This window comes from Camelus bactrianus, chromosome 22 (assembly GCF_048773025.1).
Source record: "Camelus bactrianus isolate YW-2024 breed Bactrian camel chromosome 22, ASM4877302v1, whole genome shotgun sequence".
Lineage (NCBI taxonomy): Eukaryota > Metazoa > Chordata > Mammalia > Artiodactyla > Camelidae > Camelus > Camelus bactrianus.
In genome coordinates, this window is record NC_133560.1 from 7,472,391 (window position 1) to 7,760,748 (window position 288,358).

At 42.2% G+C, this 288,358-nt stretch overlaps 7 protein-coding genes, 2 non-coding genes and 3 pseudogenes across 29 annotated transcripts in view; 6 read left to right on the forward strand and 6 right to left on the reverse strand.

Annotated features, from left to right (window-relative positions):
• The first annotated feature begins 7,087 nt into the window (after positions 1–7,087).
• MXD3 (MAX dimerization protein 3) lies at positions 7,088–12,166 on the forward strand. 2 transcript variants are annotated; one of them, XM_074350231.1, is made up of 6 exons: positions 7,088–7,288; positions 7,559–7,664; positions 8,312–8,341; positions 8,473–8,587; positions 11,028–11,211; positions 11,805–12,166. In XM_074350231.1, exons 1-6 carry the CDS (start codon positions 7,219–7,221, stop codon positions 12,164–12,166), a joined length of 867 nt encoding a protein of 288 aa, XP_074206332.1. In that variant the 5' UTR covers positions 7,088–7,218. The 2 variants fall into 2 exon arrangements, with proteins under 2 accessions (XP_074206332.1, XP_010944499.2); XM_010946197.3 differs by lacking the exon at positions 11,805–12,166 and adding an exon at positions 11,295–11,790.
• On the reverse strand, positions 12,051–15,422 carry PRELID1 (PRELI domain containing 1). Its single transcript, XM_010946198.3, has 5 exons — positions 15,166–15,422; positions 14,284–14,509; positions 12,939–13,052; positions 12,756–12,834; positions 12,051–12,543 (listed from the first exon to the last, which is right to left on the reverse strand). Exons 1-5 carry the CDS (start codon positions 15,255–15,257, stop codon positions 12,395–12,397), a joined length of 660 nt encoding a protein of 219 aa, XP_010944500.1. The 5' UTR covers positions 15,258–15,422; the 3' UTR covers positions 12,051–12,394.
• A 102-nt stretch (positions 15,423–15,524) lies between these two features.
• On the forward strand, positions 15,525–20,542 carry RAB24 (RAB24, member RAS oncogene family). Of its 2 annotated transcripts, XR_012501535.1 has the most exons (10): positions 15,525–16,031; positions 16,115–16,183; positions 16,395–16,473; positions 16,582–16,649; positions 16,736–16,835; positions 17,003–17,053; positions 17,193–17,255; positions 17,356–17,607; positions 20,006–20,210; positions 20,361–20,542. XR_012501535.1 is itself a non-coding variant. In XM_010946199.3 (8 exons), the coding sequence occupies exons 1-8, from the start codon at positions 15,915–15,917 to the stop codon at positions 17,418–17,420; spliced, it is 612 nt and encodes a 203-aa protein (XP_010944501.1). In that variant the 5' UTR covers positions 15,525–15,914; the 3' UTR covers positions 17,421–17,710. The 2 variants fall into 2 exon arrangements, 1 of the variants encoding a protein (XP_010944501.1); XM_010946199.3 differs by lacking the exons at positions 20,006–20,210; positions 20,361–20,542 and having other exon boundaries at positions 17,356–17,710.
• NSD1 (nuclear receptor binding SET domain protein 1) lies at positions 18,934–145,395 on the reverse strand. Of its 11 annotated transcripts, XR_012501534.1 has the most exons (25): positions 144,316–144,576; positions 143,076–143,189; positions 142,252–142,341; positions 97,950–98,085; positions 88,007–88,179; positions 83,514–86,079; positions 72,267–72,391; positions 70,073–70,343; positions 68,783–68,892; positions 64,001–64,076; positions 61,808–61,926; positions 60,476–60,619; positions 57,770–57,893; positions 52,268–52,468; positions 51,819–51,998; positions 44,165–44,321; positions 42,513–42,718; positions 39,497–39,609; positions 35,599–35,868; positions 34,118–34,234; positions 32,606–32,747; positions 28,818–28,924; positions 26,843–27,047; positions 25,448–26,635; positions 25,180–25,317 (listed from the first exon to the last, which is right to left on the reverse strand). XR_012501534.1 is itself a non-coding variant. In XM_074350226.1 (24 exons), exons 2-24 carry the CDS (start codon positions 143,103–143,105, stop codon positions 23,690–23,692), a joined length of 7,290 nt encoding a protein of 2,429 aa, XP_074206327.1. In that variant the 5' UTR covers positions 143,106–143,189; positions 145,111–145,389; the 3' UTR covers positions 18,934–23,689. The 11 variants fall into 11 exon arrangements, 10 of the variants coding, with proteins under 10 accessions (XP_074206327.1, XP_074206328.1, XP_074206325.1 ...); XM_074350226.1 differs by lacking the exons at positions 25,448–26,635; positions 144,316–144,576 and adding an exon at positions 145,111–145,389 and having other exon boundaries at positions 18,934–25,317; XM_074350227.1 differs by lacking the exons at positions 25,448–26,635; positions 144,316–144,576 and adding an exon at positions 144,597–144,688 and having other exon boundaries at positions 18,934–25,317.
• LOC123614400 (U4 spliceosomal RNA) lies at positions 32,322–32,442 on the forward strand (annotated as a pseudogene).
• LOC123614398 (U1 spliceosomal RNA) lies at positions 41,098–41,259 on the reverse strand. Its single transcript, XR_012501731.1, has one exon. It is a non-coding gene; the product is annotated as a U1 spliceosomal RNA (small nuclear RNA).
• Positions 104,026–105,802, forward strand: LOC123614385 (large ribosomal subunit protein eL6 pseudogene; annotated as a pseudogene).
• A 5,726-nt stretch (positions 145,396–151,121) lies between the features above and the next one.
• On the reverse strand, positions 151,122–151,228 carry LOC123614401 (U6 spliceosomal RNA). Its single transcript, XR_006721750.1, has one exon. It is a non-coding gene; the product is annotated as a U6 spliceosomal RNA (small nuclear RNA).
• Positions 151,229–155,130: 3,902 nt separating this feature from the next.
• Positions 155,131–156,718, forward strand: LOC105062043 (vacuolar protein-sorting-associated protein 36-like; annotated as a pseudogene).
• Positions 156,719–171,947: 15,229 nt separating this feature from the next.
• Positions 171,948–182,690, reverse strand: FGFR4 (fibroblast growth factor receptor 4). 4 transcript variants are annotated; one of them, XM_074350232.1, is made up of 18 exons: positions 182,533–182,690; positions 179,857–180,000; positions 178,959–179,222; positions 178,790–178,870; positions 178,503–178,669; positions 177,846–177,969; positions 177,139–177,329; positions 176,870–177,008; positions 176,327–176,520; positions 176,076–176,221; positions 175,868–175,989; positions 174,560–174,670; positions 174,283–174,473; positions 173,766–173,888; positions 173,605–173,675; positions 173,258–173,395; positions 172,873–172,978; positions 171,948–172,778 (listed from the first exon to the last, which is right to left on the reverse strand). In XM_074350232.1, exons 2-18 carry the CDS (start codon positions 179,945–179,947, stop codon positions 172,635–172,637), a joined length of 2,403 nt encoding a protein of 800 aa, XP_074206333.1. In that variant the 5' UTR covers positions 179,948–180,000; positions 182,533–182,690; the 3' UTR covers positions 171,948–172,634. The 4 variants fall into 4 exon arrangements, with proteins under 4 accessions (XP_074206333.1, XP_074206335.1, XP_074206334.1 ...); XM_074350234.1 differs by having other exon boundaries at positions 179,966–180,000; positions 182,533–182,689; XM_074350233.1 differs by having other exon boundaries at positions 179,857–179,996; positions 182,533–182,687.
• Positions 182,691–197,192: 14,502 nt separating this feature from the next.
• On the reverse strand, positions 197,193–217,967 carry ZNF346 (zinc finger protein 346). Of its 2 annotated transcripts, none has more exons than XM_074350241.1 (7): positions 217,730–217,967; positions 210,402–210,505; positions 209,759–209,851; positions 207,864–208,008; positions 203,854–204,039; positions 200,956–201,049; positions 197,193–198,620 (listed from the first exon to the last, which is right to left on the reverse strand). In XM_074350241.1, exons 1-7 carry the CDS (start codon positions 217,902–217,904, stop codon positions 198,533–198,535), a joined length of 885 nt encoding a protein of 294 aa, XP_074206342.1. In that variant the 5' UTR covers positions 217,905–217,967; the 3' UTR covers positions 197,193–198,532. The 2 variants fall into 2 exon arrangements, with proteins under 2 accessions (XP_074206342.1, XP_074206341.1); XM_074350240.1 differs by having other exon boundaries at positions 203,854–204,087.
• A 57-nt stretch (positions 217,968–218,024) lies between these two features.
• UIMC1 (ubiquitin interaction motif containing 1) overlaps positions 218,025–288,358 on the forward strand; it is a 95,596-nt gene continuing 25,262 nt past the window's right edge. Inside the window, exons 1-10 of one of the 5 annotated variants that reach the window (XM_074350237.1) lie at positions 218,025–218,179; positions 245,201–245,354; positions 254,637–254,721; positions 266,479–266,603; positions 267,331–267,436; positions 267,742–268,478; positions 274,355–274,416; positions 276,483–276,559; positions 279,981–280,081; positions 284,048–284,210. In XM_074350237.1, coding sequence (XP_074206338.1) covers positions 245,208–245,354; positions 254,637–254,721; positions 266,479–266,603; positions 267,331–267,436; positions 267,742–268,478; positions 274,355–274,416; positions 276,483–276,559; positions 279,981–280,081; positions 284,048–284,210 — 1,603 coding nt within the window. In that variant the 5' untranslated portion in view covers positions 218,025–218,179; positions 245,201–245,207. Of the gene's footprint in view, positions 218,180–241,426; positions 241,585–245,200; positions 245,355–254,636; positions 254,722–266,478; positions 266,604–267,330; positions 267,437–267,741; positions 268,479–274,354; positions 274,417–276,482; positions 276,560–279,980; positions 280,082–284,047; positions 284,211–288,358 lie in introns of those variants that run through there. The other 4 variants (XM_074350236.1, XM_074350238.1, XM_074350239.1 and 1 more) reach the window with 4 other exon arrangements.

The window sequence follows — 288,358 nt, forward strand, 5'->3', positions numbered from 1 at the left end:
CCTAAAGAATTTAACTTTGCCCCCAAGGGGGTCTGGCTTTTGCCCTCAGCTTCTGGGAGGTATCTTTGTTCCCCCCTCAAGGGGCCTTGGGCTCGGAAGAGAGTAAGGCATAATTTAGGGTGGGTGCCGACCACAGCTTAGGGTGGGGGCCGGTCACACCAGAAAGACCACACACAGGGGATTTAGGGTGGGGCTTCGGGTCACAATGGTAGCAGTTGGTCTGGAGACTGAGATCAGCCAACCAATCAATCATGCCTATGTAATGGGGCCCCCAAAACTGAATACCGGGCGAGCGGAAGCCCCACATTTCATACTTCCCCAGACCCATGAGCTCCTTCCCTTGGCCGGTTTTAATCTGTATCCATTCCCTGTAATAAGCCGTACCATACAGTGTATACAGTGAACAGAATAGCTTTGAGTGGGCTCTGTGAGTCCTAGCAAATTACCACCCCTGACCCTGGTTTTGGGGATCCCCTGAACTTGCGGTTGGCCTCAGAAGTGATGATGATCTGTGGCTGCAGACTGTGTTCCTTCTGACTGTACAGTTTGCTAAACTTCTCACAAGCCTTAGCTCAAGAGGAATCCGAATGATAAGCCCCTCACTCTGACTGCCTGGTAGGTGAGGACTTGCATTCTTAGGAGAATAAACAAAACAGAACAGTGTTTACTTTGATATGGTTATACTCCAGTACACTTCCCCTCACTTTTATATTCTAGAGTCAACACAAAATGATAAGACATGAAGAGAAGCAAGAAAATGTGCTTTACAATAGAGAGAAAACAGAGTCACTAGAAGTCTCCCCTCCACACACACAAGTAAGTTACTGGAATTAGCAGACAAGGACGTACAGCTATCATAAGTATATAAAACAATTAATGGGAAAAGAATAATAATTGGGATAAAGAAGGGGGAATAAGGAGTTGAATAGCATCCCTCAAAAACTCATGTTCACACAGAACCTCCAAATGTGACCCAAGTTGGAAACAGTGTCTTTACAGATAGAACTAGTTATAAAATGAGGTCACACTGGGCCCTAATCCAGTGACTGGTGTCCTCTTTATAAGAGGGAAGTTTGAGACACAGGGGAGAACGCCTTGTGAAGATGGAGGTAGACACTGAAGTGATGCATCTGCAAGCCGAGGCCCACCAAGGATGCTGGCAGCCCCCAGAGGTGAAGAGAGGGGCCTGGAACAGGTGCTCCAGAGGGAAGCAACCCAGCTGGCACCTGGATTTTCGTCTTCTCCAGAACCGTGAGAGAATACATTTCTGTGGTTGTAAGCCACTCAGTTATAATACTTTGTCATGGCAGCAAAAAATTGCTTGGAATTTGAATTGGAAATTAACACATCGGATGGTGAGATATTCTGGGATATAGAAAGCTTAAAAAAAAAAAAAAAAGGACCAAATGGAAATTCTAGATCTGAAACATACAATAGCTGAAATAAAACTACAATGGCTGGGCTGAACACCAAATTTGGACATTATAGAAGAAAGAATAAGCAAACTTGAAGACAAGCAAATAAAACATATCTACACTGAAGCAGAGAGATACACACACACACACAAAAACACCTAAAAACATTAACCACATCAGTTACCCTGATACATTATCAAGCTGGGAAACATACATGAAACTGGGGTCAGAATAAGAGAGGAGAGAGGGAATAGATTCCTCAAAAGACTAAAAATAGACTTACCATGTGATCCAGCAATCCCACTCCTGGGCATATATCCAGAGGAAACCTTAATTCAAAAAGACACCTGCACCCCAATGCTCATAGCAGCACTTTTACAATAGCCAGACATGGAAACAGCCTAAATGTCCATCAACTGAGGACTGGATAAAGAAGCTGTGGTATATTTATACAATGGAATACTACTCAGCCATAAAAAATAAAATAATCCCATTTGCAGCAACATGCATGGACCTGGAGATCGTCATTCTATGTGAAGTAAGCCAGAAAGAGAAAGAAAAAAATACCATATGAGATCACTTATATGTGGAATCTTAAAAAAAAAAAAAAAGACAAATGAACTTATTTATAAAACAGAAAAAGACCCATAGACATAGAAGACAAACTATGGTTCCCAGCGGGGGAAGGGTGTGGGAAGGGATAAATTGGGAATTCAAGATTTGCAGATACTAACTACAATATATAAAACAGATAAACAGCAAGTTCATACTGTATAGCACAGGGAACTATACTCAATATCTTGTAGTAACTTATGCTGAAAATATGAAAACAAATATATGTATGTTCATGTATGACTGAAGCACTATGCTGTACACCAGAAATTGACACAAAAATGTAAACTGACTACACTTCAATAAAATATATATAAAAACAATACATACAGAAGTAAAATACATAACAACAATAGTGAAAAGGATGGGAGAGAGTAGGTGGCACCATAAAGGTGTATGTTTCTTACCTTACATTTAAAATGGTATAATATTAATTCAAAGTAGACTGTGATAATTGAAAGTCACATTGTTATAGTTCTTAGAGTGAACACTTAAAAGACCACTTGAAAGAGGTAGTGATAAGAAGCCAATTATATACACAATGGAATGCTTATAAAGACTCAGATAATCCAAAAGAAGTCAGGAAAGGAGGGAAAATGGGAAAAGGGCAGATGGGACAAATGCAAAATAAAAATCAAGATGATAGACTTTAAACTCAACTATGTAAAAATAGTTTTATTAAACACAAGTCAAAGGCAGAGACTATCAGACCACAGGGTCGGGGGGAACCCTCCCAATCATATGTTATTTGCAAGGAAAACATGTTAATAATAAGATGCTGTTAGGTAAAAAGTAAAAGGATGGGAAAAAAACACACTATGAAAACACTAATCAAAAGAGAGCTGTTTGACTATATTAATATTGCAGTAGTATTAAAGAAGATTGCCAAAGAGGGGTATTTCAGAATGCAAAATCAAGTCAACAAGAAGATATAACAATCATGAATGTACATGTGCCTGACGTTTCACAACATATAAGTTGGAGATTTTAACACATGTCTCCTAGTAATTGGTAGAACTAGCAGACAAAAAAATCAGTAAGGATGTAATTTTTTTTTTTGCAACACAGTCAGCCATTTTAATCTGACATTTTTAGAACACTACATGTGACATGTTACTTTTATGTGCATATGAAACATTCATCAAGATGGATCATACAAGCCTTGATGGTCAAAATCATGAGTATATTCTCTGACCACCATGGAATTAAATTACAAACCAATAACAAAAAGATATCTAGAAAGTTCCCAGATATTTAGAATGTTTGGAAAACATTTCAAATTACCTACAGGTCTCAGGTCAAAGAAAGATTCTCAAAATAACTCTATCTGAGTGAGAAACAAAACAGAACACAACTAGCACCCATCAAAGTTTGTGGGATACAGTGAAAGCCATGTGTAGAAAAGAAGAAAGGAGTGAAATGAATTATGTACATTTCCATCTTAAGAAACTAGAAACAAAGGAGCAGAAGAAATCCAAAATTGATTCTTTGCAAAAGTTAATAAAATTGATAATTGCCCAGCAAGACTTATCCAGGAGAGAGACGGGGAGAAACCATCTACATCAGGAATAATAAAGAGAACATACTACAGGTCCTACAGACGCCTTTTCCCGGTGGCCCCGCCCAGGGTAACTGGGACTGTCAGCCACTTCTGAGACTTAATCCCCTGCAATTTCAGACGGACCAGCTAGCCTCCCTAACTGTCAATCACTGCATTGTGCAGCCCCTGACTGCCTGGGGGTGGCATTCCAGCCGTGGCCTCCAACTTGGGGGTCAGTTGATTGCTAAACTCCCAGCCTCCTGTGGGCACAGAGACCCAGGCCCCCTGAGCCCCCACCCCACTCCCCCACTACAGCATAGCTAAGTCCCTTTCTCAGCACTGGCTTCCTCTACCTCTGTGGTCGGAGTCAGATGGAAGAGGCTGACCCTCAGGGCCACTGGGTCCGTGCTGTTTTCAGAAGGATGCCCTGAAGAATGGAGGCCTGGGAACTTCCTGGAGGATGTGACATTGGAGCCAAGCTCGCAGAAGCAGGGCATGGGGCAAGGGTGGGGCGTGCTGCCTGACACGGCAGGAGGAGGGGCACAGCCCAGCTTGAGCTTTGTCCTGGGGGCCGAGGGGGCCCTGGTGGGCCTTTCAGCAGGGACACGACCTGGTTAGCTCTGTGGCTAAGGAATGCTATTCCTGAGAAGAGGGGAGGATGAGTGAAGTGGGAGAGACTGGGGCAGGGAGCACATGGAGGGGGCTGGGCCGGGGTCCAGGGTCTGAGCCAGGCCCCGGCTCCAATACTGCCCCAACTCCCACCTCCCCTCCTGCCGCTCCTCTCCCCTGCAGGGAAGGAGGTGAAAGGGTTCTGGGGAACAGCAGGACCATCTCCTCCGGCATCCTGTCTATAGGGTGGGAGAGGATGGTGAGCCTGGGGCTGAGGCCCCTGTAAGCTGCCTTCTAGGAGTCCTGACTGGGGTGAGGCAGCAAGTTGGGGGCCCCCCTCCCCTCCCACTCAGGGCACAGATGCGGGCTGTGTCCCTTGGAACCCAGAGGACACTGGTTTCTGACAGAAACTGCAGTGGAGAGCAGGCAGCACGGCCGAGGGGTGGGAGGCCGGCAGGGAGGCCACAGGGACGCAGTGTGCAGGCTGGACTCTGCAGGACCTGGGGGCCTGGGGCAGAGGTTCTCAGACCAGTCCCTGTGGAGGGGGCAGAGGCACTGCAGGTCTCTGCCCAGGCCTGTGCGCAGTTAGCACTAGCATTTTCTCAGAGTGGCCCAGAAAGGCATCCAAGGGCCTGAGGCAGGAGCCCTATCTTCCCCTCCTGGCCTGCTTCCCGGAAGGGATTGCTTTCTGTTCCTCTGGCCAGTGGCCCCGACCCAATTCATGGGAGGCCTGAGGCCATGTTATTCCCTATCTCAAATCCTGCCCTCCTAAAATGAAGACCAGACTCCTCAACGTGGTTACTCCAGCCCCCCTCACAGCCCCTGCCTCACTTCCACAGCCTCCAGTTGGAGCAGCCCTAGATCTTCAAGAGCTCCTTCCCTCTGCTGGAACTCTCCTCCTTCAGAACCACCCTCATCCCTCCCCAACCTACCCCCAGTCCAAGGCCTGGCCACCTTGGTCCCAGATATCTGACCAGTAGGTTTGTTTCTGCGCTGCACAGGTGCTGACCTGAGTGAAATGAAATTGGAAATTCATTCATGAGTCTTGTGACTCCTTTTTTCAGACACAACTAACTGCAGGTGGAGGTTTGATGAGCCCTGTTCTTGGCCCTCCCATGAATTGGGTCAAGGCCACTGGCCAGCTTCAACCTGTACCATGCTCTTTGATTTCTCTATGCTGGCCACGTTGGCCTTTTTTTGGGGGGGCTTCATACATTCCTTTCAGCCTCAGGGCCTTTGCACCTGCTGTTCGTGTGTCTGGAATTCTCCTACATTCCTCCTACACATAGATAACACCACTTCCCCAGAAAAAGACCGTCTCTGACCTCCCTGATTAGGTCAAATGCTCTTTAGGACGTGCCCTCACATTGTGTCTTTCTTGTGAGGACCTGTCAAAGTGTGTCTCTACTGTGTAGTAACTATATTCGTGTCTCCCCCCACCCCAACTTATGAGCTCTGCAGAGGCAGGAGCTCTGGTTTTGCCTATCCTTGTATCTCCTCCAGTCCCCAGCACATTGCCAGGGGTCCAGCAGGTGCTCAGCAAATATTTCATGATGAGTCCAGATGGGTGGGTGAAGGGATGGACAGTCCCAGGCAACAGTTCTTGGCTGAGCATGTCAGTGGTTCCCTTGGGAATGACTCATACTTTTTCCAAGGAACTGAGGACTGACAACCATGTGCCATGTGTTTATACACAGGACTATCTTTTTATAAAGAATCTAGTTCCTTCTTCTCCCTCCTCTCCGTTCCCAGGTCACAGACTACGCCTGGCAGTAATGCTCTGCCCTGTAACAGCTGCTTTCATCTTCTAGTCTCCACCCTTAGACTGTCACTGTCCCCCGCAGGTGTGATCACCCCTGCTGGTGCTGCCTCCAGAAGTCAGTGCAGCTTCTTCAGGAGGCTAGAAAGTCATGTTAAAGAGGGGCTCATGGACTCTGAGTAAGACAGTCAGGGGCTCTGTGGGAGGAAGAAGCTCCGTGAGAAATCAGCAGCTCCTACAATCCGCGCTCGGCGTAGGCTTGGGCTCTGATCCTTCAGCAGCGCTGTCGCAGGGCTTCCCGAGCTCACAGGAGGGAGGGCACACAGCTGAGAAGTAGCGGGGACAGCAGAGGAACTCAAATCTGCGGGCTCCGGAGCCCAGGACTTTCTCGTAAGCCAGTTCTCAAATTGGTGCCCTTCTGACGTTTTCGTAGCCACAACAGCTTCCCTGAAGCTGAGGAGGCGGAGCCGGGAGACTATTCCCATTCGACACAATAGGAAGCTGAGGCCCAGCGGGGGCTACGGGGGCAGATGGCAAGTGGGCGAGGGCACATACCCCGGAGCGCAGGAGCGGGATCCGCGCCCCCTCCCCCGGCGCTTGCGCACTGCAGCCCCATTACCCTCTCAACCCCGCCCCCATCGCTCGGGTTTTCAAATTTGAAACCTGCTCCTTTTCCCGCCCGAACTTGTTGACCAGCGGCGGGAGAGGGCGGAGCCATGCGCAGCCAATAGTGCCTCAGAGGCCCCCCAGGCCCCGCCCTGAAAATGACGACAGTGAGCCGCAGGAGGCAATGGGCGAATGGGCGAGGGCGCCCGCCGGCCCAGCCTCCACGGCGCCCACGTGCAGCGGCCGAGCCGGGGGCCTCCTGGGTTCACCGGCCCCCGGAGCACCATTCTGTGTGCCGGGCTCTCGCCAACAGCACGGGACTGGAAACTGAGACCCAGAGACGCCAAATAACCCGCGCAGGGTTGCTAAACGAAGAGGCAAAACGCAGCACCTCCCCAGGCCGGGAGTTCGTCCAAGGGTCGGGCCTAGAGCCTGCGCCCCTAGCAGCCCTACCGGAGTCCGAGGGGCCGGGCGAGCTAGCGGAGGGTGGGCTGCGGTTCTCGGGTGCGTTCCAGGGGGGCGGGGCCAAGAGCTGGGCTGTCCCGGGGCGGGGCGTCCAGGGGGCGGGGCCGAGCGCCTGTGTTTGTTGCACCGTGTCAGTTACATTGTAACAAAAGTGGTGCAGCCGCTCTTCGGGCCAGCACCCCAGGCCTGCCCGCCGCCAGCTGTCGGCCGACATGGAACCTGTGGCGAGCAACATCCAGGTTCTGTTGCAGGCAGCAGAGTTCCTGGAGCGCCGTGAGAGAGGTGAGGAAGAACCCTTGGTCAGACTCCAGGAGGCCACCTCCCTGACACGGGCCTGGGCTGGTCTTGGCTTCCAACTTGATGGATGCATGGCCTTAGGGCAGTAGTCCTGGGGCACCCCCGCCCTCAACTCGAGAACGGTCCGCGGGCATTGAGGCTGGAGGGGTTGGGGAAATGGCCCTGGCGCCGAAAGCCCCTTCCTAGCCGGGCCATGCCAGGGGCGCCCGCTGGGAATAGCCCCAGGCTGACGCGGGCGGGGTCTCTCTCTGGCAGAGGCCGAGCATGGCTACGCGTCTCTGTGCCCGCACCGAAGTCCGGGCCCGGTCCACAGGAGGAGGAAGGGATCCCCCCAAGCTCCTGGCTCGCTGGACAGTGGGCGGTGAGGAGGGCTGGGGCAGCGGGGGATGGGGGGGATGGGCGCCGTCCCTCCTGGGGCCCCTCCACTGCCCACTTCCTCCTTGTTGCTTGCATCGTCTGGACCAGGTACCCTGCTCTGGAGGCATTCAGACCCCTCCTGCCTTTTCCCCAACCTCAAACACACTCTTCGTTCAAGGACTATTTCTTGAGTACCCCTGATGTGTTTGGAATGGGGGCCTGCTTCCACTCACACTTCTACACTCCACATCTCAGACCACTCGCTTTACCCCACAGCTGTCTGCAATTCTCTCCTCTTCTCAACCCTTTGCACATGCTGTTCTTCCCAGTTTCAGCGCCTCCCCCTCTACTATCCATTTTGGGTAACTTGTGTTGCTGGGCTCAGCTGAACCTGTGTCCAGGAAACCCTTCCTGCTTGCTGCTGGGCGCCTCGTTTGGACCCCACAGTCACCTGGGCAAGGCCTCTCTCAGCATTTGGCCCTCTTAACATCTCTGCCTGGAGACTTGGGCCCCTAAGGCCAACACAAGTTCCCCAGAGTGGGCTAGTTTGGGGCACATGTTTGTAGTGAATTTTGAGCCCCTGGGAGTCCTGAGATTGAGGGTGTGGGCATTTAGTGACACCCCCCTCACCCTATCTCCCTGGCTTGGCAGGTCTGTGCACAACGAACTGGAGAAGCGTAGGTGAGTCCTTACCTTGCCCTGACGGCACCAGGCCCCAAGAACCACCTTCCTTTGGCCTTCTCTTCCCTGCTGTCCCCTGTCTGGCCAGCAAGCCTGGGCTGGCACTGCCCTCTAGACCCCTTCCCCTGCAGGAGGGCCCAGCTGAAGAGGTGCCTGGAGCAGCTGAAGCAGCAAATGCCCCTGGGGGCTGATTGTGTCCGATACACCACACTGAGCCTTCTGCGCAGGGCCAGGATGCACATCCAGGTAAGGTGCTACCCCGGCGCCCTGGGTCCAGCTTGCCAGGATGCATGTAGAGGGGTAGTAGAGAGGGGCTGGGTGGAACTGGGGAGCGAGATCTGAGGTCATAGCCAAACTGTGTGACATGGGACAGTTCTCTGTGCTTTTAGTTTCCAAATTTGTTAAGTAGGAAGAAAAGCAGAAAATAACTCAGGATTGTCCTGAGGCTTAAGAGAGTTCTTCGGTGGGGGAAGGTATAGCTCAGTGGTAGAGCGCATACTTAGCACGCACGAAGTCCTGGGTTCAATTCCCAGTACCGCCGTTAAAATAAATAAATAAATAAAACCCAAATTACCTCCTCTCCAAAAAAGTTTTTTTTAAAAAAGTTCTTCCAATAAATGTTCTCTTGTACATTGCACAGTGAACAATTATGAACAATTAAACTTTAAACAATAAATGTTCATAATGTACAGAGATTATTAATTACTTTGATCCCAACTGTGAGACCCTGGGCAAGTCACATAGCCTCTCTGGACTTCATTTCCTCCTCTGTTACGGGGTGGGCATGGCTGTTGAAAAGAGTCTGTGACAGGATGAGTCATAAGTAAGGGTCTCTTGGACTGCAGAGGACTGGTTCTCACTCTTCCTCTGTGCCTTCAAGGCCTCCTGTTCTGGGCGGTCTGTCCTGACTCTGCTTTGGGAGACATAAGGGAAGCTGGGAGAAAACACCAGTGACCCACCCTCCCAGGGTCCTTGCTGCTGCCAGGGCTGAGCTCAGCACCCCCTGGTGGACGGGAGTGGAGTGTGCTGACTCCAGCACAAGGCGGCCCCACAGAGTAGGGATTAGATGCACCTTGGAACCAACAGAGGCATTTTCCTGGCCTTTTGACTGAGGAAGAAATGGAGGCACAGCTGGGCTGATGAGAGGCAGATTCAGAGCCCAGGTCTAGGTTTCCTGACTTGCATTCTTTTTGTTTGTTTGTTTTTGGAGTGGGGTGTAATTAGGTTTATTTATGTATTTATTAATTTTTTTGGGGGGGAGGAGGTAATTAGTTTATTTCTTAATGGAGGTACTGGGGTTTGAACCCAGGACCTTGTGATGCTAAGCATGCACTCTAGCACTGAGCTCTACCCTCGTTTGCATTCTTTTCTTCAACTAGTGAGCGCCTGCTCTGCCAGACCCTGTTCTAGGCACAGGGCGCTGTGGCAGAGACAGATGGATGTGCCAGGCAGCAAATACGTCGTGGTGTGGGAACTGTCTGCAGTCACATAGGTGCTTGTGTTCCCTTCATTGTGGCTGAATCACACCCTGGCTGGATAGTGGGCTCCAGTTTCTCACATGGAGTTCGCCTGGTTTGGTTCTCAGAGGGAAGATGTGTGCCCATGGGTGCTGGCTGGCTATGGGCAGAGGACCTAGGGATTGAAGCCCTGCCACCCCTCTCCTGGACTCCCTGCTTCCTGTTTTGCTTCCACCTGGCTGTCCTCCACCTTGCCCTAGAATGTTCTTTGCAGCACATAGATCTGTCCAGGTCTACCTCCTGCTGAAAACCTTTCATGGCTCCTGATAGGACAGGTTCAGTTTCTTACTCCCTGTGAAACTCAAGGCCCTTCACAACGTGGGCTTTACCACTGGCATGCTTTTTTGGTCACGTCTTTTCCACAGTCGCCACCAAAAAAGCTGAGCTTCTGATGCTCTTCCCAGTTTCCCTCGGCCTGGATGCTCCCTCCTCCCTTGCTTAGGCCGCTCCTACCCGTCCATCTACCCCCAGTCCGAACGCCCCCTCACCCAGTTCTCCCCTTCTTGCTGAGTGAATGTGGGCTCTGTCCACTGAGCGCCCTGGTGGGAGAACCCCGGCCCTGCGGCCCCTGGAGCTCAGGGCCGGCAGCGTGGGGGTGGGGGCGGGGTTAATGCTGAAGCCTCAGGGCCCTGGGAGGGTCTCAGTGAGGAGTTAGAGGCTGGTAGCCTTTGATTGGTCTGTAGCTTTCTAAAAATTTAAATTAGCTGGCATCACTTAAAAGGATATTTGACATGAAAAAAAAAAAACTGATTTTCCTGCTTCTTTTTAAAAAATTGGGAGATCTGGCAGCACTGGGCCTGTTTCCACGTGGCAGTAATTGGCTGGCACCTGCAGCGGCCGCCTCCCCGGGCCTTGGTGTGCACTCACGGTGTGCCAGGCGCCCCGTCCCTGCTGCCTGGCACCAGCACACCCCATGCCTTCACAGCACTTGTCTGGGCCCCGAAGTCCTCGAGGTGGTTGTGCCCTCCCCTCACCCCCCATCTAGCAGGACTCAGGCCATTTGCAGGGGACAGGAGGGCCGGCTTCCTGCAGGATGTGGGAGCCGCCCTCTGGGGCCCAGATCTAGTGAGCCCCTCTCTGGAGCAGTTAGTCTGCTGTCGAGTGGTGTCGGGGCGAGGCCTGAGCCCCAGGTAGCTGACCCCAGCCCCTTGCTCCCCTGGGGTCTGCAGAAGCTGGAGGAGCAGGAGCAGCGGGCCCGGCGGCTCAAGGAGAAGCTGCGCAGCAAGCAGCAGAGCCTGCGGCGGCAGCTGGAGCAGCTCCGGGGGCCGGCGGGGCCGGGTGAGCGAGAGCGGCCGCGGGCCGACAGCCTGGACTCCTCGGGCCTCTCCTCCGAGCGCTCCGACTCGGACCAAGGTAAGTGCCCAGCGGCTGAGGGGCCGAGGGGGCCAGGGGGCCCAAGGGGCCCGGGTCTCCTGACTGGCCCCCTCCCTGCGCAGAGGAGCTGGAGGTGGACGTGGAGAGCCTGGTGTTCGGGGGCGAGGCCGAGCTGCTGCGGGGCTTCAGTGCGGGCCAGGAGCACAGCTACTCACATGGCGCCGGCGCCTGGCTATGACCCCCGTCACCCAGAGTGGCCTCTGCCCTCAGACTGCCCTCCGCTCCGCCAGGCCGGAGCCGTCCCCCAGCCCCCGGGGCTGCTCGGAGTCACCTCCCATTGGAATGGACTACAAGGACCTTGTGTGGGAACAGGGCGCCCCCTACCCCGCTGGCGGCACCCCTCCTAGGAAGGGGTGCCGGGCCTCCCCGGAGCCCTGCAGGGCAGGCAGCTTGGGCCCAGGCTGCCCTTCCCGGTCTTTGGTTTTTTTGTAGCACTTGGGTCTGCTTTCCTCGGGGGCAGGAAGCCTCTTGGGCCCTCACGTTCCTTCCTAAATGAGGGCTCCCGGCCTTTGCCCCCTGTGTACTGTACAGTATTTTCATTAAAAGCCTCTTTCTTAACTTCCTGTGCATAGTCTTGGCTGATGAAAATGGGGGAACTCCCGGCCACAGACAAACGAGAGGAAATGAGATCCGTAGCTGCCACAGACACTGCACCGCGCCGGGCAGCGCGCCGCTTTCCTCCTCACAGCTCGGAGGACGCCTGCCCCACTTCGCGGTGGGACTGGGGCTGAGTGAGGGGACCAGCCCGAGGTCCAAAGCCAGGAAACAGTGGAGTCAAGATTCGAACCAAAGCTTTCTGACTCCAGAGCTGGGGCTGATTGAATTCAACAAGTATTTATTGAGTGCCTGTTACGTACTAGATTTTGTTCCAGGTACTTGGGACACATCAGAGGATAAAACAAAAGTCCCTGCCCTCTTGGAGCTTACAGTCTAGCGTTTATGACCACGTCACCTGGATGCTGTGACCCTGGGCAAGTCAACAAGCAGGCCCGGCTGGGACGTGGGTCACTGGTCTGGTGCACTGGAGATGCCCAACGGGACACCCACCCCCAGCCCACCACCCAGACAGCAGGTGGGGCTGGAAGCTGACTTTTAATAATAAAGTACAAGGGGGGAGGGCACAGGGCGGACGGGTGGCCTGCTGTGCTGGCGCCTGGGCGGGCTACACAAACTGCTGCTGCTGTTGCTGCTTCTTGGTGGCGGCCTTGTTGGCAAGGTCCTTGGCCTTCTCTGTAGCTGCCAGGGCCGTCTCCTTGGCCTTCTCCTTGGCTTCCTTGGCTGTTTCAACAAGGGTTTTGGGAGGGGCCTCACCTGGAGCAAAGGGTGGGGGCTGGTTTCAGAGAATGCCAAGAAGACCCAGCTAATCACCTGCTAGGCAGTCACCCACTGTGGGCCAGGCCCTGAAGGAAATACCCAGGTACAGAGGAGTTGTGGACGGGCTTGCACTGGGGTGGTGACAGCCCCAGGCTCCAGCCAGCAGCTAGGACATGACCCTGGCCTCTGTCTGTGCCCACAGCCCTCACCTTGCAGCTTGGCCAAGATGTATTCAAAACCCTTCATAGTCTTGGTCACGTTGCTTTTGAACCGGGCGAGACCAAATTCCTGGCAAAAGATGAGAGGGGAAGGATTCTGAGCTGCCCACTGACAACTAGCCCCGACCCTGTGCCATATGCCTTGGGCCCCCATACCCCTGCAACGTTGCTCACCTGGACAGCTCTGGAGACGCCAAATAAGTTAGAGGAGACCCAGGCTTCCCGGCGGATTTCGGTCCAGCCACTGTTATCAGAGTTCACACAGTAAACACATCGTTCCTCCACCATCTGTGCAGGCAGACAGGCCAACCATAACCATGTGAGTCTTTCAATTTGCCTCCTTGCACATCAATTTGATCCCCTGCCTCTTTTCACTAGAGGAAGCAATAAAATGCAAACCTATTCCCTTCCCTTAGTGAATTTCCAAGCTGTACTTTAGGAAGAGAGTAATAACATTAAAAGTCAGTTTGCTCTCTAAAAACCTCTCCTTTGACCCTTCAAACTAAAAGGCACATGGACTCTTGGGAGCAGCAGAGGACCTTCCAGCTCCATCCTGGCCCTGGATTTTGTTTTGTACCTTTACGTCTAAGACATGCATGGTATTTTTAGCCTGCCTTCCACACACGTTGGCCCTTGAGCTTCCTGCAGTTCAAATAAAAATGGAAATCTAACAATCACCACAGCTCTCATTATCAGGGAGGAGAAAATGGACCAAGAGGAACACTTAAAAGGCAGGCATCACAGGGGCACTGGAAGAGATTTCTCACAGCTGCAGGTCTGGGTAATTTACAAAACACAGGTAGTGCCTCAGGGCAGCAGCTGTGAGGTCCTCAGATAACTCTGGGGCAAAGCATTAAGGTGCCTACTCACTCTGAACTTCACTTTCCTCTTTGCAGGACAGAGAGTAATACCCAACTAACCTTGTTACTGTGAAGATTAGCTGAGAAAGAGAATGAGAGTTCTCTGAAAGCTTTCAGGCTATTCACATGTGAGAAGATATTGCAGAATGTTCCTGAAACTAAACGATGGGCTTTCAAACTTTTTAAAGGCAAGAAATCAAAGCTATGTGGAACCCCTTTCCACCCAAACCTCAGGCAGAAATCCATTACGCAAGACAGATAAGACTCCTCTAGATAATGTGGGATCTGGGGCCCAGATCCACTCCCCTCTGATGCACATCCAAGGCACCCTTATGGCTCGATGGATTCCTGTCTCAAAATCACCACTTCCCCTCCTCAGCATCACTCCTGTGGCCCAGCCTACACAAATGCCAGGTGAATGCTTTGCATTCATCACTTGCAACAACTCTATAAAACAGGTAACCCTCCTCCAATGTATGAATGAGTCTAAAGAAGCTGACCAGCTAAAAAGATCATCTGAGTTTGTACTCTAGAGTCCTAGAGTCATCACTTCTCTGTAACCTGGATCTGCTTGGATAGTAAAAGCTCCTTCGTGGCCCCCTAGACACATGTAGCTGGAGCGATCCACTATTGGGAGGGCCAAGAGAGAGGGGTCTCACCATCAGCCGGGCGTGGTTGATGTTCCAGGTGAAGGTGGTCATGGTCTGGTTCTGTGGGTCCACAATAGAATCCTCCAGGATGTACACTGAGTGAGCAACATTGGCAGGAAACAGTCGCTCAGCCCAGCGGGGCATCCTGTTCGTCTTGGTCAGGAGTCGCCGGGACAGGAGCTTCTGGTCAGGGGTCACCTCCCGGTGCACTATGTCTTCCGTCAAGACATGTTTGCTGCAGGTGTCAGAGTGAAGGTGACCCTCAGGAGCCTGGCCTGTAGAGACTGTTGGGATTCTCACCTGGAGCCTCCAAGCCCAGAATGGCCATGCCTTCCTCCAAACTCGCAGTCATCTGTGCTGTGGCTTCGACCTGAACTAGAGTCCCTCGAGCCTATCCCAGGGCAAATTCCAATTTCCGCCCTTGGCTGACCTGGATTCCTGGGCCTTCAAGCAGGGCAAGACCTCATGATTTATTACACCACTGGAGAGCGTCACGGGCAGAGAAGTAGGCAAGCGCATGGATTTCCAACCCTAAGATCCCCTCGCAACTGCTGTACCGCCACCTCTTCCAAGAGAAGGAGGCAAGCGCATGGATTTCCAACCCCAAGATCCCTCCAGAACGCCTGTGCCGCCGCCTCTTCCTGTCTCACCAGCCTGAGATGAACTTTGAACCAGGGCCTCCAGCAAACCACTGCCCAGGCCCAGCCTCCTTCCAATACCTTGCATGCCTAGCCTGGCCGCTTCCCCAAAAGGGTCCTCTTGCCCTAAACACACGGTCGCCACGGTTCCGGCGACTCCCCCACCTAGGACCCGAAGTCGAGTATTTCCCGGTCCCACACTTCTATCTCCAAACAGAGAGGTGGGACGGTTGCTCCTTCCAGAGCCACATACCTATAGGGATTCGGGTACCGCTGCCAAAAGGCGGCGAATACTTGGTCCCAGGAACTCCGGAGCACGCTCTGGCCCAGGAAATACTTCACCATCGTCCCGGCCGGGGCGGGCTCAGCACCCGCGCAGCATCAGGGGTGCGGAGCCCGAGGTGCACGCGGAGGCCAGGCTGGAGCTCGACGCTCGCCCGCCCGGCTAGCAGCTCAGTCACCACCGCGCCGCACCCAACCAGCCGCCGCCGCCATGAGGAATTGTCAGGCCGCTCGCCACTTCCGGCGCCGCTGCTCAGTACCCACCCCTTCCGGCGTCTGCCCGCGTGACCCGCGGCCCCGCCCCTCGCCCTCTGCCCACCCCCACCTCACCCCACCCCCCACCCCCGCGGGAGTCGCGGTGCTGCGGGCCGTGGCCGGGTTGGAGGGCCCTCTGGCACGGTGGGGCATCCGCGCTGAGCGGTCCCTAAGCCGGGTTGGCGAGCGAGTGGCTGAGCGAGCGAGCTAGGCGGCGTGCGGCGCCGTTGAGGGCGCTGCCCCGCGCGCTCCCAGGCCGCCCCGGGTTAGGAGCAGCGCCCGGAGCCGGAGAGCTGGAGCACACGGAGGCGCTGCCGTCGCTCTAGCTCATCGCGGCGCCTGGAGGCGTAGGTTGGCGCCTGGGGTCGGGGACTGAGGCTTGGGCACTGCCTGTCGGAGCGGAGATCTGGGTTTGCCTCCTGCCCCCGCTCAGGACCCTGACGCGGGTGAGGCTGCCCCGGGAGCATGAGCGGGCAGCGCGTGGACGTCAAGGTGGTGATGCTGGGCAAGGAGTACGTGGGCAAGACCAGCCTGGTGGAGCGATACGTGCACGACCGCTTCCTGGTGGGGCCCTATCAGAACGTGAGTGCGCCCGGCGGGGTCTGGCCCGGGTGGGAGGGGGCTAGCCCGCACCCGCGGCCCTGATCGCTTCCTCCGGGTTGCAGACCATTGGGGCCGCCTTCGTGGCCAAGGTGATGTCCGTCGGAGACCGGACGGTGACTTTGGGTATTTGGGTAAGTTCTCTGGGCAAGTAGTCCTGGAAAAACCCGTTCCTGGAGTCGTGGGTCCTGCCTATTACTGGCTGAGTCGTGGCCTCATAGAGGCTGTTTCTCTTCTCTAGACTCCAGTTTAAAAACGGGGGTCTGGAGGACGTGATATTAGTTTGCAGTACTGGGGAGTAGCTCAGTAACTCAGGTCAGTGCTGAGCCTCCCCCTGCCCTCCAGGACACAGCAGGATCTGAGCGCTATGAGGCCATGAGCCGAATCTACTATCGGGGCGCCAAGGCTGCCATCGTCTGCTATGGTAAGGAGGGTTTTAGCCTGTTCCTCAGACAAGAAGGGGTGGGTGCAGGCTGGCCCTTCAGAACAGCCCCTGACCCTTGGTTGTGTTTCCTGCGCGTCTCATACCAAGACCTGACAGACAGCAGCAGCTTTGAACGGGCAAAGTTCTGGGTGAAGGAACTGCGCAACCTAGAGGAGGTAGGTGGCCCGACCTCACCAGACCAGGCAGGGGCTGGGGGTCTGGTGGTTCAAGGGGGTGACCCTAACCTTGTCTTCTGCTTCAGGGCTGTCAGATCTACTTGTGTGGCACCAAGAGTGACCTGCTGGAGGAGGACAGGCGGCGTCGACGTGTGGACTTCCACGACGTCCAGGACTATGCAGACAGTAGCTGCTCCTCAGCTCCCTGGGGGTGGGGGAGGGACGTGACTGGGTGGGTCACAGGAAACAGAGACAGCCTTGCCTATTGCCAGATTCCCTGTAGTGCTAGCCTGCCCTTTTGTCTGTGTCCATTTGATTCTCGGGTATGAGGCTTTAGTCACTTCTCTTTACAGATATCAAAGCTCAGCTCTTTGAAACTTCCAGCAAGACAGGCCAGAGTGTGGGTGAGTGCTGCCCTGGGTCTCAGAGCAGAACAGGCAGGGGCACCGGAGGAGGCACTGAAGAGCCTAGAGAGCTGGGTTACTAGGTGATGACCAGGGCTACTGGCATCTGGTCCTCACTGATGGTCCTGTTTCCTGCCAGACGAGCTCTTCCAGAAAGTGGCAGAGGACTATGTCAGTGTGGCCGCCTTCCAGGTGATGACAGGTGTGTCCCTCCCTGGCCCCTGTGGAGACTTCCTCTAGGCCCATGGCTTCTTTGATCCCCCAACAGAATGATGCTGAGCTGCCACTTCTCTCTCTGACAGAGGACAAGGGCGTGGACCTGGGCCAGAAGGCAAACCCCTACTTCTACAGCTGTTGTCATCACTGAGTCACCACTCACCTGGCCTGGGGGAATTAAAGGAATTCCCCCAGAGAGGCTGGACGTACCTTTTACCTGGGTTTGGGTGACTAAACATCTGAGCTACCCCTGGTCCCCATGGCAGCAGACGTGACACCTGCCTGTGCTGGCCCGTGGAACGGAGGCAGCATTGGGCTGACTGATGGGCACAAGGAGGGTAAGGGCTGATTTGGACCCCAGGCTTCTGCCCTGGACAGCACTTGTGTCTGCAGATTATTTAAGTGGCTTCTGATTTGTAAATAAAATCACTGCACTGTGAATCACTCAGCCCCTTTCCCTGCTGTGTGGATTGGGTGTCAAGACACCTAGTACTTTCTGGGGCCACCTGGCTGGCCTCCCTTCCTGTATTAAGGCTCTTTCCAGCTCTACTTTTCTTTGAAAACCAAGTAGCTTCACCCCAGGGTTGCAGCTGAGATAATGAAGAAACAAAAGGGACCTTTCCCCATTCTTTAGTGGGGGCAAAGATAGGGCAAGAAGCTGGGGCTGGGGCAGTGCAAAGCTCCCAATTCCTTCTTGGTGCTAAGAAGAGCAAGGAAAGCACTGAAGTGGTATCCAGAGATCAGAAGGTCAAGCTCTTTTACCTCAGACTGGCTGGCTCTACTGCATCTCTGTCATGTCTAGGTCCATGAGTCATGCCTGTGGCTCGGATCCTAAGCTTCCCAGCAGCACCCTGTAGTGTGGCTTAATAGAAAAAATAGGTTCTGCAAGACTTATAAAGGTCTGACAGATCTACATTAGGATCCAACTGAACTACTTACAAAAGGGACCTTAAACTTGGCCTGTTTCTCATCTGTAAAACGAGGTGACAACTACCCAGCACTGTGACGATCATGGGTGAAAAGTAACCGTAGGACTAAATGCTTGTCTTCCCATACTCTTCCCTGGGGCAAGAAGTTCAGGCCCGGGTCACAAGGGGGAAGCAGACTCCCAGGGTTCCCTGAAAGTGTATTTCTGAGTCTCAGAGGTCCCGATATTCCTGAAAGATCAGACGTTCCTGTTCAACCAAAAGGGAAGCATTAGGCAGCCCTTTCTGCCATGGGAGGCTCAGCTCCTTTGCCTCTGCTTTCCCATTTTAGGCCTGGGCTGGGTCCTCTGCGGTGCTCAGCACCTGCCTCTGAAAAAACTAAAAACTTGGTCAAGATGGTCAGACTCACACTCAGAAAGTGCTTTGGTTCCACTTCCTTTTAAAAAACCAATTCCTCAAAATACTCTTCCTTAGTGGGTAATGGAGGCTTCCTGTGTAGGGACTGAAACTGACACCAGCCACTCCCAAAAGCAGCAGAAAGACATTTCAGCAGCTGTGGCTGTGGCAGGAAACACACCGCACTCCCACGAAGTGCTTGGAGGAAGGGCTCAGCTCCAGCGTGTCCCCACCTGGGAACTATCTCAGGGGCTGGCTTCTGCTCTCACCCCAAACCCATCCTCCCTCCTGTTAGGCTACATCTCCCCACGGACAACAAAACAAAACACAGGGCAAGGGCCATAAGAGTAAAGTTAAACTTTACTTTACAGTAATTTTTTTTCTATATACAAAGAATTACAGTACATGTTTATGGGGACTCCTAGCACAGGGCTCCCCTCTTTTTCACTAAGTTTCACTTACAGCTGACAATCTAGGGGGGGTGCAAAAAGTGATGGACCTCGGCTAACACCCCCTCTGCCCCTTTCTTAAAAATATAAAGGTAGATCTCTACTGTCAGCTTGCTTCTTTGCCAAGACCTAGAAAGCTGCTCCTCCATGATCGCCGTGTGTGCTGCACTCGCCCATCCTCAACACGCTCACCTACATGCACACACAGGCAGCACCCACCTCAGACTAGAGACCGCCTGCTGTCTGCCCCTACCCTGGAAGTCTAAAGCACCAGAACCATTCATTTCTGCTCCTCCTCCCTGGATTCGCTTCCTGTCTGCAACGTTTTGCTCAATTTCCAGAGTGTTACACCTGAGGCCCCTCAACAGCCTGATGTTTTGAGAGTCATGGGAAAGTAGCTCTCGACAAGGGACCATGTAGGAGTTTAACATGTGCTGTTTTTGCTTATGTTGATAGGAAACATTTCTTCCAGGCTGTGGATTTCTAATTAAAATAAACTCTTTCCACTTCCTTAAGAAATATTCCCCTTAATCTTCATAAGCAGCAGAGAGGCTCCCATGAGCGTGGAAGAGGTAGAGAGGGGCAGAAGGTAGCCGAGGGAGACCCCACCTGGAGCTCTCTACCAACCTGATCAGGCAGTGTGGACGGAGGCTACGGACAAGGTGACACCAGCCCTGAGAAACTCAACAGCCGCCCTCATCCGGAGACAGCATCTCTTCCTCCTTTGGACTGCACCAGACCACTCCAGGGTCGAGCGCAGGATTCACCAAGGCTCTATCTTCTCCTTCTCCATTCAAGCCTCAAAGAAACCGTTCTACCTAAGATCTCTTCCTCCCACACAGGAGCCTTAGCTTCTCAAGTCCCCGCTCCCTCAACACCTGGCAGTGCTTATTTATACCAGGAAATTAGCACCATCATTACGTTTCGTATGTGTGCGCAAAACAATTACCTGTTCTTTTTTTCAGTTTACACTACAGCAACCTCTGGCCCTGCTGCACTAGCCCTAAGAAGCTCGGCAGAGAGCTAACTGGCCACAGCCAATCGAGGTCTCATGCAGCAGCTACCTAGCTCTAAGTGGTCCAGAAAGTCTAACACATGGGAACAGCTCCAACATCCTTCAGCAGGAAAAGGAGCTTGTGGCAGCTCCTTCCTTGCCATGATCTCAAAGAGGTGAGGACACTGGGCTACTCTGATCTCCTGGCTGACAAACCCAGAGAGGATGACAGTCTCCCCCCAAAGCCTTAGAAAACCAGCTTTATAGTTGCTGAGGGAAAAAAAAAATCCATCCACATTTAGTGCTCTCCTGATTCTTCTCCACAGGGGAAGCTGCCAGGACCAGATTTCCTTCCTGCCACTCTGTCCTCACAAGGCAACCTGGGAGTCCAGCTCCAGTGAGTAGACACTGCCAAGCCTGGGAAAGGACCGCTGATGCACTTCATGCCCCGACTGCAGTGTGGGGTGGAGGATGTAAATAATAAAATAATTATTTTCATCAATGCTAATGATGTAGACATAGCAGTTGTTCAGAAGAGGATCAACGCAGTGATTTCAATCACTTCAAGCTGAGTCGCCTCAGGGGGAAGCAGACATTTAAAACCTTGGATGCTTGGGTAACAGTGACAACTGTTCTGCTACTAGGACGCGTTTGCTCCAGTAGAAAAACAAAGGAGGCTTTAAATTCAAATTTCAACAGTTTCCATCATTTTTTTCTGACTTAACGGGGCTAGGAGAGAGATTAGTTCTCTAGCTAGCTATGGAAGCGCTGGCTCCCCTCTCAGAAAGGCTTCCTGGGGGACAGGCTTGCATAAGGCAGGCTAGGCTCTCCTACTAAAGTCCTGATTTCCAAGCACTTGGCCAAATGCCAAAATACCATCCTGCACAAATTGAAGAGTTTCTAAGAGTAAAGATTTCCTTTTAACTGCTAGTTCACAGCCCTGGAGAAAAGGTCTCAGTAGAGGCTTTAGGAGAATCCGCAAAGGCTCCTCCCACACTGTCACGCAAGAGTCTCACTTCCTGAAAGTCCTTCTGACTCTGCTTCTAACTGTACAGTGACTACTTTTATGAAGTTAACAATCTAGCATCAGATGCTGCTGTCAGTGGGCCTGAGAGTTGAATGTCTAATTTCCAATCAACCTAAGAGTCTCTCAGTGGCCCTCAGGAGAGCCTGGCTGTCAATCCATTTAAATAAAGAACTACTCCCAAACCAAGCACAGTTCAGAAGTTGTTTCCCAGGCAGGGTTGGAAGGAAGCTTCCAGTGAATGGGGGAGAATGGAAAAAAACTGAAAAAATCCATGAAGTGGCCCACTGTTCCCTCACTCCCTCCTGTCCTGTGAGACATATCCAGAGCGGCTGTCAAGTCATTTACCTACCAAAGCCTACTTCAGAGAAGCTACTTCAGGATCAAACTTCTCCACTTAAAATGTTTACATAGCCTGCACCCCCCCCCCCAAATTCACAGTTTATTTCATGAAACAAAGAGCTACGGTAATTTAACACACAACATAGTGAAAAGAGGTTGTGACAGTGCAGTGCGGTATCTTTTTCTGATCACTACAGATGACAGGAGAGAAAAGGGCACAGGACTGGCACCACGCAAACCCTACTCATACAACCTAAGAGCAGGGAGAGGGACCTACTAGCTGCAGTTATATACTTATTTTCACACATGATAAATACTTAATATAATGAACTTTCATGTTCTGGGTGAATTTCTTTAAAAATATCTTTTCCATGGTTTAAAATTTTTTTTAAAAGAAAATAAGATGCTTTGTTTTCTCTTCCTCTTGAACAAAGAGCTTTTCCTCTCTGATGATGTGGGAAGAGAGAGAGGACGAAAGGGGAGAACTAGGCAGGTGGAATTTACAGAGGAGATTCCGAGGTCTAAGTGAGATGCAGGAATTGGCCCCTCAACTCAGGGCAGCCCTGCCCAGCCTCGTGCCTCTGCCTGAGTTCAAGTGTCTCAACCCCAGAGACAGACTTTGGGAAATAAAAGCAAATTCTTTTTAAAATCTTTATATAAAGCGCAAATGCTTCTATAACAGCTATTGTTCCCTCCTTAGAAATGATGGGGGTAACCTCAATAGAAACTCAGGAGGAAATTGGGACGAAATACAGAATTCTGTGGAGGGTGTAAAAGCCATAACTGAGACAGAATGGCCAGGAGACGTCCTGTTGGCTAAAGCTGCTGGCTAAGTTGGCAAAGCATAGAGGTAAACATGTTTGGTCTAGGGACAAAGAGGGGTGGGTAAACGGGAAGGAACTGGCCAAACAGCACTTCCTGTCGGCAGTCAGTGAGCTGGGTGACTGGTAGGGCAGGGTAGCACCAACAGATTCCCAGCCCTTGGGCCCCAGCTCAGGGCAGCAGTAACAGATAATCAGCAGTTATGAGGAGTCATCTCTCACACTGGACATTGCTCTGAACACCACACCTTGCCAGTCACAGGGGAAGGGTCTGGCTTGCCTTTGAACTAGGTCAGCAGGAGGTGCACTCAGTACAGAGCGCAGCATTTCCCAGGGAGAGGGTGGTAGAATCCACTAGAGAAGAAGACTCCCTCCGTTCAGGTAGGAGGTCCAAGGGTCAGGAGAGAAGTAATACCGCATCAGGACCTGGCACTCTCCCTGAGCTGGTGGTGGATCTAGCCCAGAGCTTGCCAGAGATTCCCTAGGTCCACTGCCCGAGACTCTGAAATCTGAAAGCACCTGAGTGTTTGGGGGACAGGCATGGGGTGGGTTGATGTAAAAGGAAGAAAATTCGTAGAAAAGAAAGGTAAGCTTGCCAGTTGCCTTCTTATACTGAGGGAAAGCTATGTCCTCATGAAGCCCAGCCCCCAGCCAGCTGTTCTGCCAAGGACAGACTTCAGACTCTGTAGCGCCCAGACAGAAGCAGCAGCGGCTGCCCAGCCAAGAGCCCCAATTGGCTTTGATGCAGCCCCCACCCAACCATAGAGGAGACCTCCGCACGAGTGCACACAGGTAAAAACGCACACGTGCACACCTGACCAGGAGACACTCAAAACAACCACTTCCGGGGCCACAAAGGACATCACAGAATGAGTCTGGAGACCAGAACCCCTCAAACTTCCTGTTACTTCCTGGTCAAAGGTTCTTAAAAACCACCTGGGAACCCAGGCAGGCATGTTAGGCTCCCAGGGATCAGGTCTTACTTATCTGTGGATCTCCTGCCAGTGACTAGCACCAGGCCTACCACACGTGAATGCTCAAGAAATCACCACCGGTTTGAATGGATGTCAGTTCCACCCAAGGTACCCTCAGTGGAGCTCTGTAGGGCTACAGAAATAGCTTTGAGAGCCCCTCTACCTTCCAACCTGACCAGCCGAATTGAATCCCATGCTTGACTCCAGAGTGGACTCTTTATTTCAAGTTGACCACGAGTAAAGGTTGGGGGAAAGAGACCCGAGTCTGTCTGTCTCCTTGGCCAGGGCCCACTTGGACTCCCATACATGGTTCACACAACCACAAGCCCCCACTGGCTAATGTCACGAGAGTTCTGAGTGTTGGGATGTAAGGAAAGAATAACAGTGTAAAAGTGTTGGGGGTCTGTCTGTTTTTTAAGAGGGGAAAAAGAAAGATTTCCCTTCCCCAAAGACCCTGGGGTCAGCTGGTCTGGTCATGTGACATTTACTGGTTATTATTTCTGTTCTGACTCTGCACACTTGTGACTGGAAGGAGCCTGGTTAAGAGCTGGAAGTGTACTTTGCTCTGGTTTAGGGTCTTGCCCTCGTCCAAGAGACCAGCAAGTCTGTGCCAATGTCTGTGTGCTCCCGGAGGACCAGCAAGATTGAGCCAGTGTCTGCCCAGCCACCATGGGCCAGAACCCTGGCCCTGGTGAGGCCTTTCCCAGGGCCCAGGGACTCTGATCTGTGGTTGCCAACTTCTTCTCTTCCGTGGAGAGGGAGGATGAGGCCTTCCCAAGAGGCCTGAAGGACTGCCCACTCCTGGCAGCAAGTCCAGGTAGTTGCTGGCCCCCGGCCATCTGCTTCACCTGCTTCACCAGGCCTGGTGCTTGGCTGGGAGGCCCTGGGGTCTGCTCAGCCCCTGCAGGTGCTCTTCCTGAGGCCTGAGTTGCTGGCTCATATAAAAAAGCCTTGGCAGGGGACTGAGAAAGAAGTCTGGCCTGGGTGAGTGATTTAACAGCTTTCCAGGAGTGCTCCGAAGCAGCCACAGCTTTGCCTGGTGGCTGGAGGACAGGATCTGATACACTGCCTCTCTCAACAGCTCGCGGCATCTGCCCCAGACCTTTGCTGGCAGGCCACGAGCTCGACTCCAACACTGACATCTTCTCATCAGCCTGTGGTGCGACCTCACGGGGAGAAGCTGCCCGATCCTTCTGGCGAGGAGTTAGGTCTATGAGGTCCATAACCAAAGCAGCTCTATTCTTTGACTGAGTGTTCTGGTCCACGGGCCTCAGCGCTTTTTCTTTAGCTACCAGGGTCTGGACCACAGCTGACAGCACTTTGTCAGGAGGTGGAAGTCTCTGGGACAGAGAGGCATGGGATTTCTCAGGGGGCCTGTCTAAAGTCTGGGGTTTGGGACTGCTGGTGACTAGCAGTCTCTCTGGTGGTGGGAGTCTCAGGCCAGAAGAGACTGGGGTTTTCTCCAGCGACTGTGGCCTTGGGCTGGCAGCACCTATGGATTTATCCAGCCTTGGGTCAGCTGTTCCCAGAGGTCTTTCCAGTGGTTGGGACCTGACTGAGGGCGAGGAGCTTGGGCCAGTCACCGGAGAGGGTTTGTCAGACAGCTGGGGTCTTGGTCCTGCCACTGCAGGTGGCCTGTCCAGTGGCTTCTGGCTGGATACCAAAGGCTGGGGTTTGGTCCCTGACCCAGCAAGGCCCCTGACCCTGTCCACAGGCTGGGGCCTGGGGTCAGTTCTGTCAGGTCTTTCAGGCAGCGGCGGCCTCTGACAAGTCCCTGCCAGAGCTTTTTTGGACAGCGACAGCGTCTGGTTGGTGTCAGCAGATGGCTTGTCCGACGTCCTGGGCCCCTGAGCAGCCGCTCCTGGTGACTGCTCTGCCAGGCGAGCGCTCGGGCTTGGAGACAGCGGTACCGGGGGAGGTACATACTCACGGATCTCCCCAGGTTCCAGAGGGTTGGGCCCACAGGGGTCATGCTCAGTACAAGACAGGCGCCCGTCCAGTTTGGAGATGAAGAGCATGCCTTCCCGGTGCTGCTTGCAAAAGGAGCTGGGGCACATCTCACAGAAGGAGGCCGCTTCCTTCCCGCAGACGTCACACTGATGCCAAGGGCACTCCCATTTCCCTGGAAACACAGGCGTGAAACAAAGGCTTAGGAAAACAAGACGTGCATATGAGATGGGCCATGGCTCTGGAACCAGGTCAAAGGAGTGATTTCAAACTGCTGCCTTCTGCAGAGAGCGCACGCCACTCACCTCATACCTCACTTCTCCCAGGATCTCAGCTTCATCTTCTGAAAAAATGCATAACACCAAGTATCAAGTAGCAACTGAGTATCAATTAAAAAACAAACAGGAGCACATCCTGATTTCTGACTATTTCCAACACGGGAAAAAAGAACCAAAACAAAACCCAAAGCTCCCCTTATATGGAATATGAAGAAATTACATATTTTCACAAACTCCATTTGTCCTATACAGTTCAACACTTGAGGGGAAATTTCAGCCAATTAAACTGCTTATTTGGTTATTATTAGGAACAGGGAGCAGATACACAAAGGCAAAAAACGGAAGCAGATTTACCTTTGAGCTCAGTGTTAAGCCTGGAAACTAGCACAACCTTTATCTGTGTTGTCCACACAGAACCAGCAGGAAAGACCCAAAGCCAGCCTGAGCTGCTCTCTTTTGCTGCCACTTCATGACACCTGAGTCTCTGCCGTGGACAGTGTTTCCATCCCAGCTCCTTCCATGTAAATTATGCTATATCTCACTCCTGGATCCTAGGCAAGATCACAGCTCTACCACAACCCATGCCAGCTACACCCGAGTAACTGCTTCTGAAACAATTCCGTTTCCACTTCCTGGCACTGAGGTCAGTGTTATGGCCTTGCTCTCACACTACCCTCAGTTTCTGTTATTTCATTATCCTGGCAAACACAGAGTAAAGGAAAGCTAATTCGGGGACAAACTGCTCTCACCCCCACCCCAAAGTTCTGTAATTCCCAGAAGCACGCCACTAATGATGCATAGTATCACCCAGAATGGTTTTTCACCTTTGTCATTTAAAACTGATGGCACATCCAAATCCCGAAACTCCTCTAATGCCAAATCACCACATTAGTGGTGGTTAGTGATGACTTCTCCAGCCACAAGCTCCTGTGCACCACATCTGCCTGCACAGCTTCTCTTGTGTTTACTAACACAACTCCATCTCCTTCAGGGGGGAGTGGGCTGGAGGCTACAATGACCCCAAACCTCCACTCTTCCTCAACCCCTTTCTACAGGGAATAAACATGATTTAGTGGCCCTGAAGTCAGAAAATCTGACTTTCAATCCAGCTCCTCCATCTCTATGCGCTAATGTGACAAGTCAGCTCCTCAGAATGTGACTCCGTTTCTTCATCTGCATCATGAGAAGGTGGAAAGGTCTCTTCTTTAAGGGTTGCTGGGAGGATAAAATAACATAAAATAAAATGCATGACCCATATCAAGTGAGTTTTTTTCCCCTTCTCTAAAACCTAGGATTCTAAGCCTTTGCTGTCATTTATTTTGAGAGTGAGAACATGGACCACACCCCTCAACACTATGCACAGGAAGACCAAAGCTCTGAGAATTCTGGCAAGGAGCACTCCGAATGGATTTCAGCACCAACCTGCTGGTCGCTTGGTTAGATTGAGACAGTCTGCATGGTAAACTTTGGGGCAGCCTGGCTTCTTACAGGAGACGAGCTGGCCAGCATCCCCACAGCTGAAACACTCATCCTCTCGCTCCTTTGTGATTTCACCCTGGGTCCTGCGTTTCCCCTGTTGCTTCTTCTTGAATTTCTTTGTCTTCTCCTCTGTGGCAATGGGCTGATTCTAAAAGGTCAAATATTGAGCAGTCAGCATGCTGTTAACATATTAGTTTTATGATCTTGAGCAGACCAGGTTAACTATTCTCTCTGAGCCTCGGTCTCTCCTCTGGGAAGAAACAGTCCTCACAGACTACTGTGAAGATAAGAGAAAATGCAGACAAGGCACTGGGCACGTCACAGGTACTCGACAAACGGTGACAGCACTAAGTTTAGTACCTGGTACCAGCCACTCCTGCCACTTGAATGAAATAAAAAATGTGCCTCTTTTTGTTGATACACAGGCTGGTGTTAAAGATCACCCTTTAACAATAAGTTTAAAAATCAGTTTGTCTAATTTTTAAACTAAGGAAGACTTCTTTGGGTGTGTGTGTCACACACATTTCTTAACTGATTCAACAAACCTTCACTGAGCACTTGATATCAATCATGTGCTAGAAAAACACAGAAAACTAATTCATGGTTCCTGCCCTTGATAAGCTATGCATCTTAATCAAAGTCAGATTAGGCTCATGTCCACCACTCCCCAAGACAGACCCTGGTGTAGTCAGCAGGCCTGCTCTGTGCTTCCTGCAGCCCATACTTGGTCAAGGTTTTCATTACATTATTTATCTTGGCCGAGAAACATCCAGGACCAATCCAATTTACCGCTAGCCCACATTTCCAAACTTCTGCTCCTGAATTCCTCTTTCACTGATCCATCTGTGAAATTCTACACAGACCTTAAGGATACAGAAACCGACACCCCAAGTGGACCTAACATCATTAAACTGTTACTATTTTAATTTATAGGGACTAAGTCAACTGGACAGCTTAAGGATCAAGACAATTTAACCAACCAACTGAACAAAAAACCCCAAAATCCAATATATTTTTTTCTTATTTAGATAAAAGGATAATTAGTGGGTGTTCTTCATGTATTATTTCTCAAAAATAATTACCCTTTTAAGGTACTGGTTCCTAAGCTAACTTGTATTTTTCAGTTCTTAATGTTGACTTCACAATCAAAAAAAGCATAATGAGAGAAATACCCAATTGGAGTCACTGTGTAGTCTCCCTTGCATCAAAATTAAACCAGAATTTTCAGTGTGCTGTTACTTATGACAGAGAAATCTGGAAGTACCCAGAGGTTCACTTATTATGGTCTGCCCATTTTATACAAACACACACACATTATATATATATATAAACTAAGTCATTAAAAATGATGGTTAAGAAAGCTGTAATAGTAAGGAACACATTTTAGAATGTTTAAGAGAAGCAAGATGCAGACTTGTAAATAGCTCTTTATAGTTCTAGGATTGTAACTCAGTTAGAGTGCACATTAAAAATCAGGAAGATACAACAAAGCTTCTATTCTGCTACACGGTTAAGATTGAGAGTCCTGTTTTTCTGCAGTCTTATACTACATTTAGAATCTTAAATTCAATAGCAGATTCTTTAATATCTTTAAAAAGGCAAAAAGAGAGAGAGAGACTGAGAGTCTAACTAGCTCATTAGGAAATGCGAGTGAGATCAGCTGAGGACCAATGGGAAGTACCTTGCTTTACAGATTCCTATTTTACAGTTTCTTTAGCTAGAAAGGTATCACCAGTTAGAAGTCAGATTGCTCAAAACAACACCCAGAGGCCTTCTCTGGTGTAACTGATGATGAGTGGTCCTACTGACAACTACTCAATGTCGTTATTTCAAAGTGGTATCTTCTTAAAGTAGTCCTGCCACCAGTTAGGGAGGGAGCACCACACCACTATCCCTGATGCAAACATTTGGAAAGTACCTTTGGCCTTACACCCAAAAAGCCACTGCAGTTCGGGGCTCCACATTTGCAAACAGTCTTTCCATTCCCAAGACATTCTAGGTTGTAGTTGAAGGTAAGTTCAGTGCCTGCGTAAGAGATCATGAAAATATTAATATCTGTGGTTTTAATTAAATTATTTCTGTATTAATCACAAAAGATACTGACTTCAAGAGAACACATTAATTTTAAAAAGAGGATTAAAAGGATGTATTAACTCTAATCCCACTATAGTATTAAAATATTAATAAATTCTTTTGTGGGGGGAGTAGTTAGGCTTATTTATGTATTTATTTCTTAATGGAGGTACTGGGGATTGAACCCAGGACCTTGTGCATACTAAGCAGGCACCCTACCACAGAGCTACACCCTCCCCTTATAAATTCTCATCATGTAACATTATTAATCAGCTAATAAAACTTAATAACAGGAAAACTTACATGACTTAACAAGTAATATTTAGAATGACTTTTACTATAGGGGGTGTTAATTATCCCAAGTTTTTCTTTTATTTTTTATCTAACCATTCAGATTTGAAATATATTAATTCATTACCAAAAAACACAAACAAATGACAACTTATTGATATGCCAGGCACTGGGAAAGCAAATACAAAGGAAACCTGTCAGTCTATGCCAAGGTGAGTACCTGGCAGCACTCATTTGAGAGACAGAGAACTCTGGACCAGAGACCTAAGCCCTGGCTCTACATCCCAAGTTACACCACAATCTAGCTGGGTGATCCAAGCTCGAGTCCATTTGTTAAATATAGAAATAATAATCTGACAAGCTTACTGAGAATGACATAATGCATGCAGCAGTGATCTGTACACATTAATAAGAGATGTACAGATTTAAGGTACAAAATGTCCCCTTTCTGTCACAAGTACATTTCATCAAAATTGAGAGCAAATAGAACACACAAACATCCAAACTAGAAGCATGTTAGGGAAAGCCTAGCAAATAAAAGAATTTTATATGTGCATACAAAGAGGCTGTCTCTGGGTGGAGGTAATGGTTCACTGTTAACGTATAAAGTGATAACTTGTGTGATCAAAATTATCAAAACTTACAAAGAGTCCCCACTGCAAAATGACACATTTTCTATCAGTGAGACTAATACATACACACACACAAACGTGTGTGTGTGTGTATGTAGGTTTTTTAGTCTAAATTGGAAATAGATCATTATTTATTTGGCCGAGCAAATTATAAAGCAGCTGGCATATATTTAGAAGTCCAAATGGTACAAATACTAGAATCATTTATGGCCTGGTGTGAGGCTCACAATGTGAGGAGCCCACAGGAACCAAGACTGCCCAGCGTAACAGCAAGGTCGTATCTCCCTTCTCACACCCACTGTTAACTTAATGGATTGAATGATGGTTAATTCCATTCACACTATTCTCATCTTATTAAAAAAATTATGAGTATATAACTGAATTTTCATAAATTTAATGTGCTTATAACACATCTCAACCAAATACACAAGAATAAGATAGCAGGATCCTTGACAACTTCCTGCTTACTCAGCATCCACTGTGTAAACACAACCTCACAAGGGGATAAATCAGAAGGTACCAGAGTGCATACAGGAAAGCCATTCTAGAAAAGAGTCCAAAACACAACAATCCTTGAGGTGTGTACTTTCTGGAACGGCAAAGGGCGCTGCAGAAGAGACAAACACGGTGTGAGCAGGACATGTGGGAGACAGAAGTAACAGGTGTGCAAAGAGCCTGTGAGGCTGGATGCGTGAGGAGGAGGGCAAGCTGAGGGTTCTGATTCCATTCACAAGGCTGGGCTCCTATGGGCATTCTGTCTCACCCTCACGCCCCCAACTTGTGTAGACTGGGAGGACAGGAACAAGGTCTGTGAATTCCTACACCATGTTACCTGAGCTAAACAAATATGGGAGAAGAGAAATTTGTGGCTAGACATGATACTGGAGGCCATCCCCATGGTCACAGACTGAAGTTCCAAGCAGAAGTGTGCTACTAAAAGCAGTCAGGACAGAGAGAAGGACTGAAGTCACATGACTTAACATCTAATGAATACAGAGGAACCCTGCCTCCCCACCCTCTGTGGTGGTTAGAAAGGAAAACGGAAAAAAGAATGAGAGATCAGATCCAAGAAGCCAAGTAACACAGGTATAATACCACATGCTTTACAGCACGCTTTTGTAAGGATTAAATGAAATAATATGCTTGGAACAGCATCTGGCATTGGATAAATGGTAGCATTCACTAGATAATTCCTATTACAAAGCAGAAATCTACCCAATATACTCCTGAAGCCATCCATTCCAAAAGCCTGATACAAGTCAGCATTTTAAAAATCAGTATCATTTAGTCTACCAGAGCGCAGTGCACAGGGATGCTCAAGTATTGATACTTTCGTCATTAAATACTTCATGTGAAGCAGTGCAAAACAGGAGAAAGGAAATAGTGGCTCAATGTTTAAAATATAAAAACTGTCAGAACCTTTAAAACTCTAAAAAGCCTAAAAGACTCCTGAGCAGCTGTATATTTAAACTGTAGAGAAAGATATATTGTACAACATGGGGAATGTAACCAATATTTTATAGTAACTATAAATGGAGTATAACCTTCAAAAACTATGAATTATTATCTTGCATACCTATAACGTACAATATTGTACATCAACTGTATTTCAATTTTAAAAATATGACATTGTAAAATAAATAAATAAATTTGGTTTAAAAAATTTATCATCAAAACCTTGACATAAAGATTAAGCTCCTTTAATTTATGGAAAATATTCATCATATAACTTTACTTTCAAACCACTCAGCCTTATCAGATTTACTTTCAATTCAAATGAACTTCTTAATATTGTCCTGATTACAACCACCTCACTTCTTAGAAGCTGAATTCTTAGAGACATAGGCCCCTGGCAGGCCCCAACAGGGCCGTGCATTTTCCCAATGTCCAGTTCTTTGGTATCCAAGAGGTGAGGGTTTTTGTCTTTCTTAACCTTCATAAACTATAAAATTCAGATGGGTGAGAGGTGAATCTCTGGCTTATAAAGTGGATGAAGGGCAACTGGGAAAGGGATAGTAAGAAAGGACACCTGAATTGCTGGTGCTTTTTAAGGCAGACCAATTTTTAGGGAGTTCATATATAAAAGCTACAGAAAATGTCTGGAAATTTATTTCTTTAAAACCATCCATGCCCAAACCTTGAAGACAGCATGCTAAGTAAAATGAGTCAGTCACAACAGAACATATATTGTATGATCCCACTTACATGAGGTTCCCAGAGTAGTCAAAATCACAGACAGAGACAGAAGGTAGAATGGTGGTTGCCAGGGGCTGGGGGAGAGGGGAATGAGGGAGTTACTGTTTAACGGGCACAGAGTTTCAGCTGGGGAAAATAAAAAATTCTGGAGATGGATGGAGATGATGGTTGCACAATAATGTGAATGGACTTAATGCCACAGAACTGTACACTTAAAAATGGCTAAAATGAGCTTTACGCAGTGGCAGTATCGTAGCCAATGAAGTTTATCCCAGGCATGATTACTGCTAATTAAAAAAAAAAAAAAAAGGCTGAAACAATAAATTTTATGTTCCGTGCATTTTACCGTACCACCACAACCAAAAAGATACCTGCCAAAGTTATCAGCTGGAAAGTCTTTTATGTATCCTTAGGAGTCTGAGAACCTCATTTTGGATTATAGGACATACGGGATTTTTAGATAATAGAATCTGAAATTGCATTCCTAGCTCCAGAATCCTTAAATGATTCTTACCTGCTTTAATGTCACTTAGGGCAAAAAGGCCAACACGGGTGTCTCCATTCACAGACCACTTCTGTGTCTCACAATTGGGCTGGCAGCAATGATTCATGAACCGTGCGTAGTTTCCTTTGGGACCAGCATCAATAATCCGGTCCTAGAATTCAAAGAGATGCTGTTCATCAGACCTCCACTATTACTGATTCTAATTAGAGTATTCTATCCGAACTTGTGGTTGCCAAGGGCAGGTGGGTGGGAAGGGACAGACTGGGAGTTCAAAATTCATAGATACTGACAGGCACATGTAGAATAGATAAACAAGATTATACTGTGTAGCACAGGGAAATATATACAAGATCTTGTGGTAGCTCACAGCGAAAAAAAAAAATGTGACAATGAATATATGTATGTTCATGTATAACTGAAAAATTGTGCTCTACACTGGAAATTGACACAACATTGTAAACTAACTATAATTAAAAAAAAAAAGTTAAAAAAAAATAATCAGAGTATTCTAACAAGCTGGAGCTCCAATTTGTAAAGTCTGAATCTCCCAGAGGGGTGGTTCACAAAGTGTAGTCCCGTGACCAGCACTACATCCACCACCCTGGAATCTGTTAGAAATGCAGATTCTTGGTTGCACTTCAGATATACTAAAGCAGAAACTCAGGCCCAGCAATCTGTGTTATTAACAAGCCCACTAGGTGACTGTGATATATGCTGAAGTTTGAAAACCACCGTCCTGGAAGTAGCATCTTGTCCCATCCTCTTAATTAGTAGGTCCTGAACCCTGGCTAAACATTAGAATTCACCTAAAAAGATTTTAATAATGATATCGAGACCCATGGCAAACGAAGATCAGAATATCTTGAGGTGAGGAGCTCACAAACCATAAAGGTACAACTTGATAAATACAAAGTTTTACACCAGGAAAAGTCTATTATAAAAGCCAGCAAGGGGAAAGGGCGGGGAACGGGTGCCCTAGTAAAACAAAGAAGAATCTCAGATAGTGTACACAGGAAATAAACACGTTAGGATGCTAGAATTAGAAATAAACCCCAAATATAATTCTAGACACCAAGGAAACTCAACTATCAGAAATTCCAGTAACTGGAAAGCTCACTTGGGTTCATAAGCTGAGTTCTATAGTCAATTTATATGACCTTCCCAATGCACTAATACTAAAAAATCAGTTTCTCAATCTGTAAAACAAAATTAAAAGAACTATTATTTACTTCTCTGACTTCAAGTTTTAACCCTACGGGAGAAACACTAAAAGATATAATCTGCAACTTACGCTGGACAGTTGAAAAACAGTGCTAAAAGCAGCCTTACTGCTTTTTGCCGTGGATGTGTAACTAGAAATGAGCAACCTTACCTAACTCCAGTACCCTGGTCAAGCAATGCCAGTGAGCACGGGGAAAGGCACTGTTTTGGGCACTGGACGACATGCCTATAAACATCGCAGCTGGGACAGGACTAATCCACAATCGTGCAACAGGGGAAGTAACACTTTCCATTACTTACTTTGTCTAGAGTGAGCATGTAGAAATTAGTGATATCGTGCTCCTGGGCGTAACGGATTCGAGCTCTGCACTCTTCTTCATCTATTAGTTCACCCACATACTCATTCACAAATTCACCCTGGAACGAGAGACGGCTCTTGACTTATATGGCAGAAAGAGCAACTATGTTTACAGGTATACCTGTTTTTTTTTTTAAAATAATGAAAACAGCAGATTCTCCAAATCAAATAATTAATGTCTTTAACTAGTCACTTTAACAAAAGTATATTCAAGACACAACACAAATATGATGCTTCAACGATCTGACAATGAGAACCACCTCCCCACTCCTACCTCAGCCAACAGCAGAAAACTTGGGATACACCTGACACTTAAGAGCAACCAAAATGGAAGTGAGTAAATCAAGGCTTCACCATAAGGGTGACATGAATAGTTGATCCCTTCGCCTTCCCAAGAACCTAGAAGTCAGTCTCCCTAGACTGCGCTCTTTTACCTTGGAGCACGCCCTGCCTACTTCCCTTACGAATTCTGCACCACTGTCCTCCTGACCCACTATACCGCAGCAGCACTGGCGTTCACTTGTGCTCTCCCCTCTACCCACAGTGCTTGAGCACTCAACCTGCCTGAGCCAACAACTACTTATCTTTCAAGTCTCAATTTAAAACATTCTCAGAGACAAGCTAGTTTCAGGCTCTTTGACACATGCCTCCAGAACCCTGTGCTTCCACACTGGGTGATTACTTGTTCAAGGTGTCTCCCCATCTAGAATGTAAACATTATGAAAGCAGGGACCACGGCGCTCTCACTGAACACCGCATCTGCAGCAACATGCCTGGCACATAGTAGATACATAACAGTTACTTAGCAGATGACTAAACAGACCAACCCATTTTCACTTCCCTACCTAGAAACAAACTTCAGTAAAACGCTTCAGAAAGTATAACCAGAGTAAGGTTTATTCTACTAAAATGTCAAATAGGATTTATTTTCCTCAAAGACTGCACAATATTATCTATTTATTAGAAAACTGCAGGCCCTTCCAAGTTCCAAATCAAAAATGTTACTGCATTTTCTTTAGAGAAGGCCTAATCCTCTTTTCCTTCATGTTCCATGAACCCAAACCTACTTCTCATGTTATTTTATTACAGTAGGTGGTTAACACCTCTGTATTATGTTCTCACTATCTTCCTTCCCTTAACTACAGGTTCCAGGATTTTCAAAAGGAGCAAATGAGGCCATAGCAGCTCTATGAATTTCCATGTTTCCCACCCTCATACACAAGGAGCACAATCAACAGTAGGACTTCAGAGATCTCAAGCCTCTAAACTCTGGAAGGACACGGCAGGACACAATAATGAGCTTAATACTTATACTATGTTATTTTCCTCTATGATTTCTCATGTTCATCAAGAAGAATTACTTATATTAAGCAACTGCAAAGAAGGAAAAAAAACCCTGAAAATTAAGAAAAGTTTTCTTTACCTTTTTAATATCTGTTTTTGTCCGGAGACCCCAGCCCCTCTGTAACGTGCGAAAAATTTCAACCTCTGGATATTGGCGCTTGGTAAAGCACTGGTTTTGGCAGCGCCCTCCAGCGGGACACACGGTGGGGTGGCACTCATAGAGCAGCATGCGGTTGATGCACTCAGAGTCGATCCCACAGGGGTTCTCATCAGTAGCTTTGCAGTTGCAACGGGGAATTTCAGACAAGTCTGCAGTGAAGATCTGTACCCTGCCAATGGGACGGTTCACCTGGAGGAAAAGAAAAATACCACAGCTGTATTATGGGTAAGTCAACACAAAGCAATTCAGGACTTATAAAAGATTCCTTTTCTTTAAAGTTGCATGCCACATTTTACATGATTCTGAACTATCAAGATTTCGCAGGATTATTCACAATAGCTAAAATGTGGAAACAATCCAAGTGTCCACCGACAGATGAATGAATAACCAAAATGTGGTAAAGTGACGGAATATTATTCAGCCTAAAAAAAGGAAATTTGTACACATGATACACAGCACAGATGAACCTGGAGGACATTATGCTAAATGAAATAAGCCAATCAAAATACACAAATAATGATTCCACTTACATGATCCCACTTATATACACAGGGACAGAAAGTAGAATGGTGGTTGCCAGGGGCTCAGAGGAGGTGGAAATGGGAAGTTATTGTTTAATGGGTAGAGATTTCAGTTTTACAAAATGTAAAGAGTTCTAGAGATGGATGGTAGCAATGGCTGCAAATATTATGAATGTATTTAATACTGCTTAAATATGGTTAAGATAGGAAATTTTGTTATCTATATTTTACCACTGTCTAGAAATTGGAGGAAATAAAGACTTAGGCAATCTAACATAAAAATAAAGCCTCACTTGATACACAAAACATAATACCACAAATTTTTAAAAAATCATTTCCAAAAAAACCAAAATTTCAAAGCTGACAGGCCAAGTAAATTGTAATCTGGCTTCCTGCTATTGCCACAAGGTGGAGCCACTTCAGCTGCTACATGAAAAAATATATACATGTTACTTTTTCTGTAGTTTATTTTTTATGGAGGTACTGTGGATCAAACCCAGGACCTCATGCAAGCTAAGCATGTGTTCCATCACTGAGCTATACCCTCACCCCCACCCCCACATCACCATTCTTCCCCACCCCCTTTACCATTCTTAAGTAGTAAATGTTTGGCATAAAAAGGTCTCTGAGTCAGAGGGGTCCTATATGTGAAGATGCATTTTAATACTATCTTAACGTGAAATCTTTTTAACCGACCACAGCCATGTCACCCAGGCATTTATCTGCGGTGGTGCTAGTACTGAAAACTTTGTGAAAGTCCGGTGTGATAAAACATAAAGGCCAAACAGCTGCTGGGATACTGAAGTCATTAGAATTTTTCAACTACTAGCAACAACGTGAAGGGAGAGAAAAAAAAAAGATGCTCCACAACAAGTTGGATCTGTGCACTAGGAGAACAAGCCTCCCCTGCTTGACACTATTTCAGTGGGAACAGTCAAAGCACCAGTTTTCAAAAACTCACCCCATACATAAAATTTGACTCTTCAGGAACTGCATGATCTTGGTAAGTCACTTTACTTGCAAGGCATAGCTTGCAAGACTGCTGTGAGAATAATCTACAATCTATTTGTAGAATACTGTCTTCAATCGTTTCTCTGTAACAACTTAAAAGGACATGACTCTCACTGCCAGATCTCTTACCAGCTTCTTCAAAATACTGGTAAATACGATAAACTTCTTGTTAATGAAGGAATAGTCTCACCACATGCAACTGGAAGTCACAAACCTACCTAGCAAAACAAGTTCTAGGTGCATACCAAGACAAGGGCTGAGCTCAATCATCCGAGACTTGAGGTCCTACGTAGGGCATGTGAACATTAACCTCTGATCGCAGGTGAGTGTCTTTACCTGATGCCACCACACCGCCAAGGTTTCATCTAACTCCTTTTCTCTATATACAGGTATGTTTCAATCATTCCTTCTTGACATCTGATCTAACCTGTTATTAATCCCAAATAAGTTTCCTGCCTAATATAACAAAGAGAGGGAAAAGCAAAAGCAAAAACAAAAACCAAACACAAAACAACCAACCACACATACTTAAGTAAGAACAACACAGGTATGTAACTGCAGAGTTACCCTCACTCTAGATCAGGGATTGACAAATTTCTTCTGTAAAGGACCAGACAGTAAATATTTTAGGTTTTGCTGCATGACATTTCTCTGGTGCATGTTGCTCAACTCTACCACTGTAGCTCGAAAGCAGCAACAGATAACATATAAAGGAACAAGCATGGCTGTGTGCCAATAAAACTTTATTTATGGACACTAGTATTTGAATTTCATATAATCTTCACATGTCAGGAAATATTCTTAAAAAATTTTTTTTCCAACCATACATAGTAGGCCAGATTTGGCCCATGGACAATAGTTTGCCAACCCCTGTTCTAAATCTTTTCCCTGGAAATATGTTTTTGATTTTTAAAGGTGGAGGAAAGAAGTTGGCCTCTAAATTCTGTGATTACATCACTCACAGGAAGTTGGTCTCTCAATACCCAGATTCAGTATGGTTGATGGGCGGCTCTGAAATGCCTACCTGCTGTTACGTGGCATCTATGACTGTGGGAACAGACACTTTCCCTTTTTGTGAGGACGAAGTACACTTCAGTGTTATGTCCCCATGTACAGTAACTCCATTTAACTCTCAGTCTATCACCAGTGTCCATTTAGAACTAATTTTAGGTTTTATTTTTTTTCTCCCCAACAGCTTTAACTTTTTGTAAAGATTGATATTTTATGACAGTTATGCTTAGAGATCTGCCAAAGATTAAAAAAAAATTTTTACCTATTAAAAAACTCATTCTATCTTGCAACTTACCAGGCAGGTCCATTAGGTCCTTTTACAAATTTAAGCTTTATTACAGAATTTTAATGATCTTACTTTTCCTATAATTCTTTACTAGTTTATCAACCCTCTTTGTTACTTAGTGATGCCCAACTATGCTAAAAAAGACTAAAATAGTAAGCGGAAGAATGATGGAATCACAAAGGCATGATGCAACAGTGAAACAGTCACACTCTAGCATGGTCTTCTCATCCGGGAATGATGTCATTACAAATATTTTGCAACAAGAACCTTGGCAATCTCATTTTGTTAAGAATTTGTAGTATTCTTTCATGTGATCTGATGTTTGAGAACCAAAACTAACTTGATTAAAAGGTTTTTAAAAAGCAGTTTCAGTAAATACTTACTAAAATGTTTATTTGTTCCTCACTATTCCTTTATTTTTACTTCTATAAATTATCTGTAAAAGTAACCTTACACTATACATAAAAAACCAAAGGGTCTGTTGGACACAGATGATAAATGGTGATGCCTCTTTTACCAGGTGCACTAGGGTGAGGTACACCTAACGTGAATTCCTGTGACCTTGGGAATCTTGGTCACACTAGTCACTTAAAGTATCTTTACTATCAGCCATTACAAGACTTACCATGTGTATTATTCATACTAACTCCAGGTCATTTATCATTTTTTTTTTAATCATGGCTCTTTGGTCCCTTTCAAACCGCAAGATGCTCACTGTGATCAGAATCTATTCCAATCCACTTGCATGAAAAGACTTTACAAAGCAACAGAAACAAGACTGTATCAGCACACAACTGGCTTTAACAAGTGCACACAATGCACTAGAAATGGTGCTCTTGCACTTTTTTCTCATCTTCTTTCAAACTCATTCCTCTACTTTTAAAAGCAACTGTGGTTGTGCTTCCAAATCTTGTCATGAACAGAGTGGGGACAGGGAAGCTACAGAGGGTCTCTCCTGGAGACGAGGCCCCATAAGGTCTTGTCTCACCTTTATGTGTTTATATGGTGGTGGCTTCTTGTCATTCTTTCGATCTTCCTGCAGCTGTCTTAGCTCTTTTTGGGCCTTTAACTCCTCAAATCTTGCTGCAGCTTCCTGAAGAGCTAAGAAAAGACACAGCACAGTCACTTAATCGCCACGTAAAACTGTTTATTTTGCTTTTTTCCCCTTGTAAGTCGAAGAAAATTCCTATTTTAGACAAAAATCTAAGGCGTATATATGATTTCTGTTTTCAAGTAAGTTATAGTCTCCAAGGTATTCAGATATACCACTAAAATAAAACATAATCCACCACTAAATAGCACACAATACAGACTACCAGCTTCAGAGTAAAGTTTAAAACAAAACAAAAATTTAAAAACAGCCGAATAATTTGAAAAACCCATATACACCACCTCCTAACCACAACCTGACTGCATCTGCTCGGCAAAGTCACTGCCTTTAAGCCTAGTTCCTTCCTTGGTCCTGAATGTTCTGCTTCCACAAGTAACGTACCTCTTACACACCCAGGTAACATGCTGCATTCATCTATAAGAAATTCAAAGTTTTCCTCCCTTCTTGCCCACTCTCTGGAGACCTACTCACTCTTCTAAGGATGATTCTGTAAATATCAACCATTAGCCCAGCGACACACAGACAGACCTTAATGGCTACTCTGCACTCCAGCTCTGCACTTGCTTATGCTTCAGAGACTGTAGTAACTGAAAAGTTCAACAAAATCTTAAAATTCTCTTTCTTTTCTTCTTAAAACAACATTTTAATTATTTTTGACTAAGGTTGAAAACTCTGAAAAGAATTCCAAATTTTCCCACCTTCTGCTCTGTGGCTTTCCCCAAGCTCTGTCAGTTTGGAGAAAATCTCCCCTCTGATCTATCCCCTTCTCTCCATTTTCCTGTCACCATCTAGCAGAGTTTGTGTTGCCTGGTGTCATTCTAAATGTCTTCCTTCCTTCCTTCTGTTATTCAGCATTTCCTCCCTAGTTTATGCACCTACTGTCTGTCTAGTATCCATCATCCTCTCTACCCCATGGACACGTCTCTGTGACGGTCCCAGCATCTCTGCCTGAACTATTAAAACTGCCACCTTGTTGACATTCCTGGCTTGTCTCATGTTCCACTCAGACTGAGCATTCGAGAACTCTGCTCGACCATGTAATTTGCCTACCTTCTCAGTAAAGCAGTCCAGTGCTTCCCCAACCCCATGCTTAAACTATACCAAATACTTGGAGGTTGGTAACTCATCATGTTAGATTCACTGTGTGCTTTGATATGTGCTGTCTTCTTGTTACAATATTTTAAGTTAACTTTTGTTGGGGGGCTGTAAATAAGTTGGTTGGTTGGTTCATTCATTCATTCTTAGAGGAGGTACTGGGTCCTGAACCCAGGACCTCATGCGTACTAACTAAGCATGCGCTCTATCACTTAAGCTACACCCTCCCCCCACCATTAACTTGTTAACTTCTTCACAGTCAGTGCAGGGGTCAACAGTTTGGATTCTGGAGTTCAACTACTAGAGTTTGAAACCTTCCTCTATCACTTACTGGCAGTAGGATTTTGAGCAACTAATTCCTTCCTCCCATCCCCGGCTCCAACCAGGGGAAAGAGTGAATGCAGTCCCCCACTACCACAAATCATGCAGTCGAGTTTCCCACATCTGGGGAAACTGCAGGGCTCAGCACAACCAGAGAGCAATGGCTAAGCCTTGCCCTTGGAAAACCACCTTCGTGATCATATCTTCCCTGCCAGGTTAAGTATCTGGGCAACTAATTTAACTTTTATGTGCTTCAGTTTTCCTCACCTGTAAGATAAAAATAATGGCATCTAACGTATTCGGTTGCCACGTGGACTTAAGGCAGAAAACAAACTTTGAACAGGGCCTGACAAACAACAAATGGTAACTATTATTATGGCTCTTCTTCAAAGCATCCAAACTTTGATCCTCACTGCTGCTTTGTTTCCTTGTGGTCTGCCCCCACAGCATACCATGCACACTTCTGCCACAGAACTCAAAGAGTGGCATTTTGACTACTAGTATCTGTGTCCCATTCCACTACAAAAGCATGTGTTCCTTGAAGGCAGAGGCATCCAGCCAGCCCAGGGTCGAGGCACAGAAGAGTAGATTCCTGGAGCTGCAGCAAGCTCAGACTTGCGATGCTCCCTGCACTCCACCTTCCACCTCAGCCTGGGTGGTACCAGCTCCATGCACGCAAACGTACTGGTCACTTGGTCCATGACCATCTGAGACTATAAGACTTAAGACTCAAACTCCTGTAGGATTAATACTGGTAGCACACACCTGCATAGGGAAGTTGACTCATGTAATTCATTATTTTTGACCCTTACTGATAATTAGTATCTTCCTTTAACTTTCATCGATACATAGGATATAAACTATATGCCCCGCAGATTATTTTTGTGTTATCTCACTGAATTCTCAAAGCAACCTTCACTCATTACATAGTGAGAGAAAACTGAGGCTCATAGCTGACTTAACCCCTCCTGACCACAAACAGCCCCACTCTTTCACTGATAAGCCAACTTTAAAAAAAACTTCTTTGATTTAGAACATTTATGCTCTGACTTTCACTATCTATTATGCTCTATAATTTTAGATGAACTTCATTTCCTTCCAACAAACTAAAAAATTTCCCTGGAACAAACATATTTCTGCTAGAGACTCTGGCCCTTGCCTAGCAAACCACAGTGTTTATTCTACAAAACAGTTCCAAAGCTCCAGTACTTACTTGATGAGACGCCAAGAAAATAAAACTGGTAAGACAAAAAAACCTCCCACAAAGAAATTCTAGTTAAAAGTTAGGGTCAAAAGTAATGAATGATGTGAGTCAACTTCCCTGAAAAATCCTGTAGCTGAAATCACATATTGCCCTTAGAGGGTAAAAGACAGCTGCTGATGAGAGTATATGAATTCTAAAGCATGTAATTCTGAGAGCAGATACTCAGGCAACAGAGGTCTGTGTTGGCCTGAGAAACAAACAAAATAAAGTTACCTTTTTTATATGTCCCGTCCACTCCTTTGCCCATCTTGTCCTTGCTGCTCACATCCCCCTCCATGTAGGGAAAGACTCGGGCTTGGTGAGTCCACAAATAGTCATTCGACCCAAAGAAGAGCACAGGGAACTCTCCCACATCATGTCTCATTTTGTCGATATTGGAAGGTACAGCTCGAGGATGGCAGATCTCAGCTGGCCACCACCTGGGAAAGGTGAAAACAAGGAAAGAAACCTCTAGAAGGCTGCAAGGCACCAAGAAAAATCCTACTTTTAGGACAGGAATAAGGAATAGCAACGTCTGTGCACACTGAAGTTCAACCTAGGGAATTCTTACAATCTAACTAGAGAAGAAACAAGTGGCATGGGCCAAACCCCGAAGACGCCCACCCTCACACACACACCCACTTCCTTAGACCCAGCTATTTTACTTCAAGGACTCTATAAAAGGAAATAATCAGAGATATGAACAAAGCATTATGACTATAATGCTCACTGAAGTATTATCTAAGAATGTAAACCTGGAAACAATTGAAATGCGTAATTTTAAAGGAATGACAGAAGTGGCTTTGGGACACCACACAATGAAATACAATATGGCCTGCAAAAAGGAAATTTCCAATAATTGTTAGGGGTGCAGAAAATGACATCAAGAGATGCCTCCCCACCCCTACCTCCGCCCACCAAAAGGCAGTCACGTAAATTACTATAACCACTTTTGAAAAGACAATTTGGCTTTAGCTACCAAAGCTGGAAACCCATCCCCTGATACTCTACCCCAAGGACGCCCTAGAGAAGCTCCTGTGCATGTACACACACCAAGAAACACTGACAAAATGTGCATCTTCCAAACATGAGAGTGGATCAACAGCCACACTGCACTGTAAGGCCGCCCACAGGAGCACCGCAGACAGTGAAGGCCGAGTGAACCAGAGCCCTGCGCTAACTGTGACAGCTCTCGGGAGCGCGAGAGGGAAGGTGAGAAGCAAGCTGCAGGAAAATAAAGCAACAATTCCTTTACACAAAGGTCTAAAACACAGAACAAACATTCATGTGGTAAACCTATAGTCAGGCCAAGAAATAAAAAACACAAAATGCAGTAAGTGTTACTTCCAGAGGTGGGGCGAGAATGAATTTGGACAGGAGCATACGGGGAGCCTCAAAAGTGCCGGTAAAGTGCCGTTTTTTTAACTGGGGGGTACATACACAGGTGTTCCATTTGTTATTCTTTAAAATCATGTATGTCATAATTTTTGTACATTCCATATCCAATAACAATAATTTTAAAAGGAAAAAGACACAAAACTGGGTATAAACAACTATAAGGCCAATTATTTTAAAGGTGCATGCACGGGTGTGTCTGCAAGTACATACGCCAAAATATGCAATGTATCTTCCTTGATTGTAAGATTATGGGTTTGTTTTCATTATTAAATCTTCTACAGAGAATATATCTTATTCATAATTGTGAACTTTTTTTCCTTTTATAATGGAAACTTAATGGGACAGGAGGTGACGCTTGTTTAGTTAGATTGAAAAGAAAAGAAAAGAGAAGAGAAGGCAGGAGAGAAGAGAAGAGAAAACAAAACAAAAGAAAAAGAAACGGAGTCTGGTAAGAGGAATGAGTGCCAGTCTCCTTCACGTTTACTCACCTGTATCGTCCGACTTTTACCCAGACAATTTCCCTGTAATGTGGCTTTTTGCCTGCCTTACAGTCATTGCAATACCAGTTTCCTTCAGGGATATCAATGTTCAGGCATTCACGATGAAAAGCAGCAGGGCAAGAATCACAGCACAGAAGGCTGCCTCCTGTGGGAATCAAGAAACCCGGTACTCAGAATCGTACGGACCCAGCTGAAACAGCTTTTGCTCAGCTCCTAACCAACTGTTTATCTCCCAGACAAAGGCTTAATAATAATTTCGTTATTCAGAAAGACGTTTCTTCAAGAGTATTCCCTCACCTATGTGATTCACACCCCTGGAGGCATGTTAGATTCACAGCAAGTCATGAGATTTTATTAGCAAAATCAGGTTAGGGCAATGAGGTCCGAAGTAAACCCTAAAAGTCATGTATCTGCGTACACACACGTACACACTCTCTCTCTCTCTTCTTCCTCTTCACTATGAAAACGAGAGTGTCAGTGACGTACAGTGAGCACAGTGCAAAGAGCACAAGCTCTAACTGGTATCAGACGTGAGCTCTAAAACCATACGCCTTTATGGAGTTCACTCTCCTGGCTGAGCTTTCATTTCTTCAGTGGTGAGGTGTCTTCTACAATGAACGGTAAATAATCACATCTGTTTGAGAACCAAACAGGCAAATAAGTTACCTAGGAGTGTCTGACACGTAAGCAGCCTCCATAAGGTCAGTTCTCTCCCTTTTCAAATTACTTTTCAGTCTTTGTTTTGCATTCTCACAACACCTATGGGCCCTTGTTGGAATAATACTGGTAAATACATAAACTTAATACATAAAGGAACATAGACTATGTTAAAATACAACGATCAAAATGTTAGAGCAAGAGATTGGAGTTATGTATGTTTCTTTGTAATGCACAAATAAGATCCTGAAGATACTCCAAGATACCTAACAACTGCAGTATCTGTGATTTTCATTGGTGACAAAAATCACAGGTACTAACAATGTAGTTTGTTGCCTAAACTTCAGTTAAATATAAGCTCCCTACCCTCCATCCAAGTCTTCAGATACCAGGTTAATTTTGTATTTTGGAGTGATGATGAATTTTCACATCTTAAAAGATATTTACTCAAAGTGACAACTTACATATCCGAATCTGAAACCCTCATGGTTGAAGATAATAAAAAAATTCAGATAAAGGAGTCACATTTAATGAACATAATAAATGCCTTATTTATCTTATGCTGGAAATGACCATGCTTCAAACATGTTCGATTGTAGCACGTTAACTCCAAGTTTCCCCCTGAAGAGTTGGTGAAGGATAGATTTAAGCAAGGTATATGCCCACGACCACCTTCGTCTCACTGTGCTTCGTTTTTCTCATAAAATCGTATGAAACACTTAATTTTGTGACAGCATCCTTATATAATTTCTACCTGTGCTTTTTCTTTTTCTCAATAATCTAGAGCAGGCTCTTAAAACAAGCCTTGGGGTGCTTTCTTGTTGGGGCCAGGGATGTGCACTGGAGACCCAACTCCCACTTCAATGCAAGCAGCTCTTATTCTACCTGTGTTGTATACTGGAGCTCAGACCCAGAGTGCGATTGCACTTGGAAAGAAAGTCTGTTACTACAGAACAAGTTTGAAGAACTTGTTTACTCAATACATGTAACCCGTACTCTACACTCGGAAAGTCCTATTTGGCTATTCTTATGCATTGTGGATGAGTCAAACAATCTGAGCGTGGGACATTAAGAGTGACGTAGGGGGAGGGTTACAGCTCAGAGGTAGAGTGTGAGTTTAGCATGTACAAGGTCCTAGGTTCAATCCCCAGTACCTCCATTAAAACAAACAAAACCTAATACCCACCCTCAAAGAAATAGACTTAAAAAAAAAGTTTAATTAAAAAAAGAAGAATGACATAGAGTCACATAAGTTTAACTGCCCCAATAATGGAATCCCTTCTACAATGTTCCTCTCTATGCTTAGTTGTCTGCTGAGTCACAATTTGATTGCTAACACATTAGCCAACCACGTGGCCTTGGTAGAAAAATCTTCCTTTTACTAAGCTGGCATTTGTCACACACTAGAAATATGTCACGTACAACAAAGCATTTGAATCAGGCCTTCAAATAAGACACGAAGAGAAATCTGCACAGAATAACAAGTGAAGAAAGGCCAAGGGTGGTGAACACAACAGGTTTTGACAGGATTTGGCTGGTGACGGATGGGAGGCAGGCAGGAGGGTCTGTCTGTGGCAATAAAGGAAAAGAAAGACAGGAAGACAGAAGAGGGAAAACCACATGAACCATCAAAAGAAACCAGAAGATGAAAAAATGATATTTGGTAGAAGAGAATAAGAGAAATATTGTTAATAACATTTTTATGAACAACTATATTTTCCAAAATAAAAAAATTATAGTGAGCTCAGTGTTTTATATTTCTGCAGAACAGTTTTAAAAACTGAATTTGTTGCAATATGTTGTTTGACTGATGTACATGAAGAAAATCTGGTCTCTCACTGATAAACAGTTGTGAAAACAAGTATTTTAATAACCTGTTCAATAACTATACATATTCCTTCTTTGATATTATACACACTGCAACTTCACAGGGAAGACCTTAGTTACAGTTGAACCTGAAACTGTATCAACAAACTTTTAGTACTATTACACTAAAATTCATTGATCTGTCTCATACTTTGAATGGATCTTTTATATATGCATTTTTAAAAAGTCATGCATTGTTCACATGGAAAATACTGGTTTACTGAGTCTGGAAGATCTTCCAATTGTTGATCTACTTCATTATATAATACTAAAACACCACATTTGTTAACATCACCATGATTTTGTCAGTAAATACTAGGAAGAGGTTAAGCTGAGGGTGGTACAAAACAGTTTTCCAAAATTCTCATTTTCACTTAAGAGCTCAAATGTTATCACTGGCAGCAATTTCTGACAGCCCCTACCTTGATCTGTGCTAAGGTGCCAGCAGTTTTACCCACTACTAGTGTTACATCATCTGTACAAATGTCAACAAAGTAACAAAGGCAAGTAACATCTTGGTATTATTATAAAAAGTGTTATGATCTCATAGAGGCCCCTGAAAATGTCTCTGGGTCCTCTCAACTTCCCAAGGATTCATGGATCACACTCAGGAGGTCCTGCAACTCCTAAGTTTTCTTGGGGACTGAGTTAGCATAATAGTATCCATTATTATGCCACAAGTTAGAAATGCCATCTCATTTGCACATCTACCATGAAACCATCTCCTTCCCCTATAGAATTAAAAACAATCTAATGCAGAAACTGTTTCATCTTCTCGTTTTTAAAAACAAAGTTTTCAGAGCCTTATAGCCTCCCAGACACCTATTTTCATTCTAAGAGCAGAATCACAGAATATTATATTTAAATGCTTTTAAATACCGTAACTGTCTTTCACTTGCTTCTAAACAAAAGAAAGGTGGTATAATAATAAACAGGCAACAGTCTTCACCGAAAGACAGTTTTACAAGGAGCAGGTATTATAAGAGCCAAAATCAATGTATGATACAATAAAATTTTATACAGGATAATCACAAACCTAACATATTTAAAATAAAAAAACAGTAACATCCTATGTTCTTTAAACTATCCTGAACTATATATCAAAATTCCATTTTCTACCCACAAAATTGTACTTAATATTCTATTTTATTTATTCTACATTAGCACCACAGTTTGAGGGTACAGCTATGTCCTGATGTAAACCAACTAGCCACGTTACATAAATCTTAAGAGTAAAAAACAAGTCCCAAATGACCATTTTCAATCACACAAAGCAGTTATAAAACACCTTTCTTGGCTTTAGCACTATTTACCATATCCAAATTCCTCAAAAGGGATGCTAATTCAACTATATATGATGACAGTTTTTAAAATGAGTTTCTCAGAATGTTCATGACCAGCCAGATTTTCATGAAACAGCATCACCAATAAGAAGATATTTTAAAAAACAGAAGATAAGGGATTTCCGGTCAAGACGGTAGAGTAATAGGACCACCAGCTCGCCTCTCCTTGTGACTACAAGGAAACCACAGCTGACTAAACAACTATCGAAAAAGACTGGAACCTAGCAAACAAGATCTTCAACTGGAAACATGAAGAGGGAACCACAGCAGGACGGGAGGAGGAGCGTGCTCTTGATATAACTGGGCCCCATACCACCCCCCCCCGGGTGGGAGACCCACAAGCAGAAGAATAATTAAGTCGCAGAGGCCCTCCCACAGGAGTGAGAGTTCTGAGCCCCATGTCAGGCTCCCCAGCCTGGGGTTCAGACATTGGGAGGAGGAGGAGACCCCAAGATATCTGGTTTTGAAGGCCAATTGGGCTTAACTCCACGAGCCCCTCAGGACTGGGGGAAACACAGACTTCATTCTCTTGGGAAGCACACACAGAATCTCCAGCGCAACAGGTCCAAGGGCAGAGGCAGTGATTTCATTGGAACCTGGGGCAGATCTGCCTGCTGGTTTTAGAAGGTCTCCTGGGGAAGTAGGGGATGCCTGTGGCTCACTCAGGGAACAAAAAAGACATTCCAGGAGTGTTCATCTACATGAGCTTTCCTCGAGGCTGACATCCTGATTGGATCATTAGCAATAAAACCTAGCCCCACCCAACAGCCTGTAGGGAAGCCTCAGGCCAAACAGCATACTGGGTGGGAACACAGCCCCACCCATCAGCAGGCTTCCTAAGCCACAAAAGCCTCTACACAGAAAAGGTCCAGGACCACGCTTCACCCAGCAGTGAGCAGGCACTGGCTCCTCCTGCCAGGAAACCTGCAGAAGCCTCTAGTCCAGCCTCATCCACCAGGGGGCAGATACCAGAAATAAGAAAATCCCAAAATAAAACAAAACAACCCCAAAGCCTGTGGAAGGAATCCACAAACACAAGCCAGACTCTACACTGGGACCGGCTGGACCCTGGTCCTTGGGTGACAAGAGAGGAGTATACTGCTGGGACACATAGGACGTCTCCCAAAGAGGGCCACCTCTCCAAGGTCGAGAAATGTAACTAACCTACCTAAAAATACAAATAGATAAACAATATGAGGCAACAGAGGATTATCTCCCAGGCCAAGGCACAAGATAAAATCCCAGAAGAAGAAATAAGTGATGAGGAGATAGGCAATTTATCTGAGAAAGACTTTAAAGTAAAGGTGGTGAAGATGTTCAGGGAACTCGAGTATAGATGCACAGAGTGAAGTTTTTAGCAAAGAGTTGGAAAATATAAAGAATACCCAAACAGAGTTGAAGAATAAAATCACTGAAATGAATAACACACTAGAAGGAACCAAGAAGAGACTAAATGAGGCAGAAGAACAGATCAGTGAGCTAGAAGACCGATTAGTGGAAGTCACTATTGCAGAACAGAAAAAAGAAAAAAGAATGAAAAGAAATGAGGATAGTTTAAGAGAACTCTGGGACAACATGAAGCACACTAACACTCACATTATAGGGGTCCCAGAAAGAGAAGAGAGAGGGAAAGGACCTGAGAAAATTTTTGGAGAGATAATAACCGAAAACTTCTCCCCACTTGGGTAGGACAGTCACCCAAGTCCAGGAAGCGCAGAGTTCCACACAGGATCAACCCAAAGAGCAACACACCAAGGCACATAGTAATTAACCCGACAAAAATTAAGGATAAGGAGAGATTATTAAAATCAGTAAGAGAAAAACAACAAATAACACAAGGGAACTCCCATAAGGTTATCAGCTGAGTTTTCAGCAGAAACTCCACAAGCCAGAAGGGAGTGGCATAATATATTTAAAGTGATGAAAGGAAAAAACCTACAACCAAGAATACTCTATCCAGCAAGGCTCTCGTGGAGAAATTGAAAGCTTCACAGATAAACAAAAGCTAAAAGAATTCAGCACCACCAAACCAGGTTTATAACAAATGTTAAAGGAACTTCTCTAGTCATCAAACCACAAGAAAGGAGAACAAAAAGTAGAAAGGGGGGTGGGGGAGACTGCTTTGGCTGTTCAGAGTATATGATTCTATATATATTTTGAAATTGTTTGTTCTACTTCTGTGAAAAAAGTGAGTATTCTGATGCACTGGATCTGAAGATGGCTTTGGGTAGTATCGCCATTTTGATAATGTTGATTCTTCTAATCCAAGAGCACAAGATATCTTTCCATTTCTTTGTACCATCTTCAATTTCCTTCATCAGTGTTTCACGGGTTTCAGAGTATAGGTAACCTCCTTGGTTAAGTTTATTCCTAGGTATTTTGCTATTTTGATGCAACGGAAATGTTTATGCTAGTTATAAAATTCTGGTTTTTGAAATAAAAAAAGTGAATGAAGGGCTGCAAATGGCAAAATAGCCTTCTTTCTTATGGGTTAGCTGTATTCCATTACATATATATGCTGCATCTTCTTTATATATTCATCTATTGAAGTGCACTTAGAATGCTTCCATATCTTGGCAATTATAAACAATTATAAATAACGTTGCTGTTAATACCAGGGTGTACGTATTTTTCTGAATTAATTCTTATTTTGTGATTGGTTCATTCCTTTGATAACTATGTAAGTTTAAAAAGCTAAAGCTCTAAACATTCTTAGAAACAATGAACAGTACACATGTAAATTTAAAAAACGAGCAGTAAAAATTAAGATAATATTGACTCTGTTCTAAATTAGAAGGTGTTTGTAAGTTTTAAATTGGAGTGGAGAGATACAGATAAAGATATAAAATTTATTTTTCCTCCACTTTAGGAGCTCTTTTAAGAACTAATAACCCTCATGGTGAGGAAATAATTAATAGAAGTTCATGAATTTTTACTTTCCCTTTGTTTATTCCCTATAAACTAATATAAAACTGATTTTAGAAAAACAACACACAATTACACAATAATACCATCTTCTAGAATTGTGTCTATGTAGACATCTACCTCTTCTACCTGATTTTATGCATATATATATCTGGAGGAACATGACTTAATATTAAACTTTTTTTCTGATGGTGGACTTTCGGTTATTTGGGGTTTGTTTCTTATTTTATTTTTTAACCTCTAGTTTATTTTTTCTCCCCCCTCCCCAGTTTTGCTGAGATATAATTAACATATAATATTGCGTAAATTTAAACTATATAACATATAAACATATATGTATATACTGTCAAGTGATTACCACAACAAGTTTAGGTAACACATTTAACACCTCATATAGTTACAATTTGGGTGGGGTGTGGGTGTGAGAACTTTTAAAATCTACTTTCTTAGTAACTTTCAAATATACAGTACAGGACAGTTAACTATAGTCACCATGCTGTACATTACACCCCCCAAATTTATTCATCTTAAAACTGGAAGTTTGTGCCATTTGACCACACTCTTCCATTTTCCAAGAATGGTTTTGTTTCCTTTCTCTCATCTTTTTCTTTAAATTGCTTCAATTATTTATCATTTTAATAAAAATCAAGTCATTATTCAAAATAACAAAAATAAAACCTCTCTCTATTGGGGAACAAAATCACCATAGTGTTGTGTTATCAGTAATTCAAGACATCACTTTCCAATATGTCTTCTAGTGGCAATGTGAGGAAAACTACATTTTTGTTGCCATCAAAATATTGTATTTATCTCTTTTTAGACTATTCATACAGCACGAAGTCACGTCTTACCTTCTGAGCATACAAAACACCAGCTAACGTTCACGTGCTCATGATTCCGGCAGCCCCGTCTGGGGGTGAAGTGATTGGGGCAGATGATACTATTAGATGCAAGGATCTTAGACCCAGCAGCTAGGCAAAAGTCATTGGCGTGGTATGCCACTGGGCAGCGGACACAGCGCATCAGGCGGCCTAAAAATATGAGATTAAATATAAAAACAATGTGAGTTATTTTGAAGTGTGTGTGGGAGGGGAATACCACGTAAAACCAGAGCTCCAAAAGCACATGTGAACATGGTGCCCATTGAACTAGTCCATTACTCGCTTCTCTCTCACATAAATGCTGCTGGTACTCTGACAAAAGCTAGAGGCAATGAAGAAACACACCCAGATTGCATCTGGAAACATCCATTGCCCACGGAGATTCTTCAGTTAGACTGATCCACACAAAAAACCCATACCTTTAGACGCAGTAACACTGGCGGGATTAGCAGCGTGGCAGGTTATACATATGTGGAGGGAGCACCGGAAGCCCTTGTTCTGCATGACAGTGGGTGGATACTTCTGAACACACTCTTCATGGTAAAACTTTCCACACAAGGGCAGAAGGCACCTTTTAACATCTTCCCCACTCTGCTTACATACAAAACAGGTATGTATTCCTGGGAAACAGAAAGAAAGAAATAAACAAATTAATACAAATTCAAGAATTCACTCAATTCTAAACTATTATGTGAAAAGGTAGTGAGTATACAATTCTGCAACAAATTCCAACATGGGGTGGTGGTGAAGGGTTCCCACACCAGGGAGCAACTCTCTGACACCAGCTGGGTATTCCACAATTCAACTCAATTCTGACAATATCTACTTGGAGATGTATCAGATCCCATAGTAAGGGCTCAGTCTTATAATACTGCCACCTTCCCCCCCGCCCCGGCCTTCAGACACTAGGTGTAAGTCAAGGTTGTCATTTGTACTTCTGACCAACTGGCTATAAATCAGAGCTTTCTGAGAGCCCCTCTCCAACTCCCTTGGGTTCAATTAATTTCCTAGAGTGGCTCACAGAACTCAGAGAAACATTTTACTTACTAGATCATCCGTTTATTGTAAAAGGATATAACTCAGAAACATCTACATAAAAGAATGCATGGGGCAAGGTATGGAGAAAGGGCTCAGAGCTTCCAGGCCCACCCTCAGCACACCACTCTCCTCAAATCTCCATGTGATCACCAACCCAGAAGCTCTCCAAACCCCATCCTTTTGGGGTTTAATGGAGGCTTCATGACACAGGCATGAGTTGTTAAATTACTGGCAACTGAGAACTGATTCAACCTTCAGCCCTGTCCCCTCTGAAGAGGTCAGGGGGAGGTGGGACTCAAAGCTCCAATCCTCTAATCCCCATGGCTGGTTCTCCTGGCAATCAGCTCCCTTTGTTAGGTGGGTCCAAACATCATCTCATTAATATAACAAAAGACATACATCTTCATCTCTCTCATCACTTAGGAAATTTCAAGGATTTAAGAGCTCTGTGGCAGAAAATGGGCAAAGACCACCAAATATATACTTATTATAAATCAAGTATCACAGTGAAGAACTTTACAACAGACTGATCAGGCTAACAACATGAACCTACTGAACAGTATCAATACTAAGTGGGAAACTTAACACATGCTTGCTGGCGTGATGCAGCAGGAAGTGCACATGAGCCACAGAATACTCATGCCGAAAGAAAACTGAGCTGGCCCAGCCTCCAGATGTAACTGCAGGTTTCCAGGAAATATGGAGGATGGAGGAACAAGCAAAAGAGACACCTCAAGATGCAATCAACCAAATTTACAGCATGGAAATTTTAGTGGGACAAATGGCCACTGTTCTCAAGAAATAAAAAACATAAAAAAATTGGGTGAGAGGCCTCTTAAATATGTGCAGCTATTTGGATCCAGCTATAAAGTTTGTTACGTAAAAGGTGACAGGTAAGGTCTGGTTCAACACAGACCCAGTAGGGAAACCACATGTGGATACTGAGCACTTAAAATGGGACTAGTGCAAACTGAGATGTGCAGTCAGTGTCAATGGATGCTGAAGCTTGAAGACCTAGCACATAAAAAGGAATATAAAATATTTCAGCCATTTTTCATATTAATTATATGCTGAGATATTTCTAACATGCTGGGTAATTAAAACATTTTTTTGTGGTAAAGAACAAAGAAATTGAGTGAGGAGATAGTACTATTGTAGACCAAAAGAAATTGAAGAGATGATTTTTTAAATTAAAAAATACAACACAGGAACATTATTTGGGTACTGATTCGAAACACTGTAAAACAACACCTTTTGAGACAAAATGGGAAAATTTGAAAGTGGGACTGAGTAGTAGACAGGAGTTACTGTACAATTTTGCTACACACTGAATATATATATTTTAGAGTTATAACTAGCTTTTTTGAAATGTGTGGGTAAAAGGAGGTAGAAAGTTGGTAACTACTGAAAGCTAAGTGATAAATACACTGAAATTATTTACCTCTCTACCTTTGCATATGTCTGAGGATTTCTGTAATAAAAAGTTTAAGAGGAAAAAAAACCTACCTCTCTCTGAGAAGCAATATAATGCAAAGGAAAGAGCCCAGGCTTGAGAGACAGACGGGCAGACCTAGACAGGAATCCTGCCTCTGGCACTTGCTGGAAATAGGAACTTAACCAAAGAACCCACCTCATCTTTACACACAGATCATCCAACTAATGATTTTAGGGAAAAATTTTAAGTATGTATTTGGAAAGAGGCAAACTCCTGCCTGACGCTGAATAACTGGCAGCTGATACTGAGCTGAAGTGACCTGACGTATGGTGTGGACACCCTATTGTAGACGAACAGGGTGAGCCAGGGGGATGAGAAATGACTCCCTTATCCTTAGTCTGCTCATCTTTGTTAAAACCTGGGTAAAGTTTCCTACCCTCAAAAAAATGATAACCTCTCTCTACCTCACATGATATACAAAAATTAATTCAATGTAGATAATAGACCTAAATCTATAACATTTTTTAGAAGAAAACGAGTATCTTTGTGACACTGGATTAAGCAAGATTTCCTAACCAAAGCAAAGTCCATTTTAAAAAATTAATAAACTGGCTTCATCAAAATGTAAAACTCTGCTCTTCAAAAGACACCATTAAGAAAATGGAAAAACAACACACAGGTTAGGAGAATAACTTGAAAAGTATATACCTGATAAAAGATTTGTATCCAGACTATGAAGAACTCTTAAAACGAAATAGTAAGAAAATAATCCAATTAAAAATTATTTTGAACAGACTCCTCAAAGAAGATAGCAAAATAAGCACACAAAAAGACACGCAATATCATCATCAGGAAGATGCACATTAAAACCACAATGAGATATCACCACACATCTGTCAGAATGCCTAAAATTAAAAAGACTGACAATGCCAAGTGTTGATGAAGATGTGGAAGAATTAAAACTCTCATATACTGCTGAACACTTTGGATGCTTCTTAGAAAGTTAAGCCTACCTACCATACAATGCAGCCATTCTACTGTTAGATATTTACACAAGAGAAGAGAAAATGTATCCATCCAGACAAAGGATTCATAAGGCTTTACTTACAACAGCCCAACATGAGAACAACCCAAATATACATTAATAGATAAGTAGATAAAGTGTTATATCCACACAATAGAATACTACTCAGCAATTAAAAGGGAAGAATTCTGAATACCTGCAACAATGTTGTTCAATCTCAAAATAACTATGCTGACTGATTGATGGTTTCACAATGTACATACACGTACACACACACACACCCCGAAACTTATCAAAGGTACACTTTGTGTAGTTTACTGTATGCCAATTATACCTCAATAATGCTGTTTCAAGAGAATGAACTGCTGACACACACATATACACAGATCAGTCTCAAAAACATTAGGCTGAGCCAGACATGAAAAACCACACACATTTTGAATTCCACTTATATGAAACTCTAAAACAACAACTACAACAACAAAAAAAGGTAAATCTAATGCGCTGTAACAGAAAGCAGATCACTGTTTGCCTGAAATTGAGGCTGGGGGTGGGGGAGAGATGCAGAAAGACTGACTGGGTCTGATCACAAGGGAACTTTCTGGAGTGAAGAAATGTTCTATATCTTCATTGTGGTCGTGGTTACATGGGTGTATAAAATTCACCAAAATCAATCAAAACATACATTAAAGGGGGGTACATTTTACAGTAGGTAGATTATACTTCAGTAGTTGGTTTTTCTAAAAAAATAGTTTTGCCTTAGATTAACCTGATTCAGAGAATACTGCGTCATACTGAAGATGAGACTAGCAAAACTGGATCACTGGCACGAAAGGCAAGAGGCTCTAAGATCAGGCTAACAGAGATACTCACGTACCTACAGTTGGTTTCTAAATTTCACGTACAGGGATGGATGGCACCATATGGCACAAAATGATCATAAGCCCAACTATGCAGAAGGCAAAATAACCCCACAACTACCCTGTCTTCCAACTTTTCTTCCAGCAGTGCTGAAAATGGTGGCAGAAGGACGGAATAACTCAATCTGACATGGCCATCTATTTACAGACACAAGTTAATTCTGTCTCTCATTTTCCACAGGCGGTATTCTAGGCCCACACTCTTCCTTTCCCCATCGCTCTCACCAAGTCAAGGGAAAACGTCAGCATCCTTCATCTTTCTCACAATTACACGGGACACTGCCTTATATCTTTTCATCTCTTCAAGGCCATCCTCTCCTGTCTCTCTGACTGCACTCTGACAATGACTCCCCCTCCCATCAGGGACATTTATTTCCCTACACAACTCTTAACCTTCATCCTACAAACACTCGGGATGTCCCTCCTCCTGATGCTGTAGCATCCTCCCTTCAGCTACTGCTCTCTCTCCCACTGAAGTCAAGCTCCTGCAAAAAACAGTGCACACTGCCATGTAGTCACCTCTCAGTCTGGTTCAGCGTGGCACCCTCTCACTGCCAAGTACAGAAGTCTCTTCACTCCACCTCCGTGGTCTCTTTGTCACACCTGCCTGTGCTGACACCCCATTCTCATGGCCTCAGACATTCTTTTTCAACTGGCCCCTCCTCGCCCTCCAGGAGCCTCCTTAAGTAGGTATGCCCAGGACTGCCACTGGCCCTCTGCTCACTCTACAGATATTTTCTCTTCGGACAGCAGCACCCGCACCTACAGTTTTAATAACTTATAAGCATGAGATCTTCACTGTCAGCCCTCGTTTCTTTCCTACTTCAGTACTGTAACTTGCACTCACATTGCTGAAAAAAGAATCTCCTTAGCACGGCTGTGAGGTGCTTTATAGGCTGGTCTCATCTGACCATTTCTAGTTCTGACTCAATCTGTATACTGTACGCTCCCAAAATATCTTTCTTTTTTGGAGGTAAAGTATTATTGACATATAATGTACACAGAAAAGTGCCCACATTCTAAGTGAATAGTTCACAAACAATCATTAAGTGAATATATTTATGTAATCACTACTCAGATCAAGAAACATAAAATATCACCAGTAACCCAGAAGTCCTCCTTGTCACTGCCTATGCCTCACCCTAAAATATCCAACTCCAAACATACTGACCTAACATTTCTTATTCCCCAAATATTCCGTCCCCTCCACACACCGACTTCTATTTCTCTCTGAAAGCCAGACTCAGGCATCTTCCTCTGCAGCACTGGCGCGTGCTTGTCCACACAGCACTGTAACATCCACAGCACGTTCTGCTGCCTTATGCTATACGTTCATTACTCACTCGAGCCTTTTTGAGGGCAAAGACCACAGAGCACCCATCTCTGTGTCTGTAGGAATGAGCCCAGTATTGCCACAAAAATAATGTCTCCAATAAATGTTTTTTCCTAAAAAGCTTAAAACTCAAAACTTCCTTGGAGAAAGACCTTTCTACATCTACTTTACCTGTGCGACATTCATTGCAGATAAATTTTCCTCTGGGCATTTCAGTTAATCCAAGGCACTCCAGGTGGAAAGCCCCACAGCACTGAGCCTCACATAACAGCAGCTCACCCAGTTTCTCACAGTTCTGTTAAGAGAAAGAAAACAGATCTGTCTACAGAAAAAGGCTTTAAAAATCCCAAGCAGAAGGCCCTGATTAAAGCAAAAATTAAGAAGCAGCTTTGTCAGAAACAAAAATCCCAGCATTCATTAAGCCAGTATTTAATAATTATCTCCTCTATGCCAGGTACCACAAGGTCCCTGGCTCCATGATTCTTATGTTCTAAGGATACAAAGATACAAGTAAACGATTAAACAAATGAAAGATATCAGACAAGGTATTTAGGTAGAGAATTCAAATAGCAACTTTGGATTGGGCGATTAGGAATGGCCTCTCAGACTGGGCTTTGAATGACAAGGTAGCCACATGGTCTGATGAAAGGACCAAGAAGGCAAAAAGCACAGAAAGTTCACCAAGAGGAAAAACCAGGGCATGCCTGAGAATCACAAGGAAAGCCAGTGTCACTGAACTAAAGTGAACAAAAGTTAGAAGGTAGAAATGAAGTAAGAAAGAGGCAGGTAAGGGCCTGACTGTGTGGCCTTACAGATTATGGAACTGAGTTTCAGATTTTATTCTAATTGCAGAAGTGTACCTTGAGAGAGCTTTACCAAGGGAAGGCTGAAATCAGGGATTCACAGGTCCCTAGTAACTGCTACAAGGAGAACGAGTTCAAGAGCAGAAAGGTGAGAACAGAAGCAGACGATCAAGGAGGCCACTGCAATGGTTCAAGCAAGAGATACTGACCAGCGGGACTTGGGTCATAACAATCCCAAAAGGGCTCTGATTAAGATCTGAACAACCCTTGAAATATATCCAGCACCATCTCAGAGAGATCACTTTTTTGAGACAATCGCATCTAAGACAGGGTGTCACTTAAGGTAGAGCCTTAGGAAACAAAGATCTGGGCCTGTTGCTTTGAAAACATTGTACAATTTATGAAAATTCTGCAAATTCCCAACATTTGTCACTTTTCACCCCTCTGATACATCCTGACTTGTTTCCCATAGTGATCAGCAGAAAAATGCTAAAAATGAAAAAAGTCTTATACTAATTCTAGTATCATCAGATACTAGACTTGCCCAACCATCTTTCCCCTCTGTTTTCTCATAGAACAAAGAACCCCCCAAAAATAGAACAGGTCTTGGCCACTTAACATCAAATCTTAAATGAATAAATAAGTAGAAGAACTTCAGAAACAAAGGCCAGAGGCGCCCAGGGATTAATAGGAGGCCCCAAGGTAATCTGAGCTCGTCCCACATGCCTGGCTCTCCCGTAACTGCTACTGACACACAAAAATTGACAAATGTCATAAATATTATTTATTTTGTTTTGCATACTCAGAGTGCCAGTGACATCAGCTATCATGTACAATAAACAAATTCACTTTCATGACTTAAACAGAAAAACTTCAAACATATACTAAAGAATAAATTATTCAAATCAACCAAATGTTACAAACTAATCCTTTAATTGGGATGACCACGTAATTCATCCTTCAAACTGGGACACCTGAGAGTGAAAGGAGGTGCTATAAGTAAATTACACAAGCACAACAGATTTAAACAAAGACTGATCCAAACCACAGGGCCACGGGGTCGCCGTACCTTTAATCAGTTTTCACTGACAACCTTTGTGGGCGTAACAAGCTCTGAGGACTAACACTCTTTGGGAGCAGGTCTGAGTATGATTAACATTCTTTATATAGTTGTAAAGATGAATAGACAAAGAAACTGAGTTGAAATTATATTGGCTGTAGTAACATTCTGGGCCTGGGGTTATTTTATTTTTTAGCTGTTTCAGTTAGGAGGAAAAAAAAAACATTTTCAACTTTTTATATGCCAAGTTTTAAGAACTGACAAAGGTAAATCAAGACCATAACCAAAGCATCCATTTAACTGACTCTACTCTCAAGTAAGATAAAGGCTCTTTAACATTAAAGTGGAGTCACATTTCACAGAGAAGCAAGACAACATAGTGGTTAAGACTGTAAACCCATATTGCTTGGATTTGAATCCTGGCTTCACTGAGTGACTACAAGCAAGCTATTTAACCTCCTTGTGCCTCAGTTTCCTTATCTAGAAAATGAGGATAATAATGGTTATCTTATGAGACTGTTATGATAACTAAATGATATATTTCTGAAGTGACTGGAAAAACACGTGACACATAGTAAACATTGTATAAATGTTTATAATAAACAGAAAAGTAGAGGTGGTAAGTTCTCAAAGTCACTACTTTAATGCAAAACAAACAAAAATCTCAAAGTGAAAATCACCCTTGAAAAATTTCATAGAAACCCAAAGATTCTCACACCATGAGAGGTGCAGGAAAAATATCTTTGAGCAACCACAGATCCACCTCTTCTTTCTCAGACTACTTCAGGGCATCTACTCATGGGCAAAAAGGGCAGACCATTCATGAACACTCAGTTTTTCTCTTCTTTCCTCTTTTTGTGGGGAGAGAGAAAGAGTTGAATCCTTAAAGGGAAGTGAGTCCACTGGAATCCAAGAAAATTTTTATTCTAACCATGACTGGGTCATCAGGAGATAGAGTGCTTCTCTTAAAAGATAAGCATGCAGTCAAAATGCAAGCGGGCAAACATTCTCTACCTGACAAACATTCTCCTTGAGTGCAGCTCCTCCTCCTCGTTCACCCTGCAGCTTTTTAGACGCAGGCATCCCGTGCTCATTTTCTATGCCTTCCTCGATGGTCTCCTTGGGGCTCGCAGCTGTCCTGTGTGTCATCAGTTCTCCCTTGCAGAGAAAAAATAATGTCCCACATCTGTATTATTGATGTCTCCTCCATGTGACCCCCTCCCTCTGGGCTGCTATTTGTCTAGCCATTAAGCACTTACAGATGTTCAGCCAATCACGCGGGCGGACTGCATGCAATGTTAGTTCTAACCCTGCTGTGATTGGGCGGGTAGTGGGCGCCTCATGCCCTGCCACTAACTGCTCTGAGGCTGTTCCACTGGAACTTTTTGAGCTGTTCCATTTTAAGGTTTCACTAAGGGAGAGAAAACATTCTTAAGTTTATTTGATTACTTATTTGTCCTTCCAAGATCAGAGTTTCCTAAATAATGCCTTCCTTGGGCATTCTATTCAAATTGTCCTGGAAAGAAACACTGTAACCTAATATGTGATTCTGACCTGACTTACTCTAATTCTCTTTTAACCTGAGTTGGAAAGCGACAGACAGCATCAGTGACTGCACTGATGCTCTGCAAGAAAATGGCTTTACTCTATCTTTGTTTCCTAAAAGACGCTGTTCACAAACATTACTCTAAAATTAAGCAGTTGACGGTCTCAAATAAGCAAATGACTTTTCCCCCTAATCGCAGCAGGCGCAACCTTTAAAGAGCAATATCCAAGTTCATTCAGATCATATGGTTCCTTGATATTGTGCTCTCTCGTTTTACAGCATGGTGACTATAGTTAATAATGCTGTACCGAACACCTGAAATTTGCCAAGAGAGTTAATATTAAGTAAGAGAATTTTTACTAAACTTCAGCACTCTTCTATTTTGGTGTCTTACATAATGTTTCTTATTGGTTTCTGCTTTTATAACTTCATAGCCTCTATTTCTTATCTTTAAACTTTCAGATAAATAATGTATTTGGTTCAGAGCATCATGAATGTTCCTTTTGGGTCGTGCTGTTGCTCTACACTGCTTTTTTGGTGATGAAACAGTTACATGTTTCATCTGACACCTAGAGCAATGGATGGGATCTTTTAAAAGGGTCATACCCACAGTTGCCGTAAGTGCTTGGACTTATTTCTACTAGGATCTGGCTCTACTTTTCCTCCAGAATTCCTTATCACTACCGGCTGTTTCAAGAGAAGACTATTTTTAGGTAAACTCAAGGGAAAGAGGAATGTGTCCTCTACTGTGAAAAGCAGCTTCGTTCTGGAAGGGCAAAAGATGAAGAACTGAGTAATACCTCGGAGCCTGGAGTTTCCTTTGATGAGTCGTCATTTTTCATTTTTTTATAATGCATCTTGGCTGTAGCATGCCTCTGTCGTTTTCGCTTCCTTGGTTTATCAAATAGCCTTGTAGTGCCTGTGACAGGAAAACAGGTGTTACCTGCTAGCTCATCATGCGCATGTCCAAGAACTCCTATCCTCGACTAAAGGGACCTCACAGAACTATGGAATGACACAATAAAAACCAATCTTAAAATGTGCTTAATTCTCCAACTTTGTAAATGAGAAAAACAAGGTCAGAGGGAAAAAGAGACTTACCTATGAGTATATAACTGGTAGGGGAAATAGCTACATACATATATAAATTCTGCCTCGTGTGGATTAAATGGTAAATGTACTGGTTATTAAAGCAATTTCATTTTATATAATTGAAATAAAGGACTTTCTAGTTCATGAAAAGACTTTATTATCCTACAGATGAGGAGAAAATGCATTTAGCAGCCAGGCCTCCAAGATTAAAGACAATAAACTGTATCGCTGTACGACTTAAGGGTTAAGACAAAAAGCTGAAATACCGACGACCTGGCTTACAGGAAGGGGAGAACACCCCCCTCCCCGAATGTGTGTACTGGCCCAAATGACGTTCCTGCAGAGGTACCGTGATCACGAACATCTAACAACATAAAACAGATGCCTCGTCTACTCTGACATATTTAGAAAATGGAATCTAATCTCTCCCTCAGTTTCTATTATACACAGTTCAACTCTTTGTTAAAGAAACATCAGGAGGAATCTAAAGAAGTATTTGATAAAATGTTCCAGGATATTTTGGCTAAGTATCAACATGAAAGTCAGACGCTAGGAGACTGCCTCAGTGCTCTCTTCTTGAACTACCTGTTAAGATGGAGAAGTTCTGCTATCAAAACTGCCGACAGCCTGCAACTAATTAAGAGTTAATATTGTGGCAGAATCAAGGCCCAAAATTCTCAAAAGTTGAAACATTTAGATGAAATTCACAAAGGATAAAGTGCAAGTTGTAGGCTTTACAAAAAACTGAAGTACAAAAAGTACAGGGAAAGAACTGATGTTCTGACAACAGATTTTTTTTTAAGCAAGCAAACAAATTGACCAACCTATATTATAATTGCACACAAGGTTAAAATAAGCTAACTCATTGCTAGATTTACTTGCTAAACAACTTAATAATCACAGATCACATTTAAATAAGTGTGCATTTAAGACCACGTGAAATACATTCTCCCCATGGTACCCTTTGCTGGTAGACCATATGTATGCAGTGTGCTCAGCTCTAGGCTAATGTTTCAGGAATGACACCAATCAATAAATGGCAATGGTAGACAAAATTACGGTCGTGAAAACAACTGGAGAAAAATGTGGAGTGGATTAAGAGACGGCAGTATGGCAATGAATTTAGCCAGGTCTGGATTTAGTTCCCTAACCCTGCTAACCTCTTTCACCTTCATGTTTCTTCTACAAAATAGGGATAATATGAATAACATCTTAACTCTGTAATGCTTAGATAGATTAGAAGCAACAGTCCTTAAGCAAAGAGTCTGGTAGAGCAGAGTATTATGATTATTATGTCTGTTACTCAATGAAAGGCTGCCCATTCCTCCTCTGGGCAGAACCAAGAAGAAACAGAATTTCCAGGAGAGAGATTCCAATTTAATCTAGAAGATTCCCAAGGCCTTAAGAAGCAACCACATTGGACTAGGCTCAAATGTAAGCTCTCCTTTCCAAGCATACGCTCACTGACCAAAGGTCACAAATGTGATACAAGAAACTAAGACTACAAAAGACTGGTTCAGATGATTTGTAACTTCCCCCTGAACCCAGATTCTGTATTTTCTGTCCTGTAGAAATAAACATTGAATCAAAGCCAAGAAAGTAACAACACAGTTTGGAAAATTATCTAGTAAGAACATTAAGCAGCTGACTTTTCTCTACTGTTCCTAACATTTCCTTAACGCTAACGTGATTCTAATTCCATTTAACTAATTTTAGCATAAAGCTGGAAATGACAATACAATCTTCTAGTGTCATGTGTAGCTTCAGAAAGCATATATTGCGCAAACAAGTCTTAGAACGTGCAAGCTCACTGATCTTGCTTAGCAACTTTTCTCATTAACTGACAAGATACTTCACACTTAACATTTGCAATACATTTTTTAAATCTCAAAAATACTCACCTCCACCAAACTCTTTAGAACGAGATGCAGCACATGATTCAGTAATGTTATTCTCCAAGTGACCACCTTCATAACACTACAAGTAAGTAAAATGCATCATAGTTTACAGAGGAATAGAAAACAAACCCTTTAAATTATGTACCAAAAGTTAAACTATCTATTGCCATACATACAGAATCCTGGCTGGTTTTGACAATTAAAGGAACAGTATGGTAACAGTACAGGTAAACACCACACACTCCTTTAGGGATGGGGGGTGTTAAAGAGGGGGCTTATCCAGAGACTCCCAATATATAAAGCAGACACAAAATGCTGTACTGGGGAAGAGAAAAGGTATGTATTCAGAGACCCACCAGCTCAGTTCTATTCCACAACACCCTGTACTGAAAATCTACCTTCCTTATATTTATAGTCACTGGATTTTACAGACTTACTTATTTGATTAATGCTAAATGTTAAAAAGCTCTGAATCATGAATGCCTTCCTAAGTGGCTATAGATCAATATAAATTAAAGCAACACTGAAACTAAAAACATTTAAACATCAAGAGTAATTCATTACACATTTTATTTCCCTGGTACTAACGTTTGTATGAATTAGTTCTATTTCAAGAAAATATCTTCCACAAGAATAATATTCTTCACCATGACTGTAAAACAAAATTCAGTGTATAATGAATGCTATTCTTGCTATAAAGTTCCCGAAGTCTGAGGTCAAAACAAGATAAAATGCAACTGTGAACTTCTGAATGCTCATTATATACATTAATAAATCAGAAGAACACAACTTAACTCATGCTCAATGTAGATCAGAGTCTGACAAAGTCAAAGAAAATGAAGGAGCAAGTGTTAGGTATCTAGTTAAACAGATCAAAAGACTGGTGGACGAACCCACAAAACAGATTTGCATAACTTAAAGAAAAACACCATCTATATTATTTAGATAACCAATTTATAGTTCATTCTGTAACACTCATCCAAAAGCTGTGGCACAAAAACAATTCGAATGTTCCCAAAACTAGTCAGAGAACAATACAAAAAACATGCTCACTTCTGATGTCATCAATTTTGTAAGTTAAAACAGAAATAACAGCACATACACCCAAGCAAAAATCACACTACAGGAATAAAAATCCATCTGCTCTGCTTAGAATAAAAGACCACAAACAATGTAAGTGCCTTGGAGGACATGACAAAGATGCTGGTAACTTACTTTTGCATAATCTGGTGTGGATATACATCAAGCCAGCGCACTCTTAAGGTACCACTACCTCAACAGAAAATTCCTCTTTCTCTAACCCACTGACTGACCCATCAGCAGGTAGGGTAGCTTGTCTGGTAACCCATGGTGTAGTCCCAAGGTGGAACTGAATCATGGTTTCAACGTTATGACAAAATATACCTCAGAGTACCCAGGACCTTAACTGTGTGAGGGTGACTATGTCAGACAGCAGAACTGACTTCTAAAATAGAAAAGAGGTCACTCTTCTCCAGAGTCTGGTTCTAGTCATCACTGATAATCCTGATTTTCTCTTGTTCAAGTGCCAAATTTGATGCCTATCTCTTTATGAAAAAAGCTAAAATTCAAAAGTGACAGTTAATAATGCTTGAAGAGGCCAATAATATAAAAGAGTTCGATAGTTATTAGATACTTAACAAACGGTACTAAAGCAATTGGGCATTCACTTCAAAATTCCATCTCAAAACATGAAGACCTGTACATAAAATCAAAACCATAAAACTCCTAAAAGCAAACAGAGGAAGCACATCTTTGTGTCCATCAGTAGGCAAAGATTTCTTCAAATAAGCACAAAATATAAATCATAAAAGAAAAATAACTTTAAAAATTTCCTTCTCATTAAAGACACAACTAAGAAAATGAGTAGGCATGCATCAGACTGGGAAAAAATATTTATTGTACATATACATGACAAAGGACTCATATCCCAAATATAAAAAGCAGTCTTAAAAAGCAACCATAACGGGGAGGGTATAGCTCAGTGATAGAGAGGTCCTGGGTTCAACCCCCAGTACCTCCATTAAACAAATAAACAAAATAAACCTAATTACCTTCCCCCACAAAAAACAAAAGGCAACCATAAAAAAGATGAATAGCCCAATCAAAAATGCGTGTGCTTAGTTGGGAGAGTATAATTCAGTGGTAGAGTGTGTGCTTAGCATACACAGGGTCCTGGGTTCAATTCCCAGCATCTCCATTTAAATAATTAAATAAATAAACCTAATTACCTAGCCCGCCAAAAAAACGTTTTTAATTTTAAATATATATATGTATGTGTGCTTGAACAGTTGTTTTACAAGATACAGGAATGACCAGTAAGCACATACTAAGGAGTTCAAATTCATCAACCATTAGGGAAATACAAATGAAAAACATAATTAGGGATAATTTCATAGCCACCAGAATGGCAAAATTTAAAATGACTGAAAACCAAATGCTATTAAAGATGTGGAGCAACTGAAACTCTGATACACTGCTGATGGGAGTGTGAAGTTGTACAAGCACTTCGGAGAAGTGTTGCAGTTTCTTTAAAATACAAATATTCATGAGCCAGCAATCTCAGCCTTAAGTATTTACATCAAGAGAACTGAAAATATAAGTACACACACACACACACAAAAACCCTCAGAGAGACTACTCATACCAGCCTTATGACTAACAGCCCCAAAATGAAAACACTCAAGCGTGTATCAACAAGAGAAAGGATAAGCAAACTGTACTTGGAACACTACTCAGCAATAAAGGGAAATGAACTACTGAAATAGCACCCTTGTGGATATGTATTGCAAATACATGGGTTCAATAAAAGAAGCCAGTTAACAAAAACAAATATATACAACATCCAAGAAGAAGCAAAAGTAATCTATGGTAACAGAAGTTAGAAAGCGTTGCCTCTGGAAGTGATGAGAATGGGAAACTGAATGAAGAGGGGCAAAAGAGAACTTTCAGGGGTGATGGATATAATGCATACTTAGTTTGGGTACTTACATGGTATATATAATTGTCTAGAGCCATCAAACAGAACAGTTAAGATCTGTGCTTTTTTATTTGTGTGAATTAAATCTCAACTTTAAAAAAGAAAGGAATTCTGAGATACATTTGTCTATATAAATTAAAATTAAGTATATAAACTAAATCATGCTTTTTATCCTCTTAGGGAAAAAAAATAACCTAGAAACATGACAAATTAAATTTCAGATTAGAAAACTACATTTGACAGAGCAAGGTGATACAAATTAACACTATTTTTGCAAGTCAGTCAGTCTCAAAACCATTGAAGAATCATCTTACTCCTTCAAATCAGTCACCAATTATAGCTCCATAAAACTGGGGGAGAGGGGATATCATTCACTTAACTGTCCTGAGTTCTTACTTTCACTGACCTGTATCATCACCTCACCTCCAGCAGTAAGGCAACAGCCTCCTATGACTCACCTTACAATGCTACTAAATTTATCATCTGATTGCAAATGTCACTTCCACGCTCAGAACATTCAACTGAATCCCAGTTTCCCTGGTCCTTCCCATCTACCTCTTCCAACAATCTTGCAGAGTGGCTAAGATTTGAATAAAACAAAGCCAGAAGAGAAAGCACAGCAGACGGAGATTATCACGGCCCTACTGGAGTGTAAGCTAAAATGAGAGGAGAGTAAGCTGGAGACACACTGTCACTGAAGACTGTACAAACTGTAGAGAGATTTCAGAGGGCAAGAGATGAGCCTAAGAATAACTGAAAAGCCCATGTCACAAAGCAGCTCTTAGAAGAATAAAAGAGTTAAAAGTACATAATGTGATTTTTAATAAGGTATAAATATACAAGTTAAATTTTACATTTACGCACAAATCCAGATGGGTGAATATCTAACAAAAACAAAAACTATGGGCTTTAATATAGGATTAAAGGATAGAAGTTTTTTATAGCTAAAGAAAAGAATGCAAAAAACTCAATGTGTTTCTGATTTGATTATATCCCACATTTTTTTCTTTAAATAAAAAAAGTTTTTTAAATAGGACATCTGTGCACATCCTACAACTGAATTTCTAACATATACCCTGAGTTACTCCTCGGATGTAAAGGGAGAAGAACGTGTCCTAAGGAATCAACACCCAGCTATTGTCTATTACAGAATTAGAAAATAATTTTCTATTTCCAACTACTATTTAATGATGCCTTCTTGGCTAATGAAAACCAAGTTTGCAGAACTTAAGATCAAATGTTTCTGCCTTAAGCTGGCTCTTTTCTGAGGTGTTATGCAAAGAGAGCAATGGGGTAAGAACAGATTAGTGGTTTGCAGAGACAGATGTGAAGCAGAAATCAGGTAAGAAAAGTTTTGAACCCAGAGGAAAAAAATGAACACAACTTTACTCAATCTTTTTATTTACTTTTTTAAAAAAATTTTGTTCAGGGGGAGGTAATTAGGCTTATTTTTTATTTTTTGATGGAGGTACTGGGGATTGAACCCAGGACCTCGTGCATGTTACGCATGCACTCTACCACTGAGCTATACCATCCCCCCAACTTTACTCAATCTTAAAAGCTTTTTTCATTTGCCTTTGAAAAGAAAGCCTAAAACCAAATATACACATGCCCACAAAAATGCAAAATGGCCTCTTAATATAGGATCAGACCAACCAAATATGCTCTGACATTCTGTAATTTCTAAGTATATGTGCATTGATGTTAAGCATTACAATAAGGTTTGTTTTTAAGACCCCCTATTTCCTGGGTTCAACCCTATTTTAGAATTGACTGAAATAACATACCTTTTTAGTAAGACCAAGATCCCCTTTCTTGGGCATAAATCCAGGGTCTAAATCATTGGATTCAAGAAGTTTCTTAGTTGGCTTTCTCTGACGCTTACTTTCATAATTTCCTGAAATGCACATATCTTTTCATTAGGTGATTCAGAAACTGGGCACAAGCTAATTTAAAAAAATTCTATACATCATGCAAAAATTGGTCACGTTTTAATGTTCTTCTTATCATTTTGTGGGAAGGGACAGGGTAGGAATTTATCTATTCTAAAATATTAGTTAATGGAAGTGTGTATGTGAAGACTTATAAAAAATACATATGTGTTTTTTTTAATCACAAAAGAACTAAGGGAGAACTCAAAAGGGTAGAACTGCCTTTAAAGCAACTAATTGGTGGTAAGAATGAAAGAAGGAGAAGTGAGGTTAGAGTCTAAATTCTGGGCATAAATGGACCAGGATTAGAATTTTTGTTCTGCTTCTAAATAAGTAAAAGACACTTACTTACTTTGTAAGACTGCTCTTAAGAATGATATAAAAGAGCCTAATCATAGAGTTTGGCACATGGGGAGTAATGAGACGGTAATTATCTTTATTATTCTCTTTGATTCTGCCTTATTTGATTAAACACAATTGGGATAGCTTTATAAGGAATAGCCTCACAAACTACCATTGGGCATATAAAAAAGTTACATCCAAAATTGTCCCTGGCTGACTACAACACTCAATTATCAGATGGTGAAATTAGAGACAGTATGTTTAAACCTAATTCTCACCAGGTAACAGGTATTTAAAGAATTACAAAGTGAAAAGAAACTGGTTATTAACTTCAAGGGAATATTTACACTTAGCTGCTTACTATGTGTCAGGTAAATTTCATTGTACATTATTACCTTACAGTTTCCATTTTACACAGAGGAAACAAGTTCAGAGCTTAAAACAACTTCCCAAGTTGCACAAAAATTGATGAAGTCAATATCTGAAGTGAAATTTTATGTGTTTACTCCATTAGTAAGCAGCGTCCCTCCCAAAAACCCTGTAATCCGGGGTTGACCAACAATCAGGAAGAGCAACAATGGAGTAAGGAGAATACTTTTATATATTATGTCTTCTTGACAGTGTACCACCAGTTCAAGGTCATGAACTACGTCCAATTAGCCAGTACTTTAGGGATTTCCCAGGATGAAAGGGGGGTTTTTTGTGGTACAGAGATACACTGTCGACTTTCAATCAAAACATACTGAAGTCTTCCGCTTCCTCTAATTATATCTACTTACATATTGAGACCCATCCCCATCTTACCTGGTGTTTTAACTAGCAATTCCTCAGACTCAAGGGCAGGCCGGGGAGAGACTTCTGGAACCACAGGCACAGACAAGGTCAGCTGTGGCAACTCAGCATGTCCACCTCCAAGTTCTGACTGAGCCAAGGGCCCTTCCAAAAATGGAGCCTCCCTTTCAAGAACTGGAGGCTCTTCTTTGGTTGAAATCAAAGAATTCTCTTCCACCTGCTTGTTCTGAGCACTAGATCGACATCGGGCTAAAAGGCTTTCCTCTTCACAGCGGGAACTTACCTAAGAGCAAAAAATAAAAGTAGAATCCATGGGCCAAAGTTGGTGTAATTTGAGCGTCAAAAACAACAAAGCACTTGAAAAGGAACGAAATTCTGACATTCTACAAATGGATGAAACTTGAAGACAACATTATGCTAACTGCTATAAACCAGACATAAAAGCAGCTATAAAAATTCATTAAAGCTATAGTGATAATCCTAAAAAAAAAAAAAAAAAAAAAAGATTCCCTAACATGTCATCGATAAAAGCAGCTAATAATAAAGCTCCTAATGTTAAGTTGGTAAATTAATGAGAAAGAAATAAACTCTTATTCCGCCTTTCATGTACTTCAGGACAATAAAATGAGAAGTAGAAGAAATAATAAAATCTGGAAGACTTCATTTTGTAACCCTGAATGAAATTATTGATACAGACAAGAATCTTCAATTGCTATTTTTCAAAAGCATCAGGGAAATGGCTGACTGGGTATAGAACATACTTCTAGAATCAAAGTACGCACATGCTGCTTGATCAAAAGAGGTAAAACGTAACTCAAAAGAGAGGAATCCACCACCAACTGCTGGATGTTAATACCTCCCAGTGCCACGCAGTATACGACACCTACGATGTAATCCAGCCAGAATGTTTCAACTTGAATCAATCAAATTGTTAGTTGTAACTACCACTTAACAGGGAACACTGAGGGCAAATAAACAAGCTTAGTGACACCTATAACAAAACAATCACAAAAATCTAGAGGGCAGATACTCTAAATGTGTCACTCTCAGTACTTAGATAGGGCCATACAAAGGGGGGGGGCTTTCCTCCATTTAAAGTGATTTAAGAAATTTAACAACTACATAAAATGTGTAGTCCTAGACTGGACCTTGATTTGGATAGACTAAATGTTAAGGTTAGGAAATAACTGGGGAAATAGGAACATGGATTTGTTATTAGATAAAATGATCTTATTAGATGTGACCATGTTAAAATTGGTTATGAAGAAAAACGTTTTTTAGAGGTACGTGTTATTTAGGGATATCAAGTCAAAATGTCTCTAATTTGCTTTATTTTTTTAATTAAAAAAAAATTTTTTAAGTATAGTCAGCTTACAATGTTGTGTCAATCTCTGGTGTACAGCACAATACTTCACTCATATAGGAACATACATAATTTGTTTTCATATTCTTTTTCACCATAGGTTACTGCAAGGTACTGAATATAGTTGCCTGTGTTATATAGTATAAACTCGTTGTTTACTGGATTGTGTGAGAATCCTCCAGTATTTCAAAATGAGAGGCACTCTGCCAGAGTTCAGAAGCTGTTCTGTGTGGTTCAACGGGTTTGTAGATGTAATTCTTGGTGTATTTGTGGGAGTCTCTCTACTCCACCATCCTGGCTCCCTCCTATCTCTAATTAACTTTAAAATATTTTGAGTTTAAATAAAGCAAATGATGGGGTGGGTACAGAGTGATAGAGCGCATGCTTAGCATGCACGCAGTCCTGGGTTTAATCCCCAAGACCTCCATTAAAATATATGTCAATAAATAAACCTAATTACCACCCCCAAAAATAAATAAAAATTTTAATAAATAAATAAAAATAAAGCAAATAAGGTATTATAACACTGGATCATACTATTATTTTTTATATCCTGTATTCTTTATTAAACATTTTACCATAGCAATATTCCCAAATCCTTAAAACACATTTTGAAAGCAATGGGGGAAAGTATATTACATACACACACAGAGTACATAGATTCATTTATACATTTCCTGTATAACTGGCTAAGTACTATGCCAGAAGCTGGAGGCAAAAAACTGAAAAACAAGATCCCAGCGAAGGAAATTATTATCCCACAAAGATAAAATATGACACTGAAGGCAAAATTACGGTATCCTCAAGGGACTGACGAAAGGTTGTTGAAATGCTGGAACATACCTTGTGCACCTGTTCCTGTACTTTCTTTTGTTTTTTCTTAGGGGCAAATATTTGATCATATTCTTCTGTATATTCCAGAAGCCACTTGCTTGGCTTCCTAAGGCGTTTCTTCTCTGTCCGCACAGCTAAAAGACGAGAAACATGTTCAGTATTAACCAAAAGGTTAGAGGAAAACCCAACGTTTTCATGCAGCCATCCCTGCACTCCCAAAGGTAAAGAGATAGAAAACTCTCAAAAACGTTCTGGCTTAAGCTCTTAGAAGCTACAAAGATTTGCTATGGTTTATCCTATGCAAAAGTTGGGAGGAAGGAGACTTTTTGTTGCTCTATCCACACCCACAACCCATCCGATCGTAAGGAAAAGATTAAATTGAAACTAGTGTGACAGAGCTAACGTTAAAATACAGATTCTAAATCAGGTAAATTCACAAAATACACCATGAATTAACATTTTAAACAGCATCTCTCTGGATTATGCAGAATACTGGATGAATATTCAGATAAAATATTTACTGATCAGCACTAACACGAGTTTCAAAAACATTTTACACATCACATTATGGCCACAGTGCATTTCATGTTAGAAACATCAAAATTATGTAATTAATTACATGTATACCATTATCTCAATGATGTAAAAAAAAAAAATTTGCCATGAATGCCAAAGACAGAAAAGAAGATAAAAATATAGAATTTTGGGTACTTGCTTTCGGGTGGGAGAAGCTCTTGTAATGTTTTATGGTTGAAAGCATCATACTGTTTTTCTTTGAATTACTGAATGTGGTAATACTGGTGTTCTCTCAACAAAAGGATCACAAAAGTTGAGACCAAAACAAAAAGGTCACAGCCAAAACAAGCTTGGCAAAGACTCTTACTCCTTAGCACACATGGAAACAAGCCACAAAACCTTCATTAAGATAAGTTGTGGAAAATAATTCGTTTTTACTAATTCTAACTGCTGTAATTTCATATTAGTAAATAGTAATACATCACTTAATTTATTTAAAGTTAATGTAAAAGGAAGTGAAAACTTACGTCCACACAAAATTTTTATGGCAGCACATGAATTTTTATGGCACATGAATTTTTATAGCAGCTTTATTTATAACTGTCAAAACTTGAAAGCAACCAAGATGTAGGTGAATGGATAAATAAACTGTGGTACATCCAGACAATGGAATATTACTCAGCAATAAAAAGAAATGAGCTATCAAAGCCATGAAAAGACATCAAGGAACCATAAATGCATATTATCGAATGAAAAAAAAGCCAATCTGAGAAGTCTATATACTGTATGATTCCAACTATGTAACATTCTAGAAAAGGCAAAATTACAGAGACCAAATAAAATGGTTGCCAAGTTAAGGTAAAGAATTCCAGGAACAAAAGAAGAATATGACCTTTTGAATACTGAAAGAAAACAGTAAAAGCTACAAAATTACAGTGTAGATGGTGCAAACCTCAGTACATCATACACAGCAAACATGAAACTGAATAGGAGCCAAAAGATACTAAGTGGTAGTATACACCAAATGTAACACTTGGCAAAAGACATCAATGCCTAGCACAGAACCAGGACCTCCTGTGCAGAATGGAGATAAACTGTTCATACAGGACAAGTCTAGCAATAGCCCCAGGCTACAGCATGTACACATCTCAGCTCAGATAATAAAATACCCCCAAAATTGGAACAACCTCAAATGTTCACTAACTGATGAGTGGATAAGTAAAAGGTGGTATGTCCATACATTGGAATACTATTCAACAATAAAAAAGAACAATATATGTATATGTATTTTTTAATTGCCCACCATCAGCTCTTGTCTCACCTCACACAAGTTACAGGGTCTGGCTCAGCACACAGGAACTAACGAGCCTGGAGCAGGATACTCCGGACTAAAGGCACTAGGCCTGAGGCAAAGGATTCAGAGCACTGGAGCCCCCTGAGGGTGGAGGAGGGCAGCACCCAGGGGGCAGTCAGTGCAAGGTGGGGACACGACAAGGCACAGGGCCCCCACACAAGGACGGCAAGGGCAGGGATGGAGTGGGAGAGGCAGAGGGCACAAGTGAGCAAAGCCACTCATGTCTGAGGCCAGGGTGCCCAAGTTGTTAGGTGCACAGAATATAAGGGTCTCTAAGACACAGGGAGTGGAAAAGTTGGGTGTTCCAGGCACGGGCACCTGGATGTGGGGTTTTCTGGCATAGGATTCACAGAAAGTTGAGGTGCCCAGGCACAGGACGCACAGGACGCACAGGACATGGGGTATCCAAGGGACAAGGCACAAGGTAGGATGCTCAAAGTGAGAAGCACCCAGGGAGTAAGGAGTGCATGCGGCACCTGGGACATGGGTACCTACTACACATGTGGCTGGACACACAGCCAAAACAAACAAAATACTGATACGTGTCACAATATGGACAAACCACACAAACATTATGCTAAAAGAGCAGGACACAAAAGATCACATATTGTATGTTTCCATTAATATGAAATTTCCAGAAAAGGCAAACTATAGAGACTAGATTAGTGGTTGCCTATCACAATGAGTACAAACAGAGAAAACTGCAAATGGGATAGAGGGATCTTATGGGGATGGTGGAAATATTCTAAAACGGATTTATGGAAATTGTTGTACAACTCAGGAAATTTACTAAAAATCATCTGCTTATATGCTGAAAAGTGTGTGGATTTTATGGTATGTAAATTATACCCTGAATAAAGTTATTTAATTTAAAAAAAAAGTCTCTTTAAGACTGAATTATCAAGTTTTCTTTTCTTCTTCAAAATGGTGAATTTTCCCAGAAAACTAGAGTACTAACAACAACATCCCTCCTCCCATACAGATTATCAGCCCCTGTCATACCCCTGCTCCACTAGTTCTGGGACCTCAGAGACAAAAGGATTTAAAGGGGGGCAGGGTGGGGGGAGGCTAAAACCCAAACAAGTCTTCATAATAATGGCAAGTTCCTCAGTCCAAATCTCCTGTTGAAAACAAATTAAAATGCTGTATAAAGTGTTTTTAAAACTATCTTAAAAAAAAAAAAAACTATCTTAAAAGAAGCAAAGCACTGACAAAACTATAAAGAACTACAGACCAAAACCTAACAGCAAGTAATAACCCTGGGAGATTAGAGCACTCAAACTGATTTTTGTCCTGAGGGCTTTTTGGTGATCCTATTAAAACAGGAGGCAGAAGTTTAAAGACTAAACTAGGGCCTCAGAGTTAGAGTAAAACAGAAGTAAAGCATGTCCCAACCTCCAGGAGATGACAGAAAAGGTGTCTTGGCTCAAAGTAGAAGGGGAGCAGGAGGGAAAAAAAGTCCTTGAGAAATCGTGACTGGTCCTCCTGTGGATTTGCAGCCTGGTGGGCCAGGAAAATTCAAGCCCCCATGAAAAGAAAATCAATCAATTGTAATTAATACATCATGTTAGCAGAATAAAGGAGCCAAATAGGAATGATTATCTCAATAAGCACAGAAAAAAATACCTGACAGACTAAATACATACAAGAGGGAGCTTTCTCAACCTGAAAGACCATCTATCAAAATCCCAGTTAACATCATAGTTAAATGGTGAAAAACCGGGTGCTTTACCCCTAAGATCAGAACAAGACAAGGATGTCTGTTCACTCTACTGATTCTCAACAATGCACTGGAGGCTCTAGCTAGGGCAATTAGGCAAGAAAAAGAAATAAAAGACACCCAGATTAGAAAGGATGAAGCAAAACTATCTCTTTTGGCTGATGACATGATCATATACATAAAAAAATCCTAAGGAAATCACAATAAAATGACTAGAGCTAAAAAATGAGTTCGGGAAAGTTGTAACATACAAAATCAATATACAAAAATCAACTGTATTTCTATATACTAGCAGTGAGAAATCTAAGGAAATTAAGAAAACAATTTTACTTACAATAGCATCAAAAAAGGCTAAAATACTTACAAATAAGATGAACAAAAGAAGCAAAAGCCTAGTATACTGAAAACTACAAAACATCATTGAAAGAGATGAAAGACAACCTAAATTAATGGAAAGGCGTCCCTTGTTCTTAGTTTGGAAAATTTAACATTGTTACAATGACAACACTGCCCCAACTAACCTACAGATTCAGCACAACCCCTTTCAAAACCTCAGCTGGCTTTTTTGCAGAAACTGACAAAATGCTCCTAAAATTAATACAGAGATCCAAAAAATCCAGGAGCCAAAATGATCTTGAAAAAGGATAAAGTTGGAGGACTTGCACTTTTCAAAGCTACAATAATTAATTACTACAAAGACTGAGTAATTAAGACTTTGTGGTACTGGCATAAAGATAGACTTTCATATCAATAAAAAAAGAATTGAAGGCCCAGAAAAGAATCATCACATTTATGGTCAAATGATTTTCAAATAGGGTGCCAAGACCTTTCAGTGGGGGAAAGAATACCCTTTCCCACAATTGGTGCTGAGACAACTAGATTAGGCAATGGTTACTTAGAGATGACACCAAAAGAATAAGCAACCAAAGAAAAAAGTAGACAAACCAGACTTTATCAAAATTAAGAATGTTTGTGCTTAGAAATATATGATCAATAATGTAAAAGGTAAACCCACAAAATGGGAGAAAGTATGTGCAAATGAATAATGGATGTGTAAAGAATTCTTAAAAGTAAAAAGACAGATAGCTCAATTAAAAATAAGCAAAGGAAGGGGGGAGGGTATAGCTCACCGGTAGAGTGTGTACTTGGCATGCATGTTCAATCCCCAGTACCTCCATTAAAATAAATAAATAAACCTAATTACCTCCACCCAAAAAATAAATAGACACCTTTGCAAAATACTCTGGAAGTTCCTCAAAACTTAATACATGTAATTACCAAATGACCCAGGAATTCTACTCCCAGGTATATACCCAATGGGAATAAAAACATAACCATACAGAACACTGCACGTGAATGTTCATAACAGCATTATTCATAAAGGTCAGGAACAGGAACAATCCAAATGTCAATCAATTGATGAAAGAATAAATAAAATATGGCTTATTCATACACTGGAATATTATTTGGCATTAAGAGACAAAGCAAGAGTAGACAACAGCAAGAAGACAGCACAGAAAGTCCCCACATTATTTCTCTCAGAGATACCAAACTAATAATACATGCATCAATATATCTTTCTGAGTACACTAGAAACCAGTTAAGAAATTACAGTACCCCAGGGCAAGTGTAAAGCCAAGAACAATAGCCCTGAAATGGATTAAAAGAGCCAATTCACCTTATCTGATGTTACCACTCCCAAAGCAAGCACAGCTGAGCTCCTCCTCATGGCTGGGGGTCGGGGGTTATGCCCAACATTCCACCTTTTCATAGGGCTGCCCAAGGGGCAGGTTTTTGTCTAACCTGACTGGGAGCACTAACAGAGCCCACAGTGTGGACTCCTGGGCACTGAAAACATCGGAGAGAGTGGGCAGCATGCTGTGGAGCCAGAGGGCCTGCAACACAGACAGGCCAGTGTGGTTTGCTAAGATTGGGAAAAGGCACTCAACTCCTGGCTTCTCTCTACAAAGGGAGAGAGATGAGGGAGCATCTGGCAAATCAATTTTTAGAAAACTGCCCAAGGGACTAGTTATCTGTCTTGTCTGCTTCTGGGAGCTGATGGAGAGCCAGTGTGCTTCAGATAGCTAGAGGCCACAGAGAATTAAAACAAGAAAGCTCGATGCAGGAGCAACAGCTAACCTGCAGAGGTCCCCAGAATCTCTAGCAAAGCTGACTGGTAAGTCTTGCTCTGTATAAAGCCAGTCTATAAAGACTGAGAAAAGTGGTTGTTTATTCAAATGCATAAAACTCAGGGGGAAACAAAAATCACAAAGTGAAGAAATAAGGAAACATGGCCCAACACTTCAAAATAAATTTCCAAAATGTAACCGCAAAGTAACAGATTTATGAATCATCAAAGAATTCAAAATAATTGTCTTAAAGAAGCTCCGTAAATCTACAAGAGAACACAGATAACTAAAACAAATCATGTAAAAAGCAACCCAAACAATTGAGAATATCAACAAGAGAGAAACTATAAAAAGGAACCAAACAGAAATTCTGGAACTAAAGAATACAATAAATGAATTGAAAAAATTAACTAAAAAGGTTCAACAACGGATTTAAGCACAGGACAGAATCAGCAAACTCAAACACAAGTAAGTCATTTGAAATTATCAAGTCAGAGGAACAAAAAGAAAAAAGAATGAAGCAAAGAGTATGACTAAGAATAAATGATGACCCAAAACTTCCCAAATCTGAAAGAGGAAATGGGACACCCAAAATCAGAAGCTCAAGATCTCCAACCAGGATGAACTCAGAGGCCCACACTGACACATAAACTGTCAAAAGACAGAGAATCTTGAAAGCAGTGAGAAAAGCAACTAGTCAAGAACAAGGGAATTCACATCAGATTATTAATGAAAACCTTATAGGCCGGATGTGGTATGATATATTCAAAGTACTAAAATTAAAATTTCCAACCAACAATACTATATCTGGTGAAACTGCCCTTCAAAAATGAAGTTGAAATACTTTCTAAAACAAAAGGATATTAGACAGCAACCCCAAGGCATATAAAAATAGCTGATACTGACCAACACAATGCTGTAATACTATCATGGTGGTGCAAAAAGCACTTTTAAGTCTGGTATTGAATTTAAAAGACAAAACCATAAGAAATAACTGTAACTACAAAACTATGTTACTCAATACACAATATATAAAGATGTAATTTGTGTCACCAACAACAAATTGGGAATGGGGAAATGTAAAAATGTGGAGTTTTTATATACAATTGAAGTTACATTGTTATCAGCTTAAAATAGATTGCTATGTTTCATGTAAGCCCTATGACAACCACAAAGAAAATGCCTACAAAAGATAAAATGAGAAAGGAATCAAAGTATATCAATACCAAAAAAAAAAAAAAAAAAAAAGAGCGAGAAATACAAAGGAAGGCTGCAAGAGAGAGGGACAAATTAGCTGCAACACAGAAAATAATTAACAAAATGACAATAATAAGTGCTTCCCTGTCAATAATTACTTTAAATGTAAATGGGTTAAACTCCATCAAAAGACATGGGTGGCTAAATGGACTGAAAAAACAAGATGCAACTATATTCTGTCTATAAGATACATCACCTTAGATGTAAAGACACACACAGATGAAATTGAAAGGATTAAAAAGATATTATATGCATATGAGAGCAGAGGTGGCTTATTAGACAAAACAGATGAGCCAAAACTATCACTAGAGACAAATAAGGACATTGTATAATGATAAAAGAATCAATTCAGCAGGAAAATAAACAATTATAAACATATCTTAGAAGGTAACAATCATAAACAATCAAAAATAAATATGTACAAAACATCAGAGCCCTCAAATATATGAAGCAAACACTTACAGAACGGACAGCAAAAATAGACAGTAAAACAATAGTAGAGTTTAATATTTAGCTTTCAATACTGAAGAGAACAACCAGACAGAAGATCAATATGAAAACAGAGAACTTGAGCATCATTACAAACCAACTTGACCTAACAGACAAATACAGAACACTCAACCTTACATTCTTAAGTACACAGGCAACATTTTCCAGGACAGATCACATAATAGAACACAAAATAAGTCTTAAATTTTAAAAGACTGAAATCATACCAAGTGTCTTTTCCAATCACAATGGAATAAAATTAGAAATGAATAGCAGCTGGAAAACAAAACACTCACAAAAGTGTGGAAATTAACACGCCTGAACAACCAATGGGGTCAGAGAAGAAACCCCTCCCACCCCCAAATTAGAACATACTCTGAGACAAATGGAAGCAATAACACAATACCCCAAAACTTATGGGATTCAGCAAAAGAAGCCCTAGGCGGGAAGTTTGTAGCAGGAAGTGCCTACATCAAGAAAAAGAAAGATCTCACACCAGCAACCTAAATTTACACTCAAAGAACAAGAAAAAGAACAAACTAAACTTGAACTTAACAAAAGGAAGTAATAAATATTAGACTAGAAATAAACAAAATAGAGAATTTAAAAAATATGTATCAACAAAACCAAGACGTTTTTACAAAAAGATGGTGGAGGAGGGGAGGGGTAGGAGAGAAACAAGTAACTAAAACCAGAAATTAGCGAAGATATTTCAACTGAAGCCACAGGAACAACAGAGAATTTTAAGAGGCTACTATGAACAATTACATGCCAACAAATTGGATATGCTAGAAGAATTGGATAAACTACCCAGATTCAATCATTAAAAACAGAAAACCCAAATGGGAGATTAAATCAGACATTAAAAACCTTCCAAAAGGGAAGGTATAGCTCAGTGAGAGCACATGGTTAGCATGCATGAGTTCCTGGATTCTATCCCCAGTAAATGAAACAAACAAACAAACAAACAAACAAACAGGCAGACAGACAGTAGAAACAAATAGACCTCCCAAGAAAGAATAGCCCAGGATCAAATGGCTTCATCGTAGAAATCTACCAAGCATTTAAAAAACAATTAAAGCCAAACCATCTCAAATTCTTCAAAAAAAAAAAACTGGAGAGGAGGGGACATTTCCAAATTCATTTTATGAGGTAACCATTACTCTGATACCAAAGCCAGACAAATATACTTAAAAAAAAATACAGACTAATATCCCATATGAACACTAATGTGAATATCCTCAACAAAGCAGCAAACTGAAATCAACAGTAGCACATAAAAACGATTATACACTATGACCAAGTGGAACTCATCCCTCAGATGGAAGGATGGTTCAACAAACAAAAATCAATGTAACACAACACGTCTTGCTCCCTCACCTCCTGAGACAGTCTGCACTCTGTGGAGTGTGTATCTATTTCTACTTTAACCACCCACCCCCCATGCCTCATGGCCTTTCTCTTGCGTTCTGAGACGGCCTGTACTCTGTGTATGGAGTGCCCTCTCTAAATAAATCTATTTTTACTCAAAAAATTTTAAAAAACAAATAAAAGAATGAAGGAAGAAATCACATGATCATCTCAACTGATGCAGAAAACAGCTTGACAAAATTCAACACTTTTTCCTGATAAAAACACTCAAGCAAGGTAAAAGAAAATTATCTAAACATAATAAAGGTAATACATGAGAATTCCACAGCAATGGTGAAAAACTAAAAGCTTTTCCTCTAAGATCAGGATCAAGGCTAGGATGCACATTCTTGCCACTTTCAATTAACATAATACTAGAAGACCAAGCCAGAGCAATTAGGCAAGAATTAGAAATAAAAGGCATCCAAACTGGAAAGGAAAAAGTAAAATGATCTCTGTTCATAGACGACATGATCTCCTACATAGAAAATCTTATAGATTCCACAAAAAAAACCTGTGTGAATAATAAATGAATTCAGTAAAGCTGCAAAACAGAAAAATCAACATTGAAAAAAATCAGTTGTGTTTCTATACACTAATAAACAATTTAAAAAGGAAATTAAGAAAACAATCTCACTTACAACAGCATAAAAAAAGAATAAAATACTTAGGAACAAACTTAACCAAGGATGTGAAAGATTTGGGCACTGAAACTTAAAACATTGCTGAAAGAAATTAAAGACACAAATAAATGGAAAGATATACTGTGTTCATGGATTCAAAGACTTAATGTTTTAAAAATGTCCACACTACTCAAAAGTGATCTTCAGATTCACTGTTCTATTAAAATCCCAGCAGCATTTTTTGCAGAAATAGGCGAGAGGAAAAAAAAAAAAAAAAAACCCTCTAAAATTCACATGAAATCTCAAAGGACCCCGAACAGTCAAAAGAAAGATACAAAGGTAGAGGTCTCACACATTCTGTTTTCAAACAGTACAAAGCTACAGTAATGAAAACAATGTATTACCATAAAGACAAACATAGCTCAATGAAGCAGAGCAGAGAGCCCAGAAATCAACCCTTACGTGTCTGGTCAAAGTACCTTTGACAAGGGCGCTAAGACTATACAATGGGGGCAAAATAGTCTCTTCAATAAATGGTGTTGTACAACAATGTGCATATAGTTAATATGGTAATGTATACTTAAACTTGTTCAGAGGGAAAATTCATGTGTTTTTTCTACAATAAAAATAAAGTACTGATATATGCTAAGTAAAAGAACCGAACCCAAAAGTACCACATAAATCATGATTCCATTTGTATGTCACGTACAGGATAGGCAAATCTATAGATTGGGGAGAAATGAAGGGAGATTGATAAAGGGAACAAAGTTTCTCTCTGGGGTGATGCAAATATTCCAAAATTAATCATGCTTATGGTCTGTGAGTATACTAAAAACCACTTAAGTATAAACCTTTAAAAGGTGAATTCTCTAGTATGTGAATTATATTCCAACAAAGCTGTTAGAAAACAGAATCAACTACGGTAAACAACATTGAGAAAACCATGTTTAAGGAACATCAGTTTTATCATCAATAACAATATTGTGTAACATTAATATCTTTTAAGACTTCTGCCATTTTCCTTCTGCTGCTAAGTACCCTGGTACTTCAGATTTTTAAAAACTATTCTCAAACAACCTCATTCCAGAAGGGATGCAAGACATCTAAGGCCTTGAAATAAGTACTACGGAATACTTTCAATTTTTCAAAAGCACACGTCCCCTTTGTCTACTTAACAAGTAGATCTTCCTTAAGTTGCAGTCCAAGAGAACCTAATATTCAATAAAATCTATTTGCTTTCTGTAGACTAACAACTAGATTTAAACCTTAGGCTCAGAGCCTCTCAAATATCTACAATACCAGATTAAGTTCCCAGAAGTTCATAGATTTTAAAAGGTAGGAAATAGGGGGGGAGGGTATAGCTCAGTGGCAAAGTGTGTGCCTACTAGCATGCGTGAGGTCCTGGGTTCAATCTCTGGTACCTCCATCAAGAAAAATAAATATATAAACCTAACTAACCCCCCAATAAATAAAAATAAAAGGTAGGAAATGGTGAGCAGGAACAAAATGTTCTTGAGACTTACTAAAAGCAAAAGAAAAAAGAAAAAAAACTTCTTGGTAAAAACAATTTCTGAAAATATATGGAAACCTGGTCTTCAAAATTCAGGCCCTTCTACATAAAGCCCTTTCTTTACTTCAAGTGAGAATCCTTCCCTCCCAACTTATACTTAGGGCTTCCATGAAAACAGACCAACTTCAGAAGGGCATCACTATTATTATTTCCTCTAATCCCTTTCTTTCACAGTCAGGAGTCCTTACCTGGTTCAGGGAGCTCAGGCTGAGGAGTCAAACTGGGAATTCCTGGCTCCTTTCCCATCTCTTCAATGCTGGCACTGGATTTATCACAAACATTCAACCCAGCTGAATTTAAGCAGCCAGCATGATTTGGATCTGTCAGTGCACCCTCTAGTATGTTTGATGAAGGAGGAGGTCTCTGCTCTGGGAACTCATCTCCCTTCTTTACAGGGTCAGCAGGAAGCAAGACCCCAAAGGCACCCTCAGAGTTTTCTTTCTCCCTAAATCTGTTAGTGCGCTTACGAGGTTTAGTGCGCCTTTGGTTTATACGCTGCCACCGCTTTTTAGGCACCACTTGATTTACATTATTGGGTTCTTCATTCTCACTGTTCATTTCAGAGTCCAGCTCTGGGCCTTTTCTGTTTTCAAATGAGGAGCCTTTTTCAGGAATTTTACCAGGATCAGACTGGTTTACTTTATTGTCAAAATTAACACTGGAAAATTGGGCACCATCCTCAGTTATTAAATGGCCCATTAATTTAAGGGGTTCTTCTTTACCAGGGTCTTCTGCCTCACCTCTGGAGGAGCCATTCTCTGAACCCTTACTCTCTCTGACTCCCTGCAATGCAGCCTCAAGAGCTACAGCTGGGAGACGGTGCAGTTTTCTTTTGCGCTCTGTCTTTAAGGCTTTACGGTTCACTGTGTTCTTTCCCATCTGGTTTGCAAAACCATCTCGTAATTTGGATGATGGCTTTGATCGCCCACAATTGCGCCTAGTGACACAGTTTGAACGATTTTTGCCAGAAGGAGGAAGGTCTCTTTTATCGGACATTAAGCTAGGGAGGGACGTAGATAGGTCCCCAGACAGTGTAGAGTCACCCGCAGTAGGGCTAGGACGGACTGGATCCTGAGCGCCATCTCCATTTTTTTCTGAATTGTGAGTGGAGCCTCCTGAAACCAAGACCTTAGAAGCCCCTACAGGACTACTGGTAGAACAGTCCCCAAGACCAGGACTCCGATAAGAGACCAAATTTTGAGCAGTCATTAACCGTTGCTCCTTGGTCTTACTATCATGCATGTCTTTCAGCATCATTAGCAATGTACTAAATTTGTAGTCTGGTTCAATGGGTATATGATTCTGAGCAGAGGCAGAAGAAAAAAGTAATGGTTTTGATGGCTTTGATGTTCCGGAGTCACTGACATCTTCACCTAAGGATCTATAAGAGAGCTCCTTCAACTCTGACAGAACGTGTTTCACCACTGCTGTTTCTATGTCACTCGAATCCCTGGTTTTCTCATGCATGTTGCTCAGTAGTTTTAGCCCATCCACTTTCGCACTTTTGGAAATGCTGGCCAAAGGAGAGCCTTTGGTATCAGAAGAGCAGCATTTCAAGTTGCAGTCCTCATTTGCAACAGGAGGGTCTACAACAACTGGATTTTCTTTATGTTTGCACTTGATGCTTCGGATCTTGGGCTGCTTGTTTTTTGAATGTAACAGAGCTTGATTTGTAGCCCCACCTTTCATTAGTGAGTTCTCACTGGAAATGCTTGACGGTGTGCTGAATTTTGGAGAAAGACCATCATTTCTAAAATCCAATGGGGACTTTCGGACAAGAGTTGACACTTTAAGATCGGGGAGATTAACCTGAGACGTCTCAGTTCCAGGCTCTGCTGTCTTGGTACAATCCATTAAATGGTCTGTATGTGAATTAGTAACAAGGGACTTCTGCTTGCCTTTTATCTTAGTGTTTGTAGCAGTATACCTAGAATACTTTACCTTTTCATTTTTCTGCACAGGTAACATGTTCTCTGTTCTATCAAAAGCATCTGTAATTTCAATGACACAGTTATGAGACTCTGAACTATGATCTACGGGATCCAGATCACTGCTCCCATCATCAGAAGTGGTACAGATACTAATGGAATCACTTCGCTTTTCTTCGTCACCTGCTCCAATGTAGCAGAGCTGCAATTCTGAACTACATACCAGACCTCGTTGGAGTTTCTTCTTCTCCCCAGAACGTTTAGAGATCAAGGCACCCTCAGATAAGCCCAGTAAAGAGTCACAATTTGAAGTCTCAAATTCTTTCTTTGCAGTGTTTTTTGTACAAGAAGAAAATAGGAAACTTGCTGGGGCAGTGCTGGACCCTGTGAGGCTGTTTGCTATCCTGGAAAGTTCATTAGAGGCTTGCTTATCAGACACATCTGCAGAAATAAAGTTCAGGCCAAGGTTCTCTGGAATCTTTCCCCTCCGTTCTTCTTTATGTGTTTCAAATTGCATGTGACCCTTTTTCACACTAGTCCTTTTTGGATTATCAGAGCTCTTTCTGGCTCGAGACTTAGCACAAGGTTTTTCCTTCTCATCTGCAGAATGTTCAGAGTCAAAAGCCAGAGATTTCAAGCAGCCATTAAGCAACAGGTCATGTTCTGATTCAGGATCGTTTGTACAGTCCTCAAATGGCATATCCTCCTCACTGTCCAGCTTGATCGAACTGGTGACACATTTTCGGTTCTTCGACCCTTTGGGAACATCATACTGCTCAGCAAGACCAACACTGGCTTCCCACTTACTCAAAATTTTCTGAGGAACCTTAAATTAGAAAGAGGAAAAGATGATCACTTACCTAAGAAATGGAAGGGGAAACAGGGAGATAAGTGAACACCTCTCAAATCAAAAGCTTTTCTAAGCCTCGTACTTCTTCAAGGAACTTTTACGGGACCAGAAGGTGGTTAACACTCACAGCTCACTCAGAGCTTAACGAATGGGGATTCTCAGCACTACTTCTACCACTGAGATCTATCACTGGAGAAAGACTGATCTTACAAGCCCCTCATTCTCCCTGCCATTAAAAGCACAAAGGAGTAGACCATAAATCAGACTACATTACATTACTAAATCAAGGAATAACCAGACCATTCCTACTTACCTTCCCAAACCTTAGAATAAAGGTTTATTTTCTTCCTGGTTTACAAAGGCCAAGCACTTGCTCAGTGGCATAAAAGAGAAAAAGCAAAAGGCTAAAGAAGATGAATGTGGGAAAACTAGGACTGGAGAAATGAACAGGTCAGACCTGCCCTAGAAGAACTGAAATTTGAAACTCTAGTTATCACCAGGGCCTTGGCTAGTCAAGATTCTTCTATACACATTATGTACAATCTGGATTATAACTAAGCAGTCTCCTGGGCTTAATCATGTGGTCCAGAGACACCAATACACCCTTGATATGTAACAAACTACACATGCTCTTTTCTTGACTTCCTCACAGCGTGAGAACATGGAGGCTCTGTGAAATAAACCTAATTTTTCAGACTCTTACTCTCTCCCTGGCTTCATGTAATAGATATTAGCCAAGGTTCTAACTATCAATTTGTATTCACAAACACTTAAATACTTGTGAAAAAGATGTTCTGCTGAGCATGTAAAAATCAGGTCACTAGATGGGTAGCCTTCTCTTATAAAGCAATAAACCGATCATCTGGTTTATTTTACATAAAAACACACATCCATTAATTCTCTGACTACAACCATAGTAATCAATTTTCCAACCTGAAAGCCCTAGTGAACTCCTCTGAAAAGGGGGTTAAGCTACACAGCTAAAGGCTGGACACAAAAACTGACACCTCCCCACCATCAACTGCCCAAAGGATTAGAAAGGATGCAGTTGGCCTCCGGTATCCTCACAACAGCACATACTAGCTGTCTCAGAGCATCAGCCTTATAACATATTAAATATTTATTTCTAATATTCACAATAGTTCTACAAGGTACATATTATCAACTTTAGTTTCAGAGATGAAGAAACTCAAGTTAAAAACAGCAGGGACTGCATTCTGACTCTAAACTATCCTGGTTATAATTTTTATGAAACAGTTAAAAAGTATTTGTACATAGAAGTATGAAATACCAATATAAGAGGAATTATTTTACCTTCTAGAACTGACTATAGAGGAATAACAAAAGAAATAAGCCAAAATTATACTCAGCTGTATACTGTAACACAACATCAAGCAAATGAAACAAAAATACAGTGTTTTTTATTAAAACATAACCAGGTTTGAAACTGCAACCTTAAGCATTAACCACATACAACAAAGTCAAAACAACAAACATAACAAAAATGTTTAAAGCCTTATCTTTCTCATTTTTAAGAGAAATAATTAACCCAGAGTGAGGAGTAGAGTATTTCATCTGATGGCTATTTTCTTCTCACATTAGATACAACCGAAGACGACTGGTCACGCTGCTTTACATCTAAGTGACGAGGCAAGAGGTAGCTGAAATCATTTCTCAGAAACTTGAGCATAAATATTTGGAAGGCTAGCCTTGCAAAAAACCTTGCTTCCTACCAATTTTCTCACCAACATCCAACTACTAAAGAAAATAACTTACATTTCAAAAATATAATACTTCTTCCTTTGATTGATCCTGTACACCCTCCATTCCCTCTTCCCTACCCTTCCCCAAGGAGATAATTTGAGAGGCTTTCTTTAAAAAAAAAAAATAATAATACTAATACCTTATGCCTATATCCTTTTTCTTTCTGCTTCCCTCTTCTTCTAAGGACAGGTAGCTCTTCAAATTGATGTCTGCCTTCGAACATGACGATTGCTTTTCCTGCCACCCAGGCTCTCTCAGAAGGGTCTCCAAAGGCCTCCACGTAGTACTGTCGATAGGGCCTCCGGTTAGAAACTAGAGAAAAATAAAAACCACAGTGTCATTACTTTAAAAAGATGACTACTCATCATCAAGAGAACAGCCATATCACTGTTGCCACAGAAGTCTCTTTTAACCTCAAAAAACAAATAAAATAAAAATCAACAACCTATAAAATCTACAGAACAAGAAAATGTGATTGATGTAGGCCAGCCAGAAGGTGAAGTTTCAATTTCAATTCATGTGGCAAGAAAATGGTTAAGAGTTTAATGAAAGAATTCAACGGTTTGGTCTGGTAATACGCTATATATTCCAAACCACTTAGAGGTTGATTAGCTAATCATAGAACAAATTAATATAACAGCCAACTAAGCTCCTTTTACCATCTGTCTATAAAGTTTTATACTCTAATTATCAGACGTTACAAAGGGTATATCATAAGCTACAGCACCACAAATGTAGTAATCAATAAGAACTAACCACCAAACAAACCCTTAAAAACACTCTGCTAAAATATGAAAAGGAAGAAATGTCTCAACACTTTGCCAAGTATGATGCACTCACATTATGGCACTGAGAATCTGGGCAAGCTACTACGCTAGGTGCTTGCTGTGTATTGTTCGCAAGAACCAACTCTAAGAAGTAAGTAGCATAATCCCCACTTTACAGACAGAGTAGTATGTCCAATGACTTCAGAGAGGGCAAATTCAGAGTGAAACACTGGTTTTGCAGAGAAAGTGGAACTTGATATTTCAAAATACAGAAGCTAAGAAAAGAAAAAAGAAATCTCAACAGCAGAAGCAAAAAGAAATCCAGTATTTTACAGTTTCTTGGTTGTCCAAGGTTCTGTGCAAATAATTACCAAAAATAATACAAATCTCATCTGGAAAATATTAAAATCAACTTTACTAAGTATATGTATCTTCCATACACTTACCACTTTAGCATTTTTCATACCAGTAAAAAATGTCACAAAAGAAATGTAGTCGGATTAACACACATTGCAAACCAACTATACTTCAATTAAAAAAAAAACAAACAGAAAAGAAAAGAAATGTAGTCAGGGCCACACAGAGTATGATTTGCCTCTTTTCAGAAAAGGAAATCATCTCATGTAAAGATTCATTTTTACTCACTGAATTCCCTTACAATAACCATATCCTGTTTCAAAACAAACAAGAATCCAAACATCTCTGAAAAATTAGGAAAAGCTTATTTCCTTCAAAATGAAAAAAAAAAAAAAAAAAGAAAGGAAAAAGGAAAAGGAAAGAACAAAAAGAAAGGAGAAATTTATAAACTGAACTTTAGGACAAGTATAGAGGCTGTGAATACTTTCAGAACTCCTGACCCTGCAGTTATTTTAAGAGTAGCCAAAATTTCAAGTAAATTTCTATGGCAACTTATTTATAAATGCTAATTTCAAAACTATACAACCAAAGAACGAAAAGTACCTATGAGCTATCATAAAACTTTAGATTAAATGGCTTTTTCTATAAAAATATAGCTTAATAATAAAATTACAACCTGGTTAAATTTTTTGTGTTGTTGCACATTTTTAAAAAAAGTTCTGTGAAAAAACTGAACTCCTTACTCTCTACCTACTAAATAGTTCAATAGATATCACCTAAAAAGGGGGGATTAAAATTGTCAAGATACATTTGCACCTATATAGAGATTCTTAAAATAAATTTGAAAAGTAAATCATTCTCTTAATTCAACTAACACAGACTGAACATTCATGATGTACCAGGACTACACAGAGGACAGAAAAGAACTCACTGCCTGATGGGTAAGAAATATACAGTATAAATAGATTATGGTAAAACAGCATGATAATTGCAATAACACAAAAATATGCTTTTTAAAAAGTGAAAATCATTAATTGGAAGACAAATAGGATACCTGAGCAAAATTTTAAATGTTAACAGATTGTTGAGAGAATTCCAATATGAGGGCCTAGGACCCTTAAATGAATGAATAAAACAAATGAAAGAACTGGGAACTAGAAATTCAAAACACTAAGCAGGTAGCAGTGGCCAGACCAGAAAGACCTCGGAGGCCATGTTAAGAACTTGACCATTATCCAGTTGGCACTGAACCTCATTTAAACTCTGGAACCACAGGATCAGTTCTGCATCTTAGAAAGATAATCTCCTTGACCTCTGAATGACATATTTAAGAGGAAACAGAGAGGAGACCAGAGATTACCAAATAGTGTATATGCAAGATGACTAGAACCTAAACTAAGGCGGTAGCAATGGAATTAAAAGAACAAAATTTGAAAGATTTTTTAAGACAAATCAAAAAGACTATATATATATATATACACACACACACATATACATATATACATATATATACATGTATACATATATATATGTATATGTATAAAAAATAAAAGATAGAAAAGACACCTGAACACCAACCACAGCAGCATTATTCACAACAGCCAAAAGATGGAAACAACCCAAATGTCCACTAAGGATGAACAGATGAATCAAATGTGGTGTACATATCAGTGGAATATTATGGGGCCTTAAGAATGAATGATACACGTAATACAACATGAATGAACTTTAAAGACATTATGCTAAGTGAAATAAGCCAGACACAAATGGACAAAGACTCTATGATTCCACTTATATAAAGTACCTAGAATAGTCAAATTCATAGAGATAGCAGAATAGTGTTTACCAGAAACTGAGGTTACTGTTAAATAGGTAGAGTTTCAGTTTTCGGAATATGAAAAACTTCTGGAAATGGGTAGAGGTAATAACTGCACAAAAATGTGTATGTACTTAATGTCACTAAACTATACACTTAAAAATGGATAAAATGATAATTTTATGTTATGTATACTTTAACCAAAAATTTTTTAAAAATCAAGTAACAACTGGTGGTGAGGATGTGGACAAAGCAGCACCCTCACCCACTGCTAGTGGGGATGTAAAACGGCACAGCAGCTTTTCAAAACAGTCTGGGAGACCCAGCTATTCCACTCCTGAGTATTTATCCAAAGAACACGAGAGCACTAACTCAAAAAGATATATGCAACCCTACGTTCACTGAGGCATTATTTCCAATAGATAAGATACGGAAACAACTTAAGTGTCCATCAGTGGGTGAATGGGTAAAGAAGATGTGGTGGACTACTACTCAGCCACAGAACAATGAAACCCTAGCATCCGGGACTATGTGGATGGACCTTGAGGGTATGATGCCAAGTAAAGTAAATCAGACACAGAAAGATAAATACCATATGATTTCACTCGTGTGTAGAATCTAAAAAAAACAAAAACAAAAAACAAATGAACAAGTAAAATAAAGCAAAAACTAATAGATACAGAGATCAGATAAGTGGTTACTAGAGGGGAAGAGGGCTGGGGGGTAGAGAAAATGGGTGAAGGGTTTCAACTATATGGTGATAGATGGTAACTAGACTTGCGGTGCTGTGCCCCTGAAATTTATACAATAAAATTTAAATTAAAAAAAAAAAAAGGCAGGCAGTACCTCAAAAAGTTAAACAGAGTTACCATTTGAGTCAGCAATTCCACTCCTGGGTATAAACCCAAAAGACAGGAAAATATGTCTACATAAAAACTTAACACGTGAATATTCACAGCAGCACTATTCATAATAGCCAAATGGTAGAAACAGTCCATATGTCCACTGACTGATAAACTTATAAATAAAATGCAATCTATTCATACAATGGAATATTATCCACTATAAAAAGGAATGCAGTACTGATACATGGGCAGACCCTCAAAACATTATGTTAAGTGAAAGAAGCAGTCACAAGGGATATACGATTCCATGTATATTAAGTACTCAGAACAGGCAAACTATAGAGACAGAAAGTAGACTACTGGTTGCTCAGGGCAAAGGGGTACGTACAAGGGGTAAAATGATCAGGGGAGAGAAGCTAAGGGACACAGGATTTCTTTTTGAGGTGGTGAAATCGTCTAAAATTAACTGGTTATGCAACTCTGTGAATATATCAAAAATCACTGAATTGTATACTTTAAAGGGGTGAGTTGTATGTTACATGAATTGTATCTCAATAAAGCTGTTTGAAAAAGAAAAAACGACTTAATGGTTGGTATAGGACACAAGAAGAAAAAGTGACTCCTACGTTTTCGGTTTAAGTAACTAAGAGGCAGTGATCTACTCACTTTGGCAGGAAATGAAAGAGATGGTACTGGTTTGAGGAGGAAAATAATTAGTTCAGTTTTAAACAAGGTGAGTTTAACTGACTAAAAGACCTCCTGGTGAAAGCGTCACGTACACAGTTAGGCACGCAGAGCTGAAGCCCGGGGGAACAACAGCACTATAGGTATGAATTCAGTTTACTGGCGACAGCTAAAACTCAGCGTTAGTAAGGATGGAAAAGGGAGAAAGATATAAAAAAAAAAAAAAAAAAAAAAGAATTACCAACATTTAATGGCAAGGTAGAAGAGGATCCAGCAAAGAAGAACGAAAAGAATTAGAAAAAAATAGTACCAAGAGTACATGCTTAGAGCAAGCTTAGTGGAATAAAAGGAGAGAATGAGGAATTTGAGTATGTTCAGAAATGAGTGGCACATCTGAAAGTGAAGAAAGCTGACGATTCTTCCAAGCACGGTTATGAAGGGAAGGGGACAGCTGTCACTGGAAGAGAGAGTCATGGAAGGAATTTTAGGACAACAGATTGATTCAAATGTTAGTTCCCTCCGGTACTATAAAGAGCCACAGTAATTCTATGCTTTAGTAAATCAAATTAAGAAGAATCCTTTTAAAAACTATTATTAAATAATGTTAAAGTGAAAATCTTTAAAGGTAAAGAATGAAGACTGAATACTCAACTTCAGTTCTGCTCCCTTCTGAAACCCCACTAAAATAACAGGAAAAGCAGTTTTTAAAAGAAACAAATACAAATGAAAAGAAACAACAATAAAAATCTAGAAAAGTTGAAGGTCAGAGTTAAACCAAATGAGAGGCCAGTCTTGAGAAAAGCTAAGCAGCAGTCTGATGCACTCCCAGATTGCTTTGCTAAGGGTAAACCTACTTGTAAAGGGTACCCTAGAAGAAGTATGGAAAGGTGTAGAAACAAGACTGGCTGAAAAACTCTTCAACATGAAGTTAAGAGTATTTCCAGGTCAAGATGAAGAACTGAATAAACACTTCCAAATTCACCCTGCCCTCCTAATCTCCACTAAAGCTATAGTAAAGAGACTTTCAAAGATAGACCCATTAAGGACAGGGAGAGCAAGAGAGAACAGCTGAATAATTACCAGCTGTGCAGGTATATTACACAGATTTGGAAGCTGGAAAGCACATGGATAAGTATTATGTTAACTTACTTAATAACAGACCCAAGAAAGCTAAATCCTAAATCATCAGTGAGCAAAGCCATGAACCAACTGTATCAACACCACTCATCCTCAAAAGGCCCAGGAAATGGCAACACCTGGTACTTCCGGAGTTTGGGAGGATAAAATACAGATGACTGATTGAAAGCTGTCAATCAGCCTTGGATACCTAAATTTTCTCCTCCACTCCAAGCCACCAGACCACTGCCTTTCCCCTCCAGTCAATAGAAGACTAGAGGTTTTTCCACTAGACGGAGTAAAACAGGCCTCCAGACTGAGTACCACCAGACACAGTCCAGGGGGATAACTATACCAAAATAGAGGGAGGGAGTGAACTGAATGCTAAAACCATGCAGTCATCTTCCCTCATTGAGCTCCCAGAACACAAGAAGCCAGATTCTTATTCTCTAAGTAGGAGACCAAAGACTGACTCATCTCTGAGTGAGTCTCAGCAAGCCAAGAAAAAAATGGAGAAGGTACTCAGAAGGGACTGGGAGAAGGAGGGAGGTCATCCTACAAGGAAATTAAAAGTACGCAAGCTCTGCACATTCAGAAGTGCCCACATGCTCTTTAGTTTTAACTCTTGAACACAGATTTGAGTAAAGCCTCAAACAAAAAAAAAAAAAAAAGGTACAAACAGTGAAGATGAAAAGGAATTTGAAAACAGACTATATACAAAAGAGAAAACTTCACAAAAGCTATCATTAATATCGTCAGAAATAGAAAGGATATTGCACTAATGAAATAAGATGCAGGAACAAAAACAAATTCTTGAAAATTAAAAGCATTAGAGCAGAAATGTAACACTGAAAAGGGGGCTCTGAAGAAAAGGTTGAGGGAACTCCCATAAAATAGGGCAAAAATAACAAAAATTAAACAAAAAAAGATGGAAAAATTATTAAGTCCAACACAGGAAAGTCAATTTCTAAATGAGAATTATAGAGTATAAGCAAAGGAAATAAATCAATGAAAAAATTCAAGAAAATGTTCCAGAACTAAAGAAACTAAATTATAGATCAAATGGGCCCACTATATACCCATTACAAAGAGTAAAAACTGACTCACAGCAAGGAACAGCCTGTGAACTACAGGAACAGAAGAGTCTACAAGCTTTCAGGGAGAGGGACAAAAGTCGCATACAAAAGATCAGATCAAAACAATCTCAGATTTTACAGCAACTCTGGAAGCTAGAAGACAATGGAGCAATGCCTTCAGAATTTCGAGCAAAAATGATTTCTAGCCTAGTGTTTATAGAGCCAACTACCAAACAGGTGTAGGAAAAGAATAAAAATATGTCCAGATAATGCAAGGCCTCAGAAAATGTATCTCCCACATCCCCTTCTCCAGGAAACTATTGAAGGACTTGCTATACATTCAAAATGAGTGAGTAAACTCAAAACAAGGAAGACATGAAATTCAACACAAGAGAGAGCTAAAGGCAATCCCCAACCTGACAGCTGTTAACCAGGCACAGAAGGTAATCTGTGCAGACTGAAGGAGTCTAGTAAAGACTCCAGGTGGGATTTCCTCAAGATGATGAAAAATGACAAATTACTGGTGTATCAGTTCATGGGGAGAGAACAAAAACTAAGAACCACCCCTCTTCACTGAAACACACATACACACAAAGGTCATTACAAACACACACACAAAGGAAAAAGGCTGTGAGGGCAGAGTGAGCATAGGACTCTACATGGCTAAGCTGTACGGTGTTAACATAATAATGTGCACACACTCAACTCCTAACCAAAATTAGAGCACACTAGGGAAGACGGGGGTGCTGGAGGTAAGGACGGCAGGACAGATAGGAGTCCTTAAGGTTACCATACCAAGCCTCCAATCACAGCACCCTCATCCGCTCCTAATGTTAACACTTGAAGGGTACTGCTATTACTTTCGCCACGGCCAGTTCCTCATTGTGATATGAATTCCTTCAACCTCTTCCCTTCTCAGAAATCCTGTCATGTTCCCATCTTGGATCCCTTACTACTCCTGCCTTCAATCTCTATCCCCAGAACTCTTCTCATCAACACTAACTGCATGATCATTCCCATTTTAAAAAATCTTCCGGACCTCATGTATCTCTCTAGCTCTCTCCCTGGCGTAGTATCCCCACTTCTCTGCCCTTGTCTCTGTTTCCTCAAACCAGCCTAACTGAACTTCAGCCACAATTGTACCACCAAAAAGATTACCAATGATCTCTAGCCCCTTACACCTAATGGCCTTTTATCTGATCGGTGCCTAGGCACCGCTCAACCAAACTAACCACACTTCCTTCTTAAAACATTCTAGTCACCAAAGCACTCTAGTCCACCGTATTCTCCTGGTTTTCCTCTTCCTGATTCTTCTACCTGATTTTTTCACATCTCTTTTGCAGGTTCAGTGTCCTCAACAGACCTCAAATGTTGGCTTCCTCAGAGCTACCTTTATTCCCACTGTGTATTTTGAACCGAGGCCATGTCATCCATGCCCTATCCATGGCTTCAATTAGTATCAGCAAGCAGATGTCACCTCCAAGTTATAGATGTCCCAGTGCTCTCTGTAAATGGCAACACTGTTTATGCTCTGGTGAAGCTAAAGATTTGGGAGCCATCCTAACATACAGAAACCTTAGGACTTCATTCCCCCCCATTATCCACCCATTACCAAAACGTATAGACTTTATCCCCTAAGTAGTTCTTCACTCCCTATCACCACTATCATCTCACCATAACCACTGCAATGGCCCTTTTAACTCTCTCCTCTGATTTACTTGTGTCCCTCTCCAAGTCATTTTCCTCACTGCAGTCAGAGTGAACTTGAAAACACAGATCAGATCACATCTCCCTCTACACACAGCCCTTTAACAGTATCCTACTGTTCTTAGTTTAAATTTTGAATGAAGTCTACAAAATGCTGCATGATTTGACACACATCTACTTCTCCAGCTTCATAATGAGCCACTTCCATTACTTTACAGGCTGCAGCCCTCTCGGGGCAGAGCATAAACTCCATTCTGTGCTTCGAACCACCTTCTTTTTATCCTGGTTAATTCCTACTCATCTTCTCAGGTTTCAGATTAAAGATAATTTTACCAGCAAAACTGACCTTGACTACCTCACAACAGAAGTCCAGATTAGGTGTCCCCCGTATTACTGACTACACACCAATATTTTTCCTTGAACACACTTCTCAGTTAAGTAATTATCTACTTGATTATTTGCTGGTGCCTTGTCTCTTTAACTAGACTCTGAGGATACACAAGCGCAAGCAAAACTGATGTTTTGCCAACTACTAGATCCCAATATCTAGCACAGCACCTGCAGAATGTACCTATTATTTGTTGAATAAATGGCACAGACCTAACTAGTGTGCACAAGGAACACCACAGCGAGTAAGAGGCCAGCAGTCTCGTGGGCACAGGAAGGGTACAAGGGGAAGACTAAAAGAATTTTCTACCAGTAGAATTTAAATGTGCAAATAGGTCACAAAATTTGATATCATTTTCTTTAAAATGGTGAGCTATAAAGGTCTTTGGGCACCTCAATATTAATATTCAAAATACAAAATCAAATCCAGCGTCCCACTTTGGGTAAATCGTCCTACAGACAGACATGCACACATGACACACAGTTTGTGTGCGCACACAAACACATGCACGTACGCAGACAGGCAGTCTTTACGACACAAGGTTAGAAACAGCCCACACATCCGTCAACAGCGAAACGGTTATAAGAAGGATACCATATTCAAGAAGTGGAAAACCACGCACTTAAAAAAGAAAACGGGGAAAGTTTTCAATAAGCTCACATGGAAAAATCTCCAACAAACTGCAGAATATACATACAATATGCTACTTTTATGTTAAAATCAAAGAGGGTAGGGAGATGAATATATACATTTGGACTTATATAAAGAAAGTCTAGAAAAAAGTATTAGTAACAATTGGTTACTCTTTGAAAGGAAAGGTAAAGAATGGGGTAAATCACAAACTATCTTAATAGAAAAAAGGGAGCTCAAAATGAAGTTCTGGCCTCTATATTATAGCATTTTAAAGTTATGATACATGAAATTCAAATAGAACAATCAAATAAGAAACTATAGTAGCTAAAGAGAATAAATCAAGATTTAAAAATTCAAAATAACTTCTAAGCATTCTTTATAACCATTTCAGCTTTCAAACTAACAAAAAAGATACAAACCTGAAGACTGAAGTAGAAAAACAAATATACTGAAAAGTAATTCTGGACAAAATAAACTTTAGCTAATAAGCCTAACATTTTCCTGGCTTCTACAGATAGAGTGAGAATTTTAAAATCATACAATAAAATAAAATAGAACAAAAAGATTCAAAAAACCCAAGTAATAACAATTCATTTATGAAATGCTCAAAGGTAAAAATGAATTATTACTGAAGGCAACTGCAAGTTTGTCATTCCATACTGTATCTTATGCATAATCAACTGCAAGTATTACCTTTCATTTTTGAGTGTGTGTTAATCAATGGATCAGAACAAATTCTGCAGGGCCACCATGGGCGTCTCTTGAATTTTGCCCAGATGAGGTCTCCAACTTCATACTTCAGTGGTGTAGCCTTTTTCTTGGGTTGACACTTTAGACAGACAAAACAGGGAACATCAGTAAGAATCAAAACCTTTTGAAACAATACATCATCTTCCCATTAGCCTTCTGAGAAAGCATTACCTAAAAAATACTGGATGAAAACACTCCAGGCTTAATAACAATTGTAACATATGTACAATAAAATTACTTTGCACTAACTGTTCATAACATAGCCCTTGATACAGTCAGTACTAGCTCTCGATTTATATTTATTTTACCCAAGTAATCTACCTGCATTCTGGTAAAATAAGTGAACTATTCCATTTTTAAAGAGCTAAAAACTGAAATAACAGATAAACAGTATCATCCCAAAGAAAAGATACCTTTGCCCTAGTCCTTGAATCACAACATGGCTGGGGCGGGGGGAGCAGACAATGTGGTCCCTTCTGCAGGTGATGCTCTACATCCTTCTCAAACACACACATTCCTATTAAGTAGTTAACAATAATGGCCCTAACAAAATATTCCTGAAAGCTACAAGATAGATTCCTGCAATGTCAATACAACTGACCTGGATTTTTCCCAGGACATCCAAGAGAGGCTGCATCCAGAACAGTCTACTACACAATTCCAAGAGCATTCATTCATGCAAGCACAATACGAGTCGAGCTCCTTGGACCCATCCAAAGTAGAGACTCTGGCTGCATCTTTTCTCCAAAAATATACCTAATTAGTCTGCAATCCAGATGCTTCCATCTCAGCTTTTAAACCCATGTCCATAACACCCTATAAACAGTACACATCTCCTGCCCTGAGAGGAAGACAGCTTTTTGTTCAGTGGGACCCAGCTTCCCACCTGATAAATCACTCAAAGGAGTTCACATGTGCTAAAATATTTCTGGGTAGCTAAAAGAAGCACTCAGGGTACTTGGACAAAGGACAATCTACTCCATTTACTCCAAGGGGACATACAAGTATTATGATTTTCTATAAATGCCATGTCTTGAAAAAGACTTGGTGAGTTACTCCCTCAGATTCAACTGTCCCTCCTTAATGCCTAGAACAGTACCCACCTGACATAGATTAAGTGTTCAATAAAGAATATGCTGAATGAAATGACTGAAACCATTCAAATAAAAATGATGAACAGTATCTGAGGCTCAAGGATATCAAAGTATTGAGCTCAATTCAATGATTTATAAGTTATCATTCATCCAAGATTGTGCATTCAGAGAGAAATAAGTTAAATTTCATGGAATGCCTTTATTGAAAACAGTGTGATTAGTTCTTCATGTATATAGTTACTAGGAAATGAGACAGAAAGTACATCTTTTAAAAAACAAAGTCCCAAGGGGCCATTTTTGCCTCTTATCATTTTGTAAGTTATCAGAAAAAAACATGACTTCAAAGCAGGTTGGCTTTGAAACTTTAGAAACAAGATACCAAGATGGGATGGAAAAACAAATCTTCCACATGCCTCTGTACTGAAAACCACAATTTGAATAGGTTCCCATAAATTTCTGATATAATTTGACTTGTAATGAATCATTGGGTTAATCTGGCAATTATTGTTAAATACAGAATTTGCTTGTTTATCTGAGTCCTAAATGACTTTATATGTAGTACTACCATTCACTTAATGTTTGCTATATGCCAGGCACTGTTCTCTCTTTAATACTCTTAAGGTAGATACTATATTATTACTCCTAATTTAGTATATGCCTGTAGTCATATAGTTATTTAGTAAGTGGCAGAGACAGGATTCAAATCTGAGCAGTCCAAATCAGGATCCCAAATTCTCAACTACTATCCAGTAACAATAAAACCCCATGATTATTATATGCTTTATGACAAATTCAGCCATAATCAATCTATGACATGATACTAGTTCCATCTTTCCCTCATATTACTACTGCAAAGTGATTATATTATTAGGAAGTAAAGCCATAAAAACACATGTCTTCAGTAACAGACAGATGAGAAAGAACACGAGTGGTATCAGGTAAAGCCAGAAGCCAGAATCACACAACCAGACAAAGCAGTAATGAGCTGCCTCCTTCACAAATTGTGTCATCTTAAACAAATCAGTTAATTCAGCCTCAGTTTCCTAAGCCATAAAATCAGGAAAGAAACACTGCTCTACCACAGTAAAACCATCAAACCATCAAACTATTAATTCCACTCCTAACATTTTAACCCAAAGGAAATAATCTAAACAAGTAAAAGAATTGTAGAAAGATATCTAAAGCTGTTACTTATGACAACAAAAAGTTAACATCCAACAAGAGACATCTTAAATTATGCTGAAAACTCAATGAAATATGCAAAATGCAAATGAAGTTATGGGATACTGAAAATGTAGTATACAGCCACACATACAATATACCAACTATTTAGAAACTATGCTAAAACTATGATGATTAAAAACAATAAAGTCACTGAGAAACACAAAAGTATAGTTTCATTAAACTAGTAGTATCATGGGTGAAGATGTTCATAAACCTGAAACATTCATTTTCTGCTAATTATTTAAATCATTTACCGTGATGACCAAATAAAACAATATATACAACCCACTGGGAAAAAAATGTCTATACAGATACAAATTATTAATGAACAACATCTAAATCCAAATGACCTTAATACATAAAAAACTAGAAACAGGAAAGAATTCTAGACCAAAGAGAGGCCTCCAAAACATGAAAAGAGAGAAAGTAACAACAAGGTAAAACTAAAGGGGGGTTGGGGGGGAATACAACTCTTGTTGTCATACGGCTTAAAAATACAACTTGGAAAGACTCCCAAATAACTTCTTATAAAGCTCATAATTCAATTAAGTATCTACACACAAAGCTCAACGAGAAACACAAAGATGAATTCCTGACCCCTAGACACTTGGAGAGTATCACGGAATACTGGAATGAAGAATGTCTCCTAAGCTTAGACAGTCAGGATAGGCATATTACAGAACAGCTTTCTCTGTATGTCCGGTTGGATGAAATATATCAGTACTAGGCCTTTTTATAAACACTATTGGGTTGAACTGTGGTCACTCAAAAGATATACTCTCCAGTACCTGTAAATGTGACCTTATTTGAAAAGTGTTCTGGCAGATGATCAAGATGTCAATTAGGGTGGTCCCCTAATCCAATATAACTTGTGTCCTTATAAAAAGGGAAAATTTGGACACAGAGACAGACATGCATAGAAGATGATGTGAAGACACAAGGAGAATGCCATCCACAAACCAAGGTACCCCAGACACTAAGAGAGGCATGGGACAGATTCTCATAGCCCTCGGAAGGAACTAGTCCTTACCGACAACTTGATGCTTGACTTCTAGCCTCCAGAACTCTGAGACAATTACATTCGTATTGTTTAAGCCACCCGGTTGTGGTACTTTGTTATGGCAGTCCCAGAAAACATTTGATTAACTCTAAAGACCGTGTTATTTGCAGGACAACCCACTGTTTCCCTCCAGTGTTAATTATGGACAGAATTTGTTCCAAAGTGTTTAAATCAAATCTAAAAAGCAACTAGGTTCATAATCTCCATTTCCTTTTTTTATTGACAGTAACATGTCATCTCACATTAAACTAAGAAAATGACCAAATGTGTGTGGGAGATATAAATGACATGGGAATTAAAATGTTATACTAGAAATAGCGATTTAATTTTTTAAAAATATCTAACACAAAGGCAGTGGCAGAGGATTAGAGGAACATAAATACAAGACGTATAAAAAAACAAATACCAAAGTGACAGACATCAATCCTACCTTATCACTAATTATATAAAATGTGTATGGACTTAAAATTTAAGGCAGATGGGTAGGTATAGCTCCATGGTAGAGTACATGCTTAGCATGCACAAGGTTCTCGGTTCAATCCCCAGTACCTCCATTAAAAAATAAACCTAATTACCTCCTCCCAAAAGATAAATATATACTTTTTTTTAAAAAAAAGTACACTATGACTTACCATATGATCCAGCAATCCCACTCCTGGGCATATATCCAGGAACTTTAATTTGAAAAGATATATGCACCCAGTGTTCACAGCAGCACTATTTACAACAGCCAAGACATGGAAACAATCTAAATGCCCATCAAGAGATGACTGGATAAAGAAATTGTGGTATATTTATACAATGGAATACTACTCAGCCATAAAAAAGAATAAAATAATGCCATTTGCAACAACATGGATAGATCTGGAGATTGTCATTCTAAGTGAAGTAAGCCAGAAAGAGAACGAAAAATACCATATGATGCCACTTATATGTGGAATCTAAAAAAAGACAAATGAACTTATTTACAAAGCAGATGTAGAAAACAAACTTATGGTTACCAGGAGGGGAAGGGGGCAGGAAGGGATAAATTGGGGTTTGAGATTTGCAGATATTAACTACAATATATAAAACAGATAAACAACAAGTTTATACTGCATAGCACAGGGCACTATATTCAATATCTTGCAGTAACCATTAATGAAGGAGAATGTGAAAACAAATATATGTATATGTATGACTGAACTATTTCATGCTGCACAGCAGAAACTGACACATTGTAAACTGACTATATTTCAATTTTTAAAAAAGGACACTATGAAGAAAACAAAAGGATAACTCAAAATGGGAGAAAATATTTTCAAATCACATTATCTAAAAATGGACTTACATTGGGGTATATAAGGAACTATACATTGGAATATATAAGGAACTACTACAACTCAACAATAAAAAAAGGCAAACATCTCAATCTTCTAACAATGGAGAAAGAATTTTATAGACATTTCTCCAGAGAAGATATACAAATGGCTAACATGCACATGAAAGTACACTCAACAACACTGGTAATGAGGGAAATGAAAATCAAAACTATAATGAGATACTTCACATCCAGTAAGAGAATTTTTAAAAAGAAAATGACAATTATTGGTGAGGATGTGAAAAGTCAAAACTTTCTAACTGCTGCTCGGAAAGTAAAATGATGCAGCCCATTTTGGAACAGTTTGCATTTCCTCAAAAGGTTGAACACAAAGTTTCCATGTGACCCAGCAGTCCTACTCCTAGGTGTATCACACCCAAGAGAAATGAAACATAAATCCACACAAGAGCTTGTACACAGATGTTCACAGAAGTATTATTCAACACACCCAAAAGGAAGAAACAAACCTAACAGTCACCAAACTGATAAATAAATGAATGTAATACATCTCTACAGTGGAATAATGTTAACAATGAAAAGAAGGGGGAGGCTGTAGCTCAAATGGTAGAGCACATGCTTAGCATGCACGAGGTCCTGGGTTCAATACTCAGTACCTCCTCCAAATGTAAATAAATGAATAAATCTAATTACTTCCCCCTCATAAAAATTAAAAAAAAGAAAGAACAATGAAAAGAAATAATGTACTGATACATGCTATGGATGAACATTAAAGAATATGCTAAGTGAAAGAAGCCAGTCACAAAGGACCACATATCCTTTAATTTTGCTTATATGAAATATCCAAAATAAGCATACACACAGAGACAGATAACACTGGTATCATACTAAATTAATGCTATCATCACAGTATCTCTGCAAAATTGGTTATTATTAGGTCTATTTTCTGGAAGAAGAAACTAAATTTTTAACTATGCTGATATGATCTTCTCATGCCACAGTTACAATGTCACCCTTGTCATTAGTACTCACCTATTCAAGAAGAATTTACTGAACCATTTTTATATACAAGCAGCATTCTAAGTATTGAAAATACAGCAGTTCACTAAACAGGAAAAAAATACCTGCCTTCAAGGAGTTAACATTTCAGTGAGAAATAACAGCTCGCCCCTACAAAAAGCTAAATTTGAAGGGAGCAGAAATGAGAGTGCTTAATAGTTATGGGGTTTCAGTTTGGGGTGATGAAAAGGTCTGAAACTAGATAGTGGTGATGTTTGTACAACACTGTGAATGTACTTAATGCCACTGAACTGTGCACTTGAAAATAGTTACAATAGTAAATTCTCTTGTTTATTTTTCCACACACACACAAAAAGAGCAGGAAGAGACACATACTGACATATGCATATATACATATAAATATATAATAGAATAGAGAGAGCTAAGAGACATAAGAGGTAAGAATACACAATGATAAGGGTCAACATACACTTAATCCGGGTCTTAGAAGATCAGAAGACAATAAGGCAGAGAGAATAATAAAAATTGGCTGAGAATTTTCCAGAACTTATCAGTCACTAAATCCACTGCTTCAAGGAGACTATCAAATCCTGAGAAGAATAAACAAACAGAAATCCACACTTAGACACACCAAACTCAGAAACAAAACAAAACCAACCCTGCCCCCTGACAAAAAAAGAAAAGAGAGAAAATCTTTAAAAGCAACCAGAGGAAAAAAGACACATTATCTTTAAAGGCACAAGGTTTCTTTTCTTTTTTTTTTCTTAATTGAAGTATAGTCAGTTACAATGTACTCTGGTGTACAGCATAATGTCTAAAGGCTTAAGCTTTCTAATTCTTCTGGCTTACCAGCAACAATGGGAGTCAGAAGACAGTGGAACGATATTTCCTGCATGCGATTAAGAAAATAGCTCCTAATCTAGACTTATTTATCCAGCAAAAGTATCTTTCAAGAAAGAGAGCTAAATATAATTTCAGACAAACCAAAACTAGGAGAGTTAGACACCAGTAGACTCTCAGAAAGGAAAATTTTAAAAGATACATATTTCAGTCAAAAGGAAACCATCATGGGTCTGATATATGAAAAATAAAGGAATAAATGTGCAAAATGAACAGTGACTATTTAAAACAATGTCTAATGGAGTCTAAAACAAAAACAGTAAATTAGAACTCACAACAATACTCCATGTTGGAAAGGAGTAAACGATGTTAAAGTGCTCTTAAGATTTACGTATTATTGCTCTTTACCATCTTGCAATGTGGCGGTGAAAAAACTGAGAAGCCAGATGCTAAGGAGAAAAAGCCTGAAGCCAAGAAGGCTGATGCTGGCGGCAAGGTTAAAAAGGTTAAGAAGGGTAAGCCCCACTGCAGCCAAAACCCTGTCCTATTTCCAATCAGCTATGTATTCCAGAAAGGCCTTGTACAAGAAGAAGTATTCAGCAGCTAAATCCAAGGTTGAAAAGAAAAAGTAGGTAAGGATTCTTGCTACTGTCACAAAACAAGTTGGTGGTGACAAGAATGGTGGTACCAAGTGGTCAAACTTCACGAAATGACTAGATATTATCCTACTGAAGATGCGCCTTGAAAGCTGCTGAGCCACGGCAAGAAACGCTTCAGTAAGCACGTGAGTAAACTGTACACCAGCATCACTTCGGGGACCATTCTCACCATCCTCACCGGGTACCACAGAGACAAGAGGGTCATTTTCCTGAAGCAGCTGAGCAGTGGTTTACTTCTTGTGACCAGAACTCTGTCCCTCAATTGAGCACCTCTGCACAGAACACACCAGAAATTTGTCATTGCCACCTCCGCCAGAACTGACATCAGTGGTGTGAAAATCCCAGAACATCTCACTGATGCTTACTTCAAAAAGAAGCTGCCTAAGCTCAGACACCAGGAAGGTGAGATCTTTGACACAAAGAAAGAGAAATATGAGATTACAGAGCGGCGCAAGGTTGATCAGAAAGCTGCGGACTCACAAATTCTGTGAAGAATCTAAGCTGTTCCTCAGCTCCAGGGCTACTTCCACTCTGTGTTTGCTTTCACAGATGGAATTTATCCTCACAAATTGGTGTTCTAAACTTACTACAGAGGACCTAATTAAATAACTGATCCATTTTTAAAAAGGGGGTGGATTTAGATATTATTAAGAAGGAATATTTTAAAGTCTACATATTGTCAGGGAGGAAGGCACAGGGATTTTAAAAACTGATGTTAGAAGGGCCTGTTGTAATTTCTAGGGTACCCTCCAAACAAAGAGAAACCAAATATGTAATTCCCAAACTTGAATGGGAGTGAGAGGAACATAAAAAGAAAGGTGAGCAGGGACGCATAGCTCAGTGGCAGAGTGTGGGCTTAGCACGTCCAGCCTGCCTGACGTTCTGGGTTCAATCTCCAGTACATCCATTAAAAAATACATAAATAAATAAACCTAACCCCCCCCCACAAAAAAACTATTAACAAAAAAGAATTAGGCTCCTCAAATAAAACCAAAAAGAAAGAAAGAAAGAAAAGAAAAAAAATTAATTGAAAAGAAGGCAGGAAAGCAGAGAAAAAAGTAAGATAAATAGCATAAAATAATACAGCAAACTTAAACCCAAATGTCCCTAATTAAATTAAAGTGGACTAAATGTTGCAGTTCACTTGACCAAAAACATTTTTTTTTTAATTTTATGCCTCTAACAACATAGCCTCAAAATACAAAAAGCAAAAACTGGCAGAACCACAAGAAAAAATTAATAAAATTATAATCATAGTGAAGATAAATCTCTCTCAGTAATTAAAAGAATAAGCTAAGAAAAAAAAATCACTAAAGGTTTAAACAAATTTCAACACCATGAATAACAAATTTGACCTAATTGGATATATATATAAACTACTACACTCTAATTGTGAAATATACTTTTTTTTTTTTTTAGCACAGGGAGTATTTACAAACATTCTCCATGTACTGGTCCATAAGGTGTATCTCAAACAATCTGAAAGAATTAGAACATTTGAAATATATCCTCTGTTCTACAATAAGTAAGTTTTATTAATTATAAAAATGAGGGGGTGGGGGCGGCTACAGCTCAGTGGTAGAGTTCATGCCTTGTATGCACAAGGTCCTGGGTTCAATCCCCAGTACCTCCATGAAAAAAAAATAAGTGCAGTGTACTACTGTCTGTATTATTTACATGCAATATAATGTATATGTGCATTGAACTGTAATAATTCTACCTAATAGAACTGAAAAAGGAAATAAATACATACAGACATACAATAAATGTAACAAAATGCAATTTTAATTAAAGAAAAACCTAATTACCTCCCCTCCAAGAAAAAAAATTATAAAAACATAACTATTAGAATATTTCCATGTTTGGAAATGAAGAAGTATATACCTTTAAATAATCCTTAGGTCAAAGAATAAGTCATAGTGAAACTTAGAAAATGTTTTAAACTGAATGATGAAATACCACATCAAAGATCATGAGAAAGAAGTATACTCTAGCATTTTTCAAGGAACATCAAGAAAATCTGTATGGCCCAGGAAATAGGAACAAATGAGGTCAAAGAAAGGATTCAGGGAGAGGAAGACATGTTTTATTACGCCCTTTTACCCTGAGGTAAAAGTCTTTGAAGGGTTGATGTTTTAAAAGGCTTACTTTGAGTGCCATACTGAAAACAACCTTAGGGGGTTGAGGTGGAAAGCAGAGAGACCTACTTAAGGCTACTGCAATAATCCAGATGAGATATAACAGCTATGTGAACCTGGCTGGGATTGGTGGAGGGGGGAGAAGTAGGAAGTGCCAGTGAAACCTGCTAATGGATTGGATATGGGGAATGCTATAGAAACAGAGAACTCAAGGCTCACTCTAAGGGTGTATGCTTTAAATACTGCAAAGATGGAGTTTCCATTTATTAAAATGGAGAAGGCTACAGGAGAAGCAGGTTTTTGGAAGTAATGTCTGGAAATTTGGTTTTGAACAAGTTAATTATAAAACTCTAATTTCACAACCTAGTAAAAATGCCAAGAAAGCCAATGTATATGATTCTGGAGTTCTGGAGATCTCAGCTAGAGAGATAACTGGGAGTCATGACCGTCAAGATAAAAGATCTTCAAAAGAAAGTGAGTCTAGCAGAGAAAGGCCACTGAGGGCTAAGTCCTGAAGCACAGAAATAGGTAAGAATTCTTTTTAAGCTCTGCTGAATTACCTGAGCACGACTACTCAATTCTTTTTTTTTTCTTTTTAAATATTTCCTTTTATTCTGAAACAGAAATTATAGAAAGGACAGTAATTCATTCAGAAAGCAATGATTCAATTCCAGTTGCTACTTTACATTTCAGCATCACTCAGAGTATACATAAATTAAAGCAAGTGCTTCCTGTTTGCCAATCACTATACTAGCTACATAGGTACGTGCTGCAGAGGGAAGAGGTTGGGGGTGGGGGAGAAAAAGAAATAGCAAAGTTCTTGGAAATAACTTACCACTACGTTTAATCAATTTTAGTATCATCTCTTGGTGAGCAAACATGGCAGTACTCTTTGACATAATACTCACATTCCTGGGATTGTAACCTACGAAAATACTCTAAAAGAAGGAAAATGACTAAAGGCTACAAACACATTTTCACTGCATCTTTAACTGTATCAACTAAAGTGCAGATAACAACTAACTCAAACTATAAGATGTCTAAGCAAACTCAGAACAATTTGCTAGTCTGTTAAGCAGTCATTAAAAATTACTATGGGAAGGCAGAAAAAATGTTAGAAAGAAGAAAAAATACAAAACCTCTGAAGATGTTATTACCACTATGAAAAAATAAAATGCATAATAGAGAAATATGCAAATTTTAACTGTTAGGTATAGAACCCTTTTTTTTTTTTTTTTTTTTTGCCTTTTTAAACTTTCTTGAATCATGTAATTGTTTTATGCAATTCGGTTAAAAAGATAAAACGAAGTAAAACTTGCCAAACAGGCTTTTAAATTCCTCCCATTGCTTCTCTGGTCATTTTAGGATACATTGTTTTAATAATACAAAAAAAAACCCTTGAGGTCACTTCATAGTAGAGACTATTGTTTTATTCTGTCTCCCTAGTCACACAGTAGCAGATGCTCAGATGATGTTTGCTGAGTTGACTAAATGTAGCTTAAATAATTCATGTCAATCACTCATTCATTCAAATATTTACTAAGTTTGGAAAGTGGTAAACAATGATTATTTCTAGGGGGTGAAAATTACGGAAGACTCGCTTGCTCTTTATTATATTTCTTTTTACAGTAAACACTTATTTTCAAGAAAAATATTTTATATTTAAGCAGTTTATAAATATTCTGAGTGGCATATAACTAAATATAGGGAGGGAACAAACAAATCCTCTGGGGAGCTCACAGTCTCTTTGGAAGAGGGAAGTGAGTAAAACGCAGCAGCTGCTAAGGTGGGCAGGTAGAAGGGTCTTGGGGAAGGAAAGTCACTAGCTATTACTAGAAACAAATTTTTTAAAACAAACTTCAAAAGATAGTAACACTCAAGGTAAGAAGAGCTGGCTCCTTCTTATGAGATAAGGCTAGCACCTAGACACTGTCTTCAATCTCATGTGTTACCATTCATAGTTCCCCTTTTAGATCCCATTCTTTATCCTCCCATCTCCTCTCTGCCTAGAACTCATCTTTCTCCCTGATCCCTTAAGCCTTCCTTCCATCACTTCGCCGGGCTGAGTACCTCTCCACTACACTATCCCATGCTTATCTCTTCGCTCAACATTATATTCAGTTTCCAGTTTATGTTTATCTATTCCATAAATCTCTAAACTTCATGAGGACAAGGTGACATTTACTTTTGTATCTTCATTATCTATGACAAAGTACATGTTCAGTTAAAATTTTTCAAAGTTTTTAATTGAACCAAAACAGGCTACTATGAGCCATTTCCTAAGCAGCAAAATCAGGTGTCATTCTGTCCCCTCAACACCTGTCAAAACTTACAGGTCTTTAATCCACAAAACTCTTTATTTGTCTTAAAAAGATAAGTGACATATTTAAACACATCTCCATTAAAAGTCTTTATTTCAAAGACAGCCAGCAGTCAGTCTCTATCCCCAGAACCTCTTGGTGTGGGAATGGGCAGTACCACTGAATCTGGGACACGGAAAGCAGAGCAGAATTTAGGCACAGAGTATTAAATTTTGAAACTATAGTTCTCTAGGCAACTTTCAGATTACCAATTAGTCTCCCAAACATCCAGGTTTTTGGAAAGGGGGTACTCTGGCTATTCAAAACAACTATTTTGGTACAGTGGAAGTGTCTCTCCCCAACATTTATTCATCATGGTGGCACAGGCTGCAGTTAGTCTATTCCCAAACTGGGTACCTGACAAACTTGGTTTTCTGCAAGGCTATGGAGTTGACCCTAGGTTCTGGGAAGGATAACAGATCAACCTTCCTCTCTGAAGCCTCTTTCAGCTCTAACTTCAACCCTTCTACACACAAGTGAAAGTGGAACCCACTTTTAATGTTTTGTTACTATGTGTTGGAAAGATTCCTGGCTGTCTTCAGTCTAAGCATTCATAATCATGTGTGAGCGCTCAAAATCATTCTAGGGTCCCCAGGGTCCCCAGCCTCTTCAAAGATACAAAAAACAAACCAAAATAACTCTCCAGTCCAGTCTTACAACAGCGTTTCATTCAAGTCAGAACTGAAGAGGTTTAAAGTGCATCTCAACCACATCGTACACTGAGTAATTACTAAGTAAAATAACTGCATGAAGCATAGTGATCTAGCCAGCTACATTTAGGCACAATAAAAATCAGGCACTTTGCTGAACACTGAACACTTACCACTTAATAATTACCTCTGGCTTTAAAGTAGCTTCTAAGAATAGGCTAGGAACGTATTTTTCTCCATATCATGGATGCAAAAACTGAAGCAGAAATTAAGTCATTTGCCCAGTTTCTCCAAACTAGTACCAATATCAGTGAAGGGCTTCAAACCTGACTCCAAAAAAAGATGCTTTTAACATTACACCAGTCTAATTCCCAGAAAATAAACCAGAACTTTTTTTACATAGGATTCTACACTTTACAAATGAATTTTCCAAAATACTTACATATGACTCACATTCCCCCAAATATTTTGGAAACCCAAATATTTCCCGATCAAGAACAACTAACCTTAAAAAGTCCATTCACACTAGCAAAGCCACTGAAGCTGTTCTGCAGCTGTCAGCACATTTTCTGGTTTGCCAACAGCTTTTTCTTGAGCCAAGGAGGGCACTGATGACTAAAATTTCAGAAACAAGGAACTACACTTCAATTAAAAAAAAATCTCAGAAACTATTTGAGAGAATTTGGCATAGTTTAGAACAGCAGTACTTTAAATGTAACTTAGTCTCATCACTTGTTAAATGGCCAAGAAATGGAAATAATCTAGATGCTGGACAGGAACTTGGCTAAATAAATTATAGGACATCTATACACTGGAATGCTATTCAGAAACTTTATACATATGTAGTAAGGGAAAAGGCATGTATACAATGACCTCAGATTTTATAGATGTACTTTCATATGCATACACACACAGGGAAAAGTCTGGAAGGACAGAGGCTGGAATGGTAATAAGTGGACCTGTGGCTACTACCAAGTCATTTTAGCTCATCTGCATTTTCTAAGTTTTGTACAGTGAACATGTATTATGTGCATAGTTTTTTAAATTGAGCTAAAATTAACATCACAAAAATCACCTTTTTAACTATTTTAAAGTATCCTACTCTGTGGTTTTTAGTATATCTTGCATAATATTTTTAAGTAAATTTTAACACACATTTCCTTTGTAAGGAAAAATAAAATGCAGAGAACGTCCTCTCTGAGGGATAAACTATTCCCAAACAGAATGTAAAGGACAGAGGGACCAAAGGACTTGCCCAAGACTGTGGGATAAGAAGGGTTAAGAAGATAAATATCTATTCTACTCTGTGCATTTGTAATCCACTAAATCTTTGAAACCTTAATTTCCTACATACATTACATTTGCTTAAAATTAAATGAGGAATTATACACACTGAATCATACTTCCTATGCCAGCATAACACAGAAGCTCTATGTTATGCTAGAAATGCATCGGCTTAATTCCTGCTACGCCCTTAACCACCTGTGTGAGATTTTGGAACATCACTTCTCTCTCTGAGCTTGTTTCTTTGCATGTAAAAGTAGGATGCTACTGCCCCTGATTCAGTAGGAAATTGTTTTGACTGAACAATTCTAACTCTTCTCTACAGGGCATCAAAAATAAATGAATCAGCTAAAAATTAGTCAGAGATTACAATTCTTCTACCTTGTAAAAGAACTGTGATTTCCTTTCCCTGTCTCAACTCAAAATTCCAAAGGAAGTGTTGAACTATAGAATAGTATGATGAAGTAAAATACTACTATAAGCCACATAACCTAATAAATGGATGTGTGTGTTCTAGTTGTCAAAACTCTGTCAGCATCCACTGTATCTCAAAAACAACCAGATGAGGTAGGCAGCACAGATTTTATTATCCCATATTTACAGACAAGGAGACAGAGGCTGAGGGACCCTGTCAGAGGTCTAGAGCCCTTTAGCAAAAAGCAGGGATTAGAGGAAAGCACCTTCTGACCCCTACTCCACCACACCAACCATAGAACAAAGGATGAACTAGACTACCTGACGACCTGAGTGTCCTCCCACCCATCTTCTCCACCTGGTAGACAGGAGTCAGAGCTCAGTCTGTTAACTTTCACTGAGAAGAAAAAGGGGATCTGGGACCCAGGTAAGAAAATCTAGCAAAGAGTAACTAGACAAATTATTTCTGGCAGCATTACAATTTTAGACTGCAGCAATCTAAGGCAAAAGACCAAACATTATTGTGTGAAACTTCATTGTTACTGAGTAAGAAATGATCCTTGCTTATTGGCTAGATCCCAGGAACAATAGATCAAAGAGAAAGCCTGGACAATAGATCAAAGGGAATCATTGAAGTCTTGGGAAAAGACATTGGAAAAGCAGGTTAGTGGTCTAGTAAAAGCTGGAAAGCAGAGCAGCTGCTAGGTTAGTAGTGGAAACTGGTATGAGACCACACCATAAGGTTGGGCTAGGAGACTATCAGTGGAAGCCCAGCCCAGATGTAGCACGAAAACTACTCACAGAGAGCAGACTGCTCAAGAGGCAGCACAGAAACGTGCAAGCCAAGGCATTCCTGCTAGCCCAGGCCTTTGACTTATGCCTTAAAAATTCTCAGACCCACAACAAAACAGGTTTGGTGACAATGCAGAACACAGGCCTGAAAGGGTGCAGGCCTCCACAACCCCAGGAGGCTTAAAGGAGGGAAGAGAGCTAGACTCTCTGGCCTGACGCAACAAAAGAAATTGGAACTGAAGGATTTAATCATTAGTTCCGGGGCCACTCTGGGGCTCTTAACCTGGGGAATTTCATAACACTGACCATAGGTATTTTCTCTACAATAAAAAATCTAGTGCCAAATCATTCCAACAAAAATCAGTTTTATTCTGCATAGTCTTTCTGCCCATAACTTTTTCTTTCAGTGTTTGAGAACCTACTACCTACCCAGCAATTCTCATTTATCACTGCATCATGAAGCTTGTTGGGTATGACCTGGTGCTTTTTTTTTTTTTTTTTTTCCTGACTTCTACTTGAGTCTGTGCCCTCTAGGGATTTGTTTTAGAGCGCTAGAGGAAGATCAGTGGTTCTCAATCCTGGGTGTACATCAGAGTCACCTGAAGAGTTGTAGAATAATACAGAACCCTACCCCGAGGCCTGGAGATTCTGACTCAGTACATCTGCGGTGAAACTCTTGGCAACTGATTTTTTAAAAGCTCCATGGGTGATTCTGATGAACAGCCAAGGTTGAAAACAAATGCATCATATAGCTAGTTAGTATTTGATTGTAATTATAGGCCTGAGTAAGTTTGTTTTTTGGGGGGAATGGCGTAAGACAGGACAATCAAAAAGTATGATCCTGCCAGAAGCAAGAGCTGACTATATAATTACAATGTTGTCTTACTCACACAAGAAAAAGCATTTAATTGATACCCCAAGTACCAGAAACTGCTGAGAACATTCCTATGTTTTGTTTCTCTTTTAAACCTCATAGTGACAATGAGGCATTACTATCTCCATGTTATAGATGGTAGAATTTGAGGCTCAGAAATGAGAAGTGAGCTGGCCAGATACCAGACAGAGCCTTGTCTGTGCTCTGTTCAATTGCTTGTGCTCTTTCCACCAGGCCACAACACAGAAAAACAAGAACATCAGCCTTTAGTATCAGTAAATGCACTTAACCTCAACACAATGAGTGACCTTACTCTCTCATTCAATAAGGAAATTCTGCTTATAAACTCTAACCAAGAAAATGCTCCTCTCAACACCTTTATACCGTAATTGAACTAACTGAAGATGCCCCAGTCTCTTCAAAGGACACATCGCACACGTCTGTGCTCCACACTGTACTTCTTTACCTGGGTCAAAACTAATCAATGATGTTAAAAAGCAAGCCACCAATAGATAATTCTAAACTTGAGTCTAGAGTTAGCTTATGTTTATAAACAAAAATGCCTTTAGAAAACATAACAATTTGTATACAGCCTTTTGCAATTTAAAAAAGAGCAATTTTTACTCACAGTAACCTAAACTTTACATGTATCCTTATAAAAACAAAACAAAAACAAAACAATGCTCTTTTTACCACACCTAAGTGATTTTCTTCAAGACAACAAAAAAGCTAGAACATCTGGCCTCCTATTCTAGTGCCTTTTCCCTAAAGCCTTGCTGTCTTTCCAGTCTTAGTATCATATATCCCTGGCCCTCATTCAGTGGAGAGGCACAGGATGCAAGAATTCTGGCGCAGGCTGTGTGCTCTGCAAAACTAGGTATGAATGAATCCTAACTCTAACACTTGCTAATCGTAAATTTAGACAAGTTATTTACTTCCTGAACCTCATTTGTAAAATGGAGATAATGTAAGTAGAAATAAATATCTACACAGGGTCTGGCAAAGTTACAGTACAAAACAGGCACTCAATAAATGATTGGCATTTATTACTTGAAATTCATCCACAACTCATGACTCAAATCACTGAAAACCTTAAGTCAAAGACAGGCTTTGGTTATCCAGACAGTTATGCCATTTCAGGGTCTGTGACTCACCTCTGCCAGGCCTCTGAAGTCCCACCAGCACTGCTTCAGCAGGGAGAATACATGAGAAGGAGATGACTCACAAGGACAAGAAAGTGAGTTTATTTTTTGTACTTTTTTCCCTCCTTTAATGGAGTCCTTTTATGAAACTATAATGAACCTGTAAAAATCTCACTTTCATTTACTCGTCCATTCACTCCACAAACATTTACTGACCACTAGGCTAGGCTAGGCCCTGGGACTTGCAGCACAGGGATGATTAAGACAATATCTTCCTCAAGAAACCAAGTCTAGCTCAAGGTTTGAATCTGTTCTCCAATTATACAATAAGATATCAGCCTTCAAGTGGGATGCTCAATTATGGAGCCTGACCTTCAAATAAAGTGATGACAGTCCAGGGCCTATGAAGGTTCTACAATACTGTTCACTCCCTAGAACCAGCAGTGTGTAATCTCGCGCACTCAATTCCCTTGAAGCTCATCTATAAAATGGTTATAATACAAACTGATACTAGATCCTGGTTAAGTACTGCCAGACTTGCCCTGAGTACTCAGATATATACAGGCTGCAGCACTCTAATCAAAATGCCCATCACATGAAGCCAGTATCAGGACAAAGCTTCCTAATGATTTAAAACCAATTCCAAAGCAACCCAAACTTAAGTAAATTAATCTGTCTACCACTGATTACTAACAATAGCTTACAAGTGACAACAGAAATTAACCTGTTAATCACCTGAAGATATAAAATCATAATAACTGAAATCCTTCTTCATAATAACCAAAACTAATGGCTTAGTTTGAAAGGCATAATTAGGTATAAAACTATACCTGGACACTTAAATAACTAAAAGAAGTTTCCTTCCAATAAAAGCATTAGAAAAATGATAAGACGTTTTCCCATATAGTTTAAAATTAAAGGTGACCCTTAAAAGACATCAGGGGTTAGGGGCATCAACCCTCCGCTCCACATAGCTGAAAATCTACGTACAACTTTACAGCCAGCCCCTCAGTATCTGTGGTTCTGCATCCGTGAATTCAACCAACCATGGATCATGTATGATGCAGTACTTACTTATTGGAAAAAAAAAAAAATCCCTGTGTAAGTGGACCCATGTGGTTAAAACTCATGTTGTTCTAGGGTCCACTGTAGTCTTTAAACACATTTAAAAACATTTATCTCAGTCTAAGTACTAATATTTATCTTCTGATTCATAATTATCAATCAGTAAAAACATAATTTTCCATTCAGTCTAAAACTTATCCACAGAACTTTAATTTTTAATTTTTATGGAAAATGTCAAATATACACAAAAGAAAAAACAGCACAATGAATTCCCATACAACTATTACTCAGCTTCAACAAATACCAATTCATGCCCCACTCTGTTCATTCATAACCCCACCTCCTTCCTACCTGCTATTTCCATCCCACAGAAGGCATACTTGGATTGTTTTGAACCAAATCCCCAGATACCATATCATTTCATTCACAGCATTTCAGTATGTATTTCTAAAAGAACTTTTAATATTAATCATCTATCAATAGACTATTTTAAAGAACAGAGATAATTTCAGAACCGCCCAAATATATGTGACTGGCTTCCTTCCTCCTTGCCCTCCTCCACATGGGACACCAAGTTTTCTCCCCCTCTAACAATGTATTTTACATTGATTGGTTTAGGTAATCTCTGCCTCTGGACTTCTCAAAATCCTGTTGAAACTCCATCCCCATGGTAGTTTCAATTGCATTCCTCAGAGAAGTGTTCTGGAGAGTCCCTCAGGGGCTGCCCAAGAGAGTGAGAAGAAAACCTGCCTACTCTGTCCCAAATTAAAGCAGCTCCACCTTTTTTCTTTTCTATACTGATGTTCTGTATGAGATTTCAGTTGAAATTAAAAAGTAAAAAAACACAAAACCAAGTCCAAGTTCTTAGGTTAACAAACAGATCTCTCCCTGACCCCTATTCACCCATCCAAATTTATGTCCCATCACTACCTGCATCACACGATTTATACTTTGCAGTTACACATAAATCTTATGCTGTTATACCTCCAGGCCCTCGATCCTGCTTCCCGTCTATGTAAAGCATGCTTTCTTTCCCTTTCTGTCTGATATCTACTCACACTTCAAGATTTGGCTCTAAGAAGCCTCTCCTTGAGTTCACATTACTCCTACTTAAGGGTCTGCACTGCCCTGTGCATGTATCTTATTACTGCACTTCACACATTACATTGAATTAACCTCAGATTCTAAAAGTCTTAAGGACAGGACAATCTTATTTTTTATTCATTTTTCACCTTATTCATTTTTTAAACCCCGGCAACTTATAAGGTATTCAAAAAAAAGTCTGCTCAAAAACTGTCAACAAAACTTACGACAATGCAGGAGCTCAGTATTTGTTAAAAAATTAATAATTTATCTTATAGACACATGCTCCATTATGGAATGAGATACAAAATTAATCGCTACAGTACAGTTTGTAACAGTAAAAGATCAGGAAACAAACAAGGACTAAATTAGGGTACATCCATCCAATGATGTATTCTGCAGTCATAAAAATAAGTGAGGCGGTTCTTTACATACAGATAATGATCTATCAGATACAATAGTGAAAAAAAGAAGGGGACAAAAATACTACAGAGTGCTACCATCATTTAAAAAAAAAACAAAACTGGAGTGGAGACCATATGCATTTGCTTGCATTATGTATAAGATATCTCAAAGGATAACACATAAGAACAGATAACCGATTACCAGGGTAGGGGGGACTGGCTGATTTAGACTCTTCATCATAAATCTTTATAAATTTAAGGCATATAGTTGTTACAAATTTAATAAATAATGCCATTTTCAAGCAGGAAACAAAGAATGGCTCTAAAATCTTAACTGAAATAAATAAAATATTTCTTTAGAAGGCACCTTGAGAAAGGGGGGCAGGGAGAAACAGGAAAAGCAGAGGAAAATCTGGGCGTTGGTATAGTTTTCTTCTATGCTAGTCAGTGTGCATGCACAATCTAATACTGAATTAAAAGAAGATAAAGAAGACAAAGGAGACAAAGGAGAGATGGAGAAGAATAAAGGAAAGGAAACCTGAAGGGCAGACTCTCAGGATGCCCAGGATTCAACCATAAACTCACAGCTTTTGCAAAGTTACTAAAACTACTCTAGCTCCCTTTAGCCTTTACTCAAGCTGGTTCCTCTGCCTAAAATGCTCTTTAAATCTCTTTCTCCCATTCTTACTATCACCCTCCCAGCTCTTCTATGTCCCAGTAAATTGTTACTTAATCTTTGGATTCCCAGGCTCCACATCACTTTCTTAGGGCAGAACTCCCTGAGCACCAAACTGGTTCAGGTCTCCCCAGGTTCCATGCTCTAAATTCCCTACACTCCTCCTCTTCCTAATCCTCAGTTTAGCCACCATAAGTGTTGTGGAGTTTGCTGCTCAGTGTTTGTCTTCCCCACGAGATCTTTCTTTCAGTCTGGCACATTGTTAACACTCAATATTTGTTGAATAATGAATGAATAAATCAAAGACCAAAAAAATAACTTCGTGAGATATTGTGAAAACTTTTATCTTCCACTTCAGTCCTTGGAACATAAGGCAACTTTAAATACTAAACACATGTAGGCAGGAAAACAGAGCATGCAACGCAAAGGGAAAGCTTGAATGCACAAAGCTGCAAAGCATCTGCTGAAGTGTCACACACATTTAAAACACACAGCCAATGGGCACTTCGTCCTCCAGTTGCCAGCAGTCCGCTGGGAATATTCCTGGTATTTAGCTAGTCTCCTTCAGTGGTGTATGGTGATTCCCACACAGAGGGAGGGATGACAAAATACAAGGAGCAGTCAAGAAAAGAAAGCTATGGCTCCTGATACAAATATAAAGGGACTAGAAAAAAATGTTTCACAGTTTACCCATGTTTCTTAGATTCTCAAAGCTAAACCTGTTGGATTTATGGAAATTCTGTATCTAAAGTTTCTGGTGAACAAATAGGCTGAAACCCCAACTTCAATGAAGAGCCAACAGGTCTTAAGCCTACTGTGTCAAATAACTATGGTGAGCTAATCACTGACATGCATAACTTGAAATCCCAATGTTTGTGAGCCAGTATCTGAACTGTTAAAGAGAAGTCTTGACATTTTAAAAGCAGGGAGCAAGCTGAATCTCTTAGAGAAAAATAACATTTCTGAGAGTCTTCTATGTGCCAAGCCCTTTCACATGTAATGTAACAGAGTCACAAAAATGCTAATGGGTGGATATTACCTCCATTTACTACTGAGAAACCCGAAAGAGAACGTTTCCAATGAGACACCATTAACTGCTGAGCTCAACTCTGACTGATCCCCGAAGTCTGAGTATCCACCATTTTGCTCTCTTGGAAGAGTTGGGCCCAGGCTCTGAACTAAATTCTGGAGTTAGAGTCCTGTGGTCACTACCAGACGGTTTTTTGCAAAATACCAAAAAAAAAAGTCATAAGCTCTTCCACCACAATTCTTTTTACTTTTTTTCTTTATTATTTATCATTTTTTAAAACAGAGGTACTGGGTATTGAGTCCAGGACCTCATGCATGCTAAGCACATACTCTACCCCTAAGTTATACCCTCCCCCACCTCAAAACAATCCTCTTAGGTCTATACTGTACTAATCAGGAAAAGTAATGATAAAGCCAATTTTAAACATTTCAGGTAAATGCAGACAGTGTACTAGATTTGCAATCATAAAAACAAAAAGAGTAATTTAGTTTTTAACACTTCAATTTCAAAACACTGAGTCTGAAGACAATAAAATGAAGAAAAGGTAGCACTTCCTAATTTCAATGTTCACATTGCAAATAAGCTTTGCTGTAAAATGTAGACAGAATGTACCACTTGCCATTCTGGAGATTAATTTATTAAAACTTTACCCAGCAAGCACGTTATTATTTTAAATATACATACAAAGTAGCCTTTCCCATGTGGTTTAGATAAACCTCATGTTACAATCAGAACTTTAACATTATTTGCCCTTCCAAGAATAGTCTGTAAACAGACTTTTAAAATGTTATTACTTTCTGTAACATATATGCAAACTATCTTTCTACTCACCACAGAAAACTAACTCTCATCTTCTGTGACCACATAGTTGATGTCATAGCCCCAAAACAAAATGAATAAAACAATAAATATGTACAAACTATACTTTGATGAGTTAAAAGACAGGTAACTGTTTTGGCCACTGATGCCTTAAATGTATAATAATCTACGACTGAGTCAGTCACTGGCAAGTCCCTACTTATTTTAATTTACAGCTCTAAAATACAAATCTAGCTTTCCTCTTTGCAGGAGGACAAAGATGAAAAATGACTTAGATATTCAAAACAGTCATTCTAACAGAATATTCACTCTTTCCTCCTAAAAATATTTGTCGCTTCCCTACTTAGGAGAAACTGTGGCAGGTCTCAAGGACAGAAAATAAAGACAACACAATCCCAATCTTGAAATTTTAAGTTTACTAGGGGATACAGAATAGAAAAGTAATCAAAATATAATACGAAAAATGCTATAAGAGTATTATGAACACAGAACTTTTTTACTCACTTTTCTGAAAACTAAGGAAAAGTATTAACAGTAAGAAGAAATGCTAACCAAATGACACATGACTATCAGGCTACCTATAAAAACATCCTTCCCATTAACCAGAAAAGTTGTAGTTAATTTAACTACTGAATTACTGTCTTCATTCATTAGAACTTAAAATATTAGATGGGCTTATGAACAAAATAACATTTTGACAAACACACCATAAACTGTACAAACAAGTATTATCCTTACAAGACCATTTAATAACTCTTGGGATAAGATGCACAGGAGACTGATAAACTTTTCCTGTTAAGGGCCAAACAGTAAATAATTGACTCTGTAGGACATACAGTCTTTTCCCCAATTACTCAACTCCTCCATCATAGCACAAAAGTAGCCACAGACAACACATAAGAGAGCCATATTCCAATAGAACGTCATATAAGGTCACTGAAATTTGAATTTCATATCATTTAACAAAATATTTGCCTTTTGATTTTGTGTCACCAGTTCAAAAATGTAAAAACTATTCTTGGCTCATAGGCTGTTACAAACATTAGTGGTGACTAGATTTAGCTGTAGTTTGTCAAAAACTGCCACTAAGAAGTCAACTCACATATAACATTATAAAAACCATTTGTGTTAATTCCAAGTCATCACAGAACCTAAACTGTTCAATCCTTACTTGACTTTACCTAATAAATGCAAGGTCTGCGGATGATTATAAAAAATATATACCCCAAAATCAATAAAAAATGTTAAAAAATATATATATACCCCAGAAGTATTTTGAGCAAAGGTTGTCACAAACATGTCAAGTAACACCAGAAGAAATGAGAGAACAGGGAACTTCAAGGGCCAGTCCTTCCACAAAAATAGCAAATGAACAGGAGAAAAACTACCACAAGCAACTATCAGAACTGGAGAAACTACTGAAAAGGTCTGCAGCAGCCAACTAAATGCTTGATCAAGAAAAGGGCGAGGTACCTTAGAAAGAGAAACATATAAACAGCATGTGATCCAGCAACTCCACTCCCAAGTAATACCCAAAAGAACCGAAGGCAAAGACTTAAACAGGTATTTGTATACCCACGTTCACAACATTAAAATATGGAAGTAACTCAAATGGTGAATGAATAAATAAAATACAGTGTATCCATACACAGGAAGATTATCTACCTATAAGAAGGAATAAAGTTCTGGTACATGTTAACATACGGATAAACCATCAAAGTGTTACACTAAGTGAAATAAGCCAGACACCAAGTGACAAATGCTGCATGATTCCACTTAGATGAAGTATCCAGAAGAGAGAAATTATACATAGAGAGATATCAGTAACAGAACAGAGGTTACCAGGGGCTGGAGGCAGAGCGCAATTAGAGCTATTGTTTTAAGGGTACAGAGTTTATATTGGGATGATGAGTAAGTTTAATATCACTGAATTGTACATTCATATGTAAGCAACAGCACTAAACTGTATACTCACATATGGACAAATAATAAATGTTATGTACACTTTTACAACAAAAAAGGGTACCTATCCGGAAAAAAAGCATTTAATAAGATTGAACACTTCTTCATGATTAAAAAAAAAAAAAACTCTAAACAAATTAAGAATAGAGGGGAATTTCCTTAAATAAAGGATATTTATGAAAAACCCACAGCTAACATCACATTCAGTGGTGAATCAACGCCTGAAAGCTTTCCCCTTAAGATCAGAAAAAAGACCAAAACATGTTCACAACAGCTATTCAACACTGTACTGTAAGTTCTGGCCAGAGCAATAAACCAAGAAAAAGATTTAAAAAAAAAAAAAAGGCATCCAAATTAGAAAGGCAGAGGTAAAACTACCTCTATTTGCAGATGACATAATTCCATATACAGAAAACCCCTTAGAATTCTCTCTCTCTGTTCCTCCCTCCCTCTCTCTCTTTCACACAAACACACACACACACACACACACACACACACACACACGAGTTAATAAACAAGTTTAGCAAAGTTGCAGCGGACAAGGTCAATCCTTAATTGTTCCCTTTTTTTTTTCTTAATTTTCCCTTATGTTTCTATACAAGAGCAATGAACATTCAAAAAAAGAAACTGGAAAAAAACTCCACTTTATGATAGCATCCAAAGGAATAACAGTGAAAGAGTTGTGCAATGAAAATTACAAAAGACTGCTGAAAATGAATTAAAGGAGACCTAAATAAGTGAAAAGACATCAATGTTCACTGACTAGAATTCTTATCATTGATACGGCAGTACTCCTCAAAGTAACCTATATATTCAATGCACTCCCTATGAAAATTCCAAAAGCCTTTTTGGAGAAATAGAAAAGTTAACTCTCAAATTCATATGGAACCACAAGTAAACAGAATAGCCAAAGCAGTATTAGAAAAGAAAAAGTAAGTAGGCTGCCTCACACGTGCTGAATTCAAAACTTATTACAAAGCTGAAGTAATCAAAACAATGTGATACTAGCTAGAAATATAGATCAATGGAATAAAATTGAGAGTCCAGAGACAAACTCTCACAAATATATTCAATAGATTTGACAATGGTGCCAACACCCTTCAATGAAGAAGGAATAGTCTCTTCAACAAATGGTACTTAGTCAACTGGATCACCACATACAAAAAGAATGAAATTGGATTCCTTCCTCATTCCATATACAAAAGTTAACTCAAAGTGGATCATAGCCTAAATGTAAGAACTGAAAGTATGAAACTCATAGAAGAAAATATAAGGATAAGTCTTTATGACCTCAAATTTGGCAAAGGAGTCTTAGATTTGATAACAAAAGGACAAACAACAACAAAATGATAAATTAGACTTTATCAAAATTAAAACTTTTGTGAATTAAATAACAGGATCAAGAATGTGAAAGGCCCATATGATACAGCAATCCCACTTCTGGGCATTTATCAGGAGGGAACTCTAATTCGAAAAGATACACGCACCCCAATGTTCATACAGCACTATTTACAATAGCCAAGACATGGAAACAACATAAATGTCCATCAACAGATGACTGGATAAAGAAGCTGTGGTATATTTATATAATGGAATACTACTCAGCCATAAAAAGAATAAAATAATGCCATTTGCAGCAACATGGATAGACCTGGAGATCATCATTCTAAGTGAAGTAAGCCAGAAAGAGAAAGAAAAATACCACGCAATATCATTTATAAGTGGAATCTAAAGAAAAACACACACACACATGAACTTATTTACAAAACAGAAACAAACTCAGACATAGAAAACAAACTCAATCGTTACCAGGGGGAAAGGGGATGGGGAAGGGATAAAATGGGAGTTTGAGATGTGCAGATATTAACTACTATATATAAAATATTCATGCAAAATGCAATCAATAACCTGAATAGTACTAAAAGCACTAAATAAATTTAATGCATAGTTAAAAGCTTTCCAAAAAAGAAATCGTAAATCCTACGTAATCTTACTGGACAGTTCTACCAAACATTTAATAATAATAAAAAAAAAAATTCTACATCATCTTTTCCAGAAGATAGAAGAGAAGGGTACACTCTACTCTTTTATAAGGTCCAAGGACTCCTTGGATTTTGCAAGAGCACATTAAACCCAAAGCAAGCAGAAGGACGGAAATAATACAGATAAGACAGGAAATCAGTTTCCCTGGAAACTGAGGCAGAGTCAGCAGATGCGGTGAGACATCCAGATGCTCACTTGTTGGGGAACTGCAAGTAAACAGAAGAGCCAAAACAATATTGGAAAAAGGTAGGAGAAGGCTGCAGCTCACCCAGGGGACAAAAAAGCTGGTGGCAGACATTCCAGGAGTGTTTCATCTACATGAGCTTTTCTGGAGGCTGACATCCTGATTGGATCCTTAGCACCAAGATCTAGCCCCACCCAACAGCCTGTAGGGAAGCCTCAGGCCAAACAGCATACTGGGTGGGAACACAGCCCCACCCATCAGCAGGCTTCCTAAGCCACAAAAGCCTCTACACAGAAAAGGTCCAGGACCACGCTTCACCCAGCAGTGAGCAGGCACTGGCTCCTCCTGCCAGGAAACCTGCAGAAGCCTCTAGTCCAGCCTCATCCACCAGGGGGCAGATACCAGAAATAAGAAAATCCCAAAATAAAACAAAACAACCCCAAAGCCTGTGGAAGGAATCCACAAACACAAGCCAGACTCTACACTGGGACCGGCTGGACCCTGGTCCTTGGGTGACAAGAGAGGAGTATACTGCTGGGACACATAGGACGTCTCCCAAAGAGGGCCACCTCTCCAAGGTCGAGAAATGTAACTAACCTACCTAAAAATACAAATAGATAAACAATATGAGGCAACAGAGGATTATCTCCCAGGCCAAGGCACAAGATAAAATCCCAGAAGAAGAAATAAGTGATGAGGAGATAGGCAATTTATCTGAGAAAGACTTTAAAGTAAAGGTGGTGAAGATGTTCAGGGAACTTGAGTATAGATGCACAGAGTGAAGTTTTTAGCAAAGAGTTGGAAAATATAAAGAATACCCAGAGTTGAAGAATAAAATCACTGAAATGAATAACACACTAGAAGGAACCAAGAAGAGACTAAATGAGGCAGAAGAACAGATCAGTGAGCTAGAAGACAGATTAGTGGAAGACACTATTGCAGAACAGAAAAAAGAAAAAAGAATGAAAAGAAATGAGGATAGTTTAAGAGAACTCTGGGACAACATGAAGCACACTAACACTCACATTATAGGGGTCCCAGAAAGAGAAGAGAGAGGGAAAGGACCTGAGAAAATTTTTGGAGAGATAATAACCGAAAACTTCTCCCCACTTGGGTAGGACAGTCACCCAAGTCCAGGAAGCGCAGAGTTCCACACAGGATCAACCCAAAGAGCAACACACCAAGGCACATAGTAATTAACCCGACAAAAATTAAGGATAAGGAGAGAATATTAAAATCAGTAAGAGAAAAACAACAAATAACATAAGGGAACTCCCATAAGGTTATCAGCTGAGTTTTCAGCAGAAACTCCACATGCCAGAAGGGAGTGGCACAATATATTTAAAGTGATGAAAGGGAAAAACTTACCATCACTCTATACAGCAAAGCTCTCATTCAGATTTGATGAAGAAATCAAAAGCTTCACAGATAAAAAAGCTAAAAGAATTCAGCATCATCAAATCAGCTTTACAACAAACGTTAAAGGAACTTCTCTAGTCATCAAACCAGAAGAAAAAAGAGAGAGAGAAAAAAAAAAAAGACCTACAAAAGACTGCCTTGGCAGTTTCGGATTTTTTGTGGTTCCATGTAAATTTTGGAATTGTTTGCTCTAGTTCTGTGAAAAATGTATTTTGACAGGGGTTGCGTTGGATCTGCAGATGACTTTGGGTAGTGCAGCCATTTTGATAATGTTGATTCTTCTAATTCAAGAGCATAAGATATCTTTCCATTTCTTTGTATCATCTTCAATTTCCTTCATCAGTGTTTTAAGGTTTTCAGAGTATAGGTAACCTCCTTGGTTAAGTTTATTTCTAGGTATTTTGTTGTTTTTGATGCAATGAAAATGTTTATGCCAGTTATAAAATTCTGGGTTTTGAAGTGAAAAAAAAAATGAATGAAGGGCTGCAAATAAAATATCCTTCTTTCTTACAGGTGAACTGTATTCTATTACATATATATGCTGCATCTTCTTTATCCACTCATCTACTGATGTGCACTTATGATGCTTCCATATCTTGGCAGTTATAATGTTCCTGTTAATAGTGGGGTGTATGTATCTTTTTGAATGAATTCTTATTTTGTGGTTGGCTTTATTCCTTTGGTAACTATGTAAATTTAAAGAGCTAAAGCTATAAACATCTTAGATAATAATGAACAGTACATGTATGTAAATTTTAAAAAGTACGTGCAATATCTGTGTATATGTATTTACATGCAATATATTGTACATGTGCAGTCAAACTGTAGCAATTCTACCTAATAAAACTGAAAAATGAAACAAAAACAAAAGCAAAAAACCCAGCTCTTGGTGGGGAGGGTATATAGCTCAAGAGCACATGCTTAGTATGCACAAAGTCCTGGGTTCAATTCCCAATATCTTCATTAAATAAATAAACAAATAAACCTAATTACCTCTATTCTAGAATAAAGAACTAGAAAAAATTTTTTATGATTTACTTTTTCCTATTGTTTTTTAATCTCTTATCTATTTCCTTCCTGATCTTTATTATTTCTATTCTTCTGCTGACTTTAGGTGTTGCACATTGTACTTCTGTATACTAACAATAAACCATTCAAAAACAAAATTAGCAATTCCATTTACAATAGCATCAAAAAAATATTTAGGAATGAATATTTAAAAAGGAGTGTAAGACTTGTACACTGAAAACTACAAAACACCACTGAAAGATATTAAACACCTAAATAAAGATAACCCATGCTCACAGATTAGAGACAATATTGCTAACATGATGATAAACTGCAAAATGATCTACAGACTCAACAAAATATCAAAATTCCAGTTCCCTTTTTTTCAGAAATTGACAAGCTATTACTAAAATTTTTATGAAAAATGCTAAGAACACAGAATTTCTAAAACAATCTTGAAAATGAAAAACTTGGAGAACTCACTGATTTCAAAACTTACTACAAAACTACATTAACCAAAATGTGTGGCACTGGCACAAGAATAGGCATGTAAATCAATGGAAGAAGAGAACTGAGAGCCCAGATAGGTATTGAAATACATATAAATAATACATATAAATGGAATCACGCAGTCTGTGGCCTTTGTGTCTGATGTCTTTCATTTAGCATGTTCTCAAGTTTATCCATGTTGTAGTATTAGTGTAATTACTAAATTTCATTTTATTGCCAGATAGTACTACATTTTGTTGATATATCATTTTGTTTATCCATTTATCAGTCGATGGACATTTTGTTTGTTTCTACTTTTTCACTGTTATATGTCCATATCTGAATATATTTTGAACATGGGTGCCAAGACCACTGAATAGGAAAAGAATAGTCTTTCTAACAAATGGTGCTGGGATAACTGGATACCCACGTGCAAAACAAGTAGGGCCCCTACTTCACATCATATACAAGAATTCAAAATGGATCAAAGACCTAAATATAAGAGCTAAAAATAGAACTTTTAGGAGAAAACATAGGAGTACATCTTCCTGATCGTGGATTAGGCAATGGTTTCCTAGATGGGACACCAAAAGCACAAGCAAAGAAAAAAAAAACATACTGGACCTCATCAAGATTAAAAACCTTTGTGCTTCAAGGATACCATCAAGAAAATGAAAAAAAAGCACAGAATGGTAGAATGTGTGCTTAGCATGCATGAGGTCCTGGGTTCATGAGGTCCTGGGTTCAATTCCCAGTATCTCCATTAAATTTTAGTTAACTAAATAAACCTAATTACCTTAAATAAATAAATAAATAAATAAATAAATAAATAAATAAATGCTACAATTTTTTTTTAAAGACAGCCCAATTTTTTCTAAATAGGAAAAGGATTTACAATATAGACTCTCCGAAGTAGCTATACAAATGGCCAATAAGCACATGAAAGGATGCTCAATATCATTTGTCCTCAGGGAAATATAAATCAAAATCACAAAGAAATAACACTAGGGTGGCTAAAATAAAAAAAGAAAAAATAGCAAGTGCTGACAAGAACATGAAGAAATCAGAACCCTCGTATATCACTAGGACTGTAAAAAATGGTGCAGCCACTGTGCAAAACAGGTCCAGCGGTTCCTCAAAATGTGAAACAGTCACCATATGACCCAGCAATACCACTCCTTGGAACACACCCAAGAGAACTGAAAACATGTATTCATATAAAAAACCTGTACACCAATGTCCCTGATAGCATTACTTGTAACAAAAAAGTAGAAACAAACAAAACGTCCATCAACTGATGAATGGATAAACAAAACGATATATCAATAAAAATGTAATATTATCTGGCAATACAATGGAATTAACTATACTTATAATACATGGATAAACATGAAAAAACATGCTAAATGAAAGACATCAGACACCAAAGGCCACAGACTGCATGACTCCATTTATATGTATTATTTATATGTATCTCAATACATTTCCAGAACAGATAAATCCACAAAGACAGAAAGTCAATTAGTGGTTGCCAGGGACTGGGGGAGGGGAGAATGAGGAGTGACTGCCGGCTATAGGGTTTCTTTTGGGTGATGAAATGTTCTGGAATTAGACAGCGGTTTTGGCTGTTCAACTTTGTAAATACACTAAAGCCACACTGAGTTACTCTTTCTAAGAGGGTGAATTTTACAAAATGTGAATTATATCTTGATTTTTAAAATGCAGTTACTATGCTCTTTTAATTTGTAATTACAAGGATATATGGATTCAAAGTTGAAATACTGAAAAAAATTCCACATGATGTAAATGTAGGATGTTTGATTTTTGATTTTTTTAAGTCTATGCTTTAAACAACAAAATACTTTAGGAAGGAAAGGGATGGAGAAAAGACTAGCCAAATTCTAGGTTATTTAGGTAACAGATACATGTTTATTATTACTTTTCACCCTCAAGTATAAGAAATACCTTCATTAAGAATCCCCACTGGATCTAGAAGAGGTATCTGTACAATCATGTTCATATCAGCATTATTCACAAAAGCCAAAAGTGATGAATGAAGAAAGAAAACGTGGTATATACAACAGAGTATCTTTAAAAAGAAAGAAAATTCTGACACATGCTACATCATGGGTGAACTCTTAAGGATATCAGACTAAGTGAAATGAGCCAATCACAAAAAGGTAAATACTGTATAACTCGACTTACATTTGATATCCAGGGCAGTCAAATTCAGAGACAGAAAGTAGAATGGTGGTTGCCAGGGGCTAAGAGGAAGGGGAAGTGGGAAAGGATGTAAGAGTTTTAGTTTTCCAAGATGGAAAGAGTTCTGGAGAATGGTTGTACAAAACGTAAACATACTTATATTACTGAACTGCGCACTTCAAAATAGAACGGTAAATTTTATTTATGTGTATTTTACCAAAAGTGAGAATAAAAATGAAATAAAGAATCCCCACTGAAATAGGCACATTCATATATTGCTGGTTGAGTTTAAATATATATATATATATATATATACTCTTTAAGTGGGGAATCTGGTACTATCTTTCAAAATCATAAACATTTATCTTTAACCCACAATTCCAGTTCTGGAGATTTATTCTACAGATTTACTTGCATACATTCAAAATGCCTTATTGTATGGTTGTTCACTTTCAGCAAAAGAATATTTAAGTTGAAAATGTTGATACATTCATACAATAGAATACTACCCAGGTGTAAAAAACAATGAGATAACAATGTTCAAAATGGAAAGACTGACAACACATTAACTGAAAAAGCAAGATTAAGTGTGCACAATCTGCTACCTTTGCCATTAAACAAAAGGTGGGAAAGGCCACAGGAATTGAAAGTATTAACTGAGCAGACAAGGTACAAGGGTACCTCACTGGTTATCTTTCTATATTGTATTTTTCAATCATATACCTAATTCAAAAATTCAATTTGAAAAAACAAGGTACATTAGCTCAGCTTAAAAGTAAAAGAAGTATCAGTACTTTGTATACTTAAGCTTTCTCCTTTACTTAAAACTATTCGTTTCTTATTGGGTGAGCATGGTAACCAGCCACCCTAGACGGCCCTATGATCCACATTCCAAATTATTCCCCTCCCACACTGTACTCCCCTCCCACACTGTACTCCCCTCCCACACTGTATCCTCTTGGATCTTCTTGCCAGGTTTCTCCTCTCTTGGATCACTAACTGTGGGGGAAGTCAGCTACATACTGTGAGCAGCCCTATGGAGAAGCTCACATGGCAAGGAACTGAGGCCTCCCATGAACAGCCAAGAGCCATGTAGGACCAGGATCCCACAGTAGCGGAGATCTTGCTTATAAGCTCGTAAGAGACTCTGAGCCAGAACCACCCAGTTAAGCCACTCCCTGATTCCTAACCCTGTGTGAGAGAAATGTTTAAACTAAATTTGAGGGTAATTTGTTAGGCAGAATAGACAACTAATAGAAAAGGAAAGGTTCCTTACATAGCTGTAAGAATTTATTTTCAATCTCATGCTCTTAGATTGGAAGAATTAATGTTGTTAAAATGGTCATACTAACCAAAGCAATCTACAGATTTAATGAGATCCCTATCAAATTACCTAGGACATTTTTCACAGAACTAGAACAAATTATCCTAAAATTTATAATCACAAAAGACCCAGAATTGCCAAAACAATACTGAAGAAAAAGAACAAAGCTGGAGAAATAACCTTCCCAGACTTCAGACAATACTACAGAGCTACAGTAATCAAAACAGCAGGGTATCGGCACAAAAACAGACATACGGATCAATGAAACAGAACAGAGAGCCCAGAAATAAAGCCACACATCTACAGTCAATTAATCTTCAACAAAGGAGGCAAGCATATACAATGGAGAAAAGACAGCCTCTTCGGCAAGTGGTGCTGGGAAAGCTGGACAGTCACATGTAAATTAATGAAGTTAGAACACTCTCACACCATACACAAAAATAAACTCAAAACGGCTTGAAGACGTAAACATGAGACAAGACACTGTAAACCTCCAAGAAGAAAACATAGGTAAAACATTCTCTGACATAAACCATAGCAATGTTTCTCCTAGGGCAGTCTACCAAGGCAACAGAAATTAAAGCAAAATTAAACAAATGGGACCTATTAAAGTTGTAAGCTTTTGCATAGCAAAAGCAACTATAAACAAAATTAAAGAGCCTATGGACTGCGAGAAATTATCTGCAAATGATGTGACTAACAAGGGCTTAATTTCTAAAACATACAAACAGCTCATAAAACTCAGTAACAACAAAAACAAAATCAAACAACCCAATCAAAAAATGGGCAGAGGGGAGGGTATAGCTCAAGTGGTAGAGCACTTGCCTAGCACGCATGAGGTCCTGGGTTCAATCTTCAGGATCTCCTCTGAAAATAAATAAACAAATCTAACTACTGAACCCTGCAGAAAAAAAAAAAAAAATGGGCAGAAGACCTAAACAAACACTTCTCCAATGAAGACATACAAATGGCCAACAGGCACATGAAAAAATGCTCAATAGCACTAATTATCAGAGAAATGCAAATCAAAACTACAATGAGGTATCACTTCACATCAGTCAGAATAGACATCATTAAAAAGTCCACAAATAATAAACGCTGGAGAAAAGAGTGGGAATATAGTTTGGTGCAGCCATTATGGAAAACAGTATGAAGATTCCTTAAAAAGCTAAAAATAGACTTACCATATGATCCAGCAGTCCCCCTCCTGGGCATATATCCAGAAAAGACAAAAACTTTAATTTGAAAAGATACATGCACCCCAATGTTCACAGCAACACCATTTATAATAGCAAAGACATGGAAGCAACCCAAATGTTCATCGACAGATGACTGGATAAAGAAGATGTGGTGTATACGTATATACACATACACAGAGAATTAAATACTTCTCAACCATAAAAAATAGTAAAATAATGCCATTTGAAGCAACATGGATGAACCTGGAGATTGTCATACAAAGTGAAGCCAGAAAGAAAAAGAAAAATACTCTGCATAAAACAGAGACAGACTCATACAGAGAACAAACTTATGTTACCAGGGGGAAAGAGAGGGAGGATATATTGGGAGTTCAGGATTTGCAGATACTACTATACATAAAATAGATAAATAAGGTCCTACTGTATAGCACAGGGAACTATATTCAATATCTTGTAATAGCTTATAATGAAAAAATACGTACATATATAACTGAATCACTATGTTGTACATCAGAAATTAACCCAACATTGTAAAACAACTATACTTCAATAAAAAAAGAATTTGTTTTCAAAAAGGATATTAAAGGTACTATAAAAATTATTACCAGCATGGTACTAGATATTAAAATAAAATCCCTATTAAGTCAGTAAGACTACAGCAGATAGAATTTGTTGAAATTTTTACAGGTACGTAAAGTTGGCTTGTCAAATATACAGAAACACAACAAGCTTTGAATCGATAAATTACTTGAGAACACAGATTAGGCTATATGAAAAAATCAAACTTCAGTTGTACAACTATAGAAAATCATTAACTAAAATGAAAAACAGATTGAGAAGAAATATTTATGTCCAATAAGATAAAAGGATAATAGCTGTAAAGCATTACAATCCAGATAGGTTAAGTCAGCAATAGATACAGACACCAAGGCCACAGGAAAACTACAAACAGTAGACAAAGAGATCTCTTCAATAAAGTTGTATTAATTAAATCTTGTGGTAGCACCACGCACCTTTAAGAAAAAACTTAAAGGCCGCTCTCCCTTCTGACTGAGACAGCCTGCGCTTCATGGAGTATGTATCTCTCTGAATAAATCTACCTTTGTGCTGTTCTTTTTTGTTTGGCTGGTTTTTTGGTAGGGGAGGGTAATTAGGTTTATTTATTTATTTTTTGATGGAGGTACTAGGGATTGAACCCAGGACCTCATGCATGCTAGGCATGCACTCTACCACTGAGATATAGCCTCCCCCTGAATAAATCTACTTTTATTCAAAAAAGAAAAAAGAAAAAACTTAAAACATCAATGCTATTAAAGCTGGCTTGGTATCAAAGTAAGGAAAATGCTAGACTCACACACTATTCAGAACTGTGTAAAATGGTACAGTCCTTTTGGAAAGCCATACAGATTCCTGAGGTACAAAAAGTTTAACCCATTGCCCCGATAATTCCACTATCAGTAGTTTATCCTTAGGAAATAATTCCACAGACATTACTATGAAATAAGGAACCTATCAAGACTCTACTTGTAACTGTAATATCTACTCCACCAAACTAATTTCAATGGTTTAATTACCTGCAGTATAAACACTTCAGCCCAAAAACTCTACTACGTTAAAAAAGCACGTTAAATGTAGAAATGTACTACCTCTCAACAACTGCTCTGCAATTCTTACAGATCATGCTATGGTGGCTGTTCTCTGATATGCTACTTATAGAAATAGATTCAATACATTGTCAACTAAACCAGCTGCAATGTTAAGAAAAATGCCTTTAGCACAGGGAACTCTATTCAATATCTTGTAGTAACTTATGGTGAAAAAGAACATGAAAACAAATATATGTATGTTCCTATATGACTGAAGCCTTGTGCTGTACACCAGAAATGAACACAACATTGTAAACTGACTATACTACAAAAAAAAAATTAAAAAAAGGAAAAATGCCTTTGGATACAAAATTCCAATGGCAATTAGCATGACAACAATGTCTATTATTTTTACTGGGTACAGATATAACTTGCACGCTGCCTACTTTCTACCAGGGATCCCCAACAGCTCCAATTACCACATCAAGAGAAATTAGAGATGACAAGGGGAATATACCTTCATCATTTACAAAGAAGGACTACCTTCAGATGCTTCCTGGTGTACGAGGGGATATCATATAACCAGTAATTACTTTTAATTTAATCTAATGCATAAATATGATTGTTCATCTTCCAAAATGGATTTTATCCTTCCAGCAATCTTTAACACAGTAGTATGGTATTTTATGCTAAGGTCACTGGAGATGTAAAAAGAACTTTAAAGGCCTTAACAAAGTAATTTCACCTAATAGCAGCAACAAGCACTAATATCTGTTCCAATTTATTAAGGGGAAACCACAAATGTATTATGATTGTATTGGTTCTCTAATAAATTATCTAAAAGTAGAAGCAATACGTAAAATTATGTTTTGTGTACAGACATTATAAAGAATGGAGATTAAAAGAGTGTTGATTATCTAGGATAAAGAACTCTCAAAACTCAGCAGTTAAAAAAAAAAAATCAAACAATCCAATTAGAAAACAGGCAAAAGACATGAATATCTTTCACCAAGAGGATATACAGATGGCAAATAATCACACAAAAAGATGTTCAACATCATTAGCTATCAGGAAAATGCAAATTAAAACCATAATGAGATTATCATTACCTAACTATCAAAATGGTTAAAACAAAGAGAGTGACAACATCAAATGATGGCAAGGATGAAGAGAAACTGGATCGTTCATACACTACTGGTAAGAATGTAAACAGCACAGTCACTCTGGAAATCAGCTTGGCAGTTTCTTGTAAAAGTAAACATGCCGTACCATATGATTCAGCAATCGTACTCTCGGGCATTTATCCCAGAGAAATGAAAACTTATGTTCGCACAAAACCTGTATGAATGTTCACAGCACTTTTACTTCTAATAGCCAAAAGCTAGAATAAACCCAGATGTCCTTCTACAGGTGAATGGTTAAACAAACCGAGGTATATACATATCACGAAATACTACTTAGTAATAAAAATGAATATTAATATACACATTAACTTGGATGAATCTCCAGGGAACTACACTAAGTGAAAAAACTCAATCCCAAAAGGCTATATACCATATGGTTTCATTTACAAACATTTTTGAAATGACAAATTTTAGAAACAAAGGATAGATTAGTAGTTGGCCAAGGCTGGAGGAGTAGCTGCCCAGAAAATGAGCGTAGTGTAAAAGGGCCACAGGAGAGATACTTGCAGTATCGAAACTGTTCAACATCTTGACTGTGGTGGTGCATATACAAACACAGGTGACAAAAAGGTAAAGAATTAAATACAGTACACACACACAAATAAGTACAAGTAAAGCTGGGGATATATGTATGGAATACATCCTTATAGAAATACAGAATTTTCTCTTGAAAAAAAAAAAAATGAAGAAAACTGGCGACACCTGAATAAGATTGGTGGATTACATCAATATCCTGGCTGTGACAGCAGTTTTTGCAAAGCATTACTACCATTGCAAAAGCAGGCAAAACACACATGGGGTTACCTCCCACCACACACAAAAAAAAGTTTAAAGAGAAAAAAAAATGAAATTTCTTTGTACTGTTTCTTACAACTAACTGCACATGAATTTACATTTATTTCAGTAATAAAAAAATGGAGATCTACCTACATATACATATGAACAGATGTCCTTAACGTATTAACCAAAGTGTTTAATAATATGTGTATTAGGCCACCTGTGTTACCAAAAGATTAAAAAAAGGTTATCTAGACACAAAGAAAATTCTAATAAAATATTGAGTGAAAATGCGGGAGCATATGACAGGTAATAAAAATAAAGTTCTTTTTTTAATGTTTCACTTTTGACTTTTCTTTTACCATAAATATTTATTATTTTTCTAACTGAAGATTCATAGCAATTTGTCAAGAGGCTACATTTTGAGGTCATTAAAAAAGTTTCAGAAATGATTGTTCAATGAAAATCAAACCTACTACCAGAAAAGAGGTGAGGTCTCCTTTCAGTGGGCTCCCCTGAGAACCAGGGCAATGGAAATGAAACATTTATATCCATGACAAAGGACAACCAGGAAAAAGCAACAATGTAATAAAGATACACTACTTAATAGCTGGGGTACAGAAAGACAGTGAGCCTATGGCCCCAATTAAATTCTCTTGATTACTAAAATAAAAATTGATCAACTTCTTCTGATTATTAAACAAAAATAGAAACTGTCCAAAGTAGTTAATGCCCTTATCGTACCAATTAAGCAAGAAAAGTTTCGAAGAATAGAGGAAAAAGCAAAAATGCAAAGATATGTTTCCCAAAATTCATGACTCTTCCAAATGTGCATTTGCTTCTTGGCGTGTAAGAATAGGCATCATTTACTGAGCACGTGCTTCCAAACTAGCACCGTGCTAGCTGCTTCATATAAATTATCTTGTTGCATCCTCTCAACCGTGCAAGGTTGCACAGTATTAGCCCCATTTAGAGATGAGGAACTGGGCCCAGAGAGATTAAAGAGACTTCTACTAAACAGGAAGCCCAGTACACACAAGAGATCTGACCAACTATTATGATTTAATATCCTAAATTAAGAGATTAAACATGAGAATGGAGAGAAGAATAAATGCTTGAGATATAAAGGGAGCATGAATTCAAAGCCCTTAGAAACTGAATGCACGAGGATGAGGTCCTATCAAAGAAGACACTGTATTTGGGTTTTGTTTGTTAGGCAAATGGGGAGAAGAGTTAGGCACTGAAGGTAAAGCTTTAACTAGAAACCTAGTATTTCTCATTTTGGAGGCCAGAGGTAATTTGTAGAAGACAGACTGAGAGAAAAACTATATGAAGACCTCATAGGAGAATGGAAATGAAGAAATAAGAGACTGGAGAAATCTGTATAATTTAGAAATAGCATAAAAAGTCAATTTTACAGCATGGAATACAAGGCCTATATTTACACTTTATGTCCTGACAACCCCACTCCTCTGAGATTCCTATCAAAGAATTTCTTGCCACCTGCACATGCTATTCCATCTTACTGGCTCGTTTGTGCTGAAATTATAACCTGTGAACCTCTCAGATTACTCCAGGTATGCCTTCCTCCACAATCCCACCGTACTGCTTTATGACACCTACCAGACCATGTGGTATTTTGTATTATCATTGTTTACACTTATCTTCCCCATACAGTAAAGTTCCTTAAGAGCACAGACTATGCCTTTCCTTTTTATACTAGCAGTGCCTGGCACAGAGGCAGCATTCAAATGCACCTTGATCATATAAACGAGTAAGTGACTCCAAGGTTTCCAGCCTTGAGAAGAACAGGAGGATGATGCCATCATTAAGACAGAAGGAAAAGCATGTTTGGCAATAAAAGAGGTAAGGTCAAACAACAAGTTTACTACAGAGCACAGGGAACTATATTCAGTATCTTATAGTAACCTACAATGGAAAAGAATATGAAAACAAATATATGTATGTATCATATGAAACATTGTGCTGTACACTGGAAATTGATACATTGTAAACTGACTATACTTCAATTAAAAAAAATTTTTTTAAAGACAGGGTCAAAAGTGAATAGATACAGGTGGAAGAGGAACTTGGCTGGCAATTTGAGTTTCCTGCTCTGAAGCTCACAAGTCAGGCCAAGGAAGTTTTCACATAGCAGAACCGCAGTTAAGTGAATCAATGCAAGCAGATGAGACTGCAGAGAATGAAGGAAAGAGAAGACAGTATTCTTTTCCTACCAGGACTGTTAAAAGCAGTGGTGGTCAAAACACTGTACATCTGGTAGGATAGGTATGGAGTGGGTCACTTGTGACTTATGAAAAGAGCAGTTTCAGGTGAGTGGAAAAGCCAATTGAAAAGAGCTTTAAAAGAAGAAAAAGGGAGATAACTCTTGCTTGAAATTCACCAGTACAAAGGAAAGATAACTGGACAGGTTATAGAATAGAGGAAGATTCTTTTTTGGGGGGGCTAGGGTATTTATTCATTCATTCATTTATTTACTTATTTATTTATTTTAATGGCAGTACTGCAGAATGATAGAGGAAGATTCTTTTAGAGTAGGAAGTCATTCTGTTTTTAAGCAGTTACATTAGTGATGCAGTGGAGGTTGAGAATAAAGATCCCAGAGGGAAAGAGGAAGGAGTAATGAATAAAACCAGGTCCTCCAGCAAGAAGGACAAAGTCAGATAAAGAGCAGAAACTGAGAAGTGTGGAGACAGGAAAGGAGGGAGCAGGGAACTGCCCAAATGAGGAGGAGGGAAGAGGAGAGAACTCCTGAGGAATCATTTCTGTCTCAGGCACCAACATGACAAGTTCTGGACATCATCTGCACTCAGCTCTCTCCTTCATTCCTCAAACTCTAAAAGGGCTGCCAATTTTCCTCCTCTGAAATAATCTTTCAGATTTACCCCTTTTCTTTCTACTACTGACTCTGCTCAGTTCTAAGTCTTAATTACTATTGCAACAGATTCCTACAGCCTAACATTGCCTCTACTCTCCCCCAGCCAAAGTTTTCCAAAGACAGATTTCATCATATCACTTCTCAGCTAAAATTCCTCAGTGGCTCCCAGTTCCTATCACATCAACACCAAATGCCATAGTCTGGATTTCTAGGCCCTATTACCTGAGGACACATATCCTACCCAGCAAGTACCTTCTGAAAATACTATGTTCATTTAATTCTTTTTATCCAAGGTACCCTTTTAAATCTAACCAAACCCAATCCACTCAAGACCAAATGAAGTTCCACTTCTTCCTTGAAGCCTTGACCACTATAGGTTTCATTCATCTCTTCACTCAACTCGTTAACCATTTAAATATCCATAGCACAGAATTAGAAATAGTCTGTGAGTATTTTCTGAATCTTTAGGATTGTACAATTGGGCTGGGGAAGGGTTAAATTTTCATAACACCAAGATATCTACTTTTAAACGGCCAAAAAAACAGTCTCTATTAAAACATCCATCCAATGGACAATACAGTGTCTGTCTCCACCTTATGAAGCACTAACTAGTATTACAATGCAAGTCAATTACAAGAAAAACCTGCAAACAAATCTGGGGAAAAAATGCTGTGTTTCTTAAACTCAGCGTAGTTAATAAAGAAGAACCACTCCAACCACTCCAATTTCAGGCAAGGAAAAGACGATCCAGGTCAACCAATAAACAAGTGACAACTAACAAGGGTAACAGGACAGGAGCTTCAAAGAGTGATGTGATGAGCATCAAAGGATTAAGAAGCGTTAGTGAGTGACAGTGGAGGGAGGGTAAGACAAGACTGGCAAAATATCAGTAATTCTTAAAGCTAGGTGAGGAGTACAAGGAATTTGTATTTTCTCTTCTTTGGTATACACTTGAAATTGTCCATAGTGGGTATTTTTTAAAAGAGAATCTTAATAAAACTGATTAAGTTCTTAAATTTTTACAAAACTTTATCCTACTTAGAACTGATGATGGGAAAATGAGTCAAAACAAGTACATCATCTCCCTACTGTACAATTCTGCTGCACAAAGTTTTTAAAAATTGATTTGATTCTTGCCTTATAACAGATAGTTGCCATCATAATCAAAATTTTGATAAAGGTTTAAAACATATGTTCATAACTCTTATTTTTACTTTTCAATACAGAATCCTAAATAAACCTTTTTCTCCCTATTTACTTATGAAATTTTAGTCCCCTTTTTAGTTACCTTCTTTAGATAAAAAGGAACACCAGCATAACATGTTCGTCAAACCATCCCGGAGGCTGGCTACATCCCGAGAACTTTGAGGATTCCCAAATTCATGAATACCGCCACAGCATAAATTATTTCTATTTACATTTATCTCCATAAAAATATCTAAGTGAGAAAGAGTAGAAAACAAACAACGGCTGCCAATCAGCCTAGTGAGAAACCCAGGAGTTACTTTAGGCCCAGGCAAGTGTCGGAGACCTTCAAAAGTCACTAAAGAAATCCAGCAGTACTCACGTGATTCTGTGATTTCAAGGGTTTCAGTCTTGTCTCCCAACAATCTCAAGCACCTTTAAGGTTGATCTCTGTCTACTCTACATCTGTTTTTACTACAAGGCCATGAGAACCGAATGAGACAATACAGACCAAAGCACTTAATAAACTGTAAGTTATTGCCGGTTTTACTTGGAGCTCTGGGGACCAACATTCCTTGAAGATTTTATCAAGCACTTACAATGTACAAAGCACTGTATATGCACGTTGGCAGAAATTAAACATTACCAACCCTGTTAAACATAAAAGCACCAGGTCAGGATTTCTAACTATAATGACAACCATTTCTGTATGCAGAGAAAATAATAGGAGAGCACATGAGGGTAAACCGAAGAGGCTGCTCGTTTATGACAGGAGGCAAACAGACTGCTGAGAGCTAGAAGTACAAGACGACCGGCAGTATGATGTTGTTAAATTATGCGTCCTTCTCTAATTCCAGACAGGGGGCTTGAAACTCTTAATAATTACTCTTACTCTCCCCAAGAGAATCTTATTCTATCACAATATTACAGGCAGAAAAAAAAGCAAATAGCATTTGCTAAAGATTTCCTAAAGTTTCTAGCCCTGAGCACAGAATCTAATACAGAGTAAGTGCTCTCTATACCTGCTGCATCAACGAATCCATTGTGAACAGGCTGAATACATCAATGGTGTGTAACTATATAGAATTATTTTTAATTACACCATTCCCAAGCTCATTGTTCTGCTAAATTTGCATTTTGAGATTGACCTCACTTATTTAAATCCTCAGTTATAAAATATCAAAGGCGAAAATCAAAGCAATAGATTTCATCCACAAGGAAAGGTTTAAAAGAATAAAAATACTTGTTTTAAGCTCTAGGCTTTAAGCAATTTAAATTTGCTGCCTGAAAAAAATTTTTCTACATTTATACAAGGTTGTTAACTCCCATTTCAGATGCGTAACATACTTTCCAAAGGCTCCAGTTATTTTCAGTATTTTTGATTGTTTTTAACAGAAACCAATTCTCCACTGACATCTTTGGTAAGAACCAGTCAGATTTATATTTAGATGTCTGTACTTCTTGAGAAACATCTATCTCCACCATCAGATCTAAGTTTTTATGTCAATACGAAGACAAAACTACATATGTGTAAAGTAAATTTCAATGTGAATGCAAGAAGAATTTGTCTGAGCTGCCAATAGGTTACCAGCCCAGCCTATCCATCCTAAAAAATATCGAGGATAATGCAGACTCAAGATAACTACCCAAACAAATTTTTAAAATCTGGAACTGCCAAGCTAAGAAATCAAGGAGTACTAAAGCATATTTAAGATATGAATCAACAGAAACAAAAGCGACACACCCACATTCTCACTCTAACTTTAAAGAACAGCACGGCTATGGTAAAATGAATGTTTAATGTGCCCAAAAGGATCACCACACATCATAAATTTTTGCTTATTAAATCTTTACATAGTATTTCAGGGACATTTGTTGGGGGAGGAGAGAGGTGCTCTTGGTGACATTACAGGTGACCATGACTATGTGTCTGGGCAAAAACAAAATCAGAATCAAATATTTAAAGCTGAAGGGAATTTTTTAACAATCAAGTCAGTTCAGATTTTAAAAGTGATTAAACTGAGGCTACGAGAAGTCAACTGGTCATTTACCTAACTAGGAACAGAAGAAATTCTACATAAGATCAAGTTTTTTTTCATTTTATCATTTACCACCCTCTAACAATAGTACGTAGCACTATCGAGTAACAAATTACCTTTTTTTCCCATTTCTATACACATAAACACATACCACAAATATATATATACACTGCAAAATTTAAAACTAGAAAAGGTTCAAGTGTCTTCTCTGATGGTGTCAGTTACCTACAGCTTAAGAGGCTGTACAACAGGTAGTTCAGAAAAATTAGCCTAATTTAAATTTTGACTGATGTCCATGAAGGCCTTCTCATGTTAGCTACTTCGAATGTGTATCCAAAATGCACCTCAACCTGCAGCAAGTCACTCTATCAACTAAAAATATAAGCCATGACTTACGCAGAAACAGGACTCTGGGTAATTAATTGGTTCACCTATACTCATAACACTAGCAAGCCAAAGCCCACTTAAAAAAAAAAAAAAAGCTGAACAAATGTATACCTCCATCTTGAAAACTTAAATCTGAACTCAATCAAATGCCCCTAAAAGTTTAACTCTTAGCCAGTCCTCAATGGAGATTTAACCAGGAAAATCAGAACTCATACAACAGAGATAAATTTAAAAATCAAAGTAAAACTTCCCCAAAGAGCTTATCAACAACAATAGGCTTTCATCCGTGAACTGACAAGCAACCAAAACCCGATTAGTTATAATTGGCTTTTATAGTTTTCATAGTTTCCCTTTACGTTGCCTGTATATATACACTTATGTATATATTTAAGTTGTACCAAAAACTGCTTACAAATGGCAATTCCTGTGAAGTAGATGATGATGAAGTTCCAGGTAATTCTAGCATGTTTCCTAATGTACTGGTACTGGAGTCTGGATCATCCTGAAAAGATAAATTTATTGAGTTTAATTGCTCTTCTATGGTAACGTTTGTATCTCCTAGTGAAAAAGGGGCTGGGAGAAGGGCTGCTTTTCCTTTGCTGCCGTCCACTTCATTTCTTTGCTTATTTTTCTGTGTTTCAGTTTGAGGAGCTAATGGCAAGAATGGCGATTTGACTGCACCATGTCTACTCCCTGGTGTGCTGTCTTGTTCATTTCCCATGGCCACGTCTACATCATTCTCTGATTTAGGCTCATAATTGCAGGTGGCATTGGTCTGAGTTTCCTCAAAGATCTCCTCTATACTCTCATCCTCTGTGACTGGCTGTTCTGGGTCCATTTCAGAATCTACATCGTCCACACAAGTAAAATTCTCAAAGTGCAGAAAGCCATTCTTGACAGTCTTTGTTACTTTTACCTGGAGTTCAGGGGAGTTATTACAAGAGGGCTCCTGTTTCATAGCAAGTGCTGTTGGACCACCAGGACTCAAGGAAGTGCAAACAATTGGCGACTGAGCTGTTGAATCACTTTTTTCAGGGTCTTGAAAGGATTCTGATCCATCAGCAGACCCATTTAAATACTCTACATTGATCATGGAGGCCAAATCCTGTAGTCTCCGCAGTGGAATGTAACAAGATGGAGAATCTTGTCCATAAGCATTTTGGGATGTTCCACTGGCAGTCGATAACTGCATAGTACACCCATTAAGTGGCTCAGAAAAATTGGATTGACCATTACCGAAAGGGCTGTCCTTGTCTTCAGGGGCATCTAAATTCACTGGATTGGAAAAGGGCAGCAGACAATTTCTTCTAGATAGTTCACAGGTCTGATCCATCCTGGGCCAGCATCAACCTGGAATCCAAAAACACGGCAATTAATCTGAGTTAACAGGCCATTTGACTCTTATCTTCAAAATGGCAGCCACTTCAAGGCCTAGTGGCCTCGATGCCTTTCTGCTGCACTTCCATGGGCGGAAAAAGTTCCCCAGCTGACGATGGAAAAATGGCCTCGGTGAGCCTCCGCAAACTCCATCTTCCTGGAGCTGGGCAGATCTTGCCACATGGAAACAGCCCGTCCCTTTTTCCTGCACTGCAGACTGGTGGACAGTTGGGCTGGTCTAAAATTAAAATCCCTTTGGCAGTAGAAATTTCCAAATCTCAAACAAGAATCGTCCTTCCCCTCCCCCGCTGGGGGTCCAGCGGCCAGATCTCTCCAATGGAGGGGGCTGTAGGGTTCGAGGGGGGGGGGCTCCCGGACGCTGCACAAAAAGGTTACCCCCCCATCCTTCCTGGCTCGCTCGGGCGCAGCGGTCACAATAGGGCTGCACCCTGCGCCCCAGCCGGCGCCGGAGCTTTTGCAGCGGCCGTGTCCAGGCCGCAGGCGAGTCGGCCGAAGCGGGTGCACCCGAAGCTCGCCTTCCTGACTGCAGGCCTGCTCGGTCCACGGCTGCAGGGCCCAGAGGCCGGAACGCGGCAGGGGGAGAAACGGAGGCAGCCGGCGAAGCCAAGTCAGGACAGCAGCAGCTGCTACAGCTTGACAAACATGGCTGCTGCCGACGCCGCCGCCGCCTGCCCGGGCCGCGCTCCTTCCCGCAGCGGCGGCAGCACCTCCTGGCCGAACCGATCGCACTTATCAATATTCAGCAGCAAGCAAAGTTTGCTGCAGGAGGGCAGCCGGCCCCGTGCCCCCAGCCGGCTACCTGAGGGGAGGCGGAGGCCGAGGTGCGCGCGGGAGGCCGGCGGGGCACGGGCCGCGCGGGGAGGAAGTTCGCGGCGGCCCGGCCGGCTAGGCCTGAGCCCGGTTGGTAGTGATGGAGGGGGAGGGGGCCTGCGGCTGGAACGCCGCCGGCCACCAACCCTGCGCCGCGCCCGGCCCTCTCCCGCGCCCCTCACCTCACGGCCACCACCATCTTCCCCGCCCGGCCGCCTCCTCCCTCCAGCTCGCGCCTGCCCGCCGCCTACCCCAGCGCACTAGTTACCGTGCCCCGCGCCCCCTCCCGGGCCGGCTGGGGGGAGGGGGTGACCCTCATTACACTGGGGCGCGAGCGGGGCGGTGGGGAGAGCGCGGAGCCGCTCGCCGCACCCCCCTCCCCCCGCGTCTCTCTTCAGGGGAGAAGGCAGCAAGCGCGACCTGCCCCGGCCTATTCCGCCGCCGCCTCCTCCTCCTCACACCCCCACCGCGCGCGCCCCCGCGGCGGCGCGTGCGACCGAGCGCCTCGCGCCGGCCCGCGTGCGGCTGGGGCCCCGAGTGCGCGCGCACCCCTTCCCCCACGGCGCGCGCTCCGTCGCTTCACTCTTCGGGGTTCAGGGCGGGTGAAGTCGGGCTTGCGAGCGCGCCGCCCAATCAGTGGAGCCGCCGCTGCCGCCCCCTCCCCTCCCCCTGCGCGCCCGCTCGCGGCCCGGGCCTACGGGCCGGCCCGGCTGCCCGGGCGGGGCCTGAGGCGGGCTCCCCAGGGGCCTCGCGCGCCTCCCTGGAGTGTCCGGGCCTGCGGGCGTCGTGGGTGGCACTCCAATCCCCTCACCTACCTCGGGGCGCTGCGCCAGCCCCGGGCTGCACCCGGTTCCAACACCCTACGGGTCTCAAGCCCCAGCCCCGGGGGCACCTGGCCGAGCTGAGGCCTGTCCGACCGCCCCGCCAGCCCCGTTCGGGCCCGCGTCAGTCCCGGCCTCCATCTTAGGTTACAGCCCGGGTTCCCCATCCACTGGGCACCTGCACTCAGCCCGCTCGGCTCGGCCCGAGGCCAAGGCAACCCCCCTTCTACCGCGGGGCTCACCTGGGGGCTTGGGCTGGGGTCTTCGAAGCCTCAGGCCCCGAGCAGGCGCGGTCGCAGGTGAACCCCCTGCCCGGCCGCACCCCAAGCCCACACCACCACCACCACCACAGACCAAGCTGAGCAGGAAACAAAATGGAGGCAGCAGCTCGGGTCTGCCTCCCCGAGCCAAGCCTGTGCAGCCCCAGGGCTCCCTCCAGCCGCAGGCCCGACGCCCGCGAGGCAGGGGGCTGGCTCGTCCCGGGCACCAAAGGCAGCAGCCTTAGAGCAGCGCAGACAGGCCGGGGACTCGGCCCTGCGGTCCCCACAGCCCCTCACCCACCACCCCTTCCCTTCCCCCTCCCCCGCATCCCTCTCCCTCCCCCTGCCCGGCCGTGCGGGGTGAGCGGCTCCCGGGAGCCGGGTCGGGTCGGGTTACCCGCCTGGGCACTGCCCGCCCGGCCGTGGCCTCGGCAGGGGGATGAGGCCCGGCGACCCCCGCGCTGAGCCCACCCCCCCACACCCGAGCCGGGCAGCAGCAGCCTGACAGCGCGCCCGCACCTCGGCCTGCTGCCGTGCGGCCCCCGCCCAGTGAGGCCGAGTCCCCGGCCCGGGCACCGCCGGGACGAAGCTCCCTCACCACCACCCCCGGGCCCAGGGGTCCTCGCTGCCTCGGGCGGGGCGAGGGGAGCGCTGGGGGAGGGGTCCACTAATCCCTGCACCGCCTCCCGCGCCTAGTCCGGGTCTGGGCCTGGCACCGGGACTCCGGCCCGGGGCACGGGCGGGCGTCGGTAGGTGCGTGCGCGCCAAGCAGGGGACGCGGGCTGGGGGCCCGGAGGGGCCGCGCCTCGCACCGTGGACGCTGCAGTTCTCTGCACCCAGGCAGATGGCCCTCTCGTGCCACCTCCGCCCGGCGCAGGCCTCCTGCTCCGCAGTCCTGCTCCCGGGGGAGCGCGCGCCTCGCCCCTGCGGGCCAGGCATCGGGACCCCGGCGGAACAGCTCTGGGAGGGCGGACCGCGGGGCTGGCCCCGCCAAGCCTGCTGGCCTCATCCCTAGCCTGGGGCGCTCTGCTCTCAGGCGCCTGGCACCTCGAGGCCTGCACCCAGCGCCCGGGGCCCCACAGGACCGGCCTTAGAACGGCTGCAGCGTGTCCAATCACCAAAGACAGGACAAGGGCACGTGGGAACCCAAACCCAGCCTGACCCGCGACTCTAGCCCCCCAGGCCCTTACCCTAACCCGATCCAACCCCTTCGCCCCTGGGCTTGCTCCCCGACAAATAGCTCACCTCGGGACCTATCTGGTCCCTAGCGCGCTAAGCGCATCCTCGCTATTCAGAGAAAACCACAATCGACCGCCATAAAAATTCCGCCTCCTCCAGAAAGCCTTCAGTGATTAGAGCTCACTCCATCTCAAAGCTGAGGGCGCCGCCCTCGAGAGCCACGTGACTACCATTCCTCCCAGGGCTTAGTAAATGTGCATAATTATTGCCCCAGTGGAGAATTTACCCGCTGCCCTTCTATCAGTTAACCATGAGCCCACCTGGAAGAAAGGCCACTTTCGGCGTTGCCCCGCGCGGTATTGGCTTTGGCGTGAGGCTCTCTAAACTCCCTCCTTCAGCCTTCCCCAACTTCGGGATGAAGACCCCGAAACTAGCCCCGGTAGGCTTGGAGCTCAGGATGCCTCCTGCTCTCCAAGGCCCACAGACCAAAGAGACAAGCCAAGGAGATGCACAAGTAAACAGGACCTTACCACATCGAAGTGCTGAGATGCACGCTCTACCAAGACAGCAAGCAGGCTTTCTCAGAGGGGAGGTGCCCCCTGGAAGCAGAGTGAGGAGGTGGGCACAGACCCCAGAGAGCCTCCTGTTGAAGAGAATGTGGTACCCCGAACTGTTCACAAGGGCAAAATCAGGTTGGCAGTGTTCTGTGTGCTAGGACCAGCCAGAGAAGAGCCGGGTCTACACCCCAGGGTCCCGCCCTAAAGGGACCCGCCCTTTGTTCTGCTAAGGAGTGACTCCTGCTAATCCCTTCTAGGCAGTTCAGTGGGGGAGCTCTGACTGGTTCCTTCTTCACACCTAATAGTTGGAGCGAATGTTTTCTGACTGACAATTACCCCCTGCCCGTTGCCGCACGTCATCCAGGTTACTCTCAAAGTTTTACTTTCCCAGGACCATTCTGAGGGCTGCCACTGCATGGCCTTGATCCAATCGTTTAACAGCCCCAAACCTCAGTTTCCTCACCTGTGATTTCCACTGCACAGGGGACTGCGAGGATCCTGAAGGTAAAGGTAAGTGTTAGGGGCCTGTACAGACAAAGCACTTGATGAACGCTGAAATGCATTTCTTTGCTTCCTTCAGTAACCATTTCCTGCATTCCAGGCAGTATTGCTGGGTGATGGGGAAACAAAGGATGAGATGCCTGCCTTAGGAAGCCCTAGCCTCAAGAAAAGACTATTTCATAAAGGTGAAGTGGGGCAGGGACAATGGGTCCTCCCAGAGCTGACCTCTGGACATCACTGTCCTTCAGGAAGCCCTCTCTCCAACCTACCAGGCCCTGTGGAATAGGAGAAGGGGCTAACGGGGGACAGGCTGCTGGAAATGAACAGCTTACTGACAGGTCTGGGGGAGAAGAAAGGAATTCCAGGGAAAACCTCTTGGACTTTCCTGAAGTGACCTCAGGGGTCCCTTCCTGCCTCTTAGAGTGGAATTTGGCTGCAGAGATCTCGTTCACAGCAGCCCCCTCTGGAGCCTCCCCATTTAGCAGGCCCTGGCCAAGCACCTCTTGTGTGTTGTAATAGCAGTGGGCTGCGGGGACCATGTTCTCACAAGGACACTGGCTCCTGAAGGCGGGAAGAAGGGAAAGGGCTGTGGCCTGCCCTCCTTGTCTGGACCTGTGCCTCCCATCCTTAAGATAGAACCGATAAATATGTGCCAAGTCTCTGCTGTGTACCAGGCACCATGCTGGGCACTTGACCTGCGTTAATTCTTTTAACCCTTGAGCGATCCTGTGAAGAATGAGATCCAAAAGATTCAGCCCTTCCGAAAGGTCTCAGAGCCCTGTCACCTGGTGTGATCAGTTTCACACCCTCTGCTCTTAGCCTGCAGCACACCTTCCATTTACTTCCAGACACTATGAGAAGGCCCAGCACACATCTTGCCCACAGGTGCTCAGGAATTTGAGTGTTAGGCAAAGTGAGATTACCTTAGCTTCAGTTTCCTCATCTGTAAATCGCCCTTACTGATGGCTCCTACCCTGCTGAGAGATACCTGGGGAGACATTTGACCAGTGTACAGTGACTCTTTTTTTCTTGGAACTGCCCTGTCTCTCATTTATTAACTCAGCAGACATTTACTGAGCTCCCCCTCAGAGCCTTGTGGGAAAGACAGAGAAGTAGTAACAAAGTCGAGGGCTGAGCACAGAGAGAGAAACCAGAGGTGCTGGGGGAGCTGGGGAGGCCTCAGAGACAGGGAAGGCCTTCCATGGAAGTGACATCCAGGAGTCAGAAGGGTACACAGGAATAGCCTATAGAGGAGGCAGAGGTTCCAGCGGAAGAGCCCAGGGAAATATTGGGCTTTGGAAGAACTGACCAGTGTGGCCAGAGGCTAGTGTGTGGTGGGAGTGGTGGAGGTGATGGGCGCAGTAAGAGACCTCAGATGAAGATGGAAGATGGGGAAAGCCACAGAGGCCTGGTGGTGCAGGGCCTTGCTGGCCAAGTTAAAGAATTTAGGCTTTATCTGGAGGGCAGCAAGGAGCCATGTAAGGTTAAGGAGCAGGTTAAGAATCCCATCTGTGCAGTAGTAAGCTCACTCTGCCAGTAGTGTCCAGAAGAGATTGTTACCTCCTCTGGAAATACAAGGGCCTTGCCTTGGGACATGCTAGGACTGTCTTGTTCCAGTAAGAGTGGTGGCTTCTCCTCTTCTGTCCCAGCTACTCTGCATGACACCCTCTCATTTAATAGTGCCCTCTCATGGGCACTATTGATATCCACATCTTCCATACGGGAAATGTGACCTGCTCAGAGCCAAACTCCCAGCCCCAACACCCGGTTCATGCTCTTCATCCCCACTGGACAGGAGCAGTACCTGCTTTCTGATGAAACAGCCAGTTTGGGGGGTGGTATGGAGGCCTTTGGCCATCAGTCCCAAACACTGCTGGCGAACACCCCAGCCATCCCTTGTGATGGATCCAGGAGTTATTTCCTTCCTTTCCCACCCACTGGTTCCCCAGAACTGGATCAGGCTTCCGCTTAAGATCAACGAAGTTTTGGCCATATCTGAAGCCATACAACTCTCCAGTAATTTCCTTCCTGTGCATACCAGGTTTCTGCAGCTAACCTGGCCCTGAAGCCCCAGCCCCAAGGACTCAAGCTTTGCCTTCAAGTGTTCTTTCTCTCAATTATTGTCTTTTGAAATCCCCGTGTATAGGGGCCACCAGTCCCTGCCCTTCTGCCCTCATCACGTCCCCAGCTTCCCAGTGTCCTCACTGTGCCAGGACAGGCCACATTCCATCCAGCCTGTGCTCATGCTAGCCCCTATGTCTTTCCCCCTAACTGTCATGCAAACTCCTACTCATCCTTCAGACCCAGTTTAGAAGATCCCTCCTCCTCCCAAGTCTTCCCTGATCCCATCCCTGCAGGCATTTTTTCCCTGAATGAGCTCCTGCAGTAACTATGGACCTTCCAGATCTGGTCCCAGCCAGTTGGTGAGCCCCTTACAACAAGACACAGGGCATTTACTTCTCTGACCTCCAGTGACAAGCCCAGGACTGTGAGGCTTGGAGTAAGTGCTGGGGAAACACTTCCTGATGCCTCATCTACCCCCTCAACTCATCTCCAAGTCTCTGTCTCCAACAGACAAAAGAATTATGGCTTCATATGGTCCAAATGGGTTGCATAAAACTCAAACCCTCCCTAAAAGGATTCAGGGATGTTTGGGGAACACACAGGCCTCTGTCCCAGACAACACTTTCAGAAAGTTTAAGAGAGCCTATAGGATCTACAGTCAGATAGACATGGGTTCAGATTGTAGCCAGGACCACTTACCAGTAAGTCCCTTCCCCTGCCTGAAATTCACAAATGGGGTGGTTGTGTAGATTAAGTATGTGAATGTAGGCCTGGCCTGGTGCTAGGCCCCACACAAAGCAGTGCTCAGTAGACACCGCCTTTAGGATGTCACTAGCCTCCCCAACCCAACAGGTCAGCCTTCCCTCCCCAACCCCCAACCTCTCCTTGTCTGAGCGCTTGGTTTTTCAGATGCACCCTTAGCCTCCAGACAGTCACTTCTGAACACATTGATTCCCAGGGGAGGAGGGGGAAGTGGAAGACTGCTGGGCTCCAGGAGGGATGCAGTTAGAGGAAGGGGGAGCTCTGCAGCCTGTGGTCAGGAAAGTGGCTGTACCTTCTGCCTGCCTAAGGGTCACCCTTTACGCCCACCCATTGTCTCCCTGCAAAAATGGACATTATCCTATTTTACAGATGAAAACAGAGGCTGAGAAAGAAGCAGTGGCTTGTAAAAGGTCCTGCTCTGGCAAGTGGTAGAATGGCTCAGAGTTTATACCCAATAATTGCTCAATAAATACTAAAGGAGGTCAGGTAGATAAAGGCAGAGATGAGACACTGGGGTAAGAGTTTAGTAAAGTGGATGGTCTTCCAAATTTTTTGATCAAGTACCCCTTTAAAGAAATTCAAGACAGTATATATATATAACCTACTCACATTTGAAAAATTGGCACCTAATTTTAAGTCGTATATTATAAGTAATATAATTTTTGGTGTACTATATATGTACTTTTTTTTTTTTAATGGAGGTAGTGGGAATTGAACCCAGGACCTGGCACATGCTAAGCATATGCCCTACCACTGACCTATATCCACCACACCCTATATGTTGCTTTAAATATATCTTAATCAAAACCTTGGGGCTGTAGCTTCAGCTCTATCAACTTATAGAAAACGTCTTTCCTGTGTCTAAAATCGCAAAACCAGGCCCCATCATCAAATCCCTAATCCAACTCAGACAGATTTTTTTTTAAATATAAGAATATGGAACACTTTACGAAAGTGCGTATCATCCTTGCACAGAGGCCATGTTAATCTTCTCTGGAGTGTTCCAATTTTAGTATGTGTGCTGCTGAAGCGAGCACTCAGACTGATTTTCAATTGGAAAAGATTTGATTCCATTTCTCAATTAAAACCAGCACGTTCACGTGCGTCCCCATGACAACCGTCCCCCTGCTGGGTTCTGATTCTAGGACTGACAGACAAGGCCAAAGCCTTGCCCTGAGTTTACTGGGTGAAGCAAGTCATTCAGAAGCTCTAAGGGCTCTCCAGCACCCACTCTCCAGAGGCGCCCTGCCCAGGGAGATTCGTCTGGTTAAGATGTGGCTTTTCTCTTCCGTGGGAAGCCATCTGAAAGGAGAACTGGAGAGAAGTGTTTTCTCAGGCAGATCAAGGATTTCAGAGGGAAGTTAAAGGTCTGGGAATTTGTACCCTTCACTCCAACCATGCTCAGATTAATCTGGAAAATCTTCACATCCCCCAGGGTGAAGACCTTGGGTAAAAACCATGATTGGAAAACATGTGGCTGTGTAGAACAGGAGGCAGGACTGTTGGAGAGGGCGAAGGAGGGAGGGCTTTTTCTAAAGACAGAAGAGACTCCATCTTGTGTAAACCATTCCACCTCAGGGCCTGTGTTCCTGTGTCTGGAAGACTCTGCTCCCAGCTCTGCCGGGATTCTTTCCATCTACCAGCTAGAATCCCTCTTCAGACAGGCCCACCTGGCTCCTCCCTCACCTTGAGGACCCCTCATTGACCCCAGGGCACACTATCACATCTCCCTGCTCAAGTAACTTACAGCAATGACCGTCCTCTGAAATTGTCTGATTTTTCCTACTTATTTTCTTTTTATTGAGATATAACTCATATACCATAAAATTCACCCTTCTAAAATGTACAATCCAGTGGTTTTTAATACACTTACAAAGTTGTGCAGCCATCACCACTGTCTAATTCCAGAGCATTTCATCACCTAAAGAGAAGCCTTGAGCCCATTAGCAGTCACTCCCCTTACCCTCCCTCCCCCTAGGCCCTGCCAACCACTCATTACTCTGTGTCTCTATGGATTTGCCTGTTTTGGACATGTCATATAAACCGAATCATACAATATGTGCTCTTTTATGTCTGGTTTCTTTCACTGATCATAATTTTTTCTAGGTTTATCCATGTAGCATGTATCAGTACCACATCCCTCTTTACGGCTAAATAATATTCCATTCTGTAGAGATGCCACATTTTGTTTATCATTTGGTATTTTGTGTATCAGTGATGTTTTCATTTTGGGGCCAATGTTGCTATGAACATTTGTGTACAAATTTTTGTGTGGACATCTATATTCTTTTATTTTGGGTATATATTTAGAGGAATTGTGGAATTGCTGAGTCACTTTTTGAGAAACTTTTTGAAGAATGTTACCAAATTGGCTGTACCATTTTACCTATCCATCAGCAATGTATGAGGGTTCCGATTTCTCCACATCTTTACCAACACTTGTTATTATCTGACTTTTTGAGTATAGTCATCTTAGTGGGTATAGAATGGTAGCTCATGGTGGTTTTAACATGCCTTTCCCTAACAACTAGTGATGTTGAGCACATTTCCTTGTGTTTACTGGCCATTTGTATATCTTCTTTCAAGAAATGTCTATCCGGGGGGGGAGGGTATAGTGGTAGAGTGTTTGCTTAGCATGCATAAGGTCCTAGGTTCAAACTCCAGTACCTCCAGTAAAAAATATATTAAAAAATATATAAATAAACCTAATTACTCCCCCCTAATAAGTCTATCCAGATTCTTTGCATATGTTTTAAATTGGGTAATTTGTCTTTTTTGTTGTTGAGTTGTAAGGGTTCTTTATGTATTCTGGACACAAGTCCTTTGTGGATATGAGATTTACATATTTTTTTCCCATTCTGTGGGTAGTGTTTTCATTTGACAGTATCCTTTGGAAACAAAGCTTTTAATTTTGATGAAGCCCAATTTAATCTATTTTTTCTTTTGTTGCTGTGCTTTTGGTTATCTAAGAAACCACTGCTTAATCCTGGGTCATTAAAACGCACCCCTATGTTTCCTCCTAAGACTTTTACAGTTTTAGCCCTTACATTTAGGACTTTGATCCATTTTGAGTTAATTTACTGTAGCGTGAGACATCCAACTTCATTCTTTTGCATGTGGGTATCCAGTTGTCCCGATATCATTTTTTAAGAGACTGTCTTTCCCCATTGAATAATGATCTTGGCACCCTTGTCAAAAAATCAATTGACAAAAGAAGCATAGATTTATTTTTGAAATCTCAATCTATTCCACTGATCTGTTCCATTGATCTCAATCTATTCCATTGATCCATAGATCTGTCTTTATGCCTGTACTACACAGTCTTAATTGCCTGATTTTTTTTAGTCCACACCCCCATCTTTCTAGAATGGAAGTTCAGACTTGTTCACTGCTGTGTTCCCAATGCCTAGAACAAGGCCTGGTGCAGAGAAGATGCTTGATAAATATTTGTGGGTTTGAATGAATAAATCCTTGAATGAGTACAATGCTTTTGGGAAGAAGCCAATTGAGAGGGAAAGCTGAAGGTACAGTAATGAGAGGTCACTGAGGTCAAGGAGGTGCAGGGTGTATGAATGGGGTCATGGGTTGGGGGATGGGCCACAGAGCAGAGGAGAAAACCCCTTATCCTCTGAGACATGTAGGGAAAGGCAAGGAGAGGCCTGGCCTCAGCCATGTTTCAAGTGGGAAGGGAAGGAAGTTGAGAGAGGTCCCACCCAGTATCTCTGTTTTCTCCAGAGATAGGAAGTGAGAGGGAAGGGAGGGGCTTCAGGTTCAAGGAAGCTGAGGACAGCGGAGTGACCTTAGGGCCCATGTCCAAGGTTGGACCTAACCAGTGGGCGCCCTCCACTCATGATTGGATCCCCTCTAGGGTTCTGGGGCAAAAAGGTTACCAGATGAAAGGTCAGGGGGTGAAGGGCTAGAGAGGGTGCATGTGAAGCCGTGGCCTTGGAGCCCAGGCTGACAGAGACAGGAGAGAAGCCATAGCACAGGGCCCTGGACCACAGGCAACATTTCCTAAACCCTAAGAGCCAACCACGGCTGGACACACGCAGGACAGTGTGGAGTACTGAGGGAGGTCAGGCGGTGCTCCCTCCTGTGGGTGACTTCTCAAGGCTAAAAGTACCTGAGGCAGGTCACTGGGCCAGTGTGGTTGGAGTGGGGGCAAAGGCAAGCCATGAGGCCAGTTTACGGGTGCAAGTGAGGCCCAGCTAACTGCACCTTGATGCCTGCCCACCTCAGTGAGCTTGGCTGTTCTCTGGACTTGCTGTCTACACATTGTTGTCTGCAGATTTGCAATATTCTTGAGTCTTCAGAAGGTCTTGGAATATACTCTTTTTTTTTCTCTTAATTCCTTATTTTTTAATTTTAGACTTATGTAAAGAGCCCTTTTAGATCTACTTACTCATAGTTTTCAAAATATCATATATCATTTTTGTGTACTCATAAAACAAAAAATAGAAATGCAATAAAATGATTAAGATATTCTTAAAACTTCTTTACATTTGAATGTAGACTACTGAGTCACTTTTTGGTTCACAATTGTTGATGTCCATGTTAATTTGCTCAGTATTGTTCTCCAAGCCGAGCCATCAAGGTCATTTGCGATGGGGCCTTTCTTAACAGTGCTCTGCTATTGTCCCCCGGATTATACTTCAAACCACTGACACCCATTCTTTAATGTGGATACCTTCTTATTTGATGAAGCTCATATTTTTTTTCAACAGAATGTTGAACAGGTTGGTTTTTTTTTTAATAGGAAGTTCTTCAAACATTCTTTTAAGAATTTGACTTTTCTGGTTTTTAACAGTATCTCAGATTGAGCTCATAGCTTTCTATGTTTTTTTTTTTCCCCTCAAGGCTCAGTTCTTGGAAGATATTCTTGAAGAATATAAAGGGCATGAATGTAATATTAGATATTAAGTCACTGTTATAAGGGGTTGAATTTAAATCCTGTAAGTCAAAATTGAAGGGGTGTTATTAAGTGTGCTTTTATTTTGCATGAAAATAAAAAGAATTATACATTAAAAAAATTAAAAAAAAAAAAGAGGAAATATAAAGAGACCAAGTGGTTGAAAGTTGGTGATAGGGAGAGAGGAGAATTTTAAGAAGATATTAGGAGCAGACTGTGAAGTACTCTGAGTCACTGGTATTTAATTCTGCTTTCATGGGGAGTGCCACAGTCAGATACAACATTGAAAAAGATGACCCTGGAACTATGTGGAGGGAGAGAGTGGAGGCAGGGAGACCCGGGAAGGTGCTGAGACCACGAAGCAGGAGGAAGCTGTGACCTGGACCAGAGCAGTGGCAGGGAAATGGGGATAAAGAATGGACACCCCAGTGGATGAGTGGTGGAGTCCGGCCTGGCGGCGGCAATGGACCACTTCATGTGGACCAGCAGCCTCCTGGAGATCAACGAGACCCTGGTGATCCAGCAGCGTGGGGTGTGCATCTATGACGGTGAGGAGAAGATAAAATTTGATGCCAGGACCCTCATTCTTAGTACCCACAGACTGATTTGGAGAGATCAGAAAAATCATGAATGCTGCATGGCCATTCCTCTTTCCCAAATTGTGTTCATTGAAAAACAGGCAGCTGGAATTGGGAAAAGTACCAAAATAGTGGACCATCTTCACCCAGCTGCTAACAAAGAACCTGGTCCATTCCACAGTAGTAAGAACTCCTACATCAAGCTCTCCTTCAAAGAACATGGTCAGATTGAGTTTTATAGGCGATTATCAGAGGAAATGACACAGACAAGATGGGAGAATATGCCAGTTTCCCAGTCATTACAAACAAAAAGAGGACCCAGCCAGGAAGAATAAGAGTGGTAGGAATTGTAGGTATTGAAAGGAAACTGGAAGAAAAAAGAAAAGAGACTGACAAAAACATTTCTGAGGCCTTTGAAGACCTCAGCAAGCTAATGATGAAGGCTAAGGAAATGGTGGAGTTATCAAAATCAATTGCTAATAAGATTAAAGACAAGCAAGGTGATATCACAGAAGCTAAGACCATCAGGTTTAAATCCTATTTGCTTAGCATGGGCGTAGCTAACCCGGTTACCAGGGAAACCTACGGCTTGGGGCACACAGTACCACATGCAGCTGGCCAAACAGCTGGCTGGAATATTGCAGGCACGTTAGAGGAACGAGGGGGAATAATGTCACTCATGGAATTGTACTGTTAAGTAAACCGAGCTCGAGGAATGGAATTGCTCTCACCGGAAGATTTGGTGAGTGCATGCAAGATGCTGGCAGCACTGAAGTTACCTCTCAGGCTCCGAGTGTTTGACAATGGTGTCACGGTCACTGGACTCCAGTCCCAATTAGGAGGAAATGGTGGCCTCAGCCTTGGAGACGGTTTCAGAAAAGGGATCCCTAACATCAGAAGAGTTTGCTAAGCTCATGGGAATGTCTGTCCTCCTGGCTAAAGAAAGGTTGCTTCTTGCAGAGAAGATGGGCCATCTTTGCCAAGATGATTCAGTGGAAGGCTTGTGGTTTTACCCAAATTTATTTATGACACAAAGCTGAGAATTTTGTATTTGAAATACTTCTTGTCCATATCCCCGCATCGTGTAGAGGCTGTATGACATTGATCTAGGAGTAAACCCTGAGAAACTGAGAACTTAGTGGCATTTCCCAGAATGATATAGAACCCATTTAATTTCTCCCTAAATACTATGATCCAGGAAGATTCCTTAGGAAAATACAGAAAAATGAATGCCAATATGAATTTGAATTCATGTTACAGCTGTATAGCAACCCTCAGGGTTTAACTTGATCTTCAAATCTGACCATTTTTTAAAGAAGAGAATTTAGTTCACCAGGGATGTGCATATTTGGACAGGTTAGATCATTATTTTGGTGTGACTAAAATTCACTAAATTATAAACGAAGTTTTTCTCGGTGTTTAATGGGCCCATATGGGTTTTTTTGTGTGTGAAACAATTTATACCTACAGTGTAGTTTAAGAACCTGACAACACTGGAACAAAATATCAAACTGTAGAATGTCATTTGAGACTCTTCCTGAGGGCTTTTAGAAGCATCCATAAGCATGTCTTCAACAGACCAAATAAAACACCTTAAAAAAGAAAAGAAAAAAAAAAGAATGGACTAAATCATGGGGATGTAATATACAGCATGGTGACTATAGTTAATATTACTGTATTGCATATTTGAAAGTTGCTAAGAGAGTAGACTTTTAAAATCCTCATTGCGAGAAAGTAATTCTTTCTAACTATGTATGGCAACAGATATTAACTAGACTTACTGTAGTGGTTATTTTGCAATATGTACAAATATCGAATCATTATGCTGTACACCTGAAACTAACATATGTCATATGCCAAATATACTTCAATTAAAAAAAGGTGGGGGTGGGTATAGCTCAATGGTAGAGCACATGCTTAGCATGCATAGGGTCCTGAGTTCAATCCCCAGTACCTCCGTTAAAAAAAAAAAAAAAGATGGACTTCGGAGGATTTCAGAAGGTAGAATGGGCAGGACTTGGACACTAGATGGGAGCACAAGGGAGTGTGAAGAGTCAAGGTGGGGTCCAGATTTCAAGCTTAGAGGAGGTGACTAGAGGGATGGAGACATCAACTACTGACCTAGGGAGTTACAGGAATACAGCTGGTGCAAAGATGGGAAATATGTTCAGTTTTTTTAAAAAATATTTTTTATTGTGACAGCCTTCAAACATACAGAAAAAGAAAAAAGAAAAAAACAACCAATACACCCTAGATTCAATATGCGTTAACATTTTGCTATATCTGCTTCATAGGCGAAGTTTTTTTTTTCTGAACAATTTCAAAGTGAGTTGCAGACATTCTGATACTTCTCACCTAAACACTTAGCAAACTTCTCCAAAACATGAGGACATTCTCCTACATAACCACAGTACCACCTAATAATAATTCCTTAACATCTAATGTTCTTTCCATGCTCAAATTTCCCCAAAATGTCTTTGATAGATGATTTTTCTGAACTATAATCAAATTTCACCTTGTGCATTGGTCCTTGTATCTCTTACATGTCTGACAACCTAGAATGCCCCACCTCATGTTTTCAATGAATTTTGACTTTTGAAATGACTGGGCCAGTTGCATTTTTGAGGTGGGGGGGTGGTGAGGTAATTAGGTTTATTTATTTATTTAAACAAATTTTTTTAAATGAAGATAGTGGGGATTGAACCCAGGACCTTGTGCATGCTAAGCATGCACTCTACAACTGAGCTATACCTTACCCCCAAACCAGTTATCTTGAGAATCCCCCGTGTTCTGCATTTGGCTAACGCTTCTTCATCACCTGTTCCTCTGCCACCTGTATTTCCTGTAAGCTGGACATAAGTTCAGAGGCTTGATAACATTTGGGTTAAAGTTCTTGCAAGAATACTTTTAAGTAAGGCAGGTGCTGGTGTTGTGGCCTGTTAGGTTCGGAGAGCCTGAAGGACCTCAGAGCAGATGTCTTGCTACTGGTTGTATATATATGTGGTTTGAAGACCTGGAGGAAGAGCCAGGTGAGGGAGAATACCTTAAGGGTTATCACAGAGGAGGTGAGACCTGATGTCTTTGGTGGGGGTGGGAGAGGTGGTGAGAAAACCCAGGAAATCTGAGAATGCCAGGGAGTTTTCCAGAGGAGTCAGTGACAAGACAGGACCAATAAGATGACCACCTGAGGCCTGACAGTCAACAAAAGCCCTGTCCTGCTTCCCCCAAAGCCTGGGCCCCTTGCCTGGAGAGTCAGCTGACATGTCTAGAGTTCATAACAAGCACCCCAGGGAGACCTGCAGAGGCCTTAGATGACAGGGCATCTCGGGGTTTGTATAGTAGCCTGTGGGAGGATGCAACTGATTTCAGAAGGTCTATCTATTTAGTCATATTAGTGAGCCTAAGGCCATTATGAGACCAGAAACTCTTCATTGGAGGGGGGGTGCGGTTCTCAGGGTGGTGGCATCCAGCCCTGCCCAGGGGGGAGCTCGGGAGGCAGCCAGGGACTTAGGGCTATGATGGGCTCTGGATCTCTAGGCTGGGCAGGGACTGAAGCTAAACTGTAGTAAGAGAGGTCCCTGCTGCCTTCTGCACACCAGGCCTGTGGCAATGAGGGATCAGAAATACCCTTGGAACACCTAGTCAGCTGTGCTGTGGCCTGGAACACCTTGCAAGGTACGGACCTGCCTGCAAATCCAGGCTCATTCTATACCCTGTTCCCTTCCCTCTCTACCCTTCAGCCATACTGGCCTGCTCTGGTTCTTGGATGCAGAAGACCTTGCCCCGTTAGCCGTAGCCCTCTCCATAGTTCTATGTGGTGGGTCTTCAGTGTGCCAGCTGCCTGTGTTGGTGTCTGGGAGGTAGCACACAATGAAGTTATGGGCATGGACTCTGACTCAAAAGATCTTGTCTGAACCCCTAGCTCTATCGCTTAATAGCTGTGTGACCTTAGGCAAGTTACAGAACCTCTCTGTGGCTGTACACCCTCTCTGTAAACTGGGGTTGTTGATAGTTAATATGAGCTTCCAATAGTGCCTGGCACCTGGTGAGTCTTGCAGTTGTTACAGTCACAATTACTGTTCCCATGCAGCTCAGATATCAAGATCTGCCTGAGCTCACAGAGCTAGTACTTGGCAGCCTTCTGAGATGTTTCTCCAGTACATCGCTGTTGCACTTAAATATCCCCACCTAACTGCTGAGATTTTCCCTGCATAAATCCCATAACTTTGTATCCTCTGTCCTGCTACTGTTTCTGTAGGTTCAATTTACCCTAGTCAGATTAAGTAAAGGGATCGTGGAGTTGGAAGACTAAAAAAGGGTAACAGGCACTTTCCTGTTGACAAGCAATTTACATTCTAGTAAGAAAATAGGAACAAAAAGGAGGATTAACACAAGGCCGTGTGTAATGAGGCTTGTGAGTTCTTGAAGGGTAGGAATATCAGCAATTGTCAAAAATATAACCAATGTTTTGGGGAGCTCACCGTGTCCCAGGCACTGGGCTTTACAATCCTCACAAAAACACCACAGTAGATATTAGTAGTCCCACTTTACAATGTTAAACACCTGCCGTAGGCCACGCGATGATTGGAACCTTGGTTCTGTCTTCCTCTAAATCACCACTTCGGCCCAGTCAAGACAGAGGGACAGGGTGAACACACCCCGGCTGAGCCGCAGAAGCCGGCGAGAGAAGAGGTTTGGCAAAAGGAGTCGGGGTCGCCGCAGGCGGGTGGGTGGGCAGGAACCGGGCGGGGCTGCGGGAGGCCCGGCCTCAGCCTCTGAGCGCCGCAGGGGCAGAGAGCCGCTGTACGCACGCGGCCCGCACCCCGAGCGGCCCCGCCGCAGCTCTGGCTTCCGCTCCGGGCCACACGTGGGGCCGCGTTCCTGGGAGGGCGCCTCTGATTGGCCGGGCCGGTCAGGTGGCTCCCGCGCGCCAATCAGCAGCGGCCAGGCCGTGGGCCGCGCGCTCCGCCCTGCCCGCGTGGACCCTCGGAAACTGCGATCTCGTGCGCTGGGCCGCGCCGGGAAAAGGCCGCCAAGGCGTAGTAATGCCCGCCATGCCCCAGAGCCAGCCGGCGACTGCACTGGCCCTTTACGCCTGTTTATCTGAATTCGCCACCAGCCCTGCCCCATCTCTCAGAGGAAGAAAAGAGGGCTGGGCCGGCCTTCCTCTTGGGCTCTGTGTTCCGCCGCCGTAAGGCTTCCTCCCGCTTTTGTGCATCTTTCCCCTTTCGCACCTCTAGAGCTCCAAGCCTTCCTTTCTCCAAGCCTCCCCCTTTCCGGCAGCCCACAAATGGTGTAGCCTCTCCCGCGGTAAGAGAAAGATCTCAGGGCCTCCACAGCCAGGCTCTGCCTCTTCTCCCCTCCGCTGCCCTTGGCCTCCCTTTCTCACTACTTCCTCATCCCAATTCAGCCAGGCTTTGGATCACCAACAGTCCCACTCTGGCCAAATCTGGTGGCGTTTCATAATCTGTGCTGTTTCACTTTGCAGCATTTGACCCTGTTGACGCTTTGGAACCAAGATTTCCAGGAGGTTTGGTCCCCTCCTGCCTCTTTACCAGCCCTCTGAGCAGCCGTACCATGGGCGTGCCTCTCCTTTTTCCCGTCTGGCAGACATAGGCCCACTTTGGTTTTTTGTTGTTGTTGTTGTTAGGCTTTCAGTAGAGGCCCACTTTCTTGATTGTTTACCCAGACTTCCCGAGGGATCTCATCTCATCACTGGCCTCCCCTAAATGCCAGTAATTTCTGAGCCTCGATCTCTACCTTAGATTTGTCGCAGAACTCCAAACTCACTACTTGCGTGTCTTGTGGGTACCTAAGGCTGAAGGTAGGTGTTTCATTCAACTAATATTTATTAGGCTGTGGGCTCACTTACAGTATAATTATTTAAAACATATCCTCATAAACATACCAGTATTTATTGCTGGGTGCCAAAAGCTTGGGAGTACTGTGTCACCTGTGACTAGCACCCAGTGGGTGCTTCATTCCCGTGTGCTGAATTCATGTAGGAATGAGTGTCGGCATAGTGCCTGGCACAGAGGCGGTGCCCCAAGTTCGTTGCCTCACCCTCAGCCCAGCTTCTCTCTACCCCAGGGATGGGAACTGTCTCATCACCTCACCTCCAATGCAAAAGCTACATAAGTGAGGTAAACAAGAGATAAAGCCGAAATGAAAGTCCTCCTTGTCCTGTCTAATATTCTACTCCCAGGGAAGTCTAATCTGCCAGCTCCACGAAGGCAGCACTGCCCAGTGATGGGGCAGGAGAGAGAACCAGGATCCAAGGACAGGCAGCTGCTGCAGCCAGACTGGGAGACATACAGACCGGGGTTCAAATCCTGGTTGGGTGACCTTGTGGATCCTATTGGACTCCTGTGAGCCCACAGTTCCACCTGTAAGTTGGACGTATGAATAGACTCTACCTCACAGAGATTTGTAAGTATGCTCTTAGAGCTCTTAGAGGCTCCCAGCAGGCATTGGCACTTGCCTATAGTTTTGGCTGAAAGACAGAGGGTGAAGAGGACTTTCCTGGTGCACTGTCGCCACTGTGTGACCATCTAGGGGATTACATAAGGGAGTTCTCAGGCCGAGGAAGGGCTGCTTGACTTCAGTTTTCTGAAACCTGAAAATTTGCTCTGCTGTCCAGGCTCCCTCCGGCCTCCAAGGCCAGTACTGTCACCTGTGGAGGAGAAATCATCCCACCCTTGGGTTTAGGGCACTGTCTGTGCCTTCTCTGACTCTTGAACTTTTGGTGGTTCCTCACTGTGGCATTCAAGGCTTTTCAGACCTGGTGCCCTAGATACCTGCTCTGTGCTTGGAACTCAGGGCCACCCAGCTCCAAACCTGCCTCAAGATGCTCTCTCGGTGTTCTCCTTCCCTTCCGTCCCTCCTGAGCCCCCTGTCTCCTCTCCCTGATTCAGGACCCTAAAGTTCTCTCCCCAGTGAGTGTGTTAAGTGAACAGCCACCATTTATTGATCTCCTGTGTGCCTAGTGCCGTGTCAGGCTCCTTATGGGCATTTATTCCATAGACTCTTCACTGATCCTGCCAGGCAGGCTGCTGTGATTGCCCCCATTTTGTAGAAGAGGACACCGAGGCAGAGAAGGGTCAAGTGACCCACCCAAAGTCACACAGCCTTCAGGTGACAGAGTCCTACCTATAACTTCTAGGACACCAAGTACAGTGGAAAAGGCAGACAGACCTCTGTTCGAATCCCATCTCTGCCACTCACTACTGGCATCCCCACTCGGAGCCTAAGCTTCCTGTCTGCCTCTAAAATGAGATGGCAGCTCCCACAAGGCACAGGTGCCGGCTCCGGGAGCAGGCAGTGTTCACCAGGGATGAAGAGTGGGGAGGGCATCGCAGCCGGCAGTCAGAGCTGGTCTGCAGCACGCTGCGGTAAGTCGGGGTCCCGTCAGGGAGGCTAGAGCCGATGACTGCGAGCCCCAGCTCAGGACCCGGCCGGCAAGAAGTAGGGGCTCAGGGCTCCAAGCCCCCAAGAGCCCTCACCTGTAGAGCCCCTCCCTGTTCTCCCACACCCGCTTTAGCCTCTTCAGTGCTTGCCCACTCGGCAGCCTCATGTGGGCCTTTCCACACACACATCTGATCATGACCTTTGCTACTGCAAATCTTTTTTTTTTTTTAAATATTTTTTGAGGAGGAGGAGTAATTAGATTTATTTATTTATTTTTAGAGGAGGTACTGTGGACCTCACCCGTGCTCACTAAGCATGCGCTGTGCCCCTTGAGCTATCCTCGCCCCTGCTGCTGCCGCAGCCCCGTCCTCATGCTGCTCACTGGGGACTCAGTCCCTCACCAGTGCCCGAGAGCCACATGCAGTCTGTGGCCGTAGCCCTGCCAGCTCCGTCACCTTCTCTAGTCTCTGGCCCCCTCCCTTGTCCTTGAAGCCACCTTAGAACTTTGCACATGCTGTCCCCATGGACTGAAACACTCTTCCCTCCCCTCTTTGCCTAGTTAATGCGGAGGTGCTGAAAAGTCTCCTTGGGAGGTGATGGGAATGGGAAATTTGAGACCTGAAAGAGGAATAGAGTTTGGAAAACCCGTAGGGAGGGGAGAGTGTTCCAGGAAGAGAGAACAACGGAGGTAAAGGGATGGAGGTGCACGTGGGGAGGGAGTGGGACAGGTAGGGACTGAAACTAATAGGAACGAGACGAGGCCAGGGGCAGAGCCTCACGTGCTGTGCTGAGGTGCTGTGCTGTGGAGCTTGGCCCCAATCCCGAGGGCAGTGGGAGGTTTTCGAGCAGGCGTAGTTACAGCGAGTCCCCTGGGTAAGGTGGAGAGGGCATATCAGCTCTGCTATGAAGAATGGAGCACCCAGAACTGACCATTCCTCCAGGAACGACCTGATCACCACCTGCAAGGAAAGACCCTTCACCGGATCCCTGTCTGAAACCTCTGTGGGCCCAGCCCAAGGCCCCAGCCCCACCCCAAGAGAGGCTGGAGTGGGATGCTACACTTCTTGTAGCCACCAGGAGGTGGCACCATCACCCCAGTGTGTCCCCCTCCACTCTGCTCCCTGAGCTGGAGACCCCTCCAGGGCATAATTATAGGGAAGAGGCCCGAGAGGAAAGAAGAGGTGAGTGAAGAAAGAAGAGGAGGAAGTGGGGGGACCGAGGGATGGGGCCCAGGGTGGTTGGGACACAAGGCACAGGATGGGGGAGTTGGGGTAGTGCTGCCTCCCTGCTGATTTTTTTCAGGGTCAAGCAGTGTGCGTCAGTCTGACTTAGATTTGCACCATTGTATGCCCCACCCTCCTCCATGCAGCCCCTCCTCAGGTCCCTGAAACTCTCATGGAGACCCTGCCTGTTCACCGCTCCTGGCCATTACCCAAGAACCTCCAAGTTCTTTATCACCTGCCTCTCCCTCCTGCCCCCATTAGCAAGCCCTCTTATTCTAAAGATGCCCTTCAATTTCCACTTGCCCCCATGGTCCGGCCACAGTGGGGGCCTGCAATGGGGCTGTGCAGGATGGTGCTGGGCCCAGGCCAGAGGACGAGAGGGGAAGCGGACAGTCCCTCTGCGGACGCTCTGGGGCTCATTATTTCTGTCACCTTGGAGAGGGCACGTGTCCTTTGGGGCTGCTGCCCCAGTTCCCTGCTCTAACTGGCCACTGCAGCGGTCTCCTCGCCTGTCTCCCCACATCTGCACTAGCAGCCCCTTGCTCTCAGTCTCTTCACTCCCCTGGGAATGAGATCCGCAGCCTGCCAGGCTCTTTCTGGCGTGGCCTCATCCAGCACCACGTTCCCCCTCTCTCTGTAAGAGCTCCGTCCACCTGCCTGGTTGGAGTGCCTCAGACTCTCCCCGCTCCGGCCTGCCTGCTTCTAGACCTCTGTGGAGAGGGTTCCCTCTGCCTGGAATGCTTTTCCTCCCACTCCTCACAAGGCCAAGTGCTCCCCTCCTTCATCTGACATACCGCTTCCGCTTGGAACCCTTCCCTGGGTCAGATCAAGCTCCGTCCCCACTGCAGACTAGCACAGCAGCAGCCCGCTGACCCTCAGAGTCTGGGTTAATTATATTCGGGCGCCTTCCTGGGTGTTTATTTAATGTCTGTCCCCACCTCTAGATTTCCGTTTCCTCAGGGCAAGGGCCTTTCTTCATCACAGGATATAACCACTGACATGAATGGTACCTGGCGTATAGTAGGTGCTCAGTCACTGTCTGTCAATTACTGGGCCTTCCAGCCCTCTCCTGCCTGGTTTCTTCTTCAACTTGGGCCCCCACGACACCTCCTCTGGGAAACATCACTGACCTGGGCGAGCACTGCTCCTGAGTTCATTCCTTTATTTGTTTTTCAGTTTCCCTTTGGTCCTCATCCCCCACTGTAATCACCCTGCCCCCGTCCCCCCACGCAGCCATGCTAATGGTTTTGTGTGTTCTCCTAACATGCGTGTTCCCTGTGTCATCATTTCTTTTGAGCAAGTGGCTTTATGCTTTAGAGCTCATTCCATTTCTTACCCCCTTCCACCCAGAGCTAGGTTTCTGAGGTCCCTCCTCATGGCTATGCGTCCGTCAGGTCCCCATACATGAAACCCATCCACCTCCCAGTGATGGACTCCAGATTGCCTCCAACCCCTCCTTCAGCCTTCCCCATGTGGTCACGTGTGAGGATTTGGGAAGGGGGATGGTATATATGCAGGGAAAAATTACTAGATCACAGGACATGTGTTTATATAATTAATTGAGAGCTCCTAGGTGGCTCTGGGGGAGCTGCGCCCACAGTCCAGGAAGGCCCCCCCGTATCCCTGCTGACACCTGGCATTCTCCAGCATGCTGACTTTTGCCAATCTGAAAAGTGGGAAATGAGAGCATCTCTTGCAATATTCTTGAGTTTCAGGGTCTACCCATAAGCTTGCTAACCTCTGGTTTCCTTGTCATTCGATCATTTCATTGTAGCCTCCCTCTAGTATTTTGGGGTGTCTTTTTCTTATGGATTTGTAGGCCCTCCTTAGGTGCCCAGGGCTGTCCTTGCCACAGTGTGGGAGAATGCTGGCTTACAAGCAGATGCCCTGGGCCCGGAGGTGCCATGAGGGCGCTGAGCCTTCTCTGTGTCCCCAGCCCCACATCAGAGGGTGTGAGAGGTTGACCCTCGATGGGCGCTGTGAGGGTCATTACTGTGGCCTCTTCAGGAAGCTATGTGAGTAATTTGGGGGGGGACTGTCTCAGTTCCTAAAGGGGTTGGGAAGCCTCTCTGAGATCAGCTGGCCAGCCTGGAATTTGAATTTTGAATCTGGGACATTGACTTAACATGTATTCAGTCCATGAACGCCTAGGGAGCACTTACCCCATGGTCCACATTCAGGTGCAGCTGTGAACAGGACGGTCCCTAGGCTTCTCGGAGCTTGCCTTCTAGTGAGGGGGTTAGCCAGTAAAGACTGAGCAAATAAGATAATTATAGAAGAAAACAAACAAGGGGCTAAAATATGGAATAACCGAGAGAGGACTTTAGCCAGGGTGGTCAGGGGAGGCCACTCTTAGGGGATGACCTTTGTTCTGACAGCCAGCCAGAAGAACCGGAGGACTAGCACTTCAGGCAGGGACCCACAGGTGCAAAGGCCCTGAGGCTCACATGAGCTTGGGATGGTGGAGAAACAGAAAGAAGGTCACCAAGGCTGGAGACTTCATGGGACAGGGGGTTTGCAAGGAATTTTGGGGAGTGGGCAGGGGTCAGTTCAGGCTTTGTCCGGTGGGCCTGAGGTTAGCCTGGGCTGGTGGGTGAAGTGGGCAGGAGGAGAGTGTGGCCGTGTAGGAGGGGCCTGGGCCCTTGGAGCTCTGAAATTGGCTGGAGGATTATGCCAGGCAGCCTTAGAAGCTGGTGTGTCCTCAGGGGAATACTTTTCTTTTCTGGTGTTTCAATTTCAGTTTTTGTAAATAAATAATGCACGTATCAGGGACAAAAATCAAAAGAAACAAAGGTCCCCTCCTTCCTTGACCCCAGCCACTGAGTTCCCCTCCCCAGAAACAGCCATGGTGACCACCTGCCCACACTTCCCAAGTGATGGTGTCTGTGGTCCTCAGGTATGTGTTTCACAGGGATGCAGTCTCACTGCTTCACCTCAAATCTTCCCCTCAGCAGTGTAAGTGAAGCAAATTCCCCATCAGGACACTTAAAGCAGCCCCTTTGTGAAGGCTCTAGAGCTGTCCTATGCATACACAGCTCTTTAAGTTTATATTTAAAATAATTAAAATAAAATCATCCATCCCTCAGTGGCACGAGCCACGTTTCAAGTGCTCAGTTAGCCATGTGTGGCCAGTGGCTCCTGTATTCGATAGCACAGGGAATATTTCCATCATTGTGGACAGTTCTGCTGGATTCTCTGGAATTCTCTGGAGAATTCCATGCCATCCATCATTTTTCTCTAGCCTGCCTTCAGGGGTGGCTTGGAAGGGGCCACGCCCACAGGAGCAGAAGCCCAGCTGCATGGGTGAAGCTCTCCTCAGCATGTGCAATGGGTCCCCAGCAATAATAATAATCTCCGTCCCCCAGGACCCCAGAGCTGCCCTTTTTTTGCAAGGTTGTAGAGTTTTGCTGTCTGATATGGGTCTCGTGTCTCAGCCCTGCCAGTCAACCCTCCTCTCCTGGGACCTGATTTCCTAGAGGCCTCAGCTTTTAAATGAAAGGGTTTCCCTGACCAGGAGCTTAATCATCCTCCTTGCCAGGTCATTCAGTCATTTGACAAACCTTTGGGGGCCTGCCCTACACATGCCCTGATGTAGAGGTGGAGTCCTTGAAGCCCCTGACCTGAGTGAGTCAGAGAGAGCCATAAGTGAGTCATTTCAGGCGTGCGTAGAGGCAGAATGCCTAGGCTAGGCTGTGAGATCAGTATGGGCTTCCTGGAGGAGGTGATAGCTAAGCCAAACCCTGAAGGAAACAAGGGAGACCTGGAGGTTTGAGAGCTGTGAGGAGCCCACAGTCATAGGCCGCAGGGCCAGCGGGTGCTGTCAGTAGTGCCCGGTCAGGCTGGGCCGCCAGGTCCAACACAGAAACATGAGGCTGGCCCTGGGGGGCCCGGACGGGGCTGGCGCGGTGGAATGTGAGCAGCGACCGGGGTGGAGAGGATGTGGGGAAAGGCTGGGTGAGTTCAGCTGTTGGCAATTTCACGCCATCTCTTTAGCCACTTCTTGGGGATGGGCCCTGGCCATGGGGCCCAGGTGCCGATGAAGGTCAGATTTCGGTAGCCAGAGAATAAAAGGAGATTTCCTCCGGGGGTGGGGGGGCTCTCTCTCCCAGAGAGAGCTGCAGCTGCCTCACACACATACTCTGGGATTAGGCTAAATCCTACAGCAGGTGGAGGGGTGGGAAGAAGGCTCCCAGTTAGGGTCCCAGAGTGTGGGAAGGGCAGGCAGTGGTGGCGCACACCTGAGTGTGTCTGGACCTGCGAATGAGTCTCCTCTGTCCCTTCATCCAACTCTTTACTGGCCTCAGTTCTGCCCTGGGTGGGAGTTGGCAGGGCAAGGACAGTAACCACTAAACTGGATCAAGGGCCACAAAATAAGGGAGGTGGGGCAATGCAAGAAGACTCAGAAAATGGGGGCAGTTTCCCTGGGGAGCAGGGAGAGTGGGTACAACCTGAGACCTTTTGTGCCATCGAAGTCTTTGTTTCTGTCATTTCAATCACGAACACAAAATGCCTTTTTGAAACATGGTTTTCAATGTCTGGTCCTAGACCAGCGGCAGCCGCATTCCCCGGGGACTTGTTAGAAATGCAGATTTCCAAGCTTTACTTCAAGCCTACCAAATACAAAATTCTGGGGTGGGACCCAGTGATCCAGGCTGCCTGCCCCCACCAACCCCCAGGGACTCTGAAATATGTGAAAATTTTAGAACTACTGCTTGAAAAACTCAAAGCAGTGCTTGCTTCCCGGGAATCACAGGTTGGGGGCAGGAGACCCTGGACAGCATCCTTCTCCACAGCAAAGAGAGCCTCTGAATAGGGGGGGCTCAGTGTGAACGGGGGACCCCACCGAGGGGAGGCTGCCCTGAGAAGAGAGGTTTGAGTGAGAACTGAAGAGCGGGTGGGGCTTGGCTGGGTTAGGAGGGAAGAGGAGTGACCCCAGGAAGGAACAGCCTGTGTGAGGGACCTGCGGTGCAGGGATGGAGGCCATAGGGCTGGAGCTCAAAATGCTGGGCCCTGCACATCTGTGCTTGAGTGTCATGAATGTCTGTCCTTCCATGGGCGTGGACATTCCATTAACAGATGTCCCCTGCTTCATGGAAACCCAGAGCCTCTCCTGGTCCTGGAAATGGCTGGGCCCCCAGGGCTCTGGGGGGGGACAGGCACCTGGTCCTGAGCCCACCTGCCCTCTGTGTAACCTCGGGCCAGCCACTTCCTCTTTCTGAGCCTCAGTGTCCCCATCTGGGCAATGGGGACAAGAATGCCTTCCTGTGAAGGGCTGCCATGAGGAGGAAATGCGATCATGGCCAGCCGGCCCTGGGGGCCATTCCCCCCTAATCCCTGTGCAGTAACAGGCGATTTTGACTGAGCGTTGACAACCACTCCCGAGGCATGCTGTCATTCCTGTGTTTCTGGCTCACAGGGGTAACCGGTCACAGCCTCCCCTGTCCCCCCATATACAAACACACTGTGGCCAGCGTGCCCCTCCCTCCCGGGCGCTGATTCCCTCCCAGCAGCCTCCTGCCCCTTGGCTCTGGCTTCCCAGACCCGAGTGACTGTATATCTGTTGCTCCCAGCAGAGCCTTGACTGACACAAGTAGCCAGCAAGTGGCAGAGTCTGGAGGGGGCCCGGCGCTTTCCCTACAGGCTCCCGAGGCAGCCGATATCACAGAGGCTCGGAAGCTGCTCAGAACCCAGGCAGCCCAAGGGGGTTCTGGCTCCACGTGCTGCCACGCTGCCCAGAGCAGGCTCGGGGGAGGGCAGGTGGAGCAGCGAATGAGTCGCATCTGTCTCATTCTGACATGGGATGTCAGGAATGTAGAAGGGCCCCAGTGAGCGCGTGCCTGCCAGGGATGCTGGCAGGGAGGGGGCACAGGCTGGGCAGCTGAGCCCCTCTTGGTCTTCAGGACCTACCAGGCAGCAGCTGCCCTTGTCGCTCTGATGGGTCTCCCTTGTATGCAGGACCTGCCGGGAATCTGGGATCTGGGGCGGGGGTGGAGGTCAACTCAGCTTCTTCCTTAGAGCTGAGTTATCCTTGTGACCCTAGGCCCATCACACCCTCAGCTTCTCTACCATTAAATTGGGGAAACTAACTCTTATCTGGCAGTGGGCTTATGGTGGCCAAGTGGAAACTGTGGGCTTTTATCCGTCACCCTTGCTCCTTGTACACTGTTGTAGCCTCCGAGCCCTTTTGCTCCCCAGCTGGGCTCGGAGGGATCTGCCTCTCCTGTGATTGACTAGGCTGGTGAAGGACACAGTCACTGGCCAGTGACCCCAGTGGGAGACTGGGGCTCCGTCAGAAAGTTTGGGGGGGGTTCCAGGGACCCAGAGGGGGCTCTTGAGTGCAGGAGGAGCAGAAGCCAAGAGCTGCTTTTGGAAGCTGCCTGTGGAGCAGCCTACAAGGGAATGGGAGGGAAGGGGATGGAGAAGACCTTGGGTTGGGAGGGGGACACAAAGACCACACACCAGTCCTCAGGGAGACACTCAGCATCACCCATGTGAACTCTGCAGGAGGCCTTCCCCAAGCATGTGCCCATCCAAGACACATTTCATCCTAAACCCTAAGCCCTGGGAGGTAGGCAAGGCAGGAGCGCTCCACTTGAATGGGCAGAGAAGGCGATGAGAGCACTGGTCCTGGGACACTGGCTTTGGACTTTCTGGCTCCAAGTCCAGTGTTCTATCCACCCATAGGGAATAGGGCTCCTGGGGGAAAGGAAGCAGTCAGGGATGACTCCCTGGGTTTTGGCCCCGTGCCTTCTCTAAGATGTGGGGTCCTGGAAGTGCAGTTTTGGGGGAAGATGAGCAGTTCAATTTGGGACATGGTGAATCAGAGAGGGCACATGGTGCGGGTGTGAGGAGACCCGGAGCAGGAAGAGAAGCATGGCCATGAGTGGCTGCTGTCTTGCAGGATGGCCCCCGTCCCAAATCCTCATATCCAGATCCTTCTGACCCTGTACATACTTTCAGCCACCCCCTCAGCAAGGGGACAATCTATGCAGCCTCCACAAAGGGTCTGTCCTGGATGGGGACTCCTATTCCAGGACAGGGCAGGAGACAGCGCCAGGTGCTGGGTCAGGTACCTCCTCCTTGTGGTTTAGGGGCTGAAGAGCAGAGTAACCGCTGGGATGGAGTTGGAGAAGATTCCAGGCTCAGAGCCCTGGGAATCTGGTCCCTCCACCCACCCTCCAGAGGATGCTTGAGAACATGGCCATGACGGCCTCCCCAGGGGAGGCCCAGGCAGGCAGAGACAGCTGCAGCCCAGCCAGGCGGCAACCAGCTGCTGCCTGGGAGGCTGGCCAGGGTGGGGTGGGGTGGGGTGGGGCGGGGCGGGGCGGGCACAGTCCCCGCAAGCCCCCAGCCTGAGCGGCAGAGCGTGGGAGCGGGAGCGGGCAGCAGCCTAGAGGCTGAGTTTCAGGCTTTCACGCTGTGTTAACGGTCAGCTTGGTTAATGCTGAGCAGATGGGGGAGGGGTGCTGCCAGCTCCCTCAGGGATAGTCCCAGGGCAGGCACACACGTACGCATGTGCAGAGGGTGCGGGAGTCCCGCCCAGTGAATGGTGTTGCGTGGACACCTCTGTCCATTAGAGCTCCTTCACACCATCACGTATACAAGATGTGCTAGTGAGACAGACAGACCAAGACAGGGGTGCACGCAGGCTCCTGGGGCCACCCTCAGCAGCTGGAGGCAGACGGAAACCCTGGGAGCCCTCAGCCTGTGTCACCCAGGCAACACTCCCAGGTCAGGGATTGCTCCACCCTGTTCCCCCTCCATCCGCTGCAGGGAAGATACCAGGCACACAGAGGTTTATTTCAAAAAAATAATTTATAAAAGGCCATTTGCTTCTGTGTTTTGGGCAGGCTTCCAGCCTCACAGCTCGCACAGGGCAAGCGCTCCTCCCACCAAGATGCTGGCACAAGCATCAGAGGGGAGGCAGGGAGGCCTGGAGAAACGGGTTCAGAGACCCAAGACCTCTCCTGGTGTAGGGAAGCAGGGAGGTTTAGGACAGCCCTGCAGCCGGGTCCAACCGAAGCCCTAGAACAAGGACCCAGCGCCAGGGCCCAGGAGGCCAAGCAGAAGCCATTAGAACCCTGGGGCCATGACTCTTAAGGCAAGGGCAGGACCTTGAAACTGGGGCTGAACGCTGGTTTGAAAACCCAAGGCCAGAGCAGAAAGTTTCAACTGGGGACCCCAGGACCAAGGACGGACCTCCCCAAAGCAGAACCAGAGATCTGAGACAGGACCCTTAGGTCAGGGCCTGGGGCTGCCAGGTTGTAGCTGAGCCAGGGGGCCCGAGGCTACCAGCTGGCCTGCCCGTACAGGCTTGTGTCCCTGCTCACGTCTGCACCCCAGGAAAGAAGGAGCTGGGCCCCAGTGGCAGGGGGTCGTGGCTGAAGACAGAGTCGTTGGAGGAGCAGGTGCTGCTGGCGTCCCCACCGGCGGGGGAGTAGGGTCCAAAGGTTAGGCGGAGGTCGAGGTACTATGGGGAACAGCGCTCGTCAGTCCTGGGAGCAGCAGGGATAAGGCCCAGAGGGGAGTCGGCAGGGGGTCATGGGACAATAGGGGAGAGGTACCTCCTCAGACACAGCCAGCAGGACCTTGTCCAGCGCCTCCACCAGCTGCTTGAAGGTGGGTCTCTGAGAGGGTGCCGCGTGCCAGCACTCCCGCATCAGCCCGTACCTGGGAGAGGTGGGAGAGGGTCAGAAGGAGCCCGAGGCCTGGGTGAGGGAAGGACCTCACAGCCCTGGGTCGGGGCAGTGATGAAGGGCTGGGGTTTGATTCAGGATAAATGAGGCCATTCAGTGGAACATGCAGAAGCCAGGCCAGGACCTCCCCAATGGGCTGAGGAGGTGGCGACAGGGAATTAGTGCCGACCACTCCCTGTGGCCAGACCCTGAGGCCATGGTCAAGGCAGAGGATGAGGACTGGAAAGTGGAGGAGAGTGGGGTGAGGCCTCACAGCTCTGGGGGGCAGTGTGGGGGCCGGTCCATCCGATGCCCCTCCCGTAGCAGTGAGAACAGCTCCTCCACGGGAATGCCAGGGTACGGGGAGCCCCCGAGGGTGAAGATCTCCCACAGCAGGATCCCAAATGACCACCTGCAGGCAGAGACCAGGCTCAGCAGTGCAGTTTCACTTTCTACCCCTGGGACTAGGCCGGGGGGGCCCCGCAGGCATGATCAACCACAGGGGGTGGGGATTAGGGCTTCTTTTAGAGTCTGGTCCCATTCAGGTCCCCGGGCCGTGTGACCCCAGGCAAGGACAACAATCACTGGCAGACACCCCAAGCCCCAGCTTCTGGAACTCACACATCACTCTGGTGTGTGTAGACTCTGTCAAACAAGGCCTCAGGGGCCATCCACTTGACAGGCAGGCGGCCCTGGAGGGGAGGAGAGGGCACACTGCTGCCGAGACCCACAGGTCCCGGGCCCCTGACCCCACCCAGCTCTGCGCTGCCTCCCTCCCTTACATTGCTGGTTTTCTTGTAGTAGTCAATGTGGTGAATGCCGCGGGCCAGCCCAAAGTCAGCGATCTTCATCACGTTGTCCTCTGTCACCAGCACATTACGGGCAGCCAAGTCCCGGTGGATGCACTGGAGGCAGGGCAGGGGACGAGCAGGGGACTTAGGATTATGAGGACATATAGCTGAGAGCCACCTCACAGTAACCCGGGTGATAGGGATCATCCACCCATTTTACAGATAAGGAAGTCAAGATTCAGAGAGGAGAAACCTAAGCCAGCTAACCTCAGGGCCCACACCCTCTCTTGCATCACCTCTTCCTGCCTAAGGGTTAGGGATTTTGTAAGGAAGGAATGGGGACAGGCAGTGTCAATTGCATATGGATGAGGGGTACAGGAGGGCTTAGGGGCACTTAGGGTTATGAGAAAGCGGAGAAAGGGAGAAGTTGGGGACATTTAAAGCAAGGGCATGAAAGTGTGGAGATGGAGCAGATGGAGCAGTCCAGAGTGCTGCCTGCTGCCCGTACTTTCCGCGACTCCAGGTATTGCATGCCTCGGGCCACCTGGTAGGCGCAGGAGACCAGGGCAGGGAAGGAGAGTGGCCCCTCACTGCTCCGAGGCCCATCGGGGCTGAGGTCAGGGCCTTGGGGGCGGCGGGCCCGCAGGAATTCCCGCAGGTTTCCCTTGGCAGCACACTCCACAATTACGTACAGGGGCCCTACAGGGGGTGGGGGGACAGGGAAGCTGCTGGAGCTGTGGCTCCATGCCCCAACCGTCCTCACCCCTAGCCCTGCCCCGCCCCACCTTCCTGGGTGCAGACACCCAGCAGGTTGATAATGTTCTTGTGTCGGCCAATCAGCTTCATCACCTCCATCTCAGAGACCAGGTCTGCCAGGTCCTTGTCGGAGGCGTTGTCTGCAAGGATGACAGCCAGGGTGACTACGCAAGGGAGGCTTCACGTTGGGGACGGGACACGGAGCCCTGGCCCCGGAGTCAGGAAGGTCTGAGCCTGAATCTCCACTAGGCTATGTGGCCTTGAAAGTCTCTTAACCTCTCTGAACCTCAGGATCCTCGTGTATGAAATTGGACCATGGCTCATGCCCTAACTCTCCTAGCAGTTGCAAGGATGCAACAAGATTAAGGATCTAGAAGAAGTAGGCCTGGCAGTGAGTGGGACCAGGAAACACAAGAGAGGGGGAAGAGCTCTGAACAGGAAGGAAGCTCTGTCTGCAGGGCCTGGTGTTAGTCCCTGAATGGAGTGAGAGCTCCTGGGGGCGGGAAGCGGGCTGGCGCCCCGAGGTCTGTCTGACCAGGGCCTGGCGTCCATCTGGCCTGGGAATTCAGGGAGCTGTCAGTGGGGCGCAGCTAGGGGAGGCCAGGAAGAAACTGCTTCAGCTTCTCTTGAGAAGACTAAGGACCAGGGGCTGCCTCCGGGGCTGACCCGTGGCCCTGGGCCAATGACTGCCCTCCCCACCAGACCTCACAATGCACATTTCTCAATCCCTGCCTCCCAGAAAGTGCCAGGTGGCCCCAGCTGTGCAGAAAGGAGGGGCCTGGGGGGAGCATAACAGTAGTTTGGGCCGTTCTTCTAGACGGGGCTGGGGGACAGCAGTGAGAGGCCCCGACAGTGGGTCCCAGGTGTGTTCTGAGTACCTTGGGGCTGCTGCATGGGCTGTTCTCCGACAGTAGTGGACACAGGGGGACAGACCCGGGAAGGGCCCAGAGGGAGGCTGAGGCTGTGACTTGGGAGGGGAGTTATGGGGGAATGAGGTGAGGCCTTCGAGGCTGATATGGCTATTTGAGGCCAAGGCTGACAGGTGTATCAAACCCATCACCCCAAATCCCTGAACTCCCCCTCATCCCAAAGGTTAAGACTAGGCACTAGGCACTTTCCAGGAATCTTGGGCTGGGAGGTTGGGACTATTATTTACCCCATGTGACACGTGAGGAAACTGAAGCTCAGAAGTGACTTTCCAGGGTCAGTAGCAGAGTTAGTCCCCCCCCCATGGGATTCTGCAGCCTCTCCTGGCCCTCAGTGCTCACCTGGCAGCACCATGAGCCCCTTCTGTTAGACCCAAGGCCACAGTGCCTCCCCCAGGCCGCCACACTCACCCTTAAGCATCTTGACGGCCACAGTGCTGGCTTGGTCAGGACGACTGGGGTCCATGCCGAAGGCCTCTGCACACACCACCTGCCCGAAGCAGCCCTCGCCCAGGGGCTTCCCGAGCACCAGCCTGAAGATGCGAGACGAGGCCTCAGCCATCCTCCGCCATCATTCCCGCCCAGAGTCTGAGCCCCACCCTCACTCTGCATCGCATACCTGTCCCGGGGAAACTCCCACAGCGGGTCGAGGGGTAGGTCTAGACTCACGAGGCCAGCGAGCAAGGGGGGACCGCTGGAGGAGAGACGGACACCCCGCACCAGCGACAGGCTTGATTTGGCCGAGGAGCCCGACTCCAGGGAGAACTGCAGAGTGACAGATTTGAGGCTGCTGAGGCCAAGCTGGGACGGGAATGCAGGCCCAGAGCCTCACTATGGGGACACGGAGGTGGGGGACAGCACGGTTGGTACCTGTCGGGCCAGAGGGAAGCGGGACAATTTCTGCACAGTGGCGGGCTGCCGGGGGTGCCGGCTGTGGAGCACCTGCCTGCGATACAGGCCGACCAGCAGCAGGAGCACAAGCAAAGCCAGAGAGCCCGACGTGTACAGGATGATGTCCGTGTACCTGGCCTCGGGCGCGGTTGCTGTCCACGCGAGGTCCTCCTCTGCCCACAGACGGGTACACAGATGACTGACCAGTCAGTGGTCAGATGGCTGGCCCCACCCCCTCTAACTGAGGCCCTCAGAGCTCCCGACACACACAGGGACACATACCAAGAAAGCTGCAGTTAGACCCACCCCAGTCCTGCATACACACACCCCGGGGGAAGCACAGTCACATGTGGACGTGCATAGAGGGGCTGCTACACGCAGAATCAAACACACAAATCCACATGCCACATCCCAAACCCAGACTCCACGGGCAAGGAAGACTGTCTTTTACTCAGCAGAGCACAGTCCACTGCTGGACCACAGCAGAATCCTGCAGCCTCCCCTGACCCCTCAGGAGCTCACCTGGTAGCACCGTGAGCCAAGCCGACTGGTAAGAGAGGCCGATGGAGTTGCCGGCCAGGCAGGTGTACTCGCCAGCGTCCTCAGCTGACACGTTCCGAAGGTACAGGACTTCCACCTCTGAGCTATTAATGTCTGCTGTCTGGGGATGGGGGACACACTCATGGGTCACAGCTGGGCCTGGGGCCACACTGTGGCCGGGAAGGGAGCTGGGGGCCACCCCATAACCCCACAGGAGAATGGTAGGGCTCAGATGCTGGTGGGGACAGGACCTTGAGGACTTGCACATAGGGGAAGCCGTCGGCACCGAAGCTGCTGCCGTTGATGACGATGTGTTTCAGCCACTGGATGTGGGGCTGGGCGTCACTGTACACCTTGCATAGCAGCTCCACATCGCTGCCCACTACAGCTGTGGTGTTGGCTGGGAGCCCCGCCTGCAGGATGGGCCGGTGCGGGGACCGCTCTGGGGGCCGAGCCGGGCCGTCAACCCTGACCAGTGGCACCCACAGAAGCACCCTGGTCACCTTCCTCCAGCCTCCCCACAGCTCAAGGGAGGAACCTTCCTGATACTCAGCTCAGACCTTGTTCATCCCCTGCTTACCCCATTCAAACCTTCCATGGCTCCCCGCTGCCTTTGGGGACAACTTCTCAGCCTAGCATTCAAACACCCTCTGGGCCTGGCTCCCTGCTTAAACACCACACCCCAGGCATATACCTCCACCACAAATGCATTGTATTCTTTATACATAGAGCCTTCACTCAGCCTGTGCCTCTGCCTGGATGTCTTTCCCACTTTTCCTCTCAGCTGCCCCTGCTCCTCCAGGCCCACATTACTCCTGTGCTTCCCTCAGACCCACCTGGATACTTTGAGTAGCTTGACTGAGTCATCTAAGTCCATCTTGGCTGCCAGACTGGGTCCCAGCTGAAGGAAGAATCAAGGTTCCCACCCCCACACTGCCTCACCCGCCCATGCGCTCACCCAGCACGTCCAGCAGGTAACTGTAGCGGATGCTGCCCAAAGAGTTCTCCACGAGGCAGGTGTATGTGCCGCGGTCTGAGGGCACCACGCTTTCCATCACCAGGCTCCAGTGCTGGTGGCGGAGCTGGAGGCAGGGGATGTGTCCACAAGGGGCCACCAAAGCATACCCATCCAGGGGACCAGGGCATGAGGAGGCTAAATCCCACCCACAGGGAGGCCAGGGACCTTGGGACAATGGGGAAGGCTCCAAGAAGTATCTGAGCCTCGGGTTTGAGTCTCAGTTTTAGCTCTACTTCTTCCTTGCTGTGCCACCTTGAACTAGTCTTCGCCCTGAGTCTCAGCTTCCTCTGAGCCTACAGCCTGGAGCTGACCCTGCAGGGTCTCAACATGAGAATAAACTGCTAAAACAAATATTGATACCTGCCGGTCAGTGATCCTTCCCACTTAATAAATGGAGTTGCTCAGGTTGAGAGGTTAAGTCACTTGCCAGAGAGTGACAGAGTGGGCACTTGAACCAGAGCTGCTCAAGTCCAAGGTCTAGTGCTCCTTCGGGGCCCCGCAGCTGTCTTCCTCATTAGGGAAAGAACTGTGTGATTTGAGGGGATCGATGCAGGATGAAAATGGAGGAACACATGGTCTTGGAACCCAGACACTCACCCGAATGCCTCCAATGCGATGCTCCCCATGGAAGTCCTGTCCGTCCTTGAGCCAGTGGATGGTGGGTGTGGGGTTGCCTGCAGCTGGGCAGCGGAACTTGACGGTGTTCCCAGCAGGCACTGCGTGCAGTTTCTTCTCCATGCGCTGCGGGTGTGTCCAGTAAGGTGCTGGAGGGGAGGAGAAGGGATAACTCAGTGTCCCCAGGAGGGTCACCTGTTTCCACACGGGTGTTTTCTCCGTGACCAGCTGGGAAATAGGGAAATGAGTCCTTGAGGTCTCACACTGACCTTGCTGGGGGTAAATGTGCCCATTTGAGGGGTCCCTGTGGGTCTTGGGATCCTCATCACCATTGCTGGAGGTCATGGAGTCTATGTTAGGGACAGAGGGAGGTGTTTAAGGTCTGAGACAGAGAGTTTCTTTCCCCAGGCACCCTTAGCTCCTGCCAGACCCCCTTACCATCCACAACCAAGGTGACATTGTGTAGGACAAACATGGAGCTTCGTGCCAGGCAGAGGTATCGGCCAGCATCCTCGGGTAGGAAGCTGGCGATCTCCAAGCGGCCTCTCCAGCCTCGCACTCGGCCAGCAGGTGCCAGGCGACTGCCCTCCTTGTACCAGTGGCCACTACGCTCGGCCCGCCCACAGCATAACCGCACAGGCTGCCCAAGGGCCACGGTCAGCTCCTGCTCTTGCTGCTCCGGGCTGGGGGCCAGGCAGGGCTCTGTGGACCGAGGGCAGAGGTCAGTGAGCCCTGCAGCCCTGGCTAAGTCGGCCCCTTGCACACAGAGAACACGCTGCACAAACAGGGCACGAGCACCCCTTGACGCATGCTGGACACCTATACAACCACATGCTACAGACGCTACCGTGCAGGGCAAATGCCTCGCCTCTGGTGCGCATCATACACATGGTGCCTAGCACACATGCTGGGCAGGACATGCCACTGCCCAAGACACACACACACACACGGCACATGCTATAGGTGCCACATATAGGGCACAGGCCACACCACTGGGGTGCATCACACTCATGGTGCATACACCACACGTGCTGCCTGGGCATCCCAAGCCATACACACATACACACGCACACACACACAGTCAGGGGGCTCACCACCAGCTCTGCAGCCCAGGTCAGGGCCCTGCACCCTGCAAGGCCAGTCCTCTCTTGTGGACACAGAGATAGGCGGACGCTTGCTGGGAGCCAGACACTGAGTCTCAAGGGTCGGGTCCTGCCCTGCTGCCACCTCCTCAGGGCTGGGGCCAGGATCCTCTCCAGCTTTGCTCCGCCAGCAGTCCCCTCCTGTTGCCCATTCTTCCCACCCCTGCCACCCTCTCCCTTCTCCGAGGCCATACCCGGCTCCATTTCCTCAGAGGCCTCAAAGGACAAAGCTGGAGCCCCGGGTTCCCCCAGGAGGACCCCCAACAGGGCCAACAGCAGCCGCATCTCCTTCCTGCTACTCACAGGGAGCCAGGCTGGGCTTCCCACCGACTGCCTTCCTGAAACAGAGAGTGAAGAACTCCTGCTAGTTGTGCACCTTGGCCGGCGAGATCCCCTCATCTTGCAGATGAGGAAACTGAGACAGGAAATGGTCGGCAGACTTGTCCAAGCCCCTGCCAGGCTGCAGCAGGGCAGAGACTAGAACCAGCTCTGCTGTTGTCAGAGCCCAAGGCCTCCCAACGGTAGGTTGTGTGGGGGGTGGGCTGGGCTTCCTGCTCTCCTTGGGTCCTGCTGAGACCCTGGCACAAGTTCACAGAAAGGGCAGTTTTCAGATTCTTTCCTTGGAGGGAAGCAGAGAACGGAGACATATCTTCTGCTGGCTCTCAGCACACATAATTTATTTTTTGCTGAATAAATGAATTTATTACTGAAGAGCCAGTAAAAAAAAAAATCTGAAATATAATACAAGACCAAACTCCAGCATCTGGATGTTATCTGATCTGCCCCCACTCCTGATGGCATTGCTGACATTTCCATGACCAGCTTTGGCTACCTCCAGGGGCAGGGCGCTCACTACTAACACGGTAGCACATTCTATGGCAAGCAAAAGTTCTTCCTCATTCTAAACCAGAATTGCATTCTGGGGATACCTCTGTTTTTTGTGCTCCCACAGCTCCATCTGAGGCCATGCAAGCTCTTGTAAAGAATGTAGACTCCAGTGTCTGACAGAGCCAACTTCAAACCCTGACTCTTACCAACTTGTGAGTCCCTGTCCCTCTCTGGGCCCACTGTCCTCACGAACTGCTTTGAGGATAAAAGAGAATGTACGGGAGTTGGGGGGAGGGTATAGCTCAGTGGTAGAGTCTGTGCTTAGCATGAAGGATGTCCTGGGTTCAATCCCTAGTACTTGCATTTACAAAAATTAAAATAAATACATAAATAAACTTAATTACCTCCCCCTATCCCAAACAAACAAAAAAGTGAATTTACGAAGGGACTGGGCACACAGAATGTTGGAACGTTCTCCTCTCCCTCCCCTTCCCCATGACTGTCACCCTCGGTCTGCCCTCAGCCAGTCACCTCCGTTTCTGGTGCTGTTCCTGTCAGGTGTGATGTACGCATGCTCCCCATCTAGTTACCATCCTCCCAATGCCACCAGTCTCTATCCCCTAAAAGGAACATTCAAAACTGAGCCTCAGCTCGGGGAGGGGAAGGTGATCTCTGGAGTCCCAGGAGAACTAACTGGCTCTCACCTGGAGCTGGGTGACAGTCAGGTGGCACTGGTGTCTCTGGACCTACCTTGCCTGGGAATCCCTCTGCACCCTGTCCAGCTCTGGTTCCAAGGCAGGGGGCACTTAGCTTGTTCTGGCCAAAGCCATTATCTCTCCCTTCAAACTGCTCCTTCCCCGAGTTGCCCCCACAGCTGAGGCATCACCTTTCCAGCTCCTATCCTCACCTCTCTTCCACTTTCAACCCATTCTTTAGTCCATTGCTTTAGTCCCTTTCCAGTCCGTCCTGCCTTTGCTGCCTGGTCATCTCTAGGTTGGACTTTTGCAAACATCTCCCTGGGCTCTCCAGCTGGGTATTAGAAATTACACATCTGCCATGTTGTACCCCACTCCAGCCCCTGCCCCAGCTTACAAGCCCTTAATGGCTGCCTGTGTGCAGCAGGATCCAGTCCACACTGTTCAGCCAGCATCCTAGGCCTCCATCCCTGCCCTTGTCAATCTCTTTGCCCGACAGTCTGCTTCTTCAGCGCTGTGAAGCCTCTGGCTTTCAAGGCCAGACATGTCTTTTCTCTTGGCCTCACCTCTGTACCTCCACTTCTCTTCTCCACCCGGCTTGGATGCCACTGTCTCTGTGCCCACTCCCGGTTTGGCCCCTCCTCTGTGAAATCCCCTCACCCTGCTCTGCTCTGCATGGAGGGCAGCTCTCTGGGTTGGGAGGGGAGTGGGGAGGCCCAGGGATTTTATTTCCATCCCCTGGCAACCCTGATCTCAGAACCTCAGAACCTTAGTCGGGTCATACGCGGCCGCTGACGGACCGACCGCCCTGCACGTGGGGCCAAAGGGCTTGACTCTGGCATCGGGTAGCCCAGTGTTCTCCAGCCTTCCGCAGTGAAGCTCTGGGGGACCCTGGGCAAATGACCACACCCCTCGGAGCCTCATCGTCCTCGGGGCGCACAGACGGTCCAGCAGCCGAGGGACCAGCGCCCTCTTTCTCCTCCTCCCCTACCCGGCCACCCTGGGGGGAAGTGCCAGTCGGCGGGTCCCGAAGGGGAGCTGCAGAGACAGCCGGCCCGCCCCCGCCTCGGTGGGCAATGAGTAACCAGCTCCGCGGCCAGGGTGCTCTTTGGACGGAGCGGGACAAAAGGCCCTGTGTGCGCTGCGGGTTACTGATTTACCGTCCCCTTTACCCCCCTCCCTGCCCGCCGAGCGGACGCCCAGGTCCCCAGTGCTGGGAGGGGTGAGCTCCCGGAGCCCCGCCGCCGCTCGCCCCCTGGCGGCTGGGAGCGCAGCCTGGGCCCGCGCGGGGTCCCGGCTCACCTCGAACCTCCGCGGCCCCGTTCCCGGCTCAGGGTCCCGACTCACCTGGGTCCTCCACGGCCTGGCTCCTAGCTCCCGGCAGCCCGGACCCCCGCGCCCACGGTGACAGCCGACTCAGCCCGGGAGCTGCTCAGCCCCGGGCCGGAGAGCCAGGAATGCCCCCGCGACAGCGGCGTGGCCGCGGGCAGCCCAGCGCCCCGCCCACCTCGGGTTCGCCTATTTCAGGCCCCGCCCCTCCTGGACCAGCTCTATCCTGACAGCGGCTTGGCCGCGAGCAGCCCAGAGCCTCGCCCACCCCGGGTCCCGCCCCGCCTGGGCTAGCTCTGGACAGCGGACAGCACAGCGTCCAGCCCACCTGGAAACCAGTTCTTGAACCCAACAGCACGGATCGGCCTGCGGGGCTAGCCCCATCCTGGGGCTCGGCCCCAGCCTAGTGCACACCCCTTCACACCCGTCTCTTTTGCCCCACCCAGGCCAGGCTTCCAAGTTCTAGTCCATTGCTCCATCCTCTGCTTGTCACCCCTCAGGGAACAAGACCCAGCAGTCCTGACCCGCCGCTTACGCAAACCTTGGCCTAGCCTGGCTCCTCTGTCTTCCGCACAGTCGTCATACAGTGGTTAGCAGACTCCATCTACCCACATCCTCATTATTTCTTTGCATAACCTTCAGAGTAATATTTAAAATACAGCTCGCTCTGTACCAAGCACAACCACCCCTTTAAAACTTTCCAGTAGCTTCCTATAGAGATTCTAGGCATGACCTGCACCACCCCCCACCCCCACCTCTAGCACACGTCTCCAGATGAAGCCTTCAATCACTTCTTTGCTCCCACCCTACCTCTGGGCCTTTGCACATGTGTTCTACTTCCTGGAATGATCTTTCCCCTCTAGGTCTGGTTAGTTCCATCCCATTCTTAGTCTTAGCTCAGAGAAGCCCTCTGAACTTGCCAGGTTCCTCTTCAGTGTCTTCTTTCCCGTGAGTATGGAGAAAGAAGCAGGGAGTGAAGTGCACAGATCGCAGAACTCAGATCTCAGCACATCACACATGGCCTTGTCAAGTTACTCCATCCCTGTGTCTTCATTTTCTCATCAGTAAGACTGGTATAATGATAGTACCATCCTCCAGAAATGGTTGCAGAAAGTAGACACTTTCTCCTCATACACTGTTGGTGGGAATGTAAACTGGTGCAACCACTGCGGAAAATAGTATGGAGGTTTCTCAAAACACTAAAAATAGAACTACCATATAACCCAGCAATTCTACTTCTGGGTATATATCCAAAACCCTGGAAAATATTAATTCAAAAAGATACATGTATCCCAATGTTCATAGCAGCATGATTTACAATTGTCAAGATATGGAAGCAACCTAAGTGTTCATCAATATATGAATGGATAAAGAAGATGTGGTGTGGGGGGAGGGTATAGCTCAGTGGTAGAGTGCAGTGCTTAGCATGCACAAGGTCCTGGGTTCAAGCCCTGGTACCTCCATTAAAAAATAATAATAAATAAATAAACCTAATTACCCCCCCACAAAGGAGATGTGGTATATAAATACACACACACAGTGGAATACTATTCAACCATGAAAAAGAATAAAGTTGCCATTTACAAAAACATGGATGGACTTGGAGGGTATCATGCTAAGTGAAATAAGTCAGACAGAGAAAGACAAATACCACATGGTATCACTTACATGTGGAATCAAGAAAATGAAATAAACTAGTGAATATAACAAAGTGAAACAGACTCAGAGATATAGGGAACAAACTAGTGGTTACCAGTGGGGAGAGAGGGGAGGGGCAAGATAAGGGTAGGGGGTTAAGAGGTACAAACTATTATGTGTAAAATAAATAAGGTAAAAAGATATGTTGTACAGCACAGGAAACATAGCCAACATTCTATAATAATGATACATGGAGTATAATATTTAAAAATCGAGAATCATTATGTTGCACACCTGCAACTTATATAATATTGTATATACTACCAACTATACCTCAATAAAAAGAAAAAACAGTAGACATGTTGCTACCTGTAAGCCTTTATAAAGCTGCCTGACATACAGCACTTGCTTTGCAATGTTAACTGTGATTATTCAGGACCCGGTATTTCCTCATCACACATTCCAGAATTGTAACTAAACAGTTAATTCTGTAAATAGAAGGCAGGAACTGCCTGCAGACCACACCATTGTATCTCAAGTGCCTGGCACCCAGTAGGTGCGCCCCAAATAGCTATACCGCCCCCCTCCTGACTCAGGTCTGCCTCACCTGCGAGCACTTCTCTCTTGGGGAACACGACCGTGGCCACATAGGAGGTCAGCTTTGACTTCTGCCCAACCCTCACCTAAGTCCAAGCCCTGTGCTCCTCTGAAGGCTTCTGGAAGGAGAAAGGAGACCCTTCAACTGGGGTCTCAGGCTCACCTCCCGGTTAGCCCTCGGGCTGGCGGAGACCTGCCCTCAGGCATACAGCTTCCTTTCCCATTGTTATGTGGAGAAGCTGAGCTCTCTCCACCCTTGTTCCTCATAGATAGAGGCTTTTCCTTTGCATAACTAAAAGGCCCATTAAAGTGATTTTTTCCCTTTTCCTTCTCAAACAAAAGAATGGTCTCCTCCCAAAGATAAATCGGAAAACAATGGGTTATTTTGAAAAACCATTTGTCCTGATTCCCCTCCTCCAGGGTCCATTCTTGCTGGAGTACCCAGGAAAGTTGAGGCTCCTGGCACTGGGGGTGCCCAGCGAATGGGAGCTTCCTGCCCAGAGAGGCCCTCACCAGACCTCCTGGACTCCCAGGGAGATGCAGCTCTCTGCCTCTGGTCCTCTTCTGGCTCCTCAGCAAGTGTGGTTGTTGGGGGACGGGGTCAGTTGCCTGCAGGAGCTGGACCCCACACAGCTTTCATTCAACTTCCAGGCACTTCGCAGGTTTACCTGAGCCAAAGGCAAAATAAGGCTTTCATAGTCCAGGTTGTGCAATATCCCCATCCCTGGAGATGCCCAAGTCCTTCAGACTGACAACCCTGCCCCCACCTTTGCCTCTGCAACCCCTTGTCCGGCCCTCCTCCCACACTTACGACCTCTCACACTGACCCTCTGCGGAGTCTGACACTCTTTCACAGGGTCATCGCTCATTCATTCACTCATTCATTTGCCAAGCGTTTATTGACGGTTCCCTACGTGGCATGCACTGTTCTAAATCCTAGGGATAAAGCTGCTGACCTTGGAGTGGGAGAGATAGATAAGTAAACAGAGCACAGGAGGAGACATGCTGGGGGAGGCTGGGAGAGGCATCCAAGCCTGTCTCCCCTTCACGGTCTTGTTCTCTTGCTAACAATCTGTCACCAGTCACACTTGCAATCTCTCTCAAAGATTTTCAAACACACACACACACACACACACACACACACACACACACACGCACACCCCTAGCAGGGGCTCAGGAGGCAGCCATCCTACCATCTTGCCTTTAGCCTGCCTCTTCCTCAGTTTCTCCATCTAGAAAATGGGCACACTCCTGCTTCCTTTATCTCAGGGGTGTCAGAGGAAATGAATGAGTTCAGCGATGTGGCTGGGTGGGTTTCACCAGAACAGGAAGCAGGCAAGAAGTCTTCATCTTGGCTGAGCTCCCAGTGTGCCAGGCACCGTGCTAAGCTGGGTGTTATACATCCATTATATCCTTTGATCCTTCCCCCAAGCCAGAGGGGAGTAGGCAGCCTTGGCTCCCTTTTGCCAGTGAGGAAACAGAAGCTCTGGCGAATGGAATGACTGGTCTGAAGTCACATAGCAAGTGAAGAACAGAAGTGAGACTTGAGCCCTAATCTTTTGGGACAAAAAGGGGAGGGAGAGCTCAGGATGATTCTCCACAGAGCTGGGAGAGTTGGTGCTAACCCATCAGCTCGCTTCTGCCCCCATCCTTAACTGTGGCCCGGAAAGGGGGAGATTCACTTGAAGGGGTGTGTGTGTGTGTGTGTGTGTGTGTGTGTGTGAGCTGGGGCTGGGCATTGCTCTCCTGGCCAGTACTGATGGGGCACCTATGAAGCACTAGGCCCCAGGCAGGGGGTGGGGGTGGCAGGCTCTGGGATCCTGGAGTGCAAGGCTGGGCCGGGAGGGACTCCTGAGGCCAGGCCCCACCTCCCACCTGCCTGGGAGCAGAGTTGGAGGAAGGGGGCAGACATCGCCTGGTGCCAACCATGTTGTTCTTGGATGGCAGCCGGGCCCAGGGAACACTGGGGCTCTTGTGCAGAAGGGCTGCCCTGAGCCCCTGCCCAGGCCCCACTCCAGCACAGGCCTGGCCCCATCCTCTGACCCAGTCCTGTGTTTTCTGGTCTTCTTTCGTTCATTTCTTTCTTTTAAAACAATTTTTATTTTGAGGAAGTTTTATAATATAGAAAGAGTATGCAGGGCCTTAGCATACGGTTGCTACTCAGAATCGACAGGCATTATTACACCGTTTTTTTTTCCCAACACTTTTCTCTTCTGGTTTCTCCCACAGCCTCCCAGGAGGTCTGGCTTGGCTTGTCAAAATGGAGGTGACAGTGACAGCAACTGAGTGGTGAAAGGGTGTTAGAGCCAGGCAGGTGAGGGTCTGAATGCTGAAAACTTTGTGACCTTAGGTAGGTCACCTAACATTACACCTCAGTTTCATCTTCCATAAAATGGAAACAACGGCTCTCCTGTGAGGACTCAGTGAGACGCTGATGTGCCTGAAGTCTAATGCACACAGCCCATGCTCAGGACAGCGTAGCCCATACTAACACTAGCAACTATGGGCCTGGTAGCACCCAATCCAAGTTATGGGAAATACACTCCTATGACCAAGAAGGAGGGGCCGTGAGGGTCATCCCTCCGCCAGTCCTTGTATCTCCTCATTCCTCACCCATTGGGCACATCTGCATTCAATTTCTACTCTGGGGACAGCAAAGCCATGAATTGCAGGCAGCCCAGGGCACAGTGGTGGAGGCAGGGAGCCTGGCACTGATGTAGGCAGTCTGGGAGTGCTCTCCCCGGAGGACCCTAGGACCAAGCACGATGGAAGGGATAGGCTAGGAGGGGTCTCAGACCACTCTCTAGGCTAGTTCTGGTACTTTTCAGAGCCTCAGCATCACCTCTGGTCCCCTTGGCCCTGGTCTCAGATGCCGTGGGCCTGTGTCCTGGCTTGTTAGGATGGGGGTGTCTGGGGCTTTCATGGTTTGCCAGACTCAGGTCTCTCTAGACTTGGGTGTACACCCACTGGGTCTTGGTATGAACATTTGTTTGGGGAAGGGAGGGGGCCTGGACAGCTGGAAAGTGGCAGAGGCTAGGCGGGAAGGGTTAGAGGGTTGGTGGTCTGAAGGGGATCAGGAAACTAGCCCCAGAGGGACCCTCACCATTTCCTACCTTACCTGATGCCCATCTGGACCATGTTTAGGTTTTGTTTAGGCATAAATAATAGAAAACTTAAATGATCAGGGCTTAAAGAAAATGAGGGTTTATTCAACCTTCACTGAGTCACAATTCTGGAGGTGGGTGAGGGTGGGTCTGAAGTCATCAGTTACAGTCTCTTCAATTCTGTAGACTTTTCCCTCATGGTTGCAAGATAGTAGCTTCAGCTCCTGCCATCACATTTGTGTTCAGGCAGAAAGAAGGAAGAAACCACATAGAGTTATATCTGCACTCAGCAACTGATTTTCTCTCTTTGGCCAGACTGTGACACGTGGCCATGCCTTGCTACAAAGGAGGCTGGGAAGTAAAAATACTCATTCGGGTGGACACATCGTCTCCCCTAACAAAACTGGGATCAACTGAAAAGAAGGGGTGCCTGAGCACCCTGAGCGCTGGGCAAGCACCTACCAGCCTCTACATCATGAGTCTCCTCGTCAGCCCCGCAGTGACTTCTTTAAAACAATCACTGCTTGGCTTCGACTACTCTCTCCCCACCACCCATTGGCATCCCCAGCTCCTCAGCCTGGCGTTCACAGCCCTTCAAGATTGGCCTCTGCTGCTCTCTCCTGTCCCCTCTCCCTAGGGACGCTGGCTCTGTTTTCCAGCTGCACTGAGCTCCAGGCAGGGCCTCCTGAACAGGCCTGATCTGTCACACTTCGGTGCCTTTGCACTCGCTGTTCCAGTTGCTGGGAGTGTCCTTTCTGGGTCCTGCCCTCCACTCCTCCTCTCCCTCCAGCCATCCCACCAGACGCTTGCCACCCAGCTTTCTGGACTCCTCTCAGGCATTCCTTCTTCTCTGAGACCCTTCCTGACCACCCTGAATGGAACATGTAAACCCCTTTCCTCTCTTTGGAATCAGCCCCTTAATTTTTTTTGAGGTCCTAGCCCTCTCCTACTCCAAATCCACAAAAAGTCTGCGAGAAGCCAAAACTTTTCCCTGGCTCCTGTGGTGGGCATGTGCCCCTAGACCTGGACAACGAGAATATTCCATCCCTAGCCTATCGTGACTGGGTGAGGGATGAGTATGTGACCCAAGCAGGGCCAGGGAGAGCCAGGCAGGGCCTTTTATTGAAACTAATGAGAAACTAACATTCTCAGGGGTTACTAAGGTATGACTTTGGAAGCCTAGAGCTGCTTGAGAAAATCTGCCTGTGAAGGAAGCATAGGAAACACAGGAAACAAGAGGGCTAAGAGATGGAGCCTGGATTGAGCCATACCTGAAGTCAATTACCTCTTTGAACATTTCATTTCTGTGAGCCAAATACTTTTTTTCTTAAGTTAATTTGACTTAAAAAAAAAAACTCTTTATAAATAAAAGGCTCCTAATAAATATCCTCCCCAGGAGAAATTGCTCCTCCTTCCTCGGTTTCCACCATCCTCTTGGGCCAGACTACTCATCTGTTAGCAAATTCAGCATGTCATTACTCTTATTTGTTTAAAATCTTTCAATAACTTCCCATTGTTTTTAGAATAAAGACCTGTACTGGTTATCTATTACTGCATAACAAATTACCCCAAAATTTAGTGGCTTAAAATAACAAACACTTGGCTGGCTGTTGGCAGGAGACCTCCACCTCTCTCCACCTGAGCCTTTCCACGGGGCTGTTTGAGTATCTTCAGGACATGTCAGGTGGTTTTCTTCAGAGCTGCTGATCCAAGAAAGACTGACTACATGTCTTTTATGATTTACTCTCAGAGTCACACTCCATCATTTCTACCTTACACTAGATTTTTTTTTTGTGGGGGAAGTAATTAGGTTTATTTATTTATTTTTAGAGGGGGTACTGAGGATTGAACCCAGGACTTTGTTAATGCTAAGCATGCGCTTAGCAACTTGAGCTCTACCCTTTCCCCTTCTACCTTATTCTAATTGTCAGAAGTGAGTCACTAATTACAGCCCAGACAGGGTGGAGAGTACGGTAGGGGGAGAGAAAATTAAACTTGACTTTTAAAAAAAAGTATTTAATTTATTTCTTATTATGTTATTTAATTATTTTATTCTGGAGAGGAAGGGGAAGTAATTAGGTTTATTTATTTTTAGAGGAGGTACTGGGGATTGAACCCAGGACCTCATGCATGCTAAGCATGCGCTCTACCACTTGAGCTATACTCTCCCTCCTTGACTCCTTGAAGAAAGGACTATATAAAAAAAATGCATAGATGTATTTTAGAACCACCGTAAGACCAGATCTTACACTGGTGTTTGCCATCTGAACCCTTTCCTAAGGTTTGGGAAACACCCCACTTTCTGTGGCAGAGTTCATTCACCTCTTATGATAGAAGCTGCAAAGCTGTTCCCTAGTTTTGTCTTCCAGCTGTGACCTAAGTTCTGCCATTTCATGCCATCCGCTCCAGAGACCCAGGAGGAATGCTCCCTGCTGGGGGCTGTGGTGACAAGACTGAGCTCCTGGGCACGAGGCAGTGAAATCTTGTCCAGTGTCCGGGCCGGCTGGGCTAGTGGCTCAGGCAGCAGTGTCCAGTGCTTAGTGTTGGTGGGGACAATGGTGTCCTTTCTGGGCCTGTTCTGCGATGTGATACGGGCAGGATGCTGGTTATGTAGTCCAAGCCCAGTTCTTTAGTGCTCTTGGCAGTTTTGTGAAATTAAACTAGCTAGAGTTTGTTCCTGTTCCTTTCAGCTGAAAATCTGGAGGGACCTGGCTCCTGCCAGTCTCCCTGCTTATCTGGGGTGACACACTCTCCCTCCTTCAAGGTGCCAAGCATCTTCTTGCCTCGGGGCCTGGCACGTGCTGCTCCCTCAGCCTGGAACATCACCTCCCCTTCCCTCTTCACCGGCAGCCTAATTCCTACTCAAGCGTCAAGTCTCAGCTTGGATGTCACTTCCTCAGGGAGACTTTCCTGCCCCACCCCCAGCCTAGCCTCAGTCCTCCTATTATATGCCCTGGCTGGCATCTTCCTTCCCAGTGCTTGATGACAATTGTAATGAGTCATTTGTCCCCATGAAGTCCTCTAGGACAGAGATGTGTCTCATTCCAAGGTCCTGGCACACTGTAGGCACTGAGGAAAAACAAATTCCCTTTCCCCCATGCTCCAGGGACCTCTCTCCTACTCTGTCATCCCTCTGCCAGGAACTGCTCAGCCTCTATCAAACTTCCTGGCCCTCAGGGAACATTCTCATTCAGGTGCAAGTAACAGATATCCCAACTCCAAATGGGCTTAAGCAAAATAGTGAATTGATGGGCTTTTGCATTTTAAAGACCAAGGGCGGATAGTCTTCAGGAAGAGCTGGGTCATGTCTCATTCCCTTTTCTGCTTTCTTCTCTAGGGCTCGATTCTCCAGCAAATGACCCCAAGAGGGGACAAAGAAAGCTAGCAATGGCTCTGGGCTCAAGACCCTCCCATTTAGCGATTCCTTCCCCAAATTTCTAGCTGAAGCCTGTAGGGTAGAGGTCGCTGACACATGTACTGAGGGTGGGGCTCCTCCAGGAAAATCCTATGGTAGGAAGAAAGGTAAATAGACACCAGGAGGCCAGAAGAGGGTATGGTTACTCAACTTGGTGATTCTGTGATTCTTTACTGCACAATGAACCATTCTCAAACTTAGTGATTTAAAGCATTAATATTCCTCGTGATTCTGTGGATCACCTGGGCTCAGCTTGGCAGTTCTTCTGCTGGTACTTGCTGAGGTCACCCATGCGGTGGCTCCACCTAAACCGGAGGGTCTAAGATGGTCTCCTTCATATTTACGGAGCTGGCTGCTGGCTTCTCCCTCCATGTGGTCTCTCAGTTCTGTGCGATCTAGCCCAGATTTCTTTTCATGGGGGCAGGAGTGGAAGCTTCAGAGCTGAAGTCCTAGCCTTGAAAGTTGCGCAGTGTCACATTACTGCATTCTCTGATCGAAACAAATCTCGAGTCCAGCCCAGATTCAGGGGGTTGGGAAGTGGACGCCCCACCTGGATGCCTAGAGTGACCAAGTCACATTGCAAAAAGGCACAGACCCAGGGAGGCAAAGAATCAGGAGAGGCCATTGTTGAAACAATCTACTATACCCCTTAACCCGCAACCGACCTCTTCTATGTCCCTTCGCTCTCTCCCCACCCAGAACCTGGTTCCTTTGATCTTGGTAACCACTTGAGGCCCAGCTCCTTTAAGAAGCCTTTGTGTAAATTCCCAGCAATGGTCCCTACCAGCCCATACCCACTTTTATTCACTTATCTATCAATGCGCTCAATCACCAAGCAGTCATTAAGACAATCACAGTCCTACACTGAGCACCAGGGACTAGGGTGATGAAGAAGATCCAGTCCCTGCCCTCAAAGAGTTTCTAGTCTAAAGAGGAGACAGGGAATTCAACAGATCATTACACAGAATATAAAGAGTAATGCCAGAGGGGGCTCAGGGCACCTGGGAGCACAGGAGGGCGGCCAACTCAGCCTTGGGGTCAGCGACTTTCTCAGGATGAAGAGAGATCTCCAGGTTGATAAGGGAAGCTGGAGCTGTCCTTATGTGTGGGCAAAGACGGCTACTAACAGCTCCAGACTTATGATTCTGATTGCCCTTATCTGGGCCACAGGGTCACTCCTGGAACCAGGGAGCGGGGTCAGTCTCTCTGAGCCACAGGGTCTAAAAATGGAACAGAGATATTACCCAAGGGAAGAGAGTAAAAGAAAGGCTGATGAGCAGTCTGGACACCAGGTGTGCTCCCAGGCAGGTGACTAAATTTCAGCCCTCAGAGTTGTCCCCCAGAGGGATGCCTGGTGAGGTAAGCGAAGACTTGAGAGCATGGGGTCATATCTCTTTATGGCTATGTTTAGTTGTGTAAGCTTTGCAAGATTTTGCCTCTGAGTTTCTCCTGTGAAACTGAGCCTTTTCAAGTTCTTTTGAGGGCTAAATGAAATATGAAATACAGAGGCTTAGGAAAAGTCAGCCTATTCTCTTTGGCATTAAATCAAACGGGGGGTAGGGTATATCCCAGTGGTAGAGTGCATGCCTAGCATGCGTGAGGTCCTGGGTTCAATCCGCAGTACCTCCATTAAAAACAAATAAATAAACCTAATTACCTTCCCCCACCAAAACAAACAAGGAAATCAAACCGGAAGGTCCGGGGCCTGGCTGACTTTGCCCTGCAGAAAAGGAGCTTCCTCCACCTAGTGGCCAGTGGGGCCACTGCGCTATGGAGTTGACCCACTTACAGAACCGTCAGGTTTCTTCCGGGTTTTGAGGCTCCGGGACAGCTGACACAGCATTTGTGGAGGGCAGCCAGCCCAGGAGAGCCGGCACGGGGCCGGCTCTGCCCTCTCTGTGGTGCGGGCTTGGCACAGGGCAGGGCAGGTGAGGTTGTTGGGTGGACAGATGGTGAGAGGGAGAAATTGTTTTTCCTTTTGTATTTGACACAGTGGACTGCCTGTCAGAGGCCTGGTTAGGGGCTGGAACGGCTCACCTGTGAGGGAAGGGCTTTCTTCTTTACCATTTTTGGGACGAGCCTCTAACTGCCCATCACTACCTTTTCAGGACTCTGGCTGGGGACTTTGACTTCTTCTAATTTCTACTTCACAGAAAACTTCAAGGCCTCGGGTCCATGAAGCTGGTGGCAGGGCTCAGGCCAATGCCCAGGGACCCAGGATCCTAGACCAATGGCCTCCACGACATGCCTCCTGGCAGCTATATGGGTACAGACACAGTTTCCGGTCGGCACTGAGGGGCTGTCACATGTCAGCACTTGATTTGCATACAGCTCTGGGCTAAGAGCTTTACACGCACGAATCCATTTCATCCTCTCCTCCTGTTGTTGACTGCAAAGCCTGGGGAGCCTGGGGTGGGCCGAGGCTCTGTAGCAGTGGAAGGAGACTTCTTGTCTTGCTGGAGCCCAGGGAAGATCCACCTTCGGCCAACACGTTTCCTCCCCTCACCCCCACCCCAATCAGATTGAATTAGGTCTCTGGTATTTCATAAATCACTGAGTCTTTTTATTTTTTTTCTAAGTAGGTGGAAATATGGCTTTTATTTTATTTTGGGGGTGGGTGGGAAGTAATTAAGTTTTTTTTTTAAGAAGAGGTACTGGTATTGAACCCAGGACCTCGTGCATGCTAAGCACGTGCTCTACCACTTGAGCTGTACCCTCCCCTCTAAATCACTGAGTCTTAACACAGGGGGCTGAGCCGGATGCCATCTGCCTGTAGACTCCCCTCCCTGGGGAGAACCAGAGCTTACTCCAGGCCAGTAATACAAGCAGTAGTCATTATTTACACAGCACCTCTCACGTGTCAGTCACTGTAATTGCTTCCTGTGTATCGATTCTTTTAATTCCCACAATAACCCTCTAAGGGAGGTACTAATGTTTCACCCTGAGGGACAGAGCAACTAACCAAGACCACATAGCCTGGCTGCCCGATTGCAGTGCTTGAGTTCTTTGCCTGCCTCTCCAGAGCTGACGCCTCTCCTGTGAGAACCTCCTTGGCCACAAAAGCCATGGGCTGTGATGTTTCTTTGCTGGATTGTGTGTTGTGGGTCCAGGGCACTGACACTGTAGACCATTCCAGGCTGGACAAAGTCAAACCTGATGTCAGAGGTGCTCCGAGTGAGAGGGGCCCTGATAGGAAGAGGAGATCCTTGGGTTCAACTTCCTGGGCGCCACCAGAATGGTCAAAATTAGAAAGGCCAACAATACCAGGTGCTGACAACGATATGGAGCAGCTGGAACGCTCCCATGTGGCAGGTGGGAATGTAAGCTGGTAGACCCCTTTGGAAAACCGCTTGGTAGTATGTAGTCAAGCTAAACATGCGTCTACCCTGCGGTGCAACAATTCCACTCCTGGGTGTATGCAGGCAAACGTGCACCAGATGACACACAGGAAACTTTTTTATAATAGCTTTATTTATAATAGTTCAAAACCAGAAACAACCCAGTTGCCCATTAACAATAGAATGGCCAAATTGTGGTTTATTCACACACGGACTACTACACAGCATGAAAAAAAAGAACATTAAAAAAATGGTCTTCTGATACACACACTAACATGGATGAATCTCACAGACGTAATTTTGAGCAAAAGTGGATGTATGTGTGAGTCCCTTTTCATGAAATTCAAGAGCAAGCAAAACCAGTCTGTGAAGTCAAGATAGTGTTCGCTTCTGTGGGTTACTGACTAGGAGGGCAACAAGGGAACTTTTTGGGGAAACTGGCCATGTTTTGTATCTTGACCTGCAGAGTGATTGCCCAGAAGTATACATTATACTCATCAAACTGTATGCTAAAAATTGGCTCAGATTACTAAATGTATGCTGTATCTCAAAAAGTTAAAAAAAAAGAAAAGAGATGGTCAAATAAAGGCAGTCTCTGGGTATGGCTGAGTTATTTTTGCCCACCCACATCCATTCTTCAACCAAACTATGAAAGGAGAGCCAAACTTTTTTCTTTTAGGGGTGCATGTCTCTCCCTTTTTCAGTCCATATATTTTAGGTGGAGCTCACTCCTTCCCAGGCCCCAAAGCAGAGCACCATCTCCCCTAGCCGCAGCAGCTGGCTTAGGGGTGGGAACAGATCCAAGGGGCTAAGGAGTCAATCCCAGAATTTTTTGTTTGAACCAAGAAAAAGATGCAGTGGCCAGTCTATCAGGATATAAACCTGCAGCTGCCAGGGGCCGTCTTACTACCTTCTGGAGAAAGTCGGCCAGGGCAAGAGGCCACACAGGGGACAAGACAGCAGACTGAGATTAAACTCTTCCTGATGGCACTGCATCCTGAATCCAGCCATCCTCGTACAAGGATTTTTCATTAGGTGAATCAGTAAATTTTCTTTTTTAGATAACCACTTTAAGTTTATTATAGTTATAACTAGTCTAATATACCAGGAATCTTGGGTAATATTATGAGAGGTATGGGGGTGCTTGGAACAGACAATAACCATTGAGCTTTGTTCAGTCTGTTTTGTGGGTGCTGTTGCTGCCCCGGCCGAGTGGCTACCTGCTCTGTGAGACCATGACCCTGCCAGAAGATGAGCGAGGCAAGACCAGAGGTCACATGGAATGGACTCCTGTCCCTCTGTATAAAGGGTTCTTGACTTGGAATCCAGAGAACCAGATTCTACTCTCTACTTTGCTGCTTTGTAGCAGCAAGACCTTGGGCAAATCACTATACCCCTTTAAGCCTTGTTCCTTCCCCATAAAATGGAGTACCATCACCCAGCTCAAAAGGTTGTTACACAGATCAAACATTAGTTTCCCAGTTTTTCCAGTTTCTTCCTACCCCCGGGTGAGTTAGTGCCTACATCTTATGCGTTCCCACAGCACCCTGCATAACCCTCTGATCATGGCCATAATGATCTTTAACAGTGTGTGAGCTCCCCAGGGGCAAAACAGTGTTCATTTCTGCATCCCCACACCAACAGGGCTGGGCACACAGCTGGTAGGGACTCCTGAATCCAGACTAAGAGGTCCTGCAGGCCAAGGGCTCATAGTATGGCAGCCCACTCACCTCTCTGCCCTTCACTCCTTTGCCTGATAGGTGGGGCTGATTCTGACACCTTAGGTGGGGTAGAAGGACTCTGGGAAAATTGAGAGGCAGTCTAGGCTTTGAAAGCTGAGAGCTGTGTATGGCCTTTCCCAGGTGGCAAAGAGCAGGCGCCCAAGACAGTTTGCTGAGTGAAGAATGGGAGCTGAGGCTGCCTGGGCACCTTCCCCAGATCTCGCTGTCTGAAACAAAGGTTGGACGGAGGGCTCCTGATGCCATCACGTACACTCCTTTCCCAGCTCATTTCTGGGTCATGGAAAAGATTCTTCCAAAAATCACCAGGCCTATAATAAGCCCCAGGGAGCAAACCTACTGCTATGTAAGGGCTGAGCGGAAAGAGGCCATCTTTCCTTATGCATCCTCAATCATTCATTCAACAAACACTGCAGGACATACAATTCTGTACATTAGGGAAGTGGAGATGGACGAGGCCAGGCCCCTGCCCTGAGGGCGTTAGCCCGGAGAGGGCCATACTGCAGACAGCTTTCGTCCTGGCCTCGCTGGATGTCTCCTTTCCTGCTCCTCTGCGTTCCTTCTCCACAGAGTAGCCACATCATCCTCGCAAACAAAGTAGATTCCCAGCTTGAACTTTCTAAAGACTCCATGAGGCCCTCCATGACAGAGGGGCTGGGTGAGCAGAGGAGCTTGGACTGAATTCAGGGCACCTGGAAGACGCCTACAGAGTTGGCAGGCAATTTGGTGTCTGTCTCTGTCTCAAATCCCAAAGTCAGTACTTAGGGTGCTGGAAGTCTGAGCGGGGTGAGGGTGAGGGGTAAAGACACACACACTAGATCCAAATCCCAGGTCTGTTCAGTTGCAATCTGGCTCATGGGAGAAATTCTTTATTTAGGTGCTTCAGTGACCAAGAGAGAGCATGAGTGCACACACACATATCCACACACAATACGTAAAGGCATTCACAGGCCAAGGGATAGGGAGCGTGGGGAGGAGGCCACGAGAGCAGCTGGGGACTCCTTTGCCCCACTGAAGAGGAACCTCAGATGGTGAACCTCCCTGGAATTCCTGTTTGAAAGCTCCGAGGTAAAGTCCACTCCCAGGGACATCCCAGGCCGTACAACATAGCCGTGTTAGAGAAATCTAGGTGTGGGGCCAGGGAAACGTCTGTTTCCTCACTCACCGCAGAAACTTACACTAGCTCTCTTCTTCTCCTGGGGACCCATCCTGCTCCTTGGTACCCAGCATCTCCTGGTGGATGATGGGGGAGGACTAGCACCATAGCAACCTGGGCAGGTGGTCTGCTGCACAAGGGGAAGGAGAGGGCCAGTAGGGCCGAAGGGCAGCAATTAGCCTCTAAGCTGCTGGCAGGAGGCAGGTTGCCTTTGAGGGCGCAGAACCATCAAGGATATTTGCAGGCAGAGACTTCCCCATGTGACCCTGGGTCAGAGCACCTCTGATGGAGGAGGGGAAAGGCCCCTGCTGGAGCTTTCGATGATCCCACTGGGTACTGAGGCCTCCGTCAGCTCTAGCATGTCCCCAGTTGCTGCAGATCCTTAGCACCATTCAGGAACTGTGGAGGACGAGGGCGAGGGGGACAGCAATGCTCGGCCAGGACCGTGTGACTGCTCCAGGAAGAGACTTCACGGTGGGCAGAAATCTGTGTAACTGGCCAGCATCTGATCCCAGGCTCAGCAAAAGGAATCTTTTTTGGGGGAGGGGGAGTGTCACATTAACTCTAAGCTTCCGTGTGGCAGCCACTTCCATCTGCCCTCTCCTGCCCAGGCCAAGGTCTGGCGTGGAAGCTCCAGGTTTCACTGGAGACGCCTAGAGCCCAGGGAGAGCTCAGCTCTTTAGCTGCAGAGACTGGTCCAAAACTGACTTGCAGAGGAAAAGATAGGCCTGGGGCCTCATGACATATGGCCCAGAAGGGCTGGGGACGGGGAAAGGCCAAACTCCAAACTACAACCCACGTCCTGTCAAGATCCCTTCTTCCCTTATCCTGACCTACAGGGCCCATTCCAAAGGGGAGGGGCAGGGGCGGATTTGCCTGGACCAGTCAGAGGCTGTCTGTGGTCCACTCCTGCCTCAGGCCTACATATTCTCCAGGTGTAAGAAAGGAGGAAGAAGGAGCCAAGGGCTGACCATAGTTACAGGAAGCTGGCTCATGGCTGGCTCAACCTGGGGTGTTGTACAGAAACACCTCTAGCCTTCCAAGGTGGCTGAGTCTTTCTGAATGGGCTGCCTTTGCACGGGAATCTGGCCCAGAGGTGATGCCATTGTTTTTGGTGACCTGTAATTTGAGAAGGAATAAAGGCACAGGGTTAGCTGGTGGCGGTAGTGATGCTCCTCCCCGTAGCTTATTCTGATGGTAGTACAGCTCTTCCAGGCCCTCAGAGCAGTAAGCAGGGCAGCTCTCCTTCACCGAGGGCCGCCGCGTGCGGGGCACAGGGCTGGGTGTTTGCTTCCAGTATTCCATCTCATCCTCATGTCAGTTCTGCAAGGGTGGGGCTAGCACCCCCATTTTACATATGAGGAAACTAAAGTTCAGAAAGTATAAGTGACCTGCCCACAGTAGGACTGCAGTCCGTATCTTTCCTCTATACCAAACCATCTACTCTGCCTGCAGGGCCCTGCATGACCTGGATGACAGAGAATGACCATTCTCGCCCTCACATGGAATGTTAAGTGGCTCTCCCCTCCCTGTCTCACCCGGCACCACCTGATATTGTCCTATTTGTTTATGGATTTGTTTAGGCTCTGCTTCTACCACCAGAGGGGGATCCAGAGGATCAGGGAACAGCACTGGTCTTGGTTCCTATGGTAGCCCCACGTTCAAAGCAGGGCTTGGGTCATAAAAGGTACTCAGTATACATTTGCTGAATGAATGAAAGCTTATCTCTAACAGCTCCCTTTATCAGTACTACAACCCCACGTACATTACCTCTAACTATCACATTGTCCCATTAAGGAGCACCACTTGGAAGCGGCAGAGCAAAACGAACGGGCTTTGCAGTCAAAGAGGTTTGAATCCCAGGTTTAACTCCCAGCAACCACGTAATCTGGGGCAGGTCACTCAATCTACTTGACATTAGATTTCCTTGGGTTGTAAAGGGGAAGAGGTCCTAATTCAGAGCCACTGTTGCAAATTCCATGAGACTGAATTAGGTGTTCAACAAATTGTACTATAATCTTACAGAAAGGAACTGGAAGCTCAACGAGCTTTACTGACTCACCTAAGGTCACACAGCTGGAAAGTGTAGAAAGAAAACAGTAAACACCACCAGCATTTTCAAGTCAGAGAGCCCCAGGGCAGGGCTCTGGCTGGCCCCAAGGTGGCTGCCAAGTTGCCACCAGTCATGCTACAAGGGAGGTCTGCTGGAGCAGGAGCGGGACCAGGCTGGGCCGCCAGGGCTTGTCTCAAGTCCACATCTAAGAGGAGCCTCCAGAGTTCTCCCAATTAAACACATGTCAACCAATAAAGTGGAAGATCTGCCGCAGGGTGGGAGGAGATGTCAGGCAGAGCAGAGAGGACCAAGGAAGTTCTGACCTCAACACTCTGTATTTCTACCACCTTTCATTCATTCGGCTCTGTAAGCAACGCAGAACCAATCACCAAAGTCAAAGCAATCATTTCAGCAGACTTGCTGGCCTGAAACTGTTTCCTCACCTGTAAAATGGGGATAATCAATCTCAGAAGGTTATGCTGTGGCACACTGTCCACACCACACAGTTCCCTTCAGAGAGGAAGGGACAGAACCGAAAGCGCCCTCACCTGTTCATATCACATGGTGCCACAACCTCGTCAGCAGGACGCCCTGGAGGAGCACGCTGAGTCAGACGAGCCTCAGTGTGAACTATGGCTCTGCCTCATAATACCACTTTGTTTTTTATTTTATTCTATTTCTCACAATACCACTTTGAATGGTGGTTGCCTATATCTTTAATATTAGAATAACAATCCCTTATTCCCAGGATTGTTATGAGGATCACCTGAGAGAATCTGCTTAGTATACGGCCTGCAACAGACCAGGAGTTCAAAGAATGTCAGTCATTTTCAAGATTATCATGAACAGATGACTCTGTTCATCTCTTCCTTTCAAAGCACTTATCACAATTTGTAATTACTGGTTGTTTACGTACTTATTGTTTGTCTCCTCCCATCAGAATGTAACATTATGAGAGTAGGGACTGGGTCTGTCTTGGCCAGAGGGTGTTCAGTAAGTATTTGATCAATGAAACAATCTGGTCATATTCGGTAATAATCTGTAGAGGGAGCTCTTGCCACAGAATTGCTGGCAGTGAAGACTAGGGTACTCAGTCCACTGGGGGTAAAGTTTCTCTAGTTAAGACTGCTAACAGCCAGAAAATCTAAGTACTCTTAGGAGACCACCAAGGAAATCGTTTATGTTCCTCTACTAAAACCTTCAGACTAGCAGGTCTAAAGGCTGGGGAGATGGTGATGGGAGAAGAACTTAGAGGAGACACTGCTTTCTGCTAAGTGATTGAGCTGTTGACGGAGAAGACTGCCAGGATTCCATTTCAGCCAGGGAGTATGGGGCTTTGTTCTAAACCAGAAGCCCTGGCTCCTGCTGCAGACCCTTGAATTTCGAAGTACGATTACTCACTGGTTCTTGTGTTTGAAGCCGCTGACGTGCGCCTGGTACTGCTCTATGGAGTTCAGCACTATCTTACACGTCTTGCAGGGATAGCCCTTCCCGGCTGCAACACACATCAAAGGCAAGATGCTTAGTCTTCCAGTAAGAAGGGGGCTGGGGGCTGCTGCTTTTGACAGCATGCGCAAATGCCCTTCTAAGGATGGATGGGTGGGATGCGGTCAGGTGAGTGGCCCTGGCAAGAACCCCTGAAGCCTCAATGCTCAGGGGGCACATGGGTGCCTGTGTGTTCCTTGGGGCTGGGAACCTCCTCGTTCCCCTCTGAACCCTCATTCCCAGCACTGAGCCTGGCCCAGAATAGCTGTCTGTTCAGTATATAAAACACTGACAGAACAAAGAGGTGACATCTAATGCAACTGTCTTTCCCGCTTGACTGTGCTAAGTGGCCTCATCAAGGATGCCCTTTGCTGAGATCTCTGGGAAGGTGGCACACTCCTCGGGCTTGCAATAACAGTAATTAATGAGAAGGCCTGCTATGAAACTTAATCTAAACCATGAGGTTCACAGAGACCCTGTCTCACTACCAGGGATGCTCCAGTGACAAAGTGGCCTCTCTTCCCACAGTCTGGCAGAGAGAGCATGGGGCAGGAGTCAAGATAAGGGGCTGGACTCCTGACTCTGCCTTCAAGTGACCCTGGCTAAATCCCTTTCCTTTTCTGATCCTCAGCTTTTCCCATCTATGAACCGATTATACCACAACCATAATACCTACAATAAAAAGTAGCTATTTACCAAGTGCCTGGTATAGGCCGTGAACTACATAAAATTTTGACTGGCCCTCATAATGATCCTGTGGAAGCCAGTATCATTATTCTCTTATAGATGAGGAAAATCAGGCACGGCCACACGCCCAAGAACGCAGAGGAAGTGGCAATCTCAGGCTGCCCTGCCTCCGAAGGCTGCAGTTGCTCAGCAGGCCGGCTGCTAGCTGTGCAAGACGCACTGCACCAGGACTTTAGGAGTCCCTTTGACACCTTTTGAATTATCTGTCATCCTAAAGTCTCACAGCTCTGGAGTGAGTTCATCGAGGTTCAAATCCCAGCTCTATCATTTCTTACCTGTAGGACCACAGGCCAGTTATTTAAGCTCTCTGGGATCTGGTGTCCTCATTTATAAAGGTGGGGCTTCTCTAAGACTAAGGTTCCTTACCTATAAAGTGAGGTTACTATTAGTATTAACCTCAAAGGTTATTGTAATGATTCAAATAAAAGCCAACTGGCACGTAGTAAGTGTTCAACAAATGCGAGCTTTTATATTATTATTTCACTCCTATGGGTTCCATGAGCCAAGCTGGCAAAGAGATGGAGAGTGTCTTCTAACCAGTCTCTCACAGCAGCTGCAGCTACTGGGAACACCCACAAGCTCCCCTAGTCCAGTAAGCTGTCCAGTGTTCCCTGCTACGTTTGTTTCTCTTGTATCTTCAGGTACTTCCTGGAAGACACATCCCTTTAAAGCATTTAAGGGCAAAATTACTGCAATCAGAGTTCAGGCCTTTTTGACACACTGAAGGCCAGAATTCATGGTTCAACACGAACAGGGAAAACACGCACAATGGACTAGCCGAACCACTCTCCCCGCAAGGATGTGGAGTGGGACCTGGGGCTGGTGTGCGGGTGACAACCACCAATGGTGAAGAGTCACTGATGCCCAGATTACAACAGCCCACTCTTGTTACCTATTAAGCACCAGCCACCATGACAAAATTTTGGCTATTTATGCCCTTTGATTCTTACAACAGTGCTGCAAGATAGGTCATTATCTCTATTTTTCAGAGCAGGAAACAGGCTCAGGGAGGTTAAGTGGTTGAGCTTGGATTTGCGCTCTGGTCTGTGAGGTCCCTGTTCTTCCCTGGGCACCACAGGTCTCTGGACTCTCGCACGCGAGGTACATCTCAGCACACGAAGTGCTAACCTGGAAGCTAGATTCAAATGGTCATCTGGGGCAAGTGAGGAATTCACTGGTGCTTCGAAAAAAGCACGTTTGTCCAGTACCCACACTCATACACTTTCATCTGCTTTTCATTTTATATGTCTGATGTTCTGGTTTACCCCTGTGATTTTATGAAGTGTAAATTACTAGAGCTGATTTTTAAACATCTGGTTTATTTAGAAAAGCACCTGTAGCTCCCCCCTTTTACTGCCAAGACTTCTGAAAGACCTGTCTACAATTGCTTCTCCATTTCCTTGTCTCTCAATTACTTTGCAACCTATCCCGCTATACAACACACACACACGCTCTCTCCCACTCTTTCTCTCTCTCCAAGGCCAATGCTGGCTTCCCGGTAACTAAATGTAATGGACAAAACGGACGCTTATGAGACCTCACTATACGTGACCTCTCAACAGCATCTGGCAGAACTGGTGACCCCTCCCTTCTTCTCAGTCTCTGCGCCCTTAGCTTTCCGCATGCCCTCGGTCTTGCTTTTTCTCCTCTGGGGGCTCCTTCTCAGTTTCTTCTGCTGTCTCTAATCTGACCTCACCATTTAGTACTGACATTCCAAGGGCTAAATCTTGATGAGTGGTCCCCTTCACCACGCTATCCCGGGGGTACATCCCAGGGAGCCTCAGCTGCTGGGAGAGGAAGGATCCTGAGGACAGTATAAAATCTGGCAGAGGCTGCTGAGGCCTTCAGACAAGAAATGTGCATGACAGGGAATTTAAATCAGATGTTGCAAACTGGTGGCCTTTGTCCCAAATCTGGCTTGCCGATAGGTTTGACTCACAGAGGGTTTAAACGTTTAAATATTTAGTTGCACAATCAGAATTCTTATTCAAATCTGGAGGAGGAGCAGCGTGACCGTGGCGGCCAGGGGAGCGGGGTGGGAGCGGGGTGGGAGCGGGGCCCCCTTACCCGATGAGTCGGCAACAGCGGGGTCTGCCAGCCGCCCGTAGTGCGCCATAAGTTTGAGCTTGGTCTCCTGTTTCCTGTGTTTCTTGCCCACATAATGTTGTTGAGCCATGACGGGGTCATTGAAAGTCGCGTGGCACAGGCTGCAGAACTTGTCTGGATCTATCGCCTCTCTATTCTGGTGCAAGGCTAAGGTGGAGGCCACAAGGAAAGGGTTTGTAAGGCGTTTCGACAGAGCTGCGGTGAGAGAGTTCAAACAGACACGATGAAAAAACCCAGAAGGTGCCAGGCTTTCGAGTACGCTGAACGCAAAGAAAGGCTGGGTCACTAGCTAGCCACACTTGCAGGCGTGGCGCTGCCTGTGTGAATCACAGCCGTCTCTAATTGGGAAAACTGAGAGGATGTGGGGGAGCCCGAAGACCAGCTACTCTGTGTGGCAGCTTTAACTACTTTAGGCTCGTGGGTCCTGATCTTCTCCTGTTCTGAGGAGGCTCTGCTCTTCTGCCATCAAGTTGCCAAATGACAACAGATTAGAGATGCACATGCTTGCAGTCTTCCCATCCCTCAGAATCCCCCAGAACTTCACAGCAAATAGGACAAGAAGTTTGGGTGTCTATTCCCATCCTCAACGTATCCCCGTTCCAGATCTGGAAGCCAATGCACAGATACAGAACCTGAGGGCCTGGAGGGTCATCTAGGAAAGGCACCATACTAGGGGGGGCCTTTTAGGCTACACTGCCTTTTAGGCCAAGTGGGGGAGAGGAGGATGACACTGACATTTAGTTATGAGCTTTGTATATATATTTTCTCTTTTGGTCCTCAGAACTCTGCCATGAGGTAGGTAGGTATCGTTTTGCCACAATACAGATAAAAACTGAGGCTCTGATGGGTGAAATGACTTACCCAAGATCACCTGGCTAATGAGTGAATCCAGGTCTGTGTGATCCTAAATACCAAGCCCTCTTTGCTATGCCAGGCTGCCAGGGTGTGGCAGGGAGACCTGAAGGATACAGCTCATGCTTCAGAAAGCATCCCTGGCTCTGGCCCGTGAATTCAGTTAATCAGAGCCGGGTATGGGCACATGTGTAAGCCTCCTGTGGGCCAGCAAACGTCCTGATGCTGACCGCAGGCTGCACTGTGGCCTTGTAAAGTGGACGCCATGACTCACTAATGAGTCCACACAGCTGGAATGTTTGTCAACCTAGAAACCACTACTTTAGACATGCGGCCTAAACCCCCCATTGGTGGAGGAGGGGCAGGGCTCGGCAGCTCTCACAGACAGATGCCCTTTCGCCCCTTTGCCACTTCAGCGGGGGAAGTTTTGAGGGTTTTCAGCAAGCCAGAAGAAACCTGCCGGCTTTTCCCACAGTGGCTTTCCAGTTTAGGGAATCTCAATTTCCCTGGCCACGGATTTCTCCCTGGGCATTGTTTCAGAAAGTAATAAATTGAAAAGTAATGTACATGTTGTAGAATATTTAATAATATGAGAAAATATTCAGTATTTGGTACTGAGTGAAAAAAAACAAACGGGTGATGTACAGAAAAAAGGCCAAAACTATTGACTAGAAGGGTGCTTTTGTATTTTCCAAATTTTCTACAATGAATGTAGATTTCTGATATTAGAAAAGAGATAATAATGGTCATTAAAACATAAAGGTCATTCTTTAAAAGAAAAGAAGCATCAGAGATGAATGGTTAAGTAAAATTGGAGGAACCACTTAATGGACATTTAATAAAAAGGAGAGCTATGGAGTCTTCTCTCAGGAAACAATCTGAAACATGGAAAGAGTATTCTACAGGGATGCTTGCTGTAGTGTTACTTATAAATATAAAAAAGGGGAGGGGGGCAAATGTAAATGTTCACCATTCAGAGGAACTGTTAAATAAATGTGGTGTGATGGGATATTACAGTCATTAAAAATGCTTATGAAAAAGTTTTTAATAATGTGAAGAAATATAAATGTTATATTAAATGAAAGGAGTATAAAAAATTATATGACCATATCATTATTAAAAGATACATGTGCAATCTATATGTGTACTTGTATTTCTAAAAAATTGTACTGGTATTTTGAAATGTTACCAACATAGTAATAGTGTTTCTCTCTTGGTGGTAGGATTTGGGTGATATTTCACTTTCCTCTGTACTTTTTGCATTGTTTGAATGGATCAAACAATAATGAGCATGCACTGTTTTTATAAAAACAATAAGGTTAAAGTATTCTATGCTCATATACGTAATCTAGGTATACATAAAACAAACATACACACAGATATACACACGTACATATAACAAAAGATTACAGGAGGAAGAGTACTCCAAATGCTAACAGTGGTTATCTTTGAATGATAAAATTATGGGTAATTTTCTTTCCATTTATCTATATTTTCCATATTTTCTACAACATGCTTGTATTACTTTTACATTAGAAAAATGTTTAATCTCAGAAATACAGTTATAAACTTATATAATAACATGGAAATGTGCCTAAACTACTAACTTAAAAGTAAAAGCAGGATATGAATATTACATGCACTATAATTACAACTATCAAAAAACATATCCTTTATGTGGCAAGGGGTGAAAGTAAAGATGAAAAATAAACTTTTGAATGTGGAATCATCGGTCCAGGCATATTCCAGGGGATTTTCCCATTTATGGAAAGATAAGTGACTTTGTAAAGTTCTGTTCTTAAGCTAGTTTCCCTTGGCCTAGCGTTTAATCTTTTGAGTACTATAAATGGTACGAACAGTGACTTTAAACAAAAACAATTAGAGCTAGTATAACTTAGTGATGAACAAGCCATAAGCAAGGCCAGTGACGTGCTCTAGGCGGTGGATGCCTGATCAGCCACTGCGCTTCATGTGGGGTTCCATCCCTGGCTGTCGTGACGACGGTGACACTACTAACAACAGGAACTGTCATTTACTGAGCGTCTGTTATGTCCTAGGCTCTTTATACGCATTATTTTATCCTCACAACCTATGAAGTAGGCAGTATTAGCGACATTTTACAGGTGAGAAAACTCAGGCATGAAGAAGTTAAGTCATACAGATGGTAAATAGCAGGGCCAGAATTTAAACTTTGGCATCTGTGGCTTCAAAGTCCGTATTCTGTTGTTTTATAGCAGGAATGCTAGATTTGGGTGTGGTAAGAGGGTGTAATTTTGAGTGGCTTTTTACCCTATTTTCAAAGCTTTCCAAAACATCCTTGTCTTGTTTTTATAACACAACAATACAAAAAAGGACAAGTACTATGGATAGTATAGTCTTTTTGGTTCAAAATAGAGAAGCAAAAATTACCACGAAGAAAATGAAATAAAGATCAAAGAATTTTCAGTCTTGGCTAACTGTAGTTAGCAGAGGTCAAAAATCCAGAGAGTCAGGAGTTAATGAGACGAAAGTGAAGGCTGAGCCCAGTGGTGACAAGATAAAGGGGGCTATTTCAGAAGTCACTGCACTGGGAGTGAATTGGTGACAGCTGCAGACACAGCTCGCTGGGCAGCAGTGGCAGCACTGAAGCCCTCAGCTTTGAAAGGCAAGTCCCTGTCTTGAGAACAGGCAGCTCTGAGGATTAAAGGGAGCAGGGCATAACCTAAAGCACACGAAAAAGACAAGGACTTAGCTTTTAACTTGGAATACTGATATGGGCAGGTGGATGCCAGGAGGGAAAAACTAAGTGAGAGAGGTAGCAGGTAGCAAGCTCTCACGGTGTGAGTCCTGGAGGACTTTGGCGCTCCTGACTCATAATTATTTGTCAGGACAAAAGTCCAGGGCTAAGACGCTTTTATAGAGAAAAACTGATGTAACCAAAGAAAGGGCAGCTAAATGACTACCACTCTGAGGCTGCATTTTTGTGAAACTGGGTTTACTTTTGATATTTTTAAGGGCTCTCAAAAGCAGTTCAACCTCTCCAAGTCTGTGGCCTCAGTGAGCATTTCTGGGAGCACCTGGCATTGGTGCCTTGAGGCCGGGAGGGGTCCCGATATAGCACCACTCAGGAAAACCAGTACCTTCCACCTTAGTGGATTGCTGCTTCAGCTTTAAGTTCTTTGCGTGGGTCTTCCCCAGGTAGTGCGACTGGGCCACGACAGGGGAGGAAAAGGTCATGTTACAGATGGGGCAGCACTGGTTCTTGTCTTTGCTTCTGCTGCTCTTCTGGTTAGGAGAAAGAACACAGGTCTGATCACGCCACTGCCCGGCCGGAAAATCTTCAATGGTTCCCCACGGCCCAAAGGAGAATGGGCACTAAAGGCCCCCTTCACACGCTAACCCCAACCTACCTTTCCGGATTCTTCTCCAGCTACTTCAGCCAACACTCTACTCACCATTCCCCATTTTGTTCTCTGTTGCTTCCTTGTTTTACGTGGGCCGTTCCTGCTGCCTAGAACGATTTCCTTTCCTTCCTGCCTGGCGTATGTCTGCTTAGCCTTCAAGGCTCATTTTAAATATCTCTTCTGAGAGAACTCTATCCAAGAAAACTACTCCGTGAACAATCATCAAGCCGCTTTGTGTGATTATTCCAGGAAGATTCAATCTTGCTCCTCCTCTGTATTCCTGGAGTGCATTAAATAGACCTCTGTCTTACCCCTTGTCACCCTAAACTGACAGTGGCATTGAACTCAAGTGCAATGCTTGGGTGCGGACTGCTGGACTCACCTGTTTCCTATCCTTAGCGCCCTGCTGGTGTCGGGCACACAGCAGGTGCTCAGTGTGTGCTGAACAAGCAGGTCACTGGGTTTTATTTGATGATTATGATTAGGCTAGAAAACAATGTATTTCAAGCCTGTATTAAGGGCTCCCAGCCTCTCTCTCAGGTCTGACCTCTGAATAACGTATTCATTCTAAGATAGCATTTTTCAGCCTTGGCACTATTGACATTTCGGGCTGGGTACCTCTTTGTTGGAGGGGGAAGGGCCCATGCTCTCATCTGAACTACTGGGCTACCCCAAGAGTTAAGGAACAGAGATATAGTGGGGAAGTGACTTGCCCAGGGTCACAGAGTTGACCCTGTCTCTCTGAATTCCACATCATAAGAAAAGCAACTAGGGGATGAGCCTAGTGAATGTCAAAAAGGGATGAGCAAGGGCCTTCCAGACCTGGTGTCACTGTAATAGGGAGGCACAGTTTGTAGAGGCAACTTTTACTCACTGAGCATCCACTAAAAATTGGCATTTTACCTCACAATACCCTTAAGACGTAGAAACTACTATGTCCATTTTAGTGAAGTACAGAGAGGTTAAGTGACTTGTCCAAAGGCACCAAGCCAGTAAGTTGCACAGCTAGCACTGTGACCCAGTCTGCTGGCTTTTCATCCCATGTCTGCACAGCCTGCCGTGGAACAAAAATAATGGTACACTTGAGGGACTGGGGTTGTTTTGGCCTAATTCTCACAGCACTTCTAAAGCAAAAAGCAAATGCATTTACATCTTGATCAGAGCAGATATTTGGAAAAAAGTTCCTTCCACTTGTTTATTTCAACGTCAAGTGCTTCAGCTCTTTCGCCTGGGTCTCAAGAAAGCAAGCAGCCTGACTTTTCCTCCACTTTCTCTTCTGGAGTAGGGAATGGACAGCTGTCCCACTCTATCAAACCACTGGGTGTAACGCAGAACAACGGCTCCATTCACTGAGCCCCTCCTATGTGCCAGGTCCTGTGTTGAGTGCTTTTTATAAACATTCCCTAATTTCAGTTTGGAAAAATCCTAAAAGGTAGTTGATACTAGCATCCTCATTTTATAGAGGAAGAAATCAAGGCTCGGAGAAGTCAGAAGACTTGCCCAAGTCACACGATGCGGCTGGGATTTGAAGCCACGTCAGTCTGACTCAAAGCCCACGCTCTTTCCACCACACCAACCTGCCTGCTGGCTTCATCAGGAAGTGAGCGGTCTCAACATGGCAGCTGGATTACCTGATCTGAGTCTAGCTTCTTCGTTTCCCCCTTTAATGTCTCCATTCCATGGATTGCTAGGTATCTCTTCACTTTGTTGGCATGTTTTTTGCTCTGTAAGAACCCAGGAAAAAGATCAAAGATAGCCAAATGCCATTTCACAGTTCAGGCACTCAAAAACACTAGATTTTCATCTGATTCATCCTCACGAAAACATCAGAGGAGGACAGGGTCAGGGGAGAAACCTAGTTTACTTTGTTCCTACTCTGTACAAGGCACTTACATCTAATTTCACAACAATTTATGAAAAAAATTATCATCATCTCTATCTTATAGAAAAGGAAACTGAGGCTGAATACAGTGAGGTTTCCTGCCCAAGATGAGTAGCAGAGTTGTGATTCGAACACAGGTCTATTTAAAACCAAAGCATATACTTTCTGTTACACCAAACAGCAAGGGAACGTGTAAGTATCATGATCCTGATTTGGGTGGGAGAGATGAGACTCTGAAAAATTAAGTCAATCTTCAAGTCACAGCCAACATGCATGGAGGCAACATCTGGATGGCTAGGAAGTAACTTCATTTCACCATGCAAGCCAGGGAGAAGTGTGGGCTTGGCACTGGGTCTGGAAAATGAAGCCATTCTAAAGGTAGGAGGGCATACCTGGTAGTGGGCCAGCTTCTGGGACTCAGAAATGAGCAAGGCGCAGCAAACCTTACACTGCGTGTTGGTGAAGAGACACTGGTTCTTCTGGATCATGTGTTCCACTACAGAGAGGAAAACAAAAAATCTCTGAGTTAGAAACCTTCCTCAGCAGCACTGTCTTTGAACCCTGCCTCAAATGCAGGCACCGAGTAAGGGAATGCCATGCTGTTCGATCAGTGAACCTCAGTCACCCCTCCCCTGATGCTTTTCATGACTCGTGCTGGAGTCCAATGCCACCTAACCTATTACTTACTTTATAATTTTATGTAAGCCAACTTTCTTTACTAAGTGAATTCTTTTAAAAAGGAATCTTTAAATTATAAAAAGTAAATGCCAATAAAAATAAATACAATTAAAATGAAACAACTGTAGCCTGATACTGGTGTGAGAAGCTTGCAGCTCTCCCTAAAAAGAACAAGAGAGTGGCTGCTTAGCATGCGTGAGGTCCTGGGTTCAATCCCCAGTACCTCCTCTAAAAATAAGTAAACAAGTAAACCTAAATACCCACCCCCCAAAAAAAATTAAAAACAAACAAACAAACAAAAAACCGAGAGGGGCAACTGTGAGGAGAGGTGTTAAGACATGGCAGCAGCCAACCGATGTCTCCCCAGACAGAATCAGAAGGATTGAAAGCACCGAAAAGGGAGTAATTTTCTCACTGCTCTTGATCTGATTTCAAAACATCTAAAATTATCTAACATGCCACAGAAGCTCCACACTGCAGGAAACCATGGCATTGTCCTGGGCTTAATCGTTGGGCCTAGAAAACAAAGCCTTGTTTTTTGAGGAGGGAGTGAAATCTCGCTCAAGGCGTGAGTTCTATCACGACATCGGTCATCTACGCAGGGGCAGAGCCCAGAGGACCGGAAGCGGACAGCAGGCTCGTGTTTTTTATCTTCTACTCTGGACCAAAAAGTGGTCAAGACTCCCTGGAGGAAGGTTCTCGGTGGGAACTTTTAAGGTGCCTCTCCCTACACCACAAGATCTAAAGCTCGTTCATGCCAGCCCTTTTGGGAAGAAGGGCTGTTGTCTGGCTGTATTTCTGCCCTTTAGGGTCTCTTGTTTATTTTCCCATTTTTCTCCTACAGTGTTTGGTAAATTTTTGTGACAGACTTTGGCTGCCCCAGCCGTGCTCAGAGAAACCAAGGGAAGTGAGTCTGTGAACACATGTGGGCCAGAGCTTTTTAAAGGGAAGGTAAGAGGCTCCTCAGAATGCAAAGCCCACGAGGGGAAAGTGTTACCCAGGAGTCAGATTCCAGCCTTCCTCTCTTTGCCTAGAGATGCTAGAATTTTGTTTTATTGGGTTCCCTTTGAAGGATATTCAGAATCTGACTCCCAAAGTCTAAACAGGGCAAGGATCATGTCATTTTTGACCTTGTGTCTCCAGCATCTAATAAAATGCCTGACCCACAGGAGGGGCTTGGTAAATACCTGCTGAATGAATGAAATGTACTTCTTTGGCCTCAAAAAATACACTCACACAGTTCACAAACATGGATTCAGAATGCCTTCTAGGTGCCACTCTGGGCTTAGTGCTGGGGCCATGTCAACAAATAAGACAGAGTACAAAGTAAATAAATGAGCAAGATAGTGACAGAGGGTGAGGAAAGCTATGAAAACTAAGCAAGTGGAGACAGCAATGGGGGCAGGATAGACAGTGAAGACCATGCTAGGGAGGTGTCAGCCACCAGGTCTGGGAGAAACACTGCTCCAGTGCTGACAGCGTCTCCAGCCTGAGATGGCGTCAAGTCTCTGAGGCAGGGACGAGTTTGGCATAAGCAAGGAATGAGGGGGAGGACAGCTGGGAACAGAGTATGATGAAGAGAGAAGAGTGGCAGAAAATAAAGTTGGAGAGACAGCTTGAGGCCTACCAGATCGTGCTGAACGACTGTAAGGTCTCCTAAGCCATGGCATGAACTGTGTATTTTCTTCTCAGCACAATGAGAGGTGGCCAGATATGGCTTATATGTTTTGAAAAAATTAGCCTGGTGGTTGTGTCAGCAGACTATGGGAACAGGAATGGAAGCAGAGAGAGCAGGGAGGAGGTGGCTGCAGTCCTCCAGGCAACAGATGATGGAAATCTGGATTAGGCAGGTTGGCAATGGAGATGAGAAAAGTGGATGACAGGACAGATAGTCATGGAGCCTGGCTTGTTAATATTCATGGGAATGATGGGGCCTGAAGTAGCAAGGCCAGGTGGCTCCACTTAGCTGTCAGATGCAATTATCACAGGGTTGGCAAGGTCAAAGGGGCAGTCAAGGGGCTTCAACTGCAGGAAGTTGTGGAGAGAGTCGATAGACCATAGCATCCCAAGGTGTCCCTAAGAAATGTCTATAAAACTCCTAACCTCCTCAGGACCATCTGCAAACATAGCTTCTGAAAGTCACGTGCACCTTGCCAGACTCTAGGTCTACAGGTTCTGATCATTGCCAACATGGCCTAAGATAACTCTTCACCTGAATTTTCCTTTAAATGGAGTCCAAATTATTCCTTGATAATAGTTTTCAGTCTAATTTCAGCCTTCAAATGTGAGTCAGAGATGTTCTTATGAACAATCACAAGATCCCACACTGTGCCTTACAATAGGAAGTATTTTCTGTAGGAGATGCCAGGGAGATGCAGTCTTCAAGAGTTGTCAGAGAAGCTTGAGAAAGAAAATTGTTTAAAACCTGAAAAAGTTTATATGAGGTAAACTTTTTGTGCGTGTGTGTGACATCATGTATAATCTCTTCTGGGGAGCACATAGACATTTCTGATAAAATATGTTTACAACATTTTGATAGTGATTGGTAAGATTAAGAGCCCTTCATGGGAAGGCAGACTTAATCACTCAGCTGATCACCAGAATTATGATAAGTAAAATCATTTTTAATCAGACAGTTCTGTTTTATATGTACTCTAAAGGTATTATTTTCCTAATTTGCCTTCTTTATTAAGAGATATCTAATAGGAAAAAAAATCTGAACTTCTTTGAATACCTCTCTCTTGCTGGCAGTTTTGAAACTAAATTTCCACATGTGATCACAGTTTAGCAGAGAAATAACTTTAACAAAAGGAGATATCAGAAGCTCAAATTATCATTGGGACTAACTTCATGAATCATTCAGAATTTCCATTGGTTTTGAGGCTATTAAAATGAATAAATATGCCCTATTTTTCTGCCCCCCCCCCCCAAGTGGATGGATTAGGAATTATGTTCTGGAAGTTGATCTGATATCCAATTTCTTCAATTGGTTGTAGTGGGTGAAGGAGAGGAGTCAAGGACAACGCCTAGGTTTTGAACTTGAGCACTGAACAGATGAGAACTGGAAGTCAGCCTTGGAGGAGAAATGAAAGACTTTTCCTTTGGCCATATTAAACATGAGTGGTCTGTCACACATATGGACAGAGATATCAAGCAGTCAGTTGGAGATTTAGGCCTGGAGCTTGAGGGAAAGGTCAGAGCTGGAGATACAAATTGAGAATCATCAGTGTATCAATCATATTTAAAGCTGTGGACTGGAAGAGAATGCCTAATGTAGATGCAAAAGGAAAGAGTTCCTGGGACTGAGTCTTGGACCTTCCAAATTTAGAAGTCAGGCAGAGAAAGTGAAGTTGAATATAAAATGAACATAGGGTGGGACCTCCAGCTACAGCAGAGTGAGGAGACCCTCTTTCCCCACAGCAACTGTAAGACTGGAATAAACTGGCAAAAAAGACCACTTGAGTACTCTGGAAATTGACCAAAGGCACTTAAAAAGCTGGGAAGCATTTATGCTTGTAGACCTGCAGAAATTTGGCTAAGAACAGCAGGAATCTGGGACTGCTCTCGTCCCTTCCCACACTCAGTTAGCACAGAGGTTCTACCAGGAAGAGATAGGATATGAGACCCAACAGCTTCCCCGTGGAAGTGGTGGGCAACACTCCGATCTAGTTATAATGTTGGTGGAAGTGATGGTCTCAGAGGCAGGTGAGCAGGACAGGCCAGAGGATCTATTATAGCCCGAGGCTGTGGTCATGTTTGCAGCTGAAACCGTGTGGCCATGGGGACCTAAGAGGCCCCAAGTTAGCCACATGCTCCTGGCTAACTCTGAGGCTGCACACATGCACAGAGGAGATGCAAAAAGCGCCTGACAGTAAAAGCCAGGGATGATTTTTTAAAAGGCCTGAACTTTGAATGTGTTTTCCTACCGAACCACAGATCCAACAGCAGAGGACTGAACCTCACTGGCTCCAGGTATTTACTGACTCACTGGCTAACCACTAAGCAACATAGAGCCACACAGGAGACAGAAATTATAAACGTCCACCAAATTGGGAATATTTGCTCTTAAAGTCTGCAGTCACCATGTAAGCAGTTTTCTCCCAAGCTGCGAGGAAGTCCTAATTATTCCATGCATGAAATCACATGGAGAGACCCTGAGACCACATGGAAAAAGAGATGCCTGGCCAGCCTCCAGAAGTCCCATCTCACTGCTATTCCAGCTCCAGCCACCATCTGATTGCAAGTGCATAAGAAACCTCGAGTCAGAACTGTCCAGCCAACCCTTTCCTAAATTCTGGACTCACAAAATCTGAGAGGTTCACGAGGCTGGAGGAAGCGAAGGTCCACAGAGGGAAAAAGAACTTCCATGAATTATCAGAATTCCGAGAAGGTAGCCTGAATGTGCATTCCTGTTGCCCAGATATCTACATACAACTCTAATCCAACTACCAATTACCTGAGCGGACAGGTTTGATTGGGGAAATTAGGCACTTAGAAAATTATTGGAAAGGCTGAAGGTACCAGGTTGGGCCTTCCAGAAATGTCTCTAGGAAAAATGTATAACTGTTCCAATAGGTGAGCTCCAGTCTCTGAGGCCTCCATCACAGCCTTGCTGAAATAAGAAGCTTCCATTGTCCCTGAAACTGCCTCTTAACCTATGAAGCTGGAGGATGGACGCTGCAGCACTGATGTAGGAAGATCTCATAGTTCCATGACTTTTCTTGATAGCAACAATAGCCAATAGCCATAGGAATATGGTCCTCACTGCATTTCTGCCTTTCAAATCTTATAAAGCATCTGACTGGCAGGATTCAGTCCGTACCCATATTGTAGACCATCAGAAGATATCTGGGGTAGAAGCTGAGAGATCTAGAGCATGAACGACAAGGCTGATTTTCACAGGGTGAGAGAAGTAGTGACAGTAAATCTAGACGTAGATAACTAAATTAAATGTGAATAGTCTAAACAGCCCACTCAAGAGGCAAAGATTATCAGAGGATAAAAAAGCAAGAGCCATACAATGGAATTCTTTTCAGCAATAAAAAGGAATTAAGGATTAATACATGCCACAATTTGGCTGAACCTCAAAAACATGCAGAGGAAAGCCAAATGAAAAGACTACATATGATATGACTTCATTTATACAAAAGGTCCAGAAGAGGCAAATTTATAGAGACAGAACACAGATTAGCGGTTGCCTAGCGCAGGAGGTGAGAGTGGGGATTTCATGTAAAGGAGCACAAAGGAACTCACTGGAGTGATGGAGATGTTCTAAATCGCAATAGGGTTATGCGACTTCATACTTTTATTAAAAATCATTAAATTGTACAGTTACGTTGGGTGAATTTTACGGTTTGTACATTATAACTCAATAAAAGTGCTAAGAAAAAACAAAAAACCAAGGTGAGCAGAACTTCATGTTACAGGTGTCTACCCAGACCTCATATAAATTTTTGGACAGAGTGAGGAGAGTAGGGAAATAAACCGGGCTCTAAGTGACAGTGTGCATTCATAGACACATAGACAGTTAGCTTTTCAAAGCACAGGTGCTGTGTTCTCTGCTTCAGTGTCCAGGACATGCTTTCCCTGCTCCCTGAGGACAAAGGTCACTTCCTCTTTGTGCACCCCCCAATTCTTAGACATTCCTCTTTATTGCACCCACTACATTATACTGCAATTTCTTTGGTGTCCGCTTCCTGGACTAGACTACAAGCCCCTCCAGCGAAAGGACTGTTTTTTCCTTATTTCTGTAGCTCTGACGCCCAGCCAGTCCTGGGAACAGAACAGTTGTCAGTTAATGTCAGATTAATGAAAGGAAAACTGCCAGGGGTGGGAGGTGGACAAGAGGCAACTTTGTGCCAAACAAGTTTGAAAGTATAAGGATGAAAGGGACAGGAGCCCCATATTAACTTAGGAGTCAGACTAGACGAGTTTTCAAGCTGGAGAAGTATATACCAGAGTACAGGTCCATGTACCACCCCAAATTTAAACAAATTTAATCTTCCTTGGGTGCGGTCAAAAATTCCATTTTATCCAAGGGCAATCAGTTCACAAGCAACATATTAATTTTCCAAGATTAGTCTGCTCAGCAAGCAATCAAACCTTTAGAGAAATCTGATTTCCCAGCAGACTGCAGGACAGGATTAGCACAGAAGCCCAGTGTGTAGACCTCAGTTAGACGTAAGCAGCTAGCACTGCTAAGGATTGTGAAGGGGGTCACACAGCGGGGTCAGGGCAGCTCTTCCCATCCTCCTCTTTCTATCTCCACCTTACCCAGCGCCATGTCAAGTGCAGAGCAAGCTGGGAAGCTTCAGCCCAGAAGTGCCCCGTGTATCCTGTCCTCCACAACTTTGGGTCAGGCGTAGGATACAAGAAAACTGGAGCCAAAGTATGCCCTGGCCAGGTTTTCAGGCTCCTGGTCCCCATCTTAGAAAAGGGACTCAGCTGGTGGAGACAAGAGACACCAAGAAACAGGGGTAAGCCAGGGCTCAGTTACCAAATCCAGGAGGAGCCCTGGGGTAAGCAGAAAGCCTTCTAGAGCCCTCGGAAGTGTGGGGCATGAGAGAAGGGAGACAAGAGACACTAGGGGTCGGGGAACCTGGACACTAGGACGAGGGAGAGTCAGGGAGAAACGAAGGGGCTACGAGTCAGGCGGGAAAGGTTCTATGGCTCTCTGAGACGTCTTGAATGACATGCCTCGAGGACTCCAGTCCCCGAGTTTACGAAGAGCTCTGGTGGATAAGGAAGGCGAGGGAAAGGACCCCGAGGCCCGGGCGTGAGAAAGCCCTTGACCATCTGCGCGCGATTCCTGGAGTGCTGTGGCCTCAGTTTTCAGGGGCGCTGGCCAACGGAGCCCGCCCTCGGCGGGGTGCACGAGTCTGGGAGTCCCGGGGCGCGTCACGCAAGGGGGCGGGCCGAGCGCCAGGGGGTGTGACCGTGGACCCGGGGGCTGGTCCGCGTTCCCGCGCCGCGCGTTCGCCACTTCCCGCGAACCGAGCAGGCAGGAGAGGGGCTTCCCGCCTCGGAAGACCCCCGGACTCACCTTCCTCCCTCCCCACCGGCTGGGCCCCGGACACTGCTTCCCAGAGGCGGCGCGCCCTCTCGCGGTCGAAGCGCGGCCCGTCCGGTTCCCGGCCGTCCCGCTCCTCCAGGCTGCTGTAGGGCCGGGCCCCGCCGCTGTCCGCGGCCTGCACCGTGCCCAGCGCGGGATGCTCCATCTTCCCTGCAAGCCCTAGCCGGCCGATAGCCGCTCATGCACCCCGGTCTCGCGAGATGTGGGTGGGAGGGTGACTTTGCCTGGCCAGCAAATCTCGCGAGGTTTGGGCACCGCAGACTGCGTTGCGGTGTCGGCCTTGGAGCTTCTTTTTGGTCACTGCTGGGACCTCGGAGCGTGTGCCTTGGTTTCGAAAGTCGGTCGCCGGCTTGACGGCAGCCTCCTCCCTCTGGGACAGGCTCGTGCAGTCCTTGGCTCAGGGTTCTCACCTTGCTTACGGTCAGCCTTTGACGCTTCTTACTCGTTTTCGTGAAGGCCCTGTTAATGTGGGAGTATTTTCCTCATTTTACTAGTAGGGAAACTGAGGCTCAGACCCTAGAAATGGTTGACTCGAGTTCGCTGCTAGTAAGTGATAGAGGTGTGACTCCATCTCCAGGATTCGATTGCTGTTAATATTAGATACCATTTGAGTTCCAGATGCAACCCCCTAGCCCAAACCTCCCCCTAAGCAACAGTCAAAGGCGAAATTTAATCTCCCAACTCTACACCTGCTCCTCCCCCAGTCTTTCTGAAACACTGTTTCTTGTTACAGTTATTGTAGCGCTCTTACTGGTCCTTTCTCTTTTCAGGTATTCCCAAAGCAGTAGCCCCAGCGATCCTCTAATAACGACGTATCATGACACCCCGGTGCTTAAATTCTCCGAAATCTTACCATCTTGCTCTTGTAAAAGCCAAAGCCCTTGGTTTAGCCAACAGGACCTATGCATTCTGGCTTCTCTTAACCTCCCTGATCTCATCTTCTATTGTGTTAGCTTCCAGCCTCTTCATTCCTGTCCCGGTTTCCCTGGCCTCGTGAAATGCATTTCCCCTATATATCCTCATGGCTCAGTCTGTCAGTTTCTCTGGCTACCTTATCTAAAATTGTGCCCCTCCACACACACTTCATATCCTCCTTTGCTGCTTTATTTATTTATTTTCCCTAACATTTATCATTATCAGATATAGTATGTATTTTACTTTCTATCTTGTTTATTGTTTCCCCCCTAGAACGCAAGCCCCAAGAAAGCAGGGATTTTTGTCTATTTTGTTCTCAGCCAAATCCCCCCAGCACCTTGAAATAGAGCCTGAATCCTCATAGGTGCATACAAAATATTTGTTGAATGAATGAAACTTTTGATATAAAAGTTCAACCTCATTTATTCAAATGCTTATCAAGAGTTTACTATGAGGTGGATGTTGTTTTGGATATTAGAATAGGGGTGAACAAGACGGACAGGGAAGCTCTGGTGGAGTGTTTTTTATTCTAGTGAAGGAGAGGGCAATAAACAAATCAGCAGATAGTAATAAGTGCTAAGGAGAAAATAAAATGGGAATACATACTGGGTGAATGATATCGGAGGAATATTAGACAGGGTGGTCAGATAAAGCCTTTGAAGAAATGACATTTGACCTAAGGCCTGACTGATAAGAAGGGGATGGCCATGCAAAGACCTGGGGAAAAGTGTTCCAGGCAGAGGAAACAGCAGGTGCAAAGGCCCTGAGAGTGAGAGAGAGAGAGAGAGAGGGAGATTTTTCTTGCCTGAGACCACACAGGTCGTCAGTGGTATTTACTCATTTATACTACAAATACTGAGCACCAGCTGTGTCAGGCCTCATGCCAGAATCTGGAGCTTCCAGTATGATAGATGACTGATGTTTGCACAGTGCTTTACAGTTTATGTAGCACCTTTAACATACATCACAACATTTAATCCTCGGGGTGGTTCTCTTATGATAGATTCTTTCTTTCCTGACAATAGAGACTGAGAGAGGTGAAGGTTTTAGCAGGGTCACACAACTAGTTAGTGACAGAGCCCAGCCTAAAAACCGATGACTATATATTATACTTGTTTGTTTTAAAGAAGACTTCTAGTTACCCATGTTTGCATAGCATGAGTTTTTCAGGTAGAAATACCAAGAGGTAGAGGGCATTTTTTAAAAGTCCCAGAACTCAAGCATGTATATATATTTTTTAACTTTTTAAAAAATCTTTTTTTTGGGAGGAGGTTATTAGGTTTACTTATTTATTTAAATGGAGGTTCTGAGGATTGAACCTGGGACCTTGTGCGTTCTAAGCTTGCACTCTATCACTGAGCTATACCCTTTGCCTTAAGCATATGTATTTTTTTTTTTTAACAAAATGGACATATCTTGAGAATGAGGTACATAAGATGCTATACATATTATTGGAAAACAGTCCCCTGCCCCACCACTCCCAGTCCAATCAGGTGCTCAAAATAACTTCCATTTATTCTCCAATGAATGCTGTCACAATTTGTCTCCTGTGCCACTGAGGCAGAGTCCTCAGCTACAGCACTGAGTGTCTGAACAGCTCGTGTCACCAGTTTTCTGCTTTGTCTGTCTAAATGCTTCTAATATTAGTCCAGGCCTGGACTCCTTGCTGGGACCCAGCACTGCAGGTGATGCCTTGTATTTGTGGGTTTGGCTTTTATATTCCTTCCCTGTGGCCAATGAGAACCACGTCTCAACATATTCTACTGTGTATTGTTGCTATGGGAGAAGAACAATCCCAGGGCAATGGCTTTGCCAAGGGACAGGAATTGGCCACAGTTCAGCAGACATTTCAGTTGATTAACCACTGATTATGTGTGTTCTTGGGCATGCAAACCCACACTATGGAGCTTAGTAAAATACTGTTCCTGCTCTCAGGGAGATTAAACTCTGGAGCTGAAAGTAGCTGCTGTATATGTAATATCAGAGAGTGTGTGTTAACTGCTATAATGGAAGTGACAACTGTTTTGATTGTGCCCAGGACTCAATTTATAGAGGTGACGGAGTGATGGCACAGAAGTTCAATGCCATTGAAAGTTTTGTTATGCACAGTCCCCAAGAGAAAGGGTCATGCTCTGCCATGCAGGGCTGTATAGGGAAACACCAGGTTTGGTCAGGAGGCAGGTGTGAGGGAGAGCATTGCCAAGAGCCTTTATTGTGGTTTCTGCAGGAAGGAATGGGTGAAATTAGGTAAGAGGTTGGGTTGGCTAATTTGAATAATCTCAGTAGGACTCTGGGCTATAGGGGTGGTCCCTAGTTTTCTGGTACCTGACCCTGGGATGATTTAGGACGGTGGGAATATTGGCTTGGTGTATGAGAGTAGATGAAGGAGGTAGTGAGGGATGTTGGTTTGGGTTGGTTGGTTGAAGGCAAGTTGTTTGCTATCTCTAGGAATTAGCTAACCCTGAGAGGAGCAGCTCCATCCTGGTCTGCAAGGCTCCCCGATACCAAAGCATCATAAAATACAGGGGGAAAAATGAGTAATACAGCAACCAAGGCTAGTGTGGATGGGATGGGACAATGAAGCCACAGTTATGGGGATCACGATGGTTTCTGGGTTACCCCATATTGTTGCGGAAAAATGTGTTACAGCTCAGTTGTGACAGCACCCTGGATCCTGGGTAAGAGACCAAGCAGCACTCTGAGAGTTGGAGAACTCATGTTTATTACGCTAGCAGGCCCAGAAGAGTTAACACTCCAAGCTCTGGACCCCATCTATAGGTTTACACTGGCTTTTATAGGCTGCCAGTGTACACTTTGCAATATCACATGCAAATGAGGTATAACGAATGTTGACTAATTAGGAACAAGCTTTGTAGAAATAGACCAATCAGGAGGGAGAGGAATAACCAACCAGGAGTGAGCTCAGGGAACCAATAGAATTTTAGGGGTAACTAAGTGTTTCAGAGGCAAAAAGTGAGATAGAGCCTCTGGGCCAGGGAACCAGATGGGTCTGGCAGGAGAGTAGTGGCCCTGCCTGGGGGTCCTGCCTGTCTTTTTATGGGGCTTCCCGACTCAATATGAGGCTTTCTACTTTGCAGTTCTGTAAACACATCTCCATATATTAGAATTGGCTGTAGATTAGGTTTTACTAACAGGGTAAGAACAAGTGTTATTTGACTCAGAAGCTGAGATTGTTAAAAAAAAAAAAAACAAAACAGCATGGATGCTCCTGAGGGAAACTCTAGAAAAGCCACACTTTGGCAGGCATTTCTTTGCCGCAATCCTAGTCTACTTCTCAGCCTGGATCATTTTATTACAGTATCTTCAGAGCTGCATGCAGGGAAGCAGTATCCTCAGGGGATGCCAAGTTTTAATTTGGCGACTTTCCAAGGACACATTAAGGCTATAGTGGAATTTGCTGATCAAAGACTGGGCTTTCCAGAGGATTTTTGAGAAGGAAGAGGATTAGACTAGATTCAAGTAGAGCTTCCCAACTTTTTCCATGTCACAGCCCGCCTAGAAAATGAGCATATCTGTCTGGCAAGTTAGAGTAAATAGGTAAGACTGCTTCTTCTCATCAACCCAGTGGAGGTCCAGGGACTCTGACCATTCTAGGCCCTGCCAAGCCATCCTTGGGGCAGGAAGGGTGGATTTTCAGAGCCATTTGAGGTACAAGGGATGGCCATAGTGTTCTGGACCCAGATGAGGCAAGCAGGATGGGTATTAACCCCGGTGATCTCTGAGAAAAAAATAGGTGGTCAGATCGAACTGTGAGGTCCTCAGCTTGACATCACCTGCTCCATCCTGCATCCATGACCTATGCCACATTTGGTAAATTATTTAACATTTGTGAGTCTGCTTCTTCATCTGTAAGCGAGAAAATGATACCCATCTCAAATGGTGGTTGTGAAGATTAACCAAAAATAATCTCGATACTTAGCACATTGCCTGGCACATAATAATTGATAGCTGTTACCAGTTTATTCTGAAAGCTACATTTTTTTCTGGTAATTTAACAAATTGATACTAGGTTCTAGTCTCTATCTTGGTGAAAACCTAAATCCTCAATCCCGCTTTTCTAGAACCGGTTTTAGATGCTGTAATTCCTAGAACCAGCTTCAGTGAATAGTCTGTGCATTTGATTATGGATCAAGGTGACTTAGTCTAGTTTGATGTGTCCAACGAAGTCCAGAGTGGCCTGAAATGATTAATGAAACTCTGTCATTGCTACTGAAGGATTGCGAAGAAATCCGTGTAGATTTTGAACTGGTATAGTAGTTTGAGTCACAGCAAATCAATAGCCTTTATTTAGGGCCTGCTATATTATGTGCCAGTGTCTTAGTCCATCTGGGCTGCTATAACAAAATACCATAGATTGAGTGGCTTAAATTACAAACATTTATTTCTTGTAGTTCTGGAGGCTGGAAAGTCCAAGATCAGAGTGCTGGCAGATCTGGCGTCCGGTGGGGGCTTTCTTCCTGGTCCACAGGCAGCCATCCTCTCCCTCGTCCTCACACGGCAGAGAGGGTGAGGGAGCCCTCTAGGGTCTCTTTTATAAGGGCACTAATCCCATTAATGGGGATAACCACCCTCATTACCCATTCACCTCCAATTCAATTTCACTTCTAGTGATTGGTCTGTTCAAATCTCTTTCTTTTTGATTCAGTTTTGGTGGGCTGTATGTTACTAGAAATTTGTGTGTTTCTTCTAGATGGTCCAATTTTTTGGCATATAGTTGTTCATGGTATTCTCTTATGGTTTTTGGTATTTTTAACTCTTTACTTTTAATTACAAAGTTTTAAGTAAGAACTTCTTTAAACATCTACTTTGAATGGGCACAAATGAGTTTTTTCTGGTTTTTAAAAATGTTATGAAATAATTGATTCTTTTCATTGCTTCAGGGTGTTCTAATCTTTAATTAACTGAATCCTTGAGGTAATTCTTGCCCCTTCTCTTCTGAAAAAATCTGATGTGTGTAGAAAAGTTGTAAGTATGGTACAGAGAACTTTGTTGAACCATTGAGAGGAGTTGCTGACCTGATGTCCCATTGTCCTCAAAACCTTGGTAGGTATTTCATACAAACAAGGATATTCTCCCAAACAGTTAAAATACAACCATCAGAATCAGGAAATTAACTGTCTGAATTTTGCCAAATGTCCTCATACCTCCTTTGTAGCAAAAGGATCCAGTTTAGATTCATGTGTTGCTTTTGGTTGTCAAATGCTTTAGTTTCCTTCCCTCTGAAACAGTTCCTTAGACTCTCCTTATCTTTTATGACCCCAACATTTTTGAAGATTACAGGCCAGTTATTTTGTAGGATGTCCTTCAGTTTGAGTTTGGTATTTCTTCAGATTATGCATCTTTGGTAGAAATAATTAGAGAAGTGATGCTGTGTTCTCACTGAATACTTTCAGATAGTATACAACCTTGATATGTCTTCTTACTGATGATGCAAAATTACTCTTATAATTTATAATAAAGAAGTATATTGCTTATAATCAATAAGTATATTGTGGGAAATGACTTTGAAGCCTTGTAAATATCCTGTTCTTCATCAAACTTTCCATTTATTCATTTATATACAGATGGGCTCATGGTTTCCTATTTTATTCAGTGAGTTGTAATCAGTTACTATTATTTATTTTCATGTTCAGATTATCCCAGATTTGGACAGCTGGAGTCCCTTTGGGCTGACTCCTTTGTCCTTTGATAGGTTCCTCATCATTCTTTGCGCACTTCATTACTTGCTGGCATAACTAGATGCTCCAGGCTCATCTCATATTTTACCTGCCACAGCCATGGAATGGAATGGAATCAGCCATTTCTCCAAAGAATCCCAGATCATTTTAGTGGATAAAGGTATTTGCCGTTGGGATGTTGATGCTCCTTGACCTTCTCAGTAAACAGAGCTAGGGCAACAGTACACCCCGAAGTGTTGTATCGCTTTTTCTTACCCTGCTCAGACTCTCACTCCAGTCAGGCTCTGACTTCTCAAGCTGGGCTGGCTCCCTGTGTGGACAAACTCCTTACTCTGGTCAGGCTCTGATACTCTGTACTAGGCTGCTGCTCTGCCGGGATGTTCTTTTTACCACGTTTGGGTTCTACTCTTCATACTTGGCAGCTCTCCCACGTGGATGCTCTCCTTACCCCTTCAGGCTCCATCATTACATTCTTGGCCGCTGTAGCTCTTCCCATCCCAGGTACAAGTGCCTGCCTTGTTTTGCACACTTTTGTGTCACTCCCCTTTCCCATTCCCAGCTCTAGACCATTACTCATCTATTTTGTGTCTCTGTTGATTTGCATTTTGTCTTTTTTACTTAGCAGTATATCCTGGGAGATCCCTATATATATCTGTTTTTAAAAAATATAAACCTGTTTTACTTATTTAAGTAAAATTTTATCAAAGTATGACACATATATAGAAAAGTACACAAATCGTAAGTGGCTTGATTAATTTTCACAGAGTGAACACTGTCATGTAACCAGAACCCAGATCAAGAAACAGAACACTGCTAGCGTGAAAGTAGCCCTTCTTGTGTCACCTTCTCATTAGGTCCCCCACCACCCTAGGGTGATGACCATCGTGATTTCTTAACACCATAGATTAATTTTGCCTGTTTTGAATTTTATATATATGGAATCATACAGTAGGTGTATGTGGGTGTCTGCTTTTTCTTTCCCAGTATTATATCTGTGAGAATAATCAATATTATTGCATCCAGTTGTAGTTTTTTCATTCTCATTACTCTATGGGATTTTTTGTTTGTTTGTTTTTTGGAGGGGGGAGGTAAGTAGGTTTATTTATTTACTGGAGGTACTGGGGATTGAACCCAGGACCTTGTGCATGCTAAGCATGTGCTCTACCACTTGAACTACATCCTCCGCTCCTTGTAGGTATCCTTTTGATGAACTTTTGTGCTCATTCCCCTAGGAGTGGAATCCCTGGATCATATTGTATGCATAAGCTCAACTTCAGGATAGAAACTGCTAAACGGTTTCCCAAAGTAGTTCTTCCAGTTTGTACTCTTAACCAGCAATTGGCCTACATCCCTATTAACACTTGATGTTTTCTGTCTCTTTCATTTTAGTCATGATGTTGAGTATGTAATGAAATTACCAGTGGTAGACTATTTGCATACATAGTGACTAATGCAGCTGACTACCCTTTCATAGGTTTATTTGCCATTTAGTATCCTCTTTTGTGAATTACATGCTTAACATTTAATTCTTTTGTTCATTTTTCCATTGGATTATCTGCCTTTTTCTTCCTCCTGAGGAAAAGGACACTGGATACAAATACTTTGTGGCTGAATATATATGTATATTTTTTTCCCACACTAAAATATCTTTTCCCACTCTGCTGCTTTATTTTTCACTGTTCCATTATGTATTTTGATGAACAGAAGATTTTTGTTCTTCCAGTTTTATTGAGATATAATTGACATACAGCACTGTAAGTTTAAGGTATGCAGCATAATGATTTGAGTTAGGTACATCAACATAATTAGCATGGTAAGTTTAGTGAACATCTATTATCTCATATAGATATAAAATCAAAGAAATAGAAAAAAATGTTTTTTTCCTTGTGATGAAAACTCTTAGGATTTACTCTCTTAACAACTTTCATATATAACATATAGCAGTGTTAGTTATATTTATCATTTTGTACATTATATCCTAGTATTTATTTATCTTGTAACTGGAAGTTTGTACCTTTTGACTACCTTCATCCGATTCCCTCCTCCCCCAGCCCCTGCCTCTGGTAAGCACAAATCTGATCTCTTATTCTATGCGTTTGTTTGTGAGGTATAACTGACCTACAGAACAGAAGTTCTTAATTTTAGTATACCCCACTTTCTGTTTTTTTTTTTATGATTAATGCTTTGTGTCCTATTTAAAAAATGTTTTCCTACCCTGAAGTTTTGAAGATATGCTCCTGTGTTTTCTTGCATTGTTTTACCTTTCCCAGATTCAAAGCCATTTGGAATTGATTTTTGGTCATGTAGGAGGTGGGGTGATGATTCACTTTTTATCCCACGTGGACATTAATCTGATCCTGTACCATTTATCGAAAAGGCTATCCTTTCCCCACTGCATATATCAGATGTCCATAAATGTGTGGGTTCGTTTCTGGATTCTCTGTTCTGTACCAATATTCTGCTTGTCTATCTTTGTGCCAAAACCACGCTGTCTTAATTATTATAGCTTTATAATACATCTTAAGGTCAGTAGTGTACTTCCTGAAGCTTTGTTTTTCTTCTTCAAGATTGCCTTGGCAATTACATTCCATATAAAGTTGGAATCAGCTTGACAGTAAAGGCCTTGTGTATTATTCATATTTTATTCTTACCACTTGACATAGTGCCCGACAGGGTATGCTCAATAGATATGTGTTAAGTAAATGAATGGAGGAACTAGAATGTAATCACTGGAATATAAGCTGTTAGGAAGATACGGGAATTTTGATTCTTGTTCCGTGATATAGCCAAAGCACCTAAGGAGATAGCTGGCCCACAGCAGACACTCAATATAATTAGTTGGGTAAATGAGAATGAGTAAACACTGATCTTTGGCTCCAGGCTCCTACTTGTCTTTCAGCTTCAAGCTTGAATATATCTTCTTGGGGAAACCTTCCCTAATAGCTTCTGACAAAGTTCTCTGGTTATATTCCATAGTTTCCCATAATCTGCCTTTATAAAATTCATCACACTTGTAATTGTTTGTATATTATTTTTTATTCCCTGCTAGACTGTTAGGGCCTGGGTCTGTCTTGTTTACTGTATCCTTAGTACCTTGTATTAGGGCACATAGTTGGCTTTCAATTATTGTTGACAGATTAATGCAAGAAGCAACCAAATGTCTTAGAATGGAGATTGTTTTATAAGAGGAGGAGATGTTGGTTCTGAGCTTTGGAGGATGATTAAGAATTCTTTATACGGAGAAGGAGAGAAAGTTAATTTTAGATAATGGGAAAACTGTGTAGCAGATGGTAAGGCATCAGTGTATGTGACACTAGGGAATGGCAGCTCCCCTAGTGTGGGGAGTGGTAGGAGCTAAACCTGGAAAGTTATGCTGAACACGCTGTGAGAGAGCTGTGCTTATTCTGTGGGCAGTGATGAGTTATTAAAGGTTCTTATGTAGAAAAGTGGTAGGATCAGTGTATAAAAGATAATGCTGGTGCTAGCACATAAGCTATTGCAATAATCCAGGTGTGACATGAGAGGGGCCTGAACCAAGGCAGAGGCAAAGGAGGGAGTGGATCCAAGTGTCCTTCTGAAGTCAGGATTCCATGATCCATGGAATGTGCCCTGGGTGGTGCAGGAGACTCACAGCTTGAGGGAGTGGGTGGATAGTACATAATGCCCTTAACAGAGAGAAGGAACATAACAGGTATGCAGGTATAGAGGAGAATACAGTGAATTTGTGAATTTTTCCAACTTTTTTTTCATTGCAGTAGAATATACATAACATGAAATTTACTATCTTAACCATTTTTATTTTTCCTTTTAAAATGTTATTTTTATTATTTTTTAATCTGAACCATTTTAAGTGTCCAGTTCAGTGGTATTGAGTACATTCATACTGTGTAACCATTACCACCATTACTTCTAGATTCTTTTTCATCTTGTAAAATTGAAATGCTATATCCTTTAAAAAATAGCCCCCTATTTTCCCCTTCCCCTAGCCCCTGGCAGTCACCATTATACTTTCTGTCTCTGTGATTTTAACTACTTTAAGTACCTCATATAAGTGGAATCTGATAGAGATGGTGTTGAATTTGTAGATCAGTTTGGGAGTATTGCCATATTAAGTGTGAAGTCTTCTGATCATGAACATGGGATATTTTTCTAATTATTTAGATCTGTAAGTTCTAATTTCTGTAAGGTTAATAGTAATGTCCCTCTTTCATTTCTGATTCTGGTTATTTATGTCATCTCTGTTTTTATCTTGGTTAATATTGCTAAGTGTTTTTCAATTGTATAGATCTTTTCAAAGAACCAGCATTTGGTTTCAGTGCTTTTCAATGTGTTTATATCCTCTGTTTTATTAATTTCTGCCCTTTTCTTTGTTATTTCCTTCCTTCTGCTTGCTTTAGGCTTAGCGTACTCTTCTTTTTCCAGTGTGTTGAGGTGGAAGGTTAGGTTATTGACTTGTGATCTCCTTTCATCATAGCAGCATTGCAGCTATAAATTTCCCTCTAAGCACTGCTTTATTTGCATTAAGTTTTGGTTGTCATATGATATCACTCATATGTGGTATCTGAAAAAAAAAGGACACTATGAACTCATCCACAAAACAGAAACAGACTCGAAGACATAGTAAACAATCTTACAGTTACCAGGCAAAGGGAGTGGGAAGGGATAAATTTGGGAATTTGAGATTTGCAAATGTTAGTCACTATATATAAAAATAGATTAAAAAGCAAGTTTCTTCTGTATAGCACAGGGAACTGTATTCAATATCTTGTAATAACCTTTAATGAAAAAGAATATGAAAACGACAACAGCAACATAAGAAAATATATGCCATTTTAGGGGTAGGCAGAGATTTTTCAGAGGGACGCACAAGGCACTGGCCATAACACATAGATACATTCTTCAAAATCAAATTTTTTCAATCAAATTGTACTTTAAGAAATGAAAAAGTAAGCCACAGAACAGAAGAAAATGTTTGATTATAAATTATATATACAATTGGCCCTTGAACAACACACAACTGAAAATCTATAACTTTTGACTCCCTAAAACTTAACTACTAATAGCCCAAGGTTGACTGCAGGCCTTACCAATAACATAAATAGTTTATTAATATATATTTTGTGTTATATGTATTGTATACTATATTCTCACAATAAAGTAAACTAGAGAAAAGAAATGTTATTAAGAAAATCATGAGGAAGACAAAACAATAAGTTTTGGTTGTATCTTGATTTTCATTCATCTCAAATTACATGTGCAGTTTTACTCTTTGTTGTCTATGTGTGTTGTGTATTTTTTGTTCCTTTATCCTTCCTTTTTTTTTTTTTTTTTTTTTTGCTTATAAGTGAGTCTTTCTTTATGTAGCATTTTAATTTCTTTACTGGCTTTCCATTTTATTAAATTTTTTCAGTGATTGCATCATATACATCTTACCAGAATCAGCTTTAGATTCTGGTGCTAGCTTATTCTAATTGGTGTACAGAAGCGTTATTCCTATATAGCTCTATTCCCTTTCCCTCCTTTCTGTGGTGTTATTGTTATACGTATTGCACGATCAGTATTGTAGACCCAACAACACGTTGTTACTTTACCATCTCTAGTCACTTCCTTAGCCTAGTACAGCTTCCTTCCCACTCATTTTTCGTGCCCTTATTAGCAAATGTATAGCATATATATTACATTTCTGTATGTTATAATATATTATACAGTGTTTTTATATCACTTAAGAAGAGAAAGGAGAAAAATTATACATTTACAGGCTTACCTTGGAGACACTGCAGGTTTGGTTCCAGACCACCACAATAAAGTGAATATTGCAATAAAGCGAGTCATATGAATTTTTTGATTCCCCAGTGCTTACAGAAGTTACGTTTACACTATACTGTAGTCTATTAAGTGTGCAAATAGCATTATGTCTAAAAAAACCAATGTATATACCTTAATTAAATACTTTATTGCTAAAAAATGCTAACCTTCATTTGAGCCTTAAGCAAGCCATAATCTTTTTGCTTGTGGAGGGTCTTGCCTCTGTGTTGACGGCTGCTGACTGATCAGGGTGATGGTTGCTGAAGGTTGAGGTGGCTGTGGCAATTTCTTAAAATGTAACATTAATGAAATTTGCTGCATCAGTTGACTCTTCCTTTCACTTGAACGCTGAGAGGCCATTGTAGGGTTATTAACTGGCCTAATTTCCTTATGGTTGTGTCTCAGGGACTGGGGAGGAGAGGGAGAGAGGAGGGGGTGGCCAGTAGGTGGAGCAGTCAGAACATACACATCATTTATTGATTAAGTTTGCTGTCTTATATGGGTGTGGTTTGTGGCCCCCCAAAACAATTACAATATTTGGAAAAAAAAAACCCAAAACAAAACAAAACAAACAATTACAGTAGTAACATCAGAGATCACTGATCACAGACCACTATAAAAATATAATAATGAAAAGTCTGAAATATTGTAAAAATGACCAAATGTGAAACACGAGGCAAGCAAATGCTTTTGGGGAAATGGCACCAAAAGACTTGCTTGACGTAGTGTTGCCACAGACTTACAATTTGTAAAAAATGCAGTATCTGTGTAGTGCAGTAGAGCAAAGCCCAGTAAAATGAGGTATGCCTGTATACTGTCAAATAATTATAATTGCCTTTACCGGTTCTTTTTTCATGTAGTCTCATATTGCCATCTGGAGTCATTTACTTTCAGCCTGAATAGCTTCCTTTAATATTTCCTGTAAGGTGGGTCTATTAGCAACCGTTCTCTGTATGTATGTATGTATATATGTATGTATTTTTAAATTGAAGTATAATCGATTTACAATGTTGTGTTAGTTTCTGGTGTACAGCATAGTGATTCAGTTATACATATATATGTTCCTTTTCATATTCTTTTTCATTATAGGTTATTACAAGATATTGAATATAGTTCCCTGTGCTATATAGTATGACCTTGTTGTTTATCTATTTTTTAAAATTAGTTTTAATTTTATTTATTTATTTTATTTTGTTGGGGGGAAGGTAATTAAGCTTATTTATTTATTTTTTAATGGAAGTACTGGGGATTGAACCCAGGACCTCGTGCATGCTAAGTGTGTGGTCTACCACTGAACTATTACCCTCCCCCTGTGACGGAAAAACCGGGCTGGTCTAACAAGATAACTCACAAGTCTAGGAATGTGAAGGAGAGGCTGGGCTGGGCTAACAAGATAACTCACAAATCTAAGTATTGGAATACTGGTCTGAGTTCTGCTAGACTAACTTGTAAATCTAGGTTAATTAGTGTTGGTTTGCTGTTCATGTTTTTTGCTAGCCAGCTGGGTTTTCAAAGATACGTATGCGGGTTTTGAATGTTGGTTTGCTGCCTCCCCGCCTCCACTTTTGTGACGATAATGCTGCTAAAGCTGTTCCATGCCTATTGGCCTAATACCCCAAGCTTGTACTTTACCCTGTAAAACCTCATGCGCACGTCTTGGAGGTGCTCAGAGCTTCGGAGCAGAAGCCCCTCTGAGCACGCCGGCGTAATACATCTGAGTACTCCAACCCTCCGAGTGGTGCTTGTTTCTTGACTGGCCTGTCGTTTCCGTAACACCCCCTCTAGTTTATATATAGTAGTTGATAGTTTTTTTCTTTTTGATCTGTGCTGTTCGTTATTTTACCTTCTTTTTTGAAAGATAGCTTTGCTGGATATAAGATTTTTGGTTAACAGTTTTTTTTCTTTGTGTGCTTTGAATATGTTATCCTGATGCCTTCTGGCCTCTGTTGTTTCTGCTGAGAAGTTATTTGTTAATATTACTAAAGGTCCCTTGTGTGTAAAGCCCCATTTTCTCTAGCTGTTTTCAAGACTGTCTCCTTGTCTATGACTTTCAGCATTTTTGCTATGAACTGTTTGTGGATCTCTTTGTGTTTATCCTACTTAGAGGTTGTTATACTTCCTGGATGTATAGATTATTGTTTTTAAAAATAAATTTGAGATATTTTCAGGCATTAATTTCTTCAAATACTTGTTCCTTTCTTTCCCCTCTCTCCTCCCTTCTGGAACTCTAATTATATGTTTGTTATATATCGTGTGCTTAATGGTGTCCCACATTTCTCTCATGTTCTGTTTATTTTTCTTCATTCTTTTCTGTTTTCCAGTTTGCAGAATTTCTATTGATCTGTCTTCAAGTTTGCTCATTCTTTCTTCTCATGATTCATAACTATTCTTGTGTCCCTCTAGTGAATTTTTTTGTTACTGTATTTTTCAAATCCAGAATTTCCAGTTGGTTTTTATTTTATAATTTCTATCTTTTTAGTGATGTTCTCTGTTTGGTGGGACATTGTCATAATACCTTCCTGATTTTACTCTTTAATCAATATTTCCTTTAATTCTGAGGGTATGTACGTAATGGCTACTTTAAAGTGTTTTTTCTCTCTCTTTTTTTGATATATATCTGACATCTGGTTGCTCTCATAGTTTCTGTTGCCAATTTTTACCAGTTGTATAAATCATACTTTCCTATTTCTTTGCATGCTTTGTAAACTTTTGTTGGCAACTGGATATTTTAGATAATTTATTATAACAATTGTTATGGTTAATTTTATGTGTCAACTTGACTGGGCCATGGAATGTCCAGATATTTGGTCAAACATTATTCTGGGTGTTTCTGTGAGGGTGTTTTTATTTGATACTAATATTTATATTGGTAGACTGAGTAAAGCAGATTGCTGTCCCCAAGGTAGTTTGACCTCATACAGTCAGTTGAAGACCTGAGTAGAACAAAAAGGCTGACCCTCCCTGAGTAAGAGAGAATTCTTCCTATATGACTGCCATCAAACTGGGACACTGGCTTTTTTCCTGCCTTCAAACTCAAACCAAAACATTGGCTCTTCCTGGATCTCAAGCCTGCTGGTCTTTGGTTGAGAACTATGCCATTGATTCTTCTGGTTCTCAGGTCTTTGGGCTTGAATTGGAACTAAGCCATCAACTCTCCTAGTTCTCCAGGTTGCTGACTCACCCTTAAGATCTTAGGACTTCTCTGCCTTCATAATTGTGTGAGCCACTTCCTTAAAATAAATGTCTGTCTATCTGTCTGTCTATCTATCTATCTATCTATCTATCTATCTATCTATCTATCTATCATCTATTATCTATATATCCATCTATTATCTATCTATTTATCTATTTATCTGTCTGTCTATTATCTATCTTTGTCTATATCCTATTGGTTCTGTTTCTCTGGAGAACCTTGACTAATACAACAGCTCTGAGTACTGGTCCTCCCAACCCTCCAGGACTTACTATTATTTGCTTGTTTATTTGTCTAGTGATAGACTGGATTATTTTAGTGAAAGTCTACTTCCCACTCCCACCCATTTCAGTGTTAAGCCTCTGCTGTTCCTCCTTAGGGAGTTGTAGCTTTGTATATGTCCATCTTCACCCTGGGATGATAGTGATTTTGGTACGATTTGCTCCCCCCCACCCCAGTCTTTAAGCTTCTCTGATTGCTGTGTTGTTCTCAACAATGCCCTGGGGCATAAATTGCTATGCAGACTAATCCAATTAAATTCTGGCTCCTTTGAAAGAATAGTTTCTGAGGTCAATGTGTGATATTCTTCTTTTCCCAGCTGTGTTGTTCTCTGGCTTTCCCCCTACACTAGCTGGCCTATAACTTACCCTACATCTAGATTCTTTTCCCAGTTGACTTTAACCAACCAGCAGTGTTCTTGTGAGCACCCTTAGGCTTGAATTTCAGTTACTTTGGGAAGAGCTCTCTCCTTTTCCCTTCTATCTCCCCACCTGCTTTGCTCCCCAGGCAAAATCTCTAAGCCAGGGGTCTGGAGCTGAAGGTAGAAACAATAGCAAGCCTCCCTCTGAGGGACACCCCGACCCCAGGGTCTAGGACTTGATATTGGGTGAGAACAGCAGCCCGAGGGCCTTTTGGGTTGTCTATCCTGCCGTGTAATTACGTGCCTGATCACGGTGGTACAGGTATCAGGGTCTTCGTATTCTCAGTGTGACGTACCCAAGTCAGAGCCTCCGTTCCAAGAGCAGGGGCTGGGTGGGAGAAGTTGGCTGCTCCAGCTTCTCGGCTTTATTTGCCTGGAACTTAGCCTCAGCAAAAAGGGCAGAAAGAGAAAACACGGATGTCCTTCTCCTCGCGGGAGGAAAGCTCTTCGAATGGGAGATGTGTTCTTGGCTGTAGCAGATTGGAGGGGGGTCTACCTCACTGAGCTGGGAGGGTGAAGAGAGGGAGCAGTTGCCGTTCATATACCATAGACTCTCACTTTTCTTACCTAATTTTTATAGGGTTTTTTTTTTTTTTTTGAGTAGATATTTCTCCCTTTATTCTTTGCCCTTAGGACTCTTCCCTGAGGCTTGGAATGGTTGCTTTTTAAATAATTTTCACCAGTTTTGGTGGCTGTGCAGGTCGGTGGAGCTCTTTACACTGTCATACTGTAAGTTGAATTGAAGCTGTTAATTACATCTCAACGAAGTTGTTTTAAAAAAGGAAAGAGAGAACCTAACACATCGTTCTGTCAGGATCGAGGGGTTGTAGGCACTGGCTTCTAGCCGTGATCACTCCTCCCGCTTCTCTCGTACATGGATTTCATTATATAATAAAAGTCATATTTAAAAAAAAAGATTCCAACTTCAAATCATCTACTAATTATAAACTCTGTTTCTGTGATACCCACACACAAATTTCCCATTAGTTGTCAGCGCTGTGTGTTGGTTCCTTCAGATTCTGCTGCTTTTAGCCTAACTTCCTTACTTGTTAGGGTTTTGGCCACATTTCTACGAGCTCCTGCTGTTGCTGTTCCCGGTGGTAATGTCATAATCTGTCATTGTGTTGCTCTACCATGGCCGGTTTCTAGTTAGCCTTTGTCCCACGGGTGAGCATTTGTATAGCTTCTAGTTTTTAGCTATAACACACTGATTGGGTATAATCATCTTTGTTCAAATCTCTTCTTCTCTCTTTTGAATTGTCTCCCTGAGATATATTTCCCAATGAGGTATTATTCAGGTTGAGAGTATGACCATTTTTATGATTCTTGACAGCAATTGCCAAATTTCTCTCTGGAAAGATTACACTTGTTTATGGTGCATTCCCAATGCAGAAATATACTTATTTTCTCACAATCTTGTTAGCATTGAGTTTTGTCTGTTTTATTTGTTTTTGCTAATTTAGCAGATGTGCTGTGGGACTTTTATTTTGTATTTCTTTAATTATTAGTAATGCTGTACATTTTTCCTAGTGCTTGTTTATTGCTAACATTTTCTTATGGTTAACTCTGTGTGTCTGATGGTCCCAACATTGTTTATAACTGTGTGCTTTGGCCAGTTACTAGTCACCTTTCCTCCTTGTGATTCAGTTTCTCAAACAGTAAATTGGAAAAGTTTTTAGATCAGCATTTACTTTGCTTAGTAGTAGAACTATTTTCCAAACATGAGCTCTATAGATTTGTAATGTTTGAAAGGGCTGAAGTGGCAATGTATTAGTATACACTTATTTTATAAGTTCAAGATGAGAGCAATTATGTATGAAATCAGTAAGAACAATGAAGTAGTCTAGATCAAGACAGAATTTTGAAGTTGGGTATTACAGGTGGCAAATGAAGTATTCTTATCAGAATAATTATGCAGTTTACTCTTATTCTTTAAATTATTTTTTTTGGCATAATTTCAGACTCATAGAAAAGTTGACCGAATGGTACAAAGAACTCCTGTATATTCTTCATCCGGATTTCCCGAATTTTAGCAGTTTACTGCTTTAGTTCTGTCCTTCTCTCTACATTTGCTTTGTAGATATTATTTTTTTGAACTATTTGAGATCAAATTGCAGACATGATGCCATTTTACTCTAAATACTTCAGTGTAAAAACAAGGACGTTTTCATACTGAATCACAGTGCAGTTATCAAGATTTAAACAATTACTTTGATATAATGGTATTATCTAATCTTATTAGACCTTACTAACCTTATTAGACCTTATTAAGATGTCACTAAAAAAAAAGGTGTCACTAATAGTCCCAATAATTTCTTTTATAGTGAAAGAAAATTCCAGATCATAAGTTCCATTCAGTTATCATGTCTCTTTGATTGCCTTTAGTCTGGAAGAATTCCTCAGCTTTTGTCTTTCATGCCATTGATATATTGAAAGAGTACAGACCAGTTATTTTGTAGAATGTCCCTCAGTTTGGGTTTGTCTCTGTTTATCCATGGTTAGCTTCAAGTTTATGCATTTCTGGCAGTGAGTGATGCCAGAGGCATCATATCAAGTTGTACAGGATGTTGATATGTGTTACTACGAGTGATAATATCTCTGATCACTTGGTTAAGGTGGTACCCACTAGTTTTCTCCACTGAGAAGTTACTGTTTTTCCCTTTGCAATTAAGAAATAACTTGTGAGGAAATTCTTTGAGATTATATAGATATCCTGCTAGTCATCAACCTTACATTCCCTAGTTTTAGCATTTATTGATGACACTTGCCTTAATTATTACTCTGGTGGTTGCCAATTGGTGGTTTTTTAAAATTTCATCATTCCTTCTATGTTTTTATTAGTTAACATTCTACCTAATGGAAGAGCTGTTCCTTCTTATTTATTTATTTATATCAATGTAGACTCAATAATTATTATTTTATTTAATGTGTTATAATCCACGCCTGTCATTTTTTATTTTGATGTTTATCTTGTCCCAAATTTGACCCTTCAAGTTGGCTCCTCTGTATGTTTGACATGTCCTCATCCTTCTTTGAACATTTCTTTACTTTCCTGCATAATCAGATGCCCCAGGCTCATCTTGTACTTTCCCAGGAGTCAGCCGGTTCTCTGAGGACCCCTAGTTCTATGTAGTAGGAAATACTTTTTAAAAACCAAGATCTGGGGCTAAGTGCTCTCATTGCTGTTGAGGTGTCATTGCGTCTTGGCTCTCTCAGTGCACAGACCTAGGACACATACATTTGTGTGCGTGTGTATATGTATGTATGCATGCATTCAGTTTTATCCCTTCTTGAAGCGTGCATTGTGTCCCTGCTCCTTCAGTGTGGTTATGTTATTCATTTGAGGTACAGTTTGGTTTACTTGTTTTAGATTATATTTCCTTTAGTTTTCTACCCATTCTTGTTGATTTTATTTTTTAGTGTGTGAAACATTAACATGGTTCCAAAACTAGAACTGTACAAAAAGGTATTAACATAGACTATCTTCCCCCAACATTTCTATCCCATTCCAACGGTTACTTCCGCTATCATTCTTTCCCCTTTGAGTCTACCCACTCCCAGTAGATGACTGGTTTCTAGTTTGTAAGTTATCCTTTGTTGCATGTGTGTGTGTGTGTGTGTGTGTGTGTGTGGTTTTTGTTTGTTTTGCTACTGCATATTACTCCCTTAATTGGATGTTTCATTCTCCTATGAATGGACAGTTCTTTCCAGTATTTTTTAATACTGAATAATTTAATGAATAAACATATGTATATATATTTTATATTACTGAAGGCATATGTCTCTTTTATTTTGGCTTACAATATCTAAAAAAATTCAGATTCACATAGATGAGTATTAGTTAATTATAACAGCTTTAAAATAGCTTGCTTGCAATCTCAAGCTGTTCTTCAGTTAAACTGAGATGGGAGATTTAAAAAAGCGAAGGAAATTTTTGTTTCAAAATGGAATCAAGAACACTATCTAATGGCATGTATTCTTTATAAATATAAATTTAAAAGCACCCAAAATGTACACTAAATGCTAAGACCAAAAAAAGGAAAAAAAAAGAAAAGAAAAGAAAAAGAAAAAGAAACGATTATAACATGGCTAACCAAGTGCTGTGCGCATGTACCTGAAACTCTCCTAGCATTTTCTTGGATCCTATGCACGTGTACTTCAGTAGTGTTCTCTTTTGTTACAGTTTTACATGAGTAGATAATTATATAGCCTTATATATATTTTTAAAAATAAAGAACTACCAGTTCCCTTATTATTATTATGGTTTGAGGAGGTTAATAAATAACATTCCTGTCCCCTGCCCAAGATTGGAACCAATTGAAAGATTAGTGTGTTAACCAAGTAACCTTGCTTATATTATACATCAATTTTGAATTGGATGGACTTGCTCTGTTATAGCTACACCTAAACAGTTTTGCTTTCCTTGATGGATATAGGAGAGGTGAGGGATGATGTGATGTGTCAAAAAAGTTAGAGCAGAGAATGTGAGCTTCATACAGGCAGGCAGATCTGAGAGAGAGTGAGGAAAGGGCTGGGCAAAGCATGTGCAGTTCCTTCTCTGAAACCTACCAGTCATATAAGTCAGTCCTACTCTGGGAGGAGTGAGTGAGGAGGTAGAGAGGGGCCAGGCTTATTACACTAACTGTAGTGCTCCCACATGGAACATGAAGAGTTATAAATAAATGATTTTCCCAGTAGTAACAAATAACCCACTTTAAAAATGACAGGAAGTTCTGTGCAGGAATGGCAAGAGAAGCTTTAGAAAAAAAGAGATCAGCACAGAAACGTGGTCTCCAGTGATTAACTTGTTTGCTTTATAATACGTAGTTTATCCATTTTTAATTACACAGTAATTCTAACAATAAAATGAGGACATTACAGATATATTAAGATCCCTTTTTTTTTCCCAATTTTGGACCTCTAGCTCCCTTTCCAGAAGTATTCTCTATTTTCTGCTTATTATGTATCCATGTATCCTCCCAGGCCTATGAAAATACTTTTACACATATCTATTACCTTAAAAAACCTATAATATTATTTGTGTAAGAGTGTGTGTTCATATAAATGGAATCATTCTGAGCATATCATTCATTCTTCTCAACTATGTGCTAGGACTGTTCTAAGTACTGGTGATACAATAATGCACAAAATAAATTCCCTGTTCTCATGGAGCTTGCATCATCCTGCAACTTGCTTTTTAAAGTTAATATCATCTTTTGAGATATATCCGTGATGACATATGAGATCTAGTTTATTTCTTTTAATTGTTCTGTGTTATTCTATTATGTGAATATACTGTACTATATATCATTCAGACTTCTATCAGCCAGGATGTTGTCTGCTGCAAGTAACAGAAAACATGACTCATAGTGACATAAATATTAATGAAACTTATTACCTGATATTTCAAAGCCCAGAAGTAGAATGTCTCCACGTATATATGCCCAGGGCCCTCAGTCTACTATTTTGTTTTTCCCTCTTCTAAGATGTGTATTAGTTATCTGTTGTTATGTAACAAATTACCCCAAAACTTAGTGGCTTAAAACATAAACATAGTTTCTGTGGGTTGAGTATTAAAGTATGGTTTAGCCCAGTGGTGTCTTTGACTTAACCACTCTTATGAGGTTGTGGTCGAACTGTCAGCTTGAGGGTCAGGTAGGAATCCTCTCTCACAAGTGGGTCTCTCCACATGATTGCCTCATGACATGGCATTTGGATTCCCCCAAAGTGAGCAAATCAAGAGGGTGAGAATGCCCAGGAAGGAAGCCACAGTCTTTTTATAACTTAGTCTTGGAAATGACATCCTATCTGCCATATTATATATTTTTGAAGGTGAGTCATTAAGTGTAGCCCACACTCAAGGTGAAGGAGGAGATTACACAAGAATGTGAATGCCAGGAGGCAGGATGACTGGGGGCCGTCTTAGAGGCTGCCTGCCATAGGCTGACTCTCCTCAGGGTTTCAAGATTGCCGCTAACAACAATTGCATCAACATTCTTCTCTGAAGTAAGATGCTTCAAAAGGACATTTCTGGCTGTACATTGAAACATTTTCTTATCTCCCCCATCCAATTCAATTCAATCAACATGGATGTTTATTTTTAGCCAGGCTCTTTACTACTTGCTAGGGTTATATGGACCATGTCTTCAGAAAGTCCACAGGTCTTACAGAAGCTATGGGTGCATATATCAAATAATTACAGTATTCCCTGGGTGATCGAATGCCCCAGCGGCTGAGAAAGCAAGGGGGAGAAATGAAGTGGGGTTAGAGGAGGCAGAGGAAGAAATGGTTGAGCTGGTGTTTGGAGGATCAGTTGGAGGTAGGTGACTTGAGGGGATAAGAAAAGGGCATTCCAGAATTAAATGTTACCAAAAAAAAGTACTAAGAATAATGTACCTATAGTTACACTATCCAGCTGTTAACAGTATGTTTAGGCTTCTTTTTTTTTTTTTAAAAGAAACATTACAGGTCTGTCAGAAGTCCTATTATTTCTCCTTCCCATTCATCCTGGCTTCCACCCCTCTCCCATTTCCTGCCCTCATATTATCACAGTGAGTATCCATATATTCATCTAGTTCATTATCTATACTTTACACACATATATTTTCTATAATCAGTATATGCTGTCATTTTATGTATTTTTAAATTTACAGAAATCATTTCACGTGTACATCTTTGTTGCCATGTTGCTATTTCTGCAACTCCTATGAGCTGTCAAGTGTTGATAAGTATAGGACTCATTTATTAGTTTTATTTGTTGTAATATTTTATTGTAGGAACGTATCACGTTTTGTTCCTCCATGTCTTACTGTACGTTTCCGCTGTTTACATTTTTTCGCAAGGAATCGGGCTTGAATATGAACATTTCTTCTGCACACCTGTAGACATGAAATCGCTGGGCCAAGAAATGCATATTTTTAATTTCACCAATAATGTCTGTTCTAATTTTACACTTCCACCTGGCAGCTCTAGGAGTTTCCATTTCCCAGATTCCCTTCTTCCCTCGAAATGATCAGACTTTAACAACTACCTTGGGAGATAATTTTCAAGTGGTCATATAAACAGATAATTTCAGTATAGCTTTAGATACATGCGAAGAAAGGGCCAGAGGAGGCTTAATGTGGCCGAGAAGGCTTTGAAGGTTTCATTGTAGGGTTTTGGGACCCTGTTGCTACTCTTTGGTTTCCCTCAAAGTGTTAGTAAATGACAAAGCAAACGAACGCACTGCTAGAGCGCGGGGAGGCGCCCTGCCTGTGTTTGGAGACCCCGCCTGGACTGACAGCGCCCCTGCCTCGCACAGTTGGTACGTCCTGGCAGCGACCTCCCCCGCGCGCGTTGTGGTTACGTCCCCGGACGCCCGCGCATGCGCCTTCCCCTCCCGCCCGAGCGCGTCTGCTCGCTGTGGTGCCTCAGCTTCGCGCTCCCGCCGGCCTCCGGTTCCTGACGTGCGGAGGACGCTCGCGAGCCGCAGCACCCGGGAGGAGGGGCTCAGCGGCGCGGCGCGGGCCGGTCGGTGAGTACCTGCCGCCTCCGCGCACCTCCAGGCAGCCTTCTTCCCGCCTCCTTCTCTCCGTTGCGGGGGCCGCGGCCCACTCCTCAGCTGGGGGGGCGCCTCGAACGCGGGGATAGGCCCTCTCGACGCTGAGGCAGGTCTCTCCGGACGCCGAGGTGGGCGCCTCCCGACGCCGGGGCGGCTCCTCAGGACTCTGGGTGGGCCCTTCGGGACGCCCGGGATGGCCCCTCAAGATGCTGGATGAGCGCCTCCCGACGCCGGGGCGGCCCCTCGGGACTCCGGTTGGGCGTCCGCCCTCGGGTGCCGGGCCGGGCCCCCTCACGCTGGGGGGTGCGGCCTTCACCCTCCCCTGGGGCGCCCTCGGCACGTGTGGCTCGCCCGCCGACGACTCTAGTCCCCGCCCGCCCCTCGAAGGCGTCTTCCTCACACAGCACCCCAGGAGGGTCTCGGCCCTTGCCGCCGTCTCCTGCGGGGCCCCACAGCCGGGACCTTTCCCGGAGTCAAGGCGACTGGGCCCCGCCGCCCATTTCTCCTCTCGCCCCCTCCCTTCTCCAGGCTACCGTTGGTGAGTGAGGTAGTTTTTTGCCCAGAAATATTTTCCCTGGAAGTAGTTATCACCATTTACCACTTTCCATCGCTGCTGGTCTGTTTCCGCCCTGCCCGTGACAGTGTTTCAGGCCTTTTACGTATGCGCATTTATTGGATTTTCATTTATGAGATGGGTACTCTTATCCTCCTCAATTTACAGGTTAGATAACTGAGGGTCGAAGACACATCTCCTAAGTGGTTGAGCTGGTTTTGAATCCAGCCAGTCTGACTCCAGTGTTCTTGTATTTAGTCACTGTCATATTGAGTATAAATAACACCCAGGAAAAAGCGAAAGTTTATATTTGTCTCTTTACCTTTTCCTGACAGAGGCAGTGCCTTTTAGTTGAATCAGAAAATGTGTCTTTTTGGAATCAAGACACATCGAGCTTCGGTTCTCAACATAGCCATTTACCAACTTAGCAAATTACCAAATATTTGATTTTAAATGTTTCCTAACGTGTAAAATCGTGATAAAAATAATGTAAATGTATGGTAGTGATGCCTACCATACAGAGCTGTTGTGAGTAATAATCTCTATAATGCATATGAGGTACCTAAAATAGTCCAAGGACTCCGTAAATAACTATAATAATTACTCAGAGTATGTTTGAATTCTGTTTGTACACATTTGTCCTAACCTGAGGCTGCGTATAACTGGGAAATAGAGCATCAGGTGTGTATGTCTATAGGTGTGTTTACTTTTTTTAAATTGGAGAAACAGTCCAGCTCATGTGATCAGTTGATAAAGAGCTTGGTACCAGATTTCTTGAATTGTGGCTATTTAGGGGTAAGAGTCAATCATTCATAGAGGACTGTTGTTAAGGATCCTGTGCCCCCAAGCTTTCAAAGCAGTTTTGACAGATTTGGTTAGTAGAATGTCAAGATTTTAAATTATCTTGTCAGTGATTGTTCTTCAGATAGATCAGGATGATGGATGTGCTGAACAAAAAAAGACAATATCTCCCAAATTGGAGATTTTCAAGGACACTATCAAAAACACTACCCATGAGGTAACAAGTCTCATTATTGGGTCACCTTTCCTGCTTGTACATTCTTTTAGAGACATTCTATTTCTGATGTGATTAAGAAGAGACTATTGGCATCTAGACGCTACCCTTTTTTCCTCACACTTAGTGGTAATGCATTCTGTAGCCTCTGTTTAAGTAATTGAAGATAAGCCATTATTTTATTACTGGTCTTTTTTTTTTTTAATTTGGAAGGGTAGCAAACTAAGTAGTAGTTGAACTATATGCTAGATTGCTTGTTTAAATTGGCTGAGCAGTGACTTTTGTTTACTCTTAGAATTTCTGTGGAAATAGTGTGGCTAAATGTCATGACACACTGAAATTTTGGAATCTGTATCTGTGGGGTGCCTGTACTTAATGCTTCTTCTTGATCTTGATTCTGCTATGATTCTTTGAAAACCCACTTCAATCCTGTAGGTGATTCTGTGCTAGGGAGAAGAGTTTTTATTTATTTGCATATCTTTGAAAATTACATGTATTTGGTGGTATAGCTACCATTGCTGTCAAATTTGAACATATTGGTTTAAATAACTAAGTGTACAGGAAGCATTTCATGAGATGAAAACTTCCATACAAGATGTTTTCCTAGGGCACTATGAACCCTCCAGTCTTATCCCATGCTTAACCCTTTCCATGTTCTATTCATGATATTCAAGGATGAATACATCAAGGATCACCTTAAGTCATATTATTCTTCATATAGCTTTCTTCAACCTATAATAATTCTATCCTTCTGTGCCTTTATATAGTGTTTAATAATTTAAATATATACTTTATGCTATTCATTAATTCATCTAGTATTTATGTGTGCTTACCATACATCAAGCAGCAGTTCTAGTTGGAAGAAGTGTAAGTATATTGAGTCATGGAGTATTGGTTTTGGAATTGAGAAGCAGAAGTGCAAGTGCCTCCTTTGTGACTTTGGGAAGTTATTTTTCTGAACCTATGTTTACATACAAGATCATGTCATCTGCAGATGGCAATAGTTTTATGTCTTCTTTTCCTACTTGGATGTCTTTTATTTCTTATTCCTCTTTCATAATTGACCTGTCTAGAACCTCCAGTGTAATGTTCAGTAGAAGTGATGAAAGCAGACATTCTCGTGTTGTTCCTGTCTTAAGAAGAAAGCATTCAGTCTTTCACCTTTAAGTATGATGTTAGCATTGGGTTTTTTAAAGATGTCCTTTATCAGGTTGAAGCATTAGTATTTAAAAAAAAATCTTTTAGATAAATAATAAAATATAGTCAAGAGAACCAATTATTTAAGTTAATATTTAAGTTAATGTTGTATTACTCCTATTGAAATTTCACTAAAGAGATGAGATTTATAAATTTATATATATTTTCCTCTATAAAAAAGTACAGATTTTAAAGAGTAGTGGAAAAGTGTAGAAATCCAGCTTTACTTCTGTTAGATGGATATTTTTCTTTTATTTGACTAAATTATAAATAGCATCTAGAAAATATATACTTTATTTTTTATTTATTTAAAAGAATTAAAAAAATTTTAATTGACGTATAGTCAGTTTACAATGTCAATTTCTGGTATACAGCATAATGTTTCAGGCATGCACATACATACATGTATTTGTTTTCATATTCTTTTTCATTATAGGTTACTACAAGATATTGAATATAATTCTCTGTGCTATACAGTATAAACTTGTTTATCTATTTTATGTCTAGTAGTTGGTATCTGTAAATCTTGAGCTTCCAATTTATCCCTTCCCATCTCCTTCCCCACTGGTAACCATACGTTTGTTTCCTATGTCTGTGAGTCTGTTTCTGTTTTGAAAAGAAGTTCATTTGTGTCTTTTTTTTAGATTCCACATATAAGTGGTATCATATGGTATTTTTCTTTCTCTTTCTGGCTTCACTTAGAACGATAATCTCCAGGTCCATCCATGTTGCTACAAATGGCATTATTTTATCCTTTTTTATGGCTGAGTAGTAGTCCATAGAAAACTTACACTTTAAATAAATTATTTTTCCTTGTACTTCAGACAAAGAATGCCACGGAGAAAAAAAAAGGTTAAAGAAGCCTCTGAAGTTCAGAACCTGGAGAAGAAAGATGCAGAAACTTCCAATTCTGTCAATGTGAAGAAGAAGCGTAGACTTGAGGATGCATTCATTGTGATATCTGATAGTGATGGAGAGGTCAGTATTCTGAGGAGTGGAGCTCTAGGTTTCAAACTAGTCCTCCTTATTTATGACTGGTTTGTTTTGTGAGGCTGTACCTTAATGCCAGACCATGCCAGACCATGCCTCTTTTACTTGGCTTCACTGTGATTTATAAATGGAGTTAAGAATCACTTAAAAGAACGTAATCGTACTGGTTGAGGATGGATCATAGTTCCTCAGTCTTGTAATATATTAACCCAAGGGGATATTTTAAAACTTCTTTGAATAAATCGTATTTGAATCTTAATTTTTGCATGTCTGGAAAGTGAGAGAAAGAGAATGGAAATGCTTTTTTTTTTTCAAGGATAAATTCTCATCTTTTATTTCTACTTTTATTGGGGGGAGAGGGAGATAATTAGGTTTATCTATTTATTTATTTATTTTTATTCGTTTTTTTAAATAGACTTTATTCTTTTAGAGCAGTTTCAGGTTTACAACAGAATTGGGCAGAAAATACAGAGAGTTCGCACGTAGCCCTCCCCACCTACACATGTATACTCCCCTACCCGCAACATCTTATTTATTTATTTTTAATGGAGGTACTGGAGATTGAATCCAGGACTTCATGCATGCTAAGCAGATTCTTTACCACTGAGCTATACCTTCTCCCTGGAAATAACTGCTTTTTAAGTCCCTAGATACACTCTGTCCAAGGTGATAGAGACTAGCCACCTGTAGCTATTTAAATTTAAATTAATTAAAATTAAGTAGAAGGAAAAATCAGTTCCTCTTTTGCACTAGTCAAAGCTAGTGTCTACTGTATTAGACAGCACAGGTATAGAACATTTTCTTCATTGTAGAAAGCTTTATAGTGCTGTTCTAGCTCTTAACATTTTTCCTTTGTTCCCTATTTCCATTTGTTGGAGATTTCCACCTGTCTGTAGGTCACATCCAGTAAGGCAATGAACTAAAATAAGTCTTTGTTTTTTTCATCCAAGTTTACCTGCCGCTTATCTTTATCTTTTATCTTATTTCATGATAGAACCACACATTTGCCTCAAGTTATAAAGCTCGGAATTATCTTTAACTCTTTCCTCTATTTCATGTTTTACACCTAATCATTCACCACATCCTTTAGTTTTTACCTCTTACACTCAGATCTGTTCTTCCTCTTCCATTTCTTTTCTTGATCACTTGGGTTTTGTTTTAAATACCTTTTTTCATTCTTTTTTTTTTTAAATGGAGGTACTAGGGATTAAATCCCTGGACCTCATGCATACTAAGCATGCCTCTACCACTGAGCTGTTCCCCTTACCCGCTGATCATTTGTTATTTGAGTTTTTGTAGCAGACTCTAAACTTGCTTCTCTGCCTTCAGTTTTTTCCTCCCCACATTTCACTTATCTTACTCTAACTTTCTTTTAAGAACCAAAATTTTATTTTTTTAATGGAGGTACTGGGAATTGAACCCAGGACCATGTGCATGCTAGACATGAACTCTATCACTGAGCTATACCCACCTCCAAGAATTAAAATTTTAGGTCTTTGTACTTGCTTGCTTAAAAATCTTTGACTCCAAAATCCCCACAAGGTCAGTTTAGAATTTTAAAATGGTATACTCTATCAGAACCTTGGCATTCTAAACAGTCTTATTTATATTACCGTCAGTGAGTTAGTTTCCTTGTCCTCTTGCGAAGACTTACCACTTTTTTTATTTTCCCCAACTTGATAATCAGAAGTATGTTTTTAGTAATCAGCAAGATTGAACATTTTTTCATATTTCTGTTGGATATTTATTTTTTTGAATTTCCTTGCAGTCTAGTTTTTAATTAGGATTTTGTCTAAAGAGTTCTTTTTTAAAGTGTTAAAGTATAAAGAAGAAAACAAAACAATACATTGATTCTACCACTTGGATAACTCATCTTAATATTAAAATAGTTATACATATAAATACATTACAAAGTTGTGTATGCATACATGTATATACAAAAAAATCAGAAACAGAATAAAAACAAATTTAAAACTGTTTGAAAATAAAACAGTAAAGAAAGATATAAAATGAGGATGTACACCTTTGTCAGTGTACATTTAATGAAAGGTAATTTCTTCTGTATTCTTCCAGAAAAAAAAATCTTCATACATATACCATCAATAAAAACTTTTACAGGAAAGGAATCATGCTACACATAATGTTTTGCTTTTTCACTTAATATTATGTGGAGATTTTTCTATAACAGCACATGCAGATCTATCTTATTAAATTTAAAGAAACTGTCAGATATGTTCTATGCACAGGAGTGCATAAAATATTAATGCATAGTTAAAAAAATCTGAACACTTGTATTTACCAACTTTGAAGCTCTCTTGACTTAATGTGCCCTTCCCCAGATGCATCGCTTTCCACCCATCTGAAGATAACCACTGTATTTATTTTTATCTTTTCCATGCTCTTCTTTGTGGTTCTACCATATTTATGTGTATCTCTAAGCAATGTATGTATATATTAAAAACCTGAGTCTCAGTGGTTAGGCACTTCTAACAGTGTTTTTCTTTTTTTTTCTTTCTTTTTTTTCTGGTGGGGGAGGTAATTAGGTTTGAACCAGCACCTCATGCATGCTAAGCATGTGCTCTCCCACTTAAGCTATACACTCCCCACAACAGTCTTTTTCAATAATCTATCCTTTCTCCAAAGATTTGAAATTTCACCTTTGTTGTAAACTAAAATCTTACCTAGGGTAGTTTTTGGATTTTCTGTTTTGTTCCATTGATGTATTGTATACTTTTGAAATATTCAGTTGATTATTTTGGGGTTTTTTTAGGTAGGGATATCTGCTAATGTTGATCATTTTCTGTCTTCCTTATTAAATTTTGAGGTGGGGTGGGGTTTGGGTTTTTTTGGTTCTTTTTTGTTTCTATAGAATTCTTCACTTGCCCAGTTTTTCTTTTCCTTTACCTCCCAGTGGCCACAGGGTCTCTTTTCTTTTCATCTACCTCTTTCCTCCTCCTCCTCTGTGAATGATGCCGCTTTGATGTAAGCTTAGTGACTATCCCCTATTCGTGCTGCATATGTTAGGTCTTAGGATGGGACTTTCTCTTTCTGGGAGTAATTTTGTCTGTTCAAAATTGGTGTTTATTTCTTCACTACAAGTAATATGAAATTCAAAGGTATGCTGAGCCAGGGAGGGTATAGCTCAAGTGGTAGAGCATATGCTTAACATGTGTGAGGTCCTGGATTCAATCCCCAGTACCTCCTCTAAAAATAAATAAACCTAATTACCTCCCCCCACCAAAATAAAATAATTAAATGATACAATTAAAAAACCATACAAAACAAAGGTATGCTGAGAATGAGGTTTATATGCAATTTTAATTGCTTTCTTTATTTTTCTGAATTTTTTTTTGTAGGTTGTGTAGAGAGGATGGAACCATACTGTCTTTTATTTTGCATCCTGATTTGCTTTAATCACATATATTGGAAATTTTTTTATGAATGTTTGTAAATGAAACTTATTCTTTTAGAAGGAAGCATGGTATTCTGAAAGGACCATAATTTATTTTACATGTCGTTTTTCATCATTATTTAAGTTCATTCTTTTCACATAGTCAGTATGCAAGACCAGCTTTTTAAAAAAATTTCCCATCTGTCACAGACTGATATTTAAAAAAATACAATAAAAATGGGTTACTAGAAAAATGAAATTAAAAAAACAATATGAACCTATATCTTTCATTGTTAGATACAACAGATAAAAGGTTTCACTTCAGTAAATATGATCAGAACCAACATAACATAGGTAAAATAGAAAAAAGTGGTACATGGCTCTTGGAATTGTGTTTAACAGCAATTTAACATACAGAATGGCTATTATACTCAGAACTTTTCTTTCCACAAAATTGTATGTGTAATAGTGAACCCCATTTTAAACATCTATCTCAGTGAACACTTTCAGTGGACACTTACGTTTATCAGTGAAGTTCTTATTTTGACAAATGAGCTTTCTTCTTACTTGTTAACTTATTCTAGTTTGGGTTGATAATGCTAATATCACAGGAGATACTATGTATCTAAAATCAATGTTTAAAAGAAAATTCAAAGTAGAGGAATCATTCTGACAGTAAGGAATGGGAAGAATTTTTAAAGCAGTTTCAATAAGATGTATTTAAAGTTTTTATTCAAAATGAGCTAGAAAATGCTGTATTTCAAAATTCATTTTTGATCATTGGTAGCAAGTTCTAGCAAATTTCCTATAAAGTTATAATTACATTGCAGTTATCTTTTGATGAAAGAAATGTAGTTCAGATCCATGAATTTCCTCTGGGTTAATCTTTTTTGAAATAACATAAAATTCAAAAGGTTCTATCAAATTTGTATGGTCTTGGATGCTAACTTTTTGCAGATAATATGAAGATTACCACCTATTTCATTGATGTTTGTTGTAAAATTATAGGACACATCACAATCTGTAGAATCTTTATTCTTCCAGTAATCCTTCCTTTCTGTCCTTTGGTGTTATCAGCTGGTAAAATTCCTTCCTTGTATGGAAGCATCAAGTTCATTGAAAATACTGAGGGTAATTAGACAAGTGAGTCTTGGTTTTCACTCTACATCTTAAAAAGTTGCAGAAACACTAAGCACTCATTTTGTAGTTTAGAAATCTCCATAGAACTTTTCCCTTTTATCAGTCTTGTGTCAGTAATTAATAACATTTGTTTATAACCCATTTATATATAATCACATGATAAAGAGAATTTTCTTGAATGCATTAATCTTAGTCTATGTAATTTACAGTTTCTGCTATGCACAGTGTTTAGTTTGATTTTTTTTTTCAGTAATGGAAACAATGTATTGATTCTGTCACATTCTGGCACAAACTGCTTAGTCTAGGATGTTTTCCCATTGTTACTATTGACTACATAAAATTTAAAAGTTGAATGCTGTATGGTTTTATATAGTTCAAGATATTTGTTAACAATGCTGCTGATTTTTTGTACCATTGAGTTCATTATACATTTCTTAGAAGGACTGCTGTGTTGCAATTATCTGTGCATTTATGAAGTTGCAGTGAAAAGTGTGTTGCTTGTTTTGTTAATTAGTTTTCCATATCATGGTCTACTTCCTGAATATGTTGAACTATGCTGTCATTGGAATATGGTAGTTGAGCTACCTTCTTTGTTTGATTCATCCAGCATTTCCAAGCACACAGTTTTACAGTCTTTTGCTAATTTTTTGACAGTTTTGTATAGTTTTTTAGTCTTTAGCACATCTAGTATTTATAAGAAATATATAAACTGCTAATATTTATATATGAAATATTAAGCATCTGTATCAGCTTGTTATTTCAGTGCTCTTTCAAAGAATTCTTTTGATTTTGAACTTACTCTTTATGTTTATATATGAGTTTTTTTATTGAAGTATATAGTTGATTTATAATGTGTTAATTTCTGGTGTACAGCATGGTGATTCAGTTATACATATGTATTCTTTTTCATAATAGGTTATTGCATAAATGTTGTTTGTTTTCATAGTTTCATTACTCAGTAAATATTTAGAAATAATACACTCCTATTGTTATACTTCACCATCAGTTGTAGGTACAAAACCAAAACTTAGTATGTGTGAATACTACTCAGCAATAAAAAAGAATAAAATAATGCCATTTGCAGCAACATAAATGGTCCTGGAGATCGTCATTCTAAGTGAAATAAGCCAGAAAGAGAAAGAAAAATACCGTATGATATCACTCATATGTGGAGTCTAAAAAAAAAAAAGAAAAAAGAGGGCACTAATGCTAATGAACTCATCTGCAAAACAAAGACTCAACATAGTAAACAATCTTATGGTTACTGGGGGAAAGGGGACAGGAATGGATACATTTGGGAGTTTGAGATTTGCAAACGTTAACCACTGTATTTAAAAATAGATAAAAACCAAATTTCTTCTTTATAGCACAGGGAACTATATTTCAATATCTTGTAATAACCTTTAATGAAAAAGAGTATGAAAATGAATATATATATATGTATATGCATGACAGATATTGTTCTGTACACCTGAAATTGACACATTGTAACTGACTGTACTTGAATTAAAAAAAAACCCTTAGTGTATGAAGGATCATACTTCTGAATAAAACTAGAATAAAACTTCTGCCCTTCATTTCTTTACAAACATTTGGATCATCATTTGTTTTACTACTACTGCTTCATTCAGAAAGATTTGTCTTTTGAGACGGAAGTTCATTGAAGCTTGTTTTGAAATCTATAAGTAAGGATTAAAGTCAATAATAGGAGCTTTACTTCTTTTGTTTAGCTAATAGTATTAAAGTATAATTTAACAAATAGACTTGATTAAAAATTAAAATGGTAATTGAAACAATGGGTTATAAAATAAATAGATGCCTACATTTTCTCAGAAATTTATATATTTTGGATTTTAATGAGTAATTAAAATAGAAAGATCACATACAGTAATTTGGTCTTTCTGCAAATGACTGGTCTGTAGCTTTCTCCATGGATGTCCACTTATGTGCATTGATGTGGTAGCAGTGTCAAATTGCTGTGAAAGTTTTTGAAAGCTTATTTTCAGTTTCTGTGCTTATTTTGTTACAGATCAGTAACAAGCAGTATGCTGATTATCACCCATCTATAGATCATACTTTGAGTAACATTGATTGAGGTTGTTTTTATAGTCTTTTATAATGACAAAACATTCTATTCTGAACATTATTGTGTATATGTCTTTGTGCTTATGTGTGCATATATTTGTAGAATGAATTCCTAGAGGTATCTTACTGGACAAAGAGTGTATATGATTTTAGAAGTTATTGCCAATTTGCCCTCTAAACATACTGCATCCATTTTATCCCATCATTGATATGAGAGTACCTGTTCCCCCACAATAAGTATTTTCTTTTAACTGAAGTAAGGTGATTTACAATATTGTGTTAGTTTCAGGTGTACAGCAAAGAGATTTAGTTTATATATTCTTTTTCAGATTCTTTTCTGTAATAGGTTTATTATAGGATATTGCATATAGTTCCCTGTGCTATACAGTAGGTCCTTGTTGTTTATCTATTTTATATATAGTAATGTGTATCTGTTAATCCCAAACTCCTAATTTATCCCCCCCCCACCCCTTCTGTCTTTGGTAACCATGTTTGTTTTCTATGTCTATAAGTCTATTTCTGTTTTGTAAATAAGTTCATTTGTGTCATTGTTTTTTAGATTCCATATATAAGTGATATGCTATTTGTCTTTCTCTGTCTTAGTATGATCATCTCTGGGTCCATCCCTGTTGCTGCAAATGGCATTATTTATTATTGATTATTATTTTTATGGCTGAGTAATATTCCTCTGTGTGTGTGTGTGTGTGTGTGTGTGTGTGTGTGTGTGTGTATGTATGTGTGTACACCACGTCTTCTTTATCCATTCATCTATTGATGGGCATTTAGGTTACTTTCATATCTTGGCTGTTGTAAATAGTGCTTCTGTATTTGGGGTGCAGGTATGTTTTCGAATTAGCATTTTCTCCAGATACATGCCCAGGAGTGGGATTGCTGGATAATATGGTAGCTCTCCTTTTAGTTTTTTAAGGAACCTCCGTACTGTTTTCCATGGTGGCTGCACAAACTTGCATTTGCACCAACAGTGTAATAGGGGGTTCCCTTTTCTTCACACTCTCTCCAGCATTTATTATTTGTAGACCTTTTGATGATGGCCGTTCTGACTGGAGTGAGGTGATACCTCATTGTGGTTTTGATTTGTATTTCTCTGATAATTAGCGATGTTGAGCATCTTTTCATGTGCTTGTTGATCATCTGTATGTCGTATTTGGAGAAATATCTACTTAGGTTTGCTGCCCATTTTTTTAATTTCAGTTTTTTTATTTTTATATTGCACTGTGTGAGCTGTTTGTGTATTTTAGAAATTAAGCTCTGTCGGTCACATTGCAGATATTTTCTCCTATTCCGTAGTTTGTCTTTTTGTTTTGTTTATGGTTTCTTTTGCTGTGCAGAAGCTTTTAAGTTTAATTAGGTCCCATTTGTTTGTTTTTATTTTTCTTTCCATTACTCTGGGAGACGGAGCCAAAAAATATTGCTACAATTTATGTCAAAGAGTGTTCTGTGTATGTTTTCCTCTAGGAGTTTTATAATGTCTGGTCTTACATTTAGGTCTTTAATCCATTTTGAGTTTATTTTTATTTATGGTATTAGAGAATGTTCTAATTTCATTCTCTTATATGTAGCTGTCCACTTTTCCCAGCAGCACTTACTGAAGAGACTGTCTTTTCTCCATTGTATATTCTTGCCTCCTTTGTTGTAGGTTAATTGACCATATTTATTTATATTGATATGGGCTTATTTCTGGGCTTTCTATCCTGTTCCGTTGATCTATATGTCTGTTTTTGTGAACGTTTACAACAACTACTGATTATTCAGGGGCTCAGTGGCATCTGTTAGCTGTATAGCAGACGGAGTACTACTTTTGTTTTTTTTGCGCATTCTTTTTTAATTGATGTATAGGCAGTTTATAATGTGTCAATTTCTGGTGTACAGCATAATGTTTCAGTCATACATATACATACGTATATTTATTTTCATTTTTTTCATTATAGTTTATTAGAAGGTATTGAATATAGTTTCCTGTGCTATACAGTATAAAGTTGTTGTTTATCTATTTTATATTAAGTAGTTAGTACCTGCAGATTTCAAACTCCCGATTTATCCCTTTCTACCCCCTTTCTCCCTGGTAACCATAAGTTTGTTTTCTATGTTTCTGAGTCTGTTTCTGTTTTATAAATAAGTTCTTTTGTGTCTTTTTTTTTTAGATTCCACATATAAGTGAAATCATATGGTATTTTCCTTTCTCTTTCTGGTTTACTTCACTTAGAATGAATGACATCTCCAGTTCCATCCATGTTTCTTCAAATGGCATTATTCTTTTTTATGGCTGAATAGTATTTCATTGTATATATATTTCTTTTTTTTTCCTTTTTTAAAAAAATTGAAGTATAGTCTGTTAGTGCGTCAACTTCTGGTGTACAGCACAATGTCCCAGTCATGCATATATACACATATATTCATTTTCATATTTTTTCATTAAAGATTATTATAAGATGTTGAATATAGTTCCCTGTGCTATACAGCCATTGTGTGTGTATGTGTGTGTGTGTGTGTGTGTGTGTGTGTGTGTGTGTGTGTGTGTGTATACCACAGCTTCTTTATTCAGTCATTTGTCAATGGACATCTAAGGTTGTTTCCATGTAAGAGTACTACTTTTAATGGCAGCCACCCTGATCATGTTTCTTGTTTTGTAACAGGAACCGAAGGAGGAGAATGGATTGCAGAAAACGAAGACAAAAGTGTCGAATAGAGCAAAGTGTTTGGCTAAAAGAAAAATTGCACGTATGTTTTTATTTTTGTGTTGAGAATGGTTTGGAAATTACAGCAGTCATAGAATTGATACTTGTTTTTTTATTAGGAAGAGATTTCTCTGAGTAAGGGTGTGTGTACTTCTTGTTAATTCTAGAGTCTGTTAAAATTTATAGGGATCATGTTACCTATAGCTTATACAACTGAGTTATGAAAGGCATAGTGTTGAAATTAAAAACGTGACCTTCAGAGTTAGATACACTTGCATTTGAATCTTTGTTTCAGCTTACTGTAAATACCTTAGGAAGCCACTACTTTGAGCCTGCTTCTGTTTCTTCATCAATAAAATTCAGATAATAACACTTAAAAAGTCACTTAATGGCTCCAGTAATGGGGCCTATTACTATTTTGGCCATTAAAATTGTATGCGAAAAACTCTTGTCTGTCTCCTCTACTCTCAACACTTCATTCTGGTCATCAAATGTGTGGGGTTTTTTCCCTGCCACACCAAGCAATTCTCCAGCTCTCTGGCAGACACTGAGTGTCCTACAGTTTAAGGAAAGCTGACACTCAGTGTCAGATCCCAAAAGTTAAGGGCTTGGTTCCGCAGGACTCTCTCTCCTTTTAGATGCCAGTTGCAAAGTCTAGGTTGTTACCTGTGCCTCTGACCGTCTGGCTATAAATCAGATGCTCCCATGACCCCTTCCTTGGGTTCAATTAAATTACTAGAATGGCTCACAGAACTCAGGGAAACAGTTTGCTTACCAGTTGACTGGTTTATTATAAAGGATATAACTCAGGAACAGCCAGATGGAAGAGATGCATAGGCCAAGATATGGAGGAAGGGGTGTGAATCTCCATGCCCTCTCCAGGTTTGTCACTCTCCTAGTACCCAACATACTCTCCAGTCTGGAAGCTTGCTATACCTTGTAGTTCAGGTATTTTTATGGAGGCTTCACTATGCAGGCATGATTGATTAAATCATTTGTCATTGGTGATTGGGTCGGCCTCCAGCTAGCTTCTCTCCTTTTCTTGAAGGTTGTGGGGTGAGAATGAAAGTTTCAATCCTCTTGTACCTTGATTGATTCCCCTGGCACTCAGCCCTCATCCTTAGGGTCCTTCCAGAAGTATGTTCATTAACATAATCTCTAGTGTGCCTGAAAGGAGATTGTTAGACACCTTTATTACTCTTTTCACTTAGGAAATTACAAGTGTTTTAGGAGCTATGTGCCAGGGGCAAAGACCAAGTATATATTTATTACTATAAATCACAATGTCGCAAAAATCATTTGTTGGAATTTTTTTCTCTTCTGCCTTAGTTACTCAATTGTGAAGTTATTTAATGATAATAATATTTTTGCATTGTAATGTCATGTGAGATGTTTAAGTATTTTGGTGAACTTTTCAAAAAGTATGATAACCAATTGAAATTATTATAACAGTTGATTGAAGATAAAGAAGGAGTTTTTTCAGTGTTAATTTGAATTTCAGTGATTTAAGGTATAATTCTCAGCCTTATAAAATTAACCATAGCTCTTTGTTGCTAAATCATTGTGTTATATCTAGAGGTGGCTGTCACTGTTTAGATCTGTTGAAGGTACTCAGGTTACTTTCAGTCTTGAGAATTACTGATAATAGTTACTTTTTGAGATGCAATAATCTTTATCAGTTGATAGGTTTTTGTCACCATTAGTAGACTGTTGATAGTTGTCTGCTTGGTTATTCTTTATCTTTATAGTCAAACTGTGTTTTACTTTTCATTTAATTGTCATTCTTTTTTATCCAGTCTAACAGTCTTTTTATTTTTTTATTCAGTGTGACAATTTCAGTCTTTTAAATTGTCTTACACTTACATTTAATGTAATTATTGATATGATTGGATCAAAATCTATCATTTTGAAAGCTGTGTATTTTAATTGTTTTCTTCTCTTTCTGTCCATTTTTGTGTTTGTTGAGTATTTTGATTCCATTTAATTTCTACTGTTGACTTATATATCTCTTTTTAAAAATATTTAGTGGTTGCTCTGCAGCTTACAATATACATATTTAATTAATCACAGTCACCTTTAAATAATGTCATACTGTTTCACATAGACTCCCTGTTCCTTTCTACTTTCCTTTGTGTTATTTTTGTCATGCATTTACTTTTGCATAGATTATATCACAGAATACATGATATTATTTTGCTTTAGATAGTTTATTGACTTTTAGAGCAATGGAAATAAGAAATAAAGAATTCTGTGTTTTCCTTTATTTGTGCCGTCTCAAGGGCTGTTAATTTTTTTGTGTAGCTCCCAATTTGTCCAGCATCATATTTTTTTCTGTTGAAGGAACTTCCTTTATCAGTTCTTTTAATGTAGACCTGTTGCCAATTAATTGTCTGTTTTTGTTTGTCTGAAAAAGTATTTCTCTATTTTTATGGTAAATGCTTTATTGAGATATAACTCACATACTATACAATTCATTCATTGTGTAGTACTTTCATCATTTAAAGTGTACAGCAAATAGGTTTTAGTATATTAACTGTGTTGTGCAACCATCACCACAGTTTAATTCTAGAACTTTTCATCACTGTGAAAAGAAACCCTATACACTTACTAGTAATCCAAAGCCCTCATCTCACTCAGCCCTAAGCAACTTTTAGTTTACTTTCTGTCTCTAGATTTGCCTATTCTGGACATTCCATATAAATGGAATTATGTAATACGCAGTCTTTTGTGAATGGCTTTTTTCACTCTGCGTAATGTTTTCAGGTTCATCTGTGTTTTGGCATTAGTACTTCATTCCTTTGTTACCAGATATTATTCCCCTGTATTGTACCAATTGTGTTTATCTGTTCATCATTTAATGGACATTGGGGTTGTATCTCCTCTTTGGCTATTGTGAATAAATTTGCTATGAACATTAAAGGACAAGTTTTTGTGTGGACATATATTTTTATTTCTCTTGAGTAACATACCTAGGAGTGGATTATTGGGTCATATGCTAACTCAATGTTTAATTGTTTGAGAAACTGCCAGACTGTTTTGTTATATTGTTTCTAGATTTGGTATCCTAACATTATGTTGAGAAGTTTTGCATTTACAAGAGATACTGATCTGTAGCTTTCTTGTGATGTCTTTGTCTGGATTTGGTACCAGGCTAATACTCCCTCATAGAATGAGTTGAACATTTTCCCTTCCTGTTTTGTTTTTGGTAGAGATTGTGAAGACTTAGTATTAATTTTTCTTTAATTGTTGGTCAGAATTCACCAATGAGAGCATCTGGGCCTAGGCTTTTCTTGGTGGATAGTTTTTGATTACTAATTCAGTGTCTTATTGTAGTTCTGTTTAGGTTTTTTATTTCTTGTTGAGTCACCTGTGATAGTTTGTGTCTTACTTTTGTAAGTTTGGTAGTAATGTCTCCGCTGCCATTCTGTTCTTGGTTATTTGAGGTTTCTCTTTTTTTCCTCTGCTAATTGTCAGTTTTGTTAGTTTTGTTAGTTCTGTCATTTGTCAGTTTTGTTAGTTTTCAAAAGACCAACTTTTTCATCTTGTTGATTTTCTTGTTTTTCTGTTTTCTAATAGTTTCTCCTATATTCTTTATTACTTTCTTTCTTCTGCTTTCTTTAGATTTAGTTTGCTCTTTTTTCTGTGTCTTAAGGTAGAAGTTTAGGTTATTGATTAGAGATCTTTCTCTTAATACAGGCGTTAGATAGATGTAAATTTCCATTTTAAGTACTGCTTTAGCTTAATCCTTTATGTTTTCAAGATATATTTTCCTTTTCATTCATCTCAAGGTATTTTTATTTTCTCTTGTGATTTTTCTTTGACACTTTGGTTATTTAGGAGTGTTTTGTTCAATTTCCATGTATTTGTCAATTCTCCAAATTTCTTCTTGCTGTTATTTCTAATTTCACTCATTATGATTGGAAAACATACTTTGTATATTAAAAAAATCTTTTTATGTATATTGAAGCTTGTTTTATTGCCATCATATGATATCCTGGAGAATATTTTATGTGCACTTGAGGAAAATGTGTATTCTGCTCTTGTGGGATAGAGTGTTTTCTAGATGTATTTGGTCTTGTTGGATTATAGTGTTATTTGTCTTCTGTTTACTTGTTGATATTCTGCCTAGTTCTCCCATTTACTGAAAATGGTATATTGAATCTTCTTCATTTTTGAAAAATATTTCCCTTGGTTATAGAATTCTGATTTGATGGGTTTTTCTTTCAGCATTTTCAAGATGTCACTGTATCATTTTCTGGGTACTGAGTTTTTGATGAGAAGTTGGTTTTAATCCTTATCTTTGTTCTTTTGAATGTTACATATCTTTCTCTGCTATCCTTCAATATAGTCTATATCTTTTTTTAACAGTTTGAATATGGTGTTTAGATTTTTTTTTATGAGGCCATGGAATATATTTTTCTTGATACTGCTTTTGAATCTGTGATTTGAGGTCTGATTTGAGATCTTTCATTAACTTTGGAAAATTCTCAGCTTGTGTGTGTGTGTGTATGTGTGTGTGTGTAACTTTCTTTTATTAAGACTTTATATTTTTAGAGTAGTTTAAGGTTCACAACAAAATTGAGGACAGGATACAGAGATTTCTCATATACCCCCTGACCTCACACATACCTAGCCTCCTCCAAATTGAAAGTGATAGATTTGTTACAATTGATGTGTCTGCATTGACCTAATCACCCTAAGTCCATAGTTTTCATTAGGGTTCATTCTTGGTGTTGTACATTTGACGGGATTTGACAAATAAGTAATGACATGTATCCATCATTATGGTATCAAACAGTATTTTCACTGCCCTAAAAATTCTCTGTACTCCACCTGTTCATCACTGCCCTACTTCCCCTGCCATTCTCTAACAACCACTGGTCTTTTTACTGTCTTCATCATTTTGCCTTTTCCAGAATGTCACATAGTTGGAGTCATACAGTATGTAGCTTTTTCAGATTGGCTTCTTTCATTTAGTAATACGTATTTGAGGTTCTCTGTGTCCTTTCATGTTTTGATCTTTTTTTTTTTTTTTAGCACTGAGTAATATTCCATTTTATGGATGTAACATAGTTTATTTATCCATTCACCTACTGAAGAACATTTGGTTGCTTCCAAGTTTTGGCAATTAAGAGTAAAGCTGGAATAAACATCTGTGTGCAGGTTTTTGTATGGACATGAGTTTTCAACTCCTTTGGGTAAATATCAAGGAGCGTGATTGCTGAGTATGCTAAGAGTATATTTAGTTTTGTAAGAAACCGCCAAACTCTCTTACAAAGTGGGTGTAACATTTTGCGTTCCCACCAGCAATAAATATAGTTCCTTTGCTCCATACCCTCACCAGCATTTGGTGTTGTCAGTGTTCCAGAATTTGGCCATCTTAATAGGTGTGCAGTGGTATCTCCTTGTTTTAATTTGCATTTCTCTGATGATATATGATGTAGAATATTTTTTCATATGCTTATTTGCTGTCTCTATGATCTTGGTGTGGTGCCTGTTAAAAGTCTTTGGCCCACTCTTTAGCTGGGTTGTTTGTTTTCTTACAGTTGAGTTTTAAAAATTCTTCGTATACTTTGGGTAACAGTCCTTTATTAGATATGTCTTTTGAAAATGTTTTCTCCCATTTTGTGGCTTGTCTTCTCATTTTCACAACATTGTCTGCTGCAGAGCAGGATTAAATTCTAATGACATCTAGCTTATCATTTACTTCTTTTATAGATCATACCTTTGATGTTATATCTAAAAAGTCATTGCTATACCTAATGCTGTCTATGTTTTTCTTATATTATCTTCTAGATGTTTCACATATAAGTTTATGATCCATTGAGTTAATTTTGGGAATGGTGATAGGTCTGTGTCTAGATTCATTTTTTTGGATATGAATATCCATTTGTTCTAGCAACATTTGTTGAAAATAATCCCTTTGCTTCATTGTATTGCCTTTGCTACTTGGTCAAAAATCAGGTGACTGTATTTATGCGTGTCTATTTCTGGGCTCTCTTTTCTGTTCCATTGATCTATTTGTCTGTTCTTTCACCAATACCATAGTTTTGCTTACTGGCTTTATGAGTAGTTTTTAAAGTCAGGTAGCATCAGCCCTCCAGCTTTGTTCTTTTTCTTCAATACTGTATTGACTATTCTGGATCTATTGCCCTCTCCATTTAAACTTTAGAATGAGTTTGTTCATATCCACAAAATTACTTGCTGGGATTTTGATTTTGATTCCACTGACAGATCAAGTTGGGAAAAACTGATATCTCTGCAATATTTAGTCTTTCTGTCCGTGGAATATCCCTTCATTTAGTTTAGTTAGTTCTTTGATTTTGTTCAGAGTTTTGTAGTTTTCCTTATATAGATCTTATACATTATTTCATTTTTGGAGTGCTAATGTAAATGGTATTTGGTTTGAAATTTCAAATTACACTTGTTCATTGCTGGTAAATGGACTGTGATTGACTATTTTATTAGTTTCAGGAGTTGTTTTGTTGATTATTTTGGACTTTATATGTAGATGAATGTAGTATAATTTGTGAACAAAAAGAGTTTTATTTCTTCCTTCCTAGTCTGTATACCATGTATTTCCTTTTCTTGTCTTACTGCATTAGCTGGTATGTCCAGTACAGTGTCAAAAATGGAGCAGTGAGAGGGGACATCCTAGCCCTTTTCCTTTTCTTAGTGGGAGAGCTTTGAGTTTTCACCAGGTAGTATGATATTAGCTATAGGTTTTTTGTAGATATTCTTTATCAAGTTGAAAAAGTTCTCCTTTGTTCCTAGTTCATTGAGTTTTTACCATGAATGTTTGATTTGTCCAATACTTTTCCTGAGTCTGTTGAATGTGATCCTATGGTTTTTCTTTTTCATTTTGATATGTTGCATTATATTAATTTTTTAATGTTGAACTAGCATTGCATATCTGGGATAAATCCCACTTGGTCATGGTATATTATTCTTTTTAAACATTGTTGGATTCGATTTGCTATTTTGTTGGAGATTTTTGCATCTGTGTTTATGAGAGATATTCGTCTGTAGTTTTCTTACAATGTTTTTGTCTAGTTTTGGTGTTAGGTTTTAATGGTTGTCACATAGAATGAGTTAGGAAGTATTCCCTCTGCTTCTGTCCTGAAAGAGATTGTAGAGAATTTGTAGAATTTCTTCCTTAAATGTTTGGTAGAATTCATTAGTGAATCCATCTGGGCCTGATGCTTTTTGTTGTGAAAGATTAATTACGGATTCTATTTCTTTAATAGATTTTGGCATATTCAGATGATCTATTTCTTATGTGAGTGTTGGCAGATTGTGCCTTTCAAAGGATTGCTCTTTTTCATCTAGATTATCAGATTTCTGGGCATAGAATTGTTCATAGTATTCTTTTATTATTCTTTTAATGTACATGAGGTCTCTAGTGATGTTTCTGCTTTCATTTCTGATCCTAGTAATTTGTGTCCTCTCTCTTTTTAGTCAGCCTACCTAGTGGCTTTTTTTTTTTTTTTTTTGCAAATCATATATATATTCTTTGTCTTCTGGTTTTTATTTGATTTTGGTAATGAAAAATCATTAGGAAATTAGGAAAATCATGCTGAATAAAAACTTAAAAGTGTCTCCTGAAAAGGTCTAGCCCTACTGGGATTATTATTATTATTATTATTTTATTGAAGTATAGTCAATTTACAATGTTGTATCAATTTTTGGTGTACAGGATGATGTTTCAGTCATGCATAACATACATATATTCCTTTTCATATTCTTTTTCATTATAGGTTACTATAAGATATTGAATATAGTTCCCTGTGCTACACAGAAGAAACTTGTTTATCTATTTTATGTACAGTAGTTAGTATCTACAAATCTCTAACTCCCAATTTATCCCTTCCCACCTCCCTCCCCCACCTGGTAATCATAGTTTGTTTTCTATGTCTGTGAGTGTGTTTCTGCTTTGTAAATAAGTTCCTTTGTGTCCTTTTTTGTTTTTGTTTTTAGGTTCTGCATATGAGTGATATCATATGGTATTTTTCTTTCCCTTTCTGGCTTATTTCACTTAGAATGACAATCTCCAGTTCCATCCATGTTGCTGCAAATGGCATTGTTTTGTTTTTTATGACTGAGTAGTGTTCCATTGTATAAATATACCACAACTTCTTTATCCAGTCATCTGTCGATGGACATTTAGGTTGTTTCAATGTCTTGGCTATTGTAAATAGTGCTGCTATGAGCATTGGGGTGCTTGTATCTCTTTGAATTAAGGTTCCCTCTGGATATATGTCCAGGAGTGGGTTTGCTGAATCATATGGTAAGTCTAATTTTAGTTTTTTGAGGAATCTCCATACTGTTTTCCCTAATGGTTGCACCAAACTACATTCCCACCAGCAAATTTATATGGAATCACAAAAGACCCAGAATTACCAAAGCAATATTGAAGAAAAAGAATGAAGCTGGAGGAGTAACCCTCCCAGACTTAAGACAGTATTACAGAGCTACAGTAATCAAAACAGCATGGTATTGGCATAAAAACACTCATATGGATCAATGGAACAGAATAGAGAACCCAGAAATAAATCCACAGACCTATGGTCAGTTAATCTTCAACAAAGGAGGCAAGCATATACAATGGAGAAAAGACAGTCTCTTCAGCAAGTGATGTTGGGAAAGCTGGATAGCAGCATGTAAATCAATGAAGTTAAAACACTCCTTCACTCCATACACAAAAATAAACTCAAAATGGCTTAAAGACTTAAATATAAGGCAAGACATGATAAATCTCCTAGAAGAAAACATAGGCAAAACATTCTCTTGACACATAATCTTAGCAATATTCTCGTAGGGCTGACTGACAAAAGGTTAATTTCCAGAATATATAAACAATTCATACAACTTAATAAGAAAAAAACAAACAACCCAATCCAAAAATAAGCAGAAGACCCAAACAAGCAATTCTCCAATGAAGACATACAAATGGCCAATAGGCATATGAAAAAATGCTCAGTATCACTAATTATCAGAGAAATGTGAATCAAAACTATGCGGTATCATTTATCCTTCTTGTGTCACTGTTTGCAAAAATTAACAGGTATATGTATACTTTGTTTTTTTTTTTTTTTTTAATTGAAGTATAATTGGTTTACAATGTTGTGTTAGTTTCTGGTGTACAGGATAGTGATTTGGTTTTATATATGTATTTTTCATATTCTGTTTCATTATAGGTTATTATAGTCTACTAAATATAATTCCCTGTGCTATACAGTAGGACCTTGTTGTTTATCTATTTTTATATATAGTAGTTTATATATGCTAATCCCAAACTCCTAATTTATCCTCCCCCCCACCCTTTCCCTTTTGGTAACCATAAGTTTGTTTTCCATGTCTGTGAGTCTGTTTCTGTTTTATAAATAAGTTCATTTGTGTCATTTTTTAAGATTCTACATATATGTGATATCATGATGTGTGTCTTTTCTTTCTCTGACTTACTTCACTTAGTATGATAATCTCTAGGTCCATCCAAGTTGCTGCAACTTTTTTATGGCTGAGTAGTATTCCATTGTGTATGTTTGTATGTGTGTATATACTTGTTTATCCAGTCATTTGTTGATGGATGTTTAGGTTGCTTCCACATCCTGGCTATTGTAAATAGTGCTGCTATGAACATTGGGGTACAGGTATCTTTTCGAATTAGACTTTTCTCTGGATATATGCCCAGGAGTGGGATTGCTGGGTCATGTGGTAAATCTATTTTTAGTTTTTTGAGGAATATCCATACTATTTTCCATAGCAGCAGCATCAAATTACATTCCCACCAACAATATAAGAGGGTTCCCTTTTCTCCACACCCTCTCCAGCATTTATCATTTGTGGGCTTTTTAATGATGGCCATTCTCACCAGTGTGAGGTGATACCTCATTATAGTTTTTTGATTTGCATTTCTCTGATAATTAGCGATATTGAGCATCTTTTCCTGTGCCTATCGTCCATCTCTTCATTGGAGAAATGTCTGTTTAGATCTTCTGCCCATTTTTGGATTGGGTTTTTTTTTTTTTCTTGTTATTGAGTTGTATAAGCTGTTTGTATATTCTGGAAGTTAAACCCTTATCAGTCACATCACTTGTAGATATTTTTTCTCAGTTCTTAGGTTGTCTTCTTGTTTTGTGTATGGTTTCCTTTGCTATACAAAAGCTTTTATGTTTAATTAGATCCCATTTGTTTATTTTTGCCCTTATTTCTATTGCCTTGGTAGACTAACCTAGGAAAACATTGCTATGATTTATGTCAAAGAATGTTTTGCCTATATTCTTTTCTAGGAAGTGTATGGTGTTCTGTCTTATGTTTCAAGTCTTTAAGCCATTTTGAGTTTATTTTTGTGTATGGTGTGAAGGAGTGTTCTAACTTCATTGGTTTACGTACAATGTCCAGCTTTTCCAAAACCACTTGCTAAAGAAGCTGTCTTTTCCTCATTGTATACGCTTGCCTCCTTTGTCAAATATGTGTATTTTCTTATTTCTCCTTTCTTAGACAAAAAGTAGCATATTATATTTATACTTTTTTGTAAGTGTTTTCCTTTTTTTTTTTTTTAACTTAGTATTATACCGTTGAAATCCTTCAATTTCATAGATACTTTCCTTATTCTTCTTTAGAGTTGCATGTATGTATAGCAGAGTTTATTCCAGCAATGTCCTCTGGTGGTCATTATGTCGATTCCAGTGTTTTGCAAACTCAGACAATGCCACAATGAAAAATGTAGTGCATATTTACTTTTTTAAAATTGGAAATACATCTTTAGAGTAAATTGCTAGAATTGAGATTACTGGGTCATATACGTAGTTTGTTAGACATTGCTAAAATCCTTTCCATAGTCATTATACAAAATGACAATATTCTAGTTCTATCATTTCTTTTACATTTATTATTCTTTAAAGAGAAACTTCTCTTCATCTATTTGGTTAACCAGTAGTATATTGGAAGAGTAGGACAGAAGCTTAATTCTCTGTCCTTTTATTTACCAGTTTTCAAAATAATTTATTCACTAATATTCTTCAACAATGACCAGTTAGTTGTGTTATTAAAGTGCTATTATAAACTCGTAGATTTAAACATATTTAATGTGTTTTAATTCATTGTGCTCATTATCCTTATTGATGTTCTAGTTGTCCCACTTTGGGCCAGTGAGAATCTTTTTAAGTTGGCTCCTAAGTTCTTTTGATATGACTCTGGTAATGTCTGATAGATTCCTTGGTCACAGATATGTCAGATATTCTAGCTCATTTTCTACATTTCATGCTCCAGACTTGGAATCAGCCATTTCTCCAAGGTACTCCAGTTACTTTTAATGGGAAATGGTGTTTGGAGGTGACGTTCTGGGTCATTAGGGATGTTCTTTCTACTGGGTAAATCAGAGGATTCTGAAGAGCAAAATAATTTGGGGTAATGTTGAACATATAAAGCAGTGTGAAATGTAGCAAAAAGCCCTGGAGTGGGAGTCAGCTCTTATTTATTCACTCACCTTATATTTATTGAGTATCTACCAGGTGCCAGGCACTCTCTTCTGTTCTAGGAATACAACAGTGAATAAAATAGAAAGAACTCTGCTTTCACAGGGGTTCACATCTAGTTAACCAAGGATTCTTGTAACTGTTGCTGCTGATCCTTGCCAGCATCTTACCTTTTGGGGCTTTTCTCATTTATAAAATTATAAAATTGTGCTAGATGGTCTGTGGTGTCTTCACTTGAAAAATGTAATAATTCTGTTTCTTGTCTACATGCTTATTCAATGTTTGTGATGTCCCCCTCTCTTTTTCCCCTTATCTTCTTACAGAAATGACAGAAGAAGAACAGTTTGCTCTGGCTCTCAAAATGAGCGAGCAGGAAGCTAGGGAGGTGAACAGCCAGGAGGAGGAAGAAGAGGAGCTCTTGAGGAAAGCCATTGCAGAAAGCCTGAATGTAAATATGCTGTGTTGAAAAAGTGTTTGAGGATTGATCGCCAGTATTTATTTCTGCAGTATTATGGCTGCATTAGAAACTAGCTGTGGTAGTTCATAGGGATTTCAACTAACAGATATTTCCCATAATAATTTTTGAAGTTTGTGTTGAGTTGTTGGTGAACCCAGTTTGAAGTATTGTGCTAATTTTGCGTGAAAGAATTTTCTTCCACACCACAAACTTTCAGTGCGTGGCTTAAGAGAACCATAGTAGTTGGCAGCTTCTGAAAACAGTGACTGAGTACCAAGGAACCAGAAAGGAGCAAGATAAGGTGTTTACTGCCCCTGTTTTGTGGGGAAAGCAAAGGGAGCAAGAATCAGGTGGGTTATGAAGAGAAAGAATGGGCAGTTTTAAAAGTTTTCAAGTAATAATTAAATTGTGATTTGAATTTGTGTAGTTGAAATTATTTTACATGTGAAGGATATTTGCCAATGGCAGGTCCTGAGCCATCCTTTATGCCACTTACCTCTCTATATTAGAAAAGGGTTTAGTACAGTGATCTGGTACAGCACTTTGCACATAGTAGACATGCAGTACACGTTGTGGAATTCATTTGAATTGAGCACCTGCGTTTTGGAGAGGAGAATCTCTTAGGGACAGTGGCCTCCCTTTTTTGTCCCTCCTGTGACCCTTCATGTATACCTGTCTTAATAATAAACCTGGTCTGGTATGGGATCACTTGTTTCAGAGTTGCCGGCCTTCTGATGCTTCTGCTACCAGATCTCGACCTCTGGCCACTGGACCATCTTCACAGTCCCATCAGGAGAAAACCACAGACTCTGGGATCACTGAAGGCATGTCTCCCTGTTCTGGCTTCTGCTCATCAAGTGTAACCATGTCACAGGGACATCATGCTGAGAGTAGTTGTACAGAAATGCCCAAATCCCTTTGGTGGTAGTAAAGAGGTTCAATCAGAAAAGTAGTTGAAATCTCACTAATATCCAGCATACTTTTATCGCCCAGGAAAAGCCAACATTTGGTTAAACCCAAAGAAGAGCCTTTTTTACCTACATTATGTAATCTTGGTAAGTGATAACTTACCAAGCCCTCTTAATTAAAAAGTTTGTCCTTAGCCCTACTTTTTCTCAAATACCTACAGGCATATGGCAGCTGGTACCTCCACCACTGTTTAAAGGCTCACATATCAGTCAGGGAAACGAGTCTGAGGAAAGAAAGGAGCCTTGGGACCACACTGAAAACACTGAAGAGGAGCCGGTCTCTGGCAGCTCAGGAAGCTGGGACCAGTCAAGCCAGCCAGTGTTTGAGAATGAGAACGTTAAATGTTTTGACAGATGTACTGGCCGCTTGGCTGAGCACACACAGTGTGGGAAGCCACAGGAAAGTACTGGGAGGGGTTGTGCCTTTCACAAAGCTGCCCAGGGTAGGGGGGACACATCTAGGCACTGTCTGCCTACCCCAGCAGATGCCAGAGGTCTCCAGGACATTGGGGGCACTGTGCACTACTTCTGGGGTATTCCATTTTGCCCTGCTGGTGTAGACCCTAACCAATATACCAAGGTCATTCTCTGCCAGTTGGAGGTTTATCAAAAGAGCCTGAAAATGGCTCAGAGGCAGCTCTTAAAAAAGAAAGTGTTCGGGGAACCAGTGTTACCTAGACCTCCTTCTCTGATCCAGAATGAATGTGGCCAAGGAGATCAGGCTAGTGAAAAAAATGAAGGCACCTCAGAAGAAATGGGAGATGAAGACAAAGAGGAGAGGCAGGAATCTAGGGCATCTGTCTGGCACTCAAAAACCAAGGATTTCCAAGAAAGCCCAGTTAAAAGCTTGAAAGAGAAACTTTTGTTGGAGGAAGAACCAACAACCAGTCATGGTCAGGTAAGGGTCAGTGATGCTGTGATTAAGGATGATTTATTCACAGATTAAACAAGGATTATTTTAGCTATCTGTTCTTTTTGTGTTTTTATCCCCCCTGATTTTTAGAGTAACATATACTCACTGTGGAAAATTAGGGAAGTACAGAAGAATATAAAGAAAAAAAATTGCCCATAATCTCAGCACCAAGAGGCAATCATCATTATTTCTATGCATATAAAAATGCTTTTCTTTTTAATTTTTCAACAAAATGAAGACTCCTTTATATAAACTTTGTTCATTTCTCCTACTTAATAGCTTCTCTTAGATTTTTTTCCTATTTATTAAGTATACTTGAAAGCATTACTGTATCATAATGGATGTTTCATAGTTAATTTTTTGCTTTAAAATATGTATTTATGAAAAGTTAAGTTTTTGAATAGGTAATAGTGTTTACATGACTCAAAATTCAAAGCCCTCATCTTCTTTTGCACAGATGATAGCATACTCCACATTATTCTGCACCTTGCTTTTTTCATTTAATACTATGGGATTATGCCATAACAGTACATGAAAAATTACTTCTTCTTCTTTTTTTTTTTTTTGGTGTGTAATACACCATATATGGATGAGTTTATTTTATCTAGTGCCCTTATTGGTGGATATTTAGGTTGTTTCCAAAATACTATTACAGATACTACTGCAGTGATTATTATTCTTGAACAGAAGATGTTTCATTTACATGGGAAATACTTATAGGATAACTTCTTGCTGATGTAATTGGTGGATCAAAGTATGTATGTATTTATAGTTTTGTTAGCTATTCCTAAGTTGCCTTCATAGAAGTTGTATGACTACCATCTTTCCAGTACATATACCAGTACAGTATTATCAGGACTTCCTGATCTTTTGCAAATCTGAGAGATGAAACACAGTATCTCATTGCAGTTTGCATTTTTCTTACTGTGTAGTTGAGACTCATGTGTACATCCTTTTCTATTTAGATCTTATGGGCATTTTTCTTTTTCAACAATCTTTTTGTTAGTTGTTTGTAGGCACCCTTTATGTATTAGGGGAAGTGGTACTTTGTGATAGGAAGTGCAGTTACTTTTTTGCCCCCACATAATGGTGTATTTCTGATTTTGCTTGTGACTTAATTTGTGATTTTAACTTACTGAAAACAGTCTCCTGTTTTGGGATATTTAGATTGCCTTTTAAGTCTTTTTCTCAGATATTTAGATTATATTATATAGATATATACATTGTACATATAATAGAATAAGCTTGTATTCTATTTTTTCTCTGATATTATAAAAGCAATCATATAATTACAAATTCTTTATAAATTGTAATTTTCAAGGATATTGTTTTATTAAAAACGAATATTATTTTATTACCATACTGTTTTTTGTTGCTATTTCTGTTATTCGACTCAGTTTTTGGTTTTGTTTGCTGTTACTCTGTTCTGTCTCTTTTATGATAAGGGTTCAAGACATGGTAGCTGTGAGAAATTTCATAGCATAGTGTAGAGGGCATGGATTTGGAGTTTGAATTTTGACTTCAGTGTTCTGGTAACCATGCCTTTGAGCAAGTCATTTAACAACAAGTCTGAATCTTAGTTTAAAGACATCTGTGAACATCTGTAAAATGGGAGTAGCAATTCATATCTTTCAATAATTTTAATAATAAAAGCAAATTATGTAAAATGTCTAATATAATGCTTAGGAGATTATAGCTACTCAATAAATGGTAATTTTCTCTAAGGAACGAGAAGGTTAATCATTGAGAGTATGTATGGGACTTATTCTTCCCTAGCAACCTTCTTCATTTGCATTCTAGAAAGACTGCTGTGTGGGAAGAGAAAGCATTTTTCTTCACTGTTCTGCAAGGAAGGTTAGGTTATGCTTATGAGAACGTGTTTTATTTGTTCATTCCTATTCTGAGGTGCTTCCTTTTAAAAGAGTAAGTTAACTCCACGGTTACTGCAGAACACTTAATGATTTACTGTAATTCAAGTTGTTAGCTTGAAAGATCCCAGGGGCCAGAGTTCTGGAGCATAGACTTGTGTCAAGTTCTGAGGTTTGAAAGCAGTACCTTTGGAATAGGCTGGAAGTGGTTAGAACCTATTGGCTGGCTGTAGTAGGTTGAGGTTCTCTAACTTCATCAACAGGCCACCAAATGTTACACATAGTACTATTAATTGGTAGTATTTGGCTATAGCAAACCAAATCAAGCTAGCTTAATTAAAAAGATGGCTTTATCATAAGGAACTAGGGTGCCTCATAAATTCCAAAATAGGTTGGTAAACCAAGCCTGGATCATGTACTAAGCCTAGAAAATCATCTGTAATTTTTCTGTGTCTCACCCCACTATGTTGTATCTGCTTCATTCTTCTCCCTGCAAACTTGCTTCCTTTGCTTCTCTGTTTCACATGGTGGGTGGAAGACACTGATCCTACAGTTCCCAAAGGTAAAAACAATTTACAGATTTATTTGTCTCCCAATATCAACATTAAACTTCTAGGAAATAACTTATGGCCCGTTTGGGGTTCGTAGCCCTCACCAGCCCAGTTGGCTGTGGCCTGAAGGGGGTGTGTTCCAAATTGTACAAATGGCTATGGACCCACTGCTGTACTGCAGTGAGAGGGGTGAGGAACAGCCCCTAGTAAAAGGATACCAGGCAGACAACCTAGTAATTCAGTTTAGTCATTAACATTAATTTTAGGAATCACTTAGAACTATTGAAAAATACCAAAAAATATAAAGAACAAAATCGAAAAAGTATCCACAGTCCTACCATCCAGTGATGTATTCCTTCATCTTTTTTTCTATACCTGTTTTTGGTATGGTTAGATTATATTACTATATTTTTATATATATATATTTTTTTTTGTGGGGGGAAGTCATTAGTATATTTTTATATTTTTAAGTTAATATTATATAAACATTTTCTTATGATGTTAAAATTATTTATAGATTTCATTTTTAATGATTATATAATATTTTGGCCTTATGCGTTTACCATAATATATAAACTGTTTTCCTATTGCCAGATATTTCAGTTGTGATAAACGTTTTTCTAAATAAAACTTTTATTTATTTATTTAAAATCAGTGTCTTTAGGGATAAGGGGCCAGAAATATACTGGATTAAAGGGTTATGAACATTAAAAAAAAAAAAAGACTTGATATTTATTGCTAAATTGCTTTTTAGAAAGGTTGTTCAAATTTGAACTGTTTCCTTCCAGCAATGTATGAGAATGCCTGGTTCACTGCAGCCTTGCCAACTAGAATGGTGTCTTTAAAAAAGGAAACAAAGAGAAATCAACTTACTAATTTTATGGCAAATAAATGAAAGGCTTGTGATTGTATTTTCACATCTTATGTTGATCTTTTGCTTTCAGGAACCCTGGGTAGAAAGCGTTTATATGTTAAAATGTTTTCTGTTGATTATGTCTTTGCTGGAACTGCCCACATTTGAGACTCCTTGGTTGGTAGAGATAGTAAGAGAGTCCCATAAATAGGGGCTCAGAAAAACATTCACTGTGGGGCAGATTGCTTAGTCTTTACCTAGGTTGTAAAGCCTTTAGGATTAGATGATAACTGGTTTCTGGCATCACTGCAATTATAGGGAATTATGGGACAGTCATCTTGATGGCTGTCCAGCAGGGAGGTGAGGGGTAGTATATTGATGTGGTCACTACTTTTCAGGGTCTGATCCTTAATTTTCAGTTTCAGTAACTGAGATTTCTTACCCAGAAATGACCAGATTATGTGGAGCTTTGAGAACTGACTTTGAGTAACCAAATTTCAAGCTGATATGTACACCAAATGTCAGTTTGTTAATTTATTATGAAAGAGAGACATTTTCAGTGACCAGAATACTCAGGTCTACCATCCCCTATACCTTTTTCTAGGATGAAGGAATCTGGAAGGCTGAAATAACAATTAGAAAATAGAAATTTTAAGGGATGATTCAACTAGTCTGTGGAAAGACCTGATAAACTACTGGTACCTGAGAATGGAGGACGTTTCTGTGATGACCAGATGATTTATCTATTCACTTGCATTTCTAGGCCGTGGATTGAGCTGTTGCAAACTGTCCCTTTTCCATTAACATATTATTTGTTCAGGCAGACTGCAATGTCTTCATTAGGCCATAGCTTCCTTAGTGAAAGTTACATTCCTGTCATGCTTCTCTGTTTACCTTGATTAGATTTGGATATTCTAATCACATTTTGTTTACTTGGTTTGCTCTGTTATTTTCATATTCTGAAAGAACCTTACTTTACCCCTGTGTTTAGATTATTGCCATGGAGGTGTACGTTTAGAAATTAGAAAATGATTTGGGGAAATGAAGACATTCTCGGGAATTCTGTGTTGAAATGGTTAGGAAGATCATTTCTGTAAACAATGTAACTAGTGGTTAGAACATGGATTTTGGAGTCAGAAAGGTCCAGGCTCCACTTTGAACAACTCTGTGATTTTGGGTGGATTATTTAACCTGTCAAAGTCTCACTTTCCTCATTTCTAAAATAATACCTTATGCTTCAGAAGATTCTTGTGAGGATTAAAGGAGATAACACATGTGAAGTGATTAGCATAGGCTTGGCGCGTTATAGGTGTGTAATAATTAAAAAAAAATTACATTGGGAAATGTAGAGATATGTTTAGCATTGGGTAGAGATGGAGGTATCGCATAGCTTATTGGTACCTTGATTGCTTCTGAAGCCAGTGGCTTAGTTGACCGTCATTCCAACAATGTAAAATTCTGTTAAATGGACACCAGGTGTCAGTATTTACCTTTTTTTTTTTTTTTTTTTGAGACATCAGGAATAAAACAGTGTTTTGTCACCACTGAGTTCAAACCAATAGTCAGGTGAAGTATTTATTGCTGTTGTATTTTAGTCCTTTTGACAGTCTTTTTCAACTCTCATTTTTCATAATGACTACATTCCCAGTCATTGTACAGCTTTATTTTCCCTTTGACTGAAGGCTCATCTAGGCTGTTCCTGTATTTTAGTATATTTCATCATTTACCTGAGTGGTAGAGAGGTGCCTAACTTGCTTATTAGGTTATTTATATCCTGCTAGGAGACCCTGAAAACTTCAGCCAGTAGCTTTACATCTATTGGAAGAAGCCTCACAGTCAAGGCACTTCCTCAGAAGTACCCCTAAGGCAGCAGTAGCTGATTTTCCCACACTGTCCTGTGCATCTACATTTAATGAGTTAACATTTGTACCAACTCTACTATTAATCAAAGAAAATAATCTTTTTCTTATCCAGTCTCTATCTGTTATGTTTTTTAAAAGATATCTCTGTAGCCAGATATTAAACTCATAGTGCAGATTTGTAACAAAAGGAATCTTTATAATCATTTCTTTTGAATATCCTGTTATGGCTTGGTTATGCCATGAGAACTTCTTTCATGTTGCAGTTTTTCCCAACTCAGTATTTTCATTGAGAACTTGACTTTCCTCTATATTTCCTCCTTCCACAACAAAAGCTTCATAATTGCTTTTCTGAAGTCATAATTTGTTTGACTTACCAATTAATATTTGTATGTCATATTTTACACAGTACATCATATATATTATCTTAATTCTCAACAGTAACACTCTGTGAAGCAATTGTTAGTACCATTTTAAGATGAGCAAACATTCAAATATGACTTTCCCAGGATTACAAAATTAATAGGTAATTTACCTGTGATTTAAATCCCAGTGTTCTGACTCAACAGGATATACTCTTTTTACTTAAACTTACTGACTTATGTAAAATGATTTATTCTTATTTCTAATTGTTGAGTGATAATGTTGAAAAATTAAATTGTTTTTAGAAAGGAAGAGAAACTAGTTCATCTGTGCCTATATATTTAGGATATTACATATTTCTTTGCAGTCTTCCCAAGGGCTATTTGTCGAAACTTCTGAAGAAGGAAACCCTGTACCTGCCTCACAAAGGTAAGATTATATGTTGTTATAGGTCTGAATTCTCCTCTGATAGTACCAGAATAAAAGAGATGAGCCACATGAGTGAGACTGTACAGGAACAGCTTGCCAGGAATCTTTCAGCTCTTTTATATGCACAGACTGGGAGAAATCATCATCTCCTAGTTCTCAAATATGCATCTCATAGAAGCCTAGAATATTAAGGTGGAGAATATCTTAGAGTTTACTTGTCTAGTCCCGCCATCTAGGCACAAATCCCATCTACACTATTCCTGAAAAGTGGTTATATCCTGCTACTCTCCTAACCAACTACACTAGCTCCCTATGCCAATTTGAAGACTCTAGACTGATTTCTTTATGGTCCTTCTGGTCCTTTCTCTGCTTTCTCTTTTTGTTCCCTCTGCTTATGCTTATTTTATCTGCATATCCAAACTGTATGAATCTTTTAAGCCTGCTCTTAAGATTTACATCCTCTCTGAAGCCTTTATATTATTGAGGCCACATGGAACCTGTTATCACCCTGACTCCGTGTCCTTTGCCACTTTTAATCTGGTTGTATCTCATCTTTTCCTTAAATGATTGTATTTGTATCATCTCCTCAGTTATTCTTGTTGATTGGTGGTGTTACTTTAGTTTTCTGACTTTAATAGAGGTTGATTGGTTACAAACCGTACTATTAACTGGATCAGGCCTCCAAGTACTTTTCCCTTTTACGGGCAGTTTACCACTGGGGATTACTCAAGAGCCTAATTTTGTGTTAACTGGCCTTCATCTCCCAAACGGAAGTTGAGGCCCAATTGCTATTTGCTGTAATTTAGTTGGTGGTTTTTGGTTAAGTTGTTAGTACTAGGTAGTTCTTCCTGAGCTAAAGAACATGGCTTTGGTTTGATTCTCCTGCTGTTAAGACAGTTTTGAAAGTGGTTTTAACTGGAGTAGGCCTTCTGCTTCCTATAGGCCTCTCTGCTTTGTTGTGGTGAACCTTGTGCAGAGCAGATGTAGGTTTTAATAAATGATTATATGCTTTGTCACCAGGAGAGAGTTGGAATTGCAGGCAATGTGGTTTGACTTCAAATTGATTAGCCCATTTTATAAATGTCAGCAAATTGTTTTGTGATAGACTCTTTGAATAGAGCCCTAATGTTACATGCAGAGTAAACTGTATCTGGCTTGGGTTTATAACAAATGCTATGAGGTGTTTTATTTAGAGGGAGAAATCACTTGTGGTTTCTTAGCAGGATTTAGTTATTTATCATGAATCAGTGGTGGTTATTCTCTCTTCTTTGTGGTTCTTGGTTGATGTGAGGATTTGTGTTTTTAAGCGTCCTCTTGCATACTTGATCAAACTAATTGTAAAGCTCTGTGAAGCATGAGGAAGCTAGCTCAGATGCTCAGCTCTCTTAGCCATGTGTTTCTGTGTCAGGAAGAGATTGTACGCTATGAACAGGCAGGGTAAACCAGAAGGTTGGATGAGGGGAGCCATTCATAATTATGTTTTTCTCAGAAGAGATATTCAGCTGGGTTGGGCAGATTTTTGCTGTAGGCAGTTTGGATTTGTATCTTATTTTTGTTGCTGGGAGAGCAACATCTTGAAATAAAGAGGAAATTTAACTGCAAGGTGAGGGGAGAGCTATTGTGTTGTCAGGAGAGTCTCCATGTCTTCTCTTATGAGTTTACAAACGTCTAGCTTTCAGAAGGCTGAGATGGAGGCTATAAAACACTTTTGACATCCTTATATTGGAGTGGATTTTTTGTCTTCTGTTGTGTTCATAGATAGTCCTTACCCTTCAACCTTCCTTTCTGAAAACTCCAGAAGGGGGTTCTTTTCATTCAGTGATTTCACTGGGACTAAAGTTGTAAGCATGTTTATTTTCCCTATTTCTGGCCTGAAGTTTTCACTGCTGATTCCTTGCTTCCCTGTTGTGCTTTTGTGTATTGGACAGCAGGTATTAGATTACCTGTGGCTTTGTGAATGACTCACCATTGCTTTTGGCCCTGTGTTCTGATTTATTTTACTGGGAATTCACTTGGGTTTTTTTGTTTTTTTTTTTTGTTTCTTGGTTTTGTTTGTTTGTTTTTAGCATTCCTACTTTGACCTGTAAAAGAAGCTCGGTCCTTAGGCCAGAGAGTTCTGCAGAGGAAATCATTGTGTGTCCTGGTAAGTAGCCCATTGAGATTTTACTGAGTTTGTAATCCCTAGCTGTCTACCTTTTTGTGCCTATTAATTTTGCTGACTTTGTCAACCACTCTCAGGAGGTTTATGTGTGACTGATGTGTATGTATGTGTTCACACACATACGTATATACATACACACACTTTTTAAATGGACATTGGCTCTGCTTCTCACATTTTCTCTTCTTGGAGATATTTTAGTTTGAAATTAACATGGCCTTTTGTCTGCTTGTTTGCTTACCAGCCTCATCAGAGATGGCAGCAAAACATTATGAATAGCAGAGGACTTTATGTTTTGGTTTATGGGTTTTCAAAGTTGAATTGTCCTCAAATCTACCTGTTATTAAGCAGTTTTTTCCCTGAGGCTTTTACTAGTTAGTTTTACATTACCATTCATGGGGTCTATTGCATAGAGAGTCCAGAAATTAATTGAATTTTGTGCATAAATTTCTGTCATTGACTTATTTTTAATCTCAGAAAATATACTTAACCTGGTTAAGTACCTTACTTCATTTTTTGTTAATAATAGAGATAAAAAGACATGGGTGCTTTGCTTAAGGTATGAGAGAACTTCACATGAAAGTTGCACATGAATAGGTTTGCTACACAAAATAATTCAAAATGAGCTAAGTACCCACTAAGGGAACTCTTGAATTGAATCATTGTATAATATGAAGAATTATTTTATGATATTAATCACTGCTTTCTAAGGAATCTATTTTAGCTTAAATTTTCTTATTTTGGCTTTTCTTAAAAGTGGGGCCTATTATCAGTAACCTCATTCATGTGAAATTGAGGGACTTCCTCTTAATGTTTGAATGTTTGGACAGCAGGTGTGGGACAAATGTTACCATAAGTCACATCTCATTTTCCCTTAGGTGGCATATAACCTGTCAGGATCAGAGAGACTCGTAGTTTTCTTATTTTGGTTTCTTTCATGTTTTGCCAGAGATACATACTTAATTACGGGGTTTTCCTAGACTAATGTGTAAACTATTTTTAAACATTTGGCAGCATACTGTAAAGGTCTTTCTTTACTTACTTTTAAAGTTTAACTATGTTTTTTTTTAATTGAAAGTGGTTTCTTAATTCATCTGAAATTTATTTGGATTACTGCCTAATGATACCCACTAAGAGACCTCACTGCCAAGTGCTCTGATTTTGGCAGGAGCACTCAGGAATGCTGTGTGTTATCTTTGTGAAAATATAGCGTTACTCCCTCTCCATATGAGACAACTGACATGCTATCCTGCTGGGAAGTCACTCAGTAAGTTTAGAATGATGACATGTGATGTCACCCTGGGATCTTGCAGGAGGAACCTGCAAATACATAATATTGAAATCTCGAATGTGAGGAAAGTTAACGAAAGAGGAAAAATCAAGCCTTTCATGACTGAGGTTAGATAACTTTTATGATCATGACTTACTGTCATTAGTCTGCTAATTAAGTCCAACTGTGTGCGGATATAAACCACTTCTAAATGAGATTGTAAAAGGTTTTCCTAACATTACTGTTCCTTTTGCTAAGAAAGTATAACTACTTCTCCATGGAGCCAGACTCCTGAGTGTCTTTTTAAATATATAATTTAGAAGCTATGTATAAAAATTTGTCCTAAATGGTGAAACACAGATTAAGTATAGTAGTCCATCTTACGTATTTTGTTTTGTCTCATATTTCTGACAGTTCCAGGGGTCTGATAGTCAAACTTAGAATATCATCTTAGTGAAGAAGCAGGATTACAGCCTTATGCCCACATTGTGCATAGTACTAGCATTATTTATTTCTGCAGAGCTAATACCCTCTTAATTTGTCTCTATAGTTGAACATTTCAGCCATTCACAAAAAGCTTAATTAAAGACTTTATTGTTACAGTATTACAAGCAGTGAGCAACTCTTACTTTCTAATAGACTGAATGTCTTTTTTGGTAATATCTCTCAGGGGACTTTGATAAAGAAGATTTTGAAGTTATGCACTGTAAGCCTTTTTCCAACAAGGGTGGTATAAAATCTGTGTGTTTGTGTATCCAGTTTTCAAAGAATTGTGATGTATTAAAATATGGTTAACACTAGAAATGGATTTCATCATTCTTGGATGACTGAGAAGATACCTCAGTATCTTTCAGCTACATTATTTGCTGAGCATTGGCCACTCATTGTATTTGGGAAGCACAGAAATACCAGTTAGATATATAGTGCATATAGTGTAGATAACAGGTAACTTACTGGATTGTGTTCACAGATAAATTTCTTTTCCAGATTTATTGTCCTTCTTTGAAATATAGTTACTGTTCTTATATTAAGTGAAAGGTTTCTAGACCAGAGGTTGGCAGACTTTTTCTGTAAAAGACGAGATGGTAAGTATCTTAGGCTTTGTGGACCATACAGTCTGTGGAAACTACTCAGCTCTGCTATTTTAACTCAAAAGCAACCACAGACTGTATAAAGAATGAATGTGGTTCTGTTCCAATGAAACTTTATTTTCAAAAACAGGCAACTAGCTGGATTTGGCCCATGAACTATAGTTTGCTGATACCTGAACTAGACTGTGAGGGATCCCATCTTACATCTCCATATTGCTAGTAGCCTGTACAGTGTCTGGAACTTCTTCCATAAATATTTGCTGCATTAATTTTGAATGAGTAGATGGTGCTTAAAGAATAATTAAAGAAAGGCCTATTTTTGTTGAGCATGTATTTTTATTAATGCTTTCAATTTTTGTCTTCTCTAATCATCACTTTAACCTCAGAATTAGCATTGACAGTGTTTTGTTTTCTATCAGAATAAATATACTTTAAAACTAGAACCATGCTGGAAAGAAGCCAAGTGGATTAACTGATGAATGAATAAACAAATTGTGATATATCTTAACAGTGGAATACTACTCAGCAGTAAAAAGGAATGAACTACTGATATATCTAATAACATGGATGCTTCTCAAACACATTATACTAAGTGAAAGAAATCAGACACAAAGATGACACAGTGTACTATTTCATTTTCATTTATATGACATTCTAGGAAAGGCAAAACTTTGGGAACATAAAGTAGATTGGTCATTGCAGGGAGCCAAGTGGGAGGGAGAATTAATTGTGGGGGGTATATGAGAACTTTTGGGGATGCAAGAAATGTTTTTTATTTTGACTGTGGTGATTGTTACGTGGTATAATTGATACCATGTATAGATTGTACACATTTGTCAAAACTCACCATACTGTAAATTGAAAATTGGTGAACTCTGTTGCATAAAAATTATGCTTCAGTAAAGCTTTAAGAAGAAAGAAGCTAGATCTATATTCCCACTGCAGTATTCTCATACCCTAAGTTTTAGGGGAGATAGGTATTTGTTTTTTAAATTATGAAAATACAAAAGGAAACTTAATGAAGTTTTAATTTTTTAAATTACAGAAACACAGCTAAGTTCCCCTGAAACTTTTGACCTTGAAAAAGAAGACTTTCCAGGCAGCAGAGAGACCCCAGGTGAAGTAAGAATAATGGCAGATAAGGAGGTGAATATTATTTATAACCTTCCTCAGTGTTTTCTTTCTACTGGTAGTCCTCTCTCTGATGCAATATTGACCTTGGATGAAAAGATGTAGGTGACAGAGGCTTAGGCTTCTTTTTGATGCTGCTGTTCACTGATATTTGTGGATGCTCTAAATAGTCTTAGAAATTTCCATTAAAAGAAGTTAGAGATACTGTTGTTTTTAAGTTGTTGAGCAATCACTTGTTGTAAGTCACCTATTAGAAAGATAGAATCTGGGCATTTTATGTGCACAGTGATAGTATCATAATGGGTTTGGACTTTTGCCCTTGGAATTTGTGTATAGGGTCATTTGTTCTAAAATTTGTTTATTGGAAGTCGGAAGGTTGTGCAAGGAGCTTGAGCATTGGAATTAGAAGACATGGCTTTGAAATCCCAACCCCACCAATTAACTTTGTGATCTTGGGCAAATTAATTAATTGTTTTATACATTTATTAGGCAAATATTATAATTTGTATACTGTGTGCCGGTCATTGTTTTAGAGTCTTAAGATATAAGATAAATAAGAAAAAAACCAATCCCTGCCCTCAAAGGGAAACATAAACAGGTAGTTATAATGTGATCTGACAGATGTAATGTTAAAGAGATGCCTGGAGCATTGAGGGAGCATAGGAAAGGAATTTCAGTTTTCTGAATTTCAGTTCTTTATATCTAAAATAGAGACAAAAATAGCTTGTTTTGCTGGGTTTCTCTGAAGATTAAATTAGAGAATATAAAACACATAGGAGGAATTTGGCACAAGTAGAAGAATGCACGTGGAATTGCTTTGTAATATGTTGTGGCTGTTCAGTGATGTTAACTTACTAATGACAGAGAGTTGCTTGACAGTGTTTGAGGAATTGGGAATACCCTTGCCAGAATTGTAGTTTTTCTTGATTTGATTTCCTGCCATGGTCAGGTTCCTTTGGAAATAATGTTTTTGGAATATCTTGCCTAAGAGTTTCTCTTAGTTGGAGTCTCAGATATTCTGTACTCAGAAGAGTTAATAGCCCTTATTCGGAATGAAATACAGTTGACCCTTGAACAACAGGAGGGTTAGGGGTTCTGACTCTGTGCAGTTGAAAATCCTCATATAACTTATAGCAAGCCCTGTGGTTCCTCTCTATCTGCGGTTCCACGTCCTCGGATTCAGCCAGCCGCAGATCATTTAGTACTGTAGTCATTACTATTGAAAAACATTTATGTGTAAGTGGACCTGCACAGTTGTAGTCAGTTTTATCAGTTGATTTTTAAGTAACTGTGTTGAGAGTTGTACGATAAGAGGGGAACAAGCTAAATGCTTTTCTAAACTGCACATAAACCAGGTTGCAGACTGGTGGCGGAGTTGGTGATTGTAGGACATACTTTTATTTTCATTAGATCCATTTCTTGAGATGAGGTTTCTTTTCAGGCCAGAAGGTAAAGGCCAGCTTTTAAGGGATCATGATTTGGTGTCCAGGTATCTCTTTTGAGAAATACTTGTATAGTATTTTAAAAGAAGTAGAAGTAACTCTGCAGAGACCCAATCCCTAACTGCATAGTCCTCATAAAAGCTACTTTGCTTGTATTTTTTCCTTTGTAGTTAATATTTAAATAGACCTTTTTTTATGGTGCTGGGAAAAAAAACTTAGTTAATATAGAAATGTTCAGAAACCTGGGTTGCCTATGAATGTGATTGGAAGTGGTCTTGTATTCACAATAAAACAATAATAGACAGACTGCTCCCTCTTGAATACTACGTTATTAGTTGAAGGTATCTTCTTTGCATTTTATAGAGTAACTCAAGACTACTTGCAAATTACAGGATATATTGATTTTTTTCCCCCTCTGCTCAAATGGCTTTACATTCACAAGACAACTTTTCCTTGTAAAATTTATGAACAGAGGAACCTGGGTTTGTGAGAAGGTCAGTGACAAAGCTTGGATTAAAAAATACCTAGAACTCCCAGACCCACTTGATTTTCCCCACATTCTGGAGAAGATTAATAGAAGCTGAGAGTCTCCGAATATCTGAAGAGTCAGCCTCCAGAAGCAAAGTGGAGTATTGCCACCACATGGTGGAATACTGAGAATTTTGATGCCACATAGGCCTGGGTTTCAGGCTAGACTGTCCATTTACTCACTTTGTGATCAGCAGGTTACTTTGCCTTTCCAAGCCTCAATTTCCTTTTCTGTAACGCTGGAGCTAGTGTTACCTCTGCCAGTTGGGTCCTTGTGAGGGATGTATATAGAAAATGCTTGGCCAAGCCTGGCATAGTATAGGAACTCAGCCATTCTTAGTTCCTTTCTCATCTTTCTTTTTTTTTCCATTTCTTTTTAAGTAAAAGGCAGGCATGTGTTGAAAACAACATTTTCGGCAGTTGAAGAAATTGTTTTACTTGGTATTTATTTAGATGGCCTGTTTCCCTCTCTGCTGGATTACATTCACAGGCAGTAAATTTTAGGGATGGCCTAAACTTAGAAACCAAAAGAAAAATAAACAAACAAAAGAAACACCCCAGTTGGCTCTGAGTTCATATTATCTACCAACTGCAGTTTTGGTCCTATTCTGTTCTTGTGCCAGAGGAGGGTTTATTTTTTCCTGTAGTAAGGCATAATGACAGCCAGGTGCTCCTTGCTCTTAAATGGAAGCGGTGGCTATGCAGGACAGCTTCGCATTGATTGGGTAGGACATGCTGTCCTTTGAAGCAAGTGTTAGGCGGTAGTGCTGCAGTGCTCATGCATGCTGTTGAATTAATCACTGCAGAATTCTCGGCTTCAACCTGTAGAGGTAAAATAAAACTGCCTCTGAGAGGCACTGGCAAGTGTAGGAAAAATGATGACTACAAAACACTGAGAAAGGGAGTGAGAGAGAGAGAGTCTAAGAATGGCTTTGTCAGAATTGTCTTAATGGTTTTTTTTAGGCCTTCTTAAATATTTGAGTCTTATTTGTGTTTCCTCTTTCAACAGAAAAATGACAAATAAAACACAAGAGGTGGTTTGTCTCAGTGGTGTAAGCTGAGGACTTTGTTACTGAGTTCTAGTTGTGTTGCTTTTGTTTAGGGGTCTTTTTTGCCCCCCTAACTCCTGAGGTCTGAAATCACTTACAGTGACCACAGTTCTTTTTGTATGTGTCGTGGAATTCGTTTTTTCTTCCAGTTGTATTGTGATATAATTGACACCAGCAATGTATAAGTTTAAGATGTGCAGCATAATGATTTGACTTACATATATCATGAAATGATTATCACAGTAAGTTTAGTGAACATCTGTAATCTCATATGATACAAAATTAAAGAAAAAGAAAAAAATTTTTCCTTGTGATGAGAACTCCTAGAATTTACTCTCTTAATGACTTTCTAATATATAACATACAGCAGTGTTAATTATATTTATCATTTGTACATTATACCTCTAGTACTTATTTATCTTACAGCTGGGAGCTTGTACCTTTTGAATGCCTTCACAGTTCTTTTGTGAGATTGAAAAAATGTCCTTAAGATGCTGTTAATGTACAGACTGAAACACAGCAGACACAGCATACGGACCCAACGAAGATAGTGCCTTGCAACGTGATAGAGACGAATGCTGTCAGGTTTTGGAGCCAGATAATTCTTGGTTTGAATTTCAGCTTTGCCACTTATCCTGTAACTTTGGGCAAGTTGCTTTGCTGTTTTGGACAATGCTTTTCTCATGTAAAAAGAATGTGTTAATTAATACCTTTGTAAGATTACCATAAGGTTTAAATGAGTATTACAGACAGAGTGCTTATTAGCACATAGTAAGCAGGCTCTGAATAGGTATTAACTTTATTAGTGTATATCCAAATCTGCTGTCCTGAATTTGGCAAACTGATTGGTATCATCTCTGAAAGTAAGTGAAATAATGGGATGGAGTCTTTTCCAGTGTTTTGGAGGGAAAAGATATCTTATAAACTAAAGCTGTTACATTGCTGTTTGTCATGATCTTCAGGGTCTTCAGGTTGATTACAAGGAAGATGCTGAGAAGGAGATACCTACTTCTGCCTTCTCATCCAGTACCCGCATATCCTGCCCACTTTGTGACCAAGGCTTCCCACCCACAAAGATCGAGCGACATGCCATGTACTGCAACGGGCTGATGGGTCAAGATACAGGTAAAGCCAGACTTTGACTGCCTGATGGTTTTGTAATCCTATTCAGTACAGTGCAACAGACAGCTCTTCTTCAAAGTTAAAGTTGTTGGGTTTTTTAGTCTACCTGATTCTCTAGTGCTTTTCATGGTCTTTATTACTTTTGGTGGGTATGCTGTTTTGTTGTACATAACCTCAGGAGAAGGGGAAGGGAAAAATCTTTCATCTTTTTGTGTTTCAAACTTACTCTTTGCTTTAGGCAGGCCAGAGATCAATGTGATGCCAAGGACCTTGCGTCTCAACTTACATATTCAGATATGGAAACTCCTATGGAACTTGAGGAACTAAGTTCTAGAGTTGCCCATTTTTCATTCAAAATAAGTCTGTTATTTGTGTGTGTGTGAAAATTCTACCTAAAGACGGTTAACAGGTGAAAAATATCCCTAATTTCCATTCATATCCTACATGTCTCTGCTGTATCACCCTGGAGCTATTGGTTATCTCTCAGAGAGTGCACCAAAGGCTTTGGTTTTGGTGGAGTGTGAGATACTGGCCAAGAGAATCTGCTTGTTTATCACAGCCCTTGAAATACCATCCCTGATCTTGCCTTTCTGTCTATGACTTTAAACTCTAAATATAAAATAACCAGCACAACTCACTGTGGTCTTACATGCTGGACGTGATCATACGTTAGATGTTTGGAAGTGTGACAGCCTTTTTCTCAGTGCTACTTGGTTCCCATAATTTAGAGATATTTAATCCGAAATTGTATAATTGTGAGGAAGGTTTCCAAGAAAGAAAGACACGTGTTATTTAATTTTTCTGAAGTAACATTCTTCTTACTAATTAAATAAGTACCTAAACTTATAATTTAAGTACATTTGTTGATTTTTCTGATTCTAAAGTATTACATGTTCCTTATAGTAAGAATAATAATAATGGCTTACATTTACTGAATACTTAAAATGAGTCAGGCACTATTTACATAAATCTGACCATGCCACATATGTATAATTTTTCAAGTCACCTTTTTTTATTCAGTAGTAAGTTTAGATCTTTCTATTTGTAGATATATTTTTTTACATACTTGAGATCTGACTGTATGTAAAATTCTGTTTTGCTTTTTCTACTTAGAGCATGAAAATTTCCCTCATATCACTAAAAGTTATGTGTAAAAATATTTTAATGCCTATATCATTCTGTAATCGAAATTGCCTTCATTTACTTAATGGTTGTGTGTTTATTTTAGAATGCTTCAAGTTGCCATGTTATACTTAGATGACACTGAGCTTTTTATGCCTAAAATGGTTGCTGTATTTTAGGGTTATTTTCTGAGGATATATTTAGTTTGGGTGGTAGTTTTAAAAACATAGGCCTGGAGTCCATTCAGTCTGAGATTGAGGTCTACCTCTGCCACCTGTGTTAGTTTCCAGTCTTCCCTTTATGCATCTGTCACACAGTAGTACCTTATTTGGTTTTTGCAAGGTTAAATGAGATATTTTAAGTAAAGTGCTTAGTGCAGTGCCTAGCACATAGTAAGTACTTAACATTCAGCTGCCGTTATCATTCCCAGTAGTGGAATTACTAGGTCAAAGATTTTTGTCATCATTTTTAAGGGTTTTTATGAATAGCATTGTAGTCTTTCAAATATAATGCAAGTTGAAGACCTAAATCTGGTCAACTCCTTTAACAGAAGAGCACTGTAGGACTAGGATTCTAAATACAGTTTTACTTTGACATAGCTCTTCAGTTTGATTTTTAGTGAAGAATTCCAGTAACTGAAAAAATTCTGGGGCTGGGCATTAGGTAACCAATGAAAGGAGAGACTATTCTGTCTATCTCACCAAACATGCATACCCAGCTGATAGTAGTTACTTAGCACTGAGGTCCAAAAATAAGTGAGTTTGAGAAGCTGAATCCCCTTGACTTCCTGGACCTCCTTCCAGTAAGAATTAAAAGAGAAGGAGAAGTATAGAGTAGCCCCTGTTGAATCTCCTAGGCTGAACTCTGTGCCTCAACTGGAAGCTTTGGTATTCACTTCTGTCAGACGTCTTCTAGCTGTATGATGTTTGCTCTTAAGTTTGTTCTTCCTTACTGGGGTGTGATGGGGCAACTCACAGCCCCACATAACTTGATTCAGGCTTGTTTCTGAGTTTTCTCAAACCACATGCAGACTTATATCATCAGAACTGGGTTGTTCTTATTCTTGTTGAGAAGCTGACACCATCAAGTGGGCAAAGTAAACTGAAACTTGCACTGCTGTCCATTCAGGAAGAGCCTTTCAAGTTCTCTTAATTCATTGGGCCAAGGGTCAGTGATCCTGTCTAATGCTGCTCAGTTGGATTTACACTCTGGGTCTTGAGGATTCCTTCAGACATTATAGACGTGTGTTTTCTGGTATTTTGGAAGCCCTTATTTTTTGGCACTGTCTTGTAGCTCTGATCCAAGTGTCTCAGACCTGCATCCAAAGATGTCTGCTGAATCTGGAATGACAGTCACACTTTCTTTTATAAGGAAATTTGTTTTTTAAATTAGTTTGGAAGTATGAGAAAGATAAGTCTAGAATACTGCAAACTTCTTTTCAACACCAACTTGTCTACCTAGAAACAAATTTGATTCCTTTCTGCCACCTATTGCCTACCCACTTAACTTTAATTCATCCAAATACTAATGGGACACTTTTTTTTAATGGTGCTGGACCTTGTGTGGGTTACTAAAGAAGTTTAAGACAAGGTTTCTGCCATTAAGAAGCTTGCAGTCTCATTGGGGAGATAAGCATTAACCTAAGAAATTAATTGCAGGATGACACAAAGTGAATGGTTGTGTACCCAAATGAATGTCCCTGACCACTTAATTGTAATAGGAAAAAGGAGAGCTGCAGTGGGCAGGGATAATGTCCCCAGAGAGGGCACACTTAGCCTAGGCTGGATAGGTTTGGATAAACCCAAGGAAAGTAGGGGGCCCTTTATCCTTCTATGGATTGGATAAGATAGGAAGCAAGGGAAACAGCCGCTAAACAACAGCCTCCTCTGTTTTTGTGGGGGAGGGCAGGTAATTGGGTTTATTTATTTTATTAATAGAGGTCCTGGGGATTGAACCCAGGACCTCATGCATGCTGGGCAGCACTCTACCACCGAGCTGTGCCCTCCCCCCTTAATCTTCTTAGTAGTGTTAGCTTGCTAATCTAAATGGCCCTTTCTGGTGACATTTTAGCCCTGTGAGAGAATTTGGAAGAGGGAGTCCTCTCTGGAGCTGTCCCACTCCTTGCTTACTCCTCTGCTTTCCTGGGAAAAGAGCCTGGAGCTCTAGGTGGAGTACGGAAGTAGTCAGAGGAATTCTGTGAAGCACCTACTAGTGTGGCTGGCATATAGCAGGTCTTCAGTAAATCTGCAGTATTTGGTTTCTTCACCAGCTTCTCTGCCCCATCTTCCTTACCAGAGACAGCAGTGATTGTTCTGGTTCCTCTCAGCTTTATGACTGAAGACAGAAGGCAGTCCTCAGCCTAATTTTTTAATCTTTGGTGAAAGGAAGCCTCTCCTACAATGGAGGGGAAAGAGTTACTTATATAACCCAGGCTGGGAGACCATTAGCCCAATGCCTAAGGGGATGGAATTCTGAGAGAAGTCTTCCCTCCTAAAGCTACGTGTCTTGCTTTCCCCTCCTTCCTGTTTTTCCCTGAATCTGATCCTAGACATGCTTGGTTTGCCTGTGTAAAAGAAAGACTAATTAGAGTCATTTACATGAAGTGTCTACCATTTATGCCTAGTTACTGTGCAGCACAATAACAATTATGCATATCATTAAATATGTGTCTTATTAACTTTGCCATAAGTTTTATTTGATTATAATACTACACTCTGGTTAAGTTGGCTCAGTCTGTTCAGTTTGTTGCTCAGTGACATGATTATCTATTCACAGGTATGGAAAAATTAGAGGGAGTATACTTTAAAGGCATTGTTTGAAGGGAGAGGTTTACTAAATCTAGACTGTGACAAAAGCAGGTTGCCTTTGCATTTGCTTTCCGGAACATGTCTTTGAGACCATTTTTATTTAAACACCTAGGAAGAATGAAGGTCTTCATTTACTCATCCAGTAAGTATTTATTAAATGCCTACTCTATTGCCAGGTACAGTGAACAGAATATACAAAGTCCATGTTCTCAGGAAGCTTAT

Excerpts from the sequence above, each read along its gene's own strand:
- MXD3 (XM_074350231.1), top strand. The coding sequence starts at position 7,219 with ATGGAACCTGTGGCGAGCAACATCCAGGTTCTGTTGCAGGCAGCAGAG. Across the intron at positions 8,342-8,472 it reads AACGAACTGGAGAAGCGTAG|GAGGGCCCAGCTGAAGAGGT; the intron begins GTGAGTCCTTAC and ends CTTCCCCTGCAG. Across the intron at positions 11,212-11,804 it reads GCGCTCCGACTCGGACCAAG|TCTTGGCTGATGAAAATGGG; the intron begins GTAAGTGCCCAG and ends TCCTGTGCATAG.
- RAB24 (XM_010946199.3), top strand. The coding sequence starts at position 15,915 with ATGAGCGGGCAGCGCGTGGACGTCAAGGTGGTGATGCTGGGCAAGGAG. Across the intron at positions 16,032-16,114 it reads TGGTGGGGCCCTATCAGAAC|ACCATTGGGGCCGCCTTCGT; the intron begins GTGAGTGCGCCC and ends TCCGGGTTGCAG. Across the intron at positions 16,184-16,394 it reads CGGTGACTTTGGGTATTTGG|GACACAGCAGGATCTGAGCG; the intron begins GTAAGTTCTCTG and ends CCTGCCCTCCAG.
- ZNF346 (XM_074350240.1), bottom strand. The coding sequence starts at position 217,904 with ATGGAGCATCCCGCGCTGGGCACGGTGCAGGCCGCGGACAGCGGCGGG. Across the intron at positions 209,852-210,401 it reads AGAAGCTGGCCCACTACCAG|AGCAAAAAACATGCCAACAA; the intron begins GTATGCCCTCCT and ends GGGTTCTTACAG. Across the intron at positions 201,050-203,853 it reads CGCTGTTGCCGACTCATCGG|CCGGGAAGGGCTATCCCTGC; the intron begins GTAAGGGGGCCC and ends TGTGTGTTGCAG.
- FGFR4 (XM_074350232.1), bottom strand. The coding sequence starts at position 179,947 with ATGCGGCTGCTGTTGGCCCTGTTGGGGGTCCTCCTGGGGGAACCCGGG. Across the intron at positions 178,670-178,789 it reads GCACATTTACCCCCAGCAAG|CACCTTACTGGACACACCCG; the intron begins GTCAGTGTGAGA and ends CCTCCCCTCCAG. Across the intron at positions 173,889-174,282 it reads AATACCTGGAGTCGCGGAAA|TGCATCCACCGGGACTTGGC; the intron begins GTACGGGCAGCA and ends CCCTGCCTCCAG.
- PRELID1 (XM_010946198.3), bottom strand. The coding sequence starts at position 15,257 with ATGGTGAAGTATTTCCTGGGCCAGAGCGTGCTCCGGAGTTCCTGGGAC. Across the intron at positions 13,053-14,283 it reads TCAACCACGCCCGGCTGATG|ATGGTGGAGGAACGATGTGT; the intron begins GTGAGACCCCTC and ends CTGCCTGCACAG. Across the intron at positions 12,835-12,938 it reads GCGTCTCCAGAGCTGTCCAG|GAATTTGGTCTCGCCCGGTT; the intron begins GTGAGCAACGTT and ends ATCTTTTGCCAG.
- NSD1 (XM_074350221.1), bottom strand. The coding sequence starts at position 143,172 with ATGGATCAGACCTGTGAACTATCTAGAAGAAATTGTCTGCTGCCCTTT. Across the intron at positions 70,344-72,266 it reads TACAGGAACAGGTGCACAAG|GTAAGTTCCCGCTGTGAAGA; the intron begins GTATGTTCCAGC and ends TTTTGCTCTTAG. Across the intron at positions 34,235-35,598 it reads CAAAAACAGATATTAAAAAG|GGTGAATTTGTGAATGAGTA; the intron begins GTAAAGAAAACT and ends CTCTCGTTCCAG.